At 43.8% G+C, this 257,500-nt stretch overlaps 12 protein-coding genes and 1 long non-coding RNA gene across 21 annotated transcripts in view; 8 read left to right on the forward strand and 5 right to left on the reverse strand.

Annotated features, from left to right (window-relative positions):
- Nucleotides 1-4,044, forward strand: part of ankrd34bb (ankyrin repeat domain 34Bb) — a 13,328-nt gene extending 9,284 nt beyond the window's left edge. The window contains exons 2-6 of the mRNA XM_029761973.1: nucleotides 286-588; nucleotides 891-1,128; nucleotides 1,379-1,779; nucleotides 2,115-2,277; nucleotides 2,355-4,044. Of these exons, the coding sequence (XP_029617833.1) occupies nucleotides 386-588; nucleotides 891-1,128; nucleotides 1,379-1,779; nucleotides 2,115-2,277; nucleotides 2,355-3,128 (1,779 nt within the window). The 5' untranslated portion in view covers nucleotides 286-385 and the 3' untranslated portion in view covers nucleotides 3,129-4,044. The remainder of the gene's footprint in view (nucleotides 1-285; nucleotides 589-890; nucleotides 1,129-1,378; nucleotides 1,780-2,114; nucleotides 2,278-2,354) is intronic.
- Nucleotides 4,045-7,595: 3,551 nt separating this feature from the next.
- On the reverse strand, nucleotides 7,596-14,626 carry fam151b (family with sequence similarity 151 member B). Of its 2 annotated transcripts, none has more exons than XM_029763728.1 (6): nucleotides 14,394-14,626; nucleotides 13,893-14,018; nucleotides 13,472-13,631; nucleotides 11,674-11,894; nucleotides 11,388-11,523; nucleotides 7,596-10,114 (listed from the first exon to the last, which is right to left on the reverse strand). In XM_029763728.1, exons 1-6 carry the CDS (start codon nucleotides 14,521-14,523, stop codon nucleotides 9,967-9,969), a joined length of 921 nt encoding a protein of 306 aa, XP_029619588.1. In that variant the 5' UTR covers nucleotides 14,524-14,626; the 3' UTR covers nucleotides 7,596-9,966. The 2 variants fall into 2 exon arrangements, with proteins under 2 accessions (XP_029619588.1, XP_029619589.1); XM_029763729.1 differs by lacking the exon at nucleotides 7,596-10,114 and adding an exon at nucleotides 10,122-10,464.
- Nucleotides 14,627-19,872: 5,246 nt separating this feature from the next.
- Nucleotides 19,873-38,760, reverse strand: ccdc125 (coiled-coil domain containing 125). Its single transcript, XM_029763730.1, has 13 exons — nucleotides 38,492-38,760; nucleotides 37,643-37,780; nucleotides 37,148-37,341; nucleotides 33,532-33,590; nucleotides 33,235-33,321; nucleotides 33,058-33,135; nucleotides 31,886-31,971; nucleotides 31,689-31,771; nucleotides 31,419-31,540; nucleotides 28,453-28,557; nucleotides 24,477-24,627; nucleotides 22,029-22,141; nucleotides 19,873-20,881 (listed from the first exon to the last, which is right to left on the reverse strand). The coding sequence occupies exons 2-13, from the start codon at nucleotides 37,777-37,779 to the stop codon at nucleotides 20,471-20,473; spliced, it is 1,626 nt and encodes a 541-aa protein (XP_029619590.1). The 5' UTR covers nucleotide 37,780; nucleotides 38,492-38,760; the 3' UTR covers nucleotides 19,873-20,470.
- Nucleotides 38,761-47,586: 8,826 nt separating this feature from the next.
- On the reverse strand, nucleotides 47,587-57,275 carry rad17 (RAD17 checkpoint clamp loader component). The gene is made up of 17 exons (XM_029763731.1): nucleotides 57,127-57,275; nucleotides 56,673-56,767; nucleotides 56,298-56,564; nucleotides 56,122-56,202; nucleotides 55,598-55,769; nucleotides 55,097-55,239; nucleotides 54,859-54,911; nucleotides 54,620-54,745; nucleotides 54,401-54,470; nucleotides 53,924-54,035; nucleotides 53,146-53,346; nucleotides 52,721-52,815; nucleotides 52,500-52,646; nucleotides 51,409-51,537; nucleotides 51,053-51,173; nucleotides 48,783-48,840; nucleotides 47,587-48,655 (listed from the first exon to the last, which is right to left on the reverse strand). The coding sequence occupies exons 2-17, from the start codon at nucleotides 56,715-56,717 to the stop codon at nucleotides 48,361-48,363; spliced, it is 2,115 nt and encodes a 704-aa protein (XP_029619591.1). The 5' UTR covers nucleotides 56,718-56,767; nucleotides 57,127-57,275; the 3' UTR covers nucleotides 47,587-48,360.
- A 41-nt stretch (nucleotides 57,276-57,316) lies between these two features.
- ak6 (adenylate kinase 6) lies at nucleotides 57,317-64,608 on the forward strand. Its single transcript, XM_029763732.1, has 5 exons — nucleotides 57,317-57,570; nucleotides 57,979-58,071; nucleotides 62,265-62,323; nucleotides 62,469-62,614; nucleotides 63,111-64,608. The coding sequence occupies exons 1-5, from the start codon at nucleotides 57,534-57,536 to the stop codon at nucleotides 63,298-63,300; spliced, it is 525 nt and encodes a 174-aa protein (XP_029619592.1). The 5' UTR covers nucleotides 57,317-57,533; the 3' UTR covers nucleotides 63,301-64,608.
- An 853-nt stretch (nucleotides 64,609-65,461) lies between these two features.
- On the forward strand, nucleotides 65,462-74,023 carry marveld2b (MARVEL domain containing 2b). Its single transcript, XM_029763733.1, has 8 exons — nucleotides 65,462-65,744; nucleotides 67,085-67,178; nucleotides 68,087-69,334; nucleotides 69,441-69,476; nucleotides 69,774-69,952; nucleotides 70,573-70,744; nucleotides 71,020-71,070; nucleotides 71,599-74,023. The coding sequence occupies exons 3-8, from the start codon at nucleotides 68,108-68,110 to the stop codon at nucleotides 71,716-71,718; spliced, it is 1,785 nt and encodes a 594-aa protein (XP_029619593.1). The 5' UTR covers nucleotides 65,462-65,744; nucleotides 67,085-67,178; nucleotides 68,087-68,107; the 3' UTR covers nucleotides 71,719-74,023.
- Nucleotides 74,024-74,282: 259 nt separating this feature from the next.
- On the forward strand, nucleotides 74,283-93,429 carry oclnb (occludin b). Of its 2 annotated transcripts, none has more exons than XM_029763734.1 (9): nucleotides 74,283-74,389; nucleotides 76,089-76,200; nucleotides 76,523-77,219; nucleotides 77,628-77,795; nucleotides 81,447-81,562; nucleotides 82,477-82,584; nucleotides 89,433-89,604; nucleotides 91,642-91,683; nucleotides 91,809-93,429. In XM_029763734.1, exons 2-9 carry the CDS (start codon nucleotides 76,148-76,150, stop codon nucleotides 91,905-91,907), a joined length of 1,455 nt encoding a protein of 484 aa, XP_029619594.1. In that variant the 5' UTR covers nucleotides 74,283-74,389; nucleotides 76,089-76,147; the 3' UTR covers nucleotides 91,908-93,429. The 2 variants fall into 2 exon arrangements, with proteins under 2 accessions (XP_029619594.1, XP_029619596.1); XM_029763736.1 differs by having other exon boundaries at nucleotides 74,293-74,389; nucleotides 76,094-76,200.
- Nucleotides 93,430-96,019: 2,590 nt separating this feature from the next.
- On the forward strand, nucleotides 96,020-101,036 carry gtf2h2 (general transcription factor IIH, polypeptide 2). The gene is made up of 11 exons (XM_029763739.1): nucleotides 96,020-96,084; nucleotides 97,252-97,356; nucleotides 97,847-97,961; nucleotides 98,057-98,143; nucleotides 98,260-98,310; nucleotides 98,658-98,712; nucleotides 98,943-99,048; nucleotides 99,185-99,275; nucleotides 99,633-99,828; nucleotides 99,942-100,112; nucleotides 100,403-101,036. Exons 2-11 carry the CDS (start codon nucleotides 97,301-97,303, stop codon nucleotides 100,654-100,656), a joined length of 1,182 nt encoding a protein of 393 aa, XP_029619599.1. The 5' UTR covers nucleotides 96,020-96,084; nucleotides 97,252-97,300; the 3' UTR covers nucleotides 100,657-101,036.
- A 2-nt stretch (nucleotides 101,037-101,038) lies between these two features.
- On the reverse strand, nucleotides 101,039-122,821 carry erap1b (endoplasmic reticulum aminopeptidase 1b). Of its 2 annotated transcripts, none has more exons than XM_029763738.1 (20): nucleotides 122,591-122,821; nucleotides 121,688-122,051; nucleotides 121,165-121,335; nucleotides 119,273-119,411; nucleotides 118,488-118,622; nucleotides 118,082-118,202; nucleotides 117,735-117,889; nucleotides 110,356-110,469; nucleotides 109,968-110,099; nucleotides 109,531-109,662; nucleotides 109,359-109,442; nucleotides 108,111-108,268; nucleotides 107,787-107,866; nucleotides 107,501-107,684; nucleotides 104,624-104,780; nucleotides 104,241-104,425; nucleotides 103,955-104,116; nucleotides 103,051-103,191; nucleotides 102,704-102,785; nucleotides 101,039-102,431 (listed from the first exon to the last, which is right to left on the reverse strand). In XM_029763738.1, exons 2-20 carry the CDS (start codon nucleotides 122,041-122,043, stop codon nucleotides 102,246-102,248), a joined length of 2,874 nt encoding a protein of 957 aa, XP_029619598.1. In that variant the 5' UTR covers nucleotides 122,044-122,051; nucleotides 122,591-122,821; the 3' UTR covers nucleotides 101,039-102,245. The 2 variants fall into 2 exon arrangements, with proteins under 2 accessions (XP_029619598.1, XP_029619597.1); XM_029763737.1 differs by having other exon boundaries at nucleotides 121,688-122,081.
- Nucleotides 122,822-123,277: 456 nt separating this feature from the next.
- Nucleotides 123,278-138,387, forward strand: naaladl1 (N-acetylated alpha-linked acidic dipeptidase like 1). Of its 2 annotated transcripts, XM_029763741.1 has the most exons (20): nucleotides 123,278-123,777; nucleotides 124,153-124,325; nucleotides 124,884-124,963; nucleotides 125,060-125,101; nucleotides 127,345-127,464; nucleotides 131,808-132,000; nucleotides 132,446-132,539; nucleotides 132,708-132,812; nucleotides 132,911-132,996; nucleotides 133,227-133,346; nucleotides 134,630-134,715; nucleotides 134,920-134,983; nucleotides 135,576-135,643; nucleotides 135,881-135,972; nucleotides 136,156-136,249; nucleotides 136,364-136,445; nucleotides 136,677-136,850; nucleotides 137,485-137,572; nucleotides 137,738-137,830; nucleotides 138,134-138,387. In XM_029763741.1, exons 1-20 carry the CDS (start codon nucleotides 123,581-123,583, stop codon nucleotides 138,309-138,311), a joined length of 2,229 nt encoding a protein of 742 aa, XP_029619601.1. In that variant the 5' UTR covers nucleotides 123,278-123,580; the 3' UTR covers nucleotides 138,312-138,387. The 2 variants fall into 2 exon arrangements, with proteins under 2 accessions (XP_029619601.1, XP_029619600.1); XM_029763740.1 differs by lacking the exon at nucleotides 125,060-125,101 and having other exon boundaries at nucleotides 124,884-125,005.
- Nucleotides 138,388-138,505: 118 nt separating this feature from the next.
- On the forward strand, nucleotides 138,506-144,887 carry LOC115200573 (probable palmitoyltransferase ZDHHC19). Its single transcript, XM_029763742.1, has 8 exons — nucleotides 138,506-139,452; nucleotides 139,583-139,704; nucleotides 140,531-140,670; nucleotides 141,988-142,169; nucleotides 142,259-142,361; nucleotides 142,576-142,667; nucleotides 144,205-144,524; nucleotides 144,773-144,887. The coding sequence occupies exons 1-8, from the start codon at nucleotides 139,328-139,330 to the stop codon at nucleotides 144,841-144,843; spliced, it is 1,155 nt and encodes a 384-aa protein (XP_029619602.1). The 5' UTR covers nucleotides 138,506-139,327; the 3' UTR covers nucleotides 144,844-144,887.
- Nucleotides 144,888-149,235: 4,348 nt separating this feature from the next.
- LOC115200574 (protein FAM214B) lies at nucleotides 149,236-199,966 on the reverse strand. 4 transcript variants are annotated; one of them, XM_029763745.1, is made up of 11 exons: nucleotides 199,374-199,966; nucleotides 183,093-183,292; nucleotides 166,687-166,867; nucleotides 166,194-166,427; nucleotides 164,175-165,949; nucleotides 153,569-153,627; nucleotides 153,336-153,438; nucleotides 152,905-153,063; nucleotides 150,539-150,607; nucleotides 149,938-150,152; nucleotides 149,236-149,486 (listed from the first exon to the last, which is right to left on the reverse strand). In XM_029763745.1, exons 5-11 carry the CDS (start codon nucleotides 165,750-165,752, stop codon nucleotides 149,333-149,335), a joined length of 2,337 nt encoding a protein of 778 aa, XP_029619605.1. In that variant the 5' UTR covers nucleotides 165,753-165,949; nucleotides 166,194-166,427; nucleotides 166,687-166,867; nucleotides 183,093-183,292; nucleotides 199,374-199,966; the 3' UTR covers nucleotides 149,236-149,332. The 4 variants fall into 4 exon arrangements, with proteins under 4 accessions (XP_029619605.1, XP_029619606.1, XP_029619604.1 ...); XM_029763746.1 differs by lacking the exon at nucleotides 183,093-183,292; XM_029763744.1 differs by lacking the exon at nucleotides 199,374-199,966 and having other exon boundaries at nucleotides 183,093-183,501.
- Nucleotides 199,967-218,399: 18,433 nt separating this feature from the next.
- The window catches only part of LOC115200575 (uncharacterized), a 73,072-nt gene continuing 33,971 nt past the window's right edge, over nucleotides 218,400-257,500 (forward strand). Inside the window, exons 1-4 of one of the 2 annotated variants that reach the window (XR_003879540.1) lie at nucleotides 218,400-218,508; nucleotides 232,867-232,896; nucleotides 255,673-255,772; nucleotides 255,888-256,115. This is a non-coding gene — a long non-coding RNA (uncharacterized LOC115200575). Of the gene's footprint in view, nucleotides 218,509-232,866; nucleotides 232,897-255,672; nucleotides 255,773-255,887; nucleotides 256,116-257,500 lie in introns of those variants that run through there. The other variant, XR_003879539.1, reaches the window with a different exon arrangement.

Raw genomic sequence — 257,500 nt, forward strand, 5'->3', positions numbered from 1 at the left:
ATACATCATGTGTGGTCCAACACAGTATCAATACATCATGTGTTGTCCAACACAGTATCAATACATCATGAGTGGTCCAAGGCAGTATCAACACATCAAAGTGCACTAAGGTTGGGCAACTCTGCTCCTCTGGGGCCTTCTGTCTTTCTTTCATATCAGCTATGGTTTAGACCTGGGTTATCTTGTGTGAACATGCACTCAGCGTCAGATTTAGACCTGGCTTATCTTGTGCTCAAATACTGTTGTCTGGATTATTTAGTGACCTGTCCATTTGTATTCCCACAGGGCCTTGACCAAATTGCATATACATAAATTACAGATGACCCTATAAGAAACAGTACAGGTACCTGCATTAGCGTGACCTTTCACCTTTAACCCTGCTGTCATGGAAGACACGATGGTGGTGCGTACGGACGGGAACTCTCTGCTCAAGGCTGTGTTCCTGAGCCGACTGCGTCTGACGCGCCTGCTGCTGGAGGGAGGGGCTTACATCAACGAGAGCAACGAGCGCGGCGAGACGCCCCTGATGGTGGCGTGCAAGACGCGCCACACGGACGCACAAAGCGTGCCCAAACACAAGATGGTTCGGTACGTTAACGAGTAGGAACACCGCTCAGCAGAGCAGGAGTGTCCAAATGGGCCAGTGCAGGCTTTTACTACATACAGTTAAACAGCCAAAATAGTTACACACCTGACTTAACACAGTTTGTATTGAAGACTATGATTGGATAATTAGTTAAATCAGGTGCTATGGCTGGAGCAAAATCCTGCACCAAAAACGTCCCTTTATGAATAATATTGGCCACCAATGGCCTGCTGTAGTGTCCATAAGACCCTGTACCTCCTCTTCAGGTGTTTCCAAAAGGTATTGATCAACATTACATCAACAGGTACCTGCTGGAGAGCGGAGCTGACCCAAATATCCAGGACAAGACCGGTAAGACGGCCCTGATGCATGCCTGTTTGGAACAGGCGGGGGCAGAGGTCCTCTCTCTACTGCTGGGGAGTGGAGCTGACCCCAGCCTGGACGACCACTCTGGCTTCTCAGCACTGGTCTATGCTGTCAACGCAGGGGAGAACGAGGCCCTGAGAGTCCTACTGGATGCCTGCAAGGCCAAGGGCAAGGAGGTAAGGATGTGGGTTTGATTCCACTTGGAAGGGTTGCAAAATTCTGGTAACTTCCCCAGAAATCCTGGTTTGAGGTTTCCTGCTGATCTCCTTCTGATTCCTGGAATCTCCAACCAGGACTTCTGGAAAACCTGGACATTTTGGGAAAGTAACCAGAGTTTTGCAACCGTTTGCTGGGGCCACCCATTTGCACCCTCTACTAGAAGTGGCTTTGGATTAAAAAAAAACATCTGATGGCCTTTTATTACAGGTCATCATCATCACCACGGACAAGCTGCCGTCAGGACGCCAGATGACCAAGCAGTACCTGAACGTACCCCCGCCTCCCGACCTGGAGGAGCGCCTGCACTGCACCCCTGGCTCTGCTGCCTGCTGCATGCCCCCCTCAGAGATCCAGCTCCGCACTCCTCCGCAGGGCACCTCAGCCACTGCCTCACCCCAGCCAGGGAGCCCCCTCCTGGGCCTCAGGGAGCACCATCACCAGGGTGGTGGAACAACCATCTCTGGTTCTGCTGGTTCTGGTTCTTCTCAGCCGGGCTCCCCGACCAGGGACCCTAACTTGTTTCGAGGCCCCGGTCCTGGGGTGGTGAAGCTGTTCCATCCCCAGCGGCTCCACTCTGAGCCCTGGGTGCAGCAGAACAAGGCCTCCAGGTAGGTAGCCTAGACTAGGTTAGAGAAGTGCGCCAGCAACTGGAGGGTTTATCGGTTTGAATCCTATGTCTGTCAGGGAAGAAAATCTGGTCAGGAGTGGGTCGGCAACTGGAGGGTTATCGGTTTGAATGCTATGTCTGTCAGGGAAGAAAATCTGGTCAGGAGTGGGTCGGCAACTGGAGGGTTGGTGGCATCAGTGTCCTAGATACTATCTCCTGCCCTTGAGCAAGGCACTTTAACCCCTAAACTGCTCACAGGGAACTGCACTAGTAGCTTCCCATTGGTCCAGCCTCTCCAAACAAATATGTATGTGTGTTTTCTTCTTCTTCCTCCAGCCTGACCGAGGAGCTGCTGGACATCACCCCAGAGGAAGAGCTCTCCTTCCGGGTCAACAGCCTGGTCTTCTCTGGTTCCGGAAGGGTGGGGCCCGGGGCACATCCGATCGTCGCCCGCCACCAAAGTATCGACCCCAAGGATGCCACGGGGCAGCTGGAGCAGGTCATGATAATAATAAAACGAATAACTTATCATGTGCCTGTATAATAATTAATTAGTATATTTTTTTTCTCTTTCAGGTGGTTGGGAGTGAGGGAGGTGGCGGGGGAGGAGGAAGAGGAGGCCTGAGCAGGAAGATGTCTTACGACAGTGCTGCAGCTTATTCCCACCCAAACCTCCTGCACCGGGGGGACGGAGGAAACTATGGAGGCTACCCCTGTGGCGCCCATGAGCCTGTCCTCCCCGTAAACAAAACCTCTCCAGACTGTTGCCTTCCCAACCTGGCTGTGTCCAGCCTGAGAAATGTGGTCCGCCGCCGCAACATTGGTATAGACCATTACAGCTCTGACTCCCAGCTTCCCCAGTTTGGCAGCCACAGCAGCCACCCAGAGAGTGGAGACTCCTCCAGGGGTGTTGTAGGGGGAACGGAGAAGCGTAAACTGGTCAGTAGTAGATCCTCCACACTGTCGGGCTCCAGGGAGTCCCTGGAGAGTGGTGCCCAGAGAAGAGGCCCTGCAAACCTGGAGAGGAGAGGCTCAGGGGCCCTGCTCCTGGATCACATCTCCCACACCCGCCCGGGGTACCTGCCCCCTCTCAACCCCCACGCACCCATACCCGACATCGGGGTCAGCCCCACCTCAACCTGCCCCAGCCTGAGTGGAAGCACCAAGGCACTGAATCTGAACGGGGGTGTTGCAGGGCTGGGATCAAAGCCTCTTATCCCCTGTGCTCCTGCCATCCCCAGAGATCTGAAGTCAAAGCAGACACTGCTGAGGAGACACTCCATGCAGACAGAGCAGATTAAACAGCTGGTCAACCTCCAGGAGATAATCCATGCAGACAGAGCAGATTAAACAGCTGTTCAACCTCCACGAGCTCTTTCGGCCAATAAGACGAACGATGCTTAGACTGATCCCAGATCTGTTTGTACTGTCTTGTCAATGTTACTCCTTGACAAAACAGCACAAACAGTTCTGGGACCAGTCTAAAAGGTTGCATTTTCTTTGTGTCTGGCTACTGTGTGCTTGGCTGACTGTGATCGCTTCCTATGTCAAGCATTGTTGCTGCTGTGTGACTATGACATCGTGCTGCTGTGACCATGGCATCGTTAACAAATAACTTCTTACCAGAAGACTTATTGCTCATCCCAGCTTTTTCAATGTGCTTAATTACACTTATTTTGCCAACCAGACTTGTCATTCCATCAAGCTCATGAAGGAATAACGATTGGTGCATCAGGACCATTGAGAACATGCCAGGACACAGGGCTCTTATTTAATTCATTAATCGATCGATCTCCGTTTGAAGCCTGAGATGCAGAAATTGCATGGCACAACAGACAGAAATGCTTTTAACTAGTGGTGATTTTTTATTTATTTTTTTAATTTTAAATCTATAGTTACAATCGCAATATTATTTTGGGACGATATTACATCGATACTCTTTGCCTTGTAGCGTTAGCTTGCGCTAGTCGGCTGTACCAACGCCAAAACTCCGTTATTTTTCATCCTGTAGCTTGTTCTCCATCTTCTTTTGAAATAGTGAGCCAACACGTTTTCAGAGCTTTTATTTCCATTACGTGTCATAAAGAATTTTCCCATGGTTCTCTTGTCTCTGCAGCAGAGCAGTGGAGGCTGGTGGGAGGAGCTAAAAGGTGGACAGGCTCATTGTAATGGCTGGAATTAAATAAATGGTTTAGATATGTTTGTGGTTGATACCGTTCCATTAATTCCATTCCAGCCATTACAATGAGCCCGTCCTTCTATAGCTCCTCCCACCAGCCTCCTCTGCAGCAGACATATACTGAGTATACAAAACATTAAGAACGGCTCTGTCCATGACAGACTGACCAGGTGAAAGCTATGATCTCTTATTGATGTCACTTGTTAAATCCACTTCAATCAGTGTAGATGAAGGGGAGGAGACAAGTTAAAGAAGGATTTTTAAGCCTTGAGACAATTGAGACATGGATTGTATACGTGTGCCATTCAGAGGGTGAATGGGCAAGACAAAATATTTAAGTGTATTTGAACGGGGTTTGGTATTAGGTGCCAGGGGCACCGGTTTGAGTGTGTTAAGAACTACAACGCTGCTGGGTTTTTCATGCTCAACAGTTTCCCGTGTACATCAAGAATGGTCCAGCACACGAAGGACATCCAGCCATCTTGACACAACTGTGGGAAGCATTGGAGTCAACATGGGCCAGCATCCCTGTGGAACACTTTCAACACCTTGTAGAGTCCATGCCCCGACGAATTGAGGCTGTTCTGAGGGCAAAGGGGGGTGCAACTCAATATTAGGAAGGTGTTCTTAATGTTTGGTATACTCAGAGTATAGTGAGCAATGTTTGGGACATAAAAAAATCGCAATAATAGTATCGAATCGTAATGCATATAGAATCGTGAGAATCACAATGCATATCGTATCGGCACCTAAGTGTCATGATAATACCCTGCCAATTCCCAGCCCTACTTTTAACACACGGAATGAATTGGAATTAACTTTGTTGGAAGCCTTGAATTCTATAAACTCTCTGACAAGGACAGAATCTTCAAAGGGAAGGGGAAAGTGGGGCATTCTCTAACTAAATCATTATCTGACTAAATCAATGACAGACTGAACGGAGTTGGCAAGACAGCACAAACACATCTGGGACTCAAGCGAACTCCTCTGACTGTCGAAGATCAAACTCGCTAAGGAAAACGAGCGCGTCAAAAGGGAAGAACGAAAACAAAAAAATGAAAACAAGACGATCAAGCTTCTTGACTATAAGGAGCAATGTTCTGCTTTAAAGTGATTAGTAAGAATTTCAGAGCATCCAATTGTTGTCTGTACATTTTATTCAACAGGGTTGTTTTGTACACCATTTGACGAGGTAGTTGTGTTACCTTACACGTGTTCTGTTGTGCTCCTTCACTGCTAATTAAATACGTATTTTTAAGCTGAACAGGAAGTTTCAAGGGTGTCATCTTATATATAATGTATTAATATAATATGCATTCATATATAATGTATTAATATAATATATTAATATAATATGTATTCATATATAATGTATTAATATAATGTATTCATATATGTATTCATATATAATGTATTAATATAATATAATGTATTAATATAATATGTATTCATATACAGTGAGGGAAAAAAGTATTTGATCCCCTGCTGATTTTGTACGTTTGCCCACTGACAAAGAAATGATCAGTCTTTCATTTTAATGGTAGGTTTATTTGAACAGTGAGAGACAGAACAATAACCAAAAAATTCAGAAAAACACATGTCAAAAATTTTATAAATTGATTTGCAAAACATGACTTAGTACTTGGTGGCAAAACCCTTGTTGGCAATCACAGAGGTCAGATGTTTCTTGTAGTTGACCACCAGGTTTGCACACATCTCAGGAGTGATTTTGTCCCACTCCTCTTTGCAGATCTTCTTCAAGTCATTAAGGTTTCGAGGCTGACGTTTGGCAACTCGAACCTTCAGCTCCCTCCACAGATTTTCTATGGGATTAAGGTCTGGAGACTGGCTAGGCCACTCCAAGACCTTAATGTGCTTCTTCTTGAGCCACTCCTTTGTTGCCTTGGCCGTGTGTTTTGGGTCATTGTCATGCTGGAATACCCATCCACGACCCATTTTCAATGCCCTGACTGAGGGAAGGAGGTTCTCACCCAAGATTTGACGATACATGGCCCCGTCCATCGTCCCTTTGATGCGGTGAAGTTGTCCTGTCCCCTTAGCAGAAAAACACCCCCAAAGCATAATGTTTCCACCTCCATGTTTGACGGTGGAGATGGTGTTCTTGGGGTCATAGGCAGCATTCCTCCTCCTCCAAACACGGTGAGTTGAGTTGATGCCAAAGAGCTCCATTTTGGTCTCATCTGACCACAACACTTTCACCCAGTTGTCCTCTGAATCATTCAGATGTTCATTGGCAAACTTCAGACGGGCATGTATATGTGCTTTCTTGAGCAGGGGGACCTTGCGGGCGGTGCAGGATTTCACTGTCCTTCACGGCGTAGTGTGTTACCAATTGTTTTCTTGGTGACTATGGTCCCAGCTGCCTTGAGATCATTGACAAGATCCTCCCGTGTAGTTCTGGGCTGATTCCTCACCGTTTTCATGATCATTGCAACTCCACGAGGTGAGATCTTGCATGGAGCCCCGGGCCGAGGGAGATTGACAGTTCTTTTGTGTTTCTTCCATTTGCGAATAATCGCACCAACTGTTGTCACCTTCTCACCAAGCTGCTTGGCGATGGTCTTGTAGCCCATTCCAGCCTTGTGTAGGTCCACAATCTTGTCCCTGACATCCTTGGAGAGCTCTTTGGTCTTGGCCATGGTGGAGAGTTTGGAATCTGATTGATTGATTGCTTCTGTGGACAGGTGTCTTTTATACAGGTAACAAGCTGAGATTAGTAGCACTCCCTTTAAGAGTGTGCTCCGAATCTCAGCTCGTTACCTGTATAAAAGACACCTGGGAGCCAGAAATCTTTCTGATTGAGAGGGGGTCAAATTCTGTGGAGGGAGCTGAAGGTTCGAGTTGCCAAACGTTAGCCTCGAAACCTTAATGACTTGGAGAAGATCTGCAAAGAGGAGTGGGACAAAATCCCTCCTGAGATGTTTTGCCACCAATAAGTCATGTTTTGCAGAGGGGTCAAATACGTATTTCCCTCATTAAAATGCAAATCAATTTATAACATTTTTGACATGCGTTTTTCTGGATTTTTTTGTTGTCATTCTGTCTCTCACTGTTCAAATAAACCTACCATTAAAATTATAGACTGATAATTTCTTTGTCAGTGGGCAAACGTACAAAATCAGCAGGGGATCAAATACTTTTTTCTCTCACTGTATAACGTATGAATATAATGTATTAATATAATATGTATTCATATATAACGTATTAATATATGTATTCATATAATGTATTAATATAATATAGTCATGTATTCATATATGTATTCATAATACAATGTATTAATATAATGTAGGCATATGTATTCATATAAATGTATTAATATATATTCATATAATGTATTAATATAATATTCTAATGTATTAATAATATTTTCATAGAATGTAGTCATAATATATTCATATGTATTAATATAATATATTTATATATAATGTATTAATATAATATATTAATATATAATATAATGCAGGGGTTCTTAAACTTTTTCAGCCTAGGACACAAATGACAAATCCTGTTTTCCTGGGACCAAAGCTTAGGAAAATATGCAACTATATGTAAAAATTGGTACATTTCATTGCCCTTATGCCTAAAAAAAAAAGCAATATAGACAAAAAACAATAACAATGAAATACCCATAGATTTATTTTCATGTTTATTTTTCCCCATTCAAAACACTCTTACATTTCTGTCTAGGTTGGAACTGTTGCTGTTAAAACACTATAAATCATTTTCATTCTAAACTGGAATAAACTGATTGATCACATCACACAGATATATAAACAGAACACACGTGGCGTGTCATGTGGCGTTTAATCAAAAGCTTAGATTTGGGAATTCTAAATTCCAACAGAACAAAGTGTATAAATCAATATCAAATATTTCAATGCCCTTGGACACAGGAAAAATGGGTCACCTTTTTTAAAACACAAATTCTACCTGATTCAAAGTACCAACAGGCTTTTTGACCGTGCAACCCTAAGTAACAGTACAGATCAACAACAAAAAAACAGGCCTACTGTACATCTTACTGTATACATTATTGTTGATAGAAAGTCTAGGTTTGAACTGTTGCTGTTAAAATACAATACATATATTTTATTCTGAACTGGAATAAACTGATTGATCACGTCACACAGATCAGAAAACACACAGCCCTAATGAGAGGTGTGTGGCTGGTTGAAGATTCAACAAGCAGGTCTATTCTGGACTCTGCTTTAGACAGTGCAACACTGAAGTCATGTTCAGCATTGACACTGTTTCTGTACTTGAGAACCCTGACTCACACAGGTATGTGGTGCCAAACTGGATCTGAACATCCACTGCTTTCTCAGTCAGGCTGGAGGCCGCTTCCTGCTGTAGATGAACAACCCACAACTGTGTGAGTGCGTTTGCCTCAAAAAGCATTTTGCCACAATCAGTTAATTGCAGTTCAGAATTAAAATTACTTGTATTTTAACAACAGTTCCAACCTAGTCTTGTTTTCAACAATAATTTCTACAGTAAAATGTAAAGTAGGCCTGAATTTGTCATCATCTGTACTGTTACTAGGGTTGCAGTCAGTAGCTAGCTAGCTATTAGCTGTGTAACGTTACAAGGCAAGGAGGATTGTTTGAAAGAGAAACTCACATCTACTACTATGAGAGATATTACTCCCTTATTTCTACTTATCATCACCTGTTATACAATGACAACAATGCCTTGCTAGTTGACTTACTTTTCCACTGTCGAAGCAGTGTTTTCTGAATCATTCTGCCCTGTTCTGAACTAACTCCCTGGGTTTACCGTCGTGTTGTGCCTGGATGTTTGGTCAGGACGTGTCGTTTTGTTCATTTGTTCCTTTTGAGAGACTCATTACTAAGCACTTCCCCACACAAAACACATTGTGGGCGCTCCTCGTTATTTCTCAAAGTTTGTATGAAAGAGACAAAAAAAAAGAAAGTCATCACTGTATTTTGCGTTTCATTCAGATTGAGCTCAGTTATTATTTGTAGCAAGCATGAGTCCATGTAATGACGGCGGTGAGTGATGGCGAGTGGGAATAACAAGTCAGTGGCTTGAACGACAGCGCTGCAGCGTGGGGGTCGCCGACTGATCTTCAAGAGAACTGCAGTATAAAAGATCCGGTAAACCTCGAAGCACACGGGCACCTCCCTCTACCACTCGCGCAGCTACCGAACGGAGCAGAGACCGCTGCTAAACAGAGAGAGCACTGAACCGAGATCGCAGATGGACTTGGCCAAATCAATTACAGTAATTCATGAAATAATTACACATTTACGTCACCGGCCACCATTATCAGGTCCGCGACCCATACTTTAAGAAACGCTGATATAATCTACTAATATCATGTATTCATATATAACGTATTAATATCATGTATTATTTGAAAAACACATTGATATCAAAAATAGTTTTTTGGCCAAATGTTCAAGGTAAATGTTTTCTTCAAACTGAAAACATTCTGCTACATCGTGATCCTGAATGTGGCCCTGATTTCACTTCAGAAATTGTAACTATTGTCTTTGACTTCTGAATGGTTAATTGGTCTTAAATAGTTAATTGGTCTTGTGTCACTCCAGTAAAATACAGTCTGCTAAAGTCCTCTTCAACTAGTTTAGCTTTGAGAATCAGTTTCATCTGACTCCTTTCACAGGCCTGGCACCCCCATTCCTTACATCTGATTGAAAAGCACTGGTCCCCATGTCTCTGGTCAAAAGTAGTGTGTTACATAAGGGAATAGGTTGTACAACTGTTGTCCTTTCACGACTAGTCTTCTGAGCACTGGGCCCATATTCAGAAGTGCTGATCTAGGATCCGTTTTGACCTTTAAGATCAAAGGCTCGGGGCGATCAAATAAAATGTTATTCCTCACATGTGTTCGTTAAAACAACAGGTGTAGACTAACAGTGAAATGCTTACTTACGTGTCCTTCCCCAACAATGCAGAGAGACAAATAGATATATATATATATTTTTTTTAAATAACACAAGATCAGTAGCCTGTTAGTCCTCTGAGCTGTGCCCTCTGTGAGTCCAGCAGGTCGTAATATATCCTGGTCTTGTCGATGTTGCTCCTGTAAGGCAGTAGGTCCTTTACAACCAAGACATCAGTGTGGCCAGTCCACACTGTCAGGCTGTACCTAGGAGAGGGAACAAAACAGACAGGGTTATCCACACTGTCAGGCTGTACCTAGGAGAGGGAACAAAACAGACAGGGTTATCCACACTGTCAGGCTGTACCTAGGAGAGGGAACAAAACAGACAGGGTTATCCACACTGTCAGGCTGTACCTAGGAGAGGGAACAAAACAGACAGGGTTATCCACACTGTCAGGCTGTACCTAGGAGAGGGAACAAAACAGACAGGGTTATCCACACTGTCAGGCTGTATCTAGGAGAGGGAACAAAACAGACAGGGTTATCCACACTGTCAGGCTGTACCTAGGAGAGGGAACAAAACAGACAGGGTTATCCACACTGTCAGGCTGTACCTAGGAGAGGGAACAGAACAGACAGAATCAGATCTTTATTTTCTGTCGGCTGGTCACTGAAATGTGCTTTTGCCTACAAAAGGTCCTGGGAGCAGCTGATTAGTAGAATCAGGTGTTTAAGCAGGGCTGGAACAACATCCTGGGATCTCATGCTATTAGATCTGAAAGAAATAATCATTAGCTTGCAGACCCCCAAGCCTTAAGACTGCTGAACAGCTAATCAAATGGCTACCCAGACTATTTGCATTGGAGGGATAGAGGAGAGCGTAGAGGACAGATGGAAGCGATAGAGAGGAGGGCAGGGGATAGAGGGATAGACTGAAGGAGAGGGATAGAGGAGAGCGTAGAGGACAGATGGAAGCGATAGAGAGGAGGGCAGGGGATAGAGGGATAGACTGAAGGAGAGGGATAGATTAAAGAGGAGCGTAGTGGACGGATAGAGACGAGAACATGGATTAGTGTGCAGCTTTGTGCCACAGAAGAATGTATTAAAGTGAACCGAGGAAGGGCATCTATATCCTAATCAAACCACTGTTGTTTAACAGTCAGGCATAATTACTGATTCCTGCTAACCTTTCTGACCTGTTGCCCATCTGAACCATAAGTCTGTGCTTCACAAAACTGGGTTAGCCTGCTGAGCTAAAGCCTAGCTGTTCAACACTTGGGCAAGGTTTCTTATCATGCAAGTTCGGCCCACCGAATCACTTCTGTTGCAAGGTCTCCCTTTGAAAAGAGGCTTTTCTGTGACGTCACGTAGCCTAGTGGTCAGAGCGTTTTGCCAGTAACCGAAAGGTTGCTAGATCGAATCCCCGAGCTGACAAGGTAAAAATCTGTCGTTGTGCCCCCGAACAAGGCAGTTAACCCACTAAGAATTTGTTCTTAACTGACTTGTCTAGTTAAACAAAGGTAACATAAAATCAAACCTGTCTGACTGCTGTAGAAGCCAGTGTAGCTGGGAGAATGACTGGGCCAGGAGGGCTGCTCTGACAGGGAAGGTGACTGGATGTGTTAGGGTTCGACACACTGCCTCCATCTCCCTCACCATCTCCCAGCTGTACCCTATGGAGCAGAGAAGACATCATAAGGCTCCTACATACGTATGTGTTATTAAACATTATACCTGCAAATTATATTTACCAGGTAAGATGAATGACTACAGCCACGTAAACATGACGTAAACACCAGCTCATCTGTGTTCAGGTAACTCACCTGGGTTGTGTGTATCTGCAGTCCAGCCCGTTGTCCAGCCCAGGGAGAGAACGTCACCATGGGAACCAGGGGTTACAGCTGCCTCCAGGAAGACTTTGGGGTCAAGGGGTGTGGCCTTGCCTCCAGGGCCTGGCAGGATGTCAGCGTTGATCCACACAGGACCACGGAGCTCAGCCCGAACCTTGTCTAATAACACCATGGATGGAGCGACCGCTGCCAGGCTGGGATGAAGAACCAATGGGATTACACAAAACTGACAGAAAATTATACGGACGGTTTCCTGGACACAATTTAACCCTGGTCCTGGATTGGAAAATCTCCACTGAAATATACTGAACAAAAATATAAAAAAACGCAACATGCAACAATCTCTACAATTTTACTGAGTTACAGTTCATAAGGAAAATCAGTCGATTTAAATAAATTCATTAGGCCCTAATCTATGGATTTCACATGACTGGGAATACAGATATGCATCTGTTGGTCACAGATACCGTTTTTTTTAAAAGGTAGGTGCGTGGATCAGAAAACCAGTCAGTATCTGGTGTGACCACCATTGTCTCATGCACCGCGACACATCTCCTTCACATAGAGTTGATCAGGCTGTTGATTGTGGAATGTTGTCCCACTCCTTTTCAATGGCTGTGTGAAGTTGCTGGATATTGGCGGGAACTGGAACACGCCGTCGTACACGTCGATCCAGAGCATCCCAAACATGCTCAATGGGTGACATATCTGGTGAGTATGCAGGCCATGGAAGAACTGGGACATTTTCAACATCCAGGAATTGTGTACAGATCCTTGCGACATGGGGCCGTGCATTAACATGCTGAAACATGAGGTGTTGGCGGCAGATCAATGGCACGACAATAGGTCTCAGGATCTCGTCACTGTATCTCTGTGCATTGAAATTGCCGTCAATAAAATGCAATTGTGTTCGTAGCTTATGCCTGCCCATACCACAACGTTGACATCAGCAAACCCCTCGCCCACACAACGCCATACACGTGGTTTGCGGGTGTGAGGGCGGTTGGACGTACTGCCAAATTCTCTAAAACACCCTTGGTAGGCGGCTTATGGTAGAGATATGAACATTACATTTTCTGGCAACAGCTCTGGTGGACATTCCTGCAGTCAGCATGCCAATTGCACGCTCTGTCAATACTTGAGTCATCTGCGGCATTGTGTTGTGTGACAAAACTGCACATTTTAGAGTGGCCGTTTATTGTCCCTAGCACAAGGTGCACCTGTGTAATTATCATACTGTTTAAATCAGATTATTGATAATCAGCAGCTTTTTATGCACATTGAACATTTCTGGGATCTTTTATTTCAGCTCATGAAACCAACACTTTACATGTTGCATTTATATTTTTGTTCAGTGTAGCATTTAGTCCAGAAAATAGGCTCTGTGCACCAATGTGTCGGCGGAAACACCGTCCAACTGGCGACAGTGTCAGCGTGCATGCGCCCGGCCCGCCACACGTGTCGCTAGAGCGTGATTGGACAAGGAACCCCCTCAGCCTTAGACCACTGCGCGACTCGGGGCTCTTAACAAAACTCCCCCAGTCAGAAGATACTATCGTCAATAGGCACTCAAGCGTTAGCGTCTATGAATGGTGGTAGCTCCTGCACTGTGTGCCGTTCAGGCTCAGACAGGCTACTTACTTTATGACAGGTTGTACGATACTCTATCATACTTACATGTAATACACAAATGAGAGTACATCTATAGCTAGTTAAATATAACAAAAAGTATAACAAGTACTAAACAAAAATTTGTAGAAAGATCGTTCACCTTTTGAAGTCTAGCTTTATCCCTTTGTGTGATGCCTTGACCTCCTTCAGCCAATCACGCAGCGTGACATCACTGTCGGTCTCAGGAGGATGAGCCATGATTGGCTCTTTAGGGTCGTGACTCCTCAGAAGTATGTCTGCCTCTATCATGTGGGCGGAGCCTTGGTGTATGGATAGGAAATACAGAATGAGCTAATTAATTGATGCACTGCATCATCTTGACAACCAGATAACTCCCTGGGTTACGTTGTGAACAAGTCACTTATGTATTTCTAATAGAGCCCCAACTTTCCACAGATTATACAACATCTCTATAGGAATAATGGGCCTGTGTAAAGACAGGCAGCTTATGGCAACATAATGAATACAACCATATCCACTCTGAATTATCTGTTAACTCTCTCCATCCAAGGTGGTCTTACTCTGTAGTGCCTCTGTGATTTTTTTCTTGCTGTTGGCAGCATGGGCCCATTCAATATCTGCTGCATCCTTCACCTGGATCTTCCCCTGGCTGAGAAAATACTCCAGAGTCTGGTCAGTCATCAGTTCTAGACATGGACAGGAAATATGGCTTGTCATTCACTAATTAGCACAGCCACAAAGTTAAAATGGGCTATATCGTAAAAATTCATGAAAACAAAAAATAGCTTTTAGGTCTGAAATATAAGCTTAGGGTTAGGCATAGGGTTAGCAGTGTGGTTAATGTTAGGTTTAAAATCAGATTTTAAGATACCTTTTCTTTATTTATTAGTCCATCACGAATCACTAGGCTACCTGCATATTAAATGTGCTTATACTACTGTCAGCTATTAACATAGCTAGCTACTGTTACGCACAATACATTAAACTAGCCTGTTATATATGCCTGTGTAACAGTAATACTGGAGAGTAAATTAGTGCGTTTAGAGAGCATGTCAGCCTACCTGTGGATTTCTCTGGCGTTTTAGACTCCAAATTCCAGACGACACACAATACAAAGCCGCAAGTCAATATAAGAACAATAACTCGCGCACGAAATAAACGGATTAAACTTGGGCTATTTAAAACAGCCATTAAATATTGCAAAATGCATGTGAAATACTGCAGAAACAAAGTTGATTTTGTTCAAAAGTGCGCTGCTTCCGTGATCATCTTCTTCTATGATGTAATGGCGGTACGCAAACCAACGTTAAAGGTGCATGCCGCCACCTACTGTGCAGGAGTGTGTGGTCAATCACTGTGTACAACATTTCTAAATACTACCTAACACAGTACTTCTGAGAAAATAAAAAAGAGCCCTACTAACTTCTAATAGACCATCCCCAAAATCCCTTCCAACGCCATCGAACCTCAATGACCCTACACTTCAATCTTTCCCGTAAACTGTGTTTACGCCTACTGTTCTGGCATGTGAATTCATTAGACTTTGTGACACAAAAGGGAAGTTAAAAGGACGGGAAAGTGAAAGAAGAATTGCCCTACCAACCAACCCTACACCCATTAAAACCTCCCTACCAACCAACCCTACACCCATTAAAACCTCCCTACCAACCAACCCTACACCCATTAAAACCTCCCTACCAACCAACCCTACACCCATTAAAACCTCAACACTATACCAACTAACCCCAACACCCATTAAAACCTCCCTACCAACCAACCCTACACCCATTAAAACCTCCCTACCAACCAACCCTACACCCATTAAAACCTCCCTACCAACCAACCCTACACCCATTAAAACCTCCCTACCAACCAACCCTACACCCATTAAAACCTCAACACTATACCAACTAACCCCAACACCCATTAAAACCTCACCACTATAACAATTAACCCTACACCCATTAAAACCTCACCACTATACCAACTAACCCTGCACCCATTAAAACCTCACCACTATACCAACTAACCCTGCACCCATTAAAACCTCACTACTATTCCACTACTTGGCTGATCCTACACCAGGCCGGCAGCCTGGGAAGACGGGACACAATCGGTCAAAACACCTTGTAACTGCAGTAAAATCTCATACACAGTGCTTAACTTGGGCAGGAGCTCACCGGAGCTGAGTACCGGAACCTCAAATGTTCTACTGTGTGAGCTCCTGTTTCTCTTATAGAATATTAGCTCAAAAGTATTGTGGAGCTCCTGCACCTAAATATAAACAGTACCGGCACACGAAATGAGTACCGGAACCTATTTCAGTCCAAGTCAGGCACTGCTCATAGACCCATCTAATTATCTGCAGCTGCCACCACAACATCTGTTTTCTGTGATTTACACTGAACAAAAGTATAAACGCAACACGCAACAATTTCTAAGATTTTACTGAGTTACAGTTCATATAATGAAAATCAGTCAATTGAAATCAATTCATTAGGTCCTAATCTATGGATTTCACATGACTGGGAATACAGATATGCAGCTGTTGGTGACAGATACCTTTCAAAAAAAAAAAAAAAAAAAGATAGGGGCGTGGATAAGAAAACTAGTCAGTATCTGGTGTGACCACCATTTGTCTCATGCACCGCGACACATCTCCTTCACATCGAATTGATCAGGCTGTTGATTGTGGCCTGTGGAATGTTGTCCCACTCCTCTTCAATGGCTGTTCAAAGTTACTGGATATTGGTGGGAATTGGGACACACTGTTGTACACGTCGATCCAGAGCATCCCAAACATGCTCAATGAGTGACATGTCTGGTGAGCATGCAGGCCATGGAAGAACTGGGACATTTTCAGCTTCCAGGAATTGTGTACAGATCCTTGTGACATGGGGCTGTGTATTTTCATGCTGAAAGATGAGGTGATGCCGGCGGATGAATGGCAATAGGTCTCAGGATCTCATCACGGTAACTCTGTGCATTCAAATTGCCATTGATAAAATGCAGTTGTGTGCAAAACACCAGTCTCAACGTCAACAGTGAAGAGGCAACTCTGGGATGCTGGCCTTCTAGGCAGAGTTCCTCTGTCCAGTGTCTCTGTTCTTTTGCCCATCTTAATCTTCTATTTTTATTGGCCAGTCTGAGATATGGCTTTTTCTTTGCAACTCTGCCTAGAAGGCCAGCATCCCGGAGTCGCCTCTTCACTGTTGACGTTGAGATTGGTGTTTTGCAGGTTCTATTTAATGAAGCTGCCAGTTGAGGACTTGTGAGGTGTCTGTTTCTCAAACTAGACACTCGAATGTATATGTCATCTTGCTCAGTTGTGCACCGGGGCCTCCCACTCCTCTTTCTCTTCTGGTTAGAGCCAGTTTGAGCTGTTTTGAGAAGGGAGTAGTACACAGCGTTGTACGAGATCTTCAGTTTCTTGGCAATTTCTTGCATGGAATAGCCTTCATTTCTCAGAACAAGAATAGACTGACGAGTTTCAGAAGAAAGTTCTTTGTTTCTGGCCATTTTGAGCCTGTAATCGAACCCACAAATACTGATGCTCCAGATACTCAACTAGTCTAAAGAAGGCCAGTTGTATTGCTTCTTTAATCAGAAAAACAGTTTTCAGCTGTGCTAACATAATTGCAAAAGGGTTTTCTAATGATCAATTAGCCTTTTAAAATGATCAACTTGGATTAGCTAACACAACTTGCCATTGGAACACAGGAGTGATGGTTGCTGATAATGAGCCTATGTACATCTATGTAGATATTCCATAAAAAATCTGCCGTTTCCAGCTAAAATTGTCATTTACAACATTAACAATGTCGACACTGTATTTCTGATCAATTTGATGTTATTTTAAAAATGGACAAAAAATTGGCTTTTCTTTTAAAAACAAGGACATTTCTAACTGACCCCAAACTTTTGAACGGTAGTGTGTGTGTGTGTGTGTGTGTGTGTGTGTGTATATGTATATATATATATATATATACATACATATGTATATATATATATATATATATATATATATATATATATATGTATATATATATATATATATATATACATATGTATATATATATATATATATATATGTATATATATATATATATATATATACATATGTATATATATATATATACACATGTATATATATATATATATATACACACATACATACATACATACATACATACACACACACACACACACACACACACACACACACACACACACACACGGTATTTACAGTTCATTTGGACAGTATTCAAACCCCTTACCTTTTTCCACATTTTGTTACATTACAGCCTTATTCTAAAATGAATTAAATTACATTTTTTTCCTCATCAATCTATACACAATACTCCATAATGACAAAGCGAAACAGGATTTTAGATTTTTTTGTGCAAATTTATTAAATTACAAAACTGAAATAACTTATTTACATAAGTATTCAGACCGTTTGTTATGAGACTTGAAACTCTTTCCATTGATCATCCTTGAGATGTTTCTACAACTTGATTGGAGTCCACCTGTGGTAAATTCAATTGTTTGGACATGATTTGGAAAGACACACACCTGTCTATATACGGTCCCACAGTTGACAGTGCATGACAGAGCAAAAACCAAGCCATGAGTTCGAAGGAATTGTCCGTTGAGCTCCAAGACAGAATTGTGTCGAGGGAAGGGTACCAAAATATGTCTCCATCATTGAACACAGTGGCCTCCATCATTCTTAAATAGAAGTTTGGAAACACCAAGACTCTTCCTAGAGCTGGCCACCCAGCCAAACTGAGCAATCGGGGAGAAGGGCCTTGGTCAGGGAGGTGACCAACAACCTGATGGTCACTCTGACAGAGCTCCAGAGTTCCTCTGTGGAGATGGGAGAACCGTCCAGAAGGACAACCATCTCTGCAGCTCCACCAATCAAGCCTTTATGGTAGAGTGGTCAGACAGAAGCCACTCCTCAGTAAAAGGCACATGACAGCCCACTTGGAGTTTGCCAAAAGGCACCTAAAGGACTCTCAGACCATGAGAAACAAGATTCTCTGGTCTGATAAGACCAAGATTGAACTCTTTGCCCTGAAAGCCAAGTGTCACGTCTGGAGGAAACCTGGCACAATCTCTACGGTGAAGCATGGTGGTGGCAGAATTATGCTGTGGGGATGTTTTTCAGCGGCAGGGACTACGAGACTAGTCAGGATCGAGGGAAAGATGAACGGAGCAATGTACAGAGAGATGATGAAAACCGTCTCCAGAGCACTCAGGACCTCAGACAGGGTGAAGGTTCACCTTCCACCAGGACAAAGACTCTAAGCACACAGGTAAGACAGCACAGGAGTGGCTTCGGGACAAGTCTCTGAATGTCCTTGAGTGGCCCAGCCAGAACCCGGACTTGAACCCGATTGAACATCTCAGGAGAGACCTGAAAATAGCTGCGCAGCAACACTCCACATCTAACCTGACAGACCTTGAGAGGATCTGCAGAGAATGGGAGAAACTCCCCAAATACAGGTGTGCCAAGCTTGTTGTATCATACCCAAGAAGACTCGAGGCTGTAATCACTGCCAAAGGTGCTTCAACCAAGTACTGAGTAAAGGGTCTGAATACTTATGTAAAATCAGTTTTTTTATATTTATGTATTAGCAAAAATGTCTAAAAACCTGTTTTTGCTTTGTCATTATGGGGTATTGTGTGTAGATTGATGAGGGGGAAAAACGATTTAATCTATTTTAGAATAGGGCTGTAATGTAACAAAATGTGGAAAAAGTCAAAGGGTCTGAATACTTTCCGAAAGCACTGTATAATGTTGTTTGAGCTCCGCTTGTTGCCTTTTTCTCATGGCAACGGGCCACATATTTTGCTGCTGTGATTGCATACTGCGGTATTTTGCTTAACAGATATGGGAGTTTATCAGTGTTTGATTTGTTTTCAAATTCTTTGTGGGTATGTGTGATCTGTGGGAAATATGTCTCTGTGGTCATACATTTGGCTTTTCTCTCACCAGACACCTCTGATCTCCAGCACCATGTGTAGCCCTACAGTTAACACACATCTTTCCCCACCGATACTACACAATCCCTTGTCTCATGCCCTCCTGCACACTTCTCACATCTAGGAAATCTCCCCATCCTACACACAGCTGTCCGTGTTTGATCGCATTGGATTGTGGGATTTGATAACTAAGATTCCTGCTTTTATGAGCTTGAAAAGTCATAGGGCTCGTTTAAGCGGGTCAATTTTGTCACGTCGCTTTCAAAGTGTGTTGCATTATGGGGATAAAAATTGTCCGACTTGCGCCTACATGTCGACTGCATGAACTTTACAGAAATCATGAGTTCAAAGTTAATTTAGTTGACTGCAGGCAGAGAGGTCAAGGGTCATATTTGAGAGCATGAAATCCGTGATACATTGTGGGTAAATTGTGACTTTCGGCTATCGCAGATACACCTCCCCGACTTTACTGCTCGACTTTCGTCTACAGCCGGTTGATTTCGCCTTACAACTCAAAACGTGCCCTATGGCTTGAAAGGAGGCAGAGGCTATGTGTAATTCTGTAATCAGTGACATCAACATTGGCACATATCCATTTCTTACATTTGCATGACAAAAAATAATAATTGAACAATTCTACACACAGCAACATAACATAATCCACTTCAATATTTTTACCATCATAACATTTTATATGTGGATACATTAAAACATCTTATCAGAGCTCAGGAAATATTTAGAACAAGAGGTTTAGCAAAATTTAAAGCATTCAGTCACTTTCTATCAATTCTAATGTGCTAGGAATTATTAATATAAAATGTATTCACAACGGCTATACAGAGGCCGATATATTCACGTAAAACCAGGCTTATTCAGGACCAGAGTTGTTCCAAGACCAGTCAGATGCACAGCGGCAGTGCTTGACTTGGGCTGGTACACATCAGTACAGAGTGCAGGCACCTCGAATTTTGTCCTAGTGTATCGGCACCTCTTACAGAACACTGCCTCTAATATATAATGAGTACCTTTCACCTAAATATCATGAGTATCGGCACCCAAAATGAGTGCTGGCACACATTTCATTCCACTTCAAGCACGGCACCGCAGTAAGAAGGCCAGGTAGGATCACTCTGTGATGACAAACTATTCATAGTAGGGTGACCAGATGGTCCTCTCTTCCATCTCTCTCGTCAACTCCCCCTCTCTCCATGGGTGACTGCCCCAGAGAGAGGCCCTGTATCTGGAGGTCGGTGTCTTCCGTCTCAGCCTCTTGGATCTCAGAGGGCTGGAGGTCTGTGGGCTCTGATTCTGAGGATGACGCCCCACCATGACACTGGTCCACTCCTGCCCTCTCCTGGACATGGTTGGAACTGCAGATGCCTGTGCCTGCATGGTTGGACTTGCATGTGTCTGTCTCTGAAGAACAGTGTGGTGGTGATGTGACCTGTGTCTGCAGCATATAGTCTGTCTTCAACCGTCTCTCTAGTTCCTCTGTGTTGCGGGCTAGCATGAAGCTAACCTTCCTCTGGTGAGCTAGAGCTTCTTCCTTATCACTTAGCTACACCGGAAGAGATAAGGAGGATGGGATGGAGAACAAAGAAGGAAGCAGAGAAAGAGGGGGAGTGAGAGATGGAGAGAGAGAGAGATGAAGAGAGCGAGAGAGAGATGGAGACAGAGAAAACAAAAAGATAATTCTTTCCAATGTGTCAAGTAATTAACAAAAAACAGAGCAAACTAGAATGCTATTTGGCTCTAAACAGAGAGTAACCAGTGGCAGAATACCTGACCACTGTGACTGACCCAAACTTAAGGACAGCTTTGACTATGTACAGACTCATAGCCTTGCTACTGATAAAGGCCGCTGTAGGCTATGTGCACACTGCCCACAAAACGAGGTGGAATCTGAGCTTCCTAACCAAATTTATGACAATATTTCTGTCAGATTACACAGACCCACAAAGAATTTGAAAACAAACCCAATTTTGATAAACTTCCATATCTACTGGGTGAAATACCACAGTGTGCCATCACAGCAGCAAGGTTTTTGACCTGTTGCCACAAGAAAAGGGCAACCAGTGAAGAACAAACACCATTGTAAATACAACCCATATTTATATTTATTTATTTTCCCTTTTGTACTTTAGCTTTTTGCACATCGTTACAACACTGTATATAAACATAATATGACATATGACACGTCTATTCTTTTGGAACTTCTGTGAGTGTAACGATTACTGTTTAATTTTTATAGTTTATTTCACTTTTGTTTATTATCCACTTCACTTGCTTTGGCAATGTAAACATGTTTCCCATGCCAATAAAGCCCTTAAATTGAATTGAATTGAGAGAGAAATATTGAAAGAGAGAGAGGGATGAGTGGGTGGGAAGGAAGGAAAAGCCAGATAACATTTTGAAACATTTGAAATATTACTTGAACTTCGAGGAATATAAACCTCTATTCAAATGTATTTATCCACATGTACAGGAAATATTCAGGGCCCTAAGTATTATTAGGGTGTGGGTACAGTATACTGTAATAGGATGTGGGTACAGTACAGTATACTGTATTAGGGTGTGGGTACAGTATACTGTAATAGGATGTGGGTACAGTGCACTATATTAGGGTGTGGGTACAGTAGGATCTGCAGGGTGTGGGTACAGTGTACTGTATTAGGGTGTACAGTATACTGTATTACAGTACAGACCAGGTCGAGGAGTTTGTGCAGAGTCTCTGTGGGGTCGTCTGTGATCTCTGTGTTGGACGGCAGCAGTCCTCTAAGTCTCTGAGCCACACTGAGAGATGCTGTCCTATCCTTGCCTGCAATACACAGATATAGTCAGTCAGTCATTCATTCATTCATTTATTCATAATGTACAAACAGCCTCACTTCTGTTGTCTTAAAAACACAATGATGTATCAGTGCCTTCGTAAAGTATTCAGACCCCTTCCTTGACTTTTCCACATTTTGCTACGTAACAGCCTCTAAAATTGATTACATTGTTTTTTTTTTTTGTCCTCATCAATCTACACACAATACCTTATAATGAAAAAGCAAAAATGGAAATATCACATTTACATAAATATTCAGACCATCTACTCAGTATTTTGTTGAAGCACCTTTTTTCAGCGATTACAGCCTCGAGTCTTCTTGGGTATGACTCTACAAGCTTGGCACATCTGTATTTTGGGAGTTTCTCACATTCTTCTCTGCAGATCCTCTCAAGCTCTGTCAGGTTGGATGGGGAGCGTCGCTGCACAGCTATTTTCAGGTCTCTACAGAGATGTTCGATTGGGTTCAAGTCAAGGGTCTGGCTGGGCCACTCAAGGACATTCAAAGACCTGTCCCGAAGCCACTCCTGCATTGTCTTGGCTGTGTGCTTAGGGTAGTTGTCCTGTTGGAAGGTGAACCTTCACTCCAGTCTGAGGTTCTGAGTGCTCTGGAGCAGGTTTTCATCAAGGATCTCTCTGTACTTTGCTCCGTTCATCTTCCCTCAATCCTGACTAGTCTCCCAGTCCCTGCAGCTGAAAAACATCCCCACAGAATGCCACCACCATGCTTCACCGTAGGAATGGTGCCAGGATTCCTCCAGATGTGACGCTTGGCATTCAGGCCAAAGAGTTCAATCTTGGTTTCATCAGATCAGAGAATCTTGTTTCTCATGGTCTGAGAGTCCTTTAGGTGCCTTTTGGCAAACTCCAAGCGGGCTGTCATGTGCCTTTTACTGATGAGTGGCTTCCGTCTGGCCACTCTACCATAAAGGCCTGATTGGTGGAGTGCTGCAGAGATGGTTGTCCTTCTGAAAGGTTATATTATCTCCACTTAGGAACTCTGGAGCTCTGTCAGAGTGACCAAGGCCCTTCTCCCCCGATTGCTCAGTTTGGCTGGACGGCCAGCTCTTGGAAGAGTCTTGGTGGATCCAAACTTATTCAATTTAAGAATGATGGAGGCCACTGTGTTCTTGGGGACCTTCAATGCTGCAGACATTTTTTGGTACCCTTCCCCAAATCTGTGCCTCCACACAATCTTGTCTCGGAGCTCAAAAGACAATTCCTTCGACCTCATGGCTTGGTTTTTGCTCTGACATGCACTGTCAACTGTGGGACCTTGTACAGCGAGGGAAAAAAGTATTTGATCCCCTGCTGATTTTGTACGTTTGCCCACTGACAAAGAAATGATCAGTCTATAATTTTAATGGTAGGTTTATTTGAACAGTGAGAGACAGAATAACAACAAAAAATCCAGAAAAACGCATGTCAAAAATGTTATGAATTGATTTGCATTTTAATGAGGGAAATAAGTATTTGACCCCTCTGCAAAACATAACTTAGTACTTGGTGGCAAAACCCTTGTTGGCAATCACAGAGGTCAGACGTTTCTTGTAGTTGGCCACCAGGTTTGCACACATCTCAGGAGGGATTTTGTCCCACTCCTCTTTGCAGATCTTCTCCAAGTCATTAAGGTTTCGAGGCTGATGTTTGGCAACTTGAACCTTCAGCTCCCTCCAGAGGGGGTCAAATACTTATTTCCCTCATTAAAATGCAAATCAATTTATAACATTTTTGACATGGATTTTTTTGTTGTTATTCTGTCTCTCACTGTTCAAATAAACCTACCATTAAAATTATAGACTGATCATTTCTTTGTCAGTGGGCAAACGTACAAAATCAGCAGGGGATCAAATACTTATTTCCCTCACTGTATAGACAGGTGTGTGCCTTTCCAAATAATGTCCAATCAATTGAATTTACAACAGGTGGATTCTAATCAAGTTGTAGAAACATCTCAAGGATTAACAATGGAAACAGGATGCATCTGATCTCAATTTCAAGTCTCATAGCAAAAGGTCTGAATAATTATGTAAATAAGGTAAAAAATGTTTTTACTTTTAATACATTTGCAAACATTTCTAAAAACCTGTTTTCGCTTTGTCATTATGAGGTATTGTGTGTAGATTGAATAAGGCTGTAATGTAACAAAATGTAGAAAAAGTCAAGGGGTCTGAATACTTTCCGAATGCACTGTATATCAATATTATATAGATATTTATATACATCATTCACTGTGATTCACTCAAACTTACAGAACATTAACTTCCATGTTTCTGTGTCTTGTTGAAGTGAGGACAATACAGTATATTTCAATACAGTATACCTTCTGGCCTTAGTGGGCGGGACTTGTTCCTGTCTGTCTCGGCCAGAAGCAGGAAGTGATCGCTGCGCCTCCTGAGCTGCTGTTCGAAGGCGATCCGAAATGCGTCCGCCATCAGCAACGCCTCCTCCATCCTCCTGCCATGACCCTCCAGCTACACACACACAAACAACTTTTACTTTTACTTCACTACATTCCTAAAGAAACTATTTACTTTTTAGTCCTATACATTTCCCTATGTTTGTAGATGATGAGTGTTGGAGTGTCTGTCCGTAAAAATAAATACAATCAATTGTGCAGTTTTCGTTATATAAGGATTTTGATGTACAGCATTGACTTTTACTTTGTACTTTTACTCAAGTATGAACATTTTGTCCTTCTTCCACCCCTGCACTTAAGTACATTTAAAACCAGACATTTTTACTCAAGTTAGGGATGTTAACGGTTAGCTGCTGAAAATACATTTGACTGTCATGCTTATCGGTCTATAGGTTAATTTGCATAATTTTGTGGAATTAAATTGGCGCGTGTATATTTTCTTTAGTCTAGCATTTTATTTATCACACGCGCGCAGCATACAGAGCCTAGATAGAGGAGAGGAATACCTTGCCACCTGCGAGAGAGTAGCTCCTCAAAAAGCCTGTAAACTACTGGAGTGCAACCTGCTGTTGTAAACTCAGTCATTGCGCAACAAATAACAAGTATTAATGCAATCGCGTGTTAAAGACTTTGGTGGCCACGATTAGAAAGGAGCTATTTTATTTCTCAATCTAAAACTCGTAAAGCGCGCCTCCAATTCGCCTTTCGGATGCATAGGCTATAGCTTCCCTACGGTTGACTATCAGCGCTTCACCCACCACTTTAAAATGGGAGCTTGAGGCAGTGTAATTGTTTTAAACCTGAACGTTTTACTTTACTTCAAGTAATGACCGCATGTCTTACCTTGCTTCAAAGTAGCCTAGCCAAAATCAGACCATAGAAACGTGGAGGGAATTATTTTATAAAGACTTCCTCATGCCATTAACCAGTATTTCTCTCCTGTTCTATTGGTTTTCATATCAACTTTATTTCGTTGTCCAGAAGCCAAAGGCACAATCCTCTTCATATTAACTAACCATCATAGTAGTTGCTATTAGATTCCCCCTTCTTCAAAATTACTAATGGAGATTTTCATCTCTGTCACATTTCTGCACATTAACACTAGAACCTTATTACCTAAACTGGATCAATTAAAAGTGTGGGTTCACAGCTCCAATCCAGATGTGTTGGTCATTACTGAGACGTGGTTAAGGAAGAGTGTTTTGAACACTGATGTTAACCTTTCTGGTTATAACATTTTTTTGGCAAGACAGATCTTCCAAAGGTGGGGGAGTGACAATCTTTACCAAGGATCACCTTCTGTGCTCGGTTGTCTCCACCAAGTCTGTCCTCAAACAATTCGCTGGTTTTAAACATTAAACTTTCAAATAGCTCTTTGCTGACTGTTGCTGGGTGCTATCATCCTCCATCAGCACTGGCCTGTACCCTACCTGCCCTAAACTCTCTCCTGGCCCCTTACACTAAGTCTGAATTTGTCCTGCTAGGTGACCTAAGCTGGGACATGCTTAAACCACCTGACCAAGTCCTAAAGCAATGGGACTCCCTAAATCTTTCTCAGATTATTACAAATTCCACAAGGTATGACTCCAAACACCCAGAAAAGGCTACTCTTCTTGATGTTATCCTTACAAATAATTAGTCTGGTGTTTTCTGTAATGAGCTTAGTGATCACTGTTTTACAGCCTGTGTTCGTAATGGCTGCTCAGTGAAACGACCTGTCCTGATTTGTCATAGACACCTGCCAAAAAACTTTCATGAGCAAGCCTTCCTTCATGAACTGGTCTCTGTAAAATGGTATAGAATCAGCTTGATCCCCTTAGTGTCCAACAGGCTTGCTCTACCCTTAACCTTGTTCTGAACACCTCCAAAACAAAGGTCATGTGGTTTGGTAAGAAGAATGCCCCTCTGCCCACAGGTGTGATTACTACCTCTGGGTTTAGAACTTGAGGTAGTCACCTCATACAAGTACTTGGGAGTATGGCTAGACAGTACACTGTCCTTCTCTCAGCACATATCAAAGCTGCAGGCTAAAGTTAAATCTAGACTTGGTTTCCTCGATCGTAATCGCTCCTCTTTCACCCCAGCTGCCAAACTAACCCTGATTCAGATGACCATCCTACCCATGCTAGATTACGGAGACATCATTTATAGATCGGCAGGTAAGCCTGTTCTCGAGCGGCTAGATGTTCTTTACCATTCGGCCATCAGATTTGCCACCAATGCTCCTTATAAGACACATCATTGCACTCTATACTCCTCTGTAAACTGGTCATCTCTGTATACCGTCGCAAGACACACTGGTTGATGCTTATTTATTTTATTTTTTAATTTAACCTTTATTTAACTAGGCAAGTCAGTTAAGAACAAATTCTTATTTTCAATGACAACCTAGGAACAGTGGGTTAACTGCCTTGTTCAGGGGCAGAACAACAGATTTATACCTTGTCAGCTCAGGGATTTGATCTAGCAACCTTTCGGTTACTGGCCCAACGCTCTGACCACTAGGCTACATACCGCCCCACTAGGCTACCGGCCGTAGTTCAGGGGTACTAGTCCAACGCTCTAACCACTAGGCTACCTGCCACCCATTTATAAAACCCATCCCTGGATCGCTCGTCTTTTCAGTTTGCTGCAGCTAGCGACTGGAACGAGTTGCAACAAACACTCAAAATGGACAGTTTAATCTCCATCTCTTCATTCAAAGACTCAATCATGGACACTCTTACTGACAGTTGTGGCTGCTTTGCGCAATGTATTGTTGTCTCTACCTTCTTGTCCTTTGTGCTGCTGTTTGTGCCCAATAATGTTGGTACCATGTTTTGTGCTGCTACCATGTTGTTGTCATGTTGTGTTGCTACCATTGCTGTGTTGTCTTAGGTCTCTCTTTATGTAGTGTTGTCTCGCTTGTCATGATGTGTGTTTTGTCCTATATTTATATTTTATTTATTTTTTAATCCCATCCCCGCAGGGGGCCTTTTGCCTTTAGGTAGGCCGTCATTGTAAATAAGAATTTGTTCTTAACTGATTTGCCTAGTTAAATAAAGTTGAATTTTTTTTTTTATACAAATAAAATAAAAATACGGAACTGTTCTCATCAGGTGTGCAGTTTAGAACGGTGTTTCCTGTGAATTGCATTATGGTAAATTATGTATTATTAGCTGCTTCCTTACATGAGTTGCATGTTCACTAACAGGCTATAGCATTTTGACTGGGAGACGATAGGCTTGCTATTGTTGCATGTTTCCATCAAGCGGTCCTTGTATGCACGTATAGTATCAGAGAGGAATAGACGAAGCACTCTCGCCAAAATCTGTCCAAAATAAGTCCAATGTGTTTCTATAGGCTTATTTTGGGCATAAAGCTGGTAACCTGCCGCCTGCCTTGGGACGACTCCCATTGTTAGGGCGGAAACAAAAGCATCTCGTCATTATATACAGATCTCTGATAGTATTTTCTGTTGGTCACGTCATTTTACTGTTTGGGGAAAATGTAACCGTTTGTTGACCGGTTAATGAGGGTTAGTTAGTCGGCAGCAAAATGGAACGAAATTTGTATCCTTAACTCAAGTAGTATTTGACTGAGTGACTTTTACTTGAGTCATTTTCTATTAAGGTATCTTTACTTTTACTCAAGTATGACAATTTAGTACTTTTTCCACCACTGGGCATATAGGCACGCACGCCCGCACACACATTTCAGCTAATCATCAAGACCTTGGTCAGTTGTATCAGTGTTTTAGTGCTGGTTTGGAATAAAAGCCTGCACAGCCAGGACCAGGTGAACAATGTATTAGTGTTTAAGGTGGGTACCCTACCTCTTGTTTTATTGGTTAAGGTGGGTACCCTACCTCTTGTCTTAGTGGTTAAGGTGGGTACCCTACCTCTTGTCTGAGCTGGAGAACCTGTTTTCGGCTGGCAGCAGCACTCCTGGCACACGGGCAGGCCTCCCTTACATTGGGACACTGGCACGCACCCAACACAGCCAGCTACAGGGTACAGACAGCGAATTAGAACACAGCCAGCTACAGGGTACAGACAGAGAATTAGAACACAGCCAGCTACAGGGTACAGACAGAGAATTAGAACACAGCCAACTACAGGGAACAGCCAGAGAATTAGAACACAGCCAACCACAACACAGACAGAGAATTATACTGAACAAAAAATATGAACACAACATGCAAAGTGTTGGTCCCGTGTTTCATGAGCTGAAATAAAAGATACTAGACATGTTCCATACACACAAAAAGCTTAATTCTCTCAAATGTTGTGCACAAATTTGTTTACGTCCCTGTTAATGAGCATTTCTCCTTTGCCAAGATAATCCATCCACCTGACAGGTGTGGCATATCAAGAAGATGATTTAACTGCATGATCATTACACAGGTGCACCTTGTGCAGTTTTGACACACAACAACTCCACAGATGTCTCAAGTTTTAATGGAGCGTGCAATTGGCATGCTGACTGCAGCAATGTCCACCAGAGCTGTTGCCAGATAATTGAATGTTAATTTCTCTACCATAAGCCACCTCCAACATCTTTTTAGAGAATTTGGCAGTACGTCCAAAAGGCCTCACAACCACAGACCACGCCAGCCCAGGACCATCCTTATCCGGCTTCTTCCCCTGCGGGATCATCTGAGACCAGCCACCCGGACAGCTGATGAAACTTGTGTGTTTGCACAACAAAATCATTTTGGGGCAAATTGTCAGAAACCGTCTCAGGGAAGCTCATCTGCGTGCTCGTCGTCCTCACCAGGGTCTTGACCTGACTGTAGTTCGGCGTCCTAACCGACTTCAGTGGGCAAATGCTCACCTTTGATGGCTACTGGCACACTGGAGAAGTGTGCTCTTCATGGATGAATCCCGGTTTCAACTGTACCTGGCAGATGGCAGGTGGTTATGGCATCGTGTGGGCGAGTGGTTTGCTGATTATCAACGTTGTGAACAGAGTGCCCCATGGTGGGGTTATGGTATGGGCAGGCATAAACTACGGGAAATGAACACAACTGTATTTTATTGATGGCAATTTGAATGCAGAGAGATACCATTACGCGATACTGAGGCCCATTGTCGTGCCATTCATCTGCCGCCAGCACCTCATGTTTCAGCATGATAATTCACAGTCCCATGTTGCATGGATCTGTACACAATTCCTGGAAGCTGAAAATGTCCCAGTTCTTCCATGGCCTACATGCTCACCAGACATGTCATCCATTGAGCATGTTTTGCATACTCTGGATCGACGTGTACGACAGCGTGTTCCAGTTCCCACCGATATCCAGCCATTGAAGAGGAGTGGGACAACAGGCCACAATCAACAGCCTGATCAGCTCTATGTGAAGGAGATGTGTCGCGGTGCATGAGACAATGGTGGTCACATCAGATACGGACTGGTTTTCTGATCCGAGACCCTACTTTTCTTTTTAAGATATCTGTGACCAACAGATGCATATCTGTATCCCCAGTGATGTGAAATCCATAGAATAGGACCTAATTTATTTATTTATTTCAATATACTGATTTCCTTATATGAACTGTAACTCAGTAAAATCGTTGAAATTGTTGTATGTTGCGTTTATATTTTTGTTCAGTGTAGAAGCCAGCTAAGACACAGACATAAAATTACAACTTTCTTTGGCAATGTAAACATTTGTTACCCATGCCAATAAAGCCCCTTTGAATTAAATTCCAAAACAACTATAACAACATAATACATGATGTAATCATATAACATAATACATGATGTAATCATATAACATAATCAATTATGTAATCCTATAACATAATACATTATGTAATCTCTCTCTGGAACCTCCTGCCCTCTCTCTCTCTCTCCTCCTGTTCCCTCTCTCCCTGTTCCCTCCGTCTCTCTCTCTCCTCCGGTTCCCTCTGTCTCTCTCTTGAGTCCTCCTGCCCTCTCTCCTCCGGTTCCCTCTCTCTCTCTCCTCCTGTTCCCTCTGTCCCTGTTCCCTCCGTCTCTCTCTCTCCTCCTGTTCCCTCTCTCTCCGTCTCTCTCTCCTCCTGTTCCCTCTGTCTCCGTCTCTCTCTCCTCCTGTTCCTTCTGTCTCCGTCTCTCTCTCCTCCTGTTCCCTCTGTCTCCGTCTCTCTCTCCTCCTGTTCCCTCTGTCTCTCTCTGGTTTCTTCTGTCCTCATGTTCCCTTTGTCTCCGTTTCTCTCTTTCCTCCTGTTCCCTCTGTCTCGGTCTCTCTGGTTCATCTTGCCCTTTCTCTCTCTCTCTCTCTCTCTCTCTCTCTCCTCCTGTTCCCTATGTCTCTGTCGCTCTCTCTCTCTCTCCTCCTGTTGTCTCTCTCTCTCTCAATTCAATTCAATTCAATTTAAGGGGCTTTATTGGGATGGGAAACATATGTTAACATTGCCAAAGCAAGTGAGGTAGATAATATACAAAAGGGAAATAAACAATAAAAATGAACAGTAAACATTACACTCACAGAAGTTCCAAAAGAATAAAGACATTACAAATATCATATAATGTATATATACAGTGTTGTAACGATGTGCAAATGGTTAAAGTACAAAAGGGAAAATAAATAAACATAAATATGGGTTGTATTTACAATGGTGTTTGTTCTTCACTGGTTGCCCTTTTCTTGTGGCAACAGGTCACAATTCTTGCTGATGTGATGGCATACTGTGGTATTTCTCTCACTCTCTTCCTGTTCCCTCTGTCTCTCTCTCTGTGTCCTCCTACCCCCTCTCTCTCTCCTCCTGTTCCCTCTCTCTCTTTATCCTCCTGCCTCTCTCTCTCCTCCTGTTCCTTCAATCTCTGTCTCTCTCTCTGGTTCCTCCTGCCCTTTCTCTCTGTCTCTTGCTCTCGGTCTCTCACCTCCAGCACAGTCCCCTGGTCCTCCTCTCTCCCCTGGGTGCATGAAGGCTTGGTCCCCTGGAAGGCTCTCTGTTCCCGGACATTCAGCATGGCTAGGAGTTCCAGACACTGCTGACTCACAGCTACACGTGCACACACACACGTGCGCACACACACACGCACACACACACAAAGAGAGAGCGCGAAGCACATACACTCTTTCTCAATTACATTGCAAGACAGCGACTCAAAAGTATAATTGTTGATTGAGCAGAAGGACTAGGTACCTACCAGTGTTCTCTGTCCTCAGCTCCTGTACCTCCCTCACCCTGTCTCCCAGGCTGTCACTCAGGGCCTTTTTCTCACTGCAAACCCTGCCCACACATACACACTGACCAATCAAAATCTGCAAACCCTACCCATAAGCACACACCAACCAATCAAAAAACGGAAAAAAAACCTGCCTTGAATGAAAACCATGACCTCACCTGACATATTTCTGCTCCCAGGACTGCTCAAAGTTCTTGAAGTGCATCTGGTTATAAGTGATCTCCCACTGCAGGCCATTCACTTCCTGTGACAGAGTTCATTAAATACATGTTCAAACTGTAAGTACACTGTAATAACCTAGAAAATACTGCATATTTAGGATGTATTAAAACAAGCAGAATTCTTTGAAAGTACCAGAAAGCTCCCATTGTTACCACATAATTTACTGCAGTGTTTCTCAACTCCAGTTCTCCAGTACTCCCAACAGCCCAACTCCGGTCCTCCAGTACTCCCAACAGCCCAACTCCAGTCCTCCAGTACCCCCAACAGCCCAACTCCAGTCCTCCAGTACCCCCAACAGCCCAACTCCAGTCCTCCAGTACTGCCAACAGCCCAACTCCGGTCCTCCTGTACCCCCAACAGCCCAACTCCAGTCCTCCAGTACCGCCAACAGCCCAACTCCGGTCCTCCTGTACCCCCAACAGCCCAACTCCGGTCCTCCAGTACTCCCAACAGCCCAACTCCAGTCCTCCAGTACCCCCAACAGCCCAACTCCAGTCCTCCAGTACCCCCAACAGCCCAACTCCAGTCCTCCAGTACCGCCAACAGCCCAACTCCGGTCCTCCTGTACCCCCAACAGCCCAACTCCAGGCCTCCAGTACCCCCAACAGCCCAACTCCGGTCCTCCAGTACCCCCCAACAGCCCAACTCCAGTCCTCCAGTACCCCCAACAGCCTAACTCCAGTCCTCCTGTACCCCCAACAGCCCAACTCCAGTCCTCCAGTAGCCCCAACAGCCTAACTCCAGTCCTCCTGTACCCCCAACAGCCCAACTCCGGTCCTCCAGTACCCCCAACAGCCCAACCCCAGTCGTACACACCGGATTCAACTCACCTAGGGCTTGGTGATTAGTTGACATGTTGAATCAGGTATTCTTGTCCGGGCTACAATAAAAATGTGTACTGTTGGGAGTACTGGGGGACTGGAGTTGAGAAACACTGCACTAGTAAATACCAGGTAAATTCTAGTGGAAGCCACATAAGCCAGAGTCTGAAATTCATTAGCTAGGTGACTGATTCTTATAGTATGTGAAAGTAAACAAACCAATCCTTTATTTGAACTACCTTCCTGTGACCTTTTAACATAACAAGCCAGAAACAAACAACATTCACCTTTTCCAGAGCCTTGGTTCTCTCCTCACTCTTCTGGAGTAGAATCTTAGTGTGAGAGGTTGCCCTGTCTAGAATACTCTGGAAGAAAAAGAGGGGAAGTGTATTTTAAACAAATGAAAAGGGAGTGTTGAGAGAGAAGAGAGTTTAGTGAGTGTGTGTGTGTGTGTCTGTGTTTACCTGTCCCTGTAGGATCTTCAGCGCTTCGTGTTTTCCCTCCAGGTGACGACTGGTGACCTCCAACTCACAGCGCAGTAGCTCTGCCTCCTGTTAGAACAAGCCACCAACATTCACCAATGATGGCAAAGAAAGTCCCACAAACAACCCTCTCTAAATGTGGTGTGTGTGTTTTTAATGTCTGTGATTTTAATATTGATTGTTTTTTTCTGCTGCACATAACATTTCTTCATTAAGGGTAACAATCAGCTGCACCATGGCAAACCACATATCAAATGTCATCCTTCTTCCTGTCCTCACCTCGGTCACTTCCTGTAGCCTCTCTCTCAGCTCCTCAGTGGACTGATCACTCACGGATTCTAGAGCAGAGGGAAACACTTCGTGTACTATACGAATCACAGTCTGAAAGAAAACTGAGTCAAAAGTGTGTGTGTGTGTGTGTGTGTGTGTGTGTGTAGACACTAATAGACTGTCTACAGTGGGGGAAAAAAATATTTGAGCCCCTGCTGATTTTGTACGTTTTCCCACTGACAAAGAAATGATCAGTCTATAATTTTAATGGTAGGTTTATTTGAACAGTGAGAGACAGAATAACAACAAAAAAATCTAGAAAAAGGCATGTCAAAAATGTTATACAATTATTTGCATTTTAATGAGGGCAATAAGTATTTGACCCCCTCTCAATCAGAAAGATTTCTGGCTCCCAGGTGTCTTTTATACAGGTAATGAGCTGAGATTAGGAGCACACTCTTAAAGGGAGTGCTCCTAATCTCAGCTAATCTCAGCTTGTTACCTGTATAAAAGACACCTGTCCACAGAAGCAATCAATCAATCAGATTCCAAACTCTCCACCATGGCCAAGACCAAAGAGCTCTCCAAGGATGTCAGGGACAAGATTGTAGACCTACACAAGGCTGGAATGGGCTACAAGACCATCGCCAAGCAGCTTGGTGAGAAGGTGACAACGGTTGGTGCGATTATTCGCAAATGGAAGAAACACAAAAGAACTGTCAATCTCCTTCGGCCTGGGGCTCCATGCAAGATCTCACCTCGTGGAGTTGCAATGATCATGAGAACGGTGAGGAATCAGCCCAGAACTACACAGGAGGATCTTGTCAATGATCTCAAGGCAGCTGGGACCATAGTCACCAAGAAAACAATTGGTAACACACTACGCTGTGAAGGACTGAAATCCTGCAGCGCCCGCAAGGTCCCCCTGCTCAAGAAAGCACATATACATGCCCGTCTGAAGTTTGCCAATGAACATCTGAATGATTCAGAGGACAACTGGGTGAAAGTGTTGTGGTCAGATGAGACCAAAATGGAGCTCTTTGGCATCAACTCAACTCGCCGTGTTTGGAAGAGGAGGAATGCTGCCTATGACCCCAAGAACACCATCCCCACCGTCAAACATGGAGGTGGAAACATTATGTTTTGGGGGTGTTTTTCTGCTAAGGGGACAGGACAACTTCACCGCATCAAAGGGACAATAGACGGGGCCATGTACCATCAAATCTTGGGTGAGAACCTCCTTCCCTCAGCCAAGGCATTGAAAATGGGTCGTGGATGGGTATTCCAGCATGACAATGACCCAAAACACACGGCCAAGGCAACAAAGGAGTGGCTCAAGAAGAAGCACATTAAGGTCCTGGAGTGGCCTAGCCAGTCTCCAGACCTTAATCCCATAGAAAATCTGTGGAGGGAGCTGAAGGTTCGAGTTGCCAAAAGTCAGCCTCGAAACCTTAATGACTTGGAGAAGATCTGCAAAGAGGAGTGGGACAAAATCCCTCCTGAGATGTGTGCAAACCTGGTGGCCAACTACAGGAAACGTCTGACCTCTGTGATTGCCAACAAGGGTTTTGCCGCCAAGTACTAAGTCATGTTTTGCAGAGGGGTCAAATACTTATTTCCCTCATTAAAATGCAAATCAATTTATAACATTTTTGACATGCGTTTTTCTGGATTTTTTTGTTGTTATTCTGTCTCTCACTGTAACTGGCTCTCAGTGAGGGAAGGTGACAGATGGTTGTCCTGGTCTTCTGTCGTCACCTCTCTCTCCCACCAAAATCAAACAGAGATGGTAAACACAGACAGAGCACAGAGAGAGAGACAGTTCATCACAGGAACAGGCACAACAGGTTCTGTCCCAAATAGTACCCTATCCCCTATATAAAACCCTATGGGTCCTGGTCAAAAGTAGTGCACTACACCCAATGGACCCTGGTCAAAAGTAGTACACTACACCCAATGGGCCCTGGTCTATAGTAGTGCACTACATAGGGTATAGGGTGCCATTAACAATTCAGCCACAGGGCTCACACCAGAAGGGTCGTGTTCATTAGGAAACCAAATAGAAAACATTAGTTCTGTCCCAATAATATCTCACTTTTCCTGAAGTGTGCACTTGTTCACTACCCTTCAGGCCCATGCCTACACCAATCCAATGCTTTCACAAATTTGTGCAGAGTAGAGAACGAGTGCACACTTCAGGAGGAAGGAGAGATCATTGGGACGCAACCATTTTAACACGTTTGGTGCCTAATGAATAAGACCCAGCACACACTGATTAACCTCCATGTACTGGACTCCCTGAGGCCATAGAAAAGCCTTTCATTGTGTTTACCTTCAGCCCTTCTGAGAAGGTACTTAGCACAAATCATTATTCATTACAGAGTTACTGTTGACTACAGCATGGTCATTATTCATTACAGAGTTACTGTTGACTACAGCATGGTCATTATTCATTACAGAGTTACTGTTGACTACAGCATGGTCATTATTCATTACAGAGTTACTGTTGACTACAGCATGGTCATTATTCATTACAGAGTTACTGTTGACTACAGCATGGTCATTATTCATTACAGAGTTACTGTTGACTATAGCATGGTCATTATTCATTACAGAGTTACTGTTGACTACAGCATGGTCATTATTCATTACAGAGTTACTGTTGACTACAGCATGGTCATTATTCATTACAGAGTTACTGTTGACTACAGCATGGTCATTATCCATTACAGAGTTACTGTTGACTACAGCATGGTCATTATCCAGTACAGAGTTACTGTTGACTACAGCATGGTCATTATTCATTACAGAGTTACTGTTGACTACAGCATGGTCATTATCCATTACAGAGTTACTGTTGACTACAGCATGGTCATTATTCAGTACAGAGTTACTGTTGACTACAGCATGGTCATTATTCATTACAGAGTTACTGTTGACTACAGCATGGTCATTATCCATTACAGAGTTACTGTTGACTACAGCATGGTCATTATCCATTACAGAGTTACTGTTGACTACAGCATGGTCATTATCCATTACAGAGTTACTGTTGACTACATGGTCATTAGAATGGTCATGTGACTTCAGAAGTTAAACCTATTGGAGAAAGATTCTACATCCTTCTCCTAATGTGAGTCCTTGCACATTTCCAGTCATGGATTTAAAAGCATTGGATTAGTGTAATCAATTGGCTAGAGGGAATTTCCACCATTGCTATATCCCATGATAACAAGTGCGCAAGTGCACAGTTTGGGAAAAAGGGTGGAGAATCGGTGCGCAGCCAGTTTACGGATCTAGAATGTTCCTCCACCGTGACTATGAGGAACTATAGTAGCGCAGGCCTCAAAACTGCAGAAGGAGAAACACGTTTTGAACAATACAATAAGTTTCGAACAACAGTTTTCTTCAGACATGCCTTTGACAGTTGTGCATGACTACACAACAAGAGTGTATAGATGTAAATCACTTGTGTAAGAAGCCTGTTTAGCCAGACATCATGCGGTAGGTGATGTAAACAGCCTTACCTATAGGGTTCCAACTACAGTGGGACTAGTCCCACCATAACAATTCATATCAGTGTGGGTACCCACAATAATGAATATATAACTCAAACCGTGCTTACCTGTCCCCCTGACCCTCCAGTGCGGTGACGCCTGCTCCACCTCCAGCTCCTGTCTGAACACAGTGTACAGCCCACTGCAGGACGTCCAGATGAAGGCTGCCTCCCCTCCCTCGCTGCCCCTTTTCAGGAGCCCCGTCCTGGGCAGCAGCTCCTCAGCATGCCCGCTGCTGCCGCTCCGGCTCTGGAGCTTCTTTCTGGTAGTAGGAGGAAGGAGGGCGCAATTAAGCCGAAACGTATGGCAATGTGTGGTCTACTGAGACATGTGGTTTGAATAAGAACAATAGAATTAAAACAATCGTTCAACTGCAACTTATATTCAAGTGGGTGCAGGTCTTCAGTTAATATATGCCATTTAGCAAACTATTTTATCTAAAGTGGCATTTTACATTAATTTGTTGATTTCATTTGTTCATTTTTGATGTGATCAACTGTTGGCTGGATCCACATACCCATTTCATTTATTCACGCAAGAGGATAAGAGATCTCTCCTTTCACCTGATAGTGGAGTCTGGTCTGTTGCCCATCCCGTCCCCCAGGTCCCCCTCTGCCATGTCATCTTCACTGGGGCTGGGGCCGCCCTCGGACTGGGAAGCCTCGGGCCCTGCGGCTGATTCTCTGTTGCCGCCCTGCATCCTGATGACATCACACAGACACACACGTTAGAGTGACAGACAGAAACAGACAGACAGACAGACAGACAGACAGACAGACAGAAACAGACAGACAGACAGAAACAGACAGACAGACAGACAGCAAGCTGTCCGTCACCAGGATCTGTGACTTTTGCAGATCTAGGTACAGTGCAGTCAGTCACGGTCTCCACAGCAACCCACAATGTAATAATGTGTGGGTACTCTGTGAAATGTCATGAGCACCGTAGGCTGTCATTGTAAATACGAATTTGTTCTTAACTGACTTGCCTAGTTAAATAAAGGTTAAATAAAAACTTTTTTGTTTTTTTAAAAGACAAGCAGACGCCAGTTAAAGGATATTTGTGTTGAATAAATTACAAAAACTATGACTATGACCCTCCCACACCAAACGTGTAATCAGGCAGGTAACGTTTTTCCCCTCGTGGAGGTGACACAGCAACAAATACAATAGACTAGTAGTATCTAACTCTTCACATTGTCTAAGGATACTCTAACCTTTCGTCGAAATAGTTTTTTTTTAGAGTAGACCTACGGGAACGTCGAAATGACAGTTATTCCGCTGACGTTGAACACACCTGTTTTCCATTGGAACAGGTGAGGCAGCCTACCTGAAAGTTTCAGGAAACTAGAAGCGGTATGTTCCCGTTCACAAATCAGACAAAATTACCGCAAGAACTTGAAATAGGCCTACCTCCTTACACCCCGACGACTGTATCAAGGTGATACGGGTTTGTTCGTATCGATTTCAACCGACACAACTGTCCGACCAACGTGGCACCATCAGCGTAAACGTGCACCTCAACGATAAAAAACGGTGCAGTTGTACTTTACAACGCGCGCAGCGCTCTACACCAGGTCGCCAGGAAGTCAAAATGTTCAGATACTAAGTCGAAATTTATAGAAAGTATTTCAACATTTCGATATAGTATGATAATATGATATGTTTCTTAATTTGCAGTAGCGGTGCGTAGGTAAAATCACTGGCGCCCCCCCAAAAGCCATATTACAACCTATGTGTTGTGATAATTGTGTTGTTTTCTCTATAACCTCTTAGTTAATATGCCTTGCGACAGTGATATACAGGCCTAAAGGCCGAGACAATAAGAAGACTCAGTGGCAGAATAAATTCAACCACACATTTGTTTCACAAAACCGGAGAGAAACCTCTGTCCAGTGAAGTCCACAAAGCATTTTACATGTACAGTAACAGTTACATGACCTACAGTATGGTCAAGCAAGTTAATGTTTCCGACATTTTCCGACACTAAACAACTATAGAACCACAGAGAGTTACAGCAAGTCGTAAAGAAAACAGGAGCTGCCTCCACTATTCCAGCACCATTTCAACTTCAACATTTCAACATCATCAAATCACCTAGCTATGCTTAGTCTAATACAGTGACAACTAAAAGATACCAAAAACAGTTTAGTCCAATCAACGTAAGCTAAATATGACCGGCTGTACGTGGTTCTGAGTTCTGTGTGTGTGTGTGTGTGTGTGTGTGCGTACCTGCGTGTGCGTTGGTGCAAGTTGACTCATCCTACTTGTTGAGAAACACCAATGCCATCCTCCTCTCTTGTGTGTTGACGAAACTGTCTATCACTCTGTCATACAGTGCCCGCTTTTTGTTGTGCCAGGCTACCTGGCTAAAATTCTTGCTCGCTAGCCTAACTTTCATTCATTGACAATGTTACTGTAGCTAGTTAACATTAGCCTACTACATCTAACTACATATTTAACTTCCATCCTCTCAGGCCAGGGGCACAACAATGTAGGCATTAATGGTTGGATCAGAATCACTGTTATAATCATTGGCCAGTACGGAGAATTAAGTAAAACCACCAGTGGTGGAAAAAGTACCCAAAATTCATACTTGAGTAAAAGTAAAGATACTTTAGTAGAAAATGACTCAAGTAAAAGTGTCACCCAGTAAAATACTACTTGAGTAAAAGTCAAAAAGTATTTGGTTTTAAATATACTTAAGTATCAAAAGTAAAAGTATAAATCGTTTCAAATTCCTTATATTAAGCAAATATTTGTAATTTACAGATAGCCAGGGGCACACTCCAACACTCAGACATAATTTACAAACAAAGCATTTGTGTTTTTTTTGAGTCCATCAGAACAAAGGCAGTAAGGATCGCCAGGGATGTTACCTTGATTAGTGCGTGAATTGGGACATTTTCCTGTCCTGCTAATCATTAAAAATGTAACAAGTACTTTTGGGTGTCAATGAAAATGTCTGGAGTAAAAGGTGCATCATTTTATTTAGGAATGTAGTGAAGTAAATGTAAAAGTAGTCAAAAAATATAAATAGTAAAGTAAAGTATAGATACCACAAAAAAACAACGTAAGTAGTACTTTAAATTATTTTTACTTAAGTACTTTACACCACTGAAAACCACAAGTCCAAATCCCTATCTCAATCCATGGCTAGCTAGCCACAGGAGGACAACAACACAACAAGATGCAAGAATTCAAGTTTTTCTGTCAATGAGGTATGCTCTCAATGGGATTTGATAGTAGTAAACCCAAATCCAAGCTGGCTTCCCTTGACACTTTTTTTTTTTGGTGCACCAGGACCATTCACAGTTGAGCTTGCTCAGTTTAGCTCGATGCTGATTTGCAATTAAAAAAAAAAAAATTGTCGAGAGGCCAGATGCTCCTTGGCTTCCTTTGCATTCAATGCTACTGGCGGCAACAATGTCATACTCGTTTGGACCAGACAGCATCAGATAGATGACCTACACATACAGAGACAGAGGGGCGCTGTTTCGCTCGCTGGGATGCTTTCTCCTGGGAGATAAATTCAGCCTCTTGCAGAAGTGAAGGAAACTTATGAAACAGAGAGATGAAAGATACATTATTATTATTTTTTTTTTTGGTTCATTTCTTTGGAAACCTAGCTTCCCTTGACACCCATGAATACACGCCACTGTTAATGTGCAACATTGGGCTAACCTAATCAGGTAAAACTCCGGACTCAAGTTAAGTTGTAGGGTATGACATAGTAATAAATCAGCTGTAAAACGGTCTTATATGGTCTTATGACATTTTAGCATGGGCGCCATTTTGGGTTTAGAAGAGTGGGGGGACATAACCTGGTGGAGGGGTCTGGGGGACCTAGGACAGAATTTTATGGGGCATCTAAAGCTCATTTCCTGAATTTTTTTACACAATCCAATATGACATCTCTAGTTAGAACAAAAAAGTAAGCAAAAATGGCAACAGTCATCAAGCTAGGTAAGAGATTATTATTAAACATGTTTAAGTGATTAATAATAACTGGATCAAAGGTAATTCAATAATAAATATTGTGTTGCACCTTCAACCAATAGTCTAACAAATGAACAACTCTTAATAAAATGCAAAGACTTTTGATTGTCTTTATTAAGATCCTCTATTATCAACCAGCCAGGCAGATCAACCAGCCAGCCAGATCAACCAGCCAGCCAGATCAACCAGCCAGCCAGATCAACAAGCCAGCCAGATCAACCAGCCAGCCAGATCAACCAGCCAGCCAGATCAACCAACCAACCAGCCAGATCAACCAACCAGCCAGCCAGATCAACCAACCAGCCAGCCAGATCAACCAGCCAGCCAGCCAGATCAACCAGCCAGCCAGTCAGATCAACCAGCCAGCCAGATCAACCAACCAGCCAGCCAGATCAACCAACCAGCCAGCCAGATCAACCAACCAGCCAGCCAGATCAACCAGCCAGCCAGCCAGATCAACCAACCAGCCAGCCAGATCAACCAACCAGCCAGCCAGATCAACCAACCAGCCAGCCAGATCAACCAACCAGCCAGCCAGCCAGATCAACCAACCAGCCAGATCAACCAACCAGCCAGCCAGATCAACCAATCAGCCAGCCAGATCAACCAGCCCGCCAGCCAGATCAACCAACCAGCCAGCCAGATCAACCAACCAGCCAGCCAGATCAACCAACCAACCAGCCAGCCAGATCAACCAACCAGCCAGCCAGATCAACCAACCAGCCAGCCAGATCAACCAGCCAGCCAGCCAGATCAACCAACCAGCCAGCCAGATCAACCAGCCAGCCAGCCAGATCAACCAACCAGCCAGATCAACCAGCCAGCCAGATCAACCAACCTGCCAGCCAGCCAGCCAGATCAACCAGCCAGCCCGAGCCGCCTGCACGCCCGACCCCCACAAGTCTAGTCAATAACTCAACTCTCTCTCGACACAATTTCCTTCCCAGTTCACACCTTGATTTTTTTTAATTTCCAAGAGAAAAGTTTGGAAACAAACAAAAAACACATACACCTCAAATATACATTAACACACAGAAACAGCAACTTCCTCCAAATAATTAATCTCATAGGACTAATAGTACTGTAGAGCTCTTTTTACTTGCACACAGTATAGTTGGGTCACGCCACTGTTTAGCATATCGAATGCATGACCTGGACTGGGAAAATTCTGGATCATTGTTACTCTAACTTCCGCGACGCATACAAAGCCATCCCTCGCCCTCCTTTCGGCAAATCTGACCACAACTCCATTCTGTTGCTCCCAGCCTATAGACAGAAACTAAAACAGGAAACGCCCGTGCTCAGGTCTGTTCAAGGCTGGTCCGACCAATCTGATTCCACGCTTAAAGATTGCTTCGATCACATGGACTGGGATATGTTCCGGAACGCGTCGAACAACAACATTGATGTATATGCTGATTCGGTGAGCGAATTTATTAGCAAGTGAATCGGTGATGTTGTACCAACAGCGACTATTAAAACCTTCCCCAACCAGAAACCATGGATTGATGGCAGCATTCGCGCAAAACTGAAAGGGCGAACCACTGCTTTTAATCAGGGCAAGGCGACCGGAAACAAAACCGAATACAAACAGTGTAGCTATTCCCTCCGCAAGGCAATCAAACAAGCTAAGCTTCAGTATAGAGACAAAGTAGAGTCGCAATTCAACGGCTCAGACATGAGAGGAATGTGGCAGGGTCTACAGTCAATCACGGACTACAAAAAGAAAACCAGCCCCGTCGCGGACCCCAATGTCTTGCTCCCGGACAAACTAAACAACTTCTTTGCTTGCTTTGAGGACAATACAGTGCCACCGCCACTGACCGCCCTCTACCAAAACCTGCGGACTCTCCTTCACCGCAGTCAACGTGAGTAAAACATTTAAACGTGTTAACCCTCGCAAGGCTGCCAGCCCAGACGGCATCCCTAGCCACGTCCTCAGAGCATGCACAGACCAGCTTGCTGGTGTGTTTACAGACATATTCAATCAATCCCTATCCCAGTTTGCTGTTCCCACATGCTTCAAGAGGGCCACCATTGTTCCTGTTCCCAAGAAAGCTAAGGTAACTGAGCTAAACGACTATCGCCCCATACCACTCACTTCCGTCATCATGAAGCGCTTTGAGAGACTAGTCAAGGATCATATCACCTCCACCATACCTGACACCCTAGACCTACTCCAATTCGCTTACCGCCCCAATAGGTCCACAGACGACGCAATCACACTGCACACTGCCCTAACCCATCTGGACAAGAGGAATACCTATGTAAGAATGCTGTTCATCGACTACAGCTCAGCATTTAACACCATAGTGCCCTCCAAACTCATCATTAAGCCCGAGACCCTGGCTCTCGACCCCGCCCTGTGCAACTGGGTCGTGGACTTTCTGACAGGCCGCCCCCAGGTGGTGAGGGTAGGAAACAACATCTCCACCCCGCTGATCCTCAACACTGGGGCCCCACAAGGATGCGTTCTCAGCCCTCTCCTGTACTCCCTGTTCACCCATGACTGCGTGGCCATGCATGCCTCCAACTCAATCATCAAGTTTGCAGACGACACTACAGTGATAGGCTTGATTACCAACAACGGCGAGACGGCCTACAGGGAGGAGGTGAGGGCCCTCGGAGTGTGGTGTCAGGAAAGCAACCTCACACTCAACGTCAACAAATCAAAGGAGATGATTGTGGACTTCAGGAAACAGCAGAGGGAGCACCCCCTATCCACATTGACGGGACAGTAGTGTAGAAGGTGGAAAGTTAAGTTCCTTGGCGTACACATCACGGACAAACTGAAATGATCCACCAACACAGGCAGCGTGGTGAAGAAGTCGCAACAGTGCCTCTTCAACCTCAGGAGGCTGAATAAATTTGGCTTGTCACCAAAAACATTCACACATTTTTATAGATGCACAATCGAGAGCATCCTGTCGGGCTGTATCACCGCCTGGTACGGCAACTGCTCCGCCAACAACCGCAAGGCTCTCCAGAGGGTAGTGAGGTCTGCTCAACGCATCACCGGGGGCAAACTACCTGCCCTCCAGGACACCTACACCACCCGATGTCACAGGAAGGCCAAAAAGATCATCAAGGACAACAACCACCCGAGCCACTGCCTGTTCACCCCGCTATCATCCAGAAGGCAAGGTCAGTACAGGTGCATCAAAACTGTGACCGAGAGACTGAAAAACAGCTTCTATCTCAAGGCTATCAGACTGTTAAACAGCCATCACTAACATTGAGTGGCTGCTGCCAACATACTGACTCAAATCTCTAGCCACTTTAATAATTAAAAATTGGATGTAATAAATGTATCACTAGTCACTTTAAACAATGTCACTTTATATAATGTTTACATACCCTACATTACTCATCTCATATGTATATACTGTACTCTATACCATCTACTGCATCCTGCCTATGCCGTTCGGCTGACACTCAGCCATATAGTTATATGTACATATTCTTATTCATTCCTTTACACTTGTGTATAAGGTAGTTGTTATGAAATTGTTAGATTACTCATTAGATATTACTGCATGGTCGGAACTAGATGTAATAAAGTCTGTGTGAGCTGGTGTGGAGTGGTCAGGCGCAGGACAGCAGATATGAGTAAAAAACGTATTTACTCAAAATACAAACAAATACAACGCAATAATGCAAGCCCACAATAAATGGACCGTATTACATACAAACAATTACTCACAAACAAACATGGGGGAACAGAGCTTTAAATAATGAACAAGTAATTGGGGAATTGAAACCAGGTGTGTAAGTTAAAGACAAAACAAATGGAAAATGCAAAGTGGATCGGCGATGGCTAGAAGGCTGGTGATGTCGACCGCCGAACGCCGCCCGAACAAGGAGAGGGACCGACTTCGGCGGAAGTCGTGACACTAGAAGCACAAGCATTTCGCTACATTCGCATTAACATCTGCTATCCATGTGTATGTGACCATTACCCTGCTGCGCCCCAAAACACAGCTTTAGGATCTTAGTGAAACGCTCATTATTGATTTTGGTTGTGTACTGCAAAGGCCAGACTGACAATCCACAGGATGGCAGACCCCCAGGGCCAGGACTGAGCAGCCCAGCAGCTAGGGATTACTAAAATAAGGGGTAGTGGGTAGCCTAGTGGTTGGGTCAATAACCGAAAGGTTGCTGGATCAAATCCCTGAGCTGACAAGGTAAAAATCAGTCGTTCAAGGCAGAACGAGTAAGGCAGTCCTCTCTGATTCAGAGGGGTTGGGTTACATGCGGAAGACACATTTCAGTTGAAGGCATTCAGTTGTACAACTGACTAGGTATCTCACCTGACGTGGGCATGTTTTAAATACAGACTCCTTTAGTCGTACTGTATTCCATATAACACATCCAGACCTTATGAAAGTTGCCCAGTATACCCTTCATCTGGTAATGAATCAAATCTAGTGATACATAACTTGACATTGTGGGAGGATAACCAATCTTACAATTAATGCAATGCATTTCTTAGCTGCTATAAATGCTAGGTTACACAGTTTCTTCAGATAACAGACATTTCAACATTTCCAAGCAAACAAAAACAGGGAGAAGGTAGAATCTGTAGACATGCTGAGATAAAAGAACATGCTCTTTGCCAGAATTCAGCGAGCCTTCACCACACCAGAACATATGCAAATATGTCCCCTTTTACACCTCCAGCAGAAGAATGACATTTCTGAGTGCATGTAATTCAGTTTCACTGGCATATAGGATGTTCTATGGATGGCCTTCAACTGCAGTAATTTATGTCTGAGATGATATGAACATGACTGGGCATTCAAGCACATCTGTATCCATTCATCATCATCAATAGCTTCTACCAGGTCTTCCTCACATTTTTGTTTGACATGTTTTGTGTACAGTTCGGAAATCAACTTTGGATGTTTGTCAGACTGCCTTAAAATAGCATCTGGCTTGTCCAGTGTTTGCTGCACAGAGAGAATAAAGTGTTGTATCTGCAAAAATTCACCTCACCTCTGTCCCAGACTGGTCTTCCCTGGCTGCCTGTCCCTGCTGAGACTCCTGTCACCATCTGATCCTCTTAAGATGAGGCATGACAAAGAACTACCTTGGTGTACATTATATTATGCAAGAATAGAATCAGTGGTTCATTAATTGAAATAACCATTATTCCCAGATCCCAGACTGTAGATGTAAGCTTAATCTGCTGTCCTGTAGCTACTGTAGGTCTACCCATTAATTCAAGATGGAACTTTGTATCATTCACCGGTATTGTTAATATACTGCAAATTCATCTGAGCTCCATAGACTGGTCTTCCCTGGCTGTCTGACCCTGCTGGGACCCCTGTCACTATCTGATCCTGCTAAGACATGATTAACATAGTGTTGTATACTGACTGCACTAGAGGGCTGCATTCCCACGGGATTCCTGCCTTTTTTATGTTGTGGGCGGGAGCGGACGGTCAGACAGACGACTTTGGGATGAAAATATTTTTTGTTGTGCCACAGATTATTTGGAAATGTTCCTCTTTCTGCTTTGCGTGTGTTATCCTACCTACTGTATTAAAACACATATTTTTCACATTATTCACACACTCAACTTCAGTAGCCCTACCTCTCCTTGTTGGGCGAGAGAGTTCAAGTGCGCCTAGTATGTGTGGTCTTATTGAAATAGACTAGGCTTTCTACATGGGCGGAGAATCACGTAGCAGTTCACTTGAATATCAAATAAACTTACATTTGATTAGACTGTAGTTTACTTCAGTGTCTGTAAATAAATATTGATCATGGAAAGAAGTGGAGGACGCTCAGCCAACGTGAGTCGAAGTACAATAAAACATGTAATCCTAATTGAAAAGAAAAAAGACAACGCGCACATAGGTTAGGCTACCACGCTGAGCGAACGTTGCGTCTTTTCATTTTCAATAAGTATTGATTACTCATTTGTCTCTCTCTACCAGCAAATCGTGACCCCCCCCCATCACCAGTGAAAGTTGCGCCCCTTGCATTTTAGGATGGGTAACTGAATAGTCAGAAAAATGTATCATGCAGCCAAAACTGCACCATTAGGCAGAAGCTGCTTTGATTTTAACAAAATACAGAAAGGCTGTATACACTGCAGTTTGTTAACACCATCTGCTCTCATTTTCTCACAGTCATTCAGAAAATATCTAAATGCATATTTCCATGAATCTGATTGAGATCAAACGATTGGGATGCATTCTGTCGTTCTGCCCCTGAACAAGGCAGTTAACCCACTGTTTCCCGGTAGGCCGTCATTGTAAATAAGAATTTGTTCTTAACTGACTTGCCTAGTTAAATAAAGGTTAAATAAAGTAAAATAAGATATATCTCAACATAAAACATTTGATAGTTGTTTAAAATTATTACTGTTATTCACTGCTTTGCTTGCTGTAGTTATATAGGTATCTTAAAGAAAATTATTATGCCATATTGGGGTTCTCTGATATGATGCCCATAAATGGAAGAGACTTGGATGACATTATTTCTGCACTCAAGAGGAAACATTACATTAACAAAATACTTTATTTCACTTTCTGTTTTACTCTTCCGTTGAGTTAAAATGGAGGCCACCATTTTAAGTAATCTTTTCTTCAAGATTCAGTGGAAGCTAGAGAGAGGTGAATGTTAACCTTTCACTACCAAGCACTCTTGGCATGGTCATTTACAAAAAGACGAGGATGAAGAACAATCTAATTGAAAAGCCAGGCATGTATATTAAGCCTACCTACCACTGTACACATCTCCAAGTAATCAACAGTTCTAAAGCCAAACAAAATATATTCAAAGTGCTCTAAAACACACAAATAAATAAACCCTAACAAAAACACAAAGTCTGCAATAAAGCTAGCTACAACATCTGTCATGTGTGTTTTGTTAATAAATGTTTCAAATAAACCAATGTGTCAGGTCCAATTCCATTTCAATATAAGTCACTTGTTCAGATATAGAATCAGACAGGAATTGGGATGGAATTTGCCCCCCCCCGAACTCACTGAGGAAAAACAGTAATGAATAAAACCAGAAATTCATTGATATGAAAACTACAGTCATTACCATAAGAAACAATAACAGATACAGTGACAGTCAGACATTTAAAACCAACGAACGCAAACTTCTTCTGTTCTGTCCTGTAAGTGATCACAGTTTTAAAGTAAGGCATTAGGGCCAGACAATGTTAGAAGTCCTGTTATTGGAAAGTCAGCTCTGTCAATCACAAAAGGCGGGAGGTGAATGTATCCGAAGTCTCTGTACTGTGATTAGAGTGTCAGCTCTGTCGATCACAAATCACTGTCGTATTCCTCTATGACCACGTCCTCCTCCTCCAGAAGGGCTGAGGTGGTAGTGGGCTGAGGCTGTGAGGCAGGGAGGTCTCCATCTGGTCCCCCAGCCCCTGGGCCCTGGCTGCCTGGTAGGAGAGGCTCCAGGGAGGGATCCCCCTGGTCTCCTGTCTCCCGAGAGAGGGTGCCCGAGGTTGGGTCGACAGATGAAGACACGAGCCCCACCTCCTCCTCTTCCTCACTGTCCAACTCCAGCAGCCCTGGGTCTTTGTCTGTCAGAGCCTCCAGTTTCAACCTGGACAGATGAGAGAGAGAAAGGAATACACATTTTTTAAAAAAGGAGGTCAGTGGCATAGAAAATACGTAAGATAACTTCCCACTATGGTGCAAATACAGTAAAAGATCGCTTATTGGTGATGTACCTGCCAGGCAACTTTCTGCGGGAAAGACAACCCACGTCCTGAATGAAGGCTATCTGAGCTGTATGGGAGAGACAGAAGGAAACGGAGGGGGACAGAAAGAGAGGGACAGGGAGACATGGAAGGGGAGAGGGAGTCAGACGTGTTAGTACTGGGCTGTAACAAAAACCTGCACACCCAGTAGGTGGAGACCCCTTTACTGTTCTAACACAATACTCCAATTAGACTTGCATAACATGCTACAGGTGGGTTATCTTAGTAGCATGCAAGCTAATCAAACCTGCCTGGTGGCTCGTTTCCTTAATAGCAACCTTGATTAAAGCCCTCAAACGGAAACTGAATGAAGAACAATGATATTCATTAAGACATAATGTACATGTCACTGACATCGACAGTAGGGGTGTGGCAACCTGGCCATACCTGTAAATTGACAGTTGATAGTGGGTTGATACTCGTGATCGGAAAGTGTTTTAACATGCCTAAATAGATTATTGTTAAAATACCCATCTGCAAGTTTATAGACCAAAAAAACCTGCAGATTATGAGCAGCGTGGAGGGGTGCATGTCTGTGTCCTCGACTTGCAGCGGCAGTTTGCCGTCACTAAATCAGAATGCTCATCAGCAGTTCATATTTTGTCCCTAATATCGCCCCGCTATGGTATCAAACGTCCTCACCATTTGATTTATCATAGTACCAGGCTAACATGAGGCAGCATCGATATAAATGATCGGACCTTAAAACATGCGAGGAGAAGTGAACGGGTGAAATTATGAAGCAAAGAGAGTTGACCATGCCTAAAATTAACACCAGTCACCTGGCAAATGTGGGTAGATTTTGGCATTGGCAGGTAAGATGTCTATTTCACCAGCCACGTTGGTTGGTGGGTGGTCAGGGCTCCACAGTTTGAGCATTTCACGAGCATTTGTGATTAAAAAAAATAGTCAAGTATGATCACATTTATAGTAAAATAAATGCTGCAGTGGCTGTTTTGTTTCATAGCTGGAAAAATGTAATTGCACAAAGAACTACGAATCCTTTATCCTATCGGACCTCCCGCTGCAACACTGCCTGGCAGGGGGCTGTGCGTACGTGAACAGCGGAATGAAATATAAATTTTTTAGAAGAGCTGCTTACAGGCATAAAAGTTTGTCTAATTTACTAAATTTAACCCCGTAGCAAACAGAGCTCTTCTTTCTGCTGGTGTGGGCAGGCAAGAATAAAAAGGACATTCTGTTTAGAACTTCCAGACGTCCTGATACACCAGACCCGGTCTCAGAGACAGCCAACTACGGAGATCCTGTCCATCTCCACTCAGTTAGGTAAAGCTGCTTTCTTTTTTTTTGTACCTTACTTTTGTAATATTCTCCAAGGCTCTCTAAAATGTTAGAAATTGTGTGCATCTAGGGCATGGGTTGGAAAAAAGGTGTCCCACAGGTCCAAAACGTCCCGCAGGTGATATTTTATGCCCCTAAAAGTGTGTCACCGGGGAATGAGTTTAAATTTAGGAAATCCGTTTAAAAGTTTTCCCACAAATCATATCAAAAAAAGATGTTATCGTGTCTCAACGTAATCCAGGTATGAAATTATTGTTCTTTTCAAATACAATCTCTTTTGGGGTTGAGTTGGTCAATTTGTGTTGTACAAATGATTAGAATTATCTTGCAGCCCCTGACCAGCCGACAAAAAGAACAGGCCGTGGCTGAATCTAGTTGCCTACCCGCCGTAGGGAAATTCAGATGGCTGACTGAGGACCTTCTTACTGAAGAATGTGTTTGTTTTCTATCATTGTGTTTTGCGCTACATGTACTGATGTGAATATAGATGTGTGTATAGATGTGAATACAGATGTGAATATAGATGTGTGTATTGATGTGTATAGATGTGAATATTGATGTGTACAGATGTGAATATAGATGTGTGTATTGATGTGTACAGATGTGAATATAGATGTGTGTATTGATGTGAATATAGATGTGAATATAGATGTGAGTATAGATGTGAATTTAGATGTGTGTATTGATGTGTATAGATGTGAATATAGATGTGAATTTAGATGTGTGTATTGATGTGTACAGATGTGAAGATAGACATGTGAATATTTTAGAAATGTATGTATACAGGGCTCATGTGGAAACTATCAAATAAAAGGTTCAACAAAGATGAGGATGTTTCTGTTCTGGTAATCTATTTCTATACTCTTTGATTGTTTGTGTGTGTGTATAATCTTTAATTCTAAGGTTGTAGGGCAATGCAGGTCACGTGTGTGTCTAACCTGGATTCCTCAAGGGGTTGCTGAGCTGGGCGAGGTAAGGAAGTAGCTCTGTCTGGAGACTAACAGGCGTCAGGCAGAAACTGATGAAGAGAGACTGGGCAGCCTGGCAGTTCTCGCGGTACTGAAATCACACACACACACCAGAAAGTCCCCTCATGTTACTGGTAACAACCCCAATGTGTGTGTGAGTGTTTCCATCATAACCTTCTGATCTTTTACCTTATCTTGACCAGTGGCAAGTATGGGTTTGAGCTTGGGCCTGAATATGTTTGTGTGAGTGACTGTGTAAGCATGCGTGCGTGATTGTGTATGTGTGTGCATAAGTGTTTGTGTGCGCTTATGCGTGTTAAAGTTACCTTCTTGTTGACCAATAGCCAGTTGGGTTTGTGTAGGGGTCTGAAGCCGCCAGCCACGTGACCAGAGTTGGAGTGTAGAAGACCTCTGGTGGCGACAGAAGAGCCGTACTCCCCCATGGTGCTACGAGACTACACACACAATGACACTGCCTGCTAGCCGGGAAACGTTTTGCAACAGTAACTCAATAAGCATATGCATTGCTTGTGATATGATACCAGTGGGGCATCATATGAAAAACTTGACTATGGGACAGAGTCCCAATCCAAGTACTCAATGTTAGATATAAATATTTCATAGCCTCATGGTCCTGACATTTTGACATCCGAGTGCTCGATGTTGTCATGTACATTTGGACAATGGTGTTTTTTCTATTCTTTAAAACCAGGAATTTTATTGGTTTGTGAACAGTTCTACTCACACGCCTCTTGTGCAATAAGGATAAAACACAACTCTATAAGGAACTGGGAAAGCAGTTGTCATTCTGAGAAATAAGGCAGGCAATTTGATTTCAACATCTGAACAAAGTGGACAGGCTAGCATGCTGATCAAACAGAGACTGACAGAATGGTGTGTTCACAATTCAACTGTTCTGTCTTGTTAGCTAGCAAACAGATCTGAAATGGACTAAACTAGAAATATAAAGATTAGCTGAATGTTGATGAGACCTGTGTTAATTGCCTATATTGCCTGCTACATGCAGTCATTGATTATTAGTGAATGTGCATTATGCATGGTTCTGGTAAAACATTGTTTTTACAAAAAGCCCATTTTCAGAGACTAGAAAGCCAGATCAGTGATTATTGAAAAAAAAAGCTGGTTAAACTATTTTGATCAAATAATTACATTATTAGTGGGTGTTATGATTGAGGAAGGCTTATATTTAGCCTAGGTATAACTTCACAAACCCTGAATTCATTAGATTATTGCTGACTGTTTGAATTGCTGTTTATTTGACCTTTAAATTGTACACCAAAGGCAAACTTTGAGAAAATGTTATGAAACCAAAAAATTGATATATATATATATATATATAGTGAAATCGGCCATGTTTGATTTTTAGGCCATAATGCCCAGTCCTAGTACTACTCACGCTCCACTCGGCAGTGAGGAAGTCAGCATCAGACAGGTACTCTGAGGCCCGGGCCACATCCTCCACATCAGAGAAGAACTCCAGGTAATTCTGCTGCAGGTACAGGCTGAAGAACTCTCCTGACATGTGGGAGCGTTCTACTACAGCCTGATAGGGGAGAGGGAGGTGGGGGGTTATATGATGACACATTAGGTCTGTCTATGTGTTGGTCTGTGTTGTACCTCTGGGTCCACCAGTAGCCTGTCTCTGTGATGCTCTGAGAGGTGTGCAGGCAGACTGGGTCCTTGGGAACCTTCTGAACCCTCAGGGCTCTCCCCTGTCAAATCATAAAACACACCAGCCAATCAAAATCCATCCACTTCAACAGAGCCCCTCCTCCCAGCAATGTAACATTGTGGAACATTACTGGTATAATTGTGACGAACAGAGCTGTTCTGATTCCTTATTCTACATGTCAGAGATGCACGTTTGTTCTCTATAATACATCTCTATCTGAATGTTCCTCAATGTTGTATCCCTGCTGAATCTAAATGCTATGAAAAGGCTTCCTCTCCATCTTTCTATTCCGTTCACACTGGACAGGTAAAAGCCATTTCCCTGTTAGGCTTTCACCACGTAATGCCCATTTCCCCCTGACGTCACTCACTCTTGCAGTAGAGGATCTTGCCGAGTGCTCTGAAGAGAAAGAGGGAGGCGTCTTTCCCCCCTATCGCCTGCTCCTTGTCCCGCCCCTCTGCGTCTTTGGCCTTCCTCTTCCCACGCGTTGCCTTGACAACGGCTCTCCCCGACGAGGTCGCCGTGGCCTTTCCCCTTTCCACCGCCCAGAACCCCTTCTTCATAGACTGGTCTGGAACATTAGAACCGTGGAGAACAACTTTTACAGGTGGTTCACTGACTTTAATATATTAATTACTTCAGCAGTTCATCAGTAGACTACTGGTCTGTTATTACCTTTCAGTCAGCAGTTCATCATCAGTAGACTACTGGTCTGTTATTACCTTTCAGTCAGCAGTTCATCAGTAGACTACTGGTCTGTTACCTTTCAGTCAGCAGTTCATCATCAGTGGACTACTGGTCTGTTACCTTTCAGTCAGCCGTTCATCATCAGTAAACTACTGGTCGGTCGTAGTCTATTACCTTTCAGTCACAAATTCAGTCTAGGTCCTGGCTAAAGAGGCCGGTTTCCCTGACACAGATTAAGCCTAGTCCTAGACTTAAAAAAAAGCTCTTTAAAATGTATAATTTCCATTGAATATGCTTCTTAGTCCAGGACTAGGCCATATGTGTCTAGGAAACCAAAAACCCAAAAGCTCTAGGTGTGTCACAATGCTAAACGGTTAGGAAGCTATTGATTTTAGACCAGTGGTCAGCAGGATTAGGAGCAGCAGGTGACTGACCACTGAACCGTTGTGTGGCGCCCTCACCTGTGAGACAGGAGAACTGCAGGCTGTTGATGGCACTGCGGATGTCCCCAGAGGATCCTGAACACAGCAGCTCCAAAGCAGCTTTGTCAGGAACACACATCTTTCCTCCACTCTGTGGACACACACACACACACACACACACACACACACACACACACACACACACACACACACACACACACACACACACACACACACACACACACACACACACACTTGTATATTACTATTATATATATATCTTTTTTTTTACATTTAACCTTTATTTAATTAGGCAAGTCAGTTAAGAACAAATTCTTATTTACAATAACGGCCTACCGGGGAACAGTGGGGTTAACTGCCTTGTTCAGGGGCAGAATGACAGATTTTTACCTTGTCAGCTCGGGGATTCAATACAGCAACCTTTTGGTTACTGGCCCAACAATCTAACCACTAGGCTACATACACTCCCATGCATACAAAGACATGTTGTTTTACCTTTACTGCCTGTACAGACACAATCCGGCTCAGAACCTTCATCATACTGGTGGGAGCCACAGGGTTAAAACTGGAAACAGAAGAAGGGGGCCACTGGGTTAGAGAAAGATAACATGTCAACAATCTACCTGATGTCGCTAATGTTCACTTCCTCCTGTACATGTTTAGGGAACAGTGGGCCGTGTTTTGGGTTAGTGTACAGAGTTTACTGTAAAGTACCTGATGTTGCAGACCCCCAGCTCTTCCTGTACATGTTTAGGAAACAGCAGTCTGGAGCTGCTGTCTCCACTCAGACTGTCAGACACGATGAACAGCAGGGGACGCCGGCACGTCTTCACAAACCGCCTGACAGAGGAAGAACATGTACATACATACACACACAAATTAATACAGAACAAAACCTCAGTATTAATATCTTCTGCAGTCACAGTGAGTCGCTCAAAACACGATGAGCTCACCTCAGAATATCATGCAGGCACCCAGGCTGCCTGTAGAACTGGTTAGGAAAGTCCTGAGAGCGTGCGAGAGCGAGAGAGAAAGAAAGAAATGAACACCGGATAGACAAATGATTAACTCAATGTCAAGAAAGAAACTTCAAAAATACGTAAAGCTTTTATTACTACTGTAAACATTTAAGTGCCGTGTTGTCGTGGCAACGATACTGTCTGTAAGTACTAAGTAGGTAGTGTACTGTACCTCCACCAGTATGAGCTTCCTGTCTGAGTCCGAGGCCCCTCCCTCTCCGCTCATCTGCAGGCGGTTGTACTTGTTGGCCCTGAGAAGGAACTCCTGGAACAGGCCTGTTTGAGAGCTGCCATAGAAACCATTGAACCTCGAGTCTGGGGAGGAAGGAAGAAAACGGTAAAGTTCATGTGATTATGAGTTGGATGTACGCTGGCAATCCAACTGTTATTTGTCCAATGACGTTTATTGCGTCAACTTCTGGAATATACAGTACAATAAAACGAATTATCAACAAAAAACTAAAATGGGAAAACACAAACTAGAGGTACTAGCAGGTTTGGTCCAGACAGGCCTCGGGCCTGTTTAGGAGGGTGCAATGTTACAAAAATTTACTTAACAGATAGGATAGTTTGTTATGTAGAATAAGGAATCATGTCAGCCCCACACAATCCATTTCTATCGGCAACGTTCAGAAAGGTTTACACCACTGAATACACACCAGGTTTTTCTCACCTGGGTCGAAGGTCTGTCTGTAAGTGTCAGGGTCTGAGCTGGGTCGGTACTCTGAGAGGCTGGAGGGGTTGCTCCACTCCTGCATCCTGTAGCCCAGTTCCTGGGCTAGAACCTGCACTGTAGCTGACTTCCCACACCCCGACGGACCGGTCAACAGCAGGACAGCGCTACCCTGTGGACATGAGGGCACAGTAAAATTTCAGGACTGAGAGCTTTCAGAAAACTTGTGTTTAGATTAGATTTCATAGAAATGGGAAAATGTTTGGGGTGGGGCAGTGCAATAAAATGTGCTTGTGCACAATATATATATATTTAATATTTATTCAGATTTTTCATGGGGTTCTGTTGGTATAAATGAGCAGTAGGCCATGTTTTAGCTTTGATTTGGTGTATTATTCTCAATTGAAAACACAAATATTCATCATTTGAAGTGATAAAAGTGTCTCTAAAACTGTGATGAATGCATAGTGCCATAACAGTGATCTATAGCCATCTTTTGAGCTTTAAAAACATCAGAGCCAAACCTTTGCAGTCTTGGGGTCCACGTGTACTCTCATCCAATCCTCCACCTCTTCAATCTTCTTTTTGTGGACGGCCAGTTCAGCCTACACAAGGCCAAACAGAGATAGGTGTGTGATGAAATTCACAACTTCACTCCAGTGGGGTCTGGTGGTCTAGTCTTTCCCCCCAGGATGGTTACCTGAGAGTGGGGTTTGTGTGTGTCCACCCAGGGCTCATCCTGGTCCCCCTGTGCAGGCTTTGTGGAGGTAGAGGTCTGGAGCTTGGAGGCGTTGGGGTCTGCCCTCCTCTTACGGAGGCGTTTGCTGCTGTTGGGGTCGGTGCTGGACGGCCGGGCCTTGCCAACCCAGGTATCTCCAGAGGGGGCTACGCCTCCAATGCCTGAGGAGAGCGAGAGGTTGGCATTGCCGAGGTGTTCACCGAATGATGGCTCCACCCAACGATCCAGCTGGGGGGAGAGAGATGTTAGTGAAGTGACAGTGCATCCTTACGTGCTAGCGATCTACTTTGAACTCACTCACAGACCCGCATCCACACTCGCACACCATGAACTCACTTTATTTGAGGCTACTTTTCCTCTCAGATAAAGTTTTGACATCATAAGATGTGGTGCTTCACATTGACAAAAGGAGCCAGCTGGTCAATGCAAGACTGAGGAAGATGGAATAGAAAACAAACATTAGCTTATATCATAACGAATGCAGAAAAGACTAGCTTAGCTAGCTAACGTAGCTACCTAGCGCTAATTCTACGAACGTTTGCTAGCGATTGAGTTTTCTACTGAGTAATAGCTATCTACGTGGCATAACTAAGTAAGAATAAGGTCGTCCCCAGAGCTACAATAGTAGCTAACACATCCAACGTTTCGAATAGTCTAGCTAACTCCAGTTGGCAAACAAGTTAATTAACAAAGTAACGTTAAGCTAAAGTTGCTAGTTAGTTAGCTACCGACGCAGAATTCACTTCTCACGCACAAACCTAGCTAGATAAACGAAACAAAGTAAGCATACCTTTCTTGGCCATCCTCTGAAGTAAATCCATCCACTTTGAAAGTCACATGTATTATAACTTAAGTTTGTAAACAGAAACGCAAATACATAACAAACGTCGATTGAAAACACCACAACGGGGACCGTTTTCCCTTTAAAATCGAGGTCCTTCCGGCAACGCGGCGCGTAATACTGACGTCACAACACTCACAAGGGGCGCGTGTTCTCTCCAAATACACGATTCACGAAGCTTTGTTGTATTTTACTCATAAGTAACTTTGATTTGAGTGGTTTACTGATTGTTACAAATGGTCTGGTTTTGTTAAAAAAAAATAAAAAAAGTAACGAACAAAATAGGAGAACTTTCCGAGTTCTAAGGTACCTGTATTTGGTCACGTGCAGAGCACGCAAGGCGAGGAAAAACAGCGATGAAAATCATGAAGCGACCAAATATTCTATTGACAGGTAATGTTAAACAAGTCCCCATCCAACGAGTTAACTATCTATTTATCTATCACCGTCTACCCGCCTCTATAAGGATATTTAATTTGTAAGTGTATAGACCGTTCAGGGAGATTATGTGCTTGTGGTTAGCCAATGATGCACCACAAATAAGCTCGAAAGATGCTGCGTGGTCGAAATTCCTGTCTGGTAACGTTAGCTAGCTACTAGTAGGTGATGTACCTAACAACCCCCTTCGTAACTTTAGCATCATTCACTTTCAAATGGTTTGCATAGATACCACATTTAGAAATAGAAAATGTATGATGTTTGGGACGTAGTTGCAGATGTACAACGGCGAACTAGGCTAAAATTGAGGTAGCTACCTACCTAGTTAGCACGTTGTTTATAATGATTATGCGGTCCTGACAGGCACCCCTGGCGTAGGGAAGACCACTCTGGGAAAAGAGCTTGCCCAGAGGACAGGACTAACCTATGTCAATGTAGGCGACCTGGCACAAGAAGGTAAGAAGACACACTAGGGGGTCTATTCATTAGTGTGATCCCGCTGCAAAACGTTTTGCAATGGAAACGGTTAACTCCAAACGGAAAATGTTTTGCAGCGAAAACGAGTTTCTATTGGTCAGTTAGGTCTCTCCCCGTTCTTTGCATTTGGATCATAAAGGGTTTCTGTTGCGGGAAAAAAACGTTTTCCAAACGTATTCTGACTAATGAATAGACCCCAGATGACCAAGTGCATAAGGGTACTCTAGCTACTGTCTCTTCAGAAAGTATTCACACACCTCGTCTGTTTCCACATTTTGTTGTTACAGCCTGAATTTAAAATGGATGAAATTGAGAGAAAAACATTGTCATTGGCTTACACACAACACCACATAATGCCAGTGGAATTATGTTATTTAACATTTTTACTAATTGATAAAAAGTGAAAAGTTTACATTTCTTGAGTCGATAAATATTCAACCTCTTTGTTATGGCAAGCCTAAATAAGTTCAGGAGGAAAAATGTGCTTAACAAGTCACGTAATAAGTTGCATGGATGCACTCTGTGTGCAATAAGTGTTTAACATGATTGCTTAAATAATTATCTGTAAGGTCCCTCAGTCGAGCAGTGAATTTCAATCACAGATCGAACCACACAGACCAGGGATGTTTTCCAATGCCTCGCAAAGAAGGGAACCTATTGGTAGATGGGTAAACATTTTTAATAAGCAGACATTGAAATATCCCTTTGAGCATGGTGAAGTTATTAAAGATACAGGCGTCCTTCCTAACTCAGTTGCCGGAGAGGAAGGAAACGTCTCAGGGATTTCAACATGAGGCCAGTAGTGACTTTAAAACAATTAGAGTTTAATGGCTGTGATAGAAAAAAACTGAGAATGGATCAACAACATTGTAGTTACTCCATAATAATAACCTAATTGACAGTGTGAAAAGAAGGAAGCCTGTACTGAATAAAAATATCCTGTTTGCAACAAGGCACTAAAGCTTTGTGGCAAAGCAGTTAACTTTTTGTCCTGAGTACAGTGTTATGTTTGTGCAAATGCAACACATTACTGAATACCACTCTCCATTTTTTTTCAAGCATTTATTCATTTATTTCATCTTTATTTAACCTGGTAGGCCAGTTGAGAACAAGTTCTCATTTACAACTGCGACCTGGCCAAGATAAAGCAAAGTCGTGTCGACAAAAACAACAACACAGAGTTAAACAAACGTACAGTCAATAACACATTAGAAAAATCTATATACAGTGTGTGCAAATGTAGAAGAGTAAGGTAGGCAATAAATAGGCCCTAGAGGTGAAAATAATTACAATTTAGCATTAACACTGGAGTGATAGATGTGCAGATGATGATGTGCAAGTAGAGATACTGGGGTGTAAAAGAGCAAGAGGATAAGTAACAATATGGGGATGAGGTAGTTGGGTGTGCTATTTACCAATTGGCTGTGTACAGGTACAGTGATCAGTAAGCTGCTCTGACAGCTGATGCTTAAAGTTAGAGAGGGAGATATAAAAAATCAATTAGTTCCAGTCATTGGCAGCAGAGAACTGAAAGGAATGGCGGCCAAAGGAAGTGTTGGCTTTGGGGATGACCAGTGCAATATACCTGCTGGAGCACGTGCTATGGGTGGGTGTTGCTATGGTGACCAGTGAGCTGAGATAAGGCAGGGCTTTACCTAGCAAAGACTTATAGATGAGCATAGTGGTGGCTGCGTCATGTTATGGGTATGCTTATAATCAGACTGGGGAGTTTTTCAAGATAAAAAAGAAACGGAATGGAGCTAAGCACAGGCAAAATCCGAGAGGAAAACCTGTTACGTCTGCTTTCCACCAGACACTGGGAGATTAATTCACCTTTCAGCAGGACAATAACCTAAAACACAAGGCCAAATCTACACTGGAGTTGCTTACCAAGACAGTGAATGTTCCTGAGTGGCCGAGTTATAGTTTTGACTTACATTACTAGTCAAACGTTTGGATACCTACTCATTCCAGGGTTTTTCTTTATTTGTACTATTTTCTACATTGTAGAATAATAGTGAAGACATCAAAACTATGAAATAACACATATGGAATCATGTAGTAACCAAAAAAGTGTTAAACAAATCAAAACATATTTTATGTTTGAGATTCTTCAAAGTAGCCACCCTTTGCCTTGATGACAGCTTTGCACACTCTTGGCATTCTGTCAACCAGCTTCATGAGGTAGTCACCTAGAATGCATTTCAATTAACAGGTGTGCCTTGTTAATTTGTGGAATTTCTTTCCTTCTTAATGCGTTTGAGCCAATCAGTTGTGTTTTGACAAGGTAGGGGTGGTATACAGAAGATAGCCCTATTTGGTAAAAGACCAAGTCCATATTATGGCAAGAACAGCTCAAATAAGTAAAGAGAAATGACAGTCCATCATTACTTTAAGACATGAAGGTCAGTCAATCTGAAAACTTTCAAGAACTTTGAAAGTTTCTTCAAGTGCAGTCGCAAAAACCATCAAGCCCTATGATGAAACTGGCTCTCATGAGGACCGCCACAGGAATGGCAGACCCAGAGTTACCTCTGCTGCAGAGGATAAGTTCATTAGAGGTAACCCAAATAAATGCTTAAGAGTTCAAGTAACAGACACATCTCAACATTAACTGTTCAGAGGAGACTGTATGAATCAGGTTTTCATGGTCGAATTACTGCAAAGAAACCACTACTAAAGAAAACCAATAAGAAGTGACTTGCTTGGGCCAATAAACACGAGCAATGGATATTAGACTGGTGGAAATCTGTCCTTTGGTCTAATGAGTCTTTGGTTCCAACCGCTGTGTCTTTGTGAGATGCAGAGTCTATTTATTTAGAATTCAGGCCTTCATGGTCGAATTGCTGCAAAGAAACCACTACTAAAGGACACCAATAAGAAGAAGTGACTTGCTTGGGCCACGGAACATGATTGAGGGACATTAGACTGGTGTAAATCTGTCCTTTGTTCTGATGAGTCCAAATTTGCGATTTTTGGTTCCAACTGCCGTGTCTATGTGAGATGCAGAGTACGTGACCGGATGATCTCTGCATGTGTGGATCCAACTGTGAAGCATGGAGGAGGAGGTGTGATGGTGTGGGGGGGGGCTTAGCTGGTGACACTGTCTGATTTATTTAGAATTCAAGGCACACTTAACCAGCATGGCTACCACAGCATTCTGCAGCGATACGCCATCCCATCTGGTTTGTGCTTAGTGGGACTATCATTTGTTTTTCAACAGTACAATGACCCAAAACACACCTCCAGGCTGTGTAAGGGCTATTTGACCAAGAAGGAGAGTGATTGAGTGCTGCATCAGATGACTTGGCCTTCACAATCACCCGACCTCATCCCAATTGAGATGGTTTGGGATGAGTTGGACCCGCAGAGTGTAGGAAAAGGAGACAACAAGTGCACAGCATATGTGGGAACTCCTTCAAGACTGTTGGAAAAGCATTCCTCATGAAGCTGGATGAGAGAATGCCATGAGTGTGCAAAGCTGTCATCAAGGCAAAGGGTTGCTACTTTGAAGAATCTCAAATATAAAATGTATTTAAATTTAACACTTTTTGGCTTACATGATTCCATGTGTTATTTCATAGTTTTGATGTCTTCACTGTTATTCTACAATGTAGAAAATAGTAAAAAATTAAGAAAAACCCTTGAATGAGCAGGTGTGTCAACTTTTGACTGGTACTGTATGTAAATCTGCTTAAATCTATAGCAAGACCTAAAAATGGTTGTCTAGCAATGATCAGCAACTAATTTGACAGAGCTTGAATAATTTAGAAAATAATAGTGGGCAAATGTTGCACAATCCAGGTGTGAAAAGCTCTTAGACTCAGAATCACAGCTTTAAATCACTGCCAAAGGTTTGACTTGGGTGTGAGTACTTATGTAAATTAGATATTTCCTATATTTCTCTTCAATACATTTGCTAACATTTCTAAAAACATGTTTTTACTTTTTGGTGAGGAAAAACCCCCAGATTTAATCCATTTTGAATTCAGGCTGTAACACAAAAGTGGAATAAGTCAAGGGTATGAATACTTTCTGAAGCCACTGTATCTATCATAACGCTACCCCATCACAACTCATTGTGTTTTCACATGACGGGAGTATAAATAGGCCTATCTAATTAGAAGTTTTGAAGACCGTACTGATGACGTTGTTTGTCTTGGTCTCTTCAGGGCAGCTGTTTGATGGATTTGATGAAGAGTACCAGTGCCCAGTGTTAGATGAAGACCGGGTGAGTCTTATTTCATCTAAAACAGTCTATTCACATCATGACAAAGCCAGTGTATTTTAGGTATTGCAGTTACCCGCCACACGACTTGTGTGTGTTTGTTTCCCCTCGCTGTTTTAAGGCTGACTGTTTTATTGCCTTGTTCCAGGTGGTGGATGAGCTGGAGGATAAGATGGGGGATGGAGGGGTGATAGTGGACTACCACGGCTGTGACTTCTTCCCAGAACGCTGGTTCCAGATTGTCTTCGTGCTCCGTACGGACAACACCAACCTCTACAGCCGGCTGGAGGGCAGGTGGGGTTTCTCCTGGCAAATAGACGTCGTGAACACGGACTACATTATCACTGCCGTGCTGTTTTCCAAATGGGCTACAGACACTATGACCCTGTGTGCGCCTCCTCCTTACGTTTTTTATTTTCATACTATCGTGCCAACCTAAATCTTTTTGCGCTGGCTCAGAGGTTTTATTTGCTCATCGTGCTTTCAGCCACTATGGTTGGTGCGTTAACGGGCCAGTGGATCACAGCCCAGTATGTCTCGGCTCAGTAGTCTAAAAAGGGTCTCTCTCGCTCTCTCGCTCTCACCACTCGCTGACATGCTCCTCCCTTTCCTTCTCCTTCATGGGGGGGGGGGGGGCTACATAGGGAAGTGTTTTGTACAATCTCTCATTTCTCTCTGTGTATCCCCGAGAGAGAGATCAAAACTCTTCCCTGGTAAGACCCAATGGAGTATTCAGAAAGCTCTAACACATGATGTGTATTTTTCTCTCTCTCTTTCTCTCTCTCCACAGGGGCTACACAGGGAAGAAATTGCAGGACAATGTCCAGTGTGAGATCTTCCAGACCATCTATGAGGAGGCCATGGAGGCCTACAAGGAGGAGATTGTCCACCAGTTGCCCAGCAACGAGCCTGAGGACCTGGAGCGCAACCTGGAGCAGGTAGTCCAGTGGATAGAGCAGTGGGTGAAGGACAACAACTAGCACGGACACAAACCCTAGAAACCAAAACAGTGCATGGCTGGAATCTTCTTCATACTAGAAAAAACATACCAATGGACTCTTGTTTGTTGGAGAAAAAAATATATCTATATGCCTTTAACTTATAGCAATCACACACATACTAGGATAGTACTGAGGCTTTAAATCCTGGTCCTGGTTTTGTTTTGAGCACAACATGTATCACACCTGATTCTGAATTGATCAACCAATCATTGAGTTGTTTGAAATAGGTGTGATAGTCTTGGACTGGAACAAAAATATGCCCCAGGTCTGAAAAACGAAATTCATCTAGCATAGTTGACAACATTGATGACATAAAATTGGTAAACAGTTCACTCTTATTGTAGACATGTTTACAGTCTAAGACATGGACAAGCATGGTTACCTCACTGAGCAGAGGCCCAGTGTAATGATAATAATAAATATCTACGTCTCAAATGGCAGCCTGTTTGCTATATAGTGCACTAATTTTGACCAGGGCCTAGGACACTGGTCGACGGTAGTGCACTATATGTGGTAACTGGTGTCAGTTGGGATGCACCCATTGGCTGTGTTTATTCCCTTCTTGGACTGTATGGTTAACCACACCTTCATTTAGGATGAAAACTAGAGCAGTAAGCATGTTGGGATACTGACTTGCGTTGCAAGAGCTGTTCATGTACAAGCTAGATGTCATGAAACGCCATGTCATCACAAGATCTGGGCAGTATTCAAGTCCAAATGCATGCGTCACTATATCTCTACTCTCCTAAGGGAGATGTTTTGTCGTTTTACGAGTCTTAAGGATGGGCAAAATTGAATGTGTATTAGTTAGATGCATGCTGCATTTTCTTGTGGCATAGATTGATTTAAAACTGATTTCAATTGATTTCGCATTTATTGCATTCCAATGGTTAATCTACATTAAAAAAAACAAACATGCCTTTTGGTTAAATGAGTCTTTTTTGTTTTACTTTTTTTTCAATAGTATTATGTTCTTAAATTCATAATTTCTTGTAGACATTGGTAGTCATAAACCTAATCATGTCATTCAGATTTCAACAACACTTAATATTGCAGGAATTATGTTTTTGCCAGTTTTTTTTTTCTTTAATTTTAGGTTTCATATTTCCGTTTTATTTTGAAAAGATGCATGAAACATTTCATTTTGTCGTCATACAGCTAGTATTTCCATGAAATACTCACAGGTTTTAACAGTAGACAGTGGTCGTTTTTGTATGGCTAAAGCTTTATACTGTACAAGGAAGGAATGATGGTGGAACAACATAATAAAGAATACAAATGCATTTAAGATGAACTGGTGATTTATTGGATCTGTAGCTAAAGGCCAGGGGTGTCAAACTCATTTTGCCCTGGAAGCTGCATTCGGTCTCAGACGAGGTCCGGATTGGTTAAATTTCCTCACCATCAAAAAGTTTGGAGAATTTTTCGATGTTCCCTGACTGTCGAACTTTCATTTCGGTGATTATTAGCGTGCTGATGAATGTAGGTCCATTATAATATCGACACAGGGATAATCTCAATCGCATACTCTTCACCACCTCTTCTCGACTCCTCAAAATCCATTGGAGGAGAAGGTCAGAGGGGAGGGACCTCTGTTTAGATTTGGTTTCATCATTTAAGTAAATTGTTGTTTTACTCAACCACCAGTAGGCTGGATTGGACCCCCTGGCATGTGTTTCACACCCCTGCTATAAACTAAACTGAGCTTTTATTTCTATTGACGTGCTGCATCTGTAACTGAAATAGCCAGCTGGAGGAGCAAGCCTTGTCTGCAAAACAAATGAGTAAAATGCAAATTAGAGTAACGACAAAAAAGTAGCAATTCGTAGTCAAAAGGGCCAAGGGGGGTTTCAGATCATATCGCTGGTTTCGATCCCCGTTTTAAAGAGCGCGCCAGTGACACCCACCGCACCAGGGGTGCGTTCAGTTCGATTGAACATGTGCTACGTTGCGCACGGGTTTGTACTGAACGGCACGTTTCCCAAAACCGCAACCAAACCCCTCCCCGTTTTTTAACTAATCGCTTAGAAACGAGCCGTTCCCGTTAAATTGAACGTTGCATTACGTTTTTTTCAGCCCATTTAAATCTTGAGTTTTATGCATTGCGTCTTGCAACAGATCGTTTGCCGTTTAAGAAAAACGGAACGAAACGGTGAGCGACCTACCTAAATTTGTCCAATAGAAACTCGTTTTCGTTGTAAAACGTTTTCCGTTTGGAGTAGGCCTTAAACAGTTAAGCAACAGGCGAACGTTTTGCAAAAGAATTGTCGTAATGAATACACCCCTGGTCCGACCTGCCAGCCCAGGTGTGTTTCTGGTCAGACGGCTATGTCACGCACAGGGACTGGTTGGTCACGTGTTCCAGCTCCTACGTTCTGCGGAAATTAATTAGCGGAAGGAACAGGTGGATGTATCATCGGCAGGTAAGCAAAATTCAAATAAAATTCATAATAAAACGTCAACGGAGTTGTCACATTTAGGAATAGTTATTACAGATGTTTTAATAAATGTGCTTATCACTTTTATGTAGCTTATATGTGATGATGCAAATAGCAATTTCATGGGGATGGTAAACTGTCTGGACAGCAACCTGGTAACGTTACACATCAGGTTAATATGAATAAAAACAGATAATGCCGTGAAAGATCAGTAGTTCTGTACTCAGAGGTTAGGCCGATAATAATAATAAGTGTTTCTAGAATGTTCCCGAAGCTCCTCTTCGCCATGTGGTGGACTGCATGCCAAAATGTCAAACAATCAGACAATGTCTATTGATTTAATGAAATTGTGGACCCGAGTTTTAGTTCAGATTTGATGTAGCCTTGTCATGTGTTTTAGATTATTTTTTTTTTATGTCGACAAAGACACACACCAAACTTCCAAGTTGTAATGGAGTTGTAACCAGCTGCTACAGTCTCTTTTAAAGTTGCTATGTTAGGTCAGAACAAATAGTTAATCAGATTGAGCCTTTTTGCAAACCTACAGTACAGTTATGAGTATGTAGGATATACTGTAGATATTCAGTACACAACCTTGGTGCTATCGCTTTACCTACATGTACAAATTACCTCGACTAATTTGTACCCTCGCACATTGACTCGGTACCGGTACCCCCTGTATATAGCCTCGTTATTGTGTTACTTTTTATTTAATATTTTACTTTAGTTTATTTAGTACATATTTTCTTAACTGTATTTTTTTTAAACTGCATTGTTGGTTAAGGGCTTGTAAGTAAGCATTTCACGGTAAGGTCCACACCTGTTATATTCCAGAGCATGTGATAAGTAAGATATCTAATTTGATGTATGTAGGTCATTGAGGGAGTTGTATTATGCTGGCCCGGGTTGAACTGGGCAATGGCCAGTCACGTTATTGGGCAAAAGCGGGGAGGGAGGAGCGCCCTTCTCAAATCAAACAGTAATCTACGCTGCTTGGTCATGTTGTCAACAAGGCAGCATGACGCATCATCCAGAAACATGCATATCTTTTCCATAAAATACATTTTATGAATTTCTAAACTAGCAATCACATCTGATTGTGAAAACACATCATCCTACTGATCACTCTCCACATACTTAATTGTCACTTTTTTGTTTTCATCCGACTTCGCCATCAACGAGAGAGAGCAGGCACTTGGCTCACGTCGGGAGGCAGCCTGGCCTCACTTTTCTCCTGGTTCACGCTTCTTCCACCGGGGTAACCCGGGCCAGATAAACAAACTCCCTCAGTGTAACTGACTGTCACCTGTTTGTCCTCATTCCAGGTGACACAGCCAGAGAGGAAATCAGAGCCATATAAACATATTCATACTGAACAGCAAGGACATGTGAGTCTGGCCCGGTGACTGTGTAAAAGAGGTATTATTCCAACTATTTTCCATATTTTTTGTTGTTTTGCGATGTTACTATTGATGCAAGATACAACAATGCCAACATTGTGAAGAGATGTTGATATTGTGGTCATTTGGTGATGGGAGATTTACTTGAGTTACTTGACATGCTATAGAAAACTATAAACTTGTTACCAAATTTTCCCCACATTGTTTTGTTTGTGGGAGACATTTTTTTATTTCATTTTTATTGATTTAACCACCAGGATAGTCCACTCACTAAAAATGTATTGCTTTCCAGTAATCCACATGAGGTTTAGGTGAATCTGGGGTTATGTGTAGGTTCTTTGTTATCTGGGGGGGTAACAGTATATCTGGCATTGCCAATACCCAGGAAGCCCCTGATTGAAGACAGTGCCCGTTTGCATGCAACTACTGACCCCCCCCACCCCACCCCACACACACAAATCAAATCTAATTTTATTTGTCACATGCGCCAAATACAACAGGTGTAGACCTTACCGTGACCAATTTGTAAGTCGCTCTGGATAAGAGCGTCTGCTAAATGACGTAAATGTAAATGCTTACTTACAAACCCTTAACGAACAATGCAGTTCAAGAAAGAGTTAAGAAAATATTTACTAAATAAACTAAAAAAGAATAAAAAATCAGAAAGTAACAAGGAAATTACATAACAATAATTATACATATCAATAACACACACACACTGTAATAGTAATCCAGATCATGTCTCATGTCTTGAGGTTAACAATCTTTGTCCTGTAATGCTTTTGTAAAGGTAGTTCACAAGGCGACGAGAGGTCACACAAAGTATACTGCATAGATTCGAGACTATCAAGCAGCTCATCCTTTGGCAATATTGTCCTGCATTTTATAACCACAGCCTCTCTCCTCTCCTTTCCGTGTCTGTACTAGGGCAGAGACCAGTGAGTCCCCATGTCTGCTAGAGGAGGTTCCTCTGGCCGTTTCAACTGTGTCCGGGATGCAGAACCTCACTACGACCAGGTCCCAGTGGGCTCCTTATGGAGGGACCAGGACTTCCCTCCTCCTCCCCACTCCCTTGGGGGTTTCAGGGGGGCAGACCTGGCTGTGAGCTCTGACCCCCTTCCCCCCCCTCCCCTCCCAGACCAGCCCCCCGTGGGCCCTGACTTCTACCCTCCTAGCGACGGTGCCTCGGAGCGCCTTGAAGACGACAGCGCGGCCATGGACATCAAACCCGTCCGCCGCTTCATTCCTGACTCCTTCAAGAACTTCTTCCGCGGCAACAGTGTCCGTGGTAGCAGCAACAAGCCCTTCTCCTTACCCCCCTCCCCGCCGCTGACGGAGAAAGACGACCTCAAACCAGGAACCACTAGAGGTGTCCCCTGCTCCCCTCCCCCCTCTCCCTCCCTCCCCGGCTCCTACCTGGACCCGTACGGAGGCTCTGGCGGCAGCTACAACTCCAGAAAAGAACGTGACGCCATGTTGCTAGGGACCGATGCCTTCGAGTCTGTCTCGGGCGTCACATTCCGCTCAGCCAAGACCTACAGCGAGCGGGTGGAGGATTACCACCAGCGCTACGCCTATATGAAGTCCTGGGCGGGGTTACTGCGCATCCTGGGCTGCGTCGAGCTACTTTTGGGCGCTGTCGTCTTCGCCTGCGCGTGTGCTTATGTACACAAGGACAACGAGTGGTTCAATATGTTCGGCTACTCCCAGCCACAGTTGTTCGGGGGGTTAGGGGGCGGCGCAGCAGCTTACGGAGGCAGCGGATCGTTCAGCTACGACGGACCCAAAACCCCCTTCATCTTGGTAGTGGCTGGCCTGGCCTGGATAGTAACAGTCATTATGCTAGTCCTGGGGATGACCATGTACTACCGTACCATCCTCCTAGACTCGTCTTGGTGGCCCTTGACTGAGTGTGTGATTAACCTGGCCCTTGGGTTTCTCTACATGGTAGCAGCGGTAATGTACGTCAGGGACACAACCAGAGGAGGCCTCTGTTACATCCCTGTCTTCAACAACGGAGTCAACGGGGCCTTCTGTCGCACAGAGGCCGGCCAGACCGCCGCCATTATTTTTCTGTTCGTCAACATGATGATATATTTTGTGGGCGCCGGGGTGTGTCTGAAGCTGTGGCGGCACGAGGCGGCGAGGCTGAGGAGGGAGGGGTTAGCGCAGGAGGTGAGGGCGGAATTAGACACACACACACACACACACAGTTTTTGTGTTGACAAATCCTGACAAATCCTTTGCCTCATCCTTTGCCATTGGTCTTCTTTGTTCTCAGATGAAAACCATTGGATCTTCCCTGCCAATATCTGCTGTAAGTCTCTTAGTACACTAGTAGAAAACTTTCATTAATATTAATTCATTTAATTTGTAAAGCTCTTTTTTTTCACAACCAAGGCACATATGTCACATTCTTCATTCCATTACGCTGAGTATACATACTGACAACCATGTTAAATTCCAGTTAATTCAGGAAGTACACTGACTTTCCTCTTGAACATTTGGAATTGGAATTTGGTTTACTTTCTGAATTGACATGAATTAAAATGGAATTTACCTCAACCCTGCTGACAACATAGTAACCATACCTCCGATCCCCATCCTTCCCCAGCTGGGCGGTTCCAGGACCTCAGAGCAGACCCCTCTCCCCACCCTCCAGACTATCCCAGAGGTATTGGACGGCCATGTTGCCTCTCCAGCCGTCCCTCTGATGATGGAGCCAGAGATCCTCAGAGGACACATCCCTGCAGGACACATCCCAAAACCTGTAATCATCGCAGACTACGTGGCGTGAGTACTGACCACCCATCTCACTTTATTTGACCTGTTCTCTGACAGATGGGAGTTTTTAATCGTTTGTATTGTTGTGTATCATGCTCCTGCCTTTGTTCGTTGTCATTTGTATCACTGCTTCCTTATTATTTACTTTGTATTTGCTTAATTTTTTGTGAAGAAAAAGAGACTTTGGTCTCAATGGAACTTCCCTGCATATATAAAGGTTAAATCAAATCAAACGTATGGACCTTAAGTACCAAAGGCTCGCTGACTGCCACAGTCTGCTTCCTACTAGACTTATCTGTCCACGATCATACGGCGCAGAACTCCATCTCACGAGGGCCACACTCAGTCCTGCTTTTTCTGTTTCTCTCTCTCTCTCTGCCACTTAATTGATCAGTTACTGTCATTGATGGGCTTGGCAAGAGAGTTCACACACACCTGGTTGCCCAGGTGATAGACATTTGTTTTTACATATAAAGGCCTTAAAAAAAACAACCCTGCATTTCTATTGTGTGTGTGTGTGTGTGTGTGTGTGTGTGTGTGTGTGTGTGTGTAGGACGAGTCATTTTAGTCTATTTGAGATGCACCCATGCTTGTTGATGACCTCTGCTTTGTATTTGTTGTGTGAACAGGAAGTACCCGATCATCCGTACAGAGGAGGGGAGGGACCAGTACAAGGCTGTGTTTAAGGACCAGTATGCTGAGTACAAAGAGCTGCATGCTGAGGTCCAGGCCATGGCCAAGAGGTTTGACGAGATGGACGAACTGATGAGGAACCTGCCTCCACGGCCCTCCAGTCAACTGGTACTGAGACCGAGAGAGAGAAAGATACACAAGCACGTCACACGTAGACTACTCACTCTCTCTCTCTCTCTCTCTCTCTCTCTCTCTCACACTCACACTCACACTCACACTCACACTCACACTCACACTCTCTCTCTCTCTCTCTCTCTCTCTCACACACACCAATCATATTGACAAACATAAAGCTATAGCCATAAATTATAGCCTAATGTCCATTCACGTCATTCGACTGCTTTTTACCAATCCCTTGTTCAAAGTTAAAGATCTTCTTTCAGGAGAAGGAACGCATCAATACCATAGTATTGGAGTACCAGAGAAAGAAAACGGTAAGTGATTTTTGAGTCTTATTTTAATAGAACATGTATAGAAGTACTACAGGTCCTGTGCCCTAACAACGACCTGTGGAGTAGTTTTAGGTTTCAGTAATATGTTTATGGACGAGGCCCAGTACAAGTTGATCTGTAAAACCGGTTTGTGTAGGCGGGGAGTTTCACATAGTTTCAGGTAGTTTCCCTTTCAGGCAAACCAATGATGTGTGATGGACTGATCAGGGCACTTCCTATTCACTCCTCACTCCAGTTTGAAATGTTTATCTCTGTCCTGTCTACACGCACACTGCAGACTAGGACATTTGCTAGATACATCAAATGCAACTATGCCCTTATCTGATGGCTTTCGGTTCCACCATTTATTACCTTATGAAATGGCAAGACATGATATGGGACTTGTTGCCACAGATGTCTTAGGAGGTTGAGGTGTGTGTGTGTGTGTGAGAGAGGCAGATGGTGAAAGAGAGAGATGGAGACAGTAAATGAATGAACAAATGTTAACTGTTCTCTCTTTCTTGTTGTCAGGATCCTACGTTCCTTGAGAAGAGGGAGAGGTGTGAGTACCTGAAGAACAAACTGTCCCACATCAAACAGAAGATCAACGAATACAACAAGGTCATGGACTGGAACGACGGATTCAGCTAGACGAACACACACACACACACACACACTCTGAACTGTGCAGCTTAACTGAGCCAGGTCAAGCCCGAATGCTGAAGTTTACCCTCCATTACATTATGTTGGATGCCACTCCTTGCCAGTTATATGCATTATGTAGACATGCCATGGGTCAAATCATATAAAGATTTTAGTGCCACAAAAATTGATAATTGAGGCTGGTTTTATAATCTACACGTTTTCTTCTTATCTGATGCGTTTTGTTTTTATTGATGTCCGTGATATTTTTGTTTACTGCCATGATTGTAAGTTGGTTGCCACTGCCCAACCCTGAAGTACAGATCAGTCTCTACACAGTACCCCAGGATCAATTTGATCATGTGGGCAGATGTCGTTCTTTGTTGTGTATAATTATCTTTTGTACCATTTTGTAAACTCTAGATACTGTAACAGTATGAAACTAAACAAATCTGTTATGATTTCCTCAACAAGACTTTTCCGTAATAATTGTTTAAATTAAGTGACAAAGCACCTCCTATGTATTATATGTCGTTGTTGACTTGTGTTTTTCAAAAAACTATTTTTGCAGCTTCTGGGTGTACATGAACACAGTCCGATGTTGTACACTGATGTCAATCGATGTGATTTATTTGGAACACATGGCACCTCCGGTATCTTTTGTACGTTTATGTGTAAAAACGTTATCCGGTATCATATATTTCTGTTATGACTTGCTTACTGATGTACTTGTAATTTCTTGATAATTGAAGGAAAGTCTGGAAAGTTTGATTTCAGCGCAGTTTGATAAAGATCCTAAAAACTATAATGCCTTTTTTTTCTAGTAGAAATGACCATTATACACAGAGTGTGTCAGTGGGTCGATGAATGTCAGAGCAGACTAGAAACTGGATCCTTTTTCTGTCAGTCAGTGTCTGTTACAAAAGGGAATCTTGTCTAAACAATGTCTCACTCTCACACACACACACTTCCTGTCTGTGTGGAATCTTGCCTAGTCCTCATGACATGGCTGTTGTTGGTCTCGTTAAAGCCTGGAGGACTGGTTTGGTCATGATGGGGGGGGGGGGGGGCGTGGTTGAGCGTCACAGTCCCCTATTCCAATCATAACGGTGCAGAGTTCTGGCTCCACTGCAACTCTCAAGCACCAAGGTGTCGTCTTACACACACACCGTGCTAAATAGCATATCTGGTGCCTTAGTTTAGAATGTGTCCATATTTATGCAAAGATTTCTGGGATATTAGAACCCTCATGACTTAACCTTGGTTATCTTCAACCTAACAGGACCAGGAAGTAATTTTTTATTTATAATCATTTTTTCGTCTATTTTTATTGCAACAGTAACAATGTTACACATCAATACAAATCAAATTGTATTAGAGTCACATGCGCCGAATACAACAGGTGTAGTGAAACCTTACAGTGAAATGCTTACTTACGAGCCCCTAACCAACAATGCAGTTTAAAAAAAAATACAGATAAGAATAAGAAATAAAAGTAACAAGTAATTAAAGACAGGGACATTATTGTGAATACAATGAAAAAAATTAAATAATAAAACACTAGGCAAATGCAACAATAAGTGGATATGATTGGTAGTTAATGAAGTAATGTTTGGTGATTATAATTCAATATATTGCTATGGAAGTGACCAACCCATGCTGTGGTCAGAATCGACAACCTTTTATCTTCCTTGTCCAGTTATCCCAAAAGTTAAAGAAACTCCTTTTAAAATATTTCCTTCCATCTACCCTGTTAATGATTTCTTACACAAAAAATTTAATTTTGACAAAATGCCTTGTGTTTTTTTGTTCCTCTGATTCAGAATCTGTAGAGCATTTTTTTTCATGTCACCATTCTAGTAAACTATGGATTGAAATCCATGAATGGTTGTCTACAAAATCTCCAGAATTACCTAGGTTTACCTTTGATGATGTTAAATTGCATTATGCTTATCCTTGTAATTCCGATCATAACTATTTTATTAACATTATTATTCTCTTGGACAAATATTATGTTCACAAATGTAAATGAGGTGAAAAAAATCCATTTTTTTTGTTCATTGAACTGTTACAATTTTATAAATCCCTCAAACTTGGGAAACTTAAAAAGTTGGAAAAATTATTAGAAGTCATGTCTGTTAATGTTTCCTTGTCACATATTAAAGACCAGGAAGATAACAGATGTCAAGGAAACAAAGCCTATCTACTTCTGTATCACCTACTCTGTCAGCGAACATGTTTGACCTAATGTTTCAATATTATTTGGATCCCGTTTTATCCATTATTGATTAATAAACACATGGGTAACAAACAACAATCATTTTGTGTGTCCAAATGTACCTAAACTCTCCCACCGTCAATTTGTTCTTGGTCTACTAGATGTTTTTGTATATTCGATGTTGGTGACAATTAGGCCTAAAGGAAGACTATTCGACAAGGAATGTCATACATTTCAAACAAAGATTGGAGGCACAGACAGGTTAGTTTTCCTTCACACCAGTAACCTGTTCTGCATAGGGGAGTGACAAGGAGGAGACAATTCACTACTGTCATCTCCAATGAGAGAGAGCGACCTGCACGCAGTTTTGATCAGCGACGTGCATAGGCGTGTTCGACAATAGCATACGAGTTTCAGCCTGCATCCGTAATCAAAAGAGACGCCGATTCTCCTCGGGAACAGGTGAGTTTGTTGTTGTTGTAACTTTTGGTGATATATTCATATGTAATTTACCATGTAGGTCTACCAAATTACATTTTTTTTCTTGGATTTTCAATCATGTGGTGTATTTTTTATTTTAATGCTGGTCTGTGAATTTTAGATAAATGTTTATTTTATCACAAAGCTGGAGACCTTTGCGGACATGATTGAAGTTGAACTGTATCATGTACATATTTTATTCTGTAGAATTACATTTTAAAACGTCCCTCGACTGTGTTGATATTTGGGGCGTTTGCTATACACGCAGATAATTATTTCCTACGATTTACAAACTGAGGTGTAAAAAAAACACACAAAAAAGGCACTTTCCCCCCCCCTCATTCATCAGGTTATTTTCATCACTCCCCCCCCCCCCCCAACATTCAAAAATATCAGGGAAATTAATTCTAAGTGTAGCCTATAGTATACAACTATTGTATAACGGCACCCAACTCCAGCCTGTTATAATACCAAACAATTCTGTAGGTCAGGATTATCCCTTGATCATGACTCTGTTATTACATTACACACAAATCATTGGACAAAAGCATTTTCTGTAAAGGGCCCCGGACGCTCAATCTAAACATTAACACGCGGCACTTGCAGTACGGTTTTGGAACCATAAGAACCTTATCTGTCATAGCAGCAATACATTATTTTCGAAAGACAAAAGGTTAAATTGATACACATCTTGCTAGGGTTAGTGTTTCTGTTTCCACGCCGCCATATTTCCATGTTACAGAGCTTGTTTACGGAAAACGGATGAAAGACAGAGTGGACTACCTGTGCTAATTAGATACCTGCGTCTCTGAACACCTGTGTGTAAACGGAAGACGGATGCCACAAACGTGTTGTCACTGAAAAACACTTTCGCTTGCAACTGCGTTAAAACCAATTAGAACAATGTACATTAATCTATTTCGCATTTATTTTGATTTGCTATGAAAGTATAGGGATTTATGTTTCTATAACTGTACCGCAATTGAGAATCGATTCACGTTTAGATCGAGTATTGGGCTGCCAGAGCCAATTTGCCTCTAAAACAGGACACGTAATGTCCTTGGACTATACGGAGTAACGTTCGGCTCCTTTAGTCCATTGGGTTAGTTTCTGGAAAGAAAGACAACATGTGGAGAACATGTTATTGCTGCTGTGCTCTTCACCTCTATTAGGCTGCAGAAGGGCCTACTCTGCGGTTAAATGTTTGCTTAGTCAGTAAATTTGTTCCAAATGGCGCCCTGTTCCCTACATAGTGCACTACTTTTGGCCAGATTGCTATAACCGGGATCTATAGTGGTGCGCACTATAGAGATTAGAGTGCCATTTAGGAGATGTGCAGTTTGTGTAGTCAGTAGTAGCAGCAGGACACATTTGGAAAGGTCGCCTCCCTTCAAGTCATGTTCAAGTGTTTGTACTACATCCCAGGGTTTAGCAGATTCTTCTTTAAGAAAAGGTTAAAGATAATATTTGGGGTGTTCTGATCTCAATATAAAAAATAAAAAAACTTTTATAAAAGTAATGTACTGTTAACCACATTTTCTTTGGAACTTAAAGGTAACATACTGTACCTAATTTGCAGGTAACTGGCTTCCAATAACAGGAAAAATAACAGGATTATTTTTTACAGTGTACTGTTTTTGTTGTGGTTGCTAACGTGATTTTTATTTTGTTTTTTAATTAGTGCAGCAGCGACTGGATAAAGTGAAGAGTTGAGACTTCGGAGGACCAGAGGATCCCAGTATGCCCTCTCACAACAAACGCACCTCTCCTTCCTATCATCCCGGAAGCAGACGGTAAGTCCTCCCTCTCTCATCGCACACAACTCCTCACCCATCTATCTACACTCATCCTATGTCCTCATCCCATCTCACTCTTCTCCCACCTCACTTACCTCATCATACACATCCCTCTACATTAATATACTCAACCCACCTGTCGTTCTCCTCCATCAGATCATTCATACCACCCTACTCTTCCACCCCACCCTATCATCACCTACAACCTACCCAACTTTGCAAGTTAATAGGATTAATACATTCTATATGTCCACCCCTCTAACATCTCCTCCTCTTCTTCTCTGTCCTCTCCTTCCAACTCCCTCCTCCCTTTTTTCAGCCATGAACACAGGCACAAGCATAGCGAGCATGTCTCCAACCCAGCCTACTCTTTCTACCCAGACGAGGAGCTCCTCCACTTCTACCGTTGGACCTCTCCTCCAGGGGTGATGAAGATCATCTCCATCATCATCATCATCATGTGCGTAGCGATCTTCGCCTGCGTGGCGTCTACGCTCGCCTGGGACTACGACATGAGCACGATGGGAATGGGCGGCGGCATCGGCGCTGGGCTGGGCATCGGAGGTGGAGGATATGGTGGGAGCTATGGCAGTAGTTACGGCGGTGGCTCCTCCTATGGCAGCGGTATCGGTGGAGGCTCGTCCTATGGCGGAGGTAGCTACGGAAGTAGGACCGAGACTGACCCCCTGGCGGGGAAGGGCTTCATCATTGCCATAGCAGCCATCACCTTCATCGCCGTGCTCATCATCTTCATACTAGTGGTGTCGCGGCAGAACGCGTCCCGCTCGCCAAAGTTCTACCTGGGGGCCATCATCGTGTCTGCCATCTTGGCGATATTAATGATCATCGCTACTATAGTCTACCTGGTGGCAGTGAACCCCACAGCCCAATCCTCAGGGTCTGTCTACTACAACCAGATAATACAGCTGTGTTCCCAGTACCAGAATCAGAACCAAGCCCAAGGCATCTTCATCAACCAGTACCTCTACCATTACTGTGTGGTGGAACCTCAGGAGGTAGGTAGCATCTTCATCAACCAGTACCTCTGCCATTACTGCTTGGTGGAATCTCAGGAAGGGGTCATTAAGTGCTGCATCTCTGCTAGCCTATGGGATAACACGTCTCAAAGTAAGCAGCTTGATTACACCACCTTCTTGCCCTTTCCTCACCAGTCTCAAGCTGGATTCCATTTTTATCACTATAGTCTACAGTCACGTACATTTCTCGCCCTCAGTGCACAATTCAATACAATTTGTATATTTCTTGGTACATATTACAATGAGTTAAAATAGCAGATTTCCGCCTCCTTCACCCTGGTGCATTATCCCTCTTCCTATGTGGAACATGCTAACCCACTGACCCTCCTCTCTGTCCCAGGTCATAGCCATCTTGTTTACAATGTCTCTCGCCCCTTCTCTCTTTAGGTCATAGCCATCATCCTGGGAGTCTTGGTATTTGTGGGTCTGATCATCCTGCTGGTGTTTGCTGTGAAGACGCGTCAGAAGATCAGACGCTGGGGCCCAGACAGAATCCTCTGGGAGGAGACCAAGGTTATCAGCAACAGCCTGCGCACACACACCATCGGAGAGTGGGTGAGTGTGTGTGTGTGTGTGTGTTTCCAGATAGGGGATGTTTACAGAGGTGTGTGTGTGTGTGCTGTTAAAACAAGGACAGGGACTGACTGTAAAGTCCTTGTAATCTGTGATGATTTGATGTACATAAAACATTTAACTACCTCCATGGTTACCAGGGAAACTGCATTCTACTAGTGTACATCCACGGCTAATTGTGTGTGTGTGTGTGTGTGTGTGTGTGTGTGTGTGTGTGTGTGACAACATGACAAACATTCAACGGAATTAACTCTCACAGTGACAGTATAGAGTAATGGAACAGTACAGTTCCTTCAGAAAGTATTCACACCCCTTGACTTTTTCCACATTTTGTTGTGTTACAGTCTGAATTTACAATGGATTCAATTGTGATTTTGTGTCACTGGCCTACACACAATACCCCATAATGTCAAAGTGGAATCATGGTTTAGCAAACTAATTAAATTAAAAAGCAAAAATGTCTTGAGTTAATAAGTATTTAACCCCTTTGTTATGGCAAGTCTAAATAAGTGCTTAACCAGTCCCATAATAAGTTGCATGGACACACTCTGTTTTCAATAATCGTGTTTAACATTATTTATGAATGACTGCCTCATTTCCGTACCCCCACACATACAATTACAATTAAGAAAGAAAAAAAGCAGTTATTGAATAACCCTTTGAGCATGGTGAAGTTATCATTACACTTTGGATGGTGTATCAATACAGCCAGTTAGTACAAAGATACAGGCGTCCTTCCTAACTCAGTTGCCGGACAGCAAGGAAACCACTCAGGGATTTCACAATGAGGCCAATGGTGACTATAAAACAGTTACAGTGTTAAATGGCTGTGATGGGAGAACTGAGGATGGATCAACAACATTGTAGTTATTCCACAATACTAACCTAAATGGCGGGGTGAAAAGAAGGAAGCCTGTACAGAATACAAATACTCCAAAACATGCATCCTGTTTTCATGAGGCACTGAAGTATAACTGCAAAAAATGTGGCAAAGAAATTATCACAATGTACTGAATACAAAGCATTATGTTTGGGGCAAATCCAACACATCACTGAGTACCACTATTCATATTTGGTGGTGGCTGCATCATGTTATGGGTATGCTTGTCATCGGCAAGGACTAGGGAGTTTTTTATGATAAAAATAAACAGAATAGAGCTAAGCACAGGCAAAATCCTAGAGGTAAATCTGGTTGTCTGCTTTCCAACAGACACTGGGAGACAAGTTCACCTTTTAGCAGGACAATAACCAAAAACACAAGGCCAGATATACACTGGAGTTGGTTACCAAGATTACTTTGAATGTTCCTGAGTGGCCTAGTTACAGTTTTGACTTAAATCTGCTCGAAAATCTATGGCACGACTTGAAAGTGGCTGTCTAGCAATGATCAATAACCAACTTGAAAGAGCTTCTAGAATTTAAAGAATAATATGCAAATATTGTACAATCCAGGTGTGCAAATCTCTTAGACTTTTCCAAAAAGACACTGAGCTGTAATCGCTGCCAAAGGTGATTCTAACATGTATTGACTCAGGGGGTTGAATACTTACGTAATCAAGCAATATTATTGTTTTATTTTTCATCAATATTTTACAAATGTTATTTTTCTTCCACTTTGACATTAGAGTATTTTGTGTAGATCGTTGACAAAAAAATGAATATTCAATCCATTTTAATCCCACCTTTGTAACACAACAGAATGTGGAAAAAGTCCAGGTGTATGAATACTTTCTGATGGCACTGTACCTGTGCTACAGGGCCAGTGTTCAAAGCGTTTTGGGAGAAGTAGTAGAGTGCTGATCTGGGCTCAGGTCCCCATCCCCCCCCGTCCGTCCGTGTGTGTTTATCTAAGCAGACAGGCACAGCAGAAGCATAGCTTTCACCACAGGGGCTTAAGGATAGATTTAGTGGATAGGTGCAGAGGGAGGTGAGGTGAGTTTCATGTCCAGTTTCTGGGAGTGGCTTCCCAAGGCACTAGTCTCATTTTTAGTGATGTCTTGCTATGTCATGGTAAAGAGTTGGTTGTTAAAGAGTGACTGCCCCTAAAAAGCAACTTCTCGTTTTGAAAATGGCCTATGTTGCATCGATATGAGTCAGTTATTTTCCACTCCCTATATATAGCCATGTTATTTTTATTAATTATTCACTGTTTCTATTTATTCCTTGTCACAATATCATTTAAAAAAAATCTTATCTTTAACTCTGCATTGTTGGAAAGTATCTGTGGTGTTTGGGCTTTGGAGGATGGAGTGAGAAGTGGAGAAACCGGTCGGTCCTGAGTGGGAGAGCTCAGACTGCCACACCATTTTTACCTCACTGCGACAACAATAATGGTACACTATCTGTGCTACAGGGCCAGTGTTCAAAACGTTTTGGGAGAAGTAGTCGAGTGCTAATCTGGGGTCAGCCCCCCCCCCCCCCCCGTTCGTCCGTGTGTTATTCTAACCAGACAGTCACAGCAGAAGCATAGCTTCCACCATAGGTGCTTTATGACAGATGAAGTGTATAGGTGTGTGTTGTGTCAGGTGTAGAGGGAGGTGGGGAGAGTTTCATGTCCAGTTTCTGGGAGTAGCCTTCCATGACATTAGTCTCATTTGTAGCGATGTCATGGTGAAAAATTGGTTCTTAAAATAGCATTCTGATCATGTAGTACAAGGAGCAGTTGTGATTGGCTATGAGTTGTTGTCCTAGTGTTCCTCCCTGTCTCTCGTTATGATCATATCATCTGTGTTATTTAGGCTGTGGAGGACCGAGGGGGAAGTGGAGGAACTGTTCGGTCCGGGATGAGAGCGCTCAGTCAACCACACTATTTACCTCACCGCGACAACCACACCTCTGAGTAATATGTGAGAGGGGGGAACCTTAAGGCAACCATATAAACAAAACCACTTCAGTCAGCAACCCTAAAGTTACTGGATTCACAAAGATTCAGATTCAATGCATTGTTGGATTCACAAAGATTCAGATTCAATGTGTTGTTGGATTCACAAAAGTTTCAGATTCAATGTGTTATTGGATTCACAAAAGATTCAGATTCAATGTGTTATTGCCATATCAACTTAATCGACTTGGTGCAGCTATAAAACTAGGCAAACTGCACATACATGGGCTACAGCCATACCCGGTAGCCTAGGCATAAAGTTCACATGAGACACTGTTCAACACCATGCCATATGTGTTGAATGAAGACAATCTGGTACTGTAGTTGTCAGGCCATCGACGTTGAACTAAAGACTGGTTTGGTTGGATCGGAAGTCTGCTCGCAAAGGTTTCTTCAGTCGACAAGTTGGTTCATCATTAACATGACATGCTTTAAAGGCATTGCCTGAAATTATGAGTAGAAGATGTTTATTCAGGAATTTCATAAACATAATGTTTACATTGATGATTTGCATAATGTTTTCTGGTAATTGTGTTCATACCTCTGTTCCTGGATGCAGTCCACCAAACTGTAGGATTTGATGTCTTCTTGAGCCTTTTGTTCTTACCAACCTGTGGTGTATTATTTAAACACATGCTGTGTGAAGGTTTTACATTAGTGGCTGTTTGTTACCCTCTGTCTCAGTATGATGCCTGACTCTTGACCTCCTCCTGTATTGAATACACTTTATTGATCCCTGTCTCTTCCTGTAGGTGAATAACGTGTCTGGTCAGCCGGACACTCTGGTGAATGAGTACAACGACAAGGTGGGGGGCTCCAGGAACTTCCTGGACCAGCTGCCAGACCACAGACCTCTGTATCTGCCTGGGTAAGGTCACCTACACACTGAGATTTTCGCAGTGTCAAAAACTGAGCCAGAGAAATGTATTTCAATGAGAACCTGAAGTTTGTGAGGGGCGACCCCATGGGTATGAGCTGGAACAATGCTCTGTTGCACATTTTAATTAATTGAACTTTTTTTTAAGAGTCTGTGGTCAGCTAATCCTAACCATAACCATTAGTGAGAGAAGACCCAAAGCTGACCTTGCCTGTCCACAGGCATCTTCATCATTCTCACTCAGGACAAGAACCATTTTGTTTCCTTGGCGAAAGTTAAAGGGCTATGTTTGTTTTGGGTTGTTTCACCCGCATGTTTTCACCTGGCAAAGAGAAAGTATTTCCTGAACACAAAGAAGTGTTACTCAAGACATTATTTTGGCAAGGGAAGGCCATTAAGCTATTTGTTATAATATGCTTAGATAAATGGAGAAGCATGTCAAATCACCTTTTTCCACCATCAATGGTGGTCTGCCACACCAATATACTCAGTGTATTTACCACGCCAAATGAACTCATGACATAGTCATGAATTAGTTGTTCCATTTGTCACGTTAGAACTAAGAAATAAGAAAGTATATTTCCTGGTTGAATGCTGGGGCTTTTTATGCACTTACCAGAAGTTGGTAGAATGCTGGGAATGTGTTCTTTGGCTCAATCTTGTTGCTGAATGATTTGAGGTTTTGTGTGACGCCGTCATCCTGACCTCACTCGATCAGGACGAGCTTGTTTCAGAGAAAAACAAACACTTTTGTTATGAGAAGACAGATTCTAGTGCTACTAGTTTTACAATCCTCTAATACACAGTTTTACTGATTCCATTTAACTGGAGTTTATTAGAATAATTGTGATGATATTTAGGTTATATGCAAAAAGGTGTATTATTTAATACGTTTTTTTTTTCAGGAGCTCAGACATAACAAGCTCGTTGGGCGGACTGAAGAGCAAGCTGAGGGACTACGACACTGGTGCAGAATCGGGAGGAGAGGATCTGGACGAGATCGACTTTAACACGTGAGTGGAGGGACGACTGGTGGAATGAAAGTTGCCTGCTTTCCGATCTGTTTTGTAAAGTATATCCAAATCCTAAACAGTTTGCCATACTTAACAGATCTGGGATCAGGCTAGAATGACAGTAGCATCAGGGTCTGAACGAGATCCTAATAAACTGCATCAGTTCAAGTAGGTTGTAGCATTATTATAGATGTGGGATAGGAGTAATAATATATTCCCCAAACAGGTGTATAGCAGACATGGGCAGGAAATAATTGTATTTTTGTACTTTATTAGAATATACTAACTTTTTAAATACCCATAGTCAAATATTTATATGGAGTTTGAACGAAAAGGCAACTAGTTTCTTTGATATTTAAATACAGGTCTCAGACAAGAGGCTAACACGACCAAGAGGGTCGAGAAAGACTGTCAGAGGACAGAAACAGGAAGTCAGGCATCTATAAGTGGGGTTAAAAGAACAGTAAAAAAAAGCCACTCTCTCTCTCCGAGGCACCGTTGTCTGCCAAAGCGAATGGAAAAGAAAAGAATGTTCACTTTATTTGCAAAGTAACCACATTTCCTGGCTCAGTACGGGAGATTAAAGTTATGCTTGATAAAGTTCTATATAATATACGGTGCCTTCAGAAAGTATTCATACCCTTTTACTTTCTGTCGTGTTACAGCCTGAATTCAAAATGGATTAAATATGTTTTTTCTCTCCTCATCTACATAAAATACACCATGATGACGAAGTGGAAACATGTTTTTAGAAATGTTAGCAAATCTATTAAATTAAATACATAGCTAATTTACATAAGTATTCAGACCCCTGAGTCAATGGGGCTCCTGAGTGGCGCAGCGGTCTAAGACACTGCATCGCAGTGCAAGAGGCGTCACTGCAGTCCCTGGTTTGAATCCAGGCTGCATCACATCCAGCTGTGATTGGGAGTCCCATAGGGCGGTAGGGCGGCGCACAATTGGCCCAGCGTTGCCTGAGTTTGGCCGTCATTGTAAATAAGAATGTGTTCTTAACTGACTGGCCAAGTTAAATAAAATTTAGAAAAAACTGATCATATTTTAATATATACAAATTAATATTTATTTGATGAACCAAAAACTACAACAGTTTGTTGAATTAGTGTAAATGTATGACCATTAGCAGATGGTTCGGAGGGCTCTCAGATATGAATTTTAATGAGGGACATGGAATCACATCGACATTAGAAGATCACTTTTACAGTTTCAAAATGACAAACAAATGTATGTTCATAATGAGTGAGACATAAGATAATACAGTAACACTTCAAATCAAGTTCTTATACACGTGTAGTAACTTTGATCATTACAATAGCAACATGGTTGTTTCATAGGACTTTGTAAATTGCTTTTTAATTGCATAACGATGGAGTTCTTACATATGTGGAATAAAGAACGTCAGCTCAAACTTTCAGCTCATTGATATGCAATTACCAAAGTATCATGTAACAACATGCTAATAAAATGTAGTTTTAATACACAGGCACAAGGGCAGTTTAATGTTAAGTGTTATTGAGAATGCTAACAGTAACAAAATATAGCTATTAAGTGTCGAAAGGAAAATAAATATCCAAAAACTGCCTTCTCGAATCAACTACAGCCAAGGTAGTTGGAAAATCATGTTAGTTTTTTTTATTTTGAGTAAACTATCCCTTTAAATATGGTATACTGAGTGTTTGAAACAAGAACACGTGCCCTCCGATGGACAAAGATGTTCAAAGTTGTTTTTGCTAAGCATCCAACTGTTTGCAAATGGCTTCGAATTACTCTGCAGTATTTTCAGCTATCAACAAAATGTATTGCAGCTTTCAACCTTTTGCAGTGGCATGTTGAAAGAGTCATACAGTAGTTGAGCATCACAACTTATTTATACTTCTCTGTACAGAATATAATTGGTTAATTGGTTTGACTTGATTATGGACTGTCAGGAGAATGGATATTTTACACAATGTTCAGCTCAAATTAAGTTTAATTCCAAAACGCTATATTGTATACCAATTTTCAGAATTTTTGGTAAATTCGCTTTTATTGTTTAAATAACTTGGAGATTGGTGTGTGTTTGTGCCATTTCTAATCATGGAATGGGGTTGTTCAATGACAGACATGTATTTGTTTGAAATATATCACTTGATGGTTTCATTTCAGAGAGACAATCATGTTGTTGCAAAACCTTATATATCCACCTCACTCTCAGAAACACGTAGTACTGCTATGTTTTATACTCAAATGTAACTAACTATTTAAAAATAATAATAAAGAACTGTATGAATGATTCATTTGTGACATCAATATTGTAAAAAAAATTATCAATATAGTAATGAGATCTGTATGTTAAATATTTACATTTGACATTTTATTGTCTTATCCAGCGCGACTTAGAGTTAGTGCATTCATCTTAAAATAATGTAGCTCGGTGAGACAACCACAGATCAGTCAAATCCACAGGATACAAACATTCCATTTCAGCTAAACAACGGATATATAGCGTTTTTGCAACAACCAATTTTAATACACATCTAAAAATCTATGAATTAAAAATCAGAACAGCAATATTTAACACAAACATAAGCAATCATTTCTGATGAAAAAAATGAAATTGGTGTGTGTGTATATAGCGTTTTGGAACAAAACTTCTAATAGGATGGATTTATTGAAATGGTATGTACTATTCAGGGTAATTACTATTAGTTGAAGGCAGCCAATCCAATAGTTTCAGAAAAGTAGACACTTCCTAAGATCTGTATTAAAATATAATTTTTAAGAAGTTGCTTTCTTTGATCTGTATTCAAATAGTTTACAAAAATAGTTACTTTCTGAGCTCTGTATTGAAGTAGGATTAAAAAGTCATATACTTTTTGTGGATCTGTATTCAAATAGTTGTAGTAACCTCAAGTTACAATTTGTTTCCCTGGAAAAAGTTACTTTCCACAAAGCAGAGTTAAAAATGGTTGTCCCAGGTCTGTAGTTAATACTAGACTTGTCCCAGGTCTGTAGGTAATACTAGACTTGTCCCAGGTCTGTAGGTAATACTAGACTTGTCCCAGGTCTGTAGGTAATACTAGACTTGTCCCAGGTCTGTAGGTAATACTAGACTTGTCCCAGGTCTGTAGGTAATACTAGACTTGTCCCAGGTCTGTAGGTAATACTAGACTTGTCCCAGGTCTGTAGGTAATACTAGACTTGTCCCAGGTCTGTAGGTAATACTAGACTTGTCCCAGGTCTGTAGGTAATACTAGACTTGTCCCAGGTCTGTAGGTAATACTAGACTTGTCCCAGGTCTGTAGGTAATACTAGACTTGTCCCAGGTCTGTAGGTAATACTAGGCTTGTCCCAGGTCTGTAGGTAATGCTAGACTTGTCCCAGGTCTGCAGGTAATACCAGACTTGTCCCAGGTCTGTAGGTAATACTAGACTTGTCCCAGGTCTGTAGGTAATACTAGACTTGTCCCAGGTCTGTAGGTAATACTAGACTTGTCCCAGGACTGGTGTATAGAAGTTTTCGAAGGGGATTATAGAGGTATTTGTGGGTAGAAAGTCAGACATCAACTTGAGTTTCCATCCATCAAAGATAACTAGGGGAAGGGGTATAATACGATATATATATATATATATATATATATACTGCTCAAAAAAATAAAGGGAACACTTAAACAACACAATGTAACTCCAAGTCAATCAAACTTCTGTGAAATCAAACTGTCCACTTAGGAAGCAACACTCATTGACAATAAATTTCACATGCTGTTGTGCAAATGGAATAGACAGGTGGAAATTATAGGCAATTAGCAAGACACCCCCAATAAAGGAGTGGTTCGGCAGGTGGTGACCACAGACCACTTCTCAGTTCTTATGCTTCCTGGCTGATGTTTTGGTCACTTTTGAATGCTGGTGGTGCTTTCACTCTAGTGGTAGCATGAGACGAAGTCTACAACCCACACAAGTGGCTCTGGTAGTGCAGCTCATCCAGGATGGCACATCAATGCGAGCTGTGGCAAGAAGGTTTGCTGTGTCTGTCAGCGTAGTGTCCAGAGCATGGAGGCGCTACCAGGAGACAGGCCAGTACATCAGGAGACGTGGAGGAGGCCGTAGGAGGGCAACAACCCAGCAGCAGGACCGCTACCTCCGCCTTTGTGCAAGGAGGAGCAGGAGAAACACTGCCAGAGCCCTGCAAAATGACCTCCAGCAGGCCACAAATGTGCATGTGTCTGCTCAAACGGTCAGAAACAGACTCCATGAGGGTGGTATGAGGGCCCGACGTCCACAGGTGGGGGTTGTGCTTACAGCCCACACTGTGCAGGACGTTTGACATTTGCCAGAGAACACCAAGATTGGCAAATTCGCCACTGGCGCCCTGTGCTCTTCACAGATGAAGCAGGTTCACACTGAGTACATGTGACAGAGTCTGGAGACGCCGTGGAGAACGTTCTGCTGCCTGCAACATCCTCCAGCATGACCGGTTTGGCGGTGGGTCAGTCATGGTGTGGGGTGGCATTTCTTTGGGGGGCCGCACAGCCCTCCATGTGCTCGCCAGAGGTAGCCTGACTGCCATTAGGTACCGAGATGAGATCCTCAGACCCCTTGTGAGACCATATGCTGGTGCGGTTGGCCCTGGGTTCCTTCTAATGCAAGACAATGCTAGACCTCATGTGGCTGGAGTGTGTCAGCAGTTCCTGCAAGAGGAAGGCATTGATGCTATGGACTGGCCCGCCCGTTCCCCAGACCTGAATCCAATTGAGCACATCTGGGACATCATGTCTCGCTCCATCCACCAACACCACGTTGCACCACAGACTGTCCAGGAGTTGGCGGATGCTTTAGTCCAGGTCTGGGAGGAGATCCCTCAGGAGACCATCCGTCACCTCATCAGGAGCATGCCCAGGCGTTGTAGGGAGGCCATACAGGCACGTGGAGGCCACACACACTACTGAGCCTCATTTTGACTTGTTTTAAGGACATTACATCAAAGTTGGATCAGCCTGTAGTGTGGTTTTCCACTTTAATTTTGAGTGTGACTCCAAATCCAGACCTCCATGGGTTGATAAATTGGATTTCCATTGATTATTTTTGTGTGATTTTGTTGTCAGCACATTCAACTATGTAAAGAAAAAAGTATTTAATAAGATTATTTCTTTCATTCAGATCTAGTATGTGTTGTTTAAGTGTTCCCTTTATTTTTTTGAGCAGTATATATATATATATATATATATACACACACATATACACACACAGCTCAAAAAAATAAAGGGAACACTAAAATAACACATCCTAGATCTGAATGAATGAAATAATCTTATTAAAAACTTTTTTTCTTTACATAGTTGAATTTGCTGACAACAAAATCACACAAAAATAATCAATGGAAATCCAATTTATCAACCCAGTCTGGATTTGGAGTCACACTCAAAATTAAAGTGGAAAACCACACTACAGGCTGATCCAACTTTGATGTAATGTCCTTAAAACAAGTCAAAATGAGGCTCAGTAGTGTGTGTGGCCTCCACGTGCCTGTATGACCTCCCTACAACGCCTGGGCATGCTCCTGATGAGGTGGCGGATGGTCTCCTGAGGGATCTCCTCCCAGACCTGGACTAAAGCATCCGCCAACTCCTGGACAGTCTGTGGTGCAACGTGGCATTGGTGGATGGAGCGAGACATGTCCCAGATGTGCTCAATTGGATTCAGGTCTGGGGAACAGGCGGGCCAGTCCATAGCATCAATGCCTTCCTCTTGCAGGAACTGCTGACACACCCCAGCCACATGAGGTCTAGCATTGTCTTGCATTAGGAGGAACCCAGGGCCAACCGCACCAGCATATGGTCTCACAAGGGGTCTGAGGATCTCATCTCGGTACCTAATGGCAGTCAGGCTACCTCTGGCGAGCACATGGAGGGCTGTGCGGCCCCCCAAAGAAATGCCACCCCACACCATGACTGACCCACCGCCAAACCGGTCATGCTGGAGGATGTTGCAGGCAGCAGAACGTTCTCCACGGCGTCTCCAGACTCTGTCATGTCCGTAACGAGCTCAGTGTGAACCTGCTTTCATCCGTGAAGAGCACAGGGCGCCAGTGGCGAATTTGCCAATCTTGGTGTTCTCTGGCAAATGCCAAATGTCCTGCACGGTGTTGGGCTGTAAGCACAACCCCCACCTGTGGACGTCGGGCCCTCATACCACCCTCATGGAGTCCGTTTGAGCAGACACATGCACATTTGTGGCCTGCTGGAGTTCATTTTGCAGGGCTCTGGCAGTGCTTCTCCTGCTCCTCCTTGCACAAAGGCGGAGGTAGCGGTCCTGCTGCTGGGTTGTTGCCTCCTCCACATCTCCTGATGTACTGGCCTGTCTCCTGGTAGCGCCTCCATGCTCTGGACACTACGCTGACAGACACAGCAAACCTTCTTGCCACAGCTCGCATTGATGTGCCATCCTGGATGAGCTGCACTACCTGAGCCCCTTGTGTGGGTTGTAGACTCCGTCTCATGCTACCACTAGAGTGAAAGCACCGCCAGCATTCAAAAGTGACCAAAACATCAGCCAGGAAGCATAGGAACTGAGAAGTGGTCTGTGGTCCCCACCTTCAGAATCACTCATTTATTGGGGGTGTCTTGCTAATTGCCTATAATTTCCACCTGTTGTCTATTCCATTTGCACAACAGCATGTGAAATGTATTGTCAATCAGTGTTGCTTCCTAAGTGGACAGTTTGATTTCACAGAAGTGTGATTGACTTGGAGTTACATTGTGTTGTTTAAGTGTTCCCTTTATTTTTTTGAGCAGTATATATATATATATATATATATATTAGTTCTAAAACTCTATCCATCCTGTCTCTCAGCGAGTTCTCTGCCATCATGAATGAGCAGGAGCGTCTGGACTACAAGAGGGAGTTTGACCGGGACCATCTGGAGTACAAAGAGCTGCAGGCTGAGCTGGATGACCTCAACATGGGCCTGGCTGACCTGGACAAGGAACTGGACAGACAACCAGAGGGCAGCCCACAGTTCCTGGTGAGGACTTTAGAGACACTATATAAATGTTATATTTAGTGTTCTATTTCTTTGTTCTATTAAAGTGTGTGTGAGTCAATAGCTATGTTTCTATTAACTTGTCCAGTGATTTATTTATTTATTGACGACATTTAGAAAGTTAGAAAATAGATTAGACAATTTCCTACGGGGTGCATTTCGATGTAACCAGCTTGTGTCGATTTAAAAATAGCTGGACATAATGACGTAACTCCTACAGTTACCAGGTCTCCATCCAAGAGTCCATGTCAGATTAAAAAAAAAATGTCATGACAGGCCTGTTGGAAACAGAACATTTGTCTGTAAACCTTTCAAATGTCGACAAAAGAAAATGCACTAGACAAGGTGGGAACTTTTTGTCAGTAAAATGAATTAGGTGAGAAATGTCGGTGGAAATGCTTTTATGCACAAATGTTGATATAACCATAATATTGAAGTAAACTTGGAGTCCTACGATGACCTGTGTCTTCCCATTACAACTCATCAGGAAAGCATGCAGTTTATTAGGCTACAGATGAAATAAATGATTAACTCCACAGGCTGGTGAAAGTACAAGGTGATGAGCTTGATGCTCCTTTTCAATAAATATTGAGGGTGATATATATGATATGATTATTGATATTTGGCTGCAGATCGATAAATAAAAATAATCTCTGTCCATAATAATCTCATCATGTAGGCCATATGTGTCAAACTCATTCTACGGCGGGGCCCCGCTCCACCCTTGTAATTGATTGATGAATTAAGGTCACTAATTAACTCTTTGTCTAGGTCTTAATTGAAAGGAAAAAAACAGAAACCCGCAGACACTCGGCGCTCCGTGGAATGGGTTTGACACCCGATGTTGGCCCTTCACTCAACCCAAGACCTCAAAACCAGTTCCACAGCATTTTGTTCATGGTTCCCCTCTAATCAGGGACTGATTCAGACCTGGGACACTAAGTGTGTGCAATTAATTATCAGCTACAACAGAAAACCAGCAGGTTGAATACCCCTGCTCTGCTGTAGGCTATACCCACACTGTATCTGTGAGTTAAATGCGAGGGAAACCTATTTAACTTGTATTTTTTATTAGGTACATGGGAATTTAATCACAAAGTATTTTTATGTGCACTACTGTACGTCATTACGCATAGTCTTATTTGTAACAAGTCAATTTGATGGAAACATCTCTGGTGGGCAAATGCAAATTTTTTTTCATGCACATTTTAGAATATTCACATGGAGACCTAGCTGCTTTCAAATTTTGGTCGGGCAAATTGCGTATTAATAAGTTGTCGACAGCCTGTATGCCTTCCCACGTATTTGTTTCATGTCTCAGGTAACCCCCGCGAAAGCAAGCATGGATAGAATGCAATAATTTTGTAATATTTGCTATATTCTAATAATTCTCATGTGCCAATTTATCGCCACGTTCGTTGGTCGCCATGGTGAAACTTGCACTCCTCTATATCTGAAATAATCGGATGGTGAAAGTTACCAGCCAACCAAAAAGCAAGGCGAAGCAATTCAGGAATTTTTGAAAGTCAGGACAATCTTTGGCCTGCAAAGAAACAATTTTTACAGTTAAATAAAAATTTTGCAAGCAGTAGGCATTTAGAATTTAAATGTGGAGTGGAGGTTAATAGTTAAGTGATGACATCACGTGCATGGCGTGCCTTCAATTATTTGGCAATCATAATTTTCCATAATTTGTCACAAAGTTTGACAACAACAAAAAAATCCACCCCATCGAACAGATACAAATGTTGTTGATCTTTCAAAAATGTCTCCTATATCTGCCGTTTCCATTACACACGTCGCAATGATTTTGCAACATTGGTTTTGTCAATGGAAACCTGCCTATTAAGGTGACATGATATCCTTAACACAATTTTCGAAGAAACCGCTAAAAATCTGAATCGTAATTTAAAAGGTAGACTCAGCATTACAAATGTCGAAAGTACTGTAGCATATCGGGCCAACTTCCACAATAAGAAAGTGTGACGCTAACTGTTTTTGTTCTATCCTTAAAAACAGGATGCTATGGATAAGTACACCCGGCTGAAGAATATGAAGAAGGTATGTTCCACTACACCACTATTTAACTATTTGAGTAACATTTTGTGAGAATTTGATTCAACCAACCCAACCAGTAGGTTTCAACATGTTTTTTTTTAAAAGTTAACCTCCACTTCTCTTCACAGTCCTCAGACTATCAGCTGAAGAAGAAGAGGTGCAAGCATCTGAAGGCTAAGCTGTCTCACATCAAGAGGAAGGTCAGCGAGTATGACCGCAGAACCTGAACCCTGACCACTAAACCCCAGTCCAGAGCAGACTCCACCCTTGTCTGCCCAGGAAACTGGCCCCAAAAGAAGGAAGACCATAATGGGAGAGGGACCCAGAGAAGGCTTTTTTTCAATGTGAAGTCATATGAACTGTTTTTAAGAGGGAGAATTCTCTGAATGTCTAATAATGTTGTTTATTTTTTATTAAAGTTAGATTGATGTTGAGTTCCCCCCCCCCCCCCCCCTCCCACAGCCCCAGGATTCTACCCATAGCCGCGGGAGGTAGGGATGCTAAGAGTGCTGCCGCACCCCCTGAAAAATCCTGATGATGTGACTGTTGGTAGAGCCTTGTGCTTGCTATGCTAGGGTTCTGAGTTCGATTCCCAAAGAGGACCAGTACGAAAATCTGGATAAGAGTGTCTACTAAAATGGAAAAGGAATGAATAGACCATTTCAGTTTTCACACAGAAATAAGTTGCAAAGTATTTCAAGAAAATTCATAACATATCAATAAAGTTTTTTTTATATTCCACAAGTATTTTAAGATGACCTGTTTTGTACAGATAATTATCAGACTCAAGTTACAAATGCTAGTAAACACTCAAATACATTTAGTACATTTTTGCACTGGGCCTGTATTAGCGGACCGATATATAGACCCCCCCCCCTGTCGTCGCAGCAACCCCACCCCCAAACTACTTCCAGCGGCTATGATTCTACCTCTAATATGTGACTTCTGCCGAGTCCCCAACAATTGGATGTTCCGGTTTAGGAAAGAGCCTGTGACTCGACTTCCGCTTTTGGACATGAACAAGGTGACCAGCCATCTTAACTCCTCCTCCACATTTACTGGATTGATTGAACAGTACAGAAGAGAACCTCCCCAGACAGTTATTTTTTTACTTTGATAAACAACATTATTTATGGGATCTAGTTTCAGGCGTTTATTTTAAACCTGCTACGTTAGGTTAACAGTTGGGTAATGATGGTTGGTGCAAGATGCTAAAGGTTATTAGAGCGCCCTCTAGGGTATAGATACATGACATGGCCAATGTTTTTTTTTTATACATGTTTGTACATTTTTTTTTGTTTTAACAAATGTTCTCATGGGATGGTCCTGTATCCAAATAAAATATTTTATCTATAAAAAATAAATACCCGGTGCGACCTTATGGAATTGTACAGTTTTTATCAGCTTTCACAAATTAATTTTGTAGTTGTCTTTTACAGACATCCGGGCACCGGATGTATAGTAAGCAAATTAAAGATGTTTTCCGTTTTTCTTACATAGATCTTATTGTGAATTTCCGAAAATGTTTTACCATTCATGTAAATTGTAATTTTCTAAGACTTTTCTGTCTGTTTAGTTAAAAAAATAAATGTGAGCATTGTGATGTATTGAAGATATTCATCTTCAGGTTAACCTGAGATTAAATATTGTCCATACAGAGATGCAAGTAAGCTACTACCATGGTGATTATGTACAATGTAGGATTTATTGTGTAAATATTATTTAATAAATAAATACACTTTATTTGCAGCTTCAATTTTTTTTATTTTAATGAGATTAAAATATATATATATATATATATATATATATATGCACTGCTCAAAAAAATAAAGGGAACACTTAAACAACACAATGTAACTCCAAGTCAATCACACTTCTGTGAAATCAAACTGTCCACTTAGGAAGCAACACTGATTGGCAATAAATTTCACATGCTGTTGTGCAAATGGAATAGACAACGGGTGGAAATTATAGGCAATTAGCAAGACACCCCCAATAAAGGAGTGGTTCTGCAGGTGGGGACCACAGACCACTTCTCAGTTCCTATGCTTCCTGGCTGATGTTTTGGTCACTTTTGAATGCTGGCGGTGCTTTCACTCTAGTGGTAGCATGAGACGGAGTCTACAACCCACACAAGTGGCTCAGGTAGTGCAGCTCATCCAGGATGGCACATCAATGCGAGCTGTGGCAAGAAGGTTTGCTGTGTCTGTCAGCGTAGTGTCCAGAGCATGGAGGCGCTACCAGGAGACAGGCCAGTACATCAGGAGACGTGGAGGAGGCCATAGGAGGGCAACAACCCAGCAGCAGGACCGCTACCTCCGCCTTTGTGCAAGGAGGAGCAGGAGAAACACTGCCAGAGCCCTGCAAAATGACCTCCAGCAGGCCACAAATGTGCATGTGTCTGCTCAAACGGTCAGAAACAGACTCCATGAGGGTGGTATGAGGGCCCGACGTCCACAGGTGGGGGTTGTGCTTACAGCCCAACACCGTGCAGGACGTTTGGCATTTGCCAGAGAACACCAAGATTGGCAAATTCGCCACTGGCGCCCTGTGCTCTTCACAGATGAAAGCAGGTTCACACTGAGCACATGTGACAGACGTGACAGTCTGTAGATGCCGTGGAGAAAGTTCTGCTGCCTGCAACATCCTCCAGCATGACCGGTTTGGCGGTGGATCAGTCATGGTGTGGGGTGGCATTTCTTTGGGGGGCCGCACAGCCCTCCATGTGCTCGCCAGAGGTAGCCTGACTGCCATTAGGTACCGAGATGAGATCCTCAGACCCCTTGTGAGACCATATGCTGGTGCGGTTGGTCCTGGGTTCCTCCTAATGCAAGACAATGCTAGACCTCATGTGGCTGGAGTGTGTCAGCAGTTCCTGCAAGAGGAAGGCATTGATGCTATGGACTGGCCCGCCCGTTCCCCAGACCTGAATCCAATTGAGCACATCTGGGACATCATGTCTCGCTCCATCCACCAACGCCACGATGCACCACAGACTGTCCAGGAGTTGGCGGATGCTTTAGTCCAGGTCTGGGAGGAGATACCTCAGGAGACCACCTCATCAGGAGCATGCCAGGCGTTGTAGGGAGGTCATACAGGCACGTGGAGGCCACACACACTACTGAGCCTCATTTTGACTTGTTTTAAGGACATTACATCAAAGTTGGATCAGCCTGTAGTGTGGTTTTCCACTTTAATTTTGAGTGTGACTCCAAATCCAGACCTCCATGGGTTGATAAATTGGATTTCCATTGATTATTTTTGTGTGATTTTGTTGTCAGCACATTCAACTATGTAAAGAAAACAGTATTTTATAAGATTATTTATTTCATTCAGATCTAGGATGTGTTGTTTAAGTGTTCCCTTTATTTTTTTGAGCAGTATATTTCACCTTTATTTAACCAGGTAGGTTAGTTGAGAACAAGTTCTCATTTACAACTGTGACCTGGCCAAGATAAAGCAAAGCAGTGTGACACAAACAACAACACAGTTACACATGGAATAAACAAGCATACAGTCAATAACACAATAGAAAAAAATAAAGTCTATACACAATGTGCAAATGGCGTGAGGAGGTAAGGCAATAAACAGGCTATCTCTGCAGTAGATTGCAACTCATCCCCCTTTGGCAGTTCTATCTTGACTGAAAATGTTGTAGTTGGGGATTGAAATCTCAATTTTTTTGTGGCCTTCCTAAGCCAGGATTCAGACATGGCAAGGGCATCAGGGTTGGCTGAGTGTGCTAAAGCAGTGAGTAAAACAAAGTTAGGGAGGATGCTTCTGATGTTAACATGCATAAAACCAAGGCTTTTTCGGTTACAGAAGTCAACAATTGAGAGCGCCTGGGGACACGCAGGGCCTGGGTTAACCTCCACATCACCTGAGGAACAGAGGAGGAGTAGGATGAGGGTACGGCTAAAGGCTATCAAAACTGGTAGTCTAGTGCGTTGGGGACAGAGAATAAAAGGAGCAGTTTTCTGGGTGTAACCGATGTGAAATGGCTAGTTAATTAACGGTGGTGCGCGCTAATAGCGTATCAATCGGTGACGTTACTCGCTCTGAGACCTGAAGTAGTTGTTCCCCGATGCTTCGTGGGTGTCAGTTGTTGATGTGGGCAGATGGTCCCTGGTTCAAGCCCAAAGTGGGGCGTACTGTTACATGGGCGTGGTAGGATAGATCGTATTGCTGTCTAAACAGCTGCCCACTTAAATACTAAACTTTAAACGTTTTTAATAACAAAAGTTTCGGCCAATTTATGAGCTCATCATCAGCCACAAAAAACATACATTTACCCATTGCTCCCCCCAACAAAAATCTGAAATCGGAACTATTTTTCCTTTAGAGCATGTTTCCTGGGGCGGGAAGCTCTTCCGTTACACCAAACATGGTTGCTTCCTTCAGCAGGTATGCGAATGTTGTGTTTTTCTTTTAATCTTATTTGAATGTTTCTATTTCTGCATCATAGTAAACTAATGTCCATTTATTCAGCCGACGATTTAACTAATTTAGTCGAGTAACTCATTCATGAAATGTAGACGATTAATTTAGCAATGCATTCGAATAACATCTGCCAGTTTCACAGCAAGGCGCAGCCACAGACGAGGAGTTAGTTAGAAAATATCTTTGGCGCTGCTGAACCAAAATCTTGGGTTTACAGGAGACGTTGAATATGGCGATTCAACTTGCCATTCTCCAGCTTTTCAAGATTAATGTCATACGTTTGGTACTTACCAAAGAATGGAGTTTGGCTGAGCAACTAAAGTTAGTATTGTAATGCCGTTACTGCCGTTCCGGCCGGTATGTACTCCACCCCCCTAAAATCAAAATACAAAGTTACACGCAACCGAAAATATTCGTATTGTTTTTGAGAAAATGCCAAATCCACCTCTTCTGCACCACCAATAAAATCGGCTGATCCAGCAGCAGTAAATGTCATTGATTTTATCACCTTCAACAGTTTATGAACGCCAAACCTATCTGTTGTTTCACCCGCGCTACACGGAACGCAATAATATTTAATGTAAGTAGACAATATAGGGTACTTTTTTAAAATCCATTACTAATATTGCAGGATGTGCAAAACTGGCATTTATTCGATTGCATGTAGCTTTTTATTTACACCATTTTTGGAAGTACATACCGTCAAAAGGTAGTAATGACGATAGTCGCTCAGCGAAACTCCATTCTTTGGTAAGTTCCGAACGTATTTTGACATTATTAAGCTTGAAAAGCTGATGAATGGTAAGTGGAATGACCGCTTCCTGGGTTTAAAGGAGAATTGATGGATCGAGTGTTTTGTGATTGCTTGTTAACTGTCCATGGCTTATGCTTACCCATAACTTGTATTATCCCTAACACAAGGTGCACCTGTGTATTTTTTATTTTTTACAGACTAAATATACATAATTGGTTCCAATTTGACTAGTATGGGGATGATGAGCGGGCAGCTATGTTGTTTTTGAAGATAATTGTATTTGCATGATAATGCCATTGTTTATAGTATAATAACTACAAAGCATTACAAACTTTTTTTTTTTAAAGCTTCTAATTCCCCTCGTGTCATTTCTACAGATACTTTTAGTTTTTGATTGAACTGCATTTGGAGGTTGACTCAATCAAGATGGACGAAGAGCCAGAGAGAGCCAAGCGTTGGGAGGGGGGTTATGAGCGAACATGGTAAGGCGCTCACTAAACATAAACTTAGGATGAATATAATTATTGGACTTTTGTGTGTGTTTTTACATTCACCAACTTCATCCTGCAGCAGTCACCTGCATTGTAGGAGACTCTATTGGCAACCAATCTATAGGGTGTTATTGTTTGACTCAAGCGAACATGACCAAAGACGTGACTGAAACAGGAACCAATTTGCCGTAATTCATGAGTGGCCCACAGTGAATAACTACATGTGATTGAGACTCTCTCACTAATTGGTTGTGTAATGTACACACACATGATTTTAGTTTGTGTGTTAAAATCATTTTATAAAGAATGGCAACACTGCCATGTTGATCTGAGCCTCGCTGTTAAAAAACACATTAGTGTCTGACTTTTGGCTGTCGCAGATGCACCTCCCCCGACTGAACTCCTTGACTTCGGTCTACAGTGAGGCTGCAACAGCCTTACCACTGAAATGAGGACAATGACTGACTGTCTGTCCATATAGGGAGATATTGAAGGAGGATGAGTCTGGATCTCTCAAAGCCACTGTGGAGGAAATCCTTTTCCAGGCCAAAAGGAAAAGGGTGTTCGAGAGCCATGGACAAGTTCGGCTTGGGATGGTGAGTTGATTCCTTACCCTCTATTTGCCTTCTCAGATGCCATGAACTTCTTCAGTAAAGTAATGTTGATAACACTACAATATCATGTGTTCCAGATGCGTCACCTGTACGTGGTGATTGACACCTCTAGAACCATGGAAGACCAGGACCTGAAACCCAACCGCCTCACCTCTACACTCAAGGTGAGGAGGGTTGAGGAAGAGGAGGGGCTGGTAGAGAGGAGGAGGAATCAAAATACTTGTAAAACATATGGAGCTGAAAAATATTTAGTGATTGTTTTCTCTCTTCAACCCTGCAGCTGGTGGAATATTTCGTAGAGGAATACTTTGACCAGAATCCCATCAGTCAGGTAGGCCCTCATTCCACCATTCAATTAGTGGGTTTTGTTGTCCCACTGTCATTCGTTCCTGAGCGTTTGTCTATGTAAGCAGCCCTTGGAGCCTGGCTCCTCTAGGTTTCTTCCCAGGTTCCAGCCTTTCTAGGGAGTTTTTTCTAGCCACAGATACATCTGCATTGCTTGCTCTTTGGGGTTTTAGGCTGGGTATCTGTAAAGCACTTTGACACCTCCGGATGTAAAAAGGGCTTCATGAAATACATTTGATGGATTGCTACGTCAACAACGGTGTGTTGTCATCCTCCTACTATATGGTCTAGTAAGGTAAGAGAACTTAGTCCCTCCTATGGTCTCCTCTTCAGGTGGGTATCATCACCACAAAGAACAAGAGAGCAGAGAAGCTGACTGACCTGGCAGGTGAGAGGTCAGCCTTGGGTCATTCTACTAGGTGTCCCAATTTCCCCTAAGCTTAATCAATATAAGTGTTGTACATTTTTTGTTGTTGTTGCATGTTTAAAATACTTTTCATTTTATATAGATTTATTTTCCATTGTAGGCATTACGTCTTTGGCTTGCTAGTGTTTTGAGTGTGCATGTAAGTTGTGTGCTGGTTACAGTTCTGCTAACTGCTGTTATTCTATTCACAGGGAACCCAAAGAAGCACATCGATGCCCTGAAGAAAGCAAAGGACTCTACGTGTGGGGGAGAACCCTCTCTATATAACTCCCTCAGCCTGGCCATGCAGACACTCAAGTATGCTTCCTGTGTGGTGTTTGTGTGTATATTCATATACTTTTATTTTGTCCCAAGATGTATGATCCACTTTGTCTTTTCACCATCACACTCTCTCTCCTCAGACACATGCCAATCACACTCTGTCTCTCCTCAGACACATGCCAGGCCACAGCAGCAGAGAAGTCCTCATCATCTTCAGTAGTCTCACCACATGTGACCCAGCTAACATCTACGAGCTGGTCAAGGTAACAGCAGATCTGGCTGTCTCTGTCTGTCTCTATCACTTACATCCAGGCTGTATCACATTCGGCTGTGATTGGGAGTCCCATAGGGCGGCACACAATTGGCCCAGCATCGTCCGGGTTTGGCCGGTGTAAGCCGTCATTGTAAATAAGAATTTGTTCTTAACCGACTTGCCTAGTTAAATAAAGGTTAAATCATTTTTATAAAATCTTGCTCTCTATCTCTCACTTTCCCTCTCCCCAGATGTTTTTCTCTGGTGTTTTGTCTCATGTAGAAACTCTGGTGTAGTTTCTATGTGGTCTTTCTCCTTGGTGTCTCACATTTCATATCTCTGGTGTTTTCTCTGTTCTCTCCATCAGACTCTGAAGGCTCTGAAGATCCGTGTGTCTGTGATCGGCCTGTCAGCCGAGGTGCGTGTCTGCACCGTGCTCACCAGAGAGACCGGGGGGTCGTACCATGTGATCCTGGATGAGAGCCACTTCAGGGAGCTGCTGATGTTTCATGTGAAGCCTCCTCCTGCTACCTCCTCCTCTGAGTGTTCCCTCATACGCATGGGTCAGATACACACAGAGCTTCAGCACATAGACTGGCTCAGTCTTAACCACACAACGTTATTTCTGAGCTCCAGTGTGTCCATTCTCGCTCTCTCTCTCCCTCTCTCCCTCCAGGTTTCCCCCAGCACACCATAGCCACTCTATCAGACCAGGATGCCAAGCCTTCTTTCAGCCAGGCCCATCTGGACAGCACTAGTGGTGGTCCCGGTCTGTCTATGGGAGGGTACTTCTGTCCACAGTGCCAGGCCAAGTACACTGAGCTACCTGTCGAGTGTAAAGTCTGTGGTATGTGGTGCCTAGCTGACTGTGAAGTCTGTGGTGCCTAGCCGAGTGTTTAAGTCTGTGGTGCGTGATGTCTAGCTGAGTGTATGTCCCAATCGTCTCTCCTTCACTCGTTTTACTAATTCCCACATTTTAAAGCATTGGTTTGCTGTAGGCACGGGGTAGAGGGAGTTTCTCATAGCAATAATTTCCTTCGGGAGAAAGGCATTTTGGGAAATAGCTTCTGTGTATATAAGTTGAGATGACCCGCGTGTGTGTACTACAGGTGTGACTAAAGTGTATGTGTTCCCCAGGGCTGACACTTGTCTCCGCTCCTCACCTGGCCCGCTCCTTCCACCACCTCTTCCCCCTGGAGGCCTTCCAGGAGAGTCCTCTGCTGCTGCACCACAGAGAGAGGTTCTGTGAAGCCTGCCAGGGGGAGCTGAAAGATAAAAGTGTGTTCACATGTCCGTCGTGCAGCAGTGTGTTCTGCGTGGAGTGTGACCTGTTCATCCACGACACGCTGCACTGCTGCCCCTCCTGCATCCACAGCCGCAGTGCCACCTGAGATGCTCTGGTCAAAAGTATGTAGGATATATAGGAAACCTCAGACAAGTGCCAATATACCTGCACACACTTTAAAGATGTTTACTAATTTGGAGGGCGTTCAGTGCTTTGGGCCCTTCCTGAATTTACTTCTGGAGTTGTGTTGCTAGGAAATTTGGAATTGACTTTGGCCATATTGCTTGGAGTTGACTTTGGAGTTGTCCTGTATCCAGACTGACATCTAAAGCTAGAGGACTGACTTTACTTCAATGTTGGTTGGATTGAGATGGAACTGCTGAAACTCTGAGCATCGATATCGCCGGTTGGCTAGTGCCGGATGGCTCTGGCAGCAGCATAGAATGGACCAAACCTTTTCAATAAACTTCCGCTCTTTTGTAGAGATATTATTGTATGTTCTCTTTATTCATTTAGATTTGTCTGTCTGACCCATCTCTTAGCTAGAGCCTTCCAATAAATGACAGGGTTTTACAATCAATATTTTTCATTCTATATTTTAACAAAATACCGATTCTTGTCAACATTTTAATTCTCACAAAATCTGAAAAACACAGAGGCAAAAAAAAACCCCCAGCAGGGCATCATCTGAGATCAGAGCATTGAGACATTATGAAGCCAAATCATTACATCATAAATGCAGCAAGATCAGCAAAAAACACAACATAGGTGAGCCAACAAATGCAATAGAAGGAGCCTCCTCTGAGATGCAGGACTGTGCTGTTTCTCCTAGAAACAGTAACCAAGGCAACGCTTATGTGGAGAAAATCTCCTGGTGGTTATGATCCCGTAAGAAGTGGGGACAACCATTATATAAAAAAAGGTAAAGGTTCACATATTTATGCTGACAGTATTGTAAAATAAATTCATCACAGTCACACGTCTGTTTAAGGTTGGGGTGAGGATAACTGATTAACCGAGTCAATTCTTATAAATTTACCTAAGATGAAAAATATAAAAAAATAGTTTAGGGTCTTAGCCTTGGGCCGACCTTCGTCTCAGACAGAAATGTGACATCCAGTGTTACCAACACTGCTCAATGCACTGAGGAAATATTATTCTTTAAAGGTGAGTTGAGACTGACTAATCTACAAATCATCTTGCATCATAAATAACTACTCAATATTATTTCTACGTCAGTCAGTCACAATTTACACACAATACATCCCGGTTTTGATGCTCTCAAACACGGCCATGCTCATTCTGCGCTCTTGACCAGGGATCATCGACTAGATTCAGCCGCGGGACGATTTTTCTCTTGAGCAGGGGGGGCCGGAACATAATTACAAATCATTTGTTGCCCGCAAGAAGCCCAAAAAGATATGTTTGACTAAAACATAAATATTTCAAATCTTGCTTACGATCACCTGTCTCTATTATACGTGGGAATACTTGAGAACAGATTTCTTAAATTAAAAATGGTGTTTTTACAGTCTTATGTCCAACAATAAAAAAAAATATATATATTTTTTTATTATTTTCTCAGAAAACTTGGGGGGCCAAATAAAACCTGCTGCGGGCCAAATTTTTCCCGCGGCCCGTTAGGTTGGGGAACCCTGCTCTAGACCCCTCCCTGCCCTGTACTGCATAGAAGGCCTATAGATCCTCGTGGCCCTGTGTCTCTGTCCTGGCTCCCTGGGCCTGTCTGTCCAGCCAGGCCTTTAGCTGGGGCAGGTGCTGGTCCATCCAGCGGATGTTCTCCTCAATGCTTTCATATGTCTGCTGGATACACCTCAGACCAGAACCTGTCTCCTCAGACAGAGAGTCAAAGAACCCGCGAACCTGGGGGGAGGAGACATGGGGAGACTGCTTAGAATAGATCTTAAACATATCTACTATATACAGCTGAGTGTGAGCCTATGAACACACAGACACACACCAGTAATACACTGACAGTGGGGTATTTATTACAGCTGAGGGAAACACCAACTGCTACCATGCACCTGCAAAAAAGATTGCTCAGATGTGCGAGTGCCTTTTGAATTTTGAAGTAGTTATTACAGCTGACATAATAGTAGTGGTATTATCAAACATCAGAGTAGACAGACTCTTACCTCGTCCAGCATCTCCCTGGTAGAGTACTGGTTGGTCACACCGGTCACCATGCCTGAGATAGAGTGGGACCCCAGGTCAAACCTACAGGTCAAAAGGTCATGGGGGTTAGGTAAACAGACACCTCAAAAAAGAAAATTCCAACTTTATGCAAATTATCAGCAACGCAACCAAATAACAATCAGAGTGAGGGTTTTGCTAGCTAGCTTTGACACCATGCTGGACAGGCTAACAGCCAACGTTCCCCTTTGCATGCTGTTCTGAAGATACACCATGAGGGGAGATCTTGGTGATTCCTTGCTACAAGATAGTTTCTAGTATAACCACGGCGTAAGATCATCAGACTCACTTCTTCACCAGTGTGTGCCAGTTGTGTCTGAGGAAGTCCCAGGCCAGCTTGTACCCTTTGGGGTTCCTGCTGACAGAGATGACCACATGAGGAAGGTCCTGAGTCTTCATCACCTCGCCCGCAAGACTCTGCTCCATTAACCTGGGGGGGGGGGGGGAGACACAGGGGGTGTGAGGGAGAGGTCAAACCACCGCATCTGCTATGGAATGTGGCAGAGCTAAAGTGCTGTGTATGTCAGACCAAGAGACATCCCGCAAAACGGTCTTCTCATGAAAACGTAGCGCCACGTAACGGTGAGACTCTCACGAACACGATGGCGTTCTGTTTTGCTCTACGATGCCCACAAACCCCACGGGACTCGTCTGAAGGTAACCCGGTATCAGTTTAAAACATTTATGGAAGTATGAAGGTATTTTTGAGCCAACATAAAAGGGGTTAAATATGTGCTATAGATTTAGGGCAGACAATCGAAAACGTTATTACTTATGTTTATAATTTTGGACTGTGTTTTTCCATTTATGAATGTTATTCAATGTGTTTCTATGGGCTATAGTAGTTAAGCCCAAATTCTAGATTTTGTGATACCTACAGGGGTCCTAAAATTCTAAATCAAATAGTTAAATGATTCATGCTATGACCCCACCCCAAAGGTTTAGACTTTTACAGGTTTTAATGCAATACAGAGCAGCAAGAAAGCAGAGCAGCAACTTCTGAATACTGTAAGCAGGAGAGATTGTTCTGAGTGCTGTAAGCAGGAGAGATAATTCTGAGTGCTGTAAGCAGGAGAGATAATTCTGAGTGCTGTAAGCAGGAGAGATAGTTCTGAGTGCTGTAAGCAGGAGAGATAGTTCTGAGTGCTGTAAGCAGGAGAGATAGTTCTAAGACGTTCTTCATGTTAACCCACCGCTTTAGCTTGTGTTGCAGAGGGCTGATGGACAGGGCAGACTTGATGCGGCTCTTGACAGATGTGTGCTGCGAATGGCGGTACTTCTCAAAGAGGAAATCCCATCCCTCGGGGTCACGAGCACCAATGGCAAACACCGCCAAGCTGACATCACTGGGGAGACTGAGGAAGAAGAGAGAGAGGGGGTTGTCCCAATACTCTAGCATGCTCTCCTTCTTTTCTCTCTTGACCTTTAGGACAAAAAAAAATGTTTATTTTCATTGAATTGAATGGTTTGACCTCTGACCTCATGTTGCCGTCGGAGGCCCTCCACTTGTTGAAGAGGTGTGTGGCGGTAGCGACACAGGGGGGATGGTTCCTGACAGAGCCGAACAGCAGCAGGTAGCTCCTTAGAACCCTCTGGGAAACAGAGCCGTCGTCACTCCACGTCTGACGGTCTATCAAACCCCGGAACAGCTCCACGATGTAGCCCTGACAAACAGATATTATGTCTCTATTCAATCCATCAGTCAAATGTATTGATAAAGCCCTTTTTACATCAACAGTTGTCACACAGTGCTTATACAGAAACCCGGCCTAGAACCCAAAGAGCAAGCAGAAGCACAGTGACAAAAGCTCTGTCAAAAACTCTGGAAGAAAGAAACCTCAAGAGGAACCAGACTCTCTTACCTTCATCTGGTTCTCCAGACCCTCCATGTCTCTCTTCTCCATCAGTTTGTAGAGAGGGACCAGCTCCCCCAGACCCTGGGTGACAGGCATGATGTCTGTCTCCTTGGACAGATACAAAGACAGGTCCAAGGCTGTGTCCAGTCCTACCTTACCAACACTACAAAGGAGAAAGGGGACATGGTGTTAGGGACAGATACTGGGACATGTCCAAGGCTGTGTCCAGTCCTACCTTACCAACACTACAAAGGAGAAAGGGGACATGGGGTTAGGGACAGATACTGGGACATGTCCAAGGCTGTGTCCAGTCCTACCTTACCAACACTACAAAGGAGAAAGGGGACATGGGGTTAGGGACAGATACTGAGACAGGTTCAGGGCTGTGTCCAGTCCTACCTTACCCACAATGGGGGACACAGACAAAATCCCTCAACCCACTCACCTGAAGACATTTTGAATACGTACCACTAGGGCTGTGGAGGTCATGAAATTGTCAACCTGTAACTGTCATGCAAACTGTCATGTATCGTTAGGCTAGAATACAAGCCACTGATGCGCATCTACAGTACATTTTAAAAAGTCTAATAAACCCATTCAATATAGCCTACACCATCACAATAAATCCATTATTTAAAATGTTTCAAAAGAACAGAATACTGAGTTGTCCTTATGTTAGGTCCTGATCTGGCAAGGCCATATGGCTGTGGGCTACACTAGTTCATTTAGCAGACAAGATTTGCTTATAATTTCCATTATTTTATAGTAAGAACAATACAATTGAACAAAGCTGAATAAAATAAAAAGTATATATTTTCCCCAAAATGATTTCCGAGGCAGTGCACACATTCGGCTATTCTGTGTTGAGCGGTTAAAGTGATCCTGTTGAAACAGGTCCTCCTATATTCTTACAGTTATAATGTAACTTTAGTTATGATACAAACCTTAGGCTCTTGTTCTGATTTCTAATACAAGGTTGCATGATGCAACTCTAATTTGAAAAAAAGTCTCATGAAAGGCATACGCTCTTCTCTGTTTCTTGCGCAGGCTGCACACACTCCATCAGTCTCTCATTCACAATTGTTGTCCTTGATAATATTCTCACCCATCAGACTGTTCTCAATTGAATCAGGTCTTTACATATAGCCTAATAATATATGTGTGGAAGTAGTTTCGATTTAGAACGGCCCACAAATAAAACACGGCATCCATAGCATGCACTCCAATAGTGAACGGAGGTTACCCGCGGTTACGTTTTGAATATGCCAGGTAAGCTACACAGGTTGTAAAGCAGATTAAATGTGCTTCATGTTAAGAATTTAACAATAAATATAGAAGTATTAGAAAGTTGGGATCCTCTTTTAAATAGTGTCACGTCAAAACTATTTTTTTTGTTGCACAATGACTGGGTTTATAAGAACACGTTTCACTCGACTCTGTGCTCTCCAACCCTGTTCCAGGGGTCCTATGCCTATAGGGTATGCTTAGAGTTATTTGGCCACTTTTGTTGTGATACAAACCTTATCAAAACATATAGGTCTATGGGCTAGGATACATCATGATGCCTGCGACTATGATTTGAAAAAGTCGCAAAAAAAAAAATGTATGCGCTGTTTCTTGCCTTAGGCAGTTCACGTTGGGCATCGATTCATTCCATGCATCAACCAGCGACGAGGAGCTGGCTCTCACTACGCAACAGTCTGCTCAAACTGAATGCCAGGGCTTTCATGTAGTGTTTCATTTGATTTTCGATAGTATTGGATTGATTACAGGTAAAAGTGATTATAGGGAAAATAGAGCGCTGAGTATCAGGCCGTTAGCGACTGGCCGTTAGCGACTGGCCGTTAGCGACTGGCCGTTAGCGACTGGCCGTTAGCGACTGGCCGTTAGCGACTGGCCGTTAGCGACTGGCCGTTAGCGACTGGCCGTTAGCGACTGGCCGTTAGCGACTGGCCGTTAGCGACTGGCCGTTAGCGACTGGCCGTTAGCAAGTTTGGTAGGCTACTAATGACCATCAGCGGCATCAGAGGACAATTTTGGAGTTCGTTACCGTGACTCAACGGCCATGTGGAATATGACTGCGGTTATGACTCGTGACTGCCGGTTGTACCATGACTAATCTAACCAATCCGAAGACATTTCAAATTTGGAAAAGTTAGTTTAAATTTTTTTTTAAAAACACAACCACTTGACATACAAAAATACACTGAACAAAAATATAAATGCAACATGTAAAGTGTTGGTCCCATGTTTCATGAGCTGAAATAAAAGATCCCAGAAATGTTCCATACGCACAAAAAGCTTATTTCTCTCAAATTTTGTGCATACATTTGCTGGGGACAATAAAAGGCCACTAAAATGTGCAATTTTGTCACACAACACAATGCCACAGATGAGTGTGCAATTGGCATGCTGACTGCATGAATGTCCACCAGAGCTGTTGCCAATTTCTCTACAATAATGTCGTTTTAGAGAATTTGGCAGTATGTCCAACCGGCCTTACAACCGCAGACCACGTGTAACCACGCCAGGACTTCCACATCCGGCTTCTTCACCTGCAGGATCGTCTGAGACCAGCCACCTGAACAGCTGATGAAACTGAGGAGTATTTCTGTCTGTAATGAAGCCCGTTTATGGGGGAAAACGAATTCTGATTGGCTGGGGTGGTTCCCAAGTGGGTGGGCCTATGCCCTCCCAGGACCACCCATGGCTGCGTCCCTGCCTAGTCATGTGAAATCCATAGATTAGGGCCTAATGAATTTATTTAAATTGACTGATTTCCTTATATGAACTGTAATTTAGTAAAATCGTGATCAGTATACATAGAAAACGACATTGAAATAATACATTTTACAACATTATACACTGTCATGACAGACTGACCTGACCAATTGGAAGGCATTGTTGATGAGGGAAGCGCGGTCATTGGAGCTCAGAGCCCTGTGATTGGTCAGCAGCAGGGAGGTCAGAGAACGCCAGCCTTCCCCCTCGTAATGGACCATGTAGTAACCACTCATATCCACGTTAAACTTGACCCACCCCACCTCCTCTGGTAGGTACAGCACATCTAGAGGGGGAGGTAGTTAGTTAGTATACTGTAACTATACTGTTACCAGACGAGACTAATGCTAGAACTGTTAGGTCACAAACCACAGACAGAGACGCCTACCTGTCCTGGTCTTGAGCAGGAAGCGATGCACTGTGCTGGAGCTGCTGGTGATGTAGGTCAAAGGAACCTGCCACAGGAAGCTGCATGGGAGGGTCAGGAGGTTATATATATATTGAATGAGTTGGTTATTCACAAACCCCTGAATTACCAAGTCTGAACTACCATCTCTACAAAGGAAATGAAACCATGATGTTTCCTGGATATCTAGTTCCAACTGCAGTCAAAGAGGGGTCAAAATCTTCCTACTGCCCTCTGAAACATTCTCTCTCACTGACATCTGTTCAATAAAACCAGAAAATACGAAAGGAGTGAGAATTATCTTACCCGTGTGTCTGTGAGGGATCGTCAGTCTTGAGGTATCTCTCCTGGCTGAGTCTGACCTGGCGACCCCTGACCTCTACAGTGACCAGGGGAAACCCCTCCTGCAGCGTCCACGTGTCCATGATGGCCCTCACATCCAGCTGATCGCCTGAGTACCACTTCTACATCACAAACACACACGCACAGACAGTCACCTGAGTACCACTTCTATAGCAAGCCAGGAAGGACACAGCACAGGATACATTACCCCACAGGACATGAACACCACAAGACATTGACTGTTACAGTGTGTTGATTGATAGTGTGTTGACTGTTAGTGTGTTGACTGTTACAGTGTGTTGACAGTTACAGTGTGTTGACAGTTACAGTGTGTTGACAGTTACAGTGTGTTGACAGTTACAGTGTGTTGACAGTGACAGTGGGTTGACTGTGACGGTGTGTTGACTGTGACAGTGTGTTGACTGTGACAGTGGGTTGACTGTGACGGTGTGTTGACTGTGACAGTGTGTTGACTGTGACAGTGGGTTGACTGTAAGTGTGTACTGTGACGGTGTGTTGACTGTGACAGTGTGTTGACTGTGACAGTGGGTTGACTGTGACAGTGGGTTGACTGTGACAGTGGGTTGACTGTGACAGTGGGTTGACTGTGACAGTGGGTTGACTGTGACAGTGGGTTGACTGTAAGTGTGTACTGTGACGGTGTGTTGACTGTGACAGTGTGTTGACTGTGACAGTGTGTTGACTGTGACAGTGGGTTGACTGTGACAGTGGGTTGACTGTGACGGTGTGTTGACTGTGACAGTGTGTTGACTGTGACAGTGGGTTGACTGTGACAGTGGGTTGACTGTGACAGTGGGTTGACTGTGACAGTGGGTTGACTGTAAGTGTGTACTGTGACGGTGTGTTGACTGTGACAGTGGGTTGACTGTGACAGTGTGTTGTCTGTGACAGTGTGTTGTCTGTGACAGTGTGTTGACTGTGACAGTGGGTTGACTGTGACAGTGGGTTGACTGTGACAGTGGGTTGACTGTGACAGTGGGTTGACTGTGACAGTGTACTGTGACAGTGTGTTGACTGTGCCAGTGGGTTGACTGTGAGTGTGGGTTGACTGTGAGTGTGGGTTGACTGTGACAGTGTACTGTGACAGTGGGTTGACTGTGACAGTGGGTTGACTGTGACAGTGGGTTGACTGTGACAGTGGGTTGACTGTGACAGTGTGTAGGAGGGGTTTGCTGGTGTGTTGTGACTTACAGGAGCTCCAGACTGGGCCTTCTCCTGAGAACAGAACCCCTCGTCTTTCAGTCTGCCCTCATCCAGATCATCTGATTGGCAGATCTGTTAAGACACACACATTACTGGCTTGGTTGGGTTCGACTCAGTAGTATGAAAAGGGTATGAAGCTCAGGTAACTGTACACACTCACGTTAGTGAGGCTCTCCCACAGATGGCTGTTGACAGTGTTCTGATAGCTGTAACGTCTGAGGTAGCGGACAATACCAATCTTAAACGCCTCTGGGGTCAGGAAGTCTCTCAGCATGTTCAAAATACACGCCCCCTGGAAAACAATAACACATGAATTCACAGAAATCAACTCACTGACTAGACTGGAGAACTTTCAGAAGAGGTAGCAAACCGGTGTTCAAATACTATTTGAAATCTTTCTAGTACTTTGAGTGTTTGTTTTAGCCTGCCTTGAGTTTCAGGTGAAGGGGGTTTGCACTTTTGGGGCTCTTCTATTGGTTCCATTGCAGTGAAGTATTTGAAACTAGGTCTGACGGATAGTCAGCATGAAGGGAATAGACTGGACAGGAGTCAGACCTTGGTTGATTGATTGATTGATTGATTGGATGGGAGTCTGACCTTATCATAGGAGACATCGTCAAACATCTCCTGGATCTGAGTAGGAGTGTCCACCTGGCTGGAAACGGGGTGGGAGGAGCTTAATGAATCTACCTCCATCGCCTCAAAACACTTCCCTAGGAAGAAGTCATTCTGAGGGGGGAGGGAAAGGGAGGAAGGAAGAGATCGAGAGAAAACAGAGAAAGAGAGAAGTCATTTGTCAGTTAGTGATATCACAATAACCCTGATTTCCCTACACATACATCCAGCAGCCTGCCTATCAACTAGCTCAGTATTTGTTCAGGTACGTTTCTATACAAACTCTCTACTATACTCTTTCATTTCATACTAAATCAACAAAAGAAATACAGAAAATGAATATTAGAAAGCAAACCAAACAGAGGCTTACCACTTGCAGCTCAGGGTTGGTGATGTTCACTGACACAAACTCCATGAACTTTGCAAAGCCCTCGTTGAGCCACAGGTCATTCCACCACTGCATGGTCACCAGGTTACCGAACCACTAGACCAACAGGAGTAGAGACAGGGTTAGGACAAGATGGTTACTAGGTTACCAACCCACTAGACCAACAGGAGTAGAGACAGGGTTAGGACAAGATAGTCACTAGGTTACCAACCCACTAGACCAACAGGAGTAGAGACAGGGTTAGGACAAGATAGTCACTAGGTTACCAACCCACTACAAGAACAGGAGTAGAGACAGGGTTAGAACAAGATAGTCACTAGGTTACCAACCCACTAGAACAACAGGAGTAGAGACAGGGTTAGGACAAGATAGTCACTAGGTTACTGAACCACTAGACCAACAGGAGTAGAGACAGGGTTAGGACAAGATAGTCACTAGGTTACCAACCCACTAGAACAACAGGAGTAGAGACAGGGTTAGGACAAGATAGTTACTAGGTTACCAACCCACTAGAACAACAGGAGTAGAGACAGGGTTAGGACAAGATAGTCACTAGGTTACCGAACCACTAGGTAAAAAACATAAAGAAAACTCACAAGAAATGTAATGCATTACCCAAAACTACTAGAACACTGGTAACACTTAACATTAGAGCACAGAAACAAGCTAATAATTAAGCAATAAGGCACGAGGGGGTGTGGTATATGGCCAATATACTACGGCTAAAGGCTGTTCTAAAGCACGACACAACGCAGAGTGCCTGGATACAGCCTTAGTCGTGGTATATTGGCCATAAGGTGCCTCATTGCTATTATAAACTGGTTACCAACGTAATTAGAGCAGTAAAAATAAATATTTTGTCATACCCGTGGTATACGGTCTGATGTTAGCACATCAGCATTCAGGGCTCGAAACACCCAGTTTATAACAGGGAATATACCACATGCCTTCAGAAAGTATGCACACCCCTTGACTTTTTCAACAACAACAAAATGGTGTTACAGCCTGAATTTAAAATGGATTTTATTTAGATTTTTTGGTCACTGGCCTACACACAATTCCCCATAATGTTCAAGTATTTTTCTAAATGTTAACAAATGAATAAAAAATGAAAAGCTGAAATGTTTTGAGTCAATAAATATTCAACCCCTTTGTTATGGCAAGACTAAATAAGTTCAGTATTCAGTAAAAATGTGCTTAACTAGTCACATAATAAGTTGAATGGATTCAATCAGTGTGTTTAATATTATTCTGTACCCCAAACATAGAATACACACTGTGTGCAATAATAGTGTTTAACATGATTTTTTACTGACTACCTCATCTCTGTACCCCAAACATACAATTATCTGTAAGGCTCCTCAGTCAAGAAGTGAATTTCAAACACAGATTCCACCACAAAGACCAGGGAGGTTTTCCAAAGCCTATTGGTAGAATACCAATAGAATATTCCTTTGAGCATGGTGAAGTTATTAATTACACTTTGGATGGTGTATCAATATATCCAGTCAGTACAAAGATCCAGGCGTCCATCCTAACTCAGTTGCAGGAGAGGAATGAATCCGCGCAGGGATTTCACCATGAATCCTATGGTAACTTTAAAATAGTTACAGAGTTTAATTGGCTGTGATATGAGAAAACTGAGGATGGATGAACAACATTTACATTTACATTTTAGTCATTTAGCAGACGCTCTTATCCAGAGCGACTTACAGTAGTGAATGCATACATTTCATAATTTTTTTCCGTACTGGTCCCCGCATTCAAACACCATGCTCTACCAACTGAGCCACACGGGACCGTGTGGAGTAACTACAACATTGTAGTTACTCCACAATAATAACCTAATTGACAGAGCGAAAAGAAGGAAGCCTGTACTGAATATAAATATTCCAAAACATGCATCCTGTTTGCAACAATCCACTAAAGTAATACTGCAAAAAATAAGGCAAAGCAATTAACTTTTTGTCCTCAATACAAAAGTGTTATGTTTGGGGAAAATCGAATACAACACATTACTGAGTACCACCCTCCATATTTTCAAGCATAGTGTTGGCTGCATCATGTTATGGGTATGCTTGTAATCGTTAAGGACGGAGGAGGTCCAGGATAAAAAAGAAACGGAATGGAGCTAAGCACAGGCAAAATCCTAGAGGAAAATCTGGTTCAGTCTGCTTTCCACCAGACACTGGGAGATGAATTCACCTTTCAGCAGGACAATAACCTAAAACACAAGGCCAAATCTACACTGGAGTTGATTACCAAGAAGACAGGGAATGTTCCTGAGTGACCGAGTTACAGTTTTGACTTAAATCTGCTTGAAACTCTATGGCAAGACTTAAAAAGAGATGTCTAGCAATGATCAACAACCAATTTCACAGACCTTGAAGAATTTTGCTCTTAAGATTAAGAGACTTACCCAGAAAGACTCACAGCTGTAATCGCTGCCAAAGGTGATTCTAACATGTATTGACTCAGGGTGTGAATACTTATGTAAATGAGATATTTCTGTATTTCCTTTGGGCTGTGCGGTATACCGTATTTGACTATACACCAGTATTGATGTACGGACCAGTTTGAGTTTTTACTTTACTTTCTATAATGGTATTTTAATGTTTTGTTTGTTAAATGTGATACGCCGTGTGTAACGTCTATTTTTATAGTTTACTCCGCTACTTGTGTCATCTCTCTCCCCTCTATCTCTCCATGCTGCTTTCCACACAGACCTAGTCCCATCCCGTCACTCAAGGAGCGCATTTGTCGTTGCTCGACCACGATACACTTGAGTTCAGTCCGCATGGTCAATGAAGCACATGCAACAATGTTGATGACTACGACGCTGTTTCCATGTTGCTTCTTAATATAAATCCACAAGCGTTCTATAATTACACTATTCATTTGTGTTTCTTACATCTGCAAACAGCTAGTTTGTCTTTTCTTAGGAAGTTGTGGTTGTCTTCCCTGTGGCTCAGTTGGTAGAGCATGGTGTTTGCAACGCCAGCATGGTGTGTGCAACGCCAGGGTTGTGGGTTTGATTCCCACGGGGGACCTGTACAAAAAAATAAAAAATAATGAAATGTATGCATTTGGGATAGGGGGCAGTATTTTCACGGCCGGATAAAAAAACGTACCCGATTTAATCTGGTTACTACTCCTGCCCAGAAAGTAGAATATGCATATAATTAGTAGATTTAGATAGAAAACACTCTAAAGTTTCTAAAACTGTTTGAATGGTGTCTGTGAGTATAACAGAACTCATATGGCAGGCCAAAACCTGAGAAGATTCCATACAGGAAGTGCCCTGTCTGACAATTTATTGTCCTTCTGTAGCCTCTCTATCGAAAATACAGCATCTGTGCTGTAACGTGACATTTTCTAAGGCTTCCATTGGCTCTCAGAAGGCGCCAGAAAGTGGAATGAGAGGTCTGCAGTCTCTGGGCTAAGTACAGCAGCTCTGTTTGTTACTGGCCTGCCTGGGGACAGTGACACTGGAGATGCGCGTCCACGAGACTACTCCATTTTTTTCTTTCATTCTTTGAATGAATACAACGTCGCCCGGTTGGAATATTATCGCTATTTTACGAGAAAATAGCATAAACATTTATTTTAAACAGCGTTTGACATGCTTCGAAGTACGGTAATGGAATATTTGGAATTTTTTTGTCACGAAATGCACTCGCGTGTCTTCGGATAGTGACCTCAACGCACGAACAATAACTATGGATTATTTCGAACCAAAAAAACATTTGTTGTTGAAGTAGAAGCCCTGGGAGTGCATTCTGACGAAGAACAGCAAAGGTAATCAAATTTTTCTTATAGTAATTCTGAGTTTAGTGAGCACCAAACTTGGTGGGTGTCAAATTAGCTAGCCTGTGATGGCCGAGCTATCTACTCAGAATATTGCAAAATGTGCTTTCGCCGAAAAGCTATTTTAAAATCTGACACCGCGATTGCATAAAGGAGTTCTGTATCTATAATTCTTAAAATAATTGTTATGTTTTTTGTGAACGTTTATTGTGAGTAATTTAGTAAATTCACCGGAAGTTTGCGGTGGGTATGCTAGTTCTGAACATCACATGCTAATGTAAAAAGCAGTTTTTTGATATAAATATGAACTTGATTGAACAAAACATGCATGTATTGTATAACATAATGTCCTAGGAGTGTCATCTGATGAAGATCATCAAAGGTTAGTGCTGCATTTAGCTGTGGTTTGGGTTTTTGTGACATATATGCTTGCTTTGAAAATGGCTGTGTGATTATTTTTGGCAGGGTACTCTCCTGACAATCTAATGTTTTGCTTTCGCTGTAAAGCCTTTTTGAAATTGGACAATGTGGTTAGATTAACGAGAGTCTTGTCTTTAAAATGGTGTAAAATAGTTGATTGTTTGAGAAAATTGAATTGTGGTATTTTAGTTGGTTTTGTATTTCGCGCCGTGCGATGCCATTAGCTGTTGGCTAGGGGTTCCGCTAGCGGAACGTCTGTCCTTAACAGGTTTAAGTTGCTCTGGATAAGAGCGTCTGCTAAATGACTAAAATGTAAATGTAAGTCGTGTTAGCAGCGAATGCAAATCACTAGTTAGCTGGCTAGCTAGCTAATAAATGTACTGAGTCAGAGCAAACGTAGCTAGCTATACAGCCTGATATCAGTGATGGTGTAGGCCTAAATCAGCATGTTGTTTGTGCAACAGTATCTTGTAAGTAAAGAAGAATAGGTGAAGCATGAAAATGCTACATGAAGTAGCTAAGAGAAAACATTTAATTGTTTAGATTCTAAGACAGGGGGGGGGTGCTAAGCTGACATATGGAAGTGTTTTAAGATGGTCATACTATGGATCATTTAGCTATTTGATTTTGAATTTTAGGACCCCTTTAGGTATAAAAAAAAAAATATATATATATATATATATATATATATATATATATGTATTGAATAACACTTTCATACATGGCAAAAAGAACAGTCAAAAAATACATCATGAGAAACAAGGTTTTGAAGTGTCTGTCCTTAATCTAGGAGATATAATTGTAAAAAGAAAAGGAAATAGTTTATTATATATACAGTACCAGTCAAAAGTTTAGACACACCTACTCATTCAAGGGTTTTTCTTTATTTGCGTATCGCTGCAGAATGCTGTGGTAGCCATGCTGGTTAAGCGTGCCTTGAAATCAAAATAAATCACAGACACTGTCACCAGCAAAGCACCCCCACACCATCACACCTCCTCCCCCATGCTTCACGGTGTAAACCACACATGCAGAGATCATCCGTTCACCTGCTCTGCGTCTCACAAAAGACACGGGGGTTGGAACCAAAAATCTCAAATTTGGACTCATCAGAACAAAGGACAGATTTCTATCGGTCTAATGTCCATTTCTCGTGTTTCTTGGCCCAAGCAAGTCACTTCTTCTTATTGGTGTCCTTTAGTAGTGGTTTCTTTGCAGCAATTCGACCTTGAAGGCCTGATTCATGCAGTCTCCTCTGAACAGTTGATGTTGAGATGTGTCTGTTACTTGAACTCTGTGAAGCATTTATTTGGGCTGCAATTTCTGAGGTGCAGTTAACTCTAATGAACTTATCCTCTGCAGCAGAGGTAACTCTGGGTCTTCCATTCCTGTAGCGGTCCTCATAAGAACCAGTTTCATCATAGCGCTGGATGGTTTTTGCGACTGTTCTTCAAATTTTCCAGATTGACGGACCTTCATGTCTTAAAGTAATGATGGACTGTCGTTTCTCTTTGCTTATTTGAGCTGTTCTTGCCATAATATGGATTTGATCTTTTACCAAATAGGGCTATCTTCTGTATACCACCCATACCTTGTCACAACACAACTGATTGGTTCAAACGCATTAAGAAAATAAATTCCACAAATTAACTTTTATCAAGGCACACCTGTTAATTGAAATGCATTCCAGGTGACTACCTCATGAAGCTGGTTGAGAGAACGCCAAGAGTGTGCAAAGCTGTCATCAAGGCAAAGTGTGGCTACTTTGAAGAATCTCAAATACAAAATAGATTTTGATTTAACACTTTTTTGGTTACTACATGATTTCATGTGTGTTATTTCATAGTTTTGATGTCTTCACTATTATTCTACAATGTTGAACATAGTCAAAATAAAGAAAAACCCTGGAATGAGTATGTTTGTCCAAACTTTGACTGGTACAGTATATATATATATATATATTATTTTAACCCCTTTTTTGGGGAAGGCACAAAAATCCCTTCATACTTCCATTCATTTTTTAAAAACCGGTACCAGTTAACTTCAGACAAGGGGTCATAGAGCAAAACGAAGAACACCATCGAGTCTCCCCTTTCCATAAAGTTGTCATAATAGTTTGTAGGTCAAATCATTCAGACGCTACAGAAGTTTACGTGTGAAGACCGATTTTCATAATGTCCCATGGTCTGACAAACACCGCTCTAGCTCTCCCATCTTTCACCGCAGATGCAGAAGTGCGACGCCGGTGGATGTGATGGATTGAGATGCATCCAATGCAAAAGATATCTCTAGCTTAAGCTGACTGATTTTGATGGAATGTTTTTGTTATGTAGCTTAGATTGACACACCTGTGTGTCAATCGACTCTAGTGGGTTAATGTAGCCAAAGATTATAGGGTCCCCGAGGAAACACTGACCAACACTTTGGTTCCTATCCTGTCACAATAACTCCTCCCTGGCATTTTCATTTGTTGTCATGGCAAACAACACCGTATTCAAAGTGCCCACTATCTTCTAACTATAGAATTAGAATAACTATTATTTTTTCATGATTCCAACAGTTCACCCAAGTGTTTTGATCTAAATTGCAAGTCAAATCGCAATTGCAACATTTGGTTAACATTTGCCCATATCGTGCAGCCCTACATGGCAGCTTGGAAATGATCTCAAATGAGCGCAGGAAATGCAAAAAATATATTTTTGGTTAAGTTGAATTGAACAGTATAAAACAATGAAAATGGAGAGAGGCCCATTGAAATCACTTAGAGTGTATATGTGTTGCCACCCTAGGGTCACTCACGACTTACTGAGGAAGCACATTTAGGACTTATATCATTCAAAAACATAAAATACTGTCAAATACCCATCATACATTAAAACTAATACTGTGATATGATATTTTGGCCATATCGCCCAGCCCTAATTTAATTTTCAATAAATGTGCAAACATTTCTAAAAACTTGTTTTCACTTTGTCATTTTTGTGGTATTGTGTGTAGATGGGCCAGAAAAAAATGTATTTTGTCAGTTTTGAATTTAGGTTGTAACATAACAAAATGTGGAATACTTTCTGAAGGTACTGTATATTCTGACAAAGCATCTGATTGATGAACCAACAGAGGTTAGTCCCACTTACCTGGTGTGCCAGCTCATGTGCGATCACCATGGTGATGCCTAGCTTGTCAGAGGCGGAGCTCTTGTTGGGGTCAAAGAGCAGCCCAGCCTCTCGGTATGTGGTCAGACCCCAGTTCTCCATCGCACCTGACTGGAAGTCTGGGATAGCTGCCAGGTCTGGGAGGAACACATAGGAATACATCAGGAAATGCTTTATTTGAAGGTCTACTTACAAAAATGTGTATAAACCATTATTAAACATAGACATACATTAGCATAAACTGTCAGCTAGTGCCACTTCCTGCTACCAAATGCACCCCAGTAAGTCTATTTGTGGTGCGTAGTTTATGTGCGGTGTGTTCTACTCACCCTGTTTGGGTAGAGGATATGGGATGTCAAAGTAGTCATCGTAGAAGTCCAACAGTCTGACTGCAGCATTCAGGGCAAAGTCTGTCTGGTTGATCTTGTCTGGTACAGCATACACTGAGATCTGATAGGACAATACCGAAGAGGTCAATCGTACAAATATTTTGTTGCGCACTTACACATAGCAGGGGACTAGGGAGCTATAATGATGTGTACGTATAAACTAGTCATAGTCAGTGAAACAGAGAAGTAGCAATACATAAGGTTTCAGATAGAACCTGAATAACAAGACAGGGTACAACTCCCCTTTTCCCACGTGAAAGTTATTCAATGCACTTCATTTCTATTTGCAGGTTGGGCATCTTAAGTTACCCTTTCATTCTGACCAATGAGAGGACTTCCTGCTCACCTTGACTCCGTGACTGGTGGTCTTGCTGACAGACTGGAAGTCAGAGACGATGAAGGCCACCAGGTAGGTGCTCATCCTAACGCTGGTGTCAAAGTGGTCCTCCAGCACGCCACCTGGTAACTCTACTGTCTTTACCTGTTGAGGGAAGAGGTAGAGGATATGTTCATTATGACACCTGCCTCTCCCTGGCATTCAGACGGTGTGGAGAAACAGGTACTTTGAGATGCTCATAAAGGGCCTTGACAGGTGAAAGCAACATAGTGAAAACGTTTAAATGGATAGAATTTATTTGCGTTCATCTGCCCCATTTATCACCTGTTAATAGATCTGTTATATCACCTGTTAATAGATCTGTTACATATATATATATCACCTGTTATTAGATCTGTTATATCACCTGTTAATAGATCTGTTATATATCACCTGTTAATAGATCTGTTATATATATATATATATCACCTGTTATTAGATCTGTTATATCACCTGTTAATAGATCTGTTATATCACCTGTTTATAGATCTGTTATATATCACCTGTTATTAGATCTGTTAAATATATATATATATATCACCTGTTAATAGATCTGTTATATCACCTGTTAATAGATCTGTTATATCACCTGTTTATAGATCTGTTATATATCACCTGTTATTAGATCTGTTAAATATATATATATATATCACCTGTTAATAGATCTGTTAAAAATCAAGTGAAGGAACGGTGACCAGGAGAGAAAGACACTTGAGACTATTGAGATGCAGCCCGTGGTGTGTTTCCCAGGGTACCTTGGGCATGTTGGAGAGGGCGATGTGGCGTGACTCCCGCCGTATCTGAATGGTGAAGTTGGCTTTGAACGCTGGCTCATCGAAACAGGGGAAGGCTGCTCGGGCACTGGTCGCTTCAAACTGAGTGGACGCCATAAACCTAACAGAACAGAGGAGAAAATAAAAGTGTCGTTTACAATTAAGATATACAGTAGGTCTAGGGAAAATGAATGTAAAGCTTATGATTGAGTAATTCATTATAGTGGCACACCTTTTAGCAGTGTTGTAGTACTCGATTCAAGGACTCAGACTTGACTCGGACTCAAGTCACGATTTTCCTGACCCGTGACTCGACCAGTTGTGACTGTTGTCAGAAAATCTCTATATTTTGCATAATTCAACATACGAGCTACAGCAGCAAATGTTAGATAGCGGTATTATCTATGTAGCCTTGCCAATGTGCAACACTGGAATAAAATGTAACTTAAAAAATGATTGTACAGCTACTTTTGGCACTACCAAGGGACTCGTGACTCGATTCGTGACTCGAACTTGAACAATAAAGACTTGGGACTAGGTTTGGTGACATGACTACATCACTGCCTCTTCGTGATCGTATCCAAATACAGGACAATTTGATCACTATAAGTGGTTGGTCACTTTCACTGCATATTCTTTTGGAATGCACTGTAGAATGATTGACGTGAGTTTTCAGTGCTCTAGGTGACCACCTATACTGCCCAGGGCCAATGCTCTTAAACACTAGTAAAACCAAATGCATGCTTTTCAACCGTTCGCTGCCCGCACCCGCCCGCCCGACTAGCATCACTACCCTGGACGGTTCCGACCTAGAATATGTGGACAACTAGAACCACCTCGGTGTCTGGTTAGACTGTAAACTCTCCTTCCAGACTCATATTATACATCTACAATCCAAAATCAAATCTAGAATCGACTTCCTATTTCGCAACAAAGCCTCCTTCACTCACGCCGCCAAACTTACCCTAGTAAAACTGACTATCCTACCGATCCTCGACTTCGGCGATGTCATCTACAAAATAGCTTCCATTACTCTACTCAGCAAACTGGTTGCAGTCCATCACAGTGCCATCTGTTTTGTTACCAAATCACCTTATACCACCCACCACTGCGACCTGTATGCTCTAGTCGGCTGCCCCTCGCTACATATTCGTCGCCAGACCCACTGGCTCCAGGTCATCTATTAGTCTTTGCTAGGTAAAGCTCCACCTTCTCAGCTCACTGGTCACGATAACAACACCCACCCGTAGCACGCGCTCCAGCAGGTATATCTCACTGATCATCCCCAAAGCCAACACCTCATTTGGCCGCCTTTCCTTCCAGTTCTCTGCTGCCAGTGACTGGAACGAATTGCAAAAATCGCTGAAGTTGGAGACTTTTATTTCCCTCACCAACTTTAAACATCAGCTACCTGAGCTGCTAACTGATCGCTGCAGCTGTACATAGTCCATCTGTAAATAGCCCACCTAATCTACCTACCTCATCCCCATACTGTTTTTATTTTATTTACTTTTCTGCTCTTTTGCACACCAGTATTTCTACTTGCACATCATCATCTGCTCATTTATCACTCCAGTGATCTGCTAAATTGTAATTATTTGCTCCTATGGCCTATTTATTGCCTACCTCCTCATGCCTTTTGCACACACTGTATATAGACTTTCTTTTTTTTCCTACTGTGTCATTGACTTGTTTATTGTGTTATTGGCTTGTTTATCATTTACTCCATGTGTAACTCTGTGTTGTTGTCTGTGTCACACTGCTTTGCTTTATCTTGGCCAGGTCGCAGTTGTAAATGAGAACTTGTTCACAACTAGCCTACCTGGTTAAATAAAGGTGAAATAAAAATAAATCCTGATGGCTCGTATTCTTACCTGACCTCTCCCTTAGTTGTGCGATAGGAGCTCTTGTAGAAACCGTGGAAACTGTCAGACAGGTTGGCAGAGAACTCCAGACGAACCTTGTACATCCCACCTCTAACCAGCAGCACATCAGACATCAGAGCTAGCTGGTGGAAGGCTGGGTACTCCAACACCTGCAGAGGCCTTGAAGAATCAGAATAAGAGAAAACTTTATTGCCATGCAACAAATGTTACTAGGATTTTTACATTGGTGTTGTAGCTACATAGAAGCACCGACAATCACATCCACATCAACAATTAATCCATTTACCATCTACACAGTTAAAGACATCAGTATCAATATAAATACACATGACAACCAGGGTTGGGTTCACGTCCATTTGAATTCCAGTCAATTCAGAAAGTCAACCATATTCCAATTTCAATTCCAAAATGTCCTCCTTGAAAGGCATTGAAGAGAATTTCTGGAATTTAAATGTAATTGACTCCAACCCTGATGACAACACTTGTAGAAAAAGAAGGGACCCGATCATACACTGGCAGTGACCCTGGACCTTCCGGTGCCAAGAGCTCAGCTTTAGCTATCTGGAGGTCCTTGCTGTGGAGGATGATGGTAGAGGTGTCCTCGAAGACCTGGAGTTGAATCTGCACCGCTCCGGTGAAGTCTAGGCTGGTCAGGTTAGGGTGGACGAGGAGGTCATAGTGGATTGGAGAGACAGTTTCAGGAAGTCTCATATGGATCCAGGGGAAAGGTTGGCCATTAGTGGCGATGGGAGGTAGAAGTGAGGAAGACTTGCCGTTGGTATCATGATCTCCTGGAAGCTGTGCCGCCAAAGACGGGGCAAAGGATACATGCAGGAGCACCAGGATGGTGACAGTTAACGTCGTCATCCTCACGCCTGAGAAAAAAGCAGGAAGTCAGCAGTTTCCTACAGATGGAAGAATTGAAGTCAGGTTACATTGTAGCAAACCATTTACATTTTTACATTTTAGTCATTTAGCAGACGCTCTTATCCAGAGCGACTTACAGTAGTGAATGCATACATTTCATACATTGTTTTTGTACTGGCCCCCCAAACCGAATGGTGGAGCATGGTGAAGGTGGAGCATTGTTACAGTATGACTCATTGTATCAACTAGTAGCACAGTAAATAATGTATCAATCAATCTGTAACATTTCTATTGAAGTGAATAGCCCAATAATGCACATTTGAAAGCTATACAACACATTCAACAGGAACGCGTGGACATGACATTGCAAATGTAAAAGTTACTGTTACTTTCGATATCAGTTCAAGATTCAAAACCTGTGCTATTCATTAAACAAAACCTTGCATTAGCCTATTCATCCACAACATTAGGCTAGCTAGGCTACAGCGAAACGTACATTTAAACAATTTAAACAGCGAACAGTCAACTAAGACATTACAGTACTTACTGGCAGGTTATCTGTCCGACTTGATTGTGAAAGTGAAAATAAAAAACCTGTACAGATTTGCATTCTGGGACAATCTGAATGACAGCCCGACTCATACTATGAATGCCCCACCACTTAAAACACTGACAATGTTAAGAGAAGCCTTGAAATAGGTGAGATAATGATTGGATCCACAACAAACCATTATTTGCAAACGGCTCATTTCAATACAGGAAGTCAAATAAACCAAGCTCTGTTTTGGTTTTGACCCGTAGTGCATACTATTGGCCACTAGGGTGCAACAGATAGCCATGTTAATTAATAAAAGTGTAGTCAGTGTTTTACAAGTGCCATGCATAGCCTACCAGTCCAACAGCACCACCTGACCTGAGCACAATATTTCCAGAATCCAAAATGATATTGCCAGTGAAATGGATGCTTTGCAATGACTACATTGACATTGAACTGAGAAAGAAAAGTACAGGGAGAGAAAGGAAGTCACAACACTAGTTTGTGGTAACTGCCTGGTAAATTAATCATGATTTACAATCAAACCACTCATCCATATTTTGGGAAGCTTCTCCAGAGGTTGGACAATGTGCAACAGTGAACAAGTGTGTGTGTGTGTTTCAAAGTCCATCACCTCTGAAAAAAAGTAATCATTAAACTTTACAGTGGGAGTTGGGGAGGGCTTTTAAGGGCTCATTATGCAGACAGTAAACCCCAGATCCTGCTGGACATCCTACTTGTACACACCATTGTCTTTCACCCTCTGGAACTCTGAAATAGACTTCATATGTGTTTCTGTGTTCAGGTGAAACTTGTGTTTGTCAACGACCATTACTCAGAGACTTGGTTCAGAGTGTTAGAGACCTGGTTCTAGAGTGTTAGAGACATTGTTCTAGAGTGTTAGAGAATTGGTTCAAGAGTGTTATAGACCTGGTTCTAGAGTGTTAGAGACCTGGTTCTACTGTTCCAGAGTAGATCTCCAGGAAGAGGACCAGGAGGACCATGCTGAAGAAGGTGCTGCTGGGTAGTCTCGGAGCAGTTCTAGTGCTGACTGCAGGCATCCTGTTGGGGCACTTCGGCATCCAGAGGGGCTCCACCACCCCTGACTGGGTAATGGACGTGACCCAGGATGTAGACGAGGCTCTCATCCAGAAGTTTATCGCAGAGGTGGACAACATTGCGATACAGGAGAACCTCAGGTCAGATGCTGGATATCAATCAATCAATTGCTCAATCAGATCACACGCTGCTGGATACTGTACCAGTGTCTTTAGATGTCCTTTTTTTAATCGCTAATCTTCCACATCTTTTTTAATCTGTTGAAGCAGGTCAGGAACAATATGGGCTAGATTACACACACACGCACGCACGTACGCACGCACGCACGCACGCACGCACGCACGCACACACACACACACACACACACACACACACACACACACACACACACACACACACACACGCACGCACGCACACACACACACACACACACACACACACACACACACACACACACACGTCCTCAGAGAGCATCTCTCTCATGATCGTTCCCTCGTCCCAATGTGTCTCTCCAGGGAGCTGACTAAAGTGCCCCACATGGCGACCTCGCCAGGGGACGAGAAGACGGTTCAGTACATGTTAAAAAGGTGGCAGGACCCAGACACAGGTCTGGACCAGGCCTGGAGGGAGGAGTACAAGGTCTACCTGTCCTTCCCAGACCCCAACACCCCCAACAAGGTCACCGTGGGTGAGTCATGGACTTAGGGTGCGTCCTAACTATAACCCTGGTCCCTGGCCCATATCATATAGTGCACTGCTTTAAGACCCAGCCAGGCCATGTAAAAGTCACATGTTATACTTACTAGTACAACTAGTAGTTGTTCTTCTGCTTGGTGTTGTGTGGCATTAGGAGGTAAACCAGGCTTGGTGTTGTGTGGCATTAGGAGGTAAACCAGGCTTGGTGTTGTGTGGCATCAGGAGGTAAACCAAGCTTGGTGTTGTGTGGCATCAGGAGGTAAACCAGGCTTGGTGTTGTGTGGCATCAGGAGGTAAACCAGGCTTGGTGTTGTGTGGCATCAGGAGGTAAACCAGGCTTGGTGTTGCGTGGCATTAGGAGGTAAACCAGGCTTGGTGTTGCGTGGCATTAGGAGGTAAACCAAGCTTGGTGTTGTGTGGCATTAGGAGCTTAAATAGTCCATTTTACTCTGTGTATTATGTTTTATACTCCTTGTGAAATGTCTTTATGGATATGATTCTGCATCAAAATCAACATTTTCCTACTACTGTGTGTGCGTGTGTGTTGCAGTGAGCCCCTCTGATGCTGTCCTGTACACTGCCAGAGAGAAGGAGAAGGCATATAGTTCAGACCAGGAGGATCCTGAGGTGGTTCAGCCCTATGCAGCCTACGCCCCCGCCGGACACCCAAAGGTAGGTCTTTACCCACCAACACACAGACAGGCAGACCAGGAGGATCCTGGGGTGGTTCAGCCCTATGCAGCCTACGCCCCCGCCGGACACCCAAAGGTAGGTCTTTACCCACCAACACACAGACAGGCAGACCAGGAGGATCCTGGGCCTATGCAGGACACCCAAAATGTCAATTTCTTAACCACATCCAAGATCCAAGGATGGTCATGTTCTTTATGTTATCTTCTCCACAGTTTATCAGTTAAATGACCTGTTCTGGGTCGAACAACTCACCGTAGGCTAGTTATTTAGAATGATAGCGTGACTGTGTATAGACAATATGTGGACGGACGGACAGGACAGATGGAAAGAAAAGGTGTCTTTCATGACCTCTATTTGTTCCCGAGGTTATTGGTTAACTAGTTTTATTTAGTTCATGTCATAAATGTCACCTCTCTGTGCCACCCACTGCATCGTCAAGGGACGACCTTTGAGGTTGCTGTTAAAATCTTAGTAAGATTTTAGATAATCCGCTCAAGGTCAAAAGGGAATATGTTTTATGATGTGTCTCATCAGATAACATTAAAATGTCTTTATTGCGTTGTGTTAAATTAGTCAAAACTCTTCTAAATAGATTATCAAAAAGGCAGTTGTTTCAAAACTCTAAGCACATTTTCAATTGACTAATAAATCATACAGTCACTTTTTCACCAAACTTAATCAATGTTTCACATTGCAATACATGTTCATATAAAGTAATTTCCTTTCGAAATGCTCACATTACTTTTGATATGCTTCGCTTATTTTTTGTTAAAATATATTTTCCTATTACATCATCCGACTGTTTTTAACCGATGATCAGTTAAACGTTTGGTGAACCTATAGATTTGACATGTAAACGGGTTTGTCTACAACAGAGTTTGAGGGGTTCACACTTCTCCAATACTGTACTGTAATAAATGCCATTTACATAGCAGATGTTTTGATCCAAAGGGACGACAATCCACACATTTTGGTTATGTGACCGCAGTGGGAATAGAACCAACAACTCTGGTGTTGCTAGTGCCATACTCTTATGAACTGAGCCACTGTACAGGACCACTACAATGCTTCATTTTTTCTTCTTCAATCCAATGAAGTGTATAAACCCTCGATGACTGACAGGAGGCACTGTATTGAAGTCACCGCCCAGCCATCTTGGGTACACCTCCTCCATTGTAAAAAACAATATTTTGAAAGCTATAGAAACACATTTATTAACGTCTACATTCGTGTTTGCCATTTTTATTCTACGACAGACATCTTACTGCATACTTTTAAGATTATATTATGTGGGGCTACATTTTCCTAAAAGTTTTTGTTTGTTTGTTTAGAGTACCAATGTTACTGTCCCCACTACAACAACAAAAATACTTAAATACATGTCATTTTGTCCTTGAAACATTCAATTGAAATACTGTAGAATTCCATTCATTCCAATGGAGGACGTCTCCTTCTGGGGAGGGCCAATATGGCCGAACTGTGGCTTCAAAGCGTCTCAACGGCCATTATATAGCGTCGGCAATCTAGGGTTTATGTGCATAATTGTTTCAATCGCTTTGGTGCTATTTACTCAAGTATGGCTTGATGGGAAACTAGTGCCTGCTAAACATTGTTTTTTTCCCCATTTCATTTCATTTATTTCATTTGATTACAGTACATCCATGTTGTAATTATATCTGAACAAAAATTTGATGTTCAGTCAATTTTAATAGGTAGTGCAATTATATTGCCTAATGTGAAAACAGTGTAATATACTGTCATCTACAGTACTGTACTGTATATTCAAAGGGCAATTTTGAAAACATGTATCTCAAGTCTTTTGCTATTGAATTAACTAGTTGTTATTATATTTCACAGTAACTTCTATTTTGGACCAATGGTTATGTGGTGAAAAATGTCTACAAACAAAATTAATGCACAATGAAATGTTTTGAACGTTAGACCGTTACAAGTCGTACCAGTTTGGAGTATTTGTACACCGAGTTTAGAAAATTCACCACATACAGTACTTGTGAAATCCAAAGTGATAAAACTGTAACGATGATATAGAAAATAATAAAGCAATAACAGGCTATAATGCACAATGAAAAGTTACTCCTACTACTAATATGTTACGCTTGTGGTGTCTATCTCCTGGTATTGTCTACTGATACCAGACTGATATCTACTACAATCTACTGATCATTCGGATATCAGTTTGATATCTCCTACAGTCATTTGATATCAGTCTTGGTTTTAGATTGAGGTAGATTGTGGTTCAATGATTGCGTGTGTGTGTGTGTGTGTGTGTGTGTGTGTGTGTGTGTGTGTGTGTTCAGGGGAGACTGGTCTACGCCAATCAAGGGAAGCCCAGTGACTACTTCCTACTCAACCAGACCCTGGACCTGACAGGGACCATCGCTATCACCAGATATGGAGGAGAGGGGAGAGCAGGGAAGGTGAGTCCAATTCATTGGCTGCAAATGCCATTACATGATTTTTTGTTTTTGGGATGACATTTGGTTGGTCAGAATTCCATGCAAATATTCAGACTCCTAGGGTAAATATTCAGACTCATAGGGTAAATATTCAGACTCATAGGGTAAATATTCAGACTCATAGGGAAAATATTCAGACTCCTAGGGTAAATATTCAGACTCATAGGGAAAATATTCAGACTCCTAGTGTAAATATTCAGACTCATAGGGCAAATATTCAGACTCCTAGGGTAAATATTCAGACTCCTAGGGTAAATATTCAGACTCATAAGGCAAATATTCAGACTCCTAGGGTAAATATTCAGACTCATAGGGCAAATATTCAGACTTCTATTGTAACTATGGTACTTTACATCACTTGTAGCCTACTGTAATTTGAAACATAAAAAAAACGTCAAAAATCTTGTAAGAAATGGTTCACATACAATGCCTTCAGTAAGTATACACACCCTTTGACTTATTCCACGTTTTGTTGTGTTACAGCCTGAATTTAAAATGGATAAGATTGAGATTTTCTGTCGCTGGCCTACACACAATACCCCATCATGTCAAAATGGAAATATATATATATATATATATATATACATACACTGCTCAAAAAAATAAAGGGAACACTTAAACAACACATTATAGATCTGAATGAAAGAAATAATCTTATTAAATACTTTTTTCTTTACATAGTTGAATGTGCTGACAACAAAATCACACAAAAATAATCAATGGAAATCCAATTTATCAACCCATGGAGGTCTGGATTTGGAGTCACCCTCAAAATTAAAGTGGAAAACCACACTACAGGCTGATCCAACTTTGATGTAATGTCCTTAAAACAAGTCAAAATGAGGCTCAGTAGTGTGTGTGGCCTCCACGTGCCTGTATGACCTCCCTACAACACCTGGGCATGCTCCTGATGAGGTGGCAGATGGTCTCCTGAGGGATCTCCTCCCAGACCTGGACTAAAGCATCCGCCAACTCCTGGACAGTCTGTGGTGCAACGTGGCGTTGGTGGATGGAGCGAGACATGATGTCCCAGATGTGCTCAATTGGATTCAGGTCTGGGGAACGGGCAGGCCAGTCCATAGCATCAATGCCTTCCTCTTGCAGGAACTGCTGACACACTCCAGCCACATGAGGTCTAGCATTGTCTTGCATTAGGAGGAACCCAGGGCCAACCGCACCAGCATATGGTCTCACAAGGGGTCTGAGGATCTCATCTCGGTACCTAATGGCAGTCAGGCTACCTCTGGCGAGCACATGGAGGGCTGTGCGGCCCCCCAAAGAAATGCCACCCCACACCATGACTGACCCACCGCCAAACCGGTCATGCTGGAGGATGTTGCTGGCAGCAGAATGTTCTCCACGGCGTCTCCAGACTCTGTCACGTCTGTCACGTGCTCAGTGTGAACCTGCTTTCATCTGTGAAGAGCACAGGGCGCCAGTGGCGAATTTGCCAATCTTGGTGTTCTCTGGCAAATGCCAAACATCCTGCACGGTGTTGGGCTGTAAGCACAACCCCCACCTGTGGACGTCGGGCCCTCATACCACCCTCATGGAGTCTGTTTCTGACCGTTTGAGCAGACACATGCACATTTGTGGCCTGCTGGAGGTCATTTTGCAGGGCTCTGGCAGTGCTCCTCCTGCTCCTCCTTGCACAAAGGCGGAGGTAGCGGTCCTGCTGCTGGGTTGTTGCCCTCCTACGGCCTCCTCCACGTCTCCTGATGTACTGGCCTGTCTCCTGGTAGCGCCTCCATGCTCTGGACACTACGCTGACAGACACAGCAAACCTTCTTGCCACAGCTCGCATTGATGTGCCATCCTGGATGAGCTGCACTACCTGAGCCACTTGTGTGGGTTGTAGACTCCGTCTCATGCTACCACTAGAGTGAAAGCACCGCCAGCATTCAAAATTGACCAAAACATCAGCCAGGAAGCATAGGAACTGAGAAGTGATCTGTGGTCTCCACCTGCAGAACCACTCCTTTATTGGGGGTGTCTTGCTTATTGCCTATAATTTCCACCTGTTGTCTATTCCATTTGCACAACAGCATGTGAAATTTATTGTCAATCAGTGTTGCTTCCTAAGTGGACAGTTTGATTTCACAGAAGTGTGATTGACTTGGAGTTACATTGTGTTGTTTAAGTGTTCCCTTTATTTTTTTGAGTAGTATATATATTACAAATTCATTAAAAATGAAAAGCTGAAATGTCTTGAGTCAATAAGTATTCAACCCCTTCGTTATGGCAAGCCTAAAGTTCAGGAGTAAAAATTGCTTAATAAGTCACATAATAAGTTACATGATTCACTCAGTGTGTTTAACATTATTCTGTACCCCAAACATATAATTATCTGTATGGTCCCTCAGTCGAGCAGTGAATTTCAAACACAGATTCAACCACAAAGACCAGGGAGGTTTTTCCAATGCCTCGCAAAGAAGGGCCACTATTGGTAAAAAGCAGACATGGAATATTCCTTTGAGCATGGTGAAGTTATTAACTACACTTTGGATGGTGTATCAATACCCCCAGTCACAACAAAGATTCAGGCATCCTTCCTAATTCAGTTGCCGGAGAGGAAGGAAACTGCTCAGGGATTTCACCATGAGGCCAATAGTGACTTTAAAACAATTACAGAGTTTAATGGCTGTGAAAGGAGAAAACTGAGGATGGATCAACAACATAGTTACTCCACAATACTTTCCTAATTACAGAGTGAAAAGAAGGAAGTCTGTACAGAATATAAATATTCCAAAACATGCATCCTGTTTGCAACAAGGCCCTAAAGTAAAACTCCCAAAAATGTGCCAAAGAAATTAACTTTTTGTCCTGAATACAAAGCATTATGTTTGGGGCAAATCCAACATATCATTGAGTACCACTCTTCATATTTTCAAGCATGGTGGTGGCCGCATCATGTTATGGGTATGCTTGTCATCGGCAAGGACTAGAGCGATTTTTAGGGTAAAAATAATCAAGTAGAGCGAAGCACAGGCAAAATCCTAGAGGAAAAGCCTGCTTTCCAACAGACACTGGAAGACAAATTCACCTTTCAGCAGGACAATAACCCGAAACACAAGGCCAAATATACACTGGAGTTGCTTACCAAGATGACATGGAATGTTCCTAAGTAGCCTAGTTACAGTTTTGACTTAAATCGTCTTGAAAACCTATGGCAAGAATTGAAAATGGCTGTCTAGCAATGATCAACAACCAACTTGACAGAGCTTGAAGAATTTTGAAAATAATAATGTACAAATATTATACAATCCAGGTGTGGAACACTTTTAGAGACTTACCCAGAAACACTCACGGCTGTAATCGCTGCCAAAGGTGATTCTAACATGTATTGACTCAGGGGTTTGAATAATTATTTAATCAAGATATTGTATATTAGTGTTTTATTTTATTTTATTTTTTTACGAATGTTAGAATTTTTCTTCCACTTTGACATTACAGAGTATTTTGTTTAGATCGTTGACAAATTTAATCCATTTTAACATCACTTTGTAACACAACAAAATGTGGAAAAAGTCAAGGGATGTGAATACTTTCTGAAGGTACTGTACATAAAAGAAGGAAGAATTTTCAAAGTATTGGAACAAGGCATGCGTCCAAAATGGTACCCTGGTCACCAAAATAAAATTGGTTCTGTGAAGTTTCCCAGAAAATGTATTTGGTCATGACAAATGTTCTTATAACACAAAAACTGTCCAGTCGTGATGATGAATATGGAATGATTGTATTAACCATAAAAAAACAGACAAAATGTGTTCTGGGAATGAACATCAGGTCAATGTTTTTTGCACCACAAAATAAACATTGTAGAATCATCAGCACAACTGGAAAGTTCTTTTATGGGAACATATATTTTGTGACGTCACCACAATGTTCCCACCAGACTGTTCCCACAACCTAATGAAGCATTCTGGGAACCTTTTGATTAACAGATTAAATGTGTTATAGGAACATTATTGCAACATCAGGCAAATGGTTTATACAAACATGTACAGTAGTGGTTGTTATAGATGTTGTGCACAACATTTTAGTGAAAGTTAGGAGAAAATTCCAAGGATATTTAATCTAAAACATTTTTGATAAATAAATTGATTTTTTATCAAAAACATTCTCTGAATGTTTTGGGGCTGTTATTATCCTATGGTTAGATAATACTCTAACTAGAACATAATAGGAGTCTTAGCTAATGTTCTGGGAATGTTCCTGGTTTGCTAGGTGGTATTGGGAAAAGGGTACCATTTCAGATACATTTCAGATACATTTCAGACTGTCATGTCGTGCCTCTTCTCCAGGCCATCAATGCAGCTCCGTACGGTGTGATCGGGGTGCTGGTCTACACCGACCCGTGGGACATCAACGATGGCAAGATGTCCGACAACAACGAGACGTACCCCTATTCCTGGTACATGCCCCCCTCAGGGGTGGAGAGGGGCTCCTTCAACACCCACTATGGAGACATGCTGACACCCTACCTGGCCGCTAAAGGTAACCCATGATGCATTATGATGTGGTGGTAAATAATTGACTTGTTATAAGAAGGTAGGACCTATGACCCTCAAAATTAGATATCATCATCTCAAAATGATCTTGACTAAAAGTAACAGCCATTTTTAATCAGTTACCACACATTTCAGTCTATTTCAAGAGATACTCTATCTGCTAAACTTCCTGTTAAATGACCTTTTGACCTTTGACATTATAGTGACAGTTGGAATCAAAAGGTAATAAACACCTAACTATATAGTTGCAGAATTGTCTAGATTGAACTAAAACAGGTTACAATTTGACTGCTGTAGAGGCTACAAAAATTGGCCATCATTGACCGTATTCACATGTATGTGATCGCCGTCGTAAGTACATTGATCATCTTAGTCACTTAGACTTTCCAAGGCGTTTTCACAGTTCCCACTTCTGAAATGTCCATATGTAGACGACACATACAGAATACCAGAAAAGAATATCACCGGGATCCCGCCAATCCCGACTCAACCAATCGGGTTTGAGGATGCCTACGCCTTGATCTGGTGAGTGGGGTTTAACATTGGTCCATTGTGACGTCATTAACTTTTGTGGAGAGCTGATTGGTTGACCAATGGCTCATGGGGAGCAGAGTATTTGGTGTCCAAGAAGGGTCCGCCCAATGTGATTGGTTCTGAATCCCGCTTGCCATATTTGATTGGTCATCTCTGCAGTGAGCTGGGTGGAGAGCCCGCCCCATCCGAATGGCAGGGAGCATTCAACTGCACGTATAATTTTGGGGGACCAGGATTCAAACCAACATCTAACTTCAACAACAGGTGGGATTTGGTAAATCTCTATAAAGTACGACAATATCAAGTTTAGCTGTATGTTTGCTAAAAAAAAAAAAAAACGTGTGTAAATGTCTCTGTTCCAGCGATGTAAAACTGGACATCTATAACCGTGAGGAGCTGAAGAATTCTGCCAATGTGATGGGGGTGATTCGAGGCAGTGTTGAGCCAGGTGAGAAGGATTCAGCTCTAGCTACCAAACCACACTTAGGCCATGGTGAAGAAGTTACCTCGAGTCTAGCACTGAGTCAAGCATTATGACAACATATGCATTGTGCATCATACAGGCAAAACAGTTAATATACAAAAACACAGACAGTGAAGAATCATACACACACATTTAAAGCAGACCAGCGTCAAACTAAAGTTTTCTCTAATCTAATTCAAGTCTTTGTCCCATAGACAGGTATGTGATCTACGGTAACCACAGAGACAGCTGGGTCCACGGGGCCATCGACCCCAGCAGTGGAACCTCCGTGATGCTGGAGGTGACCCGGGTGCTGGGACGGATGGTCAAGCAGGGTGAGCATCACAGTTAGACCTGGGTTAGGGAGTTAGACCTGAGTTAGGGAGTTAGTCCTGGGTTAGGGAGTTAGACCTGGGTTAGGGAGTTAGACCTGGGAGTTAGACGTGGGTTAGGGAGTTAGACCTGGGTTAGGGAGTTAGACCTGGGTTAGGGAGTTAGACCTGGGTTAGGGAGTTAGACCTGGGTTAGGGAGTTAGTCCTGGCTTAGGGAGTTAGTCCTGGCTTAGGGAGTTAGACCTGGGTTAGGGAGTTAGACCTGGGTTAGGGAGTTAGTCCTGGCTTAGGGAGTTAGTCCTGGGTTAGGGAGTTAGACCTGACTTAGGGAGTTAGACCTGGGTTAGGGAGTTAGACCTGGGTTAGGGAGTTAGACCTGACTTAGGGAGTTAGACCTGGGTTAGGGAGTTAGACCTGGGTTAGGGAGTTAGACCTGGGTTAGGGAGTTAGTCCTGGGTTAGGGAGTTAGACCTGGGTTAGGGAGTTAGACCTGGGTTAGGGAGTTAGACCTGGGTTAGGGAGTTAGACCTAGGTTAGGGAGTTAGACCTGGGTTAGGGAGTTAGTCCTGGGTTAGGGAGTTAGACCTGGGTTAGGGAGTTAGACCTGGGTTAGGGAGTTAGTCCTGGGTTAGGGAGTTAGGCCTGGGTTAGGGAGTTAGACCTGGGTTGGGGAGTTAGACCTGGGTTAGGGAGTTAGACCTGGGTTAGTGAGTTAGACCTGGGTTAGGGAGTTAGACCTGGGTTAGGGAGTTAGACCTGGGTTAGGGAGTTAGACCTGGGTTAGGGAGTTAGACCTGGGTTAGGGAGTTAGAGTTAGACCTGGGTTAGGGAGTTAGAGTTAGACCTGGGTTAGGGAGTTAGTCCTGGGTTAGGGAGTTAGTCCTGGGTTAGGGAGTTAGACCTGGGTTAGGGAGTTAGTCCTGGGTCAGGGAGTTAGTCCTGGGTCAGGGAGTTAGACCTGGGTTAGGGAGTTAGTCCTGGGTTAGGGAGTTAGTCCTGGGTTAGGGAGTTAGACCTGGGTTAGGGAGTTAGTCCTGGGTCAGGGAGTTAGACCTGGGTTAGGGAGTTAGACCTGGGTTAGGGAGTTAGTCCTGGGTTAGGGAGTTAGACCTGGGTTAGGGAGTTAGACCTGGGTTAAGGAGGTGAGGTGGTTTTATCTAACTGGGCTCAGTTAGATAAAGGAGCTGAACAAAAAAAGAGGAACTACTGTAGGACAACAGAATGATACCCAGTCATTGTTGTTGGGAGGAGTAAACAGTGAACAACATTACCGCCTGTCTGTCAGGGAAATGGAGGCCACGGAGGTCCATCATTTTTGGGAGCTGGGGAGCCGAGGAGTTCGGTCTGATTGGATCCACAGAGTACACTGAGGTGAACAATCTAAATCAATCAAATGTTATTTATAAAATCCCTGTTTACATCATCTGTTGTCACAAGGTGTTTCACAGTAAGCCGACCTTCAACCTCTAAAGGCAAGCAGCAACACAGAGTCAAGGAAAGGATTCCCTAGAAGGAAGAGATCCACATTATGGTGTTTCTGATAGAGATAAGATAACATAACATTCTCCTCCCCAGGAGTACTATAGCAAGCTAAGTGAACGTTCTGTCGCCTATATCAACGTGGACATAGCTGTATTCGGTAAGAGTGATTTATTTTATACCTTTATTTAACTAGGCAAGTCAGTTAAGAACAAATTCTTATTTACAATGACAGCTGAGGAACAGTGGGTTAACTGCCTTGTTCAGGTGCAGAACGACAGATTTTTTTTACTTGTCAACTCGGGGATTTGATCTTGCAACCTTTCCGGTTACTAGTCCAACGCTCTAACCACTAGACTACCTGCCACCCCAGTGATGACAGAGGTAGCAGGTTAAACTGATGGTGTTTTTACTCCAACAATCAAGGCCCGTATCCACAAAATCATCTCAGGGGAGGAGTGCTGATCTCAGATCTGTAACATTATTCATTATGATGTAAAAGGTAAAGCTGATCCTACTCTGAGATGCTTTGTGGATACGGGCCCTGGGCAACTGTTCACAGTACACATAGTTATCAGTTAATAAGTACTGGTTTCTTGGACACAAGCCAAGTCCCGGACTTTTAAAAAGCACTTTTAAATGGAGAATCTGTGTCCAGGAAACATTCTCTGTGTGTAGTGGAAGCATTGTGTTTGAACTAGCCCTGTCTGAAACACTGACCTCCAGTATCCCTTGTCATCCCCCTGCTCCAGCTAACGCTACTCTAAGGGCATCGGGGTCCCCCTCTGCTCAGAGTGTTATCCTCAAGGCTTCCAAACAGGTGAGGCCTCTAATTCTCTTCTCAATGCCGTCTGGAGTTAAAAAAATACCTCCCATTGTTGTATGCTCACATAAACTTCATAGAAAATGTTGCAAAAAAAAGTATGAGCGTACAACAGTGTGTGGGTATTTATACTCCTTTCATCGTCTGTCAAACTAACAATGGAGGATTAAATATGACTCTTTTTTTGTCCAAAAAGAAGCCATCACTATATGGTGTTTGTTTGTTTTTCTACAGGTAAAGACACCTGGATCAGACTCGACATCCGTCTACGACAACTGGATTCGCTACTTCAACCGTACTAGCCCAGCCTATGGAGTCATCCCCAAGTGAATAGCCTACTTTCTCTTTACATGAAACAGTAGGGTCATGTGACGAGACCTAGAGGACTATTTAAGAAATGGGTTAAGATGTCAGTGAAATGATTTTAGGGATTTTAATTAGCTCTTCAGTTAATTGGCAGTCATAGCAGAGATTTGATTGGTTGATGTTTTTTTTTTTTTATATTATAGTGTGGGTTTTCTGACTGGGGCAGGAAGTGATTACGCTGCCTTCATCCACTTCCTAGGAATCACCTCCATGGATATCTCCTACACCTACGACAGAGTAAGACATGAGACACACACACACACACACACGATGAGAGTCGTTTCACTGACTTAACAAATGATCAGTTAGTCTTCTAAATCACATCCCATGATCCATGCTGTTTTCATGCAGACCAAAACCAGAGCCAGAATCTACCCAGCTTACCACACGGCATACGACACCTTTGACTATGCCTCCAAGTTCATCGACCCAGGTGAGCAGGGAGGTATGGGCCAGGAGGCTACAGGAGGAACATAAAGACAAACCCACTGCTGTTGGCCTTATGAGTTCAATATCTCTCTCTTTATATATATATACTGTATGTCTCTCTATTGTCTTTCTCCTTGGTCTCTCTGTCCCTTTCCTGTCAATATCCTTACCCTGTATATCTCTATCCCTCCCTCCATCCTTCCCCTCTCTCCCCTTCTTCCCTTCTTCCCCTAAGGGTTCACCAGTCACCAGACGGTTGCCAGGACGGCAGGGAACGTCCTGATGCGATTGGCTGATAGCCTTCTGTTGCCGTTCAACTGCAGTGACTATGCAGAGACTCTGGAGGGATATCTCAATAAAGCCATGGAGCTGTACACTGATGGACTGGCAGCACACATGATCGCTATAGGTGGGTCACATTCACTAGAACACACACACACACACACAGAGGGATGGGGGATAGCGAAGGGGTAGGGGTGAAAAGGTGGATGGAGGGATAGAGAGGTGATGGAAGGGTAGAGGGGTGGATGGATAGATGGAGACAGTAGCTGATGCTATGTTTGTGTCTAAACAGCTAACAGCGTTTCCCACATCAGTAACCCCCAGTAGCCACTAGCTGCTGTAACAGAGCGGTTTCTGATAATGTGGCTTTATCTTTTGAACCGTTTAATCGACAAAATACTATGACCCCATTACTGAACGACAACAGTGATAATGATGAGGTTCATATCAGTCACTTCAAACCATACTTCCTTCAGATTGAAATACTGTCAAAAGTACTGTCAGACTGATTTGTAATACAATTAAAAAAAGTAAATATTGTCCGTTGATTAGATTAAAAAAAATTATATGGTGGAGCTGCAATTTCTTTTTATATATCAAGATGAGGTCGTGGACCAAAAAAGTTTGGGAACCTCTGGTTTAAGTTGTTTAGAGAAAACAGACACACAGACACAATCACACACAATCTCAGGGACCAGTCAGCAATATTCTACGGTTGAGAAACACTGTTCTAGAATATCCTGTCCCTGCTCCTATTTCAGAGCCATTACAGAATGCTGTGAGGAATTTCCGCTCTGCAGCCACCAGACTGGACCAGCTGGTCAGAGATTCAGACTTGGCCAATGAGACGTGAGTGGTAGCTCTTTACACACACACACACACACACACACACACACACACACACACACACACACACACACACACACACACACACACACACACACACACACACACACACACACACTCTCTCTCTCTCTCTAAACCATTCTAAACCAGTGCTTTGTCCATATTAAGGCCCCTGAAGGTGCGTAGGATCAATGACCAACTGATGCTCCTGGATAGGGCTTTCCTGGACCCTGGGGCGTTCCCTGATCGATATGGATTCAGGTTGGGAAACTATGTTACGATCTATCCCCTAGATGAGCCTCCACTTTTTACCATCTAGCATGTTTGATGATCGATATGGATTCAGGTTGGGAAACTTTGTTATGTTCTATCCCCTAGATGAGCATCCACTTTTTACCATCTAGAATATTTGATGTTTTGTACACATTTCATTAAATGCTTCATTGAATGCTTAGGCCACTCCCCCTCTCTTCCCTCCTCTGACCATCTAACATCACTCACCATACCTTCTTTCTACCCGTTACTCTCTCTCTCTCCCTCTCTCTCTCTCTCTCGCTCTTCCAGACATGTGATCTGGGCGTCCAGTAAGGCTGGACAGGCTACCTTCCCAGGACTGGCTGATGCGTATACCAGAGCTAGGTCGACTGGACTGGACAGCGACTGGAAAGAAGCACACCGTCAGCTGTCCATCCTGATCCAGGCCATACAGGGAGCCGCTCACACACTGGGAGACGCCATTTAGAGAGAACATAGAGATACTGATATATGTTATGATATACAGTTTACATATATAATAATAAAGTTTTAATTATATTGTATTTCTGTGGATGAGAGACTATCTCATGGAATGTCATCCTATGTGCAGCTGGGCATTAGCATTGGAATTAGATAGAATGGAAAATAACCTTCTTATGACGGTAAGGTCAGCCATTTTGGTCAGGGATTTGGTCAACCATGGTTTGGCAGTGCTGTGATAAGATATTGTCTAAAATAATGAATTTGAAGACTATCTTCCTTGTATGTTTGTTAGCTAGCTAGCTTTATAATTATATAACAATATTTTAGGTTGACAATTATATTACACCATTTCTGGTCAAATGCCTTACTTTTATTTTCCTGCATAAGTAAAATCAGAATTATACTTCGACAGCCATTCGTAAATAGACTCCACCTCTAGAAATGTTATAGGATCTCTGGGGTCAGCACCAGATTGCTATAACATAATGATGTGGTTAGCTGATATGTCAAATGTCTATCCAGACGTTATAAGATCTGGTGTGCGTCAGCAACGTTTGAGCAGATTGTGGTTGGCAACCCGTCTGCTTAGGGACACTAATGACTATCAAAATAATAGCCTAACGTTGTAAAAAGCTCTGTCTACATATATATTTACTATTTAATAAACAATTAAATAACAATCATAGACCTATATGGCTTAATAGTGGGTGCGTTTTTCTTCTTCTTATTTTTAATCTAGGCTATATAGTCTATGTTATTTTAAATAGACTACCAAGTATTTTCTAAGTAAACACTTCCTGGCTTGAGCGCGTTCTCTCATATATGGTTTCCATGACAGCAGCATCGGGGTCCTCTATCGTCAGGAAGTGGAAAGCTGGATAGAACTACATTCATTGTAGCTCAATGAAAATAATGCATTTTTAGATGAAAGACTAAAGAAGACATTTTTTAAAAATATTTTTTTCATAAAGTGTTTTGAATGTTAGCTAGAAACTAACATAAATTTGAAGTTTGGACGGCATGGACTCGGACAACGAGAAGCCGCGCAAGAAGAAGAGACGGCCGCACTGGATTGTGAGAGGCCTCGGGCCGAGTTTTACTGCCAGCATGAGTTTCGTAATAAGCGTGCTGTACATCACTTTCCCGTAAGTTTACAAGCTAATTTTCTCCTTATATTAGGTTGTCCCTAAATGTCACATTCAATCAAAACCCATTCCACCTATAGTTTTCTGCGAGGATGACTTGACAGTTGACTTTATTCCCTGTCCTTGCCAGGTGCGCTTGGTTGGCTACTCATGTTTCAGTGGCCTATCCTGTGGCCTCTGCAATGTTACTAACTGGGACCTTGGTAACTTTCCTGGTGTCAAGTTTCATGGATCCTGGAATTCTCCACCAAGGTAATAGTATCATGTTAACAACAGCATTATAATAGTATTATTAAATATAGCTAGATTCCATCTAAGGGAGCTTTGATATTCCTTTCAAGAGTTATTAATAAGTAAGCAACTAGGCTACTTCCTATACCAAGAGGTCTGTATCATTATGGCACAGGTGGTACAGATCTGCTCTCTTCACTTGAATCATTTGTTGTTGCAGAGAAGTTTCCTGTGCAGCTGAAATGCAAACGTTTAATGCATTTGAGTTTTAAAAAGGCTTCTAAAGTTTGTAATTCCCACTTTAGAATGGCAGACTCGATTTGCCCTTGTAACAACGCAGCTTCTGTCCTTCTCCTCTCCCCAACCTGGGCTTGAACCAGGGACCCTTGGCACACATCGACAACAGTCACCCTCGAAGCATCATTAACTATCGTTCCATAAAAGCTGCAGCAATGCAGAGCAAGGGAAACAACTACTTCAAGGTCTCAGGGCGAGTGACGTCAGCGATTGAAATGCCACTAGCATGCATCGCTAACTAGCCAGCCATTTCACACCGGTTACACCCTAACAAAACAATTATCAACCCCTACATGAATGTCCATTAATTACAATCCACATAATAATTCATTTCCTGTTGCTGCAGGATTATTTTCCTGCTGTGAGAGACTGGTCAAATTAAGATCCTACATCTGTATCTGAGTGAAGTCCTACTCCAGATTCTCCTTTAAAGTCGCTACATTTTTATCCAGAAGTTCCCATGAAGGAGCAATGTTTATAAAGCCTTTCTCTCTCTCTCTCTATCCCTCACTCTTCTTCCACCTCTCTCCCTCTCTTTCCTCTCTCTCAGGCCCCCCATGGCCAGGCACAGCAGAGGTGGCCTATGTGATAGTGAATGGTCAGAGGTATGATATGGACTGGTGCAGTAGGTGTGAGATCTACCTTCCCCCTGCTGCATGGCACTGCCGTCGCTGCAATGCCTGTGTGGACGTAAGTTGTATTGAAATGCGTGTGCCAAACATATCAGACTGGAACCACAATTCAGGAAAGTGTCATCAAAATGGCTTTATCTTAATCTACCTCCCCCTGTTCATTATCGTTACCTACTTCCCTCTTCATTATCACCTCACCCTGTTAATTATCTACCTCCCCCTGTTCATTATCGTTACCTACTTCCCTCTTCATTATCACCTCACCCTGTTAATTATCTACCTCCCCCTGTTCATTATCGTTACCTACTTCCCTCTTCATTATCACCTCACCCTGTTAATTATCTACCTCCCCCTGTTCATTATCGTTACCTACTTCCCTCTTCATTATCACCTCACCCTGTTAATTATCTACCTCCCCCTGTTCATTATCGTTACCTACTTCCCTCTTCATTATCACCTCACCCTGTTAATTATCTACCTCCCCCTGTTCATTATCGTTACCTACTTCCCTCTTCATTATCACCTCACCCTGTTAATTATCTACCTCCCCCTGTTCATTATCGTTACCTACTTCCCTCTTCATTATCACCTCACCCTGTTAATTATCTACCTCCCCCTGTTCATTATCGTTACCTACTTCCCTCTTCATTATCACCTCACCCTGTTAATTATCTACCTCCCCCTGTTCATTATCGTTACCTACTTCCCTCTTCATTATCACCTCACCCTGTTAATTATCTACCTCCCCCTGTTCATTATCGTTACCTACTTCCCTCTTCATTATCACCTCACCCTGTTAATTATCTACCTCCCCCTGTTCATTATCGTTACCTACTTCCCTCTTCATTATCACCTCACCCTGTTAATTATCTACCTCCCCCTGTTCATTATCGTTACCTACTTCCCTCTTCATTATCACCTCACCCTGTTAATTATCTACCTCCCCCTGTTCATTATCGTTACCTACTTCCCTCTTCATTATCACCTCACCCTGTTAATTATCTACCTCCCCCAGTATATTATCTTTATCTCATGTAGTCTCAGGCTTTATGTGCTATCATCAGATCTGTTTGCACCTGTTATGTGTGTCTTTTCTGTGTGTGTGTGTGTGTGTGTGTGTTGTCTGTCTGATTGTGTGTGTGTGTGTTGTCTGTCTGATTGTGTGTGTGTGTGTGTGTGTGTGTGTGTGTGTGTGTATATATGTTGTCTGTCTGATTGTGTGTCTGTGTGTGCATGTGTGCGTATGTGTGTGTGTATATGTTGTCTGTCAGATTGTGTGTGTGTGTGTGTGTATATATGTTGTCTGTCTGATTGTGTGTCTGTGTGTCTGTGTGTATATGTTGTGTGTCTGTGTGTGTGCATGTGTGTTACACAGCGGTTCGACCACCACTGTGAGTGGCTGAATAACTGCGTGGGGAGACGTAACTACCGCGTGTTCCTGCTCTTCCTCCTGCTGCTGACGTCATACCTGCTCCTGGTCCTCTCCTCCTCTCTGTTCTACCTCTTCCTCACCCTCCTCACCCTGCACCAGCCCTTCAGCCTGCCCCACGCCACCACGTATCCACACACACACACACACACACCTGGGTCACAGTCCCAAAGTGTACGCATACTATTCTCTTTAAACCTTAACATTAACTGGCCAGTGTGGTCGTCATGGTTACCAGCCTGGCCTGTGTACTCTTGGTCTTGGTTATACTCATCAGTAACATCAAGCTGATCTCCAATGGAGAGCCGTCCTCTACTATAGTAAGTCACTACACTATCTCCCCGTCACGCTCTCTCTCACACACACACACACACACACACACACACACACACACACACACACACACACACACACACACACACACACACACACACACACACACACACACACACACATTGGAGCATCATTCTGTTGACTGAGGATGTATTATAATCTGGTGCCCCATCTCTCCCTCTCTTTCTCTCTCCTCTGTAGGAGCCCTACTTTGAGCCTGATGATAAGAACCCGTTTGATCAGGGCTGCTGGAAGAACTGGACCCACGTCCTCTGTTCCCCGACTGGACCCAGGTAAACTACATCACTAATACAAACAGGTACATCACTACATCACTAATACAAACAGGTACATCACTAATACACTAATACAAACTGGTACATCACTAATACAAACCGGTACATCACTACATCACTAATACAAACTGGTACATCACTAATATACTAATACAAACAGGTACATCACTAATACAAACTGGTACATCACTACATCACTAATACAAACAGGAACATCACTACATCACTAATACAAACAGGTACATCACTACATCACTAATACAAACTGGTACATCACTACATCACTAATACAAACTGGTACATCACTAATACAAACTGGTACATCACTAATACAAACTGGTACATCACTACATCACTAATACAAACAGGTACATCACTAATACAAACAGGTACATCACTAATACAAACAGGTACATCACTAATACAAACTGGTACATCACTAATACAAACTGGTACATCACTACATCACCAATACAAACAGGTACATCACTACATCACTAATACAAACTGGTACATCACTAATACAAACTGGTACATCACTAATATACTAATACAAACAGGTACATCACTAATACAAACAGGTACATCACTACTACAAACAGGTACATCACTACATCACTACTACAAACAGGTACATCACTACATCACTACTACAAACAGGTACATCACTACTACAAACAGGTACATCACTATATCACTACTACAAACAGGTACATCACTACTACAAACAGGTACATCACTAATACAAACTGGTACATCACTAATACACTAATACAAACAGGTACATCACTACATCACTAATACAAACTGGTACATCACTAATACAAACTGGTACATCACTAATATACTAATACAAACAGGTACATCACTAATACAAACAGGAACATCACTACATCACTAATACAAACAGGTACATCACTAATACAAACTGGTACATCACTACATCACTAATACAAACAGGTACATCACTACTACAAACAGGTACATCACTACACACTATTTGTAAGTCGCTCTGGATAAGAGCGTCTGCTAAATGACTTAAATGTAAATGTACTACAAACAGGTACATCACTACTACAAACAGGTACATCACTACATCACTAATACAAACAGGTACATCACTACTACAAACAGGTACATCACTACTACAAACAGGTACATCACTAATACAAACAGGTACATCCCTAATACACTAATACAAACAGGTACATCACTAATACAAACAGGTACATCACTAATACACTAATACAAACAGGTACATCACTAATACAAACAGGTATATCACTAATACACTAATACAAACAGGTACATCACTAATACAAACTGGTACATCACTAATACAAACTGGTACATCACTAATACAAACAAGTACATCACTACATCACTAATACAAACTGGTTGTCCTTCACTGTAAATCCTCCATATATCAATCAGCTCAATCGGAAATTACCTTTAAATTGCGCATTGTCCAAATCCACCATCAGATTGAATCCTGCACCCATAGTGATAACCTGTTGTTGCTGTTGTTGTCCAGGTATCTGGGGGCTGTGAAGCCCAGCAGAAGAGGAGACACTGAGGGGGACTGGAGCAGTCTAACCCTTCTCCATCAGGAGGACCAGTGTTTGTACAGCTGCAGCTCAGTCCCCTGTTGTAATACTTGTAAACATCACCAGGTGGCGGTAGGCCCAGCCAGCCCAGGCCGTTTCAAGCATAGCACACTGAGTCTAGACAGTCTGAAGGAAGGGAGAGGGTGTTGCTGCTGCTACAGGGAAGTAGTACCAGCCGGCTGTGTGACAACAGACAAACACAGCGACAACAACAAGCCCCCACAGAGCTCTGCTGTGGAGATCCCAGGTGAGGTACAAGTTCAGAATTGGGCAAGTCCTCTAGTGACTGACTGGTTTGGGTTCTTTCATTCAGCTTCTGATGTAGACCTGAGAATTATTTTGTGTGCTATGAATGGTGATGGATTATTGAACCTGCTGCTAGGTTACCAGAACATCAACAAAAATGCTGTAAACATCACAACATATTTCCATCATAGAGTGGTATTCCTAGTCCACTTGTAAAACTCTTTATTTGATTCTGAATCATACTCACAGATATGTTGGCTGCTGGTGATGAGGACTTGGACCAGGAACGGGATGGAGTTCTGATCAGAGCAGCAAAGTAGCTTTACATCCTGACCACCAGAGGGAGCTGTGTAGACAGTGAAGAGGGGGGAGGGGCTGAGTGTGAAGGGGGGAGGGGCTGAGTGTGAAGCGGGGGGAGGGGCTGAGTGTGAAGCGGGGGTAGGGGCTGAGTGTGAAGAGGGGGGATGGGCTGAGTGTGAAGTGGGGGGAGGGGCTGAGTGTGAAGCGGGAGGGGGGGCTGAGTGTGAAGCGGGAGGGGGGGCTGAGTGTGAAGCGGGAGGGGGGGCTGAGTGTGAAGCGGGGGGAGGGGCTGAGTGTGAAGAGGGGGGAGGGGCTGAGTGTGACGAGGGGGGAGGGGCTGAGTGTGAAGAGGGGGAGGGGCTGAGTGTGAAGCGGGGGGAGGGGCTGAGGGGAGGGGCTGAGTGTGAAGCGGGGGGAGGGGCTGAGTGTGAAGAGGGGGAGGGGCTGAGTGTGAAGCGGGGGGAGGGGCTGAGTGTGAAGCGGGGGGAGGGGCTGAGTGTGAAGCGGGGGGAGGGGCTGAGTGTGAAGCAGGGGGAGGGGCTGAGTGTGAAGCGGGGGGAGGGGCTGAGTGTGAAGCGGGGGGAGGGGCTGAGTGTGAAGCAGGGGGGAGGGGCTGAGCACCAAAGAAGTAGGAGATCCTCTGCTGTTGTAAAAAATAAATGAATATGTTTTTCTCAATAAGGTCCAACTTCGTTTCATCATCACATTCAGCATCACACTGATCGTCACATTGATCATGACACGTTGATATCTTATTTCTTCTGCTCTCTGTGTGTGTTTGAGTGAACAAATTCATGGCAGTGTGTCTGTGTTAGTCCAGGTCTTTTGAGGCAGGTAAAAGTACAACTCTTTTTGTACAACACGTTATTCAAACCCCTGGGCTAATCTATTCAGACCAAATTCACTTGAAAATCACTTGGTTCTTTCTTTTGAAACCATTCAACCAAAGGAGAGAGACATTTCTCTTATTGCCCAGATAAAGTGTCCTCTCTTTTCGACAGTCTTATTTGAAATATTTACATATTTGAAGCAGTGATCTGATATATGATATGTCTATTTGAATGGGGGAGAAGGCTACTCTGGCTGTATCTCAATACAGCTGGACAGAACTCTAGGAACCGCTCTGGTCACTTTCAATACACAGTATCCTCCTCTCCCCCTCCTTCCCCCCTCTCCTCTCCCTCTTTCCCTCGTCCCCCCATTCCTCCCCTCCCTCCCTACTCTCTCCTCTCCATCTTTCCCTCGTCCCCCCATTCCTCTCCTCCCTCCCTACTCTCTCCTCTCCCTCTTTCCCTCGTCCCCCCATTCCTCTCCTCCCTCCCTACTCTCTCCTCTCCCTCTTTCCCTCGTCCCCCCCATTCCTCTCCTCCCTCCCTACCCTCTCCACTTCCTCCTCTCCCTCCCTCCCTCCCTCCCTCCCTCCCTCTCCTCTCCACTTCCCTCCCTCCCTCCCTCCTCTCATTTAAACCAACACAAGGACTGCCATCCCTTCCATCTCCCTCCCTTCTCCCTTCCATCTCCCTCCCATCTCCCTGTCTCTCTCCCTTCTCCCTTCCATCTCACTCCCTCTGTCTCTCTCTCTCCCTCTGTCGCTGTCTTGCTACCTCTTCTCTCCCTACCTCCTACCTCCTGCCTCCCTTCCCTAACGTCAATGTTGCCGTGTTCGCGGACACCGCATTCACAGTAAACGCTGCATATGTAGCATCAATCAGAAATTACCTTCAAATGGTGCATAGCTGACAAAGCGTGATCGGATTGAATCCTTGCCTTAAACTCCAGTTCAGATCTCCTCCATAATACATGAGAGTGTGGGACACTCAGGGCAGTATTGAGGTGAATTACAGTGTGTTTTAGAGGGAGCCTCAGGGCAGTATTGAGGTGAATTACAGTGTGTTTTAGAGGGAGCCTCAGGGCAGTATTGAGGTGAATTACAGTGTGTTTTAGAGGGAGCCTCAGGGCAGTATTGAGGTGAATTACAGTGTGTTTTAGAGGGAGCCTCAGGACAGCATTGAGGTGAATTACAGTGTGTTTTAGAGGGAGCCTCAGGACAGTATTGAGGTGAATTACAGTGTGTTTTAGAGGGACCCTCGGGGCAGTATTGAGGTGAATTACAGTGTGTTTTAGAGGGAGCCTCAGGGCAGTATTGAGGTGAATTACAGTGTGTTTTAGAGGGAGCCTCAGGGCAGTATTGAGGTGAATTACAGTGTGTTTTAGAGGGAGCCTCAGGGCAGTATTGAGGTGAATTACAGTGTGTTTTAGAGGGAGCCTCAGGGCAGTATTGAGGTGAATTACAGTGTGTTTTAGAGGGAGCCTCAGGGCAGTATTGAGGTGAATTACAGTGTGTTTTAGAGGGAGCCTCAGGGCAGTATTGAGGTGAATTACAGTGTGTTTTAGAGGGAGCCTCAGGGCAGTATTGAGGTGAATTACAGTGTGTTTTAGAGGGACCCTCAGGGCAGTATTGAGGTGAATTACAGTGTGTTTTAGAGGGAGCCTCAGGGCAGTATTGAGGTGAATTACAGTGTGTTTTAGAGGGACCCTCAGGGCAATATTGAGGTGAATTACAGTGTGTTTCTTGCCACTAATACATAGGGCTGTATGTGTGACTCTGGATGGACAGTGGACTGGACACTACAGTATCTGAACCCATGAGTCTCAGATTTCTTTGACAATTCTAAGTTGTGAAACTGTCGTCAGGTGAAACTTGGTCAAACAGAGATAAAGGTATTAAGATACAATATCAATACACAACATAACAGCATAAAAAATCAAGACAGGTTTTACTCGCCAGTCGCTGAGTTTAATTTGAAATATTTTCCATATTAAATACCCCACCCTCCCATCCCACCCCTATTTCATCCCTCCCCTCCCTCCCATCACTCCCTCCCTCACTCCAATGCCATCTCCACAGAGAAAGTCTATGTCCCAAAAGGCTCCCTATTCCCTATGTAGTGCACTACTTGTGATCAGGACCCATAGGGCTCTATATAGGACCCATAGACCTCTGGTCACAAGTAGTGCACTATATAGGGAATAGGGAGCCTTTTGGGATGCAGACAGCTGTCTGGATGAAAACACACTATTTATGCAGCATATTGCTATTTAAGACATTTGAAAAAAAAAATTAAATACTACAGTTTTTTTTTTCTGCTCCCATTTCGGACTGTTTTGAACAGAAAATAAACTAAAAAACACAGTGTCCCTCCGCCAGTCTACATAAAAAAGGGGCCCACCTACGCCATGGTATGTTCCCCTTACCCTCGCATCCTACCTACACAGTGGTCTGTACCATGATGCTTGAAATGGGGGAGGGTTCACTGGATCATCTGAAAGGCTTCAATCAAAACAGTACAGTTAAGTCCTGAGTGTAGCCAATTGTTTTGGCGTTTGCAGGATGTGTCAAACATCTGACGTCCAATCTTCATTCTTCAATTGATTGAATTCAGTCGTTGTTTCACTAGTGTTCATCTGTCTCTCTTCTTCTCTCATCTCATCTCTTCTCCAGTTTAATAAAGTTTGTTTTGTGCCCCCCCCCCCCCCCTTACTGGTATGTGCTTGTTTAAGGCTCTCCAGTCCTCTTCTTACAAAGTGTGCGTCATTAGCGACTGGCTGGTTGCTGTGGCAGGGTTGTCATTGGTCCACCACTGGGGAGAGGGGCGGGTGCAGGCAGAGTAAACGACTGTTTCTGTGTGAAACGAACAGCTCTAGAGGAAGGCATGTTAGCACTCAACTCTAGATGAGTTTCACCACCAAGTGTTCATGTGTACTGTGAGTTGTGTATACATGTGAGGCTGCTTTGCCTGTGTGCATGTATTGATCGATGCTTGTCTGTGCATTTTGTGTGGGAAATGTGTGTTTCTGTGTATGTATATACACTGACTGTACAAAACATTAAGTACACCTGCTCTTTCCATGACATGGCGAATCCAGATTAAAGCTTTGATGTCACTTGTTAAATCCGCTTCAAATCAGTGTAGATGAATGGGAGAAGACAGGTTAAAGGGGGATTTTTAGGCCTTGAGACATGGATTGTGTATGTGTGCCATTCAGAGAGTGAATGGGCAAGACAAAATATTGAAGTGCCTTTGAACGGGGTATGGTAGTAGGTACCAGGCGCACCGGTTTGAGTGTGTCAAGAACCACAACGCTACTGGGTTTTTCACGCTCAACAGTTTCCCATGTGTATCAAGAATGATCCACCGCCCAAAGGACATCCAGCCAACTTGACACAACTGCGAGAAGCATTGGAGTCAACATGGGCCAGCATCCCTGTGGAACACTTTCACCACCTTGTAGAGTCCATGTCCTGATGAATTGAGGCTGTTCTGAGGGCAAAACTCAATATTAGGAAGGTGTTCTTAATGTTTTGTATACTCAGTATATATGTGTGTGTTTGAATGAATAATCTTTTCAAGTTTTCTTGTCCATGTCTGTCTGTTTATCTCTCTGTGCCCAGTTCCAGGAATGGGCTGCGTTGGTGATGGGGTCAGGGGTCGCGGGTTCATCATAGGCTCACACGCGGGGGGAGTATTTGGGGTTTTTTGGCACCTCTGTGAAAGATTTGAGCTCGTAAGGGATCCCCGTGTCCACCTCGATGGACTTGCGGGAGAATAGCAGCCGGATATCGTTGTGCAAGTAGATCTTCCCAGATTTAGAGCTCTGGAATCTAGGAGATTCAAAACAAAGCAGAACCATCACCGTTAATACATTGTGTGTAAAGCTACTAAGCTAAGCTCCATCAAACGAGGCGTCTCTGGCACAATGACTGATCGGCAAACAACCTGAAAGACAAAGTAAATGCCTTTGATTACATTTCTAAACATTCAGCATGGTTCTGAAATGCTATACAGTTTGTCTTCGTTTACAACAAAGAAACAAATAAATAGGTGTATAGATAGATAGATAGATAGAGAGAGAGAGAGAGAGATGGATGGATGGAGGGATGTATGATGGATGGATAGATGGGTGGAAGGATGGATGGATAGACAGACATTCCAAACAATAAGTGCATCCTATCCCAAGCGTACTGTACATGCCATACAAACCATCCAGAAAAATACAATGTCCACACCAAACTCCACTTTAAAATCAACCAACCAATGACCAGACAGACATACCTGAGGTGTATCAGGTAGCAGAGAATCTTCCTCCTCTCTGTGGGCGTGGCCCTGGGCTCTGGAGGCCCATCCCCCTTCGCCTCTGGCCCCGCCTCCTCAACGGGAACCAGGAAGATGCGGTGACGCAGGAAGGTCATGTGATTGACGGGCATGTCCCCAAAGTTATAGGTCACGAGGAACATCTTCACCACAGTTTTATTGGGGTTGAATAAGGTCTGATGGAGAGAATATGGAGATATTGAATATGATACCCGTTTATAAGACTTGTTCAATTGAGATTGAACCAGATCTCTGGGGAGAACATGGACTCATTCATGAAAAACACTCTAAACAAGGTCAAGCATTTGAATAAGGTCTGAGAAGGTAGCATGGAGATGTTAGCCATTGTTGTGCCCATTGTACTAGATCCATGCAAGCCAGTGCATACTAGGGCCAGTAACGTTTGATAACAAAGAGACTCAACAAGCGATTACAAAGTATAGAGAAGAGAAAGAAAAAGGAGAAAAGGAGTGAGAGTAACAGAGAGACAGACAGAGAGACAGAGACTGACAGAGAGAGAGAGCGAGACAGAGAGACAGAAAGAGAGGACCATGAGACTCACCACTTGTATGGTCCCTGCTTTGGGTACGCTGTATCCCTTCTTTCCTAAAGGCTCCAAGGAGATAACCCCCTACAACAGAGAGATGAGCTGTCTTTACGTCGAGAAGTTGCACTCACTAAACAGCGAGAGCATTCAACAGTGTGCAGGTGTCTATTCTTCTTGCGTGACTTTACTTCTGAAATTATTTCAAGCTAGAATCTTTAATTTAAACAATAACAAAGCGTGACCCCGCCCCTGTTTTCGCTAAAAAGCTAAGGGATGGGGCTGGAGAAATGTAATCACTCAACTGAATAGACAGAGCTATGGATGCAAAGACTGACCATCCATGATATACACATTATAGTTTTAATCATGTTTTGAAGCTACACACATTTACATGTACATTGTTTATTGGAGTTAAACAAGCTTATATGTTGGGTTCTGATGGGGTACGGCAATATGTTGGGTTCTGATGGGGTACGCCAATATGTTGGGTTCTGATGGGGTACGGCAATATGTTGGGTTATGATTTGGTATGACAATATGTTGGGTTCTGATGGGGTACGGCAATATGTTGGGTTCTGATGGGGTACGGCAATATGTTGGGTTCTGATGGGGTACGGCAATATGTTGGGTTCTGATGGGGTACGACAATATGTTGGGTTCTGATGGGGTACGGCAATATGTTGGGTTCTGATGGGGTACGGCAATATGTTGGGTTCTGATTTGGTACGACAATATGTTGGGTTCTGATGGGGTACGGCAATATGTTGGGTTCTGATTGGTATGACAATATTTTGGGTTCTGATGGGGTACGGCAATATGTTGGGTTCTGATTGGTAAGACAATATGTTTGGTTCTGATGGGGTACGGCAATATGTTGGGTTCTGATTTGGTACGGCAATATGTTGGGTTCTGATGGGGTACAACAATATGTTGGGTTCTGATGGGGTACGACAATATGTTGGGTTCTGATGGGGTACGGCGACTGGAGTTAAACAAGCTTATATGTTGGGTTCTGATGGGGTACGACAATATGTTGGGTTCTGATGGGGTACGGCAATATGTTGGGTTCTGATGGGGTACGGCAATATGTTGGGTTCTGATGGGGTACGGCAATATGTTGGGTTCTGATTGGTACGACAATATGTTGGGTTCTGATGGGGTACGGCAATATGTTGGGTTCTGATTGGGTACGACAATATGTTGGGTTCTGATGGGGTACGGCAATATGTTGGGTTCTGATGGGGTACGGCAATATGTTGGGTTCTGATGGGGTACGGCAATATGTTGGGTTCTGATGGGGTACGGCAATATGTTGGGTTCTGATGGGGTACGACAATATGTTGGATTCTGATGGGGTACGGCAATATGTTGGCTTCTGATGGGGTACGACGACTGAATTGAAGCCCATGAGGCATTTACAGGTTATAGTCTTCAAGAATCAATGTATATAATTTATTTACATGACTAAAAATGGATGCAGCAACTAGTGATTGTAAAAAAAAAAAAAATCAAATAGTTTCGTTCCGAAAATAACTATTATTTGTTTCCGTTCCATTCCATATTCCGCTTTTAAAATAACAGTTTTGTTCCGGAACTGTATAGATCACTTTCGTTCCCGGTTCTGATTCTGTTCCTTGAAATGTTTTATTATTTTCCGGTTTTCGGTTCTGTTCCAACCCTTGGTAAGCTATTTGGAATTGTTTTAAGGAGGTCATACCAAGGATTATTTTGCTATTTGATTTGCATTTTAAGACGACGTGAAGTATCCCAAAAACTATTTGATGAAAAATAATTTTTGGCCTTAGTGCTATTAACCCATACAAATGCATTGAATAAAATATTCACTACATGGAACAGATAGTCCCCAAAAAATCTAAGGAAGTTTGTTCTGAAGTGTCTGCCCTATATCTGAGAGATATAAGAAAGATTTTTTATATGTATTAAATCCCTTACTTTTGGAACTAAACATTGTGTAGACCAAACTGTTCAGAGGCTATAGACAGAAGTTGGCAGATCGACTGTACCTACTTCAGACGAGTCCCAAGACGCTTGTGGGGGTCATAGAGAATAACGGAGAACACCATCGTGTTTGTGAGAGTCTCATCTTTCCATAGAGTTTATAGGCCAAACCGTTCGGACACTACAGACGATTTTGTGAGTAGACTGATTTTCAGGATGTCTCATGGTCTAACAAACACTGCTCTAGCTCTGTCACCTTTCACTGCAGATGAAGAAGTGTTACATAGGCGGATTGAGACGCATCCAATGTAAAAAAAAAAACAGATGTCTCTATATTTCCACAGTGGCGCGGCCATCGACATTAGGGGGCTAACATCATTACACACACACACACACACACACAGAGAGAGAGAGATACTAACCAGGAAGGGTGAAGGTGCGCTGTGCTCTGAGATGTCGTAGTAAGTGACGTGTACAGGCAGAGTGACGTGTTGAGGGCAGTAAGATCCGCTGGCACCGATCTCTGCTGTGAAGCCCTCGATACGACCCGACGGAGAGAAACGACCCTTCAGGATCGACTCCTGGAGAAGAAACAACAAGGAAGAGTGAGGAGGACCCACTACAAAGCACAGCTACTTCTATGACCACGAGGAATGTTGTAAATCTCTCTAGATATTTGGTAGAAACTCAAGTTCTGACAAAATACCATCATACATCATACTGAAATAAATTCAGTTACACATGATTCATTTTGTATTATTTGGTAAGAATGTACTGTAATATGTTGTGTATGTCTGCTGTGCTAAATATGTAGCTGTGTGTGTGTGTGTGTGTGTGTGTGTGTGTGTCATACCTCAAAGTTACCCAGTAGTGAACGGCTGATGGAAGAAGAGGGCCAGCCTGACCGAGCAGAGCGACCTAAGGTGTCTGTACGCCGCCCACTACATAGCTGTCGACTGCACACACACACATATTTTTTCTTTTTTAAGAACATAAGTTAGCCATGGCTAAGTCACATAATTAAAGATGAGGTTTATGAAATGATGACTACACATGGATCAACTAAAAGGTAGAAAGTGAACACACCTTTTCAGGCGCATCCCACTTTTCAGCCTCCTGCTGGCTCCTCTGCATTCTGATACACTCTGAAGGAGGACAAGAACAAGAGACAGAAGGACAGAACGAGAGATAGAAGGACAGAATGAGAGAGAGATGGACAGAACAAGAGACAGAAGGACAGAACGAGAGAGAGATGGACAGAACAAGAGCCAGAAAGCCAGAACAATGAGACAGATGGACAGAATGCAAGAAAGAAAGGAAGAGAGAGAGAAAAATAAATAAAACAGGAAGGTGAATACATGGATTAGCACAATCCAGCTCCGATTAAAAACATTGATATTACTGTCATGCTCAAACTGTCATGATAATGATGATAAATCAAACAGATGTGTACCAAACTCACTAAAAGTGGCAGTAATAAAGCCTCCCTTGAAAAAGCCAAACCTTGACCCGGAAAATGTAAAAAACTAATCGGCCTATATCGAATCTCCCATTCCCATCAAACATTTTAGAAAAAGCTGTTGCGCAGCAACTCACTGCCTTCCTGAAGACAAATAATGTATACGAAACGCTTCAGTCTGGTTTAAGACCCCATCATAGCACTGAGACTGCACTTGTGAATGTGGTAAATGACCTTTTAATGACGTCAGACCGAGGCTCTGCATCTGTCCTCGTGCTCCTAGACCTTAGTGCTGCTTTTGATACCATCGATCACCACATTCTTTTGGAGAGATTGGAAATCCTGAAGTACCTTGGCGTTACTCTGGACCCTGATCTCTCTTTTGACGAACATATCAAGAATATTTCAAGGACAGCTTTTTTCCCCATCTTCGTAACATTGTAAATCAGTACGTTTTTGTCCAAAAATGATGCAGAAAAGCTAATCCATGCTTTCGTTATTTCTAGATTAGACTACTGCAATGCTCTACTTTCCGGCTACCTGGATAAAGCACTGAATAAACTTCAGTTAGTGCTAAACACCATCTGCTAGAATCTTGACTAGAACCCAAAAATGTGATCATATTACTCCAGTGCTAGCCTCTCTACACTGGCTTCCTGTTAAGTCAAGGGCTGATTTCAAGGTTTTACTGCTAACCTACAAACCATTACATGGGCTTGCTCCTACCCATCTCTCTGATTTGGTCCTGCCGTACATACCTACACGTACGCTACGGTCACAAGACGCAGGCCTCCTTATTGTCTCTAGAATTTCTAAGCAAGCAGCTGAAGGCAGGGCTTTCTCCCATTGAGCTCAATTTTTATGGAATGGTCTGCCTACCCATGTGAGAGATGCAGACTCGGTCTCGACCTTTAAGTCTTTTCTGAAGACTCATCTCCTCAGTAGGTCCTATGATTGAGTGTAGTCTGGCCCAAGGGTGCGAAGGTGAACGGCAAGGCACTGGAGCGACGAACCGCCCTTGCTGTCTCTGCCTGACCCGGCTCCCCATTCTCTACTGGTATTCTCTGCATCTGACCCTATTACGGTGCTGAGTCACTGGCGTACTGGCGCTCTTCCATGCCGTCCCTAGGAGGGGCGCGTCACTTGAGTAGGTTGAGTCACTGACATGATCTTCCTGTCCGGTTTTGCTCCCCCTCGGGCACATGCGGTGGAGGAGATATTTGTGGGCTATACTCAGCCTTGTCTCAGGGTAGTAAGTTGGTGGTCTGTTGATATCCCTCTAGTGGTGTGGGGGTTGTGCCTTGGCAAAGTGGGTGGGGTTATATCCTGCCTGTTTGGCCCTGTTCAGGGGTATCGTAGGAAGGAGCCACAGTGTCTCCTGACCCCTCCTGTCTCAGCCTCCAGTATTTATGCTGCAATAGTTTGTGTCAGGGGCTAGGGTCAGTCTGTTATATCTGGTGTAATTCTCCTGTCTTATCTGGTGTCCTGTGTGAATTTAAGTATGCTCCCTCTAATTCTCTCTCTCTCCCTCCCCTCCCGGAGGACCTGAGCTGCCTGCGGCTAGGGAACCCTGACCTGTTCACCGGACGTGCTACCTTGTCCCAGACCTGCTGTTTTTGGCTCTCTCTTTCTCTACCTGTTCACCTGCGGTCTCGACCTACTGAATACTCGGCTACGAAAAGCCAACTGACATTTACTCCTGAGATGCTGACCTGTTGCACCCTCTATTACCAGTGATTATTATTTGACACTGCTGGTCATCTATGAACGTTGGAACATCTTGAAGAACAATCTGGCCTTAAATGGCCATGTACTCTTATAATCTCCACCCGGCACAGCCAGAAGAGGAATATATATTTCCATTTCCACACAAATACATACATAGTTCATAGTGTATTACACACGCAATAAACACAATAACGAATGCAGTTGAGTGATGAAGGTACATACCTGCCTGTGTATCAATATGTGTGTACGCTGTGTGTGTGAATGTCAGTACGTAGTCACTACTTACTGGGCAGAGAGTCCAGGATGCTGCTTCAGACACAAACACATTCCCCATGTCCAAACTACCGCTCGTACTAAGGGTTACCCAGTCCTGGCTGCCCACATCCTCTGGCGCTAACCCTTCCCAGGATAACCCCTCTGTAGCTAGCATCTCACTAGCTAACAATTGACTAGCTATCCCCTCTCTAATCAGATCTTCTCTAGCTAGCTCCTCTCTAGCCAGGTCCTCTCTAGCTAGCCCCTCTCTACTGTAGCTGTCCCCTCCACTGTGGCTATGTCAGCCTGGTCTATCCTCACACTCACTGTGGACATGTTATACTCACTACCTACCTACCTCTCACTCTCAATCTATCCTCACACTCACTGTGGACATGTGTGTCTCTCTCTCTCTCTATGTTATACTCCCTACCTACCTCTCTCCTTCACTTTTCACTTCCCCTTTCATCTTCCTCTAGTCTCTCCCCCCTTTGTCACCCCCCCCCATCCTCTACCTAGTCTGTGTCCCAAATGGCACCCTATTCCCTATGTAGTGCACAAACTTTGACCAGAGCACCACGGTCAAAAGTGCCCTATTCAAAAGTAGTGCACTAAATAGGAAAAGGGTTTCTGGAAGCCAGTGGTTCGGTATCTAAACGGGGGAGCCAGAAAGACCTGTGTGGTTTAGTAGGGAGGTGGGGGGGGTTGTATTGGGGCGACAGCGACACAGGCAGGCAGAACATGTAGTGTAGGGAGAACAATGGAGGCCACCTCAATAGACTTGATTCTGGAGCCACTCGGCTGGTTCCAGCACCATACGTGGTGTGTTCATAATGACCAGCCTGGGAATCCATCGCTCTCTTCCTCTCTCTTCTTCTCTCCCTTTCCTCTTTCTTTGCCTCTTTCACTCTCATCATGTTTCATTCTCTTGGGCCATCTAACTCAGTCTTTCATTCTCACCACCACCACCCCTGTCTGTTTTACTGGAACAGCTCTCCCCCTCTTTCCCTCTAACCCGCTGTCTGTTCATCCTCTTATTAAATGTCAGACAATGACAAGCCTGAAAGCTGTGTGTGTGTGTGTGTGTGTGTGTGTGTGTGTGTGTGCGCACGATAGGGTTGAAGATTTTCCTGGTATTTTACAAATGTTCCATCCCGAGAATAAATCACTTTTCTCCCAGGTAACCCATTTTTTCCCTACAAAACCGGAAGTGTCATTCAAAAGCATTATAAAGCATTATAAAGCATTATAAAGCATTATAAAGCAATAAAAAGCATTATAAAGCATTATAAAGCAAATTAAGATCTCTGGATTTGATTAGAGCTTTGATCTAGCCTGATGAGTCGAGCCCTATATTAATGACATTTAATTACAATTTTAATTGTAATTTTATTTCCCCTTTATTTAACCAGGTAGGCCAGTTGAGAACAAGTCCTTTATTTAACCAGGTAGGCCAGTTGAGAACAAGTCCTTTATTTAACCAGGTAGGCTAGTTGAGAACAAGTCCTTTATTTAACCAGGTAGGCCAGTTGAGAACAAGTCCTTTATTTAACCAGGTAGGCTAGTTGAGAACAAGTCCTTTATTTAACCAGGTAGGCCAGTTGAGAACAAGTCCTTTATTTAACCTGGTAGGCTAGTTGAGAACAAGTTCTCATTTACAACTGAGACCTGGCCAAGATAAAGCAAAGCAGTGCGATAAAAACAACACAGAGTTACACATGGGATAAACAAACGTACAGTCAATAACACAATAGAAAAATCTATATACAGTGTGTGCAAATGTAGTAAGATTAGGGAGGTAAGGCAATAAATAGGCCATTGTGGCAAAATAATTACAATTTAGTATTAACACTGGAGTGATAGATGTTGCGATGATGATGTGCAAGTAGAGATACTGGGGTGCAAAAGAGCAAAAATAAATAACAATATGGGGATGAGGTAGTTGGGTGTGCTATTTACAGATGGGCTGTGTACAGGTGCAGTGATCAGTAAGCTGCTCTGACAGCTGATGCTTAAAGTTAGTTAGGGAGATATAATTCTCCAGCTTCAGTGATTTTTGCAGTTCGTTCCAGCCATTGGCAGCAGAGAACTGGAAGGAAAGGCGGCCAAAGGAGGAGTTGGCTTTGGGGATGAGCATTGAGATTTACCTGCTGGAGCGCGTGCTACGTGTGGGTGCTGCTATGGTGACCAGTGAGATATACCTGCTGGAGCGCGTGCTACGGGTGGGTGTTGTTATCGTGACCAGTGAACTGAGATAAGGCGGGGCTTTACCTAGCAAATACTTATAGATGACCTGGAGACAGCGGGTTTGGCGACGAATATGAAGCGAGGGCCAGCCAATGAGAGCATAAAGGTCGCAGTGGTGGGTAGTATATGGGGCTTTGGTGACAAAACGGATGGCACTGTGATAGACTACATCTAATTTGCTGAGTAGAGTGTTGGAGGCTATTTTGTAAATGACATCGCTGAAGTCAAGGATCGGTAGGATGGTCAGTTTTACGAGGGTATGTTTGGCAGCATGAGTGAAGGAGGCTTTGTTGCGAAATAGGAAGCCGATTCTAGATTTAATTTTAGATTGGAAATGCTTAATGTGAGTCTGGAAGGAGAGTTCACAGTCTTACCAGACACCTTACCAGAACCGTCCAGAGTAGTGATGCTAGCTAATGAACCTAAACCCCAAAAAAGCCCAAATGATTAGGCCGTTATCCAATACATACGGTATATGATAAAGGCTACTGCTCATTACGCACAACAGAAAAACATAACAGCCCATAGATGTGACTAGCTATATGCTCTCTTGGGTAAATAAATGAAACTAGCTCCAGTAGGATAATCTTTTGGAGTGTGAACTGTATTACTGTACTGTATTATATTATACTGTATTATATGGACTGGAATTACACACATCATTCAAACCATGATAAAGCGGAAGAGAACATGCGATTGTGGTGCAGCACATGGGGCCTACAAAGTTACAAGTATAGGCTAGCAAATTCACATTTGACGTGTAATAGGGCCTATTTGTATAATTAGTAGACTGACGTCTTTCATAATAATTCCCCTAATGTTATTAGCCTACCTCCTCTTTCTCTCTCTATTGTTGCTTCATTCCTTCCTCGCTTTCAACAGTTAAATTAAATAAGTTTCGTTATCCTTATCTTCATCAGTCTAATGACATCCTTGAGTAATATAGGACTAGATGCACAAGGCTTTCACTTCTTTTCACAAAGATTGAATGGTTATGGGTCTGAATAAATAACTGTTAAATGCAACAACAAAAAGCAAGTTATTCTATCTTTTCCTGCATGTGCCAGCAGAGCACAGGTGAGTGCCTATTGCGCAAGAGACAGAGGCTATAAGTTTCAAGCTTATTATCTAAATATAAGGCTAATATTGCATTAAATGTATTACCTGAAAAAAAGGTAGGCTAGGACATCTATATATAGGGCTATATATAAGTGTCATACGCGTCGTAAGGGACAGACCAAGGCGCAGCGGGTATAGTGCTCATCTTCTTACTTTAATTAGAAAGAACACTCAAAACAAAATAAACACACGACGAAACAGTTCCATAAGGCACACAGGCTATACAGAAAAAAACAACCACCCACAAAAACACAGGAAAAACAGGCTGCCTAAGTATGGCTTCCAATCAGAGACAACGAAAGACACCTGCCTCTGATTGGAAGCCATACTTGGCCACACATAGAAAAAGAAACATAGAAATAGAAAACTAGAACCAAAATCCCCTAGAACCAAAAAAAACCAAAACACACAAAACAAACACCCCCTGCCACGCCCTGATCATACTACAATTACAAATTACCCCTTTACTGGTCAGGACGTGACAATAAGTCTAGAACAGGATTATCTATTTTGGATTCAATTTGAATGGAGTTGATGGAGAGAAAGACAGAGAGTACTAGCGCGTGTACTAATTTAAAGCAACAATATTTGTGTGATAGACTGTTTTAAAACTTTGCAGCTGCAATAAAAACAATAATAATCTTTACAATTAAAAAACAAGTGGCGCGTCCTGACCATAGTAAGAGGTTATTTTCTATAGTAGAGTAGGTCAGGGCGTGACAGGGGGTGTTTTGTGTTTTTCTATGTTTTTTTAAGTTCTGGTTTTTCTGTTTCTATGTTGGGGTTGTTTGGGTTGATCTCCAATTGGAGGCAGCTGGTCCTCGTTACCTCTGATTGGAGATCATATTTAAGTAGGGTTTTTTTCTTCCTGTTTTTGTGGGTTATTATCTTTTGAGTAGTGTTTGTTTCTCTCTGCGTCACGGTTTGTTGTTTTTGTAAATTCAGTTATTTATGTTTTGCAAAGTTTCACGGATTAAATAAATATGTGGAACTACAACCATGCTGCACTTTGGTCGGACCCATTCGACAGCCGTGAAAACAAGGTGACCCCTGAAAGCAAGATGGAGATGGGTAAATTAGACGCGCATTCGGTCTTTATATTACTGTAGCATAGGCTACACTGCAGCAAATGTAGGCTTACCTGTCACAAGAAAAGTTCCCATGACGAGATGATAGGTCTACATGCATTGTGAACTGCTCTCCATACTGAGATAACATTAGAAGCCTCCTCCCTAAGATTGTTTTATTCACTGCTTTAGTACATTCTGCCAACCGGATGTCCTAGCCGTGTCTGAATCCTGGCTTAGGAAGGCCACCAAAAATCCTGAAATTACCATCCCTAATTATAACATTTTCCGCCAAGATATAACTGCCAAAGGGGACAGAGTTGCAATCTACTGCAGAGATAACCTGCAGAGTTCTGTCATACTATCCAGGTCTGTGCCCAAACAATTCTAGCTTCTACTTTTAAAAATCCACCTTTCCATAAACAAGCATCTCACCGTTGCCGCTTGTTATAAACCCCCTTCAGCCCCCAGCCGTGCCCTGGACACCGTATGTGAATTGATCGCCCCCCCATCTATCTTCAGAGTTCGTACTGTTAGGTGACCTAAACTGGGACATGCTTAACACTCCGGCCGTTCTATAATCTAAGCTAGATGCCCTCAATCTAACACAAATTATCAAGGAACCTACCAGGTACAACCCTAAATCTGTAACCATGGGCACCCTCATAGATATCATCCTGACCAACTTGCCCTCTAAATACACCTCTGCTGTCTTCAACCAGGATCTCAGCAATCACTGCCTCATTGCCTGCGTGCGTAATGGGTCCGCGGTCAAACGACTACCCCTCATCACTGTCAAACGCTCCCTAAAACACTTCAGTGAGCAGGCCTTTATAATCGACCTGGCCCGGGTATCCTGGAAGGATACTGACCTCATCCCGTCAGTAGAGGATGCCTGGTTGCTCTTCAAAAGTGCTTTCCTCTCCATCTTAAATAAGCATGCCCTATTCAATTAAAAAAAAACTAAGAACAGATATAGCCCTTGGTTCACCCCAGACTTGACTGCCCTTGACCAGCACAAAAACATCCTGTGGCGTTCTGCAATAGCATTGAATAACCCCCACGATATTCAACTTTTCAGGGAAGTCAGAAACCAATATACTCAGTCAGTTAGGAATTCTAAGGATAGCTTTTTCAAACAGAAATTTGCTTCCTGTCGCACTAATTCCAAAACATTTTTGGGACACTAAAGTCCATGGAGAATAAGAACACCTCCTCCCAGCTTCCCACTGCACTGAGGATAGGAAACACTGTCACCACCGATAAATCTAGGATAATCGATCATTTCAAGAAGCATTTCTCTACGGCTGGCCATATCCCGGTCAACATCTCAGCACCCCCCGCAGCAACTCGCCCAAACCCCCCCACTTCTCCTTCACAACCCCGCTTCTCCTTCACCAAATCCAGATAGCTGATGTTCTGAAAGAGCTGCAAAATCTGGATCCCTACAAATCAGCTGGGCTAGACAATCTGGACCCTCTCTTTCTAAAATTATCCGCCGAAACTGTTGCAACCCCTATTATTAGCCTATTCAACCTCTCTTTCGTATCGCCTGAGATCCCCAAAGATTGGAAAGCTGCCACGGTCATCCCCCTCTTCAAAGGGGGAGACACTCAAGACCCAAACTCTTATAGACCTATACCCATCCTGCCCTGCCTTTCTAAAATTTTCAAAAGCCAAGTTAATAAACAGATCACCGACCATTTCGAATCCCACCGTACCTTCTCCACTATGCAATCTGGTTTCCGAGCTGGTCATGGGTGCACCTCAGCCACGCTCAAGGTCCTAAACGATATCATAACCGCCATCAATAAAAGACAGCACTGTGTAGCTGTATTCATCGACCTGGCCAAGGCTTTCAACTCTGTCAATCACTGCATTCTTAATCGGCAGACTCAATAGCCTTGACTTCTCAAATGACTGCCTTACCTGGTTCACCAACTACTTCTCAGATAGAGTTCAGTGTGTCAAATCGGAGGGCCTGTGGTCCGGGCCTCTGGCAGTCTCTATGGGGGTGCCACAGGGTTCAATTCTCAGGCCGACTCTTTTCTCTTTTCTCTGTATATATCAATGATGTCGCTCTTGCTGATGGTGATTCTCTGATCCACCTCTATGCAGACGACACCAATCCGTATACCCCTGGCCCTTCTTTGGACACTGTGTTAACAAACCTCCAGACGAGCTTCAACGCCATACAACTTACATTCCGTGGCATCCAAGTGCTTTTAAATGCTAGTAAAACTAATTGCATGCTCTTCAACCGGTTGCTGCCTGCACCCGCCCTGCCCGATTAGCATCACTACTCTGGACGGTTCTGACCTAGAATATGTGGACAACTACACATACCTAGGTGTCTGGTTAGACTGTGAACTCTCCTTCCAGACTCACATTAAGTATTTCCAATCTAAAATTAAATCTAGAATCGGCTTCCTATTTCGCAACATCCTTCACTCATGCTGCTAAACATACCCTCGTAAAACTGACTATCCTACCGATCCTTGACTTCGACGATGTCATTTACAAAATAACCTCCAACACTCTACTCAGCAAACTGGATGTAGTCTATCACAGTGCCATCCGTTTTGTCACCAAAGCCCCATATACTACCCACCACTGTGACCTGTATGCTCTCATTGGCTGGCCCTCACTACATATCTGTCGCCAAACCCACTGGCTCCAGGTCATCTATAAGTCTATGCTAGGTAAAGCTCCGCCTTATCTCAGCTCACTGGTCACCATAGCAGCACCCACCCGTAGCACGCGCTCCAGCAGGTATATTGCACTGGTCATCCCCAAAGCCAACACTTCCTTTGGCCGCCTTTCCTTCCAGTTCTCTGCTGCCAATGACTGGAACGAATTGCAAAAATCTCTGAAGCTGGAGTCTTATATCTCCCTCTCTAACTTTAAGCATCAGCTGTCAGAGCAGCTTACCGATCATTGTACCTGTACACAGCCCATCTGTAAATAGCACATCCAACTACCTCATCCCCATATTATTACTTACCGTCTTGCTCTTTTGCACCCCAGTATCTCTACTTGCACATCATCATCTGCACATCTATCACTCCAGTGTTAATGCTAAATTGTAATTATTTCGCCTCTATGGCCTATTTATTGCCTACCTCCCTACTCTTCTACATTTGTACACACTGTACATAGATTAAAATTTTTGTATTTTCTATTGTGTTATGGACTGTACGTTTGTTTATGTGTAACTCTGTGTTGTTGCTTTTGTCGCATTGCTTTGCTTTATGTTGGCCAGGTCGCAGTTGTAAATGAGAACTTGTTCTCAACTGGCCCACCTGGTTAGATAAAGGTGAAATAAATAAAAATGAGCTGTCTGTCCCCACCCTGAGCATTGATGATTCATCATGCAGAGGCCGTAGAGAAGCCAGATTTAGACATATATAATTTAACAGTTCCATTTTTCCGCCATGCTGTTCATATAATTCATTTATTATAATTTACTGGTTTCTCTCAGTTATTTATCCCGGGAAAAGGGAGTGGATTTGGGCAGTAAATCCCAGTAAATCTCGGTAACCGGGTTCCAACCATTCAACTCTAGTGTGTGTGTGCCTTTGTGTGTGTATATACACCGTGCCTGTGTTAGAGGAAGCTGGCTGGTGGACCTATAGGAAAATGTACTCATTGTAATGGCTGGATAGAATAAATGGAACAGAGTCAAGCATGTGGTTTGATGTGTTTGATACCGTTCCATTTATTCCATAACAGCTATTACAATGAGCCTGTGCCCCTATAGCTCCTCCCACTAGCCTCCTCTGGTGTTTGTATGTGCCTGCTTGTCTGTGCTTCTCACCTTGGTGTGGTCCGGGTCCCGTGCGTTGGGCAGCAGATGGTTCCAGAAGGGGGCAGCCTTGGCATCGGTGCCCCTGCAGGAGGCCAGCCCTAACCCCGGGGCCAGCAGGGCCAGACGGCTCCTCTTAGAGGTGGAGGGACCCTCGTCCTCCGAACACGACTCTCCCGTGTCGCTGGATGATAGCAGTTTCTTCTTGGCCGGGCAGGGGCCCGAAGAGATCCCACGGAGTCTGCTGGTGCTGGGGGTCTTCTCCCCGGAGCTCAGGCCGCTGGTGCTAGGGGTCTTCTCCCCGGAGCTCAGGCCACTGGTGCTGGGGGTCTTCTCCCCGGAGCTCAGGCCGCTGGTGCTGAGGGTCTTCTCCCCGGAGCTCAGGCCACTGGTGCTGGGGGTCTTCTCCACGGAGCTCAGGCCACTGGTGCTGGGGGTCTTCTCCCCGGAGCTCAGGCCACTGGTGCTGGGGGTCTTCTCCCCGGAGCTCAGGCCACTGGTGCTGGGGGTCTTCTCCACTGAGCTCAGGCCACTGGTGCTGAGGGTCTTCTCCACGGAGCTCAGGCCGTTGGTGGAGTTGAAGGCGGTGGCACTGGGATGGGGCGGTGAGGACTCCAGTTTGGCCCAACACTCCCTACCCTCCCCAGGCTCCTGGGGGTCTGTGGTGGGAGTGAAGCGGTGGGAGAGGGAGCCGGGAGTTCTGAGGGGAGGGCTAAGGGTGTTGAATGCCCCAAGTGCCCCATGGGGGCCGTCAGTGCAGCAGTTGGGCTGATGCTGTCCCAATGAGGAGCCACTACAGCAGCCCTCCCCAGACCCTCCAGGATTGCCCAGGGAGCAGGCTGGCGTGTCTCCCCCAGGAGGAGGCTCTGTGCTGGGAAAGGGGCTGCAGGAGCCAGGGGGGCTGTGGGGCTCGACTATGGGGGATGGTTTGGGCGACAGCGGGGCCCACAGGTCCGGGACGGGCCTGTCGTGATTGTGCTGGGCAGGGCGTCGGGCGGGGGTGTGGCCCGGAGAGAGGGGGGCAGCTGGGGGGGATCTAGGCGACAGGCCCCCATCTGAGTCTCTGTGATCCACCATGATGCAGGAGGATACAGGACCCTGCCCTACCCCTACACCCATCCCTAACCCAATCTCAACCCCCATTCCGACATCCACCCCTACCCCAGGTCCTGACCCTGACATCACCCCTCCATCCCTTTCCCTGTCTAGGTCCCCAGCCAGGTGGGGCCATTTGTGGGTTAGATGGGACTCCTCTTGACCCCCACCCTGTCCCCTCTTGACCCCCACCCTGTCAGTCCGCTGGACCTGACCTGGCTGGACCTGCCCCGGCTGGGCCTCACTGGTTCTGGGGAGCTCGGAGGCTGAGAACCCCCCCAGCTGGGAGAAGATGGAGAGCTGGTAGACCTTCTGGAGACGCAGCTGCTCATGACCAAAGGGCTTGGGAACCACCACCCCCGGTTTCATTACCCCAAGGTTGGGGACCTGTGAGGGGGTCGTGGGAGGAGGCAGGTCCCCATCCTGGGATGGAAGCTCCACAGGAGCCAGCTCCTCCTTGCTGCCGCGTGTCAGTTCTACGTGAATGTGCCTCATGGCTGCTTGGGTTCAGAGGTTAGAGGTCAGAGCCTTAAAGTGTCTGAGAGACTTTGTGCAACAGGAAGTCAAGTAGCAGCAACAGGAAGTTCTAGAAAGTGCAAGGAGGAGGAGATTGACGTTCTACAGTAAGATAGGTCCTATACTTCCTGTTGTGATGTCATCAGTGTAAACCAGGAAGCAGAGTTGCACAGCGCCTGAGGAGAAGCAAAGGTGTAATAATACACATATTAGACACACTTATTGACTAGCAAACAATAACAATAACAAACAGACTTAGAAACTCAGCACACAACTGTGTGCCCCAGAATGAAAAATGAATTACTCAACTTTTCTCTGAAATCTCTCATAGGTATCAATTCATGATTAACATGATGACAATGCTAGCTACACTCATACAACTAGTTGGGGTTTGCCCCACAGTACATAGTAACGCCTCACCTCTGTGCCCGTCCGTTCAATGGTGCCCTCCTGTCCCGTCAGCACCTGGCACAACATCAGGAAGCTGTGCCCACAGACTCCTCCTACCACGGTTACCTGACTATCACCATAGTTACGACCAGTGCCAGCTAGCACCAGCATCCCCGCACAGCCAGACAGTAAGGGGCGGGGCGGGGCTTCAGGAGGAAGAGGAAATGATGGAAGAGATGGATACAGGAACTACCTACCTACCACCTGGAGAGAGAGAGAGAGAGAGAGAAAATATGTATTGGTGAGGTGGTGAGGCTATGGATAGAAAGTGACCATCAACACATAGGCATACTGATGTTATAACAGACTTACTATCGGTTATTATGAGCTATGAGGACAGGAGTGCGTAAGAATTTATAAGGATAGTGTTAGAAGCTTGACAAAGAAGTGCTGGCTGAGAGTAGCCTACATTGATTGATTGATTGATTGATTGATTGATTGATAGATAGTGTGGCCTACTTACCGAGGGGGCAGGACGTCAGTGAGGCGGGAGGGTTCTGAGAGGAAGTACTGATGAACATAAACTGACTCTCCTAAAGCATCTGCTGTGATTGGCTGATGACTCGACACACCCTCCCTGGTCACCTGGACGCAGGGTGAGACTCAGCGACGGCATCATGACACGTGCATTCCACAGAGAAACCCTGGAGAGACAGAGAGACAAAGAAAGATATTAATTCATCAATTTACCTCAACTTAATCAATAATTCTGTCAAGACTTTCTCCAGAGGGGGAACCCCACAGATGTTGACACAGCCCATCAGGGGATTACTCATAAGGGTTTTTGTTCCAGAGATCAAACATCAATCACAGGTCGATGACAACAGACACAAGTTTACTTATATTACCACTTTTGCTCCTATTTGACCCAATACGGAACAATAAGGCACAGCTGACTGAACCTTGACCCATCTAGACTTTTGTGGGGGGACCAGATCTTGGGACAGGGTACGTGGAGGTGAGAGAGAGAGACAGAGAGAGAGACAGAGAGACAGAGACAGAGACAGAGACAGAGAGAGAGAGAGAGAGAGAGAGACAGAGAGAGAGACAGAGAGAGAGACAGAGAGAGAGACAGAGAGAGAGACAGAGACAGACACACAGAGAGAGACAGAGACACAGAGAGAGACAGAGACACAGAGAGAGACAGAGAGAGACAGAGAGAGCGAGAGAGAGAGAGAGAGAGAGAGAGAGAGAGAGAGGTAAAGATGCTGTTCCAAGAAAACATCTCAGAAAGTCAAGATGACATTGGCGCCCAAATGTCAACACAAATGAGAACACTTGGGCAAGGATTCCAACCAATGCCAGCAAATGGCCTGTGTGCATTCTAATGGACCATACTCATAGTCCATATTCCCTTCATAAGAAGGACTTCCCTTAGACCAAGCCCACCTTGTGGGAAAACAAATCGTTCGCATCCCATTGACCCCCATTGAAAAAGAGCCAACTTCTTAGTTGATTTTGTATTAAACAGAAATCAAAAACCAAGCTGTGTTGTACAATGTATGTAACCAGGTCAAAAATCCCGATCTATGGGCCTCCCGAGTGGCACAGCGGTCTAAGGCACTGCATCGCAGTAATTGAGGCGTCAACTACAGACCTGGGTTCGATCCCAGGCTGTGTTGTAGCCGGCTGCGACTGGGAGACCCATGAGGTGGTGCACAATTGGCCCAGCGTCGTCCGGGTTAGGGGAGGGTTTGGCCGGCCAGGATGTCCTTGTCTCATCGTGCTCTAGCGTCTCCTTGTGGTGGGCCGGGCGCAGTGCACACTGACATCGGTCGCCAGTTGTACGGTGTTTTCTCAGACACATTGGTGCGGCTGGCTTCCGGGTTAAGCGAGCAGTGTGTCAAGAAGCAGTGCAACTTGGCAGGGTCGTGTTTCGGAGGACACATGTCTCTCAACCGTCTTCTCTCCCGAGACTGTAACTACCAATTGGGGAGAAAAAGAGGTAAAAAGTCAAAAAAAAAATAAAAAAATCCTGATCTACAGTTTGCAATGTTTGCAAATTTATAAAAGAATTAAAAACTGAAATACCTTATTTCCATAAGTATTCAGACCCATTGCTATGAGCCTCGAAATTGAGCTCCTTGATTGGAGTCCACAGTGCATGTCAGAGCAAAAACCAAGCCATGATGTCAATGGAATTGTCTGTAGCGCTCTGAGACCAGACTGTGTCAAGGAACAGATCTAGGGAAGGTTACCAACACATGTAGGTCCCCAAGAACACAGTGGCCTCCATCATTCTTAAAGGGAAGAAGCCTGGAACCTCTTCCTAGAGCTGGCCTCCCGGCCAAACTGAGCAATCGGGGGAAAAGGGTCTTGGTCAGAGAGGTGACCAAGAACCTGATGGTCACTCTGATAGAGCTCCAAAGTTCCGGCACAGCCAGAAGAGGACTGGCCACCCCTCATAGCCTGGTTCCTCTCTAGGTTTCTTCCTAGGTTTTGGCCTTTCTAGGGAGTTTTTCCTAGCCACCGTGCTTCTACACCTGCATTGCTTGCTGTTTGGGGTTTCAGGCTGGGTTTCTGTACAGCACTTTGAGATATCAGCTGATGTAAGAAGGGCTTTATAAATACATTTGGAGATTGGAGAAGCTTCCAGAAGGACAACCATTTCTGCAGCACCACCTATCAGGCCTTTATGGTAGAGTGGCCAGATGGGAGCTACTCCTCACTAAAAGGCACATGACAGCCTGCTTGGAGTTCACCAAAAGGCACCTAAAGGAGTCTCAGACCATGAGAAATAAGATTATCTGGTCTGATGAAACCAAGATGGAACTCTTTGGCCTGAATGCCAAGCGTCACGTCTGGAGGAAACCTGGCACCATCCCTACAGTGAAGCATGGTGGTGGCAGCATCAATCTGTGGGGATGTTTTTCAGCTACAGGGACTAAGAGACTAGTCAATATCGAGGGAAAGATGAGTGGAGAAAGTACAGAGAGATCCTTAATGAAAACCTGCTCCAGAGCGCTCAGGGCCAAAGGAAGCAATCACACAATTTTTCTTCCCCCAAAAATGACCCTTTCTAGTTTCTATCATACTAATTCACACCCCTCATCTCCCAAAATCCCACTGCCTCCAGTCCAACAAAGATGAACTGACCAGCAGATCAGCTTCAACTCCAGTAACATTGCCATGAGCAAACGATGACCCCCCTCCCACCCAGTAATAAATGGAATAAAGGAACACGAGCGAGTCATCATGCAACCTGACGGGAGGATTCCAGGCTTAGAGCTGACCATGACAAGACAGCATAAATAGAACATGACAGAGACAGAGACAGAGAGAGACGGAGACAGAGACAGAAAACACAAAGATAATTACTTTACACATTGGAAAGAATTTACAAAAAAAACAGAGCAAACTAGAATGCTATTTGGCCCTAAACAGAGAGTACACAGTGGCAGAATACCTGACCACTTCCTAACATCCTGCCAAATGTATGACCATATTAGAGACACATATTTCCCTCATATTACACCGGCCCAAAGAATTGGAAAACAAATCAAATTTTGATAAACTTCCATATCTATTGGGTGAAATACCACAGTATGCCATCACAGCAGCAATATTTGTGACCTGTTGCCACAAGAACAGGGCAACCAGTGAAGAACAAACACCCTTGTAAATACAACCTATATTTATGTTTATTTATTTTCCCTTTTGTAATTTAACCATTTGCACATCGTTACAACACTGTATATAGACATAATATGACATTTGAAATGTCTTTATTCTTTTGTAACTTGGGATTGTAATGTTTACTGTACATTTTTTATTGTTTACTTCACTTTTGTTTATTATCTATTTCACATGCTTTGGCAATGTAAACATATGTTTCCCATGCCAATAAAGCTCCATAAATTGAATTGAAATTGAATAGAAAGAGAGAGAGAGATGGAGATAGAGAATGAGGGAGAGAAACAGGGAGTGTGTGAGAATACAGTGGCTTGCGAAAGTATTCACCCCCTTGGCATTTTTCCTATTTTGTTGCCTTACAACCTGGAATTAAAATGTACTTTTTGGGGGTTTGTATCATTTGATTTACACAACATGCCTACCACTTTGGAGATACAAAGTCTTTATTGTGAAACAAACAAGAAATAAGACCTAAAAAAAGAAAACTTGAGAGTGCATAACTATTCACCCCCACAAAGTCAATACTTTGTAGAGCCACCTTTTGCAGCAATTACAGCTGCAAGTCTTTTGGGGTATGTCTCTATAAGCTTGGAACATCTAGCCACTGGGATTTTTGCCCATTCTTCAAGGCAAAACTGCTCCAGCTCCTTCAAGTTGGATGGGTTCCGCTGGTGTATAGCAATCTTTAAGTCATACCACAGACTCTCAATTGGATTGAAGTCTGGGCTTTGATTAGGCTATTCCAAGACATTTAAATGTTTCCCCTTAAACCACTCGAGTGTTGCTTTAGCAGTATGCTTAGGGTCATTGTCCTGCTGGAAGGTGAACCTCCGTCCCAGTCTCAAATCTCTGAAGACTGAAACAGGTTTCCCTCAAGAATTTCTGTATTTAGTGCCATCCATCATTCCTCCAATTCTGACCAGTTTCCCAGTCCCTGCCGATGAAAAACATCCCTACAGCATGATGCTGCCACCACCATGCTTCACTGTGGGGATGGTTTTCTAGGGGTGATGAGAGGTGTTGGGTTTGTGCCAAACATAGCATTTTCATTGATGCCAAAAATCTACATTTTTGTCTCATCTGACCAGAGTACCTTCTTCCATATGTTTGAGGACTCGGAGAGATGTAAGAGAGATGTAAGAGAGAGAATGAGTGAGGGCGGGAGAGAGAGAGAGAGAGAGAGAAAGAAAGAGAGTGGAGGGAAATAGGGAGTGTGTGTGTGAGAGAGAGAGAGAGAGAGAGAGAGAGAGCGAGAGAGAGGGAGCGATAGAGAGAGAGAGAGAGAGAGAGCTGCATTTCCTGACAAAATGTAAAAAAATATAAAACAATTAGAGAGTGTCATTTCCCCAAATTTGAAACCCTTATTCAAGGTTTTAAAGACCTCTCTGATGAGGATAGGCTAAGTTGAGGGACAGTGTCTGACAGACCAATAAACCTGCACATGTCCTCAACTGTATGATTATTGTTATTGTTGAATGTATGGTTATATTGACCGTTGGTTATTGTTGTTACTGTTGTCCCGTTGACAATTTTTGATTCTCATTTTTATTTATTTTTATATTGTAAATATCCAAAGTAAGCTTTGGCAATATGTACATTGTTACGTCATGCCAATAAAGCGAATTGAATTGAATTGAATTGAGAGAGAGAGAAAAAGGAGCGAGAAGCAGAGAGAGCATGTCTGTTGTCTTCATGTAGTGTGCGTGACATCACAGTGAATCAGGTTGGTTTCCAGATGGCTGGGCTGTAGAGGGTCATTTGGTTCTCGAGGTATCATGGTGATAGTGTTCCAAATAGCACCCTAGTCCTTGTATAATGCACTACTACTGGACCCCTATGGGTCCTGGTCAAAAGGAGTGCACTATATGGGAAATATAGTACCATTAGGGAAGAGTTACAGTACATCAGGGCCCTGCTCTGCCTGCTGACAGGACAGGACAGGACGTCTCTCTGAGAGACAAACATCAGGGCCCTGCTCTGCCTGTTGATATTACAGGACGTCTCTCTGAGAGACAAACATCAGGGCCCTGCTCTGCCTGCTGACAGGACAGGACGTCTCTCTGAGACACAAACACACACATGTACACTCACACACATAGTAACATACACACACACACACACACACACACACACACACACACACACACACACACACACACACACACTGAGTGAACGAAACATTAAGAACACCTGCTATTTCCTTGACAGACTGGCCAGGTGAGTCCCGGTGAAAGCTATGATCCCTTATTGATGTCACTTGTTAAATCCACTTCAATCAGTGTAGATGAAGGGGAGGAGACAGGTTAAATAAGGAGTTTTAAGCCTTGAGACAATTGAGACATGGATTGTGTATGTGTGCCATTCAGAGGGTGAATGGGTAAGACAAAAGATTGAAGTGTCTTTGAACGGGATATGGTATTAGGTGCCAGGGGCACCGGTTTGAGAGTATCAAGAACTGCAACACTGCTGGGTTTTTCACGCTCAACAGTTTCCCGTGTGTATCAAGAATAGTCCACCACCCAAAGGACCACCCAAAGGACCACCCAAAGTCCACCACCCAAAGGACATCCAGCCAACTTGACACAACTGTTGGAAGTATTGGAGTCAACATGGGCCAGCATCCCTGTGGAACGCTTTCAACACCTTGTAGAGTCCATGCCCTGATGAATTGAGGCTGTTCTGAGGGAAAGGGGGGGGGTGCAACTCAATATTAGGAATGTTAGGAACATAAACACACACGCACAGACACACACCTCCTGAGGCAGAGACAGCCAAGGCAGAGAGAACCAATCCAATGTGACCTCCGTAATGACTCTCTAGTGACATATGTTCTCCCAGAAGTCACACACCATTACCCCCGAGAGCCTGAAGGTAGGACCTACAGTTATAAACAACACACTGGATACTGGTTTTTCTGTCAGTCGTTTACATGCGAGTCCTGTGAAATCTGTCCTGGACTCGGTTTCCATTTCTGCACATTACCCCATTGAATCGGAGTCTCTCCTCTACTGACATGTGATCGCGGCTTGTATTTAAAACACAAAATACCCACTAAATATAAGCTACAAGCATCGTCTGTATACATGCTGTCAGTGTCATGGAGATCTACGACAGAGCATGTCCCCACCCCCCGCCAGGACAGTCAGCTAATTGGCTCCCGAGTGGTGCAGCGGTCTAAGGCACTGCATCCCAGTGCTAGAGGCGTCACTACAGACCCGGGTTCGATCCCGGGCTGTATCACAACCGGCCGTGATCGGGAGTCCCATAGGGCAGCACACAATTGGCCCAGCATTGTTTCTAACTGACTTGCCTAGAGGTTAAATAAACAAATAAGGTTAATAAACAAATAAAAATGGCACCCTATTCTCTGTAGTGCACTACTTTTGACCACATGGCCCATAGAAAATAGGGAACCACTTGGGACGTAACCTATGTCTGTTCCCCTCCCAGGTTTGGAGGTTAGAAAGGACCTGCTATGTTAGCAAGGACCTGTTTCTAATTATGTTCCGGGCCCCTGACCACCCCCTCAAGAAAATAAATCGTCCCCCGGCTGGGGACCCCTGCAGTACAGCATCACTTATGCTTATTTTCAAACCTGTTATTTTTCTGAGTGTCAAGTAACCTTCACTCTACAGAACAGGCCTTGAATAGAGACCCAGACAGAGTGTCTTCAGAACCCTATTTTTGGGACGCAGCCCAGGAGAAAATAAATAGAAAGGATAATAATGTAGTAGCTAAACAAACACAGTGGAGACGGAAAGGACTACGAGAGAGAGAGAGAGAGAGAGAGAGACTGTCCATTTTTAAAGTATATAGATTTGGTCTGTATTTGATAAGCCGTCACAAACCAAATTCTCGTCGTAATGGCTGGCTATCACAAGTAGTCTAAATGAACACATTGCTTTAAACACAAACACCACAATGTGGACATTCACACTAACAAACTCTTACACAGTCCCAGACAGTAAGTTGTCAGCATCCTGACAACCCTGACCCACACCCACAACACAGGAAGCTGCTGAGGGCTTATAATAATGGCTGGATGGAACGAATGGAAACTTTGGGTTTGATGTACTTGATACCATTCCAAATATTCCGCTCCAGTCATTACCACCAGCCAGTCCTCCCCAATTAAGGTGCCACCAAACTTGTGTTACCAACACTTCTGACCCAGAAGCAACCTGCCATTTACCTGTTGGGTGGTTAGGGGTCAAGAGGTCAAGAGGTCAAAGGTGAGGGCCGATATACTTGAGTGTTTGTGTGTGAAAATACTTGAGCGTTTGGCCATCGTTCATACAGATGTAGGATCTTAATTTGAGCCAGTTTGCTACAGCAGGAAAATCATCCTGCAGCAACAGGAAATGTGAATTATTATGTGGAATATAATTAATGGACATATTTGTAGGGGTTGATACATGTTTCGTTTCGTATGGGAAAATCAAGCCTGAAATTTCAAAGTGGAAATTAAAAACTTCAGAATCCCTATTCTGCAACAGGGTGATCAAATTAAGATACTGCCTCTGTATATAATATTTCTAGGCTAACTATATAGGGAATAGGGCTCTGGTCTAAAGTAGTGCACTATATAGGGAATAGGGCTCTGGTCTAAAGTAGTGCACTATATAGGGAATAGGGCTCTGGTCTAAAGTAGTGCACTATATAGGGAATAGGGCTCTGGTCTATAGTAGTGCACTATATAGGGAATAGGGCTCTGGTCTATAGTAGTGCACTATATAGGGAATAGGGCTCTGGTCTATAGTAGTGCACTATATAGGGAATAGGGCTCTGGTCTAAAGTAGTGCACTATATAGGGAATAGGGCTCTGGTCTATAGTAGTGCACTATATAGGGAATAGGGCTCTGGTCTATAGTAGTGCACTATATAGGGAATAGGGCTCTGGTCTATAGTAGTGCACTATATAGGGAATAGGGCTCTGGTCTAAAGTAGTGCACTATATAGGGAATAGGGCTCTGGTCTATAGTAGTGCACTATATAGGGAATAGGGCTCTGGTCTATAGTAGTGCACTATATAGGGAATAGGGCTCTGGTCTATAGTAGTGTTTTATATAGGGAATAGGGCTCTGGTCTATAGTAGTGCACTATATAGGGAATAGGGCTCTGGTCTATAGTAGTGTACTATATAGGGAATAGGGCTCTGGTCTATAGTAGTGCACTATATAGGGAATAGGGCTCTGGTCTATAGTAGTGCACTATATAGGGAATAGGGCTCTGGTCTATAGTAGTGTTTTATATAGGGAATAGGGCTCTGGTCTATAGTAGTGCACTATATAGGGAATAGGGCTCTGGTCTATAGTAGTGCACTATATAGGGAATAGGGCTCTGGTCTATAGTAGTGCACTATATAGGGAGACATCTGGGAAGCAACAAACGTCACACTCTCAGGTTGTATAACCATGGTGATGTTCACGGAATGTTCTTGATGCAATCTCTTGTTAGAGAATCTCTCGTGACAGACGTAAACGTTGAAGGCTTAATCCAGTGCACATATTCTCATTGGCACAACTACAGCTGAATGTGTATTGTCTCTATAGGTCCAGAATATATAGGTCCATAATCTATAGGTCCAGAATCTATAGGTCCATCATATATAGGTCCATAATCTATGGGTCCATAATCTATAGGTCTATAATCTATAGGTCTATAATTTATGGGTCTATAATGTATGGGTCCATAATCTATAATATATAGGTCCATAATCTATGGGTCCATAATCTATAGGTCTATAATTTATGGGTCTATAATCTATGGGTCTATAATCTATGGGTCTATAATCTATAGGTCCATAATATATAGGTCTATAATATATAGGTCTATAATATATAGGTCTATAATCTATGGGTCCATAATCTATAGGTCTATAATCTATGGGTCCATAATCTATAATATATAGGTCCATAATCTATAGGTCTATAATTTATGGGTCTATAATCTATGGGTCTATAATCTATGGGTCTATAATCTATAGGTCTATAATCTATAGGTCTATAATATATAGGTCTATAATCTATGGGTCCATAATCTATAGGTCTATAATCTATGGGTCCATAATCTATAATATATAGGTCCATAATCTATAGATTATAGAATCTATAGGTTCATAATCTTGCATTAGTTGATCAGGTGTGATCACAAGCACACCCCATGAGGTTAATAATTCACTGGCCTGAATCCACCCTTTTCTCACTCTGGAGTGGCAATAGTATTGTAATTATTCTAGTGTATCAAGAGTCACACTTAAAGATATAGCCTAGTCACTCTTACAAAGAACACACCATTCACCAATTCTTTACAAGGGTGGATCTATCACAGCTAAAACACAACCACACCCAACCTACTCCCTGCATAGAGACAGCAGATAAACACACACACACGCAATATCAACTGTTGATGGGATTAGGTTAGTGTGATCCACAGAGTTAGAATGTGACGTCATCGTGTACAGAGGAAGGTCATGTAATGACAGACTATGAACAGAGAGAGTGAGAGAGAACTGAAAGAGATAGAGAGAGAAAAAAGAGAGAGAAAAAATAGAGAGATAGAGAGAAACAGAGAGAGATAGAGAGAGAGAGAGAGAGAGAGACACACTGCCCACAAAATGAGGTGGAAACTGAGCTGCACTTCCTAACCTCCTGCCAAATGTATGACCATTTAGAGAAACATATTTCCCTCAAATTACACAGATCCAAAGAATTCAAAAACAAACCTGATTTTGATAAACTCCCAAATCTACTGGGTGAAATACCACAGTGTGCCATCACAGCAGCAAGATGTGTGACCTGTTGCCACAAGAAAAGGGCAACCAGTGAAGAACAATCACCATTGTAAATACAACCCATATTTATGTTTATTTATTTTCCCTTTTGTACTTTGACCATTTGCACATCGTTACAACACTGTATATATACATAATATGACATTTGTAATGTCTTTATTAGTTTGGAACTCCTGTGAGTGTAATGTTTACTGTTAATTTTTATTGTTTATTTCACTTTTCTATATTATCTACTTCACTTGCTTTGGCAATGTTGTTAACATATGTTTCCCATGCCAATAAAGCCCCTTGAATTGACAGAGAGAGACAGAAACAGTATCTGTTTCTATTTCTCTCTCTCTCTCTATCACTCTGTTCTTGTGTACAGTGAGGGAAAAAAAGTATTTGATCCCCTGCTGATTTTGTATGTTTGCCCACTGACAAAGAAATGATCAGTCTATAATTTTAATGGTAGGTTTATTTGAACAGTGAGAGACAGAATAACAACAACAAAAAATCTGCATGTCAAAAATGTTATAAATTGATTTGCATTTTAATGAGGGAAATAAGTATTTTACCCCCTCTCAATCAGAAAGATTTCTGGCTCGCCTTTTATACAGGTAATGAGCTGAGATTAGGAGCACACTCTTAAAGGAAGTGCTCCTAATCTCAGCTTGTTACCTGTATAAAAGACACCTGTCCACAGAAGCAATCAATCAATCAGATTCCAAACTCTCCACCGTGGCCAAGACCAAAGACCTTTCCAAGGATGTCAGGGACAAGATTGTAGACCTACACAAGGCTGGAATGGGCTACAAGACCATCGCCAAGCAGCTTGGTGAGGTGACAACAGTTGGTGTGATTATTCGCAAATGGAAGAAACACAAAAGAACTGTCAATCTCCCTCGGCCTGGGGCTCCATGCAAGATCTCACCTCATGAGTTGCAATGATCATGAAAACGGTGTGGAATCAGCCCAGAACTACACAGGAGGATCTTGTCAATGATCTCAAGGCAGCTGGGACCATAGTCACCAAGAAAACAATTGGTAACACACTACGCCGTGAAGGACTGAAATCCTGCAGCACCCGCAAGGTCCCCCTGCTCAAGAAAGCACATATACATGCCTGTCTGAAGTTTGCCAATGAACATCTGAATGATTCAGAGAACAACTGGGTGAAAGTGTTGTGGTCAGATGAGACCAAAATGGAGCTCTTTGGCATCAACTCAACTCACCGTGTTTGGAGGAGGAGGAATGCTGCCTATGACCCCAAGAACACCATCCCCACTGTCAAACATGGAGGTGGAAACATTATGCTTTGGGGGTGTTTTTCTGCAGGGGACTGGACAACTTCACCGCATAAAGGGACGATGGACGGGGCCATGTACCGTCAAATCTTGGGTGAGAACCTCCTTCCCTCAGCCAGGGCATTGAAAATGGGTCGTGGATGGGTATTCCAGCATGACAATGACCCAAAACACACCGCCAAGGCAACAAAGGAGTGGCTCAAGAAGAAGCACATTAAGGTCCTGGAGTGGCCTAGCCAGTCTCCAGACCTTAATCCCATAAAAAATCTGTGGAGGGAGCTGAAGGTTCGAGTTGCCAAACGTCAGCCTCGAAGCCTTAATGACTTGGAGAAGATCTGCAAAGAGGAGTAGGACAAAATCCCTCCTGAGATGTGTGCAAACCTGGTGGCCAACTACAAGAAACGTCTGACCTCTGTGATTGCCAACAAGGGTTTTGCCACCAAGTACTAAGTTATGTTTTGCAGAGGGGTCAAAAACTTATTTCCCCTCATTAAAATGCAAATCAATTTATAACATTTTTGACATGTGTTTTTCTGGATTTTTTTGTTGTTATTCTGTCTCTCACTGTTCAAATAAACATACCATTAAAATTATAGACTGATCATTTCTTTGTCAGTGGGCAAATGTACAAAATCAGCAGGGCATCAAATACTTTTTTCCCCTCACTGTATATACTGTATACAGTACCAATCAAAAGTTTGGAAACACCAACTCATTCAAGAGTTTCTTTATTTTTACTATTTTCTACATTGTAGAATAATAGTGAAGACATCAACACGATGAAATAACACAATCATGTAGTAACCAAAAAAGTGTTACACAAATCAAAATATATTTTATATTTGAGATTCTTCAAAGTACCCATCCTTTGCCTTGATGACAGCTTTGCACACTCTTGGCATTCTCTCAACCAGCTTCATGAGGAATGCATTTCAATTAACAGGTGTGCCTTCTTAAAAGTTAATTTGTGGAATTTTCCAACAGTCTTGAAGGAGTGATATCACCTCTAGCGAGTCTATATGCTTTATGGAAAAAGGGTGTGTCCATAATGACAAATCTAAATAGCCAACCTACAACTGGTAAAAAGCTGTACGTGCACACGACGTGCACACACGCTGCTCTGTCTCCGTTACTCAGCTGCCTCTGCCAAGGCACTCTCTCAACCAATGGACACACATCTCTCTGGCCCACTCACTCACTCACTCACTCACTCACTCACTCACTCACTCACTCACAGCCTGTCCACTGCCTGATGGTCAGCAGCAGGTCACAGTGATATACAGTACCAGGCAAAAGTTTGGACACACCTACTCATTCAAGGGTTTTTCTTTATTTTACTATTTTCTACATTGTAGAATAATAGTGAAGACATCAAACTATGAAGTGACACATATGGAATCAAGTAGTTACCAAAAAAGTGTTAAACAAATCAAAATATATATTATATTTGGGATTCTTCAAAGTAGCCACCCTTTGCCTTGATGACAGCTTTGCACACTCTTGGCATTCTCTCAACCAGCTTCACCTGGAATGCTTTTCCAACAGTCTTGAAGGAGTTCCCACATATGCTGAGCACTTGTTGGCTGCTTTTCCTTCACTCTGCGGTCCAACTCATCCCAAACCCTCTCAATTGGATTGAGGTCAGGTGATTGTGGAGGCCAGGTCATCTGATGCAGCACTCCATCACTCTCCTTCTTGGTCAAATTGCCCGTACACAGCCTGGAGGTGTATTTTGGGTCATTGTCCTGTTGAAAAACAAATGATAGTCCCACTAAGCGCAAACCAGATAGGATGGCATATCGCTGCAGAATGTTGTGGTAGCCATGCTGGTTCAGTGTGCCTTGAATTCTAAATAAATCACAGACAGTGTCACCAGCTAAGCCCCCCCACAGCATCACACCTCCTTCTCCATGCTTCACAGTTGGATCCACACATGCAGAGATCATCCGGTCACGTACTCTGCATCTCACATAGACACAGCAGTTGGAACCAAAAATCTCAAATTTGGACTCATCAGAACAAAGGACAGATTTACACCAGTCTAATGTCCCTCACTCATGTTCCTTGGCCCAAGCAAGTCACTTCTTCTTATTGGTGTCCTTTAGTAGTGGTTTCTTTGCAGCAATTCGACCATGAAGGCCTGACTCACGCAGTCTCCTCTGAACAGTTGATGTTGAGATGTGTCTGTTACTTGAACTCTGTGAAGCATTTATTTTGCTGCAATTTCTGAGGCTGGTAACTCTAATGAATTTATCCTCTGCAGTAGAGGTAACTCTGGGTCTTCCTTTCCTGTGGCAGTCCTCATGAGAGCCAGTTTCATCATAGGGCTTGATGGTTTTTGCGACTGCACTTGAAGAAACTTTCAAAGTTCTTGAAATGTTCCTCATTGACTGACCTTCATGTCTTAAAGTAATGATGGACTGTCGTTACTCTTAGCTTATTAAGCTGTTTTTGCCATAATATGGTAATTTACCAGATAGGGCTATCTTCTGTATACCACCCCTACCTTGTCACAACACAACTGATTGGCTCAAATGCATTAAGAAGTTAAGAAATTCCACATGTTAACTTTTAACAAGGCACACCTGTTAAATGAAATGCATTCCAGGTGACTACCTCATGAAGCTGGTTGACAGAATGCCAAGAGTGTGCAAAGCTGTTATCAAGGCAAAGGGTACTTTGCTAAGAATCTCAAATATAAAATATATTTAGATTTGTTTAACATTTCTTTGGCTACTACATGATTCCATATGTGTTATTTCACAGTTTTGAAGTCTTCACTATTATTCTACAATGTAGAAAATAGTACAAATAAAGAAAAACTGAGTAGGTGTGTCCAAACGTTTGACTGGTACTGTGTGTATATATATATATATATATATATGGGGGATCTTAGCTAAATCATCAGCTCAGATGGATAGTTGTGAGAATGCTGTTTGATATAGGGGTCTCTTCCTATCTCAAACTCCCTTTCTACCTCTCTCTCTCTCTCTCTCTCTCTCTCTCCCTCCCCCCCTCCCTCCCCCCTCTCTCTCTCTCTCCCCCCCCCCCCCCTCTCTCTCTCTCCCTCTGTTCAGGCCATTTTTGGAGCTGCTGAGTGCCAGGCTTCCTAACAACAACACAGACAGACAACAGAAATGGGGATATCAGCTTGTGATACTCACCCTCACAGAGACAAAGCCAAGGCACTCACCCTCACAGAGACACAGCCAAGACACTCACCCTCACAGAGACACAGCCAAGACACTCACAGTCAGAGACACAGCCAAGACACTCACCCTCACAGAGACACAGCCAAGACGCTCACCCTCACAGAGACACAGCCAAGACACTCACCCTCACAGAGACACAGCCAAGACACTCACCCTCACAGAGACACAGCCAAGGCGCTCACCCTCACAGAGACACAGCCAAGGCGCTCACCCTCACAGAGACACAGCCAAGGCGCTCACCCTCACAGAGACACAGCCAAGACGCTCACCCTCACAGACACAGCCAAGACGCTCACCCTCTCAGAGACACAGCCAAGACACTCACCCTCACAGAGACACAGCCAAGACACTCACCCTCACAGAGACACAGCCAAGACACTCACCCTCACAGAGACACAGCCAAGGCGCTCACCCTCACAGAGACACAGCCAAGGCGCTCGCCCTCACAGAGACACAGCCAAGACGCTCGCCCTCACAGAGACACAGCCAAGGCACTCACCCTCACAGAGACACAGCCAAGGCACTCACCCTCACAGAGACACAGCCAAGGCGCTCACCCTCACAGAGACACAGCCAAGGCACTCACCCTCACAGAGACACAGCCAAGGCACTCACCCTCACAGAGACACAGCCAAGGCACTCACCCTCACAGAGACACAGCCAAGGCGCTCACCCTCACAGAGACACAGCCAAGACGCTCACCCTCACAGAGACACAGCCAAGACACTCACCCTCACAGAGACACAGCCAAGACACTCACCCTCACAGAGACACAGCCAAGGCGCTCACCCTCACAGAGACACAGCCAAGACACTCACCCTCACAGACACAGCCAAGGCGCTCACCCTCACAGAGACACAGCCAAGACACTCACCCTCACAGAGACACAGCCAAGACACTCACCCTCACAGACACAGCCAAGGCGCTCACCCTCACAGAGACACAGCCAAGGCGCTCACCCTCACAGAGACACAGCCAAGGCTCTCACCCTCACAGAGACACAGCCAAGGCGCTCACCCTCACAGAGACACAGCCAAGACACTCACCCTCACAGAGACACAGCCAAGGCGCTCACCCTCACAGAGACACAGCCAAGGCTCTCACCCTCACAGAGACACAGCCAAGACGCTCACCCTCACAGAGACACAGCCAAGGCGCTCACCCTCACAGAGACACAGCCAAGGCGCTCACCCTCACAGAGACACAGCCAAGGCGCTCACCCTCACAGAGACACAGCCAAGGCGCTCACCCTCACAGAGACACAGCCAAGGCACTCACCCTCACAGAGACACAGCCAAGACACTCACCCTCACAGAGACACAGCCAAGGCGCTCACCCTCACAGAGACACAGCCAAGACGCTCACCCTCACAGAGACACAGCCAAGGCACTCACCCTCACAGAGACACAGCCAAGACACTCACCCTCACAGAGACACAGCCAAGACACTCACCCTCACAGAGACACAGCCAAGACGCTCACCCTCACAGAGACACAGCCAAGGCTCTCACCCTCACAGAGACACAGCCAAGGCGCTCACCCTCACAGAGACACAGCCAAGGCGCTCACCCTCACAGAGACACAGCCAAGACGCTCACCCTCACAGAGACACAGCCAAGGCGCTCACCCTCACAGAGACACAGCCAAGACACTCACCCTCACAGAGACACAGCCAAGACACTCACCCTCACAGAGACACAGCCAAGACGCTCACCCTCACAGAGACACAGCCAAGACACTCACCCTCACAGAGACACAGCCAAGGCGCTCACCCTCACAGAGACACAGCCAAGGCGCTCACCCTCACAGAGACACAGCCAAGGCGCTCACCCTCACAGAGACACAGCCAAGACACTCACCCTCACAGAGACACAGCCAAGACACTCACCCTCACAGAGACACAGCCAAGACACTCACCCTCACAGAGACACAGCCAAGACACTCACCCTCACAGAGACACAGCCAAGGCTTCTCTTTCTTTTCCTCTGCCTTTGTTTTTCCACGTTTCCTTTTTGTTTTGGGGTGAGCACCTCTGGTGACTGGTGTCTCTGCCTTTCAGAGAGTCTAGCCGGTCAGCTTGCCTTCGTTATATCTCTCTCTCTCTTCGCTTTCTTTTGCTCTTTCTTCCTCTCTTGGCCTCCTCAACCTGAATAGGGTTTTAAGAGAAAAACGTTGTTCCCAAGTCCAGTGATCATCAGGTTGTGCTAGTGCTGTGGTTTAGTGGCTCTTTCTACTCCCCTCCCGTCCTGGTATGCCCAACAACACTAACCCTAACCCTCCCTTTCCCTCAGTAACTCTTTAACAGACACATAAACCCTCCCATCCCCACCTCTCTTGCTTGCACACACTCTCGCTCTGCTTCCCACTCTCCTCCACTCTCTCTCTCGCTCTGCTTCCCCCTCTCCTCCACTCTCTCTCTCGCTCTGCTTCCCCCTCTCCTCCACTCTCTCTCTCGCTCTGCTTCCCCCTCTCCTCCACTCTCTCTCTCGCTCTGCTTCCCCCTCTCCTCCACTCTCTCTCTCGCTCTGCTTCCCCCTCTCCTCCACTCTCTCTCTCGCTCTGCTTCCCCCTCTCCTCCACTCTCTCTCTTTTCTCTCTTTCAGCCACTCTGCCTTTAGCTCTCAGCCCCCCCTCTTTCTCTCTCTCCTTCTCTCTCCTCTCTGCTTTTCGTCTCTGTTCCTCCCAGCTGGTAGTTTCAGGCGTGTTCTCTGCTCAGTCAGCACTGAACACATATAGAGAAGGGGAGGGGGGGCTTCTGATTGGCTGGGGGAGGGGGGCTCAGCTGGAGTAGTCGAGAATCTGATTGGCTAGGTGGAGTGCAGGGGAAGCCAAAGCTCCGCCCACCTGCTCAGTCTGTTTTCAGAAGCAGAGAGAGCAGAGAACGCTCTGAAAACAGCCTTTCTCTCTCTCTGTGTGTGTGTGTGTGTGTGTGTGTGTAACAAGTGTTTCTATGTATATGGTTGTAATGTGTGTGTATACGTAAATGGGAGTGAGTAGTAGTATGTAGCTTAATTGTGTGAGTGTGTCTGAGTGTACATGTGTGAGTGTACGTGTGTGAGTGTGTTTGAGTGTACATGTGTGAGTGTACGTGTGTGAGGGTGTTTGAGTGTACATGTGTGAGTGTGTGTGAGTGTACGTGTGTGAGTGTGTTTGAGTGTACATGTGTGAGTGTACGTGTGTGAGTGTGTTTGAGTGTACGTGTGTGTGAGTGTGTGTGAGTGTGTTCAATCGTCACGTTGTTTCTTCCACTGTGTTGTCACTAAATAGCTCTCACCCAGTTAACATGCTGTTCACTATTACCACACACACACACACACACACACACACACCCAAACAGGAAGTGGAGCTCCTGTAGTTTAGCTGATAAAGTGTGTTCTCTGTGCCCAAAGATAAGCCCTCTGCTCTGCTGCATGAGAAAACCCCCAGTGTGTGTGAGGATGGGGGATGGGGGATGGAACACTGGGGTGTATTTTTACATTTTCATTCTCTTAGGCACCAGACAGCGTTTATTTACAAATGGTTCGTTTTAACACACACAGTTAGCTTTCCCACAACGGTGTCAAGCATCAGTTACTCTAAACCAGAAGCTCTAACCTGCTTCCTAGCTCATGTTAAGGAAGGTTTAAAGAAGGCATGTATGTGTATGTGTGTGGATCAAATCTAATTTTATTTGTCACATGCGCCGAATACAACTGGTGTATAGACCTTACAGTGTAATCCTTACTTACAAACCCTTAACTAACAATGCAGTTAAGAAAATACACACAAAAAAAAGTAAGAGATAAGAACAACAAATAATTAAAGAGCAGCAGTAAATAACAAGAGCGGGGCTATATACAGGGGCTATATACAGGGGCTATATACAGGGGCTATATACAGGGGCTATATACAGGGGCTATATACAGGGGCTATATACAGGGGCTATATACAGGGGGTACCGGCACAGAGTCAATGTGCGGGGGCACCGGTTAGTTGAGGTAATATGTACATGTCACTATGTAAAGATAATAACAGAGAGTAGCAGCAGCGTAAAAGAGGGGGGGGCAATGCAAATAGTCTGGGTAGCCATTTGATTATATGTTCAGGAGTCTCATGCCTTGGGGGTAGAAGCTGTTTAGGACCTAGGGCCTCTTGGACCTAGAGTTGGTGCTCCGGTACCGCTTGCCGTGCGGTAGCAGAGAGAGTCTATGACTTGGGTGGCTGGAGTCTTTGACAATTTTTAGGTCCTTCCTCTGACACCACCTGGTACAGAGGTCCTGGATGGCAGGAAGCTTGGTCCCGGTGATGTACTGGGCCATACGCAATACCCTCTGTAGCGCCTTGCGGTCGAAGGCCGAGCAGTTGCCATACCAGGCAGTGATGCAACCAGTCAAGATGATCTCGATAGTGCAGCTGTAGAACCTTTTGAGGATCTGAGGACCCATGCCAAATCTTTTCAGTCTCCTTAGGGGGAATAGGTTTTGTTGTGACCCCCTCACGACTGTCTTGGTGTGCTTGGACTATGTTAGTTTGTTGGTGATGTGGACACCAAGGAACTTGAAGCTCTCAACCTGCTCCACTACAGCCCCGTCGATGAGAATGGGGATGTGCTCGGTCCTCCTTTTCCTGTAGTCCACAATCATCTCCTTTGACTTGATCACATTGAGAGAGAGGTTGTTGTCCTTGCACCACACAGTCAGGTCTCTGACCTCCTATAGGCTGTCTCAGCGTTGTCGGTGATCAGGCCTACCACTGTGTCATCAGCAAACTTAATGATGGTGTTGGAGTCGTGCCTGGCCATGCAGTCATGAGTGAACAGGGAGTAGAGGAGGGGGCTGAGCATGCACCCATGAGGGGCCCCGTGTTAGGATCAGCGTGGCGGACGTGTTGTTACCTACCCTCACCACCTGGGGGGCAGCCCATCAGGAAGTCCAGGATCCAGTTGCAGAGGGAGGTGTTTAGTCCCAGGGTCTTTAGCTTAGTGATAAGCTTTGAGGTCACTATGGTGTTGAACGCTGAGCTGTAGTCAATGAATAGCATTCTCACATAGGTGTTCCTTTAGTCCAGGTGGGAAAGGGCAGTGTGGAGTGCAATAGAGATTGCATCATCTGTGGATCTGTTGGGGCGGTATGCAAATTGGAGAGGGTCTAGGGTTTCTTGGATAATGGTGTTGATGTGAGCCATTATCAGCCTTTCAAAGCACTTCATGGCTACAGATGTGAGGGCTACGGGTTGGTAATCATTTAGGCAGGTTACCTTGGTGTTCTTGGGCACAGGCACTATGGTGGTCTGCATGAAACATGTTGGTATTACAGACTAAGACAGGGAGAGGTTGAAAATGCCAGTGAAGACACTTGCCAGTTGGTCAGCGGATGCTCAGAGTACACGTCCTGGTAATGCATCTGACCCTGCGGCCTTGTGAATGTTGACCTGTTTGAAGGTCTTACTCATGTCGGCTGCGGAAAGCGTGATCCCACAGTCATCCGGAACAGCTGATTCTCTCATGCATGTTTCATGTATGTAGACAGCAACGAAAAATACAGATGAAAAAAACTCTAGGTGGATAGTGTGGTCTACAGCTTATCATGAGATACTCTACCTCAGGCGAGCAAAACCTTGAGACTTCCTTAGATATCGTGCATCAGCTGTCTTTCACATATATGCATAGGCCTTTGCCCCGTGTCTTAACAGAGGCTGCTGTTCTGTGCTGCCGATGGAGTGTATAACCCGCCAGCTGTTAATGTCATCGTTCAGCCACGACTCGGTTAAACATAAGATATTACAGTTTTTAATGACTCGTTGGTAGGCTATACGTGCTTTCAGTTCGTCCCATTTATTTTCCTACGATTGAACATTCACAGGACGGAAGGCAAAGGCAGATTAGCCACTCGTCGCCTGATCCTCACAAGGCACCTGGATCTTTTTCCACTAAATCTCAGTTTCCTTCTCCAGCGAATCACTGGGATCTGGGCCTGGTCGGGTGTCTGTAGTATATCCCTCCTGTCCGACTCATTGAAGAACTTTTCGTCCAGTTTGAGCAACCGCAGTTCTGATGTCTAGAAGCTTTTTTCAGTCATAAGAGACGGTAGCAGCAACATTATGTACAAAACAAGTTACGAACAACGTGAAAAAACAAACAAAATAGCATGGTTGGATAAGAGCAGATAAGACGGCAGCCCTCCCCTCCGGCGCCGTCATGTGTATGTATGTATGTATGTATGTATGTATGTATGTATGTATGTATGTATGTATGTATGTATGTATGTATGTATGTATGTATGTATATATATGTGTGTGTGTGTGTGTGTGTGTGTATGTACACTACCGTTCAAAAGTATGGGGTCACTTAGAAATGTTGTTATTTTTGAAAGAAAGGCAAATTTTTTGTCCATTAAAATAACATCAAATTGATCAGAAATACAGTGTAGACATTGTTAATGTTGTAAATGACTATTGTAGCTGGAAACGGCAGATTTTTTATGGAATATCTACATAGATGTACAGGGGCCCATTATCAGCAACCATCACTCCTGTGTTACAATGGCACATTGTGCTAGCTAATCCAGGTTTATCATTTTAAAAGGATAATTGATCATTAGAAAACCCTTTTGCAATTATGTTAGCACAGCTGAAAACTGTTGTTCTGATTAAAGAAGCAACAAAATTGGCCTTCTTTAGACTAGTTGAGAACCTGGAGCATCAGCATTTGTGGGTTTGATTACAGGCTCAAAATGGCCAGAAACAAAGAACTTTGTTCTGAAACTCGCCAGTCTATTCTTGTTCTGAGAAATGAAGGCTATTCACTGCGAGAAATTGCCAAGAAACTGAAGATCTCGTAAAATGCTGTGTATTACTCCCTTCACAGAACAGCACAAACTGGCTCTAACCAGAATAGAAAGAGGAGTGGAAGGCCCCGGTGCACAACTGAGCAAGAGGAGAAGTACATTACAGTGTCTAGTTTGAGAAACAGATGCCTCACAAGTCCTCAACTGGCAGCTTCGTTAAATGGTATCTGCAAAACACCAGTTTCAACAGTGAAGAGACGACGCCGGGATGCTGGCCTTCTAGTCCGTACTGTGAGACGCCTAAGACAGCGCTACGGGGAGACAGGATGAACAGCTGATCATCCTCGCAGTGGCAGACCACGTGTAACAACAGCTGCACAGGATCGGTACATCCGAACATCACACCTGCGGGACAGGTACAGGATGGCAACAACAACTGCCCAAGTTACACGAGGAATGCACAATCGCTCCATCAGTGCTCAGACTGTCCGCAATAGGCTGAGAGAGGCTGGACTGAAGGCTTGTAGGCCTGTTGTAAGGCAGGCCCTCACCAGATCTCACCGGCAACAACGTCGCATATGGGGACAAACCCATCGTCGCTGGACCAGACAGGACTGGCAAAAAGTGCTCTTCACTGACAAGTTGCAGTTTTGTCTCACCAGGAGTGATGGTCGGATTCACATTTATCGTCGAAGGAATGAGTGTTACACCGAGGCCTGAACTCTGAAGCGGGATTGATTTGAAGGTGGAGGGTCCATCATGGTCTGGGGTGGTGTGTCACAGCATCACCGGACTGAGCTTGTTGTCATTGCAGGCAATCTCAACGCTGTGCCTTACAGGGAAGACATCCTCCTCCCTCATGTGGTATCCTTCCTGCAGGCTCATCCTAACATGACCCTCCAGCATGACAATGCCACCAGCCATACTGCTCATTCTGTGCGTGATTTCCTGCAAGACAGGAATGTCAGTGTTCTGCCATGGCCAGCGAAGAGCCCGGATCTCAATCCCATTGAGCACGTCTGGGATCTGTTGGATCGGAGGGTGAGGGCTAGGGCCATTCCCCCTAGAAATGTCCAGGAACTTGCAGGTGCCTTGGTGGAAGAGTGGGGTAACATCTCACAGCAAGAAATGGCAAATCTGGTGCAGTCCATGAGGACGATATGCACTGTAGTACTTAATGCAGCTGGTGGCCACACCAGATACTGACTATTACTTTAGATTTTGACCCCCCCTCCCCTTTGTTCAGGGAAACATTATTCCATTTCTGTTAGTGACATGTCTGTGTGTTCATACAAATATTTACACATGTTACGTTTGCTGAAAATAAACGCAGTTCACAGTGAGATGTTTATTTTTTTGCTGAGTTTATGTATGTATATATGTACAGTTGAAGTCGGAAGTTTAAAACTCATTTTTCAACCACTCCACAAATTTCTTGTTAACAAACTATAGTTTTGGCAAGTTGGTTAGGACATAAGTCATTTTTGCACAATTGTTTACAGACAGATTATTTCACTTATAATTCACTGTATCACAATTCCAGTGGGTCAGAAGTTGACATACACTAATTTGACTGTGCCTTTAAACAGCTTGGAAAATTCCAGAAAATGGTGTCATGGCTTTAGAAGATTCTGATAGGCTAATTGACATCATTTGAGTCAAATGGAGGTGTACCTGTGGATGCATTTCAAGCCTTCCTTCAAACTCAGTGCCTCTTTGCTTGACATCATGGGAAAATCAAAACAAATCAGCCAAGACCTCAGAAAAAATGTTGGAGACCTCCACAAGTCTGGTTCATCCTTGTGAGTAATTTCCAAACGCCTGAAGGTACCACGTTCATCTGTACAAACAATAGTACGCAAGTATAAACACCATGGGACCACACAGCCGTCATACTGCTCAGGAAGGAGACACATTCTGTCTCTTAGAGATGAACGTACTTTGTTGCGAAAAGAGCAAATCAATCCCAGAACAACAGCAAAGGACCTTGTGAAGATGCTGGAAGAAACAGGTACAAAAGTATCTATATCCACAGTAAAACGAGTCCTATATCGACATAACCTGAAAGGCCGCTCAGCAAGGAAGAAGCCACTGCTCTAAAACCGCCATGTAAAAGCCAGACTACGGTTTGCAACTGCACATGGGGACAAAGATCGTACTTTTTGGAGAAATGTCCTCTGGTCTGATGAAACAAAAATAGAACTGTTTGGCCATAATGACCATAGTTATGTTTGGAGGAAAAAGGGGGATGCTTGCAAGCCGAAGAACACCATCCCAACCATGAAGCACGGGAGTGGCAGCATCATGTTGTGGGGGTGCTTTGCTGCAGGAGGGACTGGTGAACTTCACAAAATAGATGGCATCATGAGGCAGGAAAATTATGTGGATATATTGAAGAAACATCTCAAGACATCAGTCACGAAGTTAAAGCTTGGTTGCAAATGGGTCTTCCAAGTGGACAATGACCCCAAGCATACTTCCAAAGTTGTGGCAAATGGCTTAAGGACAACAAAGTCAAGGTATTGGAGTGGCCATCACAAAGCCCTGACCTCAATCCTATAGACAACTTTTGGGCAGAACTGAAAAAGTGTGTGCGAGCAAGGAGGCCTACAAACCTGACACAGTTACACCAGCTCTATCAGGAGGAATGGGCCAAAATTCACCCAACTTATTGTGGGAAGCTTGTGGAAGGCTACCCGAAACGTTTGACCCAAGTTAAACAATAGAAAGGCAATGCTACCAAATACTAATTGAGTGTATGTAAACTTCTAACCCTCTGGGAATATGATGAAAGAAATAAAAGCTGAAATAAATAATTCTCTCTATTATTATTCTGACATTTCACATTCTTAAAATAAAGTGGTGATCCTAACTGACCTAAGACAGGGCATTTTTACTAGGATGAAATATCAGGAACTGTGAAAAACGGAGTTTAAATGTATTTGGCTAAGGTGTATGTAAACTTCCGACTTCAACTGTATGTATGTGTGTAGAGGAAGGAACGTGCTGAATTAATAGTAGCTTGCAAAACAGAGGCTGTAAGTTCTTGAAACTGCTTGCTAGGCTGTTATGTGTACATAGAAAGGAAGTGATGGTGTGTGTGTCTTACAGAACAAAATAAGCTTCTTCTAAATATAGTAGAGTAGGAAGGGGGAAAGAAAAAGGGTGAGAGAGAGAGAGAGAGAGAGAGAGAGAGAGAGAGAGAGAGAGAGAGAGAGAGAGAGAGAGAGAGAGAAAGAAAGAGAGCAGAAGAGAGAAAGAAAAAGAGAGAGGAAGAGAGCACAACAGATACCAAACAGCGAGGAGAGAGAACAACAAGGGCTTCTGTTTCCAGTAGAGGTTCAAGTGGGTCATCTTGTCTGCTCAAAAAGCACCAGAAAGGGGACTTCAACACCCACCATCTCAGATTGTTCTAAAACGGTTTCTGTCGTTAGGAACAGAAGATTAGCATTTCTGAAACATTATTTTGTTGAAATATAATTTGATCTCTGAGAAATTAAGCGAATTGATTGCACCCACATTGGCCATTTTAATTTAAGGGATTCATATAATCTTCAACCTCCGAATTGGACCATAATTATTTTCTAATAATGAGTAAGACATGAGGTATCCAATAAAATGATCAATAGCCACCCACAGACCCCCCACAACCCACACAAATCCCACCCCAACAACCAGTATACGTTGTCAGTTCTCTATGTCTGACAAATAGTATGGAGTATTTCTTCTTCATACTATGTAATGTATTCCCTATGAATCTGGCAATGTTTTTTACCACCTTGTTCAGAGAAATGTCCCATTGAAGTCAAATGAATGATTTACCATAAATATGTGTGAAAGTATAAGGTTTTGCCCACTAGATGCCACTGTTCCTGCTACTGCCGCACCCTTTAATCCATTTTGCTGGTCTCTTGTGTTTATTAAATGGATCACAACATTTTCTTTGCAACTTTGGGTAGAAAACCAATAGCTTTTGCCTATGACAAAATACATTTTGTGGTCATCCTCACAATTCAAGCCAGTCCATGAAAGCACTTCAGTTTGTCCAGGAAACAGCCCCTGTGTTTGGGATTTATTCCCTTCAAAAAAGGTCTGGGTTAGACCATTCCTGGTGAACAAGCAAACTATTAGCCTACAGCAGTTCTAATGGTTTCAAGGTTATGGGCTCCAATGGAGGCTTCAGAATGTAATCACACACTTTGACTTTTTTCACATTTCGTTGTGTTACAAAGTGTGATTAAAATGGATTTAATTGTCTTGTTTTTCAAAGACCTACACTATATACTCTAATGTCAAAATGGAAGAAAAATGCAAAAAACATTTTTTATTATTATTATTATTATTATTATTATTATTAATAGAAAATAAAAAACACATATTTTGATTATATAAGTATTCAACCCCCTGACTCAATACATCTTAGAATCACCGTTGGCAGTGATTACAGCTGTGAGTCTTTCTGGGTAAGTCTAAGAGCTTTGCAAACCTGGATTATACAGTACAATATTTGCCAAGTATTCTTTTTAAAATTCTTCAAGCTCTGTCAAATTGGTTGTTGATCATTGCTAGACAGCCATTATTAACTTCACCATGCTAAAAGGCATTTTCAATGTCTATACTAATAGGTGCCCTTCTTTGTGAGGCATTGGAAAAACTCCCCTGGTTTTTGTGTATGAATCTGTGCTTGAAATTCACTGCTCGATTGAGGGGCTTTACAGTTACTTGTATGTGTGGGGTAGAGAAATGGGGTAGTCATTGTTAAAAATCCTGTTAAACACTATTATTGCACACTGAGTGAGTCCATGAAACTTATGACATGTTAAGCACATTTTTACTCCTGAAGCTATTTAGGCTTGCCATAACAAAGGGGTTGAATATTTATTGACTCAATACAATTTCCGCTTTTCATGTTTTATTAATTTGTTAACATTTAGAAAAATACTTGAACATTATGGGGAATTGTGTGTAGGCCAGTGAAACAAAATCTAAATGTAATCCATTTTAAACTCAGGCTGTAACACAACAAAATGTGGAAAAAGTCAAGGGGTGTGAATACTTTCTGAAGGCACTGTAGTGTTTTATAATGGTAATGGGTCGGGTTTAATAGTACATTTCACTAATCACACTACATATGGATATGATTTCTAATCATTTTATGACTGCCATGCAATGGTTTATCATTGGATGATTTATTAAAGTTATCATAACCTTTTAAAAAGTTTTGGGATTGTAGGAAAAGTCTTCATATGAGAATTGTACCAAATGAAATCAAATTTTATTGGTCACATACACATGGTTAGCAGATGTTAATGCGTGTGTTGCGAAATGCTTGTAGGGATAGCCCTCTCAGAGAGCTGCCATTTGTTGGACTATTCCAGGAGAGTTGGGTTGAAGCATTAGGTTGGGATTGGTGTGGGTTGTCTTTGGGTGGCTTATTACCATTTAATTGGATTCCTCATGTCTTACTCAACGGTAGGAAGAAGTTTGGTCCAAATCGGATGTTGGGTAGTATATTTATTGAATATTAAGTGAACCTTAAAAATTAAAATGGCCTATTTGGGTGCCAATCAACTAGCTTAATTTCTCAGAGATCAAATTACATTTTAACAAAATAATTTTTTCAGGAATGCTAATCTTATCCGTTTCTAATGATGGTGGGTGTTATAGCTGAAATAACATGGAACTTGTTTGGTTTTATTTGTGGACTCAAATCAAATGTTATTGGTCACATACACATGGTTAGCAGATGTTAATGCGAGTGTAGCGAAATGCTTGTGCTTCTAGTTCCGACAGAATAGCAATATCTAACATGTAATCTAACAACAACTACCTAATACACACAGATCTAAGGGATAGAATAAGAATATGTACATATAAATATATGGATGAGCGATGACTGAGCGGCATAGGCAAGATGCACTAGATGGTATGAAATACAGTATATATATATGAGATGAGTAATGTAAGATATGTAAACATTATTAAAGTGGCCAATGATTTCGAGTCTGTATGTAGGCAGCAGCCTCTCTGTGTCAGTGATGGCTGTTTAACAGTCTGATGAACTTGAGATGGAAGCTGTTTTTCAGTCTCTCGGTCCCAGCTTTGATGCACCTGTACTGACCTCGCCTTCTGGATGGTAGCAGGGTGAACAGGCAGTGGCTCGGGTGGTTGTTGTCATTGATTATCTTTTTGGCCTTCCTGTGACATCGGGTGCTGTAGGTATCCTGGAGGGCAGGTAGTTTGCCCCCCGGTGATGTGTTGTGCAGACCACACCACGCTCTGGAGAGCCTTGCGGTTGTGGGCGGTGCAGTTGCCGTACCAGGCGGTGATGCAGCCCAGCAGGATGCTCTAAATTGTGCATCTGTAAAATTTTGTGAGGTTTTTAGGTGACAAGACAAATTTCTTCAGGCTCCAGAGGTTGAAGAGGCACACTGTCTGTGTGGGTAGACCATTTCAGTTTGTCCGTGATGTGTACGCCGAGGAGCTTAAAACTTTCCACCTTCTCCACTGCTGTCCCGTCGATGTGGATATGGGGGTGCTCCCTCTGCTGTTTCTTGAAGTCCACGATCATCTCCTTTGTTTTATTGACGTTGTGTGAGAGGTTGTTTTCCTGACCCCACATTCCGAGTGCCCTCACCTCCTCCCTATAGGTTGTCTCGTCGTTGTTGGTAATCAAGCCCACTACTGTTGGCGTCTGCATACTTGATGATTGAGTTGATGGTGTGCATGGCCACGCAGTCATGGGGGAACAGGGAGTACAGGAGGGGGCTGAGCACGCACCCTTGTGGGGCCCCAGTGTTGAGGATCAGCGAAGTGGAGATGTTGTTTCCTACCCTCACCACCTGGGGGCGGCCCGTCAGAAAGTCCAGGACCAAATTGCACAGGGGCGGGGTTGAGACCCAGGGCCTCCAGCTTGATGATGAGCTTGGAGGGTACTATGGTGTTGAATGCTGAGCTGTAGTCAATGAACAGCATTCTTACATAGGTATTCCTCTTGTCCAGATGGGATAGGGCAGTGTGCAGTGTGATGGCGATCGCATCGTCTGTGGACCTATTGGGGCGTTATGCAAATTGCAGTGGGTCTAGGGTGGCAGGTAAGGTGGAGGTGCTATGATCCTTGACTAGTCTCTCAAATCACTTCATGATGACAGAAGTGAGCGTTACGGGGCGATAGTCATTTAGTTCAGTTATCTTTGCCTTCTTGGGTACAGGAACAATGGTGGCCATGGATTCAGGCCTCACTTGCCAAACAGATCTTATATTCAATATAAAAATAAAAAAAATAAAAAGTAATTATTTCACCTCAGCTGAGCAATGATGCAAACTATAGAAGAGGACCTTTTGTATCACAGTAGAGAAGGCAGGAGGCCACCCCCTGTTTACCACACACACACACACACACACACACACACACACACACACACAGCACTGCCCCTTTAAGAACCCTTGTTCACATCAATATAGGAAAACAGGGGGTGGCCTCCTCCCTCAAGGCCCTCCCTTGTTCAAGGGTGTCTGAGTACAGCTGAACAGAACGAAGCATAGAACATCCTGTTCGCACACAAAACACACTGGCACCTCCACATTACACAAAAAAATACACACACATACACTCGTCTCTATACAGACACACACTCTTGGCTCAAACACATACACTCCCTAAACAGCCTTTAGCTATGTGTGAATGTATGTGTGTGTGTGAATGTGTGTGTGTGTCAATGTGTGTGTCACTGCCGTCTTAAGCAATGGAGTCTTGGTGACAGGCTCCTCCAGCTCACAGGATGGAATGTCCTGGAAAAATATGTGGCCTATTCATGGAGCGACGCAAACAAGCTCCTCACCCCCTCTCTCTCTCTCGCTAAAATCGACAAGCCCCCAGGATGAGTGTGTGTGTGTGGTTAAATCTTTATGTTCACCTTAGTTCTTCTTTTATCTGTTGGTGGGTGATGTGTGTGTTCACGTGTGTGTGTGTGCATGCATGCTGTTATTATGTATGGTGTGTGTGTGTGCGTGTGTGTGTGTGTGTGTGTGTGTGTGTGCGTGTGTCTGTCAAGGTCCAAGCCTGAGGGATGGAGAGAGAGAGAGTGCTTTGCTAACGACTGGCTTATAAACTAAGCCTAGCGCTGTGGGATAAGTACACACAGAGTAAAAACATACTATACAGGCTCTATACGGGCTCTATTCATACACAGGCTCCATATGGGCTCTACTCTATTCATACACAGGCTCTATACGGGCTCTATTTGTACACAGGCTCTATACGGGCTCTATTCGTACACAGGCTCTATTTCTACACGGGCTCTACACAGGCTCTATACGGGCTCTATACGGGCCCCACATGGGCTCTATTTGTAAATGGGTTCTACACGGGCTCTACAAGGGCACTATACAGACACTACATGGGCTCTATTCGTACATGGGCTCTATATGAGCTCTACTCGTACACAGGCTCTATACGGGCTCTACACGGGTGCCACATGGGCTCTATTTGTAAACGGGCTCTACATGGGCTCTATTTGTACACGGGCTCTATACGGGCTCTACACGGGCTCTATTTGTAAATGGGCTCTACATGGGCTCTATTCATACACAGGCTCAATACGGGCTCTATTTGTACACGGGCTCTATACAGGCTCTAGTCGTACGGGCTCCATTTGTACACAGGCTCTACACGGGCTCCACATGGGCTCTATTCATACACAGGCTCTATACGGGCTCTATTCATACACAGGCTCTATACGGGCTCTATTCATACACAGGCTCTATACGGGCTCTATTCATACACAGGCTCTATACGGGCTCTATTCATACACAGGCTCTATACGGGCTCCATTCATACACGGGCTCTACACGGGCTGTATACGGGATACATTAGCGCACAGGCTCTATCCGGGCTCCACATAGGCTCTACACGGGCTCCACACAGGCTCCATACGGGCTCTATTCATACACAGGCTCTACACGGGCTGTATACGGGATACATTAGTGCACAGGCTCTATCCGGGCTCCACATGGGCTCTACACGGGCTCTATTCATACACAGGCTCTATACGTGCCCTACACGGGCTCTACACGGGCTCTATTCGTACACAGGCTCCATACGGGCTCTATTCATACACGGGCACTATACAGGCTCTACACGGGCTCTATTCATACACAGGCTCTACTTGGGCTCTATTCATACACAGGCTCTACACAGGTATTTTGTTAGGATCTGAGTCTGTCTGACAGTTGAAGGGTTTGGTTTGGCAGAGGCCTTGGTATGTTAATGAACACAGAAAGAGAGGACTGAGGAGTGTGTGTGTGTGTGTGTGTGTTTACAGTGTGTCCTCTCAGCTGATGTGTTGTTGAGTCAAAGCAAACAGCGTGTCTGAACCAGCCTGTGGAGAGTTTAACTTTGTTTGTGGCTGATTGAAACACACACACACACTCCTAAGGTTAGAGCGAACATAATGTTTGTTGTTGATGATTAGATTTGGATGTTTGCAAACTCCATCATTATGATGATGTGGTCGGTGACAATTTGCTTCTTGAAAGTCCACTATCTTTAAAACTTGACTGCTGATCAATGCTCACAGTAGTTTGACCTAGATAGTTTGTGTGTATGCATTGATATGTAGGCTACGTGTGGCTTTAAAAAAATATTTTTTTAAATAATGTCTGTTCTTGGGCACGACACAATACCATTGATGTTTATGTAGTCTGTCCGCAAAGAGATTGCAAATGTGGTTTTATTCTCTCGATGATCCCGGGCCCAGGCTACACGTGTTGTAGAGCAGCAAAGTGCTTTATTTGACGCATTTAGTTTATTCACACACACACACGCACAGACACACACACACAGACACACACAGACACACACAGACACTTGACTGTCTGTGAAACATTGATTTCAATCTGTCACACATGAATCAATGCATTGAACAGTGCAGTCACTTCTAACACCCTTAAATAATCATAATTTGTCCTCTGAGGGGTCCCACCAGGTCACTAGTAGAGAAGAATACATCATAATTATCATGTGTAATATCCTCTGTCAGGTCCCACTAGTAGAGAAGACTACATCATATAAGCCTTCACACTGAAGATGTCCAGAGCAGAGCTGGGCTTAGTGCAGACTGTGGACAAGCTTGTTTAGAACGGCATGTAGGTCTGTCTGTAGGGGGTTTGTATGTATGCATGTAGGTCTGTCTGTAGGGGGTTTGTATGTATGCATGTAGGTCTGTCTGTAGGGGGTTTGTATGTATGCATGTAGGTCTGTCTGTAGGGGGTTTGTATGTATGCATGTATGTCTGTCTGTCTGTGTGTATGTAAGTGTGTATGTGTGTGTGCACAAGTAATATGTTTGCGAATGAAATGTTATCTTGCCCTGCTTGTGAAGACAAAGGGAATATCCCTGCAGCACTGCACAATCAAACCAGACATTACATATCAATGAATGAGCTGATCCCCCCCCCCCCACACACACACCTACATCACTTCTTATCACAGTAACAAAGGTTACTAGCTTGCTGCATGAATGTGTGCAACATAGCAGCAGCAATAACCGTAAGATTGCAGGTTCAGGTCAGTATTGGTCCACAGCTGCTGTCTATCTCCCGTTGCAGATGATAGCCTCTCTCCAACGCAATCCCATCTATCTAACAGCAGCAGCTCCCCTTACAGAACAATGAAACCTGGCTAGTGCTTTGGATGGCGGGGCTCCCCTTACCTCTCTTTGACGATTAGTTACAGCGATATTATTCACGGTTATTCGACCTCCATGATATCGTCATCAACTCAGATTTATAGCATGTGTGTGGTGGTGGGGGTGAGTTCCACTCCCCTCCCTCGCTCATATAGGATTAGGCTACGACCTACAGACAGCACAGTACAGTACCAAGCGTAATGCATTGCATCTGTATGTAGTTAAGGGAAGGCGCGCATGCATTGCAGACTGTGTGCATTAAACACACACGCCCGTTTATAATGGCAAGTCAGGAGAGACTTCATCTCCTTGTCCTTATTCTGCACACGCACGCACCCCCGGCGCGCACATACATTTTTCTTGTGAAGAATGAGGATGGCAAACAAAGCGGAGGAACGCCCCCTACGAAGACACACAGTAGTTTACTTCTGTGTGTGTGTGTGTGTGTGTGTGTGTCATGACAATGTCATCTGGGCTAGGCTGAATTTTCAAAATGCCGAAGAAAAATTATTCAATACGACAACACTCTAAACTACCATGTAGCCAGCTGCCTAAGTAAGATTGAGGTCTTGCATCATTTGTATGTTTTTCACAAAGACCGTTGTGCACATTTATAACCCTGAAATACACATTTAGTTGTTATAACGTCATTACAATAGTACAATAGTATTGAAACCGTGTTTTTACACGAGAAATCCAAACTATAAGCAGTAAATCAGCCTTTAGCTAGCTTACAGAAGAGAATTCAGTGACCATGGAAAAGCTTTGTTACTCACCAGAGCAGGGTTAACTAGACATTTCCTTCATCTCAGAAGCGGAGTTGAACTTTTTTGCCTTTTATCTTTGCTTCAGGACAGCCCTGTCCGATTTCACATAAAGTGTCTCTTTTTTTTACATTCAAAGATCAATCGGATTGCTATCAAAACCAACGTTAGCTATCTTCGAAGAGAAGTTGATTGCATCGTTGATCATCGAATTTTTCCGTCTCGTCTTGTCGTCTCTCCTCTCCTCTCTGACCACATAGCTAGGCTAGCTCCTTTGCTTGCTGGCTATTTTGCATTTATCTGCTTTTCTGCGCTTTAGCTGTTTTCGCCCTCGCCCATGAAATAGCTCAGTTTCCCTTTAAACAGGTCGTCACTAGCTACCACAGACACAAAGTCATAACCTCCGCCTATTTACACAATTTATCTTCTTAAAATCTGATTTTTAAACCCTAACCTCAATCCTAACCTTAACCGCACTACTGACCTTATGCCTAACCATAACCTTAAATTAATACCAAAAAAGCAACAACAACAAAAATTCTCATGAATTTTCACGATATTGCCAATTTGACTTTGTCGCTGTGGTAACTATTGAAAACACTTTAAACAACGATGTTTCCGGGGTTTGCTGAAAAATAAATAGAGGTGGAGTTTACGGCCAGCTGGGCACCTGTCATTTAAGCGATTGGTCAATTGGACTTCCACGAACCAACCAGAGTTCGCTCAATTTTGATTTAACAAATATATTCAAATATCTCGGAAGCTCATTAGTTTAGGCGTTTGTGACGTTTCGCTAAGACACGCCCAGTACACGTGTTATTTGTCCCCACCGCTTCTCCTCCAGAGGTGCATTCAGTTCGCTTAAACGTTTGCTATGTTGCGAAACGGTTTGTACTGAACGACACGTTTCCCCCAAAAAATTTATTCTATGTTCTTGAACAGATCAGTATAGACTTTGAGGTACGTTTTGCTCCCGTTTGGTGGGTGTAGCGAGGTGTGGCTTGAAGGAATGCGTGACGTGTTCAATGGGCAGTGGGTTAGCCAACCCACAAACCAACCAACCAACGCACAAACCAACCAACCCACAAACCAACACTTTTTCAACTGCTCGTTCAATACAGTACCGTTTCCGTTCAACTGATTGTTCCGGAACATAAAAACGTTCTGAACACAGCCCAGGTTGCAGAACGCAAACAAGAGACGAATGGTGCTGAAGTCTCTACAATTAGAGGCCCACATGAATCCAATCCCTTCACAAAAGCAACTTTAAATCTCACAAATCCTTGAACATAATGATCATGAAACAACTAACCATTATAGAATTTACATTTTTGATAGCCTTCTAATGGTTACTGAAGCTGTCAATGACTAGACAGACAGCTGATGACGACATAGTTCTACTGCGACTGCACTATAAGCTTTAATCCTGTCTGTTTTCAACAGCGATTTCTACATAGCCATGTTCTCATTCAGCTAGAATACAGGAGATAGGAGGGTTCGGGAACCATACAAATACTGAAGCTAGGAGGGTTCAAGAAGGTCGTCACTAGTTACCACTGCCACAAAGTCATAATCCCACCCACCCATTTCTTCAATGTATCTTCCTTTTAAGGATCGGACTCTTTTTTCCCCTCCATTTTAAAATGACATACCCAAATCTACCTGCCTGTAGCTCAGGACCTGAAGCAAGGATATGCATATTCTTGATACCATTTGAAAGGAAACACTTTGAAGTTTGAGTAAATGTAAAATTAATGAAGGAGAATATAACACATTAGATCTGGTAAAATATAATACAAAGAAAAAAACATGCTTTTTTAAAATCATCTTTGAAACACAAAGCCACAATGTATTATTCCAGTTTAGGCGCAATATAGATATTGACCACTAGATGGCAGCAGTGTATGTGCAACATTTTAGACTGATCCAATGAACCATTGCATTTCTGTTAAAAATGTTGTATCAAGTCTGCCTAAATGTGCCTAATTGGTTCATTGATACATTTTCAAGTTCATAACTGTGCACTCTCCTGAAACAACAGCATTATATTCTTTCACGGTAATAGCTATTGTAAATTGGACAGTGCAGTTAGATTAACAAGAATTTAAGCTATGTAACATAAGTTAATCGTACTGTCCTTGTGTTGTGTTCAAAGAAATCACCCCAGCCAGTGGTCCCAGTTGAGCATTATTTATTATCTGTAGTTAAATAGGAAACAGCATGTTAGTTGTGCAGGGTTTAATGGTGTTGATGGCTGTCAATAGTAAAATCTGTAGCATGAAAACAACTGTGTTAACAGTGAGCTTATGTGACCATTACATCGGTGAATGCTAGCTAACACACTTATATACTGTACAGCAATCATATACCAAAGCACATCCCAGAAAGCCCCCCAATCCCTAACACGTACCATATACCCACACATGTATGAATCAGGAATGTACAGAAAACCTAAACACATTGTAAAAATATAAAAATAGAATACAGTATTCAGAATGTGACCTACCCCTTCCATCACATGTTCATACTGGGGAGACCTGACGTTCGCCATCTCCCCCTATCTGCAAGCGGGGCCAATCACAACACACCTTATTGTCATTGGAATTGAACCAACCAATAAGAATGATTGAACATTAAATACATATTTCTTTAGAGGCGAGTGGAAACATAACCAACCCTGTTACATTCTCCCCTGTTGATTTACACTTGTATACTATAAAGAAATAATAAAAATAAAAACAAAATGAGGTATGCAATACATATGTCACCAAAGACTATTTTCTGAAGAGAATTAGGGGAATTTAAATATCCCGTAGGAAAACATGCCTGTTACATGTTCAGTACTCTCAGTGACAATAAGAACCTCAGACAGAAAAACCTTGGCTTACTTGACCTTTGACCCATTACCTCCATGGGGCCTCTTGAAAGTGAAACCCCCCAAAAAAGGGGCTAAAGACCTGGAAATCTACAGGCCAAATTGGATTCTAATCCCACACCCACACAGGTATTCTAACGAACTCTGTATGAAAAACCCTCTGTTTGCATAGTCTCTATGAGTCTCACTGGGCGTTTCCTAACCCGACTAGCCCCTGACCTGACAGGCCTAACGGAGTTATCATTACGGCTAACCTGTTCAACTACAACCACCATTGGTGGGTCACTGTCCACAGTCGGTGGATAGTCAAGGTTAAGGGTTCTGTGACTAGCGGCATCTTCAGAATGCCTTTCTTCTTCAGAGGGTTCGGACATTTCTTCTCCAAAGGTTAGCTCTGACACGCTTGTGCCACCAGTGGCACCCTCAGAATGTGGTGAGTTCTGAGGGTCCCTCACCAGTGGCCCATCTTCCAGCACATCTGGGGTCTCTTCTTCAGATAGCCCTGACTGTGTTTCCCCCGGAGGTCTGCTCTGATACCCACACACTAGTCCTCTCACCAATGTCCATTTTTGGTATATCATTCATGGATGAGGCCTCCATTTCCTCACTCTGATCCTCACTGTCTCCCTTATTAGGTGTCTTCCAAGGTAGTATCAGGGAGAGGCAAGAAGTTTACAGGCATTATCAGATTACGTTGGACTGTTTTCTCCTGGCTAGTTGACATGTTCTGTATCTTGAAGATGTGGATGTCACTATTCTTCTCAGTAACAATATAGAGGTTGTTCTCCCAACGATCAGCCAGCTTCCTCTTTCCACATTCACCCTTATTCGCCAGAAGCACCCGATCACCGACCTCCACTGGAGCTCCTCTGATCTTCCTGTCTGCGTGCCTCTTTAGCTGTTTAGTTGGCAACACCTATACCGTCTCCATGGCCTCCTTCAAGTCTCTCGTCAGGGACTTGACGTACTCATCATAGTCTACAACCTCTGAGTCTTGCAGCACGGTACCAAACATCATGTTGACAGGCAGACGTGGGCTTCTCCCAAACATCAACTGGCAAGGGGCGTGGCCCGTGGTTTCACGGACTGTACAGTTGTAGGCAAAGGTCAACGACTTCAGCTTCTGGGGCCACCTGTGCTTCGCTCTCGTAGGTAAGGCCCTGATCATGTTTCCCAGCGTTCTGTTGAACCTTTCGACTCCCCCGTTCCCCGTCGGATGGTAGGGAGTCATGTGCGACTTCTGGACTCCTGCAGCACAACTCAGCAATCAATTTACTTTCAAAGTTGGCCCCTTGGTCAGAGTGGATACGTTGAGGAAAACCATACACACAGAAGATGTTGTTCCACAGCTGAAGGGCCACTGCTTTAGCTGATTGGTTCAGACACAAGGAGGTATGGGCCATCTAAGTAAAATGGTCAGTCACAACCAGAACATCCAAAGTCTTGTTGTTGGAGTCTTCAGCAGACTACAAGTCCACACACACTAACTCGAGGGGCTTAGTTGTGATGATGTTCTCCAATGGAGCTCTGGCCTCTGGCTCTGGGGCCTTACTGAACACACACCTCTTGCAGCTCTGGAAGTATTCTCTCACATCAGACTCCAGACCAAGCCAGAATAACCTCTGTCTCATCAGGTACAACATCCGCTATTGCCCCTGATGACACCCATCTGCTGTTGTCCCTGAGGACACCCTTCAAGACTGTCGCCCTCAGGTGGGTACTACATACTGGTACGTCTTCTTCTTTGACAGCAAACTTTTGGTAACATGATATAGTACACCCATTTTCCGAGTGAGCTTCTCCCAGGTCTTCAGAATCCACAGAGCCTCGAGATAAATCCTAAAATTCATGTCCAACTGTGGCCCTACATTTACAGATTCACTGTATCTTAACCTCTTTATGACAGACAGACACACGGACGCGCACACACACACAAGAAAGAGGGACCGATGGAGACAAGCACCAATTAAAATATTACACTCTGTGGACAATGGGGGTCAGACTAAAAATATAGTTCATGGCCACGTTCCCTCCTAGAATATCTCTGGCCCCTGTTCACATAGAAGACCTGCCTGACGCTGCTTTGATATCAGGTCGTCATGGGATAGCACTCTCACATCTGACATCTCAGATGGCACCAGTGACTGAGTGAGCTGAGACAGTAGCAGCACACAGTTCTGTAGACCAGCCTCCCCTTGTGACTTCAGGACTGCTGACACCGCTTCCTTTGACAGAGAACCAGGAGACGGATAGGAGGTAGTTTGGCAGTCCATGACAATTTCACAGGCATCTGCCTCATTTGCCGGTGAGCAGCTCTCGAGGTCGAATGGGTGGTTCGACCAGTGGAACACATCTTGCACCTTCTCAGCACGTACTCCCGCAGCTTCTTCCAGCAAGGCCTTGTATGGAACCCTTGTGATGCGGTGGCGAGTGCTCGGCTGCACCAATGGCTGTCTACTGAGTGCATCAGCAATGACATTATTGGGACCGGGGATGTACTTGATGTCAAACTCGAATGGAGCGAGCTTAGCAACCAATCTCTGTTCACAGGCATCCCATTTGGGCTTGGACAGGATGTACGTCAATGGGTTGTTGTCTGTCCATACAGTAAAAGGCTTGCCTCTAAGCCAATGACTAAACTTCTCACAGACGGCCTAGCATAAAGCAAAAAATTGTAACCTATGGGCAGGATACTTTGACTGTGCATAAGTAAGGGATTTGCTAGCAAATGCTACGGGTCTGACCGTGGACCCATCCTCTGGCACCTTGGAGAGGACAGCACCTAAGCCATTACTAGATGCATCTACAGACAGCAAGAAATGTCTACTAAAATCAGGAGGGGCTAGCATGACCGGATCGAGGAGAGCTTGTTTCAACTCACTGAAGTGTTATCCGTGTTATCCTCCATGAGATCCTTCTCTGTCATCCATGCAATAGCCTTCACCTTTTCTGGATCTGTGGCCACACTTCTTTCACTGATGACATGCCCCAAGAACCGCACTGATCTCTTCATGAAATGGTATTTCTTTGGAGCCAATTTCAGATTATGGACTGTGAGAAGCTCAAAAACTGACTCCAAGCATTGCAATCCAAGTTCTTCAGTCGGGGCAAAAACCAGCACTGTCATAGGCGCCGTAAGGATTGGACCAAGGCGCAGCGGGTAAAGTGCTCATCTTCTTAATTTATTAGAAATAACACTTAAACAAAAGAAACAAACGACGAAACAGTCCCATAAGGTGCACAGACTATACAGGAAATAACCACCCACAAAACACAAGTGAAACAAACCTCAACTAAATATGGCCTCCAATTAGAGACAACGACAACCAGCTGCCTCTAATTGGAGGTCCTACCAAAAACCCAACATAGAAATAGAAAACTAGATTTAAACATAGAAATATAAAACATAGAACCTAAACCAAAAACACCAAAACACACAAAACAAACACCGGCTACCACGCCCTGACCAAACTACAATGACAAATAACCCCTTTTACTGGTCAGGACGTGACAAGCACATTGTCCAGGTCACAGAGAAGACTAGAAAAATGTTGATCCCCAAAAAATGCTCAACATCATCCTCATGAATGAAGCTGGACTTTTGGAAAGTCCCTGTGGAAGACGGTTATATTCATATAAACCAGAAGGAGAAGTGAAGGCTGTAAACTTATTGTCGTCTTCATGAACCTCTATATTGTAGTAGCCTGAGATCAAATCCATCGTAGAAAAGAAGGCATTGCCACCCAGGGCTGCCAGAACATCAGCTTGGTGAGGTAGAGGGTGAGCATCATTTACAGTGCGAGCATCGAGTCATCGGAAGTCTGTACACAGTCTCAGATCGGCAGACTTCTTCCAGACCAGCACTGAGTGGGGAGGCATACTCACTGCTGGATTTCCTGATTATCTCTTGTCTCCTCCATCTCATCCAAGGCCTGCCTGAGCTTGTCATAATGGTTAGGGGAGAGCCTACTGTAAGGTAGCCTCAAAGGTTTGGTGTCACTGAGTCTGATGCAATGGACATATCCATTGAGTGGACTCAATGTCAATGTCACCTAGCCTTAACTCGTGCAACACCTCACTTGTCACAGTGTGGTTTGACGTCAATGGTCAAGCTATCTGCACTACAATTGTCAAAGTCTGGATTGTCATCTATTTTGTGTAGCTGCTGGGATTGGTGGGACAGTGGGCCCATCTATATAGTCAGTGTCAAAGTCCTCTAATGCCATGCAAGGAAAAACGGCCGCTATCTTGGCATTGTGTCTCACTGTTACTGGCTTTGGTGAGGGATTGATAACTCTGACAGCGACCCAGCCATCGCTCCACAATGTCGCTACTGTTCTCCCCACTAGAATGTTTTTTGGTCTTGAGCGTGCCCTCGTAGGCTCAATAACAACAGCACTGCCCGCGGATACATTTTGAGGGTACACAGCCGGCCCCAGACTAAATGTTCCTGCATAGGCTCCAATGTGACCGCCCGCTTCAGCCTTACCGAGCTCACTCTTTCTGGCACTTCGGTTCCTTTCCATCTCTCTACATTAGCCAGCAGACGGAACAATTTGTCATCTCCATTGTGTTCAGATGATGACATCTTCTCCCAGAAGTCACCGGTCGTCTTCAGCTCCCTGATGAGCTGTTATCACATTGCTGCCTAGGATGAGCTCATCACGTTGGCCATCCAACTACTAGAACAGGGACAGAGACACTGCTGCCATACACAGACAGATTCAATTCACACACACCTACAGGCTTGGTCTTCAACCCCCCCGCAGCCAACCAACACCACTTCAGTCTGACTGAGGGAGCCACTCTTAAGCACACCTGTTTTCTCAAGGCGTGGCACCAGCGTTGAGCTCAATGTGCCTGCCATAGAACCGCTGTCAATCATAGCGCTCACCTCTACAACATCCCCCAGTAACACACTAGTATAGAAAAGTTAATCGTTGTGGAGCACTCTCTGTATTTTGCATAATTACTTTTTTTGTTCGACTTAATTTCATCACAAACACTTGAATATATTGACTTTAAATCTTCACCACTATCTGATTGGGGAACCTCACAAGGTCCAGCCCCCCCCCCCCCCCCCACCCCGTGCGGACCCGCTAGTTTTCCTGCCGCTGAGCCGTGTTGCTGTTTGACGGAGCGACGGGAGTTACCAATGAAGCGGGTGGACATCCTTGATGTGTGTGTGCCCAGCTGCATAAAAGAGGAAGCAGAGATGGTGTGAATAACAATGATCTATGATGCTGTGATTTGCATCCCCACACACTTTGCATTGCAAAGATGGGTTCTCCCTTCTCCTGGGACTCCTCTGGAAACGGTTATCATAGCCACCTACAGGTTGCTGTGGCCTCTGCTCCAAAGACCCGTTCAAGAATGGCAATCACACGATCCAATGCCTCGGATGAGCCATTTGTGGGCTGCGGCAAGGGGTCCGGGCAGTTTGCAACAGGCGACACTGGCCTACTTACTTCCTGCATCAGTGTGGTGACCAGTGGGGGCAGCCGCAAGGGACGTGGAGCCTTGCACTTCCTCTGGTACTCCTCCAGCCTGGCATGGACCTCCGCAACCGTCCACTCATGCAATGTTTTGCTCATGAATATCAATGACAGCTCTGGGTTCGGACAGTGCTTGATGAACATGACAGCCAGAACACGTGATGGATTGTCTAGCTCCTTGTTCTGCCTCTTCAAAACAGTCCTCTGCCTCCTCTATGGACCTGTTCAATCTGATCCAGTAGTCAAATAGAGTCTCCCCTTCCATTGGCAACGTAGAATAAACATCAGCTAGGGGCATGTCAGAGTTGATTGTGTCACTAAAGTGATGCTTCAGAATGTCAAAAACCGGTCTAGGGCCCTGGCTTAGGTCAACTGGGTTACTGCGTAGGCTTATTCTTACCACATCCCTTGCCCGCCCCATCAGCTTGCCAAAAACTTCCTCTGACCCCTCCTGCTTACCGTAGCCCTTCTTCTGCATGTATACTACCATGATCTCCTCCCATTCATGCACTTCTCTGAACCATCCCCCATGAAACACACTGGTTCCCTGACATAATTTTCTACCGCTACATTTAGACTAGAGCTGGCCCCAACCTTGGTACCACCAACATTATCATCTTTCTGAAGTCCCACCCCATCTCCCATAGCCTTTGATATCAAACAAGAGGCAATATTTTCACCTATGGAGTGACCTATCTGCTTAACAATGCCCGCCAGGAAATCCATAGACACATCCTCCTTCCTAGGACTAGGTGAAACTGGCTCGAATGCACTGAGTTGAGGTCGATCTAAATCATGTGGAAGGTGCACACTTGCCTGTGCAGTTGGTCTGGCCAGAGGTGTGGAAGTAAGTGGAGAAATAGCCCCCCCTATCTACTGGCGGTGAAGGGTTAAACATGAGAACTCCCCTACTGTACCTCTCCCAAAACTCTCCATTTATTTATTATACTTTTTGTTGTTGTTGGTGGAAACAAAAGTAAATAAAAATCACAATCAATATCAACACACTTAGAAAATCAGCTTGAATATAATGCACTCAAAATAAAAGTTCAGTGGTAGTTGCACCCACCTCTAACAAGAATCAACACAGAAAAGTAACAAAAGAAACAGCCTCATAAATATCTCTGTCGCCACCTTGTGGCAAAAAGTGGCGTCGCACTCAAGTTAATTGGCATCGGAAAGTTACAAGCATAACAGCACAATTACTAACTAATCATACTATCACCACATACAAGTAATAAACAGTATATTATATTTCCCCCATTCACTCATGCTACCAGGAGCCTCCTGAGAATTCCGCTCGTGCAGAATGCACAACAGTCCATATGCACAACACGCCTCCGGTGTGCATCAGCAACCGCCGTACTTCTTGAAGCCGACGTCACGTCCTGCGAAGACAAGTCTCGGCACCAGTGTAACATAAATTAATCGTACTATCCTTGTGTTGTGTTTTGTTCAAAGAAATCCCCCCAGCCAGTGGTCCCAGTTGAGCAGTATTTATTATCTGTAGTTAAACGGGAAACAGCACGTTAGTTGTGCAGGGTTTAACGACGTTGATGGCTGTCGATGATAAAATCCCTTGCGTCACATTTTCATACTTGGCATGAACAAAATACAACACAAAATATAACATGTGTAAATACCTGTAGTTAAATAGGAAACAGCACGTTAGTTGTGCAGGGCTGTGGCTTAATGTTGTTGATGGCTGTCGATAGTATAATCTGTAGCATGAAAACAACTGTTAGCAGTGAGTTTATGTGACCAATTCATCGGTGCATGTTAAAATGTGATTGTAACCCTAACCTTAACCACGCTGCGAACCTTATGCCTAATCCTTACCTTAAATTAAGAACAAAAAGCACATTTTTGTTTTCATTAACTTTTACAATGTAGCCAATGACTTTGTGGCTGTGGTAACTAGTGGAAACCATAGCGGGATCCAGGAACCATAGCCTTGTTCTTATACAGCTAATATACACTGCTCCAAAAAATAAAGGGAACACTTAAACAACACAATGTAACTCCAAGTCAATCACACTTCTGTGAAATCAAACTGTCCACTTAGTAAGCAACACTGATTGACAATACATTTCACATGCTGTTGTGCAAATGGAATAGACAACAGGTGGAAATTATAGGCAATTAGCAAGACACCCCCAATAAAGGAGTGGTTCTGCAGGTGGGGACCACAGACCACTTCTCAGTTCCTATGCTTCCTGGCTGATGTTTTGGTCACTTTTGAATGCTGGCGGTGCTTTCACTCTAGTGGTAGCATGAGACGGAGTCTACAACCCACACAAGTGGCTCAGGTAGTGCAACTCATCCAGGATGGCACATCAATGCGAGCTGTGGCAAGAAGGTTTGCTGTGTCTGTCAGCGTAGTGTCCAGAGCATGGAGGCGGTTCCAGGAGACAGGCCAGTACATCAGGAGATGTGGAGGAGGCCGTAGGAGGGCAACAACCCAGCAGCAGGACCGCTACCTCCGCCTTTGTGCAAGGAGGAGCAGGAGGAGCACTGCCAGAGCCCTGCAAAATGACCTCCAGCAGGCCACAAATGTGCATGTGTCTGCTCAAACGGTCAGAAACAGACTCCATGAGGGTGGTATGAGGGCCCGACGTCCACAGGTGGGGGTTGTGCTTACAGCCCAACACCGTGCAGGACGTTTGGCATTTGCCAGAGAACACCAAGATTGGCAAATTCGCCACTGGCGCCCTGTGCTCTGCACAGATGAAAGCAGGTTCACACTGAGCACATGTGACAGAGTCTGGAGATGCCGTGGAGAACGTTCTGCTGCCTGCAACATCCTCCAGCATGACCGGTTTGGCGGTGGGTCAGTCATGGTGTGGGGTGGCATTTCTTTGGGGGTCCGCACAGCCCTCCATGTGCTCGCCAGAGGTAGCCTGACTGCCATTAGGTACCGAGATGAGCCCTCAGACCCCTTGTGAGACCATATGCTGGTGCGGTTGGCCCTGGGTTCCTCCTAATGCAAGACAATGCTAGACCTCATGTGGCTGGAGTGTGTCAGCAGTTCCTGCAAGAGGAAGGCATTGATGCTATGGACTGCCCGCCCATTCCCCAGACCTGAATCCAATTGAGCACATCTGGGACATCATGTCTCGCTCCATCCACCAACGCCACGTTGCACCACAGACTGTCCAGGAGTTGGCGGATGCTTTAGTCCAGGTCTGGGAGGAGATCCCTCAGGAGACCATCCTCCACCTCATCAGGAGCATGCCCAGGCATTATAGGGAGGTCATACAGGCAAGTGGAGGCCACACACACTACTGAGCCTCATTTTGACTTGTTTTAAGGACATTACATCAAAGTTGGATCAGCCTGTAGTGTGGTTTTCCACTTTAATTTTGAGTGTGACTCCAAATCCAGACCTCCATGGGTTGATAAATTGGATTTCCATTGATTATTTTTGTGTGATTTTGTTGTCAGCACATTCAACTATGTAAAGAAAAAAGTATTTAATAAGATTATTTCATTCATTCAGATCTAGGATGTGTTATTTTAGTGTTCCCTTTATTTTTTGGAGCAGTATAGATAAATCATCAGTAGCAGGCAGTAAGAACTCGTCGATCACTCCCTCATGACTAGCAAACCTGTCTAACGTTAAGTGACTCATTGTAAAATACGAACATCTTGCTTTATTACCAACTATGTTTCAATTCACAGAAATTATAAAACAGTTGACATCGTATTGAAACAAGAAAATCAAATCAAAATATATTGGTCACATACACATATTTAGCAGATGTTATTGCGGGTGTAGCAAAATGCTTATGTCCCTAGCTCCAGCAGTGCAGTAGTATCTAACAATTCACAACAATACACACACATCTAAAAGTAAAATAATGGATTTAATAAATAAATAAATATTAGGATGACCAATGTCAGAGTGGCATTGACTAAAATACAGTGGAATAGAATACAGTATATAGATATGAGATGAGTAAAGCAGCATGTAAACATTATTAATAACTTTTCATGTTCAAAACTGTGCATTCCTCAAACAATAGCATGGTATTATTTCACTGTAATAGCTACTGTAAATTGGACAATGCAGTTAGATTAACAAGAATTTAAGCTTTCTGCCAATATCAGATATGTCTCTGTCCTGGGAAATGTTCTTGTTACTTACAACCTCATGCTAATCGCATTAGCCTACGTTAGCTCAACCGTCCGAAGTGACTAGTGTTCCATTATTAAAGTGGCCAGTGATTCCATGTCTGTGTATATAGGGCAGCAGCCTCTAAGGTGCAGGGTTGAGTAGCCGGGTGGTAGCCGGCTAGTGATGGCTGTTTAACAGTCTGATGGCCTTGAGATAGAAGCTGTTTTTCAGTCTCTCCATCCCAGCTTTGATGCACCTGTACTGACCTCGCCTTCTGGATGATAGCGGGGTGAACAGGCAGTGGCTCGGGTGGTTGATGTCCTTGATGATCTTTTTGGCCTTCCTGTGACATCGGGATTTGTAGGTGTTCTGGAGGGCAGGCAGTGTGCCCCCTGTGATGCGTTGTGCAGACCGCACCACCCTCTGGAGAGCCCTGCGGTTGTGGACGATGCAGTTGCCGTACCAGGCGGTGATACAGTCCGACAGGATGCTCTCAATTGTAGGTATTTGTAGTTGTCCACATATTCTAAGTCAGAACCGTCCAGAGTAGTGATGCTAGACGGGCGGGCGGGTGTGGGTAGCGATCGGTTGAAGAGCATGCATTTAGTTTTACTAGCATTTAAGAACAGTTGGAGGACATGAAAGGAGTGTTGTATGGCATTGAAGCTCATCTGGAGGTTTGTTAACACAGTGTCCAAAGAAGGGCCAGAAGTATACAGAATGGTGTCGTCTGCGTAGAGGTGGATCAGAGAATCACCATCAGCAAGAGCGACATCATTGATATATACAGAGAAAAGAGTCGGCCTGTGAATTGAACCCTGTGGCACCCACATAGAGACTGCCAGAGGTCTGGACAACAGGCCCTCCGAATTGACACACTGAACTCTATCTGAGAAGTAGTTGGTGAACCAGGCGAGGCAGTCATTTGAGAAACCAAGGCTGTTGAGTCTGCTGATAAGAATGTGGTGATTGACAGAGTCGAAAGCCTTGGCCAGGTCGATGAAGACAGCTGCACAGTATTGTCTTTTATCAATGGTGGTTATGATATAATTTAGGACCTTGAGCGTGGCTGAGATGCACCCATGACCAGCTCGGGAAACCCGATTGCATAGCGGAGAAGGTACGGTGGGATTCAAAATGGTCTGTTTGTTAACTTGGCTTTCGAAGACTTTAGAAAGGCAGGGTAGGATAGATATAGGTCAGGTAACAGTTTGGGTCTAGAGTGTCTCCCCCTTTAAATTAGGGGATTACCGCCGCAGCTTTCCAATCTTTAGGGATCTCAGACAATACAAAACAGAGGTTGAGCAGGCTAGTAATAGGGGTAATTTTAGAAAGATAATTTTAGATAATTTTAGAAAGAGAGGGTCCAGATTGTCTAGCCCAGCTGATTTGTAGGGGTCCAGATTTTGCAGCTCTTTCAGAACGTCAGCTATCTGGATTTGGGTGAAGGAGAAATGGGGAGGCTTGGGCAAGTTGCTGGGGGGGGGGGGGGGGTGCAGAGCTGTTGGGTAGGGGTAGCCAGGTGGAAAGCATGGCCAGCCGTAGAAAAATGCTTCTTGAAATTCTCAATTATCGTAGATTTATCGGTGGTGACAGTGTTTCCTGGCCTCAGTGCAGTGGGCAGCTGGGAGGAGGTGCTCTTTTTCTCCATGGACTTTACAGTGTCCCAGAACTTTTTGGAGTTTGTGCTACAGGATGCAAATTTCTGTTTGAAAAAGCTAGCCTTTGCTTTCCTAACTGCCTGTGTATATTGGTTCCTAATTTCCCTGAAAAGTTGCATATCGTGGGGGCTATTCAATGCTAATGCGGTACACCACAGGATGTTTTCGTGCTGGTCAAGGGCAGTCAAGTCTGGAGTGAACCAAGGGCTATATCTGTTCTTAGTTCTACATTTTTTGAACGGGGCATGCTTATTTAAGAAAGTGAGGAAAGCACTTTTAAAGAATAACCAGGCATCCTCTACTGATGGAATGAGGTCAATATCCTTCCCTCTATCAGTAGTTGACATGTCTTACCTGGGCCAGTTGTAGGCCTTCTATCAGTAGTTGACATGTCTTACCTTGGCCAGTTGTAGGCCTTCTATCAGTAGTTGACATGTCTTACCTGGGCCAGTTGTAGGCCTTCTATCAGTAGTTGACATGTGTTACCTGGGTCAGTTGTAGGCCCTCTATCAGTAGTTGACATGTCTTACTGTACCTGGGCCAGTTGTAGGCCCTCTATCAGTAGTTGACATGTCTTACCTGGGCCAGTTGTAGGCCTTCTATCAGTAGTTGACATGTCTTACCTGGGCCAGTTGTAGGCCTTCTATCAGTAGTTGACATGTCTTACCTGGGCCAGTTGTAGGCCTTCTATCAGTAGTTGACATGTCTTACTGTACCTGGGCCAGTTGTAGGCCTTCTATCAGTAGTTGACATGTCTTACCTGGGCCAGTTGTAGGCCTTCTATCAGTAGTTGACATGTGTTACCTGGGCCAGTTGTAGGCCTTCTATCAGTAGTTGACATGTCTTACCTGGGCCAGTTGTAGGCCTTCTATCAGTAGTTGACATGTCTTACCTGGGCCAGTTGTAGGCCTTCTATCAGTAGTTGATATGTCTTACCTGGGCCAGTTGTAGGCCTTCTATCAGTAGTTGACATGTCTTACCTGGGACAGTTGTAGGCCCTCTAGCAGTAGCTCCAGCAGTTATTGGAGTCTGTTGATCTCCTCCTGTTGGAGCCGGTTCTCCTACGCTTCAGTGTCTCTTTCTGCCTCCCTCAGTCTCTGTCTCTCTGCCTCCCTCAGTCTCTGTCTCTCTGCCTCCCTCAGTCTCTGTCTCTCTGCCTCCCTCAGTCTCTGTCTCTCTGCCTCCCTCAGTCTCTGTCTCACTGTCTCCCTCAGTCTCTGTCTCACTGCCTCCTTCAGTCTCTGTCCCACTGCCTCCCTCAGTCTCTGTCTCTCTGCCTCCCTCAGTATCTGTCTCTCTGCCTCCCTCAGTCTCTGTCTCACTGCCTCCCTCAGTCTCTGTCTCTCTGCCTCCCTCAGTCTCTGTCTCTCTGCCTCCCTCAGTCTCTGTCTCTCTGCCTCCCTCAGTCTCTGTCTCACTGCCTCCCTCAGTTTCTGTCTCTCTGCCTCCCTCAGTCTCTGTCTCTCTGCCTCCCTCAGTCTCTGTCTCTCTGCCTCCCTCAGTCTCTGTCTCTCTGCCTCCCTCAGTCTCTGGCTCTTTCACTCAGGATCTCTTCCATTATTCTATATACTCCTATCTTATTTTAAAAAGGTTCTGGGATTGGCTGTCTCAGACTGTAATTGTTCTATTATCTCGTTCGTCTCCATTACTCCATTCTTCTTCTTCTCCTCCTCCTCCTCCCAGAGGCACACTGAAGTCTGTCTACCTCCTTCTGATTTCAGTTCATTCCGATCCTTGCCTATCAGCTTAAGCATGTGGGCTTCCTTCTCTGTACAGCTCTTCTCTGCCTGCTGGTAGCAAAGAAAAATCTACACATTATTTTGGAAATGAGCTCAGGCTATGTATTCATGTTTTTATTACAATATTAAAACACTAATTCAACATCTATTCAATTATAACTAGTATTAAATACACAACTGTGACTTTCAGTATGTGAATAAAGTGGGTCATGTGTAGCTCTGGTCCAGGGCGTTATGTATGTCTTGCTGATGCTGAGTCTTCCTTCAGCAAGCCGCACGTAACACACTGGACTAGAGATAGGTAATGTGATGAGTTACTTACAGACTGTTCCACATGTTAGGAAGGGGGTAAAAAGACAGTCCCAGTAGGAGAAGAAGATCGTCCAGAAGAAGAAGAAAAGGTGTCCATCTCTTCAGAGGAACTACAGGTAACAGCCTAATCGCTCTGTCACTAATCAACACTAAGTGAATAGAGATCACAACTAAATATGTTAAAGGAGCAATCGGCAGTTCTAACCATAAAGCTGCTTCCCTGCCACCTTTTTGGGTACACAGCTTAAGGATGGGGGGGCTAGAGTAATGTGCAAGGACACATGGGGGGGATTAGACAGGGTGACAGTTGTACTAAGCTCATGAGGCAATTATAAGAATCAATGGCTATATATATTATTCATTCTAAAGTCCCAAAATAGATGTAGGAATTGCAGATTGGCCCTTTAAATACTGAGCTTGCCATTTTTTTTCAATCCAATCTAAAGAGTAGTGTCACAACATTCTGTTTGACATTGATTTATGTAAACACAATTATATAGAACTCACCTTTTCTCCATAACTCAGCTCAGGTGTTGTTCACTCAACTCACGTTCTTTCTGTCAATGAAAAGACGCATTCATTCAACGACAATATGTGTTTCTGTATGTCTGTCACTAGATGGCGCTAGTGTACACATCATTGACTCACACTTGGCCAGTGAATTCAGAAATAGCACAGCCGACAACAGGACTCCTGCTCTAGTCTACACCCCATCCTGCATCAGTACAACTCATATGATATCTCATCACAACTTCATAACCACAGTAGACCTGGATTGCGTACACAAAATCCTTCAGGCTCGGAGTGCTGATCTAGGATTAAGCCCTATGTCCATAAAAAAAATATTTTGATCTAACAGAACTGATCAGCACACTATGAGACTTTTTGGAATATGTGCCTATGGGAAAGAGCCTTTCTGTATGCTAGACAGTACACAGGCAGCATATTTACCAATAAACTTTTTTTTTTAAAGTTGAAGTTTGTTTACTGCATTTCTATACAATTTAAAAACTCGGTGTCCTCATCTGTAGCCAAGGCCCTGCGTTCAATGAAATACAACCAACAACCTTAGCCTACAAACACAAATACAAATGTAGGCAGGGTTGGACTACCGAATTTGTGGATTTTTTTATTTATTTTTATTTGGGAAATCAGTTAACTTCCTGCATTTTAACACATTTTGCCATGGTGCAGAGAGAAACATTTTCAGTTCTGTAATGTTATTCTACACATTTTGTCATGAGCTGAGAGAAGATTTTGCTGTTTTAAAGCATATTTCCTGCAATTCTCATATTTTGCTATCCGACTGTCCCGTTGGGGGCCCTCTGGAGGTCGGGGCCCCGGAGCAAGTTCCCTGCATGCCCGTTCGGTAATCCGGCCCTGAATGTAGGTGTTTAGTCAGTAACGGTATATAAAATAATAACTTAATAGCCATAACACTAGGCTATAAACAAACACAAAATCACATCTCATGTGCATGCAACTGTCTGGAAACTGTTCAGTGCATCACATAAAGAATGATAGTGGCTTCTAGTAGTTAAAAGGCCATATTAGCATGGGCAGCGCCATTTAGGACTTCCACCATTTTAATGTAGTCAACTGGGTGGGACTTCCAACACCGTTGGCTGATCCCTCCTGGTGACCCTGTTGGAGTCATGTCTACTTTAAAATGGAGATAGCTTAAATGGCACACCCCATGCTGCCATAAATGCTATAATGGCACAGATACAAAGATGAGTCCTCTATCCACTGTTACCATGTTCGCGGTTTTCGTTTATAATTGGGCTACTTTGAAAACTATGTCACGGGTGAAAATGTATTGGTCGTGGGTGGCGGGTTTTTGGGCTACTTCTAAATTACAAAGCGGCCTCCATGGTATTTCTCTTATTGTTTTTTTATATATAAAATATATATGCAGTACCAGTCAAAAGTTTGGACACAACTACTTATTGCAGGGTTTTTCTTTATTTTTAATATTTTCTACATTGTAGAATAATAGTGAAGACATCAAAACTATGAAATAACACATATGGAATTATATAGTAACCAAAAAAAGTGTTAAACAAATCCAAAATATATTTTATATTCCTCAAAGTAGCCACCCTTGATGACAGCTTTGCACACTCTTCACTATTATTCTACAATGTAGAAAATTGTAAAAAGAAATAAAAACCCTGGAATGAGTAGGTGTGTCCACACTTTTGACTGGTACTGTATATATATATATATATATATCACTTTGACCTGCTGCTGCTCACTATCAGTCTTTGAGTGAGTGAGTGAGTGAATGAATGAATGAATGAATGAATGGTGGAGGCAGGGTTGTGTGTGTTCATTGACATAATTGGTTGAGAGAGTGCTGCGGCAGAGACAGCTGAGTAACGGAGACAGCTGAGTAACGGAGACAACTTTTTACCAGTTGTAGGTTGGCTATTTAGATTGGTCATTATGGACACACCCTTTTTCCATAAAACATATTGACCCGGTAGAACTGGCATCACCCTCACCAACTGCTGGACTTCACCTGTTCCCCGAGCCACCTGAATCCATCTGATCCGTTTTCAGTTGGTCACAGTTAGCTTGAGACCCGCCTATTCCAATGAATTATAATCTCTTATTGGTTTTTCCCTGTGACAGTCATTCCTCCTCACTGCCTGCCTGTTGAGTGTGATGCACTGGCGTGTCTAATCTCTCCGCTGTAGTTCCCCATAATGGCGCGTCTCGATCTGGAGCAGCTTTCGTCTAACTCCTCATCGAAGTGAATGGCAGCGGCTCATCCTCCATGCCCTGAACTCGGAAGGGACTGGGAGGGTAGTTTTGCGATGCAACAAGCGTTTTGTGGAGTAGGCTACATCCATTGAAACGGAATAGGTTGTTTTGAAATTCTTGGCAGACTGTTGCGCCAGGAAAAACAATCTCAGTAGCGATGTCCCTGCTGTGCGTCAGAGGTAGGTTTTTCTCCTTTCACTAACCTTTTATTATACTGTAAATATCTGTCACATTACTGACGTAGCTAGGCCTATTTGATCATCTCAAATCAATGTTTGCGCACAGGAAAGTTGTCTGTAGCTATTGGGTAGATGCGCATATCGAGGTGTCACGTTACAGTCCAAACTTGACCAGTACTGATAGTGAGCTATTCCATAACACCCTTTAATCTCTGGCACGCATGTACATTATTTGGGTTTTATATTTGACTTTTGATTCACCCTTTTTTTTTCCCGCTATAGTTAATTAACGGTCAGTCAGCTAACCAATTGGCCACTGAAGTTATTCTACTTTGGCTACCTTGTTACACCGTATCATCCTCTCTTGCCATATCGTTTAATTATGCGCTTAGTGCAGGTCTTCTTTGTTCAGTCATGATAGTTTGAATGAGTTGACTAAGCTACACTGTTATTTAGCTACACAGTGCTTCTCTGTCTGTACTGTCCCTGGAAGACACTATATAATCCATTTAGATTTCTATCCCACTTTGTACAACTGGTCAGCGAATCATCAGAACCTCCGATTTAGAGAATCTGGTGTGCTACTGGTGGAATAGATTTATATGAACTGGAATGGAGGCTGCTGAGGGGAGGATGGAGTCGAATGAAATACATCAGAGAGATGGTTTCCATGTAGTTGATACCACTCTATTGTAGCCATTATGAGCTGTCCTCTCCTCAGCAGCCTCTGCTGATGAACTGGCTAGGGGCTTGCCTGACGACTCAAACTGAATTCTTCCTCTGCTCTCCTCTGTTCTCTGTGTACTTCAGTCTGAGACTGACAACATTGATGTCGTCTGTGGGGATTTCCAAATGAGGGGTGTTGTACAAAACAAAGTCATCAGCGATTGGCTTATCTCTAACCATTCAGAGTAACAAAGCCAATGACATGTTTTCAAACCAACGCTTTACCCACATGGCTCTGGTCCAACTCATTGGTTTCTGAGACTAATCCCAATGGTTAGAATGTTTTTTTTTTCGAGGAATCGTCGGGGAGGTACTCAGATCCAGACGTTGCGGAGAAGAAACTAACATCAGTGGGCGTAGCGTTTTGCCGGGAAAATTAGTTTGGGTAGCCAGGCAAGCTAGGGGGAGGACATGTTTGAGAAAGGAGAGACTATAGGGACTTTTCTGACCAGCATCCAATTGACAGCCCGACTAACCAAAAACCTACAACTGACCCTATCCTTAATCCTCTCCTTAACCAAACCATTCAACACTGTTTTAGGAACACTGTGGGGAATATGGTCATGACACATGTATCGTGCCTAACATTATTTGAATGTGAGTTGAGGCTCCAGATCTGTTCCAGTCTAGTCCACTACTATAATCCATGACTACATCCAAAAGGGCACACTATACCCTAGTGCACTAATTTTGAGTAGAGCCCATAGAGCAATACTTTTGACCAGAGCGCTATGTAAGGAATAGGGTTACATTTGGGATGAATGACAATCATGTTGCTTGATTCACCCTGTGTGTCCTGGATACCTCCTCTTATCAATGGGTGTGATTTGGCCTGAAGCTGTGGAGGCCAGTAGCAACCAACCAGACCATTCTATTACTGAGCAATGTAACACAGAGAGTCAGGACAGCTGGGTCTCCTCTGGGTTCTGTCAACACACACACTCTGTCTGGAGGAGGCAGCCGTCTGGAGGAGGCAGCCGTCTGGAGGAGGCAGCAGTCTAACCCTCTCCTCTCTGGAGGAAGCAGCAGTCTAACCCTCTCCTGTCTGGAGGAGGCAGCCGTCTGGAGGAGGCAGCCGTCTGGAGGAGGCAGCAGTCTAACCCTCTCCTCTCTGGAGGAGGCAGCAGTCTAACCCTCTCCTGTCTGGAGGAGGCAGCAGTCTGGAGGAGGCAGCAGTCTGGAGGAGGCAGCAATCTAACCCTCTCCTGTCTGGAGGAGGCAGCAGTCTGGAGGAGGCAGCAGTCTGGAGGAGGCAGCAGTCTAACCCTCTCCTGTCTGGAGGAGGCAGCAGTCTGGAGGAGGCAGCAGTCTGGAGGAGGCAGCAGTCTAACCCTCTCCTGTCTGGAGGAGGCAGCAGTCTGGAGGAGGCAGCAGTCTGGAGGAGGCAGCAGTCTAACCCTCTCCTGTCTGGAGGAGGCAGCAGTCTGGAGGAGGCAGCAGTCTGGAGGAGGCAGCAGTCTGGAGGAGGCAGCAGTCTGGAGGAGGCAGCAGTCTAACCCTCTCCTGTCTGGAGGAGGCAGCAGTCTGGAGGAGGCAGCAGTCTGGAGGAGGCAGCAGTCTGGAGGAGGCAGCAGTCTGGAGGAGGCAGCAGTCTGGACCTCTCCTTTCCTGAGCCTTGATATTTCTCAGTGAGAAATGGCACCAGAACCTGCTTTAGTTCTATTGATGGGGTGTGTGTGTGTGTGTGTGTTCCTGTAAAGGGGACCCTTCAAGGCCCGTCTGTCAACATGTCTATCAGGAGGCCAAGGCAAGAGATGAGGAGAGGGCTCTGATGACAGCTCAGTCAATACACTGCTGTTTTAGGATCATAATTAGAACAGGGCTGTATAACTAATGCTCCTGCCTCTCGGGTGGGACTGGGGGGAGGGACAGAATCTAACAGGTACAGTACAAATCCTCTTCTTGAAAAGTTACCAAGTGAAAATGTTCTAGATTCGACATTTAGAGAGCTGTCGTATGATTGAAAGTGAGGGTAAAATATTGGTCAAACAGTTAATGGGTTTGGTGCTGCTTGTTTCACGTGAATTTCAGAGGGGGACAGTGGAGGTCTGGTTAGAGAGATATATAATGGAGGGGGACAGAGGAGGTCTGGTTAGAGAGATATAATGGAGGGGGACAGTGGGGGTCTGGTTAGAGAGATGTAATGGAGGGGGACAGTGGGGGTCTGGTTAGAGAGATGTAATGGAGGGGGACAGAGGAGGTCTGGTTAGAGAGATATAATGGAGGGGGACAGAGGAGGTCTGGTTAGAGAGATATAATGGAGGGGGTTAGTGGGGGTCTGGTTAGAGAGATATAATGGAGGAGGTTAGTGGGGGTCTGGTTAGAGAGATATAATGGAGGGGGGATAGTGGGGATCTGGTTAGAGAGATATAATGGAGGGGTTAGAGGAGGTCTGGTTAGAGAGATATAATGGAGGGGGACAGAGGAGGTCTGGTTAGAGAGATATAATGGAGGGGGACAGAGGAGGTCTGGTTAGAGAGATATAATGGAGGGGGTTAGTGGGGGTCTGGTTAGAGAGATATAATGGAGGAGGTTAGTGGGGGTCTGGTTAGAGAGATATAATGGAGGGGGGATAGTGGGGATCTGGTTAGAGAGATATAATGGAGGGGGATAGAGGAGGTCTGGTTAGAGAGATATAATGGAGGGGGATAGAGGAGGTCTGGTTAGAGAGATATAATGGAGGGGGATAGTGGGGGTCTGGTTAGAGAGATATAATGGAGGGGGGATAGTGGGGATCTGGTTAGAGAGATATAATGGAGGGGGATAGAGGAGGTCTGGTTAGAGAGATATAATGGAGGGATAGTGGAGGTCTGGTTAGAGAGATATAATGGAGGGATAGTGGAGGTCTGGTTAGAGAGATATAATGGAGGGGGACAGAGGAGGTCTGGTTAGAGAGATATAATGGAGGGGGGATAGAGGAGGTCTGGTTAGAGAGATATAATGGAGGGGGACAGAGGAGGTCTGGTTAGAGAGATATAATGGAGGGGGATAGAGAGAGATATAATGGAGGGGGATAGTGGGGGTCTGGTTAGAGAGATATAATGGAGGTGACAGAGGAGGTCTGGTTAGAGAGATATAATGGAGGGGGATAGAGAGAGATATAATGGAGGGGGTTAGTGGGGGTCTGGTTAGAGAGATATAATGGAGGGGGGAGGGTGGGGGTCTGGTTAGAGAGATATAATGAAGGGGGATAGAGAGAGAGATATAATGGAGGGGGGATAGTGGGGATCTGGTTAGAGAGATATAATGGAGGGGGATAGAGGAGGTCTGGTTAGAGAGATATAATGGAGGGATAGTGGAGGTCTGGTTAGAGAGATATAATGGAGGGATAGTGGAGGTCTGGTTAGAGAGATATAATGGAGGGGGACAGAGGAGGTCTGGTTAGAGAGATATAATGAAGGGGGGATAGAGGAGGTCTGGTTAGAGAGATATAATGGAGGGGGACAGAGGAGGTCTGGTTAGAGAGATATAATGGAGGGGGATAGAGAGAGATATAATGGAGGGGGATAGTGGGGGTCTGGTTAGAGAGATATAATGGAGGGGACAGAGGAGGTCTGGTTAGAGAGATATAATGGAGGGGGATAGAGAGAGATATAATGGAGGGGGTTAGTGGGGGTCTGGTTAGAGAGATATAATGGAGGGGGGAGGGTGGGGGTCTGGTTAGAGAGATATAATGAAGGGGGATAGAGAGAGAGATATAATGGAGGGGGACAGAGGAGGTCTGGTTAGAGAGATATAATGGAGGGGGACAGAGGAGGTCTGGTTAGAGAGATATAATGGAGGGGGACAGAGGAGGTCTGGTTAGAGAGATATAATGGAGGGGTTAGAGGAGGTCTGGTTAGAGAGATATAATGGAGGGGGACAGAGGAGGTCTGGTTAGAGAGATATAATGGAGGGGGGATAGTGGGGATCTGGTTAGAGAGATATAATGGAGGGGTTAGAGGAGGTCTGGTTAGAGAGATATAATGGAGGGGTTAGAGGAGGTCTGGTTAGAGAGATATAATGGAGGGGGATAGAGAGAGATATAATGGAGGGGGATAGTGGGGGTCTGGTTAGAGAGATATAATGGAGGGGGACAGAGGAGGTCTGGTTAGAGAGATATAATGGAGGATGATAGAGAGAGATATAATGGAGGGGGTTCGTGGGGGTCTGGTTAGAGAGATATAATGGAGGGGGGAGGTTGGGGGTCTGGTTAGAGAGATATAATGGAGGGGGATAGAGAGAGAGATATATAATGGAGGGGGACAGAGGAGGTCTGGTTAGAGAGATATAATGGAGGGGGTTAGAGGAGGTCTGGTTTGAGAGGGATGTATGTATATTTAATGGAGTGCGGGCAGGGAGTCACAGATGTAAGGGATAGTGTGTAGACTCGAGGGAGAGCATTGGACTGATACTAGTACAGAATCAGTGGCCGGAATGAGGGGAGGAGCTAGAGGGAATAATCCTCTCGCCATCTGGTGTGTGTGTGTGTGTGTGTGTGTGTGTGTGTGTGTGTGTGTGTGTGTGTCAGTCATTACGTGGGACAGGGTCCTGGTGTACTTCCTGTCATCCCTTGTCACCTTTTGTCTTCCTGACTGACTCCCGGGGCTGCGCCTCGCTTTTTGGTGACCTTAGGCAAGATTTTGAAGTGGGGTTTCCCCACCTCGCAGGCAAAACATTTTAGTAGCCCTCCTGTTGACGGCCGAGAGAACATTTTTGAGTTTTAAAGTAAATTTCCTGCGATTCTTCTACTTATTTTGCCATGGGAAGGAGAGACATTTTTTTTCTTTTCTCCAAATGTTCCTGTTAGCGCAGACAAGCCCCACCCTCTACCAGTTCCAAAACTCCTTGGTACAGATCTAGGATCAGTTTCCCCATCTCTATCCGGACCTTAACCATTACTGGAGAAAATACGAAACTGACCCCAGATCACCAATCCCAACTAGTGTTGCACAGTATACCTAAAACTTTACTTTTTTGATACTAAACATGAAAAAACGGTTTGTTAAAATAATTTTTGTGACTTTCTTTACTTCTTTCAAATGTGTCTCTCACTGATCAACTCTATCATTGCAGTCGATGTCCCCCTTATAGAGCTAGAGCACTGTGCCTGCTGCACTTAGCCTGTACTGGGAGTCTGGGCTGTATCATGTTAGCTCCCCACTTAGCCTGTACTGGGAGTCTGGACTGCATCATGTTAGCTCCCCACTTAGCCTGTACTGGGAGTCTGGGCTGCATCATGTTAGCTCCCCACTTAGCCTCCTGTACTGGGAGTCTGGGCTGTATCATGTTAGCTCCCCACTTAGCCTGTACTGGGAGTCAGGGCTGCATCATGTTAGCTCCCCACTTAGCCTCCTGTACTGGGAGTCTGGGCTGTATCATGTTAGCTCCCCACTTAGCCTCCTGTACTGGGAGTCAGGGCTGCATCATGTTAGCTCCCCACTTAGCCTCCTGTACTGGGAGTCTGGACTGTATCATGTTAGCTCCCCACTTAGCCTGTACTGGGAGTCTGGGCTGTATCATGTTAGCTCCCCACTTAGCCTCCTGTACTGGGAGTCTGGACTGTATCATGTTAGCTCCCCACTTAGCCTGTACTGGGAGTCTGGGCTGTATCATGTTAGCTCCCCACTTAGCCTCCTGTACTGGGAGTCTGGACTGTATCATGTTAGCTCCCCACTTAGCCTGTACTGGGAGTCTGGGCTGTATCATGTTAGCTCCCCACTTAGCCTCCTGTACTGGGAGTCTGGACTGTATCATGTTAGCTCCCCACTTAGCCTGTACTGGGAGTCTGGGCTGTATCATGTTAGCTCCCCACTTAGCCTCCTGTACTGGGAGTCAGGGCTGTATCATGTTAGCTCCCCACTTAGCCTGTACTGGGAGTCTGGGCTGCATCATGTTAGCTCCCCACTTAGCCTGTACTGGGAGTCTGGACTGTATCATGTTAGCTCCCCACTTAGCCTCCTGTACTGGGAGTCTAGGCTGCATCATGTTAGCTCCCCACTTAGCCTGTACTGGGAGTCTGGGCTGTATCATGTTAGCTCCCCACTTAGCCTCCTGTACTGGGAGTCTGGACTGCATCATGTTAGGTCCCCACTTAGCCTGTACTGGGAGTCTGGACTGCATCATGTTAGGTCCCCACTTAGCCTGTACTGGGAGTCTGGGCTGTATCATGTTAGCTCCCCACTTAGCCTGTACTGGGAGTCTGGACTGTATCATGTTAGCTCCCCACTTAGCCTCCTGTACTGGGAGTCTGGACTGTATCATGTTAGCTCCCCACTTAGCCTGTACTGGGAGTCTGGACTGTATCATGTTAGGTCCCCACTTAGCCTCCTGTACTGGGAGTCTGGGCTGTATCATGTTAGGTCCCCACTTAGCCTCCTGTACTGGGAGTCTGGGCTGTATCATGTTAGCTCCCCACTTAGCCTGTACTGGGAGTCTGGGCTGCATCATGTTAGCTCCCCACTTAGCCTCCTGTACTGGGAGTCTGGGCTGTATCATGTTAGCTCCCCACTCATGCTGCACAGAAGTTAACACACTTGAATAATGTGACACGGCATATAGAAATGTTGAAACTGTTAATTACTGTTCGCAAAAACAATTTCTCTACAGGCTAGAATACTTTTTACAATGCAAGAAGATACCGGTAGCTTCTAACATTATTTGCTAGCTAACATCAATCAATTCACTACCCTGGTACTTTTTTTTGTGATAATATGCAAAACATAACAGAAAATATGCTGAGTTCATAGCTGATTGGCACCAAAATTGTATTAATTCACTTCATCAGTCTCTCTCTCCCACGTCTCTTCCAAAGATGATTTATTGCCTCCAGCGACCTGTCTGTGTGTGTGAGAAGGGCTCCGACGGGCCGACCAGTGTTGCCAACTACTTTTTCAGTGAGAATCGCTATTGGCTCTTTGATTTGTCACAAGAAGACGTTTTGTCATTGCCGCGATGACCTCACAGCACCTTGCTGCGGAACCTGACACAAGTTCAATAACTCAGTGCATGCTTGTACTCCTATTGAATATGTATTCACCTGTATTGTGAATAGACCTACAGTAGGCTACATCTTGATTTACCCAGTTGATCAGTAGACATTTACCATTCAAATAAATTATTACCATTATTTTGTTACGTAGTTAGATTGGTAAAAACAAAGTAAAATGAATTGTATGACTGTATAATTGATTCACTAATGCATACAGTACATTGCTGTCTGAAAAAACGGTTACATAAAATCTAATGACATTGAACTCAAAAGATGTCCACCGATTTGAAAAACTCGGCTACTGCTCTGATCTGACTGGATTAAGTTCTAGGACTTTGGTTAATATGCTTTTTATTTTTGTTTTATTTTTTTACTGCGGTATCGTTTTTGGATCAAGTATTGAGATGCTAAACCTGGTATTGGTGTCGAAGTTAAAATTCAGGTATCGTATCAACACTAGTCCCAACAGTTCAATATCTATAGAGCTGTCCATGGTGCTGAAGTCCCTTCCAATTGCAGCAAAGTGCTGAATTCCCCTTTGACTGTCTAGGTTTTAAACTGGGGTTGTCTGCACCACAACTGTGTTATTAGCCCACTGAGCTATAGCGTAGGCATCAGCTCTATCAAACAAAAAAGTCTTCATGTTTCAGGCCATGTTTAGCCCACTGAGCTAAAGCCTGCTTTGGAAACGTCCAAGCAACACGTGTAAAAGTCCTCCAACCCATTTGTGCAATTGTAGGAGATTGACATGACATTCCATACAAACGACACAGAGTGCCACAAAGGGGGTGGGCAGGAGCCTGATGATGGGAATTCAGGATATTAAAGCGGATTGTGACATCATGATAATCTGACAGGGTGTTCTCTCTGACCTCTGGTGACCCCGGCCTGGCTCCGCTTCCCGCTCTCCTCTCTCTCTCTCTGCCTCCTTGTTCTCCTCTCTCTCTCCGCCTCCTTGTTCTCCTCTCTCTCTCCGCCTCCTTGTTCTCCTCTCTCTCTCCGCCCCCCTGTTGTCCTCGCGCTCTCTCTCCGCCCCCCTGTTGTCCTCACTCTCTCTCTCCGCCCCCCTGTTGTCCTCGCGCTCTCTCTCCGCCCCCCTGTTGTCCTCGCGCTCTCTCTCCGCCCCCCTGTTGTCCTCGCGCTCTCTCTCCGCCCCCCCTGTTGTCCTCGCGCTCTCTCTCCGCCCCCCTGTTGTCCTCGCGCTCTCTCTCCGCCCCCCTGTTGTCCTCGCGCTCTCTCTCCGCCCCCCTGTTGTCCTCGCTCTCGCTTCTCTGTCTGTTGGAGGGCTTTAAATAGAGACCAACCTTGCCAAGGGTTGGATTTGGAATACAGTGTTTTGATAGAGGGAATGATGGGTCGTGGAGTTTGCCTTGCTTCACACGCAGATGGATTTGACCCACAGTAAGTTGTCACAGAGCAGAGTATTGCTATGTACACACACACACTGGTCGTATGTGGGATTAAATGTTACATCATTATATCCTCTCAAAAGTCTGTCACAGATTTTTCAGAGCAGCCATTGTCCAGCAGGCCAAATGGCATTATGATGGCACACAGTCAGCCTCTCTCCTGTGTCCCAATAATCTCTACTTTCTCCTGAAGTGTCGACGTTCACTTCTCCCTATAAATGTAAAAGTATTAAATTGCTGTTGGTGCAATATGCTACCAAGAGGGCGTTCCCACCACATTTTCTATGCCAGTTATTCGCCGTCAAATCCATGAAGGGAAGTGAATAAGTGCACACTTTGAGAGAAAGAAGAGTGACTGTGTGTCACTCTATATCCCCCCTCTCCTCCGGCACCCTCGAGGTTCCTCCCTCAGGTGGTCTGACTGCGTCTCGGTCCCTCTGGAGCCTGTCTTAATTGGGCTGTTGCCACGGGTTACCAGTGACACAGCTTGGAGTTCAGTCTGTCTGATGATGCAGTCATTAAGTACAGTTGAAGTCGGAAGTTTACATACACCTTAGCCAAATACATTTAAACTCAGTTTTTCACAATTCCTGATATTTCATCCTAGTAAAAATGTCCTGTTTTAGGTCAGTTAGGATCACCACTTTATTTAAAAAATGTGAAATGTCAATAATAGTAGAGAATTATTTATTTGAGCTTTTATTTCTTTCCTCACATTTCCAGTGGGTCAGAAGTTTACATACACTCAATTAGTATTTGTTAGCATTGCTTTTAAATGGTTTAACTTGAGTCAAACGTTTTGGGTAGCCATCCACAAGCTTCCCACAATAAGTTGGGTGAATTTTGGCCCATTCCTCCTGACAGAGCTGGTGTAACTGAGTCAGGTTTGTAGGCCTCCTTGCTCACACACACTTTTTCAGTTCTGCCCACACATTTTCTATGGGATTGAGGTCTGGGTTTTGTGATGGCCACTCCAATACCTTGACTTATTTGTCCTTAAGCCATTTTGCCACAACTTTGGAAGTATGCTTGGGGTTATTGTCCATTTTGAAGACCCATTTGTGACCAAGCTTTAACTTCCTAACTGATGTCTTGAGATGTTGCTTCAATATATCCACATCATTTTCCATCCTCATGATGCCATTTATTTTGTGAAGTGCACCAGTCCTTCCTGCAGCAAAGCACCCCCACAACATGATGCTGCCACCCCCGTGCTTCACGGTTGGGATGGTGTTCTTCGGCTTGCAAGCCTCCCCCTTTTTCCTCCAAACATAACGATGGTCATTATGGCCAAACAGTTCTATTTTTGTTTCATCAGACCAGAGGACAATTTTCCAAAAAGTACGATCTTTGTCCCCATGTGCAGTTGCAAACCATAGTCTGGCTCTTTCATGGTGGTTTTGGAGCAGTGGCTTCTTTCTTTCCGAGTGGCCTTTCAGATTATGTCGATGTAGGACTCATTTTACTGTGGATATAGATACTTTTGTACTTGTTTCTTCCAGCATCTTCACAAGGTCTTTTGCTGTTGTTCTGGGATTGATTTGCTCTTTTTGCAACAAAGTACGTTAATCTCTAGGAGACAGAATGTGTCTCCTTCCTGAGTGGTATGACTGCTCTGTGGTCACATGGTGTTTATACTTGCATACTATTGTTTGTACAGATGAACGTGGTACCTTCAGGCATTTGGAAATTGCTCCCAAGGATGAACCAGACTTGTGGAAGTCTACACTTTTTTTTCTGAGGTCTTGGCTGATTTCTTTTGATTTTCCCATGATGTCAAGCAAAGAGGCACTGAGTTTGAAGGTAGGCCTTGAAATACATCCACAGGTATACCTCCAATTGACTCAAATGATGTCAATTAGCCTATGAGAAGCTTCTAAAGCCATGACATCATTTTCTGGAATTTTCCAAGCTGTTTAAAGGCACAGTCAACTTAGTGTATGTAAACTTCTGACCCACTGGAATTGTGATACAGTGAATTATAAGTGAAATAATCTGTCTGTAAACAATTGTTGGAAAAATTACTTGTGTCGTGTACAAAGTAGATGTCCTAACCGACTTGCCAAAACTATAGTTTGTTAACAAGACATTTTTGGAGTGGTTGAAAAACGAGTTTTAATGACTTCAACCTAAGTGTATGTGAACTTCCGACTTCAACTGTATGATGGGGTGTGGTAGAGCAGGCTTTAAGTATGATGGGGTAGAGCAGGCTTTAAGTATGATGGGGTAGAGCGGGCTTTAAGTATGATGGGGTAGAGCGGGCTTTAAGTATGATGGAGTAGAGCAGGCTTTAAGTATGATTGGGTAGAGCAGGCTTTAAGTATGACGGGGTAGAGCGGGCTTTAAGTATGATGGAGTAGAGCGGGCTTTAAGTATGATTGGGTAGAGCGGGCTTTAAGTATGATTGGGTAGAGCAGGCTTTAAGTATGATGGGGTAGAGCGGGCTTTAAGTATGATGGGGTAGAGCGGGCTTTAAGTATGATGGGGTAGAGAAGGCTTTAAGTATGATGGGGTAGAGCAGGCTTTAAGTATGATGGAGTAGAGCAGGCTTTAAGTATGATTGGGTAGAGCAGGCTTTAAGTATGATGGGGTAGAGCGGGCTTTAAGTATGATGGGGTAGAGCAGGCTTTAAGTATGATGGGGTAGAACAGGCTTTAAGTATGATGTGGTGGGGTAGAACCGGTATTAAGTCCTTATATTAAGTCCTACAAATATAAGATCTTAATTTGAGCCAGTTTTCTACAGCAGGAAAATAATCCTGAAACAACAGGAAATGTGAATTATTATGTGGATTATCATTAATGGAGATTTGTGTAGGGGTGATACATTTATTGTAAGGAAAACAGTAATTTCCACTTTGATAACATCAGAAGCCTTTTTAAACCTCAAGTACACTACAAGTTAAAAATGTCCTGCATTGCAGGAAAGTTATCCTGCAACAGGATGATCAAATTAAGATCCTGCATCTGTATCTGACTGGTAGACTGAGAGGCTGGGAGGGTCAGACTAGAGAGGGAGAGATGACAACAGAACATGTGATCCTAGTACACAGTATGACAGGAGGATGTTTGTCTATGACACACACACACACACAGACCATATTTCACCTTTCTAAAACAGAGGTGTGTGTGTGTGTGTGTGTGTGTGTAGATGAGGGAAGGGCCCCAGCTGCCAGTATTAAGTGGCTGCAACAGGTCAGTAATGATACAGCTGCCTGGGCGTTCACGTCCAGTCACTCCGTGAGACATACAGCAGCTATATACAGACCTGAGGTGTCTACCTGTATAACTGTTCATCAGACTAGACCTGAGGTCTATTTCAGTATAACTGTTTATCAGACTATTTCAGTATAACTGTTTATCAGACTAGACCTGAGGTCTATTTCAGTATAAGTGTTCATCAGACTAGACCTGAGGTCTATTTCAGTATAAGTGTTCATCAGACTAGACCTGAGGTCTATTTCAGTATAACTGTTCATCAGACTAGACCTGAGGTCTATTTCAGTATATGTCTGTCTGTATAAAAAGCACTTTATGAAGGCTGCTACTACTGTTTTAGGCTTCGCCATGTCTCTACTTGTGGATCCCTTACAGTGAGTGTGTGTGTGCACCCCTTTGTTCCGGTCCAGATCAGTCCAGTCGTGCTGAATGAAGAGTGGGTGATAGATACACTGAGCAGATTCTATTACTGTGTGTATGAGCGGGCTTCAGAGGGCTGCTAAAAGCTGTCTTTGATTCAGATGACAGTTCATTAACTCTCTGTGCTTCAAAGGCTCTTGCGCCCATGCAGACCCCCCCCACACACTCTCTCTCTCTCTCTCTCTCTCTCTCTCTCTCTCGCTCTCACACACACACGTTTGTTTTACTATCCTTGTGAGGACCAACCAATTGATTCCCATTCAAAATCCCCTTTTCCCTAACCTTAACCCTAATTCTAACCCTAACCATAATTGTAAACCTAACCCCTAAGCCAAAAATAGTAATTTTCCTTGTGGGGACTGGGGAAATGTCCCCACTTGTCTGAATTTTCCTTGTTTTACTATCCTGAGAACTTCTGGTTCTCACAAGGATAGTAAAGCCAAAAAACCACCACACACACACACACACACACACACAGGCGTCATTGTTAATGCTGATGGTCTCTAATGAAGTCATCACTGTGTGACTAAAACAATATGGCTCGAAGTGAGATGACTTTGACATCATCGTTCAATAAAGAGTGAATGAAAGCAAAGGATTTGTCGTTCGCTACAAGACTTTCAGAGTTCTGTGTGTTTCTTAGGGTCAAGGGACCTGGTTTGTTAACCCCCTTACTGCACCTATGAGTCTGGAGGGTTCCCTGTGTTCTATTCTGATTCTCTAAACACACAGGAGAGATCTAATCTAATCTAACCCTGCTTAAAGCTTTAGGCTAGGGATTATCCCGCCAGAAAACCCCTGCTCCCCCACACACACTGACGGCAGGTGATTTTACATTTTAGTCATTTAGCGGGCGCTCTTATCCAGAGCAACTTACAGTAGTGAGTGCATACATTTTTTTTCATTCGTACTGGTCCGCCGTAGGAATCGAACCCACAACACTGGCGTTGCAAGTGCCGTGCTCTACCAAGTGAATACGACGATTGTGGACAGAGAGGATGCTAGATCAGCACTTAGACGCTTGATAAATACAGCCCAACATCTGCTGACTCTGCTGTCTGTCCCTATGTTCTACATTTGAAATGTTTACTTTTGAGTCATTTAGTAGACGCTCTTGTCCAGAGTGACTTAGTTAGTGCATTCATCTTAAGATAGCTAGGTGGGACAACCACATATCACAAGCATAGAAAGTACATTACATTGTGACATTACTCTCTGGTCCCAGAAGAGGACGGTGATACTGCTATAGTGAACTCAGACCTCAGGTTGAGCTGGGAAATGTATCGGCCTCCAGGGGTGAAGACTATTACAGAGGGACTGACTGGCTGGCGGAGTGCCAACTAGGACACTGGGCCTTTCCTTAGTGTCAGTCTGCCAACCTGACATGAACCGTGGCAAGCTGTGCCGAGCGACGGCTTCAGACAAATCACCTGTTTAACACCCCTGTGTGTGTGTGTGTGTGTGTGTGGCAGTCTATAAATAATCTCACACATTACTGTCTGTCTCCCTTTCTCTCTACACTCTACAAACCACTGTCATGGAAGTGTGTTTTTTTTATTTGATGTCCCTGTTGATAATAGGACTAACCTTTCTCTTCTTTCTCTCTCTCTTTCAGTGAAGAAAGCCAAGCTGCATGGGCCTCCAGGTAAAAAAGACCAACGCACAAATAATATTTGGTTCTCATTTATCGACAGTGCCTTCAAAAATATTCAAAATTGATTAAATATATATGTTTCTCATCCATCTACACACAATACCCCATAATGACAGTGAAAACATATTTTTTGAAATTGTTACAAGTTTATTGAAATACAGAAATATCTAATTTACAAAAGTATTCACACCTAATTTACAAAAGTATTCACACCTGAGTCGGGCACCTTTTGGCGGCGATTACAGCTTTGAGTTGTCTTGGCTATGTCTGTAGCAGTTTTGGATGTAGCTATTTTTCTCCCATTCTTCCTTGCAGATTTTCTTAAGCTCTGTTAAGTTAGATGAGGAGCGGCATTGAACAGCAATCTTCAAGTCTTTCCAAAGTTGTTCAATTGGATTCAAGTCTGAGCTTTTGCTGGGCCACTCAAGGACTTTCACATTCTTGTTCTGAAGCTATTCCAGTGTTGCTTTGGCTGTATGCTTGGGGTCATTGTCTGGTCGGAATGTAAATCTTCGCCCCCAGTCTAAGGTCATTTGCACTCTGAAGCAGGTTCTCATCAAGGATTTGTCTGTATTTGGGTTATATTCATTGTTCCCTCTATCCTTACCAGTCTCCCAGGCCCTGCAGCTGAAAATCATCCCCATAGCATGATGCTGTCACCACCATGCTTCACGGTAGGGATTGTTTTAGACGGGTGATGAGCTGTGCCTGGTTTTCTCCAGACATAATGCTTTGCATACAGGCCAAAGAGGTCAAATTTTTGTCCCATCAGACTACAGAAACATTTGCCTTATGTTCTGTCTTTCACGTGCCTTTTTGCAAACTCCAGGCAGGCATGCTGTCATGGAAGCCACTCCTGTGAAAAAGGACCGTCTGGCCACTCTTACCATAAAGGCCAGATTGGTGAAGTGCTGTAGAGACTGTTGTCCTTCTGGCAGGTTCTCCCATCTCAGCCAAGGAACTTTGTAGTTCTGTCAGAGTGGTCATTGTGTTTTTTTTTTTTTAAGGTCACCTTTTCCCGGTTGCTCAGTTTGGTAGGACGGCCAGCTCTAGGCTGGGTAGTTCTCTCTCTCTCTCTCTCTCTCTATATATATATATATATATATCTCAATGCTGGAGACCACTGTGCTGTTAGAAACTTTCAACACTCTAGAAATCGTTTTATACCCTTCCCCAGACATACACTGAGTTTGCAAAACATTAGGAACACCTTCCAAATATTGAGTAGCACCCCTTTTGCCCTCAGAAGTGCCTCAATTCGTTGGCGCATGGCCTCTACAAGGTTTAGGAAGTGTTCCACAGGAATGCTGGCCCATGTTAACTCCAATTTTTCCTACAGTTGTGTCAAGTTGGCTGGATGTCCTTTGGGTGGTGGACCATTTTTGATACACACGGGAAATTGTTGAGCGTGAAAAATGCAGCAGCGTTGCAGTTCTTGACACACGCCGTGTGGACAGGTGTGTTTATCTAAGCAATTGAATTGGCCACAGGTGGACTCCAATCAAGTTGTAGTGACAGCTCAAGGATGATCAAAGGAAATTGGATGCACCTGAGCTCAATTTGGAGGGTCATAGCAAAGGGGTGGGAATAGTTATGTAAATGTCATATTTCTGTATTTCATATTCAATACTTTTGCAAAAATGTCTAAACATATTTTCACTTTGTCATTACGGAATATTGTGTGTAGATGGGTGAAATCTATTTTAATACATTTTGAATTCAGGCTGTAACACAACAAAATGTGGAATAATTCAAGGCTTATGAATACTTTCTGAAGGCACTGTACGTGGAGAATGGTGATCAGTCTAGCTGAGAACTGGTTTCCCTGCTTGTCGTCATGGTGCTGGATTAGAGGATACTCTTGACAGGCTGTGTCGGTTCTAACTACACTCTCTGGCTAAGTTTTATGACCTCATCGCCAGTCTTTCCCCTCAATTGGCTTTGAGCCCCTTAACTCTCCCCTCTTCCTCTCCTCCACACCGGGTACAGCTGTCCATCTCATCATTTAATCTGGGGATAGATAGATGAGAACTGAGAAATAGAATGTGAAATCAGCACAACTGGTCCCCTGTAGCTAGACGGAGACGGCACAACTGGTCCCCTGTAGCTAGACGGAGACGGCACAACTGGTCCCCTGTAGCTAGACGGAGACGGCACAACTGGTCCCCTGTAGCTAGACGGAGACGGCACAACTGGTCCCCTGTAGCTAGACGGAGACGGCACAACTGGTCCCCTGTAGCTAGACGGAGACGGCACAACTGGTCCCCTGTAGCTAGACGGAGACGGCACAACTGGTCCCCTGTAGCTAGACGGAGACGGCACAACTGGTCCCCTGTAGCTAGACGGAGACGGCACAACTGGTCCCCTGTAGCTAGACGGAGACGGCACAACTGGTCCCCTGTAGCTAGACGGAGACGGCACAACTGGTCCCCTGTAGCTAGACGGAGACGGCACAACTGGTCCCCTGTAGCTAGACGGAGACGGCACAACTGGTCCCCTGTAGCTAGACGGAGACGGCACAACTGGTCACCTGTAGCTAGACGGAGACGGCACAACTGGTCACCTGTAGCTAGATGTTAGGGAGATGGATAAATAGCTCAGTGTGTGAATAAGGGGGAGGGAAGCCCCCACACACACACACACACACACAGATTGTTCCTCACCAGAGTTGTCCTCAGCCCTTGATTGGAGGAGCATCACTGATAGCGTTGCGATTTGATTGGTCCAGTGCTATTGGGAGCAAAGAACTGCATTTTCGTCAGTCATTTATCTCACTAACAAGTAAGGAAGATCTTCCAAGAGATGTGATGGCACAGGATAATATTGTATCATTATAATGATAATGGTATCCAGTGGTGTCATATCAAATGCAACAACACTGAGTACCCCTCATGTTTCCTGTCATGGCCCAGTTTGGGAACATCCTTATAATGATCTAGTTCAGTAAGATGCCAGGAGGCAGGTTTTGTCTTGTCCCTCTGTAGTCCTGTCTGTCTGCTGTCCCAAAGGAGCCTCTCTCTGGGGACATGACACGGCTCCTAAGTTTCCATGTTTTTGTGTCATTGAGCTAAACTCGTTTTTTTGGGGGTTTGAGCACAGTATCAATATCTAGCAAATTAAATTCCTCCGTTTCTCCCTATCTCTCTGCCTCTCTGCTTCCTCACTCCCTCCCCCTCTCTCTCCTCCACCCCACTCTTTCTCCCCCCCTCCATCCCTCACAGCTGTCTCAGTATTTCTAAAGTGAATGGAGATTGTTAAAGTGATTCTCTGGTACTTTTGTTTACTTTTTTAGCCAGTAGTTCTGAAAGTAACACTCACAAGCCAAAAGTGGTCCCTGAAAATTGCGCACTACATCACATATGTGAACTATGTCATTGTTCTCACTCTGCTGTGTGTGCATCTTGCTAGCTGTCACTCAAACGGCGAGGGGCTGAAGCTCATTGTCTAGAACTTGAATTGCTAGGGGGCTGCCCCACGTGGGGGGGAAAGTGTTGGAAAAATGGCACAGCTTACAAGAAAAACGGTTGCTTTCAAACTAGGGTTTTCGTGGATAATTTAAGTAAAACTGTAATTCTACTCATATATTCTGCATGTATGAACTACACATTGACACATATCCAGGCCAAAGCGGGAGGTTTTAAAAAATATTTAGTAGTCACCAAAGTTCCGGAGCATATCTTTAAAGAACTCATCACCCGCACAACTCTATCACCGTCCGGGCTGTACAGGGGAGGGAGGGGGGTGTTATGGGCTGTACAGGGTCTTTGTATTGTAACAGAGGACACATCCCAAATAGCACCCTATTCACTATATAGTGCACTACGTTTGACCAGGACCCATAGGGCTATGGTGCACTTTATAGGGAATAGGGTGCCATTTGGGCCGTGGGGGGAAAAAGTACTCAATTGTCATACTTGAGGAAAAGTAAAGATACTTTTACTATTTTCTATTAAAATAGTAAGGTATTTGGTTTTAAATATACTTAAGTATCAAAAGTAAATGGAATTGCTAAAATGTACTTAAGTATTGAAAGTAAAAGTAGAAATTGTTTCAGATTTCTTATTAAGCCAAAACTTTTTAGTCCGGTACCCCTTCAAACATTCAACCTCCAGCTGCATACCCCCTCTAGCACCAGGGTCAGCACACTCTCAAATGTTGGTAAAAGCTGCAATACAGGCCCTAGCCTGCTCCAATTTTTTTATTTTTTTATTTAATTGTGTTCAGTCATTTCTGTTGGCCAAACTAAGTTACAGCTGTAATGTTATGTTTGTCACAATATAATAGAATTACCAGTACTTCTATTAATGCTATTTTTACTCAAACCAGGAAAAGAAAAAGCAAAGATGGCAAGATGCTAAACGTAATATAATAACCTATTTGTATTATCCCTATAAACAATGACTTTACATACATAGTTTTGATTTTACCCTAATAAAATTAAGCAACTTTTATGAAGGATTTGGTATTGGCTATTATTAGGATTAGCTACTGCAGGCCTTATGAAGGCAGCGGGCGCCGGCGCTCCAACTGACTCCGACAATTGATCTTGAGATGAGGAAGAAAGTTTTAGGCCTACTAGAATTACACATTTAATCTAACAATATAATGCTTATAAACTCAACAACAAAAAAATAAACATCCTCTCACTGTCAATTACGTTTATTTTCAGCAAACTTAACATGTGTAAATATTTGTATGAACATAACAAGATGCAACAACTGAGACATAAACTGAACAAGTTCCACAGACATGTCACTAACAGAAATGGAATAATGTGTCCCTGAACAAAAGGGGGGTCAAAATCAAAAGTAACAGTCAGTATCTGGTGTGGCCACCAGCTGTATTAAGTACCGCAGTGTATCTCCTCCTTATGGACTGCACCAGATTTGCCAGTTCTTGCTGTGAGATGTTACCCCACTCTTCCAAGTTCCCGGACATTTCTGGGGGGAATGGTCCTAGCCCTCACCCTCCGATCCAACAGGTCCCAGACGTGCTCAATGGGATTGAGATCCAGGCTTTTCGCTGGCCATGGCAGAACACTGACATTCCTGTCTTGCTGGAAAGCACTCACAGAACGACCAGTATGGCTGGTGGCATTGTCATGCTGGAGGGTCATGTCAGGATGAGTCTGCAGGAAGGGTGCCACATGAGGGAGGAGGATGTCTTCCCTGTAACGCACTGCGTTGAGATTGCCTGCAATGACAACAAGCTCAGTCCGATGATGCTGTGACACACCGCCCCAGACCATGATGGACCCTCCAACTCCTAATCGATCCCGCTCCAGAGTACAGGCCTCGGTGTAACGCTCATTCCTTCGACGATAAACGTGAATTCGATCATCACCCCTGGTGAGACAAAACCGCGACTCGTCAGTGAAGAGGACTTTTTGCCAGTCCTGTCTGGTCCAGCGACGGTGGGTTTTTGCCCATAAGAGAGGTTGTTGTCTGGTGAGGACCTGCCTTACAACAGGCCTACAAGCCCTCAGTCCAGCCTCTCTCAGCCTATTGCGGACAGTCTGAGCACTGATGGAGGGATTGTGCATTCCTGGGCAGTTGTTGTTGCCCAGGAACACAAGTTCTGGAGCATGTCTTTAATGAACTTATCACCCACACAACTCTCTCTCATTCCTGGGCAGTTGTTGTAACTCGGGCAGTTGTTGTTGCCATCCTGTACCTGTCCCGCAGGTGTGATGTTCGGATGTTCCAATCGGATGTTCCAATCCAGGTGTTGTTACACGTGGTCTGCCACTGCGGGGACGATCAGCAGTCTGTCCTGTTTCCCTGTAGCGCTGTCTTAGGCATCTCACAGTACAGACATTGCAATTTATTGCCCTGGCCACATCTGCAGTCCTCATGCCTCCTTGCAGCATGCCTAAAGCACGTTCACGCAGTTGAGCAGGGACCCTGGGCATCTTTCTTTTGGTGTTTTTCAGAGTCAGTAGAAAGACCTCTTTAGTGTCATAAGTTTTCATAACTGTGACCTTAATTGCCTAACATCTGTAAGCTGTTGGTGTCTTAACGACCGTTCCACAGGTGCATGTTCACTAATTGTTTATGGTTCATTGAACAAGCATGGGAACCATTGTTTAAACCCTTTACAATGAAGATCTGTTTAGTTACTTGGATTTTTATGTATTATCTTTGAAAGACAGGGTCCTGAAAAAGGGACGTTTCTTTTTTTGCTGAGTTTAGTTGTGGGACTGTCCCTGTAATCCTAGATTCAGATTATTCAGGCAAGGAAAAAACATCACCCAGATAGGCCAGTCGTGTGAGAAACTCGTCATCATGCAAGCGATCAGACAAGTGAAAATTATGGTCACTAAAGAAAACTTTAAGCTCGTCTCTCAATTTAAAAAAAGTGTCAATACTTTGCCCCTTGATGCACTTCTGTATGTTGTAAAAGCGTTACATGGTTGCTGCCCATATCATTACATAGTGCAGAAAATACACGAGAGTTCAGGGACCTTGGTTTTACTAAGTTTTTCACTGTTTTGTCCAAAACGTCTTTCAAGCTGTCAGGCATTCCCTCGGCAGCAAGAGCCTCTCGGTGGATGCTGCAGTGTACCCAAGTGGCGTCGGGATCAACTGCTCGCATGTGCGTTACCACTCCACTATGTCTCCCTGTCATGGCTTTTGTGCCATCAGTACAGATACCAGCATGAGCAGCAGCTACGTTTGGCTCATACGGACCGTTAGTGGAATTCCCGTGAGGGAGTAACGGTTAATGTGATTGGATGTTAATTATTTGACTAGGCTTCCTGTATTTGACATTGTGTTGTTATTTCGCTGAACAATTGATGGTTTAATTGTATTTTTTAGCAGGGAAATGAGGCTACTCAGGCAAGACAAAAACCTCACCCAAATGTATAGCCCCGTTGGAAAATATAAATGGACTGTTTGAAAATGTGAAGGAAAAAAATGTATGATGTATTTTTTTTAATGTGAATCACATTTTCATTTGGCGTACCCCCGACGGCATTGCGCGTACCCCAGTTTGGCAATACTTGAATTAAGCAAATCAGACGCCACAATTAAAAAAATAATAATAATAATTATTGGCGGATGAATAGCCAGGGGCACACTCCAACACTCCAACATAATTTACAAATGAAGCTTTTGTGTTTAGTGAGTCTGCCAGATCAGAGGCAGTAGAGATGACCAGGGATGTTCTCTTGTGTGTGAATGGGACATTTTTCCTGTCAGAATGTAACGAGTACTTTGGGGTGTCAGGGAAAATGTATGGAGTAAAAAATACATTATTTACTTTAGGAATGTAGTAAAGTAAAAGTAGCCAAAATAATATTGATTTAAAAAATATATATATATATATATGTATATGTAGGTATATATATATATATGTATGTATGTATGTATGTATGTATGTATGTATGTATGTATGTATGTATGTATGTATGTATGTATGTATGTATGTATGTATGTATGTATGTATGTATGTATGTATGTATGTATGTATGTATGTATGTGTGTGTGTGTGTGTGTGTGTGTGTGTGTGTGTGTATATATGTATGTGTGTATGTGTATATATGTATGTGTATATATGTATATGTATGTATATGTATGTGTATATATGTATGTGTATATATGTATATGTATGTGTATATATGTATGTATATATATGTATATGTATATATGTATGTGTATATATATGTATATATATATATATATATATGTAGGTAGGTAGGTAGGTAGGTAGGTAGGTAGGTAGGTAGGTAGGTAGGTAGGTAGGTCAGATGAGAAGCTATCCACATGCATATGTAGGTAGGTAGGTAGGTAGGTAGGTAGGTACGTAGGTCAGATGAGAAGCTATCCACATGCATGGACACACAGACCACACCATGTCCTTTATTCCCAGACAGAGCTGACAGTTGCTAACAGAATGATGGATTATTCTCTGATTAACCCCCTCAGCTCTAGCCAAGCCATTACAGCGGAGCTCAGAGTGATGGATGAAAGTCCTGCAGCCTCCCCATTCAGACCTGCTAGCTGTACACAGAATCAAGGATCCAGAGGAGGATGCTGAGGGGAGGACAACTCATAGAAATGTCTAGAATGGAGTGAATATAATGGTATCAAACACAAGTTCTGGAGCATGTCTTTAATGAACTTATCACCCACACAACTCTCTCTCACCATCCACCTCTCTCCTCCCATTGATTCAGCCTGTCTCTGACCAGACTGAATGATGTTGATTCTTTTCAGACACAATCATTGATTCACTGTCTATTTATCTCAGGAGTCAGATGTCTTAAATCTCAGTGGTCACACAGCACATGAATCAGAGTCAAGCTGACTGAATCAGAGTCAAGCTGACTGAATCAGAGTCAAGCTGACTGAATCAGAGTCAAGCTGACTGAATCAGAGTCAAGCTGACTGAATCAGAGTCAAGCTGACTGAATCAGAGTCAAGCTGACTGAATCAGAGTCAAGCTGACTGAATCAGAGTCAAGCTGACTGAATCAGAGTCAAGCTGACTGATTCAGAGTCCAGCTGACTGATTCAGAGTCCAGCTGACTGATTCAGAGTCAAGCTGACTGATTCAGAGTCCAGCTGACTGATTCAGAGTCTCTCTGTTACGCACCCCAAGGGCCCAATTTGATTCTCAACACGCTTGTTCTTCATCCAACTCCTCTTTCACTCTCTCACACACACACAAACACACACACGCATGCACACCCTCCCCCAGTCAGCAGCCATAGAGGACTACAGTATTCATTAGAGAAGACGGGCCCAGTAAATGTCAGGCTGCCTGGGCGCTCTCCGTCTTGAGTGTGACAGAATATTACTTATTTACTTCCATAACTCCTCTTCTCTTAATTATGGATGAAGCCGTCTGTGGGGCTCCACTACAGGGGTGTTATGGGCTCCGCTACAGGGGTGTTATGGGCTCCGCTACAGGGGTGTTATGGGCTCCGCTACAGGGGTGTTATGGGCTCCGCTACAGGGGTGTTATGGGCTCCGCTACAGGGGTGTTATGGGCTCCGCTACAGGGGTGTTATGGGCTCCGCTACAGGGGTGTTATGGGCTCCGCTACAGGGGTGTTATGGGCTCCGCTACAGGGGTGTTATGGGCTCCGCTACAGGGGTGTTATGGGCTCCGCTACAGGGGTGTTATGGGCTCCGCTACAGGGGTGTTATGGGCTCCACTACAGGGGTGTTATGGGCTCCGCTACAGGGGTGTTATGGGCTCCGCTACAGGGGTGTTATGGACTCCCTTACAGGGGTGTTATGGGCTGTACGGGGTTGTTATGGGCTGTACGGGGTTGTTATGGGCTGTACAGAGGGGGGGGGCTCCGCTACAGGGGTGTTATGGGCTCTGCTACAGGGGTGTTATGAGCTGTACAGGGGTGTTATGGGCTCCGCTACAGGGGTGTTATGGGCTCCGCTACAGGGGTGTTATGGGCTCCGCTACAGGGGTGTTATGGGCTCTGCTACAGGGGTGTTATGGGCTCTGCTACAGGGGTGTTATGGGCTCTGCTACAGGGGTGTTATGAGCTGTACGGGGTGTTATGGGCTCCGCTACAGGGGTGTTATGGGCTCCGCTACAGGGGTGTTATGGGCTCCGCTACAGGGGTGTTATGAGCTGTATATTCACTATATAGTGCACTACTTTTGACCAGGACCCATAGGGCTATAGTGCACTTTATAGGGAATAGGGTGCCATTTGGGATTGTCTCGCAGTCGGGATCCAAATTGGTGTGGACACACGTTCACTTACATTTGTATCTCGTTCAATGACTTTTAGATCATTCTGATAATATATAGACTTGGGAAAAAATCCCACTGCAACTCCATCTTCTGGCCATATTAACCTAGTAGCTTCTATGGGCTGACTCTTTTCTCTGTATATACAGTTGAAGTCGCAAGTTTACATACACTTAGGTTGGAGTCATTAACTTCCCACCTTGCGTCCCACCTAGTCAACAGCCAGTGGAATCGCGTGGCGCGAAATACAAATACCTCAAAAATACTATAACTTCAATTTCTCAAACATTGTTATACAATACATGCATGTTTTGTTCAATCAAGTTTATTTATATCAAAAAACAGCTTTTTACATTAGCATGTGATGTTCAGAACTAGCATACCCACCGCAAACTTCCGGTGAATTTACTAAATTACTCACGATTAACATTCACAAAATACATAATTATTTTAAGAATTATAGATACACAACTCCTTTATGCAATCGCTGTGTCAGATTTTAAAATAGCTTTTCGGCGAAAGCACATTTTGCAATATTCTGAGTAGATAGTTCGGCCATCTCAGGCTAGCTAATTTGACACCCACCAAGTTTGGCGCTCACTAAAGTCAGAATTACTATTAGAAAAATTTGATTACCTTTGCTGTTCTTCGTCAGAATGCACTCCCAGGACTTCTACTTCAACAACAAATGTTGTTTTGGTTCCAAATAATCCATAGTTATATTCAAATAGCTCCATTTTGTTCGTGCGTTCAGGTCTCTATCCGAAGGGTGACGCGCGAGCGCATTTCGTGACAAAACATTTGAAAATATTCCATTACCGTACTTCGAAGCATGTCAAACGCTGTTTAAAATACATTTTTATGCTATTTTTCTCGTAAAATAGCGATAATATTCGAACCGGGCGACGTTGTATTCATTCAAAGGCTGAAAGAAAAAAGTGGAGAATTCTCATGAACGCGCGTCTCCAGTGTCACTGTTCCCAGCCTGACCACTCACAAAATCTTCTGCTGTTCTTCGCCCAGAGACAGGAGACAAGTCATTCCACTTTCTGGTGCCTTCTGAGAGCAAATACAGCAGAGATGCTGTATTTTCGATAGAGATGCAACAGAAGGACAAGAAATTGTCAGACAGGGCACTTCCTGTATGGAATCTTCTCAGGTTTTGGCCTGCCAGATGAGTTATGTTATACTCACAGACACCATTCAAACAGTTCTAGAAACTTTAGAGTGTTTTCTATCCAAATCTACTAATTATATGCATATTCTCGTTTCTGGGCAAGAGTAGTAACCAGTTTAAATCGGGTACGTTTTTTTATCCGACCGTGCAAATACTGCCCCCTAGCCCCAACAGGTTTAACTCGTTTTTCAACCACTCCACAAATTTCTTGTTAACAAACTATATTTTTGGCAAGTCAGTTAGGACATCTACTTTGTGCATGACACAATTCATTTTTCAACAATTGTTTACAGACAGATTATTTCACTTTTAATTCACTGTATCACAATCCCAGTGGGTCAGAAGTTTACATACACTAAGTTGACTGTGCCTTTAAACAGCTTGGAAAATTCCAGAAAATAATGTCATGGCTTTAGAAGCTTCTCATAGGCTAATTGACATCATTTGAGTCAATTGGAGGTATACCTGTGGATGTATTTCAAGACCTACCTTCAAACTCAGTGCCTCTTTGCTTGACATCATGGAAAAATCAAAAGAAATCAGCCAAGACCTCAGAAAAATTGTAGACCTCCACAAGTCCGGTTCATCCTTGGGAGCAATTTCCAAACGCCTGAAGGTACCACGTTCATCTGTACAAACAATAGTACGCAAGTATAAACACCATAGGACCACACAGCTGTCATTCCGCTCAGGAAGGAGATGCGTTCTGTCTCCTAGAGATGGAACATTCTTTGGTGCGAAAAGTACAAATCAATCCCGGAACAGCAAAGGTCCTTGTGAAGATGCTGGGGGAAGCACGTACAAAAGTATCTATATTCATAGTAAAACGAGTCCTATATCGACATAACCTGAAAGGCCGCTCAGCAAGGAAGAAGCCACTGCTCCAAAACCGCCATAAAAAATCCAGACTATGGTTTGCAACTGCACATGGGGACAATGATTGTACTTTTTGGAGAAATGTCCTCTGGTCTGATGAAACAAAAATAGAACTGTTTGGCCATAATGACCATCGTTATGTTTGGAGGATAAAGAAGGATGCTTGCAAGCCGAAGAACACCATCCCAACAGTGAAGCACGGGGGTGGCAGCATCATGTTGTGGGGGTGCTTTGCTGCAGGAGGGACTGGTGCACTTCACAAAATAGATGGCATCATGAGGATGGAAAATGATGTGGATATATTGAAGCAGCATCTCAAGACATCAGTCAGGAAGTTAAAGGCTTGGTCACAAATGGGTCTACCAAATGGACAATGACCCCAAGCATACTTCCAAAGTTGTGGCAAAATGGCTTAAGGACAACAAAGTCAAGGTATTGGAGTGGCCATCACAAAGCCCTAACCTCAATCCTATAGAAAATTTGTGGGCAGAACTGAAAAAGCGTGTGCGAGCAAGGAGGCCTACAAACCTGACTCAGTTACACCAGCTCTGTCAGGAGGAATGGGCCAAAATTCACCCAACTTATTGTGGGAAGCTTGTGGAAGGCTTCCCGAACCGTTTGACCCAAGTTAAACAATTTAAAGGCAATGCTACTGAATACTAATTGAGTGTATGTAAACATCTGACCCACAGGGAATGTGATGAAAGAAATAAAAGCTGAAATAAATAATTCTCTCTCCTATTATTCAGACATTTCATATTCTTAAAATAAAGTGGTGATACTAACTGACCGAAGACAGTGAATTTGTACTAGGATTAAATGTCAGGAATGTGAAAAACTGAGTTTTTAAATGTATTTTGCAAAGGTGTATGTAAACATCTGACTTCAACTGTATCAACGATCTCGCTCTTGCTGCGGGTGATTCCCTGATCCACCTCTATGCAGACGACACCATTCTGTATACATCTGGCCCTCCTTTTGACACTGTTAACGAGCTTCAATGCCTTACAACACTCCTTCCGTGGCCTCCAACTGCTCTTAAACGCTAGTAAAACTAAATGCATACTTTTCAACCGATCGTTTCTCACACCCGCCCGCCCGACTAGCATCACTACTCTGGACGGTTCTGACTTAGAATATGTGGACAACTACAAATACCTAGGCGTCTGGCTTGACTGTAATCTCTCCTTCCAGACTCATATTAAAAATCTCCAACCCAAAATTAAATCTAGAATCGGCTTTCCTACTTCGCAAGAAAGCCTCGTTCGCTCATGCTACCAAACACCCTTGTAAAACTGGCTATCCTATCGATCCTCGACTTCGGTGATGTCATTTACAAAATAACCTCCAACACTCTACCCAGCAAACTGGATGCAGTCTATCACAGTGCCATCCGTTTTGTCACCAAAGCCCCATATACTACCCACCACTGCGACCTGTATGCTCTTGTCGGCTGGCCCTCGCTACATATTCGTCGCCAGACCCACTGGCTCCAGGTCATCTAGAAGTCTTTGCTAGGTAAAGCTCCGCCTTATCTCAGCTCACTGGTCACCATAACAACACCCACCCGTAGCACGCACTCCAGCAGGTATATCTCACTGGTCATCCCCAAAGCCAACACCTCGTTTGGCCGCCTTTCCTTCCAGTTCTCTGCTGCCAATGACTGGAACAGATTGCAAAAATAGCTGAAGTTGGAGACTTATATCTCCCTCATTAACTTTAAGCATCAGCTCTCTGAGCAGCTTACCGATTTCTGCAGCTGTACACAGCCCTTCTGTAAATAGCCCATCCAACTACCTCATCCCCATATTGTTTTTATTTACTTTTCTGCTCTTTTGCACACCCGTATTTCTACTTGCACATCATCATCTGCACATCTATCACTCCAGTGTTAATTTGCTACATTGTCATTACTTCACTACAATGGCCTATTTATTGCCTTACCACCTCACGCCATTTGCACACTGTGTATAGACTTTTTCTATTGTGTTATTGACTGTACGCTTGTTTATTCCATGTGTAACTCTGTGTTGTTTTTGTCGCACTTCTTTGCTTTATCTTGGCCAGGTCGCAGTTGTAAATGAGAACTTGTTCTCAACTGGCCCACCTGGTTAAATAAAGGTGAAATAAAAAATAATGATTTTCTAAGGGATCCAGAAACTCAGCAGGGATGCTAGAAACCATCAGCTATCCTGCTGTGTTGGAGGAGATGTCATAAAGCACTACCCACATGGATGGAAACACACACACAGACCACTCCATGTCCTTTATTCCCAGACAGAGCTGGCAGTCGCTTAACAGAATGATGGATTATTCTCTGATTAACCCTCTCACCTTTAGCCAAGCCATTATAGCCAAGGTCTGAGTGATGGATAAAAGTCCTGCTAGCTGTACACAGAATCAAGGATCCAGAGGAGGCTGCTGAGGGGAGGACGGATCATAGAAATGACTAGAATGGTATCGGACAAAAGGAAAACATGTCCATGTGTTGGATGTTTGATGCCATTCCGTTGACTCCGTTCCAGACTTTACTATGAGCCGTCCTCCCATTTAAAGTTCCTTCTGCCAATGCTATGATCCATTTACCTCCTATATCTACATGTTGACACACCAGCTGAATATCCTGAATGAATCCTTTGTGCTATTTTCAGTTCAATATGTATTTCTCCCTGATACCAACACCAGCATAACTTATATGAACATTGTCCCATTTCGCAAAACCTGCTGATACCAATCCACAATGGCCGATACCCCAAACCCTCAAAAATCAAATCATCTGACGACACACAAGCCATTTCATACAGTAGCGGTATCCTGTTAGGTCTGTCCTGAAACAGAAAACGGATTGCACTTCTTGCTGTTATTGTCTTGTAATTCACTTTTTGATCAGATACTCTTCTCATATCCACTCGCCTCTCTTATCCCGCTATCACAAGATTAGTGGGTTTTTTTAACCTCCGTCCCCTAAGCGACCCAGTGCGATGCAAGAGGGATGAAGAGAGGGATTTAATAAAAGTCTGGAGAGGGGGATGAAGAGGCATATAGTAAAGGTCTGGAGGGGATATACACTGCTCAAAAAAATAAAGGGAACACTTAAACAACACATCCTAGATCTGAATGAAATAAATAATATTTTTAAATACTTTTTTCTTTACATAGTTGAATGTGCTGACAACAAAATCACACAAAAATAATCAATGGAAATCCAATTTATCAACCCATGGAGGTCTGGATTTGGAGTCACACTCAAAATTAAAGTGGAAAACCACACTACAGGCTGATCCAACTTTGATGTAATGTCCTTAAAACAAGTCAAAATGAGGCTCAGTAGTGTGTGTGGCCTCCACGTGCCTGTATGACCTCCCTACAACGCCTGGGCATGCTCCTGATGAGGTGGTGGATGGTCTCCTGAGGGATCTCCTCCCAGACCTGGACTAAAGCATCCGCCAACTCCTGGACAGTCTGTGGTGCAACGTGGCGTTGGTGGATGGAGCGAGACATGATGTCCCAGATGTGCTGAATTGGATTCAGGTCTGGGGAACGGGCGGGCCAGTCCATAGCATCAATGCTTTCCTCTTGCAGGAACTGCTGACACACTCCAGCCACATGAGGTCTAGCATTGTCTTGCATTAGGAGGAACCCAGGGCCAACCGCACCAGCATATGGTCTCACAAGGGGTCTGAGGATCTCATCTCGGTACCTAATGGCAGTCAGGCTACCTCTGGCGAGCACATGGAGGGCTGTGCGGCCCCCCAAAGAAATGCCACCCCACACCATGACTGACCCACCGCCAAACCGGTCATGTTGGAGGATGTTGCAGGCAGCAGAACATTCACCACGGCGTCTCCAGACTCTGTCACGTCTGTCACGTGCTCAGTGTGAACCTGCTTTCATCTGTGAAGAGCACAGGGCGCCAGTGGCGAATTTGCCAATCTTGGTGTTCTCTGGCAAATGCCAAACGTCCTGCACGGTGTTGGGCTGTAAGCACAACCCCCACCTGTGGATGTCGGGCCCTCATACCACCCTCATGGAGTCTGTTTCTGACCGTTTGAGCAGACACATGCACATTTGTGGCCTGCTGGAGGTCATTTTGCAGGGCTCTTGCAGTGCTCCTCCTGCTCCTCCTTGCACAAAGGCGGAGGTAGCGGTCCTGCTGCTGGGTTGTTGCCCTCCTACGGCCTCCTCCACGTCTCCTGATGTACTGGCCTGTCTCCTGGTAGCGCCTCCATACTCTGGACACTATGCTGACAGACACAGCAAACCTTCTTTTCACAGCTCGCATTGATGTGCCATCCTGGATGAGCTGCACTACCTGAGCCACTTGTGTGGGTTGTAGACTCCGTCTCATGCTACCACTAGAGTGAAAGCACCGCCAGCATTTAAAAGTGACCAAAACATCAGCCAGGAAGCATAGGAACTGAGAAGTGGTCTATGGTCACCACCTGCAGAACCACTCCTTTATTGGGGGTGTCTTGCTTATTGCCTATAATTTCCACCTGTTGTCTATTCCATTTGCACAACACCATGTGAAATGTATTGTCAATCAGTGTTGCTTCCTAAGTGGACAGTTTGATTTCACAGAAGTGTGATTGACTTGGAGTTACATTGTGTTGTTTAAGTGTTCCCTTTATTTTTTTGAGCAGTATAGTAAAGGTCTGGAGGGGGATGAAGAGAGGCATATAGTAAAGGTCTGGAGGGGGATGAAGAGTTTTACTATGCACATTCTCACATCAAGTTCAGTTTTTATAAATGCCAAGTTTTCCGTGAAAAGTGGCACACATGTTTTGGGTCATATTTTGTGTGTACACAACACTTTTATATTTTATTTATTTTTATTTAACTAGTCAATTTAGTTAAGAACACATTTTTATTTACAATGACGGCCTACCCCAGCCATACCCGGACGACGCTGGGCCAATTGTGCGCCGCCCTATGGGACTCGAGAATCACAGCCGGTTGTGACACAGCCTGGAATCGAACCAGGGTCGGTAGTGAAGCCTTCTGCACTGACATGCAGTGCCTTAGACCGCTGCGCCACTCGGGAGCCCAGAAAGAAGGAGAGAGGAATGAAATAAAGGTTTAAGAGAGGGATGAAGAGATATATATATAATGAAGGGACTGGAGAGAGAGATAATGAAGGGGCTGGAGAGAGCTTAAAGCCTTGTAGAGGGAAGGAAATCAGCATCTGATAAGGTCCCCTCCTGTCGTTGACTGAATCATCCATCTATACCTTTTCTCAGTCTTCATCTGTCCGTTCCAGACCCTTTATTAGTTCATTCCTCTGTCCATTTTCTTTGTTTGTTTTGTTAGTGGAACAACAGGCTCCTGTCCAGTGGTTACTCTTCAGTAGGGGAGATTAGGCTGAACACACACACAGACACCTGTGTATTCTGAATAGGGCCTCTGGCTTTGTAGGGAGATTGGATAGTCACACACACACACACACACATTACGGCACGCTCATACACACATCGACCTATACTGTAAATACTCTCTGACACATTGACAGGAAATCAAAGAGGCTATTTATAGAGGGAGGACCGAAGGGAGAAGGAGGGATGAAATGAGGTGATGGAGGGGAGTGAGATGGATAGACTTACTCAGGTGGTTCCTATATTTAACACCACTGTCCCAGCCAGGATCTATATTTAACACCACTTTCCCAGCCAGGATCTATATTTAACACCACTTTCCCAGCCAGGATCTATAATTAGCACCACTTTCCCAGCCAGGATCTATATTTAACACCACTTTCCCAGCCAGGATCTATATTTAACACCACTTTCCCAGCCAGGATCTATATTTAACACCACTTTCCCAGCCAGGATCTATATTTAACACCACTTTCCCAGCCAGGATCTATATTTAACACCACTTTCCCAGCCAGGATCTATATTTAACACCACTTTCCCAGTGCCTAAGGGGCCCAGACAGGCTCTATCATTAACATCAGTGTCCCAGTGCCTAGGGGGCCCAGACAGGATCTGTAACACAGGTGTGACCCCGGTCGATAGTCACTCTCCCAGCATGATGAGACCCAGCCCTGGACTGGATGGAGGGAAGAACAAGAGGAAGAGGCATAAGGATAGAGAATCTGAGAAAAGAAGATGGAGGAAAAAAAGACTACAAATTGGAGATATGAGGGAGAGAGAGATTTTGAAAAAGATTGGAACATTGTTTATTTCTCAAAAGCTATCTTCATTGCTTAGCTCTCTCTCTCTCTCTCGCTCTCTCTCTCTCTCTCTCTCTCTCTGTGTCTCTCTCTCTCTCTCTCTCTGTGTCTCTCTCTCTCTCTCTGTGTCTCTCTCTCTCTCTCTCTGTGTCTCTCTCTCTCTCTGTGTGTCTCTCTCTCTCTCTCTCTGTGTCTCCTACTTGAATTTTCTTCTTACCCTAAATGGTCCCTGCATAAGGACTTTCTAAGCATTTAATGCAGATGCTCATTTCTAAATGGTGCACGAGGACAGATGTGGGGTTACAGTTATATCAGACTACAATTGTGTTTTCTTGTAGCTTGGAGTAATGTGTTTGTGTTAACTCTTGTCTGTGGGGAAGGTGTCCTTTTTGGGGACTTTCATGCTTTTGGGGATTTGAGGTATTATATTTTATTATGTTCGAGATGCATGACACCATTGTACCAGCAGCACTCCATAACAACCTTATTGTTATATCACGTAGCCTACCTGTCTTAAAAAACCTTGGATTAGCCTATAGCACAACTCTCTCAACTGTATGTTGAGTGGCATGTTTAAACCAATCAAACATTTCTAATTGGTAACATTTCTGTTCATTTTTCTTTTTAAATAAAAATAAATAAATACTTTTGGTTTGGTCCTGTGTGACACTGCCATAATAATAATATAATAATGCTCTAATGATACAGTAGCTTTAATAATAGACATCTTTCACCCACTGCAAAGAAGTTTTGCATAAAGAATACATTTTATGAGGTCTAAAATTAGCTATGTTCAAGGCCATGTTTTATGAGTTTTGGCGAAATGTCTTTACACCGTGTAATAATATGAATCAACCAGCAAAATGACGGTCTACCAGTGAATAGTTTTCTCCCTCTGTATCAGGAAGCTAGTTGAATTATTTCTCTGCAGTCTGCTCTCAGAAATCCACCATGATTGAGTTTCCCGTCCCCTTCATATCATGTCTAACAAGCTGTATAGATGATATTAGTCTCTGGTTATGTCCAAAATGCCACCCTATATAGTGCGGGCTGTGGTCAAAAGTAGTGCACTATATAGGGAATTAGGGTGCCATTTGGGATTTAACCCTTTACAAGAGAACAATGGGCTACTTCTTCTTAATGGAGAGAGCATATTCATCAGTCATTGAGTGAAATGTGTTTTGTAGAGAAGTAGATCTGAAGATATTTCGATAGAAACAGAGGTCGTATAGATTGTGAATAATTGTTTAGATAATGAGATAATATGCCCAGTTTGTCATCATAGACTGAACTGTGCCACGTAGAAGGATATCAGTGCAAGGCAAGTGTGGCCATTTCTCAGTCTGAACAGTGTAGTGGCTTCAGCATGGTAGGTAAACCAGAGAGTTGGATGTGTCTCAAATAGCCGTAGGGTTCTATATAGGGATGTGCCCAGGCTGCTGTAGACTGTCGAGGGGTCTGACGGCTGCTGTAGACTGTCGAGGGTTCTGACGGCTGCTGTAGACTGTCGAGGGGTCTGACGGCTGCTGTAGACTGTCGCTGTAGACTGTCGAGGGTTCTGACGGCTGCTGTAGACTGTCGAGGGGTCTGACGGCTGCTGTAGACTGTCGAGGGGTCTGACGGCTGCTGTAGACTGTCGAGGGTTCTGATGGCTGCTGTAGACTGTCGAGGGGTCTGACGGCTGCTGTAGACTGTCAAGGGGTCTGACGGCTGCTGTAGACTGTCGAGGGGTCTGACGGCTGCTGTAGACTGTCGTGGGGTCTGACGGCTGCTGTAGACTGTCGAGGGGTCTGACGGCTGCTGTAGACTGTCGCTGTAGACTGTCGTGGGGTCTGACGGCTGCTGTAGACTGTCGAGGGGTCTGACGGCTGCTGTAGACTGTCGTGGGGTCTGACGGCTGCTGTAGACTGTCGTGGGGTCTGACGGCTGCTGTAGACTGTCGAGGGGTCTGACGGCTGCTGTAGACTATCGTGGGGTCTGACGGCTGCTGTAGACTGTCGAGGGGTCTGACGGCTGCTGTAGACTGTCGCTGTAGACTGTCGAGGGGTCGGCGGAATGGAAATTGAAAACTGTTGGTAAATGAGGCCCCCGAGGCCCCCCTCTTCTCCCCCCAAGGCTTCCTCTCTCCTCTCCCCTCTTCCCCTCTCCTCTATCTTGTCCTCCTCTCCTCTCTCCCCCCAGTCCTCCCGCTTCTTCCCCAGGGAGACGGGCTTCTCATGCTGCTGGCATTTACAATCTGCTCCCCAATTATCTCCCTGCAGCTTCTACAGCCTGGCCCCTGACAAGAGAATAATAAAGCCCATCTCTGTACCGCCTCACTCACTCTCACACGCACACAGACACACACACACACACACCACCGTCCAATCCTCTCTGAATGCCCATCTCTGCCCACCCATGCAATGCCTCCCTAAAATATTTGAGCTCTTTTCGTCACCATGCTGCTGGTACATTGGCAATGGAGTGTCACTCCTACTTTCTCTGTAGTATAGAACTTGAATGAGCTGTAGTCTTACAAATCAAATCAAATCAAATTTATTTATATAGCCCTTCGTATATCAGCTGAAATCTCAAAGTGCTGTACAGAAACCCAGCCTAAAACCCCAAACAGCAAGCAATGCATGTGAAAGCGGCACGGTGGCTAGGAAAAACTCCCTAGGAAAAACTCCCTAGAAAGGCCAAAAACCTAGGAAGAAACCTAGAGAGGAACCAGGCTATGAGGGGTGTCTGGCTGTGCCGGGTGGATATTATAACAGAACATGGTCAAGATGTTAAAATGTTCATAAATGACCAGCATGGTCAAATAATAATAATCATTGTAGTTGTCGAGGGTGCAACAAGCACGTCCGGTGAACAGGTCAGGGTTCCGTAGCCGCAGGCAGAACAGTTGAAACTGGAGCAGCAGCATGGCCAGGTGGACTGGGGACAGCAAGGAGTCATCATGCCAGGTAGTCCCGAGGCATGGTCCTAGGGCTCAGGTCCTCCGAGAGAAAGAAAGAAAGAGAGAAAGAGAGAATTAGAGAGAGCATATTTAAATTCACACAGGACACCGGATAAGACAAGAGAATACTCCAGATGAAACAGACTAACCCTAGCCCCCCGGCACATAAACTACTGCAGCATAAATACTGGAGGCTGAGACAGGAGGGATCAGAAGACACTGTGGCCCCATCCGATGATACCCCCGGACAGGGCCAAACAGGCAGGATATAACCCCACCCACTTTGCCAAAGCACAGCCCCCACACCACTAGAAGGATGTCTACAACCACCAACTTACCGTCCGAAGACAAGGCCGAGTATAGCCCACAAAAATCTCCGCCATGGCACAACCCAAGGGGGGGCGCCAACCCAGACAGGAAGACCACGTCAGTGACTCAACCCACTCAAGTGACGCACCCCTCCCATGGACGGCATGGAAGAACACCAGTAAGTCAGTGACTCAGCCCCTGTAATAGGGTTAGAGGCAGAGAATCCCAGTGGAAAGAGGGGAACCGGCAAGGCAGAGACAGCAAGGGCGGTTCGTTGCTTCAGCCTTTCCGTTCACCTTCACACTCCTGGGCCAGAATACACTTAATCATAGGACCTACTGAAGAGATAAGTCTTCAGTAAAGACTTAAAGGTTGAGACTGAGTCTGCGTCTCTCACATGGGTAGGCAGACTATTCCATAAAAATGGAGCTCTATAGGAGAAAGCCCTACCTCCAGCTGTTTGCTTAGAAATTCTAGGGACAATTAGGAGGCCTGCGTCTTGTGACCGTAGCGTACGTGTAGGTATGTACGGCAGGACCAAATCGGAAAGATAGGTAGGAGCAAGCCCATGTAATGCTTTGTAGGTTAGCAGTAAAACCTTGAAATCAGCCCTTGCCTTAACAGGAAGCCAGTGTAGGGAGGCTAGCACTGGAGTAATATGATCACATTTTTTGGTTCTAGTCAGGATTCTAGCAGCCGTATTTAGCACTAACTGAAGTTTGTTTAGTGCTTTATCCGGGTAGCCGGAGAGTAGAGCATTGCAGTAGTCCAGCCTAGAAGTAACAAAAGCATGGATTAATTTTTCTGCGTCATTTTTGGACAGAAAGTTTCTGATTTTTGCAATGTTACGTAGATGGAAAAAAGCTGTCCTTGAAACAGTCTTGATATGTTCTTCAAAAGAGAGATCAGGGTCCAGAGTAACACCGAGGTCCTTCACAGTTTTATTTGAGACGACTGTACAACCATCCAGATTAATTGTCAGATTGAACAGAAGATCTCTTTGTTTCTTGGGACCTAGAACAAGCATCTCTGTTTTGTCCGAGTTTAAAAGTAGAAAGTTTGCAGCCATCCACTTCCTTATGTCTGAAACACAGGCCAGATTGTTGTGGTTATCAGTGCTTTCTGTAGGCCTAGGCTCAGAAGTAATTCATTCCCATGAGGTTTACCAAAACATTGTTGTGCAGAACTATTGTTAGGCCTACTAGGTGTTCCTGTGAGAAGGTTGTCCATAGATACTGTTTCCATCCTGTAGTTCCCCTGTGAGGAGGTTGTTCATAGATACTGTTTCCATCCAGTAGTTCTCCTGTGAGGAGGTTGTCCATAGATACTGTTTCCATGCTGTAGTTCTCCTGTGAGGAGGTTGTCCATAGATACCGTTTCCATCCTGTAGTTCTCCTGTGAGGAGGTTGTCCATAGATACTGTTTCCATCCTGTAGTTCTCCTGTGAGGAGGTTGTTCATAGATATGTATTTATTTACTAACACATGTTTTAAGGGTTTGGGCCAATAATGCAGTGGTCAGAGTGTTAGGATCACTTGCACAGTGTTAATTGTCCATATTCTTCTCTTCCAGATAAGTTCAATGCCTACGTGACACTGAAGGTGCAGAATGTCAAAAGCACGACCATCACGGTGCGAGGGGACCAGCCATGCTGGGAACAGGACTTCATGTTGTAAGTACAGTATCAGACATAACATGCTGTTCATCCCCCAGGCCTGGAGTTGGTGCTGTCTCTGAGAGTGTTGTATGTTTCAGGCCTTCAGATCTGACAGAAGTTTCTATTTCAGTTAAACAAATAAACCCCCGGCCTTCCGAGTGGCGCAGAGGTCTAAGTCACTGCAACGCAGTGCTTGGGGCATCTCTACAGATCTGGGTCCGATCGGAAAACCCATGAGGGTTGGGTTAAAAGCAGAAGTCAAATTTCAGTTAGACCTTGTGCGCAATTGACCAATAAAGTGATCCTATCTTAATTTATCGGTTTTAAATTGATTTATCTCCCAGGAATTATTTTGTATAACCTGTTGTATTCTATTTAAAATGGATGTTCTGTACAGTGATTTATGTATACACTAGATGACTTACAGGGTGCACTGTATTCAAGCCTTGGAGCCTCCATCTTGGCACTCCTCCATTGTAAAAAATATTCTGGAATCTATAGAAATGCATGTATTAATGTCTACATTTGTTTTTGACACGTATTATATTACAGACGCCTTCATGCATACTTTACATTATATTATGTGAGCTAAACCTAAAAAACGATGTCCTAAGTATAATTTTTTTTACATTCATTTTAATGTTACTGTCACCAGTACAATTTATAAAAACATTTTTTTTTTAAAAGATGTCTTTTTGTCCTTGAAACATTTTATTGAAATACTGTAGAATTCTATGAATTCTTATGGAGGACTTCTGAGGAGTGCCAATATGGTGGCTTCAAAGCCTCTGCTTGGCCAATACATAGCATCAGCAATCCAGGATTCATATATACATCATTGGTTGTGTTGTAATGGAATGAGTGAGAGGGAATGACACCCTGGCCGTTAGGACCAGTGTTGGGGAGTACTGAACTACAAATAGTTCAACTAGTAATGTCACTACATTTTGTTCTAGCTTTGTGGTCGTTTAACTAAATTCAAATCTTGGTAGTGTTTTTGGTAGTTAATAACTTTTTTTGACATGTAGTGGTTTAGCTAACTACTGGAACTACACACAATTTTTTTTGTTAAAAGAAAACAAAATATTGGTTTAGTTGGCAAGAATGTCCTTTATCGGCATCAGAACTGCCCAATTCTTACTTGAAGATGTTTTTGTTTAAAAGGCTAAATTACAACATACTGTTAACATCTGACTCCAGGGTGATCTGTAGTCTATGGCATTTCAGTTGTCGATATGATCATGTATCTCGCAGTAGCTTAGATGTAGTCAATTACTTTTTCAAAATAACTTTAGTTAAAGCGGCAATCAGCAGTTAAAACAATAAAAAAACCTTTTCCCTGCCGCTGTTTTGGTAAAACGTTGAGGGATGATGCTGGAGAAATGTAACCAATCTGAAATCCATAGACAGCGCTATGGATGTAAGGACTGACCAGCCATGACATCAAAAGGGTCGTTTTAACCGTGTTTTGAGGCTATACAGTGTTTGTTTATATTTACTTTGTTTACAAACATATGAGTAAACAAGCTTAGGGTTCTGACGGGGTACGACAGTTGAACTATTCACACAAGGCATGTATAAGTTATATTCTTCAAAAATCAATGGGTAAGTGTCATTAAATCACAAGTCCACAAATGGATGTAGCAACTACAGATTGTCCCTTTTAAGGACACTACAAGGCTAGCTTTATGCTGCATTCGTAACCAAGTGGCAAGTTACCACATTCGACTGGGAAAAATCCAC

Source organism: Salmo trutta, chromosome 9 (assembly GCF_901001165.1).
Source record: "Salmo trutta chromosome 9, fSalTru1.1, whole genome shotgun sequence".
Lineage (NCBI taxonomy): Eukaryota > Metazoa > Chordata > Actinopteri > Salmoniformes > Salmonidae > Salmo > Salmo trutta.

Bases quoted from the DNA above. Each gene is read 5' to 3' on its own strand.
- fam151b (XM_029763728.1), bottom strand. From the start codon at position 14,523: ATGGCTGTTTTAAATAGCCCAAGTTTAATCCGTTTATTTCGTGCGCGA. The intron at 14,019-14,393 runs GTAGGCTGACAT...GTCCATGTCTAG, and splicing joins AACGCCAGAGAAATCCACAG to AACTGATGACTGACCAGACT. The intron at 10,115-11,387 runs GTTTGATTTTAT...TCCCTCTCCTAG, and splicing joins CTTCTACAGCAGTCAGACAG to GTACAGCCTGACAGTGTGGA.
- ccdc125 (XM_029763730.1), bottom strand. From the start codon at position 37,779: ATGCAGGGCGGCAACAGAGAATCAGCCGCAGGGCCCGAGGCTTCCCAG. The intron at 31,972-33,057 runs GTGAATGTTGTT...ACTCTGTCACAG, and splicing joins GAACCAAGGCTCTGGAAAAG to GAAGTGAATGGCCTGCAGTG. The intron at 28,558-31,418 runs GTGAGAGACCGA...TGTACCCTGTAG, and splicing joins ACCAGGGGACTGTGCTGGAG to CTGGCTGTGTTGGGTGCGTG.
- rad17 (XM_029763731.1), bottom strand. From the start codon at position 56,717: ATGATGTCAAAACTTTATCTGAGAGGAAAAGTAGCCTCAAATAAA. The intron at 54,912-55,096 runs GTACAGTACACT...GCACGCTCTCAG, and splicing joins GGAAGCTCATACTGGTGGAG to GACTTTCCTAACCAGTTCTA. The intron at 54,746-54,858 runs GTGAGCTCATCG...TTCCTCTGTCAG, and splicing joins TGCCTGCATGATATTCTGAG to GCGGTTTGTGAAGACGTGCC.
- ak6 (XM_029763732.1), top strand. From the start codon at position 57,534: ATGAAAATCATGAAGCGACCAAATATTCTATTGACAG. The intron at 58,072-62,264 runs GTAAGAAGACAC...TGGTCTCTTCAG, and splicing joins AGGCGACCTGGCACAAGAAG to GGCAGCTGTTTGATGGATTT. The intron at 62,324-62,468 runs GTGAGTCTTATT...GCCTTGTTCCAG, and splicing joins CAGTGTTAGATGAAGACCGG to GTGGTGGATGAGCTGGAGGA.
- marveld2b (XM_029763733.1), top strand. From the start codon at position 68,108: ATGTCTGCTAGAGGAGGTTCCTCTGGCCGTTTCAACTGTGTCCGGGAT. The intron at 69,477-69,773 runs GTAAGTCTCTTA...ATCCTTCCCCAG, and splicing joins CTTCCCTGCCAATATCTGCT to CTGGGCGGTTCCAGGACCTC. The intron at 71,071-71,598 runs GTAAGTGATTTT...TCTTGTTGTCAG, and splicing joins AGTACCAGAGAAAGAAAACG to GATCCTACGTTCCTTGAGAA.
- oclnb (XM_029763734.1), top strand. From the start codon at position 76,148: ATGCCCTCTCACAACAAACGCACCTCTCCTTCCTATCATCCCGGAAGC. The intron at 76,201-76,522 runs GTAAGTCCTCCC...CCCTTTTTTCAG, and splicing joins TATCATCCCGGAAGCAGACG to CCATGAACACAGGCACAAGC. The intron at 82,585-89,432 runs GTGAGTGGAGGG...CCTGTCTCTCAG, and splicing joins GACGAGATCGACTTTAACAC to CGAGTTCTCTGCCATCATGA.
- gtf2h2 (XM_029763739.1), top strand. From the start codon at position 97,301: ATGGACGAAGAGCCAGAGAGAGCCAAGCGTTGGGAGGGGGGTTATGAG. The intron at 97,357-97,846 runs GTAAGGCGCTCA...CTGTCCATATAG, and splicing joins GGGGGTTATGAGCGAACATG to GGAGATATTGAAGGAGGATG. The intron at 98,713-98,942 runs GTGAGAGGTCAG...TTCTATTCACAG, and splicing joins GAAGCTGACTGACCTGGCAG to GGAACCCAAAGAAGCACATC.
- erap1b (XM_029763738.1), bottom strand. From the start codon at position 122,043: ATGACGACGTTAACTGTCACCATCCTGGTGCTCCTGCATGTATCCTTT. The intron at 118,203-118,487 runs GTGAGCAGGAAG...TTGTCCTATCAG, and splicing joins CCACCAGTCACGGAGTCAAG to ATCTCAGTGTATGCTGTACC. The intron at 107,685-107,786 runs GTAGGCGTCTCT...CTCCCCCTCTAG, and splicing joins CCTGCTCAAGACCAGGACAG to ATGTGCTGTACCTACCAGAG.
- naaladl1 (XM_029763740.1), top strand. From the start codon at position 123,581: ATGCTGAAGAAGGTGCTGCTGGGTAGTCTCGGAGCAGTTCTAGTGCTG. The intron at 132,540-132,707 runs GTGAGTGGGGTT...TCATCTCTGCAG, and splicing joins GATGCCTACGCCTTGATCTG to TGAGCTGGGTGGAGAGCCCG. The intron at 137,831-138,133 runs GTTGGGAAACTA...TCGCTCTTCCAG, and splicing joins CCTGATCGATATGGATTCAG to ACATGTGATCTGGGCGTCCA.
- LOC115200573 (XM_029763742.1), top strand. From the start codon at position 139,328: ATGGACTCGGACAACGAGAAGCCGCGCAAGAAGAAGAGACGGCCGCAC. The intron at 139,453-139,582 runs GTAAGTTTACAA...TGTCCTTGCCAG, and splicing joins GTGCTGTACATCACTTTCCC to GTGCGCTTGGTTGGCTACTC. The intron at 139,705-140,530 runs GTAATAGTATCA...CCTCTCTCTCAG, and splicing joins TCCTGGAATTCTCCACCAAG to GCCCCCCATGGCCAGGCACA.
- LOC115200574 (XM_029763746.1), bottom strand. From the start codon at position 165,752: ATGAGGCACATTCACGTAGAACTGACACGCGGCAGCAAGGAGGAGCTG. The intron at 153,064-153,335 runs GTATGACACACA...TTTCTTCTCCAG, and splicing joins CACTACTGGGTAACTTTGAG to GAGTCGATCCTGAAGGGTCG. The intron at 150,608-152,904 runs GTTAGTATCTCT...TCTCTGTTGTAG, and splicing joins GCGCACCTTCACCCTTCCTG to GGGGTTATCTCCTTGGAGCC.